General features: G+C 47.0%; 4 protein-coding genes across 11 annotated transcripts; 2 read left to right on the top strand and 2 right to left on the bottom strand.

Annotated features, from left to right (window-relative positions):
- Window positions 1-6,140: 6,140 nt before the first annotated feature.
- EPHX2 (epoxide hydrolase 2) lies at window positions 6,141-64,197 on the bottom strand. Its single transcript, XM_010378122.2, has 19 exons — window positions 63,980-64,197; window positions 50,835-50,919; window positions 48,131-48,290; window positions 46,748-46,938; window positions 44,929-45,051; window positions 40,139-40,213; window positions 36,109-36,204; window positions 35,516-35,594; window positions 33,834-33,868; window positions 31,139-31,165; window positions 29,555-29,640; window positions 26,284-26,395; window positions 14,200-14,271; window positions 12,387-12,420; window positions 10,413-10,515; window positions 9,516-9,585; window positions 7,227-7,307; window positions 6,815-6,873; window positions 6,141-6,620 (listed from the first exon to the last, which is right to left on the bottom strand). Exons 1-19 carry the CDS (start codon window positions 64,078-64,080, stop codon window positions 6,542-6,544), a joined length of 1,668 nt encoding a protein of 555 aa, XP_010376424.1. The 5' UTR covers window positions 64,081-64,197; the 3' UTR covers window positions 6,141-6,541.
- Window positions 64,198-76,090: 11,893 nt separating this feature from the next.
- Window positions 76,091-94,495, top strand: CHRNA2 (cholinergic receptor nicotinic alpha 2 subunit). Of its 3 annotated transcripts, none has more exons than XM_030938024.1 (7): window positions 76,091-76,475; window positions 83,804-83,991; window positions 85,000-85,220; window positions 85,658-85,702; window positions 87,832-87,941; window positions 91,622-92,503; window positions 93,868-93,993. In XM_030938024.1, the coding sequence occupies exons 6-7, from the start codon at window positions 91,634-91,636 to the stop codon at window positions 93,991-93,993; spliced, it is 996 nt and encodes a 331-aa protein (XP_030793884.1). In that variant the 5' UTR covers window positions 76,091-76,475; window positions 83,804-83,991; window positions 85,000-85,220; window positions 85,658-85,702; window positions 87,832-87,941; window positions 91,622-91,633. The 3 variants fall into 3 exon arrangements, with proteins under 3 accessions (XP_030793884.1, XP_030793883.1, XP_030793882.1); XM_030938023.1 differs by having other exon boundaries at window positions 76,448-76,475; window positions 85,000-85,175; window positions 91,489-92,503; window positions 93,868-94,019; XM_030938022.1 differs by lacking the exon at window positions 76,091-76,475 and having other exon boundaries at window positions 83,884-83,991; window positions 91,489-92,503; window positions 93,868-94,495.
- Window positions 94,496-96,231: 1,736 nt separating this feature from the next.
- Window positions 96,232-232,762, bottom strand: PTK2B (protein tyrosine kinase 2 beta). Of its 5 annotated transcripts, none has more exons than XM_010378124.2 (31): window positions 232,559-232,762; window positions 159,885-160,125; window positions 137,308-137,486; window positions 136,641-136,728; window positions 134,993-135,072; window positions 127,238-127,300; window positions 126,985-127,039; window positions 126,393-126,533; window positions 125,937-126,011; window positions 125,056-125,157; window positions 123,779-123,896; window positions 123,169-123,208; window positions 122,742-122,788; window positions 121,493-121,543; window positions 120,945-121,042; window positions 119,765-119,849; window positions 119,478-119,578; window positions 119,080-119,195; window positions 117,251-117,351; window positions 116,983-117,072; window positions 115,936-116,140; window positions 113,208-113,316; window positions 111,923-111,988; window positions 110,272-110,397; window positions 104,811-104,957; window positions 104,628-104,663; window positions 104,202-104,226; window positions 102,547-102,593; window positions 101,418-101,555; window positions 101,100-101,180; window positions 96,232-97,328 (listed from the first exon to the last, which is right to left on the bottom strand). In XM_010378124.2, the coding sequence occupies exons 2-31, from the start codon at window positions 160,086-160,088 to the stop codon at window positions 97,113-97,115; spliced, it is 3,030 nt and encodes a 1,009-aa protein (XP_010376426.1). In that variant the 5' UTR covers window positions 160,089-160,125; window positions 232,559-232,762; the 3' UTR covers window positions 96,232-97,112. The 5 variants fall into 5 exon arrangements, with proteins under 5 accessions (XP_010376426.1, XP_010376427.1, XP_030793880.1 ...); XM_030938020.1 differs by lacking the exon at window positions 232,559-232,762 and adding an exon at window positions 177,169-177,291 and having other exon boundaries at window positions 96,234-97,328; XM_030938019.1 differs by lacking the exon at window positions 232,559-232,762 and adding an exon at window positions 177,138-177,285 and having other exon boundaries at window positions 96,234-97,328.
- A 14,099-nt stretch (window positions 232,763-246,861) lies between these two features.
- TRIM35 (tripartite motif containing 35) lies at window positions 246,862-273,652 on the top strand. Of its 2 annotated transcripts, XM_030938017.1 has the most exons (6): window positions 246,868-247,632; window positions 259,684-259,779; window positions 264,268-264,498; window positions 268,383-268,405; window positions 269,280-269,398; window positions 270,418-273,652. In XM_030938017.1, exons 1-6 carry the CDS (start codon window positions 247,198-247,200, stop codon window positions 270,993-270,995), a joined length of 1,482 nt encoding a protein of 493 aa, XP_030793877.1. In that variant the 5' UTR covers window positions 246,868-247,197; the 3' UTR covers window positions 270,996-273,652. The 2 variants fall into 2 exon arrangements, with proteins under 2 accessions (XP_030793878.1, XP_030793877.1); XM_030938018.1 differs by lacking the exon at window positions 268,383-268,405 and having other exon boundaries at window positions 246,862-247,632.
- The last annotated feature ends 13,989 nt before the right edge of the window (window positions 273,653-287,641 follow it).

Below are 287,641 nucleotides of genomic sequence, written 5' to 3'. Positions count from 1 at the left end.
TTGGGGTGCAGAGGCCTTGGGGCTGAGACTGGAGAGAGCAGTTGTTAGGTTGGCAGCTGTCCCTTCTTCACACTCACTGTCCCAAAGTTCTGCAAGGGGCCCAGGGGCTGTGGCCAACACAAGAACTGACTGGCATCAAGTACTGGGGACAGAGAGGCACCTGGCAAGGGGGGAGGGCATGCTAGAGGTGTAGCTTGGTATCACCCCAAACCAAGAACTTGCTTCTGCAGACCCTAAAGGAAAGAAGCTGCAGCAAAATTAACCTGAGTAGAGGGTTTATTTGGGTCAAGCTTGCAGATTGCAACCTGGGAGCATAGATTCAAGTTGCCCTGAATAGACGCTCTGATTAGCAGCAGTTACACATGGACTTTTAAAGGCAAAAAAGGGGACAGGGAGTGGACTGATACAAAATTGTTTGTCAGCATTTCTCATTGCTTTACAGAAATAACACTGATGAGTTCGCTAACAGCTAGACATTGTTGAGCTATAGGGTATGGGTCCGAGTGTCCAGGGTGGCACTGTTATTTTAATTTATAGGTACCTGTGGCAGAAGCAGCTTCAAGAGATGGAAACAGATCTCAAAGCCAGGAGGAGGGCATGATTGCTGTATCGTTTTAATGTCTCTTTGGGCCTGGTCATTAAAAGGATTGTGTTCCTCACATAAAAGTTCTCTTCTTTTCTAACTCCCCACTTCCTTCTCAAACCCTGTCCTCACAATTTCAGGGCAAGTACATCCTCCTCTCCACCCACAAATTCTGCTTTCAGCTGTAGTCCAGTCCAAGCGCTCCTCTTTTTGTGACTACATTTTGAGCCTAGTGCTTGGGGGTGTGGGTGGGCCTGGTTTATTCCACAGCCCTGGGACCCTCGTGGACTTCCTGCCCTCCTCCCCTGAAACTTCCAGAGCCTGGATCCATGCAGGAGGTTTCCTTTCTTCCCCTGGCATTACCGCCCTTGGATGGAACGCTTCTACCCCCACCCTAAGCCAAGCACATCAATTTTATAAACTGCCTTTATTGAAAAAAATAAAATTACATGAGAATATGAAACTCAGCAAAAATAGCGTGAATCAGTTCATTGGATCTGTGTTGCCACCGTCCCATGATTGTGGTCGAGGGGTTATTTATTTCTCGTCTGAAGGACTCAGCCTGTTCTGGGCTTGCTGAGTCTTAACTTTTACAAACATTTCTTGGCAAGGAAAATGAATGTTACTGCCTTAGTGGTCAACGAAGGGCTTGTTTTTAGATCTTTTCCCCTGCCAGACTTGTTAATCATTGAGAATGCCTCCTTAATACACCATTTGTACCTGGGAACCTAACACATTTCTGTGAATACCCGTGTCCTTACTGTGGACATCATGAAGGGTGTTTAACCATTTCTGGTCTGCAGGTCTCCCTTCCTTGCCTCATTCCACCAGCATGTTCTCTTTAAAATACAACGTAGGGCATAACATTCCTTCAGCACATGAGACAAAGTAGACAAGCTGCCTAAAGTACTTCAGACTTCTTTTTCCATCTGAGTCCAAGATAATTGATAAAGATGATAAATACATATTTATCCTTTAATATATTCAAATGAAAATGAATACCACTGCTTGGGGCTTTCTCAGGAATTCTCTTTCTTTGAGTTGCATAAATAAAAAGTTATTTCTGTTGGGCTGGGCGCGGTGGCTCACGCCTATAATCCCAGCACTTTGGGAGGCCGAGGCGGGTACATCACCTGAGGTCAGGAGTTCCAGACCAGCCTGGCTAACATGGTGAAATCCTGCCTCTACTAAAAATACAAAAATTAGCTGGGCATGGTGGTGGACACCTGTAATCCCAGCTACTCGGGAGGCTGAGGCAGGAGAATTGCTTGGGAGGTGAAGGTTGCAGTGAGCCGAGATCATGCCGCTGCACTCCAGCCTGGGCAACCGAGTTGAGACTCCATCTCAAAAAAAAAAAAAAAAAAAAAAAAAAAAAAAAATTGTTTATGTCTTTGAAACTCTGACGTAAGCCCAAGTCACACTGGAAGGGCCTTAGAGCATGGGCTATTGGACCTTCTCCTGCCAATGAGTAGATAAACACAATGTGGTCTATACATACAATGTGATATTATTTGGCCTTAAAAAGAAATAAAATTCCCACACATGCACATGTGACAACATGAATGAACCTTGAGGACATCAGGCTATTTATTTCTAGAGATGGAATTTCCCTCTTGTCACCCAGGCTGGAGTGCAATGGCATGATCTTGGTTCACTGCAACTTCCGCCTTTGGGTTCAAGTGATTCTCCTGCCTCAGCCCCCTGAGTAGCAGGGATTACAGGCGCCTGCCACCACACCTAGCTAATTTTTGTATTTTTAGTAGAGATGGGGTTTTGCCATATTAGCTGGGCTGGTCTCAAACCCCTGACCTCAGGTGATCTGCCTGCCTCCGCCTCCCAAAGTGCTGGGATCACAGGTGTGAGCCACCATGGCTGACCAAATTTTAATTATTTTAACTTGAAACGAATGCATTTGTCCATTCATCCATTTATGCATTTACTCTCCAATTTATTCAGCAAACGTCTAATGAGCATTTTCAATATGCCAGGCCAGTGCTGAGTTGGGTTCGAGGACCAATTACTTAAGACAGGCAGCCTCCGATCTCAGGGCCCTCACAGTCTAATAGGGAGACAGACAGTTACACATTTGGGTGCAGGAGTTGATACTCTACAGTTTCTCAGGCAAGAAAGTATTTTATCATTTGTGGCCAGATGGATTCCTTTGAAAAGTGAGGCATAGTATTTGTCACCCAATTCCTGTTGGAAAAAACCCTTTAAGCCTCTGACCTAGATGTTTTAACCATTGTTTGCTTTTAATTTGTGTTGATGGTAATGTGGCTGTGAATGATACGGAAACTGGCGAACAGTCATGTCGAGGCCTAAAACTATGGATTCCCTACACTCCAAGAGAGACAGAAATAGCTTTTTGTCCTGCCTAGTCTAATAGACTCACTTTTTAGAAGACGGGTCTCCTGGAAACCTTAGATGTTGCTAATTGAGAGCCACTAAGTGGTCCTTCCTTGACAGACTATATGAGTGATCTCAGCCTCCTGGGAGCAGCACAACCCACTGACGGAGGGTGTGAGAGAGAATATGAAGACTGTTGGACCTCTTTTTAAAGCGCCGATTTCTTTTAGCAGAGGTGAATATACTTGTAATCTATTCCCTTTGTAATCATGACATAAAAATAACATGTTTTTTACTATTCAGCCACAAAAAAAGAATGAAATCTTGTCTCTCGCAGCAACATGGATGGAAATGGAGAGCATTCTGTTAAGTGAAATAAGCCAGGAACAGAAAGTGAAACACCACATGTTCTCACTCATATGCAGAAGCTAAAAAGAAGTTTATTTCCTAGAAGTAAAAAGTGGAACCGAGGATAGGAGGCTGGGAAGGGCTGGGGGAAGAGGTGGGGGATAGGGAGGGATTTGTTAAGGAATGTCAAATTCCAGCTCAGTGGGAGGGTAAGTCCTAGCGTTGTATAGCACTGAGCAATGACCACAGTCAACAATGATACATCGTTTCAAATAGCCAGACAGAGGTTATTAAATGTCCTCAACACAAACATGATAAATGTTTGAGATGACAGGTGTAATTACCCTGATCTGATTGCTACACATTATGTGTATCAAAACATCACTATGTACTCCATGAATATGTACAACTAGTATGTTAATTAAAAAATTAAATTCAATCCCAAAATATAGCATTTTATAATTAAATCATTTTGAACACCCTCCTTGCCATTTGTACTTAAAATGGCATCTGAAAATCTTCCCTGCTTGTTCCAGGGAATGCCCTGATACCACCACTGCAGCAGGTAACTTGTGGCCCAAAGGTCCTCAAAGCAGACCAGGAAACATAGCCCTGGACATTCCAGTATCTTCTTGAAACACCTAAAGACCTCCTTTTCTAGTCCACTGTCCTTTATGGCCCTTGATATGGTTTGGATTTGTGTCCCCACCCAAATTGTAATCCACGATGTTGGAAGAGGGGCCTGGTGGGCGGTGACTGGATCATGGGGGCGGATTTCCCCCTTGCTGTTCTCATGATGGTGAGTTCCCACGAGATCTGGCTGTTTATAAAAGTGTGTAGCACCTTCCCCTTCTCTCTCTTCCTCCTGTTCTAGACACGTAGGATGTGCCTGCTTCCCCTTCACTGTCTGCCATGATGTGTTTCCTGGAGCCTCCCCAGCCATGCTTTCTGTAAAGCCTGCAGAACGGTGAGCCAATTAAATCTCCTTTCTTTATAAAATAGCCAGTCTCTGGTAGTTCGTTATAGCAATGGGAGAACAGACTGATACAGCCCTCAACCTTGTATAACTAGTTATATTTTTGTGACAATGCTATGGACTGGAGTTATTCAACTCTTATTTGCTAAAGGAGCAGAATTTCTGAGGCCTTTTTGATGGCTGATAGAGATGACTGGATAGAACATTAAAAGCAAGACTTTTGGGATGACAGGTTTGCTGTTTGTGCTCCTTCTAGTAAAGGACACTCTTAGGTTTTGATTATTTCCTTTCCCCCAATGGCTCCCTTACAAATGAGCTTGAATACACCCAGTTAGGAAAATCATGTGATCTGGTGTAAGCCTTTCCCCCAGGCCCCATGCTTGCCTTTAAGTGAACCATTTCATTCTCAGATGCAAAAGACTGAGATGGTGGTGGCGTGGCTCGAAATGGAAAGCCCTTATAGGTCTTGTCCTAAGACAAGCTGGAAATCTTATAGCTGATACTTCTATAGCACTTCCTCCATGCCAAGCACTGTTCTAGAACTCTGTGTATATTAATATACTCGATACAACCACCCATGAATTAGGTCCTATTAACATCCCCTTTTTTATAGATGAGGGAACTGGGGCACAGACCTCCTTTTTCAAGGTCACACGGTGAGTATGCAGCAGACCAGAGGCCTAACCTAGGTGGTCTGCCTCCAGATTTAGAAAGGATAACGTTTTTTTCATAGAAAAAGCTCAGCCTTAGGAGCCAGAGAGCCTGCTTCTGAATCCAGGCTCTGCCCCCACGTAGCCAAGTAGTCCTGGGCAAGTTATGTGAACCTCAGTTCCCCTTTCTGTCAAATGGGAAGGACTCTCTGGAAGGATTGGAGGTGGTGCATGGAAGACTCCAGGTGCACTAGGGCAGTGAAGAAATGCCAGCAGTCTCCATTTCAAACCTCCCCTGGCTTTCTCCCCATACAGACACCCAGGCCCTTGTGGCCTGGCCAACTCATGCCCATCAGCATGCTGAACTCAGCTTGGAGGGGCCACTTCTTCAGCAAGCTTCCCCTCGCAAGTGCAGCGAGGCCATTGTGCGTGCATCTGTGAGCCCGATAACCATGCAAGGCGGGCAGGGAGAAAGGGCTCGGGACCCAGCTTATGGGCTTGGAGGAGGTGGCAGGGGGAACATTCTAGGCAAAGAATGAGTAAGTCGGGCAGAGGGTTAAGGAGGATCAGCACCTGCGAGTGTGCTGCTGGAGGGCAGTTAGGAATTGGAGGGTGATGGGGCCAGGCTTGGGGTGGGCAGGGGCAGTGGGGGAGGCCCTGCAAGGTTCAGGATCCAACCATGTGGTGGCAAGACCCGTGAAGAGGCTGCTGCTCCAGTACTCTGGGGCCAGAAGCAGGGCAGGGGAGAGACCACTCACTGCAGGAGACACATCAGTGAGACAGGCACCTAACTGGATGTGACAGGAGGGAGGAGAGGGCAGAGGGGAAGATAGGGAGGAGGGGGCAGAGGAGAAGATGGGCTGGACCTGCCTGAGCCTCATGGCAGCTGCTGCTATTTAACTTTAAATTGTTTAAAATTCAATGGAATTTAAAATTCACTTCCTCAGCCTCACTAGCACATTTCAAATGCTCAAGGTGCACATTTGTGCCTGAGCAAAATCTGCTAGGGAAGCTGGGAGAAAGGCAGGTGGCTACCTGTGGCCAGTGGCTGCTTTAGGGGACAGAGCACAAGAGACCACTGCCATCCCCGTAGAATTGTCTGCTGGCCAGCAAGGCCTAGATCACGCAGCACCTCGGAGCCCAGAACAGGGCTCAAAAGCAGAGAGAAAGGGTTCATCCCAACGCCATGCATTCTCCCTGAACAGTCACTCCACCTCTCCAAGAACAGCGACCAGCAGCATAGTCATCTTAGCTTTATTGAGTAATGCATCCCAATCTCTACTAAGATTTTTCTCAGTGAACGGCTGATTTTTCTGCAAAACTATGGATTGGTCAGTTAAAGAGAAATCACCACCTCGCTACCCCATTCTGTCCCCCCACAGGACACTAAGGGTTCTTAGAGATAAAGGGACAATGCATTCATGCCTGGAGAACTAATCACACCTGATTTCTCTGGGATCTAAAATAACGTCAAATTTGATTCACTTTATGTAACGAAAATCTTTTTTTTTGCAAACCCCTTCAAAGCAATGCTGCCATCCATGACAGATGTGTGTAAGGCCACCTCTGTATACTAAGAATGGTGCCCCAGCAGGCGGAAGGACGGCACACCTGCTGAGCGTGGGCGCACGCTGCGTGCTACATCTTTGAGACCACTGGTGGGTTCCGGGCATCAGACTCCAGCCACTTAATGAGGATCTGATTCACCTCGGTGGGCCTGGAGGAAAGGGAGAAGAAAAAAAAAAGCCATTCACACTTGTCTGTGCCTAACCACCCAACTCGAAGGCAGAGGTGAGTGACATGAGTGGCTAAGCCAGGCCAAAGCCGCCACAATGAAACCAGGAAAGCTTTTATGGAAGGTGAACAGGCGGCCCTGCTCTCCCTGACCCCAGGAGCCCCCAACCTCCTTACTTGTCCATCTGTGTCCAGTGCCCACAGTCCTCAATGTGTCCCCTTTTCAGGTGGGGAATCTGAAAGGAAACCCCATGCAGGAAGGTAAATGGAAGAATGCAGATGGGTGTGTCTCAGGTTAGAGCAACGGGCAATGGACGCCTTCTCTCTGCTCCCCACAGGCCACCCTGCCCGAACCCTGCATGACTTAGGAAGGGAATAATGAGTGAACGAAACCCCACATCCGTGCAGGGGAATGGAAGGCACAGTCACGGTTGCTGCTTGCAAGCGGGGGACAGTGATGTTACGGAAGCGCTTCAACCGCGGTCCCATCCACATGACAAGGTGTATCCTCCGCTGCCATCTTCCCTCTGAGCGCCCGTGCCCTCTCCCGGGGAGCACCGATGACCCCTGTGCAGGGCCATTCCCTCACCCAGTCCTCCATGTGCTTGGACATCTGAGGAACGAGCACGAAGTCCTTCTCCGCCGTGACCATCAGGGACGGAATCAGGATCTGGGGAGAGAACAGGAAACAGAAATGGCTGGCACTCCACAAGGGAAGCCCTTCCTCCTCCCCTGAAAGACCTCTGCCCACCGCCCTGCTATGGTCCTGACATTGTATCTGCCAAACTTTGCACAACAGACTCATGGTTATTACTGGAGATCTTTAAAATGACAGCTTCAGCAGTGCAGAGGCCAACATGGGTCTTGTGTGTGCAGACGTGTGTGAGTGAGAATATATGCTGAGCTGCGTGTAACTGGGAGAACTGAATCGACCGCACCAAGACGGAAGACACTCTTGAATGAAGATCAAGATTCCTCTTCTCTGAATTAAACAGACGCTTAACAGGGGTGGCCAAGGTTCCGGACAGAATGGGGGCAGTCACAACAGTTGTCAATGTGACATGAACAGCAGCAAAATGACTTCCCTTTTAACTGCGGGCAAATGAGTTCGATGCAGGGAGGCATGCACAGGAAGGCCAGGAAACCTCTGTGTTTTTTTATTTGTTCTCGTTCCACCATTACCCTAATTTCCAAGCACCTTTGACCCATCCCTGGTTGAGGAACTTGCACTATTTTCATTTACACACGGAATGATGGGCATTTCTCCGCACCCCTCCCTCCTCCCATAACCAGGAGCCAGGAGAAGGTAAAAAATGATTTTGTGGCTAAAATGAATCCTGAGGCTTCTATGAGGTTTGTAAACTCTAGAATGTTCCAAGCTAAAATGTGAACTGGGTAGGGGGTGGCAGCGGGCGGGATGGGAGGAGGTGGGGGAGGAGAGAGGAAGATCCGACCGGAAACTGCGGAAGAGAGGCTGGGCGCAGTGGCTGAGGCCTGTCATCTCAGCAGTTTGGAAGGCCGAGGTGGGTGGAATGCCTGAGCTCAGGAGTTTGAGACCACCCTGCCCAACATGGTGAAACCCTGTCTCTACTAAAACACAAAAAATTAGCCGGTTGTGGTGGCACACTCCTGTAATTCTAGCTGCTTGGGAGGCTGAGGCAGGAGAATCGCTTGAACCCAGGGGCAGAGGTTGCAGTGAGCCGAGATCACGCCACTGCACTCTAGCCTGGGCAACTGAGCAAGACTGTCTCCAGAAAAAAAGAAAGTGCAGAAGAGGAGGGTTTCTGACCTTAGCATCATTGGGATTCACCTTCCCAGTGCCTTTGTCAATATTTTCCTCCACGCTTTGAGAGATTTTGTCTGTCCAACTGCAGTTTGGTCATTTTCGTCAGTCATATGATAATGACAAGGAACACTAATGGAGCTACTAGGTTGCCAGTACTGCTTGTGACAGGTCATGTGCCTTCACCCATTTCATCCTTACACAGCTCTATGAGGGAGGCACTGTTCTTGCCACTTCCATATTGCAGAAGAAGCAACAGTGGATCAGAGGGGTTAAGTACCTTTCCCAGGGTCACACAGGGATTAGACTCAGCCCATGTGCTTCCTAGCCTGCTCTTAACCACGATGTTATACACTCTAGTGCCTCAAGACCTAACTTCGGGAGGTCAAGACCTGATCTGTTTACACACCACGGTATCCCGGGGTCTCGCAGGAAGCCTGGCACGTAGCAGTGTGTTCACTTACAGAGTGAACCAACAAGGTAACCAGGGCTACTGATGAAGGCCTGGCTGCCTGCGCAATCACAATGGGGAATAATTTGATTTCCCTTTGATTTTTAAACATTTCGAATGTAAACTGGGGACCTCTATTACTTCTATTACTCCTTCTGCAGAACCAGAGATTGGAAACCCATCTTCTGCTTGACAAATGAGGAAACTGAGACTCAGAGATTCACTTGTGCAAGGTGACTCAACCAGAGGCTGAAGTCATATCTCTGAGAGCGCCTAACGCTCCTCCGGGGCTGGGAGCTCCAGTATCCACGTCACTTCTGGGAGGTGCCCTGGGCCATCTGCAGCCCTGGCTTGGGGTACCACCAGGCGACCTGGGGATTCCGGATGGATGCTGCAGTTACCTGGACACACCCCACCTCCATCCCCAACGTCACCCTCTACCATCCCAACGGAAATACCAGCAAGAAAGATCTTAATGGGAATCCCCTGAAGGGAGTCAATTCCCAAACCCCAAAGGGAAAGGAGGTAGCCAGCAGGTCTGTCCATGACCAGCTCTGGCCCAGGTCATATCAGCTCAGGCCAATGGGAAGCCCCATGGGTGGGTTCCAGGGTGCAGAGGAGACCACACTGAACCTGGCACTCACCTTCCGCCCCAAGCTTTTGCAGGCCCACTTCCAGTTCCTTTCCATGTTTCTGTACCAGTTTAGAGGACCTCTGGGGAGAGATCAGAAAGTAAAAAGAGGGAGGCGGTAAGTAGACGGCTTTGCTACAGACACCAACAGAAACCTGCTCTGCACAGCCAGTCATCCTGGGAAGAGCAAAGCCTCCTGCAGGGGCAAGAGAATAGAGCCCAGGACCCACGCCGTGCTGTTGGGCGCATTGCCAGGCTCTAGCAGCAAGGCGTTGTGCAAGGACACAGGACTCCACTGAGTGAACTGGCAGCCTCTGGGTGGTCTTCTGGGACACACAGAAGCCGGCCCTACAGGACTGTCCAGAGAATGTCATTGTGTCCCCTTGGAGGCTGGAGAGGTTGCTGATGCTGGGAACTTGGTTGAGCAGCCTCACCATCCAGAGGCCACTCGCCAGCCCCAGGGAGTCCACTTGAGAGGGACATTGGGAGGTGGAGTAAAGATGCCCTCCTAATGTGACATTGGGAACTAGGGCAAATGCACCAAAATGTATGCACTTTTTGAGTTTATGTGGATTTTTATGTCTTTCTGAAGAAAGAGCCCAGAGTTGCCATCTGATTCTCCGAGGAGCCGTGACTGAAAAGTAGTTAGAAACCTCTGCCCTATGGGGGCTCCGCAAGCATAAGGAAGAACAAGCTGAGTGTCCCAAACTAGAGCAGGCTGAGCACCATAAAGTAGTGAGCCTCCTGACACTGGAGGCGTTCAAGCAGAGGCCGGCCTGGCACCCAGAGGCCGGCCTGGCACCCATGAGGGCTGTGGTGGAGAACTGGGCCTCACCCTCCACCCTGAGGGCGGAAGATCACTATCTGTCGATCATCTCTCATCTGTGTCTGGGCCCCGCGCTCTCTTTACCTGAAACCAGACTTCTTGAACTGCTGCACATAGAACTGGATTTCCTCCTCAGTGACCATCCTGCTGAGGCTGGGCTCTTCTGGGCTCCCTGCAAAAAGTCCTCCTGCAAAAAAAAGCCACTTATTGAGTTTCCCGTCCCCGAGCCAGGGGTCTGCGTTTTAAGGCCTCTAACGGAGGCTGGGTACCTCACTGCCTCTCACAGACCATCTGAACCTGCGCAAGGCCTTGTGAGCGCCTCCATCTTTTGTTCCCTTATCCTTTGCCAGAGTGAGTCCAACTCCTCGAAAGCTCCAAGCTGTGATCTCACGGTCACACTGCAGGCTGACGTTCCCTCCCACCTAGCCACGACTTCACCGGCTATTATCACAGCTCCTGGACCAACCACAGTCACCGGCTTTTTCAGGCACACAGCAGCTGTATCCTAGACCCTGCCAGCCCCCAGCTCCTGCTCTCCCCCTGTCTGAACCTTTCCCAGCCAGCTTAACTGTGGCCCTTTGGAGACACTACCAGAGATTCTTGGAATTTTCCTAAGGGCTTGCTCTGTTCTTCCTCTTAGGCAGGAAGAGAACCCAGGCCAGGAGGCTGGATCCTGTCGCCTCCCGTGTGCTACACAGACCCTCTGTGGTATCCCACTGTGGACCCCTATCTTGTCTTCAAGGTGTTGCACAGCTTCCCCCAGAGGATGGCCTGTGATGACCCCTGGCAGCCCAGGGACCACTGCAGTTTCACAGGGCACAGCCTCAGTGCTGGTGCCTGAACAGGGCCAGTCGGCATTTTCAGATTCACGAAGACCCAGAGGCAGAGCAGCTGGCCATTCCAGGCTTTTGCGAGACACATCAAAGGGGTATGTGACCAGGATGTCACCCTGTGATGAAACCACCCTAAGCCTCCCCATTAGGCGGGTGCCCCAGGCTCACTGTACCTCAGGGCCCCTCTACGAGCATCCCAGTTGCTCTGCCTCCCATGAGACCATGGGCTCACCGAGGGTGGCCACGCTGCTTCGTGTGTCTGGGCGTCTGAGCATGCAGCCCTGGCCTCATACCCAGCGTGTGCTCACAGCATTTGAGGAATGAATGAATGGGTGAATGAATGAGTGACAGACAGGTGTGAAGGAATAAGAGAATGTGGAGAGGGAAGGGAGATGTTCTTTGAGCAGTGACAAGAGCATGGCCTACAGGGCCAGAGGAGTTTAACCCCGGCTCAGCCACTTTGGATAAGTTACTTAACCCTCTGAGAACTGTTTTCCTCTTCAGAAATTAAAAATAGTAGCATTTTTCGGAAAGCTTCGAGGATCATAAATAAGTTATCTAAAAGGGGTTAGTCCAGAGTTTTATACAGATGGTCAGCATGTGCCCAGACAAGTGACAGTGGTCATCATTATTCATAAAAATACAAGTGAATGATGTCAAGGCCACAGTGCTGCAGCGAAAAGAAGGTCTTGTGGGAAGAGTGCTGGATCTAGGGGCCATGGGGATGAGCTCCAATCAAATCTCAACTCTGACCCTTCACTCATACCCAACCCAGGAGGGAGAAAAGGATGGGCTCCATGTGGGGGAATTGGAAACGTGGCGCCTGGATGGAGAGGAGCCAGTGGACTGCAATGGAGGAGACCTGGGCAGGGGACCCACCCCGCTCCACCTGCATACACCGGGTGAGCCCCGTAGAGGTAAGATCTCAATCTTGGGGTCCTTATCAGCAGAGGGTGGATTTTGCCCTGGACAAGCTCTAAGACTCCTCTAAGCTCTTACTGTTTAAGATCTTGAAGCCACAGCTCCCTAAAGGGTAGGAACTCCAGGCTGTGTGCTCAGGCCTGGGGTTAGAGTCAGCCCTATGCAGGCCAAGGGGACCCTGGTTGGGCAACTTTAAGTTCAGAGCTGGAGGGCTCAGGGCTTCTGCCCATAGCAGTTAGAGGCAGAAACATCCATTTAACAATTAGCTGGTTCCGGATGTGGCTCTCCCAAGCATGTCTCTTACCCATTTCACAGACTTTATGCATGGATAAAACACTCTGTAGGAAGAAAAGAGAAGAGTTACAAATGACATCATGGGTGATACAAAGGAAATATGCTCATCTGAAAACCCTGTTACGACAAATGACCTCTGAGTACCATGCAGACTGTAACAAACACATGGAACTCTCAAGAAAGCCAGGGACCCCCTCACAGGAGTCAAGTAAAGAGGGAGCTCACAACCAAAGCTCTGGGCTGAGACTGCCCCAGGGTCCTTGCAGACCTTGGTAATGTGAAGACCTAGGTTTATCAACCAATAGGAACAAGAAAAGAGACCTTAGGCCTATGATGAGAAGTTGGAGATGTGATATTCCATGCCCCTCCATGGTAAATCCAGTAAATCTGGGGTCTCTGACATGCTATACCTTCAATGAAAAAATTGATCAGAAAAAAAATCCCCTCATGATGATAAAGATGTTAAAGGAATTCATCTGTTTCAGCTTGGTACTAAGAGGAAACCAAAAGACAACCCCTTGGGAATTCACAGCTCTAGGCCTGCCTTCCCAACTGCTTGGATTTGAGTTTGCATTCTCTGCATGATCTGGAAACCCTCAAGGTATGAAGTAAACAAGAACAACAACAACAATAACAACAAAGTGAGCCTGGGCTGGTAATGCCCCCAGGATGCCTGGCAGAAGAAACCCTTAACCACTCAAGGAGTCATTTCCTCAAGCCCAATTGAAGCAGACAGGTACAGATTAAGTACTGCTGAAGATGAGTTTATAAACCAAATTTACAAAACCCACACACACACACAAAGGCCCCACAGCAAAAGGCAGCAAATGCAGCAAACAGTAAAATATGACTCTCCAAGAACATCAAATAATAGAGCTTGCAAGAGGGAGAGAGACAGAGAGAAATAAAAAAGAATTAGAAATGAATATACTTTAAAGAATTGAAGACATAAAAGGAACTGAAAAATATGAATATAAGACTCTATCAAAAGAGATCAGAATGATTTGAAAAAGAACCAAATAAAACTTTCACAAATTTAAAAAAACTATTTATTGAAATCAATACTTCAAAGATGGGTTAAACTGCAGATCAGACACTGCAGTGTCCAGGATAATTAATTGGCTTAGACAATTAACATACAGGGGGTTAGACCTGAGGCTGACTCACAAGCAAAGACAGAATTTTCTAAAAGAAAACACCCTAAAATTCTATACTCAGATAAATGATTCTTTAAGATTAAAATTAAGATGTCTTCAGGCACCACAATCTGAATTTACTACCAACAGACTCTTATTGAGAGAACTACTAAAGGGTATGCTTCAGGAAGAAAGAAGCTGAACTCAATGCAAATGAGTGAGATGCAAGAAGTGATCAGTAAAGAAAGTGGAAAATATGGGACAGTTTGAGCAGGAATTGACTGTATATAAAACAACAATAGTGATGATGACTCCTAACACGTAAGACAGGAGGGTGCAGGTTACAGAGTTAAAGGTTTTTAAACTCCTCTGCTTCAAGAAGAGAGTTGGGGACATCAATTAATTTTGGACTTGGGTAAACCAATTATGCATGTTAAAATGGTAATGGTAATAGCATAATTTCTAAGCTATCATTATTATAATCATTCTCTGACCTTGTGTGTCAGTGGGGATATACATTTTCCCGTTAAGGATGGACCAGGAGAGTGGGGACCTCAATTACCCTGACTACAGAAACGAAAGAAAAGGAGGCCAGATTGCTACTCCTGGTCCCTGCCACACACTAGGTACCCTACTTCCTTCACAACTGCCCCCTCCTGTTCTTCTGCCCCCGTCCCCATCTCTCACCTCATCGTTTGCTCTGAAGAGGCTTTTGAAAGTCCGACTCAGGTTCTGTTCCAGTTCAGCCTCAGCCACTCCCTAAAACAATCAAGAAAGCAAAATGAAGGACCCCCTAGAAATTGTGGAAACTGTTCCCCTCCTTCATCTGACTGAAAGCAAGAAGCCCCTACCTGTGCCCCATCTACCCCAAGTCTCATCAGAATAGCATCCATTTGAATTTTCATCTTAAAACATTTTTTTAAAGGTTAACATAAAATACAAGATGCTAACTGTAGTTCCCCATGGGAGGCAGGTTTACAGATGCCGCTTTCTTTGTGTTTTTCAATATTCTTAAAATGAGAAGGTACCACTTATAATAATCTCTTGAAAGGAATTGGGAGGGGGCTGGTAGAGGAACGGGTTGGAGGCTGACTGGTGGTAAGAAGAGAGGGGCTCCAAGGATTCTGAGAAACCAAGCGGAAAAGCCAAAACCTATAAGCCAAATGCTCTTCCATCCAGGCATCTAAATTTCACTATATTGAGGCCAGGAGTTTAAGACCAACCTGGGAAACCCCATCTTTAAAAAGAAATTTAAAGAATTTTTTTTTGCTCCAGAAACTTCAAAACCAACTCCTTTGATTTGGGTCTTAATTGTTACAGACCATTAGATTGCCAATGGATTATATTCCACAAACAGGACAGCGAGGTTTCCACTGTTAAAGAGCCGGGACATGTAGCCTTTCTGGTGACAAATGACCAGGTCCTCCCAGTTCTTGGGAGCGGTATGGCATTGAATTACCCAGTCGACACACAGTTCTCTGGCTGTTTCCAGGTCTCTGGTTTGTGTATGGGGGGAATTCTCTGACCTGAACTTGCTTCATCAGTTCCACAGACACTGAGCTCCTTCTCTGGCAAACTGGACCAAGAGATGCCAATGTACAAAATACGCCTCAGAACCTTCTTGGTGGACCAGAGGATGGGGGAGGGGCTTGGATGAAGACTAAAGTGAAGTGTCCAGGTCACTGCATGTCATGTGCTGAGGACTGGAGAGGAGATTCCTACTGGAGACTCAGGGTGTGGAGTCTTCCTCTCCTGCTTCCCCTCTCCTTCCTACCCCAACCCCCTCCAGGAACACTTCAGCAAAGCAGACACCAAGAACAGGGGCATGGCTGGAAGGTGATGAGAGATCCATCCATGGATCCTACTCTCCTAGTAGCGGTAGGCTGGTTCATGGCTTTTTGGAGCATAAGAGGACAATTTTAATTCAATCTGTCTTTTCCGGAAGTTGAAAGACCGTGAACCTGAAAGCTATTCCAGATGCAGTTTAGGAGAAAACAGCTGTCCTGGAGGCAGAGATCCACTAGGGGCAACCATTCAGAAATAATAAAAATCTTGGCCGGGCGCAGTGCTTCACGCTGTAATCCCAGTGCTTTGGGAGGCTGAGGCAGGCAGATCACCTGAGGTCAGGAGTTCGAGACTGGCCTGGCCAATATGGTAAAACCCCGTCTCTACCAAAAATACAAAATTGGCCGGGCATGGTGGTACATGCCTGTAATCCCAGCTACTCAGAGGCTGAGGCAGGAGAATCACTTGAACCTGGGAGGCAGAGGTCACAGTAAGCCAAGCTCTCACCATTGCACTCCAGCCTGGGCAAAAAGAGTGAAAATCCATCTCAAAAAACTAAACTAAACTAAACTAAACTAAACTAAACTAAACTAAACTAAACTAAACTAAACTAAACTATTTCTGCAACACAGCTGCTGCTGAGGGACTAGTGCTACAGGAGGGAACTGAGTTAAGTGTGGTAATGCCAACTGACTCTCCTCTCCTTCCTTCTAACCACCCACCTGCATGCACCCAAACACCAGTTGAACTGGTCTGCAGGTGTTTTCTGAGCGGGCTTCCTCCTTGCTGGCCTCCCTGGTTTAACACATTGTGACCTTCACCAACAGCATGGACTTCTATCAGTCTGGCCTTCGACACCAGACCCAAACGCTGCCTTCTCCATGAGGTTCCACCTTTCCCACCATCAAGGAGTAACTCTGCTTTTCTTGGATCCTGCAGAGCCTTGAGTGTGCTCTCCTGGGATCCCCTTAGGGGCAGGAACTCATCCTGTTCTCAGCAGCATCTGTGGCTACCCTTGAGATAGAGTCAGAGGAGAGGAAGATCCTAAAGCCACATCCACGAAGCGTTCGTTCCAGCGACCTGCAGTCCTCAGTGCTTGCACATGTCGAGAGGTTACTTTTTTTAATTTTATTTTTTTTAGATGGAGTCTTGCTCTGTTGCCCAGGCTGGAGTGCAGTGGTGCAATCTCAGCTCACTGCCAAGAGATTCTCTTGCCTCAGCCTCTCAAGTAGCTGGGATTACAGGCGCCCGCTACCACGCCCAGTTAATTTTTTTGTATTTTTAGTAGAGACAGGGTTTCACCATGCTGGTCAGGTTAGTCTCGAACTTCTGACCTCAAGTGATCCGCCTGCCTCAGCCTCCCAAAGTGCTGGGATTACAGGCGTGAGCCACCATGCCTGGTGAGACGTTACTCTTTTTTGTTCTGCTCATCACTCCTCACAAGAGCTCTGGATCTGTGCAGTGGCAGCACAGAAGAAACAGAGACGTTGATCATCTGGTGGTGCTGGATCTAGGGTTGGAGATTTTCTGATGAAAGTCATGTCTGCCTGTTAATGACAGTTCCCTCCGTTTTGTAAGATTCAATTATAATGGTGTCAATGGTGGCCTTCTGCAACATGATGATGAATGCCACAGCGGGAAATAGCCATGGGAAGAAGCACATTAAAGTGATGGATGGAAGCCCAGGTCAGCTCTGTGTGTGTGGCTGTTGGTCATCATTACTATTTACTGAGAGCAGTCCTCATCACAGAAACAGCTGCTGTTCATGAGCTCAGGGGTGCATTTCAGTGTTTGAGGGAACCCATGGAAGCCTGGATAGGGCTTTGCCTCAAATGACCCTTAAAAGGGCAAACGATGTCAAAAAGTCAGTAAAGAAAATAAAAAAGAGGCCGGGTGGGTTGGCACAAGCCTGTAATCCCAGCACTTTGGGAGGTCCAGGCAGGAGGACTGCTTGAGACCAGGATTCGAGACCAGCCTGAGCAACAATAGAGACACTGTCTCTACAAGAAATATTTCAAAAATCAGCTGGGCATGGTGGTGCATGCCTGTAGTCCCAGCTACTAGGGAGAGTGAGGCAGGAGGACTGATTGAGCCCAGGAAGTCAAGAATGCAGTGAGCTATGATTGTGCCACTGCACTTCAACACGGGCAACAGAATGAGACCCGACTCTTAAAAAAAGTCAGAGAGAAAAAAGGTAAATAAATCTGTTCACTCACATAAAAGTGCAGCAAAGCAATGGAAAGAATAGGATGAAGCTGTGAGCCAGAAAGGAGAGAAGATGACAGAAGATAACATTTGTCCTCTGCTTATGAACTTAGCTGAGACCTTCCGACTCTCTTTAATCTACAAAGGTAAGACTATATCTTTAAATCCTACAGACCAATGACTAATTTCCTGTCTGCCCTGGATAGGGGCTCCTCCTTTTGTGTCCTGTGCGCAGAAGTTAAAGGATGGACTTTAGAATCCAATAAACACGGTTTCAAGCCCAAGTACTGATAGTTACAAGCTGGGGAACTTCTTTCCCTAGAGCCTCAGTTTCCTCATCTGTAAAATGGGGATTTTGTAAGGATTAAATGAGATAATGCCCATTTCTTACAATGCCTGACACGCAGAAGGCATGCCAATAAATATTAATAACATTAACTCCATTATTATTATTATTATTTGTTTAGAGACAGGGTCTTGCTGTGTTGCCCAGGCTGGAGTGCAGTAGTGCAATCACGGCTTACTGCAACTTCAAACTCCCGGACTCAAGTGACCCTCCTGCTTCAGTATGCTGAGGAGCTGGGATTACATGTGCGCACCACCATGCCTGGGTAACTTTTAAAAAATTTTTGTAGAGATGGGATCTGGCTATGTTGCCCAGGCTGGTCTCAAACTCCTGGCCAAGTGATCCTCCCACCTTGGCCTCCCAAAATGCTGGAATTATAGGCGTGAGTCACTGCACCTAGCTGATTTTTAAAATTTTTAAATTAATATCTAATTAGGACTCTTTAAATGATATCATCTTGGCTTTGGATTGGGCCCTAGATCTAATGACCCGTGTCCTTATGAGAGAAAGAGGGAAACTGAGACATACAGAGACAGAGAAGGGAGGATGCCACACGAAGACGGAGGCAGGAACAGGAGGGATGCATCTACAAGCTGAGGAACACCAGGAATTGCCAGCAACTGCCAGGGGCTGGGAGATAGGCATGAAATGGACTCTCTCTCGGGAGCCCCCAGAAGGGACCAACCCTGCCAAGACCCTGATTTTGGACATCTAGCCTCAAGAACTGTCGAGAATTCACTTCTGTGGTTCTAACTCACCCAGCTTGTGGTACTTTGCTATGGCAGCCCTAGGAGTGGGAATACAAAAGGAGGAGCCCCTATCCAGAGCAGACAGGAAATTTGTCATTGGTCTGTAGGATTTAAAGATACGGTCTTACCTTTTGTAAATTAAAAAGAGTCAGAAGGTCTCAGCTAAGCACGTAAGCAGAGGACAAATGTTAACTTCTGTTATTTTCCTCCCATTTCTGGCCACCAGCTTACACTAAAGCATGTCTCCAGGGAGTATCTTGATGTGGGGGCTGAGGGGAGAGGGTTAGGAGGGAAAGGGGCCAGGGTCTTCATTACCCTGGGCTTAGGGGGGCCAGGCACCATCCCCAGGAGCAACAGGCAGCAGGTGTGCCAACCACAGGGTGGGGTCTGGAGGGTCCCAGGATCCAAGGTGCCCTGAACTTCTCTCATACCCTCAATTTACTTTCCATGTGCATATTCAGCTCGCTGTCAGAGGAGCCCCCAGAAATGCAGGGCGCCACAAAGAAGATGGAGTTTTGTCTAGACTTTCCACTCAGCGCTGGAAGGGGCGCCGCTGTCAGTCACCTAATTTGCTAGGGAGGTGCCCCCACATTGGTGGGGGGCACAGGATTGCCTCCTGTGCTCAGCCCTCCTAACAGGGAGCACTCCCCTCCACCATCCCAGGAGTTTCTCCTCTTTAATCTTCTCTTGTGCCCTTTCCAAGGTAGAGAACAGGTCTGCTGAGAGGCTGCACTTAATTGCGGCTGTTGTTTCGTGGGTGAGGCAACGGAGGCAACTGTTGAAGCCAAACTGCAGGTCCACAAAGCCCCCACTCAGCGCTCCCGCCCTTTACAATTAATGCCAAAGGACGCCATCCAGGAGGGGAAGTGAAGCCTCCACTGGTCAGCGGGCTGGGCCAGCGATTCTGTTTCATGCTCCATCTACCTTGCCAAAAATGACTCCAATTCCTCCGGTCTGCCCCAGTGTTCTCCAAGACAGGCCAGGAGAAACAGTGGGGTGGTTGTCCCTGAGGTCAAAAACGCCAGTGGCTGGAAGCATCCGAAATCTGGGCAGACAGCAAACGGCTGACCTTTGACTCTCTGCGGTGTGGCTGGCCAGAGGAGAGAGAGGTGGACAGCAAAGACTTGGGGGGCTCTACAGGTACCCAGGGCACTGGGGGCCACCTGCCACGTGCTGATGGTGCCAGCTCTTTCTGTCCGTAACAGCACTGAGCTGGGCAGCCCATTTCACAGAGGAAGACACTCAGCTCAGGGGCCTTAAGCACCCCATTGAAGGTCAGGCAGATTATAAATGAGATCATCGGACTCCAAACCCCTCCATATTTGGTTCTTTTCACCACAACCTAACACAACACTGCCAATTTAAGACAATGAAAATAACCCTGCCAAGGGTTTCCTCCATAAAGGGCATAAAAATTAAAGTAACGGCCAGGCATGGTGGCTCATGCCTGTAATCCCAGCACTTTGGGAGGCCGAGGCGGGCAAATCACCTGAGGTTGGAAGTTCGAGACCAGCCTGACCAACATGGAGAAATCCTGTCTCTACTGAAAATACAAAACTAGCTGGGCATGGTGGTGCATCCCTGTAATCCCAGCTACTTGGGAGGCTGAGACAGAAGAATCACTTGAACCCGGGAGGTGGAGGTTGTGGTGAGCTCTAAGATCATGTGATTGCACTCCAGCCTGGGCAACAAGAGTGAAACTCCATCTCAAAAAAAAAAAAAAAAAAAAAGTTAACAATAATTAAAGCTTGGTGTGTAAGGTAGCAAACAGTGGCACTTTCTTTTAAACTATATTATTTGGCTGTAAAAAACAATCACAATAATGTCGCTTAACAGAGGATTACATAATCCACAGTCTACCTGTTACAAAACCCCATGCAGTCATTAAAAAGAACGAGATAAATCTATACGTGCTGACAAAAAAAAATCTGTGCAATATGTATTAAATGAAAAAGCAGCATGATTCCATTTATATGAAAAATTATATGTGTGTGTGTGCTCATACACACATATATTTGCTTAAAAATATTCAAAAATGGTTTTAAAATATTTCAAAAAATGTCTCGGAAATACCAGACTATTAGTAGTAGCTACTAGTAGGTTGTCAGTGGGCAAAGGGGGATTCAGCTTTTTCCTTTACACAACTCAGGACTTTTTTTTAATAGTAAGCATGAATTACTTCATAATTTCAAAACAAAAACAAAACCTAAAAAATAAACTCTGTAACTAATCACCAGCTGTCCCCATGGCCTGAAGGAGCTACTGTGTTCTAGAGATTAAGAAAGACTCAACATTTAGGGTGGCATGGCGGCTCTCACACCTGTAATCTCAGCAGTTTGGGAGGCTGAGGTGGGAGGATCACTTGACACCAGGACTTGGAGACCAGCCTGGGCAACACAGCAGGAAAAAAAAAAAAAAAAAAAAAGAGAGAGAGAGACTCAGGGTTTGAGGGGAAACAAAATAATTTGTGGATGATTTTCAGCCAGGTAAAACTCTGCCTGTAATTTTTCTTTTCCCACATTTTCTCTCTGATCCTTAGTTTCTCATCTGGTTAAATACTTAAACAAAAGGGCTGTTTTATTTTTTTTCCTTTTTTTTTTTTTTTTTTTTTTTGCGCAGGTTGGAGTGCAGTAGTGCAATCTCGGCTCACTGCAACCTCCATCCCCCAGGTTCAAGAGATTCTCCTGCCTCAGCCTCCCAAGCAACTGGGATTATAGGCATGCACCACCACACCTAGCTAACTTTTGTATTTTTAGTAGAGGTGGGGTTTCACCATGTCGGCCAGGCTGGTCTTGAACTCCTGACCTCAGGTGATCTGTCTGCCTGCTGAGATTACAGATGTGAGTCACCATGCCCAGCCCAAAAGGGCATTTCTTTTGCCTGAAATCTGCCTCTAGCTTGCTATATGGTTCCAGACACATACATAGGTGCCTGCCACCAAGTCTTCCTCAAAGAAATACAAATACACACGTGCGGTTTAAGGAGGCAGAGAGCAGGGTTCACAGGATATCCTAGACACGTTCTGGTATGGGGGGCTGAGGGGGTGTAAGTATCCCCCAGGCCAAGTGAGGACTTTGGGAATCCTTAGAATTAAAACATGGAACAGCTCAGCTGAAATGACCCAGCCGATTCCACTGGCCTTCGCTGTCAGAGCTGCCTGGTCTTCATGCTTTCTCACTATACACATGGAAAGCTGTCACCTCTTCTCTGAGAAGGAAAGAAAAGCAAGCCTTTTTTGTTTCCAGCAGACTTGGCAGATTCCCAGGCCAAGACTCAGCACATTGGCTAAGGGTTCAAGGAGCTATATTGGAGCTGACTCTAAACTTGGAGTTAATCTAAGCCTCAGCCTGCAGTGCTCAGCAGAGTTGAGCCAGAAGTGGGGAAGACAGGGCTGGATGCAGTGGCTCACCCAGCACTTTGGGAAGCTGAGGAGGGTGGATCACCGGAGGTCAGGAGTTCAAGACCAGCCTGGCCAACATGGTGAAACCCTGTCTCTACTAAAAATGCAAAAATTAGCCAGGCATGGTGGTGGGTGCCTGTAATCCCAGCTACTCGGGAGGCTGAGGCAGGAGAATCGCTTGAACCCAGGAGTTGGAGGTTGCAGTGTGCCGAGATCGTGCCACTGCACTCCAGCCTGGGTGATACAGTGAGACTCTGTCTCAAAAAATAATAATAATAATAATGATAATAAAATAAGTAGGGGAGACAAGTTTACCCACGGCACAGAAGGAGTCTTTCTTAGGCTGCCTGGGTCTGGAGCAGCCTCAGTGCTCCTAGGGAGAAGGAGGAGATGTCAGAAATGCCTCCTTCTGGCCAGGGAGGGAGTGGGTTAGGAGGTGGCAGGAAGGAGTAATTCCCAGCACCCACTATGCATCCAAGAGCTGTTCTCCACGTTATTGGCTTTATTTGCTGGAATCAGCTTAAGTTTGACCTGGAGTCAGCTTAAGCTTGAAGCTATTACCTGTTTGAAAACCACCCAAAACCAAGCTTTTGCAGATGAGGAAACCAAGGGTCAGAGACAGGAAGTACCTTTGCCTACTCATTCCTTAGGGAGTAGGTACCAGGCAGGCTGGCAGGAACCCCTGTGAGTGATTTCTCCTCCAGTCCCAGGTCTGTGCCTGTTGAGTGGTTCCAGTGGCTGGATGCAGCCCAGCCTGGTTGCTGGGTATCTTTCTGTGGCCAGATCACTAATTTGAATATCTAACATTTCCCTGCCAAGGCGCTTTGTTCTTAAGAACAAAACCATCCCCAAAACTCTCACTGGAGATTTTAAACCCAGCTGAGCTGCTACAACAGAATAGAAGTACTGATTTTTCCAAATAACTGTTAACAACCTTTGAAACAAAAAACTGTGCCTTGACGAGGGCTGTAATTACTAAGCGTCTTTCTCCTAAGGTCACTTTTGCCATCAGGATTTTGAACTTATCCCGATTTGTCCCTCCTCTCTCTGCTTGACTCCCCAGAGCACACAGAACAAAGCCCAAGCTCCCCTCCAGCACGGCTTAGTTGGAGGCATGGGCTTGGGAATCAAACAAGCCTAGGTCGGTATCCTGACCCAGTCATGTACCTGGTCTTGGGCCAGTTGGAGTTAAGCCCTCTGAGCCTCTGTTTGCTTGGCTGAGAAGATAGGAGAGGATTCTTTGTGTTTCTGTGAAGATTAGAACCATGTGGCATAGGAGAGCTCAAAACCAGCTGTAGCTGTAACCCACTGACAGATGACTGGATTAAGAGAAGGTGGTCTATACAAACCATGGAATAGTATTCAGCCTTAAAAAGGAAGGCAGTTCTGGCCCCTGCTACAACATAGGTGAACCCTGAAGGCATGATGCTAAGTGAAAGAAACTAGTCACAAAAGGACAAATACTGCATGCTTCCACTTACATGAGGTTCCTAGAGGAGTCAAAAGCATACAGACAGAAAGTAGAATGGTGGCTGCCAGGGCTGGGAGGAGGGGAGATGAGGAGTTAGTGTTTAATGGGTGAAGAGCTTCAGTTGGGAAGATGAAAAAGTTCTGGAGGTGGATGTGGTGATGGCTGCACAACAATGTACATGTGCTTAATGCCACAGAACTGCACACTTACAAACAGGTAACATGGTCAGTTTTACATTACATGTATTTTACCACAATTAAAAGTATTTTAGGCCATGTGCAGTAGCTCACACCTGTAATCCCAGCACTTCGGGAGGCCAAGGCATGTGAATCACCTGAACCCAGGCGTTTGAAACCAGCCTGGTTAACATGGTGAAACCCCATCTCTATATTTTCACGCCTGTAATCCCAGCACTTTGGGAGGCCGAGGCGGGTGGATCACGAGGTCAGGAGTTCGAGACCAGGCTGGCCAACATGGTGAAACCCTGTTTCTACTGAAAATACAAAATAAATAAATAAATAACAACAACCAAAAACCAAAAACTAGCCAGGCATGGTGGCATGCACCTTAGTCCCAGCTACTCGGGAGGCTGAGGCAGGAGAATCGCTTGAACCTAGGAGGTGGAGGTTGCAGTGAACCGAAATTGCGCCACTGTACTCCAGCCTGGGCAACAGAGGGAGACTCTGTCTCAAATAAAATAAAATAAAATAAAATAAAATAAAATAAAATAAAATAAAAATAAAAAATAGACACACAAAAAGTTAGCCAGGTATGGTGGCATGCACCCGTAGTCTCAGCTACTCAGGAGGCTGATATGGGAGGATCATCTGGGCCTGGAGAGGTCGAGGCTGCAGTGAGCTATGATCACACCACTGCACTCCAGCCTGAGTGACACAGCGAGACCCTGTCTCAAAAAAAAAAAAATTTTTTTTTTAATGGGCTAAATACCGTACGAGGACACATGGAGAAGAGGACTACCCACAAACCAAGGAGAGAGGCCTCAAGAGAAAACAACTCGACAAATACCCTGATCTTGAACTTCCAGCCTCTAAAACTGTAAGACTATGAATTTCTGTTGTTGAAGCCGCCCAGTCTGTTGAGCTACCTAGCCTTTGTTTTTTTTTTTTTTTTTTTTTTTTTTTTTTTAATTATACTTTAAGTTCTAGGGTACATGTGCATAACGTGCAGGTTTGTTACATATGTATACTTGTGCCATGTTGGTGTGCTGCACCCATCAACTCGTCAGCACCCATCAATTCGTCATTTATATCAGGTATAACTCCCAATGCAATCCCTCCCCCCTCCCTCCTCCCCATGATAGGCCCCGGTGTGTGATGTTCCCCTTCCCGAGTCCAAGTGATGTCATTGTTCAGTTCCCACCTATGAGTGAGACCATGCGGTGTTTGGTTTTCTGTTCTTGTGATAGTTTGCTAAGAATGATGGTTTCCAGCTGCATCCATGTCCCTACAAAGGATGCAAACTCATCCTTTTTTATGGCTGCATAGTATTCCATAGTGTATATGTGCCACATTTTCTTAATCCAGTCTGTCACAGATGAATATTTGGGTTGATTCCAAGTCTTTGCTATTGTGAATAGTGCCGCAATAAACATACATGTGCATGTGTCTTTATAGCAGCATGATTTATAATCCTTTGGGTATATACCCCCATCAAGCTACCAATGAGTTTCTTCACAGAATTGGTAAAAACTGCTACCTAGCCTTTGTTATGGCAGCCCCAGTAAAGTAATACGCCCTCTACACCACACACCATATCCATAGTCTCACCATTGAGACTGTCTCACACTAATGAAGGACATGGTGCTTTCATTCAGGCCAAAGGAAGCTCGTGGATTCCCACACACCAGGCTGTGGCACAGCAGGGCCCAGGCCTCCCCATAGGATGCGGCCACGTGGGATGTGACATGTTGAGGTCTCTTCAAAATGCTGCTGGGAACTTTTGGTGAATGAGTCCAGTTATTGCCTGAATCGCAAAGATCCTTTCACACAGATGCTGTCTCATTAATGAAAATAATTGTTGGAGAAGAGTTACTCATTGAATCACAACTGGGATGTTGTGGTCTTGCTGGAAATGGTCCCTTCCAAGAGGATAAGAGGTGGAGGCTGGGAGAGGAACGTGGGAGACACTCTCACATTCCTGATTAATTAATTACTTCCATTCCTCTCTCTCTGGAGTGTGCAGGAAACGTCTCTTATTCTCTCTGGATAATTCCCGCAAGTGGATACCCACAGAAGAGGGCAGCTGCAGCGGGGGCACCAGGCCAGCTGACGTTGACTCCTGATGCTGCTCTCAGTGAATTCCAGTTAACGGTGGCAGGGATGCCCCAATACACATATCAGCCATGTCCGGGGGCATCTCTGAAAGGCATCTTCGTGGCACATGTATTAATACCGAGAAACTTTCAGATTCTTCAGAGCACACGTGGGGCCTGCTGCAGGACTCTTTGACCCTGGTGCCATAATCACCAGCCTTTCAGCCAGAGAACCAGGAGGGGTGGCTCTGCCTGAGCACTGAGCCCCCAAACTCTGCAACTGCAGAGACACTGGAGAAGCCACCCCCCCAGGGTACAACATGCCCCGGCCCTTCACCACCCAAACACACACGGAAATGTGCCATTGCCTGGGAAGGACCAGCTGGGCACGGCAGCCAGTTTCACCTGAGCCCATGTGCAAAATTGTTTCTGACTAATGCCACATAAAATTAAAGGGGACAGAGATAAAGCAAACGAGAAGGAGATAGGCAGGGGAAAAGCAAACACGAATGCTCCCGTTGTTGCCCTTGGTGCCACACTTACTGGTTCTTGGAAGTAGAGCTGGTAATCAAATACCGGGTTGGCTTTGATACTCTCCAAAGGGGGCACGTTGGGATTTGCCGGTATGAAGGGAGTATTCAAACTGGCCACCGCCCTACAGAAATAAGAGGCAGCAAGACATAGCCCCTGTAAGAAGGCAGTCTTACAAGAGCCAGAAAGGACTTTGAAGTTCAAAACTGAAGCTCAGAGGGGGAACATTCTATGCACAAGGTCATACACTAGCAGTGAATGAGAGAATGGGATCAGAACATTAGAACTCAGGATTTTCGATTCCTAGTTCAGTGCTTTTTTTTTTCCCACTAAACTGGAGTAGTTCTCACCAACTTGCCTTAGACACATAGGAACATGCACACACACACACACACAGTACACACACTACACATACTATAGCAACCCTGAGTAGAATATGGAGACATGAATCTCTCTCTAGTTTTAAAATATGCATTCATTTTTTTCCTCCCTTTATTCACTCATTGTGTCTCCTCTGGATTGAGCATAATTCTATGGTATATACTAGAGGAGAGAAAATGTAAAATGAATAAAAATATCATTTCTATCCTCAAGGAGCTCATTATAATTTAATAAGGAGAAACAGAAAAACACACAATGACCTTATGAGATGACTATGACATGAGCCATAGAACAGCACAAAATAGCATGAGAGTTGGAAGGAGATAAGAAATTCCTGAACTGGGCATCATGGAGGACCCTGAGGAAAAGGGAGCACTTGAACTTGGTTTTTCAGAATGGGGAGAGTTGGGGAGGGGAACAAGGCCTGGGAGGGGAACAACATGAGGTAGCCTAAGCAAATTCTAGAAGGGGGCAAAGCTTGCAGCTGTGTTCAATGGAGCACAGAGTCAGAATGGCTAGAAGCCAAGCATGGAATGGGATATGTTGGAAAATAACAACAGAAAGGCAGTAGGGAGCCTAGACATGAAGGGCCCTGAGTCTGAATTTAATGCTGTAAGAACCAAGAAAACCATGAGGGCTTCTCAGAAGAAGGGAGGGTGGATTCGAGTTGCAGTCAGGATGATTAATCCAGCCCTTAGAGACCACGTGGACACAGAGGGAGAGGTCAGGAAGATTAATCAAGCACTGATAGACCATATGGACACAGACAGAGAGGCTAGAAGCCAGGAATCCAGCCAGTAGACCACTGACTTATCACCCGAAGATGGAAAAGGATGCTAACAAAAGGAATAGAAAACATGGACGGGCGTAGTTGTCTCATGCCTGTAATCCCAGCACTTTGGGTGGATCACTTGAGGCCAGGAGTTCTAGACCAGCCTGACCAATGTGGTGAAGCCTCGTCTCTACTAAAAATACAAAATTTAGCCAGGCATGTTGGTGCACGCCTGTGGTCCCAGCTACTCGGGAGGCTGAGGCAGGAGAATCACTTGAACCCAGGAGGCAGAGCTTGCAGCTACACACCAGCCTGGGCAACAGAGTGAGACTCTGTCTCAAAAAAAAAAAAAAAAAAAAAAAGGAATAGAAAAGGGGATGAATTTGAGGGGCAAATACAGCTCATTGCTATCTTTCCTTTTGTTCACTTTAACCAGTATGTCGTGCAGTCTGTAGGGTCACTTTTTGGTGAACCCAATTCTTAAGAATCAAGCTCTTATTTCCACTTTGAATGAGAGAGGGGACAGAGAAAGAGAGAGGGAGAAGCTAGAATATACTATGTACCCACAAGAAATTTTTAAAAAACATTTAAAAAGCTGGAGAGATGAACACAACAATAGCATGAAAACTTTAACAATATTTTAGGAAACATTTGATTCTTTTTATTCTTTGATATAATCCTATCATTTGAGCCAGGAGTGAAGCAGAACAAAGTTTCCTGGTAGTTCCAATCTCGGAAACTTAGCCAAATACAAAATAACTGGGTTAGTTAGGGAAATTCAGATGGCAGCTGAGGATGATGTTTCTTTAACTTGCTAAGATCAGAGGCTGAAATGGGAAGTCAGACAGGTTTAACTGCAGCTCACCAGCTCAAACGGCCCAAGAGACTACAGAGTCTCTGGGCCCAAAACCTGCCGTTTGATAGCTCTCACTCAAGCCATGAAATGCTGGTCTAAGAATGATTATGAATGAAATGGTGGGGACCATGACACGCTGGGCTCACTGGACAGTTGCACAGCATTTTCTGGTTGTGGAGTCAGGCAGGAGTTACCATCACCACTTTGTGGTTGAGAAAGCCCAAGCCTAAGAAGCGCAGTGATGTGTCACACAGCTGATCAGAGCAGATTGAAGGCCACACTTTCTGATTCTCAGTCCAGAACTGAAGACACACCTGTTGTACCCCTCAAGCTCAGCCATTATCCTCCTGTATTCCCACTGGCCACTCGGGCCCTGAATTATCTGTCCCATTGCCTGTAAGTGGAACAGGTGCTGCTTCCTAACACATTAGCTCATTAGCTCATTAGGCCCTTTTTTTTTCTGAAACGGAGTTTCACTCTTGTCACCCAGGCTGGAGTGCAATGGCACTCACTAACCACCTGAACACACACGGAAATGTGCCATTGCCTGGGAAGGACCAGCTGGGCACGGCAGTCAGTTTCACCTGAGCCCATTTGTAAAACTGTTTCTGACTAACGCCACATAAAATTAAAGGGGACACAGATAAAGCAAACGAGAAGGAGACAGGGGAAAGGCAAACACGAATGCTCCCGTTGTTGCCCTTGGTGCCACACTTACTAGTTCTTGGAAGTAGAGCTGGTAATCAAATACCAGGTTGGCTTTGATACTCTCCAAAGGGGACATGATGGGATTTTTATTATTATTAATATTATTATTATTATTTGAGACAGAGTCTCACTGTATCACCCAGGCTGGAGTACAGTGGCACGATCTCGGCTCACTGCAACCTCCACCTCCCGGGTTCAAGCGATTCTCCTGCCTCAGCCTCCAGGGTAGCTGGGATTACACGCGCCCGCCACCATGCCCGGCTACTTTTTGTATTTTTAGTAGAGACGGGGTTTCACCATGTTGACCAGGTTGGTCTCGAACTCCTGACCTCAGGTGATCCACCCACCTCAGCTTCCCAAAGTGCTGGGATTACAGGCGTGCGCTACCGCGCCCGGCTAGGCCCTCTTTTCAATGTGTCACCAGACGCTAAAGAGTGAAGACATCACCTTCCCAGATTACCTACTTGTTTTTGAGAAGTTTTCTAGGGTTAAAGGTCTGAGGAACAATTCTCACAGGAGCCCAAGTCCAGCCTCCCCCAAATCCTTATCGCCTGAAGCCCAATTACCTCACTCTCTCCGGGTAGAAGAGAGCCATGGACCACACGAGCATACCTCCCCAGTCATGGCCAATGAACACTGCTTGAGAGAGGCCCTAGAGAAGGAAAAAGAAGGGAGCCAAACGTGAGGAGGTTTCTGGAATGGGGTGCTGAGAGGTTCAGCCCTCAGCCAGCCCCTTGACACCAGGGCCTCCTCCTCCAACCCACAGCAGCTCTCCAAATGCCCACTCTGCAAACCTCTCCTCCCTCCACCAGCCACAGACCCTCAACACAAATAGCCAGCCTTTTACATCTGCTTAGGAGACCGAGGCCACAGGCCATGGGTTCCTTGTCCCTCTCTACCCTCTCTCAAATCAAATTTTCCTTCATTCTTTTCTCCTTTTTTCTCTCTTCTATCTTAAAAGAACTATAACTTACCTCTTCATGTTAAAAGTACGTCTTTCATCAAATGATTATGCTTCGACTTCCCAAAACCCTACCTTTTTTGGAAGCTCTCCTCCCTTAAACAACCATTAAAAGTCCCAAAGCATCTTTAATCTCTCTTTTTTTGCTGCCGGTACTGACAATGACAACGTCAACTCCTTTTCATGGAGCAGCTATAGCCACATGTCGCTTAACAAGGGAGACACATTCTCAGAAATGTCAGGTGGTTTCGTCATACAAACATCACAGAGCAAAACCTAGATAGCAGAGCCTATCCACACCTCCCTCCACACTGACTCCACTGGTAGCCACCACAGAGTCACTCTCCTAACAATAAGGGACACCCTTCTAGACAGAAGACTGTACAGAGTCAGGACTGGATGGCCACTCTGGGCCATGCCCTGTTCCCTGTCCCCATGACACACAAGAGTTCCCAACCTAATCCCAGGAAACTGAGAATCTGCAGAGGGCAGGGACCATGATATCCTCACACTCTCTTCCCTGCCGTGTCAGGCACAGCACCCTGCTGGTGAATCAGAGGTCAGCGTCCTAGATCCTCTCTGACTCCCACATCCAATTAAGAGGCCCTAAGTCCCACAGCTCCACAGTCCTTCCCTGTCCTCCATTGCTGCTGTCCTGGCTGAGCCTGACCCCTCCGTCCATTCTGCCCCCCTGACCTCACCTGGGGAAGGGGAGGCTGTTATACCATGCAGTCTTGAGAGTGGGAAGTGTACTCTGCAAAAGCACATTCTCAGCCCACCACTGCTGATTTGCTTTCATTTGGTATCATTGAGTTTGACATTCCTGACAATGTCAAATGCAAGCAGTAGGTTCTAGGAGTTTCAGAAGGGATGAAAGTTTAGAGAGATGGGAAATATTAGCCTACGGGGTATTTTCCAAACTTCTCTACCTGATACTCAAGGCTGTCCTCCCTGGTCCCATTCCCTGGAACCTGCCCTTCATTAAAGGACAAAGAAACGAGCTAATCTCCTCCTTGCTCTTTGCCATCTGTTTCTGTGATTTTCTCTGCCCATGTCCACTATGCCCTCAACTGCCCCCAAACGTGCCCTCCCTGCCCTGTGCACCTCTGCTCGAGGCTGACGTCTTTTCTTTAATTACCCAGGTCCCAAAGGAATTCTCCAAAGATATCAGTTCAAAATAATGACTTACCAGTTTATCCAGGAAGGTTACCATCTCCTAAGAAAGAAGACACAGGCAAAATCAGCAACCGTACCCGCCTGCCTCAGCCTTTATGATGGGCTGAACTGTGTCGTCCCCAAAACCGCTGTGTTGAAGTCCTAAACCCCAGGGCCTCAGAATGGGATTGTTTTTGAAGATATAGCGTTTAAAGGGGTGATCAAGGTAAAATGAGATTATATGGGTGGGCCCTAATCCAACGTGTCTGGAGTCCTTATAAGAAGAGGAGATTAGGCCGGGCACAGTGGCTCAAGGCTGTAATCCCAGCACTTTGGGAGGCCGAGGTGGGCGGATCACAAGGTCAAGAGATCGAGACCATCCTGGCCAACATGGTGAAACCTCACCTCTACTAAAAATACAAAAATTAGCTGGGCATGGTGGTGCACGCCTATAGTCCCAGATACTCGGGACGCTGAGGCAGGAGAATCACTTGAACCTGGGAGGCAGAGGTTGCAGTGAGCCGAGATCGCACCAGCCTGGACACTCCATCTCAAAAACAAACAAACAAAAAAACCCAAAAATTAGCCGGGCACGGTGGCAGGCACCTGTAATCCCACCTCCTCAGGAGGCTGAGGCAGAAGAATCGCTTGAACCCAGGAGGAGGAGATTGCAGTGAGCCGAGATTATGCCACCATACTCTAACCTGGGTGACAGATCAAGACTCTGTCTCAAAAAAAAAAAAAAGAAGAAGAGGAAGAGATTAGGCTGGGTGCAGTGGCTCACACCTCTAATCCTAGCACTTTGGGAGGCCGAGGCAGGAGGATCCCTTGAGCCCAGAAGTTGGAGACCAGCCTGGGAAATATAGGGAGACCCTGTCTCATATTAAAAAAAAAAAGAAAGAAAGAAATGAAAAGAGAAGAGGAGGAGATTAGGACACAGACACCCACAAAGGGACGAGCATATGAGGACACAGGAAGAAGGCAGTATGTACAACCCCAGGAGAGGCCTCAGGAGAACCAACCCTGCTGACACCTTGATTTTGGACTTCCAGCCTCCAAAACTGTGAGAAAACAAACATCTATTGTTGAAGCTGCCTGGTCTGTGACACTTTGTTACAGCAGCCAGGCTGAGCAGTGCAGCCATCCATCATTCAGCAGCCTTCATGACATCACCCTTCCCTTCCTTCCTAGCATCATCTCAGGAACCAAGCTGACTCCAAACACGCACAGTAATTATTCAGTGTACACCAATACATATCCCTAACTATCCCATCACCATTGTAAGACAGCAAGCCTGGGCTCTTCCCTGGAGGGGGATGGAAGACAGCTGCCCTGTAGAGCTTGCCCCCGTGCTACTGCAGGGGAGCAGTGAGAGGCTTGTTCCATCCCAGGGACAACACATTCCTGTCCCCACCACCCACTGTCCTGACACAGAAACTGGCTTCTTTTGCTGAGCATCATCTTTTGAGGGTTCATTCCTGCTGAAGCTCGCACCAGCACGTCATTCCTCTGTACAGCCAAACAGTGTCCCACTGTAGGGATGGGCCACATTTTATTTATCTATTCATCAGCTGATGGACATGTGGGTTGTCTCCATTTCTGGCTGTTAGGAATAATGCTGCTGTGAACATTTGTATCTGGGTTTTTTTTGTGGACATATGTCATCGATTTTCTTGGGTAAATACCTAGCTGTGGATGTACTCATGATTTTCAAAGTTGGAACAGGAGGATGGGAGCACCACCTTGTTTGTTTTTGGTAAAAGGACTTTCTTCAAGAGACCAGTTCTCCTAAGTGACCCAATGTGCCTGTCTCAAGAATGGATTTTGATGGAAATAAGCAAGGTCCAGGTTAGAGGACAACAGCAGGATAGGGGCTCCTGGGGTCACTGGTGAGACCTTGGTAGGACTTTGGGGGAGACACTCGGGATCAGGAGCAGCAGAGTGCAAGAGGCAAAGACTGGGAAACTGAGGAAGGAGGAGCCGCCCTGCCTGGAAACGGAACTTTTACCCATGATTGCTTCTGAGATGCCAAAGCCAGCACAGGAAGCTGGGGGGCACACTTGAGGGAGAGGAGCCCCCCGCCCAGGGCTGTGACTCAGAGATGGAGGCTTTTGTAATCTCTGTGTCACCAGCAGCATTACTAGTTCCCCAGCTAATCTGAGGACTGTTTCCTCCCCTGGGCTCCCCCAGCCTTTGCTTTTGCTCCTGAGCTGCATGGAGGTTTGGGACCCAGTCTCTCCTCACCTTGGCCTTGGCCTCCCCTGCCAGTACTGAAGTGAGGGGCCCCTCTACAGGATGGTGCTTACACCCGTCTTAGAGCAGGCAGTCCATGCTGGTCACCAGTCTGCAGAGGTCTGGCCTAGGTCTGGCCAACAACGTCTTTACCAGAACAAAGTGACTTTATTCAATGCTCTAGATGGTGAGGCAATCGAATGCAGTACTGCAGGCTTCCAGAATGGCTCTACTGGCTGTTGACCTCAGGCAACTACCTTTAACTTCCCCTGACTCAGTTTTCTCTTCTGTCAATTGCTTGAAGGAAGACCTGGCACACAGTCAATGCTGCACACATGTTGGCTGTCATTCGGAAATACTGTTCTACTTTCAGTAGGAATTTACACCCAGTGGCTGTGAAATGATGCTTCCCTAAAATTTGAATGGATACCCCAGCTTTGGGTTTATAGCAACAAAAAAAGCAGGATGGGGAAGATGTTACCCAAGATCCTTCTTACCTTACATAACACTTCCATGCAATATTCTTCTATTTCTGCAATTAAAAATAAAAGAAACATATTTAATTCATGTTACTTAAAATATATCAACACATCAAAAGGGCCGTTTTGCAAAGAAAACCAAACACCAAACAACAACAGCAAACCCACAAAAACTTATTAAAGCCTTAGACTGAGGTAGACCCAAGTGTTTATTTTTGCTTTTGTTGCCTGCGCTTTTGATGTCATATCCCTCCGTGAAATCACCGCCAAGACCAATGTCAAGCTTTCCCCCTGTGTTTTCTTCTAGAAGCTGTACAGTTTCAGGTCATACATCTAAGCCTTTCATCCATTTTGAGTTGATTTTTGTGTGTGGTGTAAGATAAAGGTCCAATTTCATTCTTTTTCATGTTTCCCCACCACCATTTGTTTGAAGAGAGTGTCCTTTCTCCACTGTGTATTCTTGGTACCCTTATCAAAGATCAGTTGACCACATATATGTGGATCGACTGCTGGGCTTTCTATTCTGTTCCACTGAACTACGTCTGTCTTTATGTTTGTATCGCACTGTTTGTATTCATACTATAGACTTGTAATATAGTTTGAAATCAGGAAGTGTGCTTCAAACACCTCCAGCTTTTTTATTCTTTCTAAAGGTCACTTTGTCTATCTGCGGTCTTTGGTGGGTCCATAAGAACTGTGGAATTGCTGTCTCTATCTTTGTAAAAAATGCCATTGAGATTTTGACAGGGATTGCATTGCATCTGTAGATTGCTTTGGGTCATATGAGTACCCAAATCAATGGGTAGTATGATTTTTAAAAATAATAGCAATTTTAACAATAACAGTATTTTAACAATAGCAATTCCAGAAAGCAAAAAGAAAACGAACAAAAATAGAGAAAATCCAAGAGAAAAAAATGTCAAATAAATAATTCATGAAAAGTTACAAGAACTGAAAGATAAATGTACCCAGCAAAGTAGGTCTCTACTAAAAACCCAAAAATTAGCCGGTGTGGTGGCACACATGTGTTGTCCCAGCTACTTGGGAGGCTGAGGCAGGAGAATCACTTGAACCTGGGAGGTAGAGGTTGCAGTGAGCCAAAATCACGCCACTGCACTCCAGCCTGGGTGACAGAGTGAGACTCTGTCTCAAAAAAAAAAAAGAAAGGAAATTGTGGTGCCATCTGTAACATGGAGGAAGCTTCAGGACATTATGCTAAGTGAAAGAAGCCAGGCACAAAAGCACAAATGCTGTATGATTCCACTTATATGAGGTCTTTAGAGGAGTTAGATTCATAGAGACAAAAAGTAGAAAGGGGGTTGCCAGGGGCTGGGAAGAGGAAGAAGTGAGGACTGAATACAGCCTTTCAGTTTTGCAAGATGAAGAATGTTCTGGAGATGGATGGTACATTCTGGAGATGGATGGTACATTCTATGTCCGCCATCCCCCGTGATCAGTGGGAGATCCCTTGGAGCATGGGCCTTTGGGGCTGCTGTATTCATTCGGAGTGTGGGGGCAGGGGCATCTGAGGCCCAAAGTGCAGAGACACAGGGCACTGTAGGAGAGGAAAGAGGTGAAGTCAGACTCTCTTAAGGGGAAGGTTACTCTGATCTGGGACCAGGGAAAGCACTGAGGTGTGGAGCGCTCAGGCAGGTAGAAGGCAAGACCAGCACGAGACAGCTGCAAGACAGCGCACCCACCAGGAGGAGCAGACGACTCTCCATAGCCTTTCATGTCCATAGCTATGACCCGGTAACCTGCCTGGGCCAGAGCAGGGATCTAGAAAACAAACAGGCACACTCCAGCACGGTCCCATCAGTCCTAGGCGGATACTCCCTCTTTGCTTCCCTCCATCCCCTTCTTCCTGTAAATGGCTCAAACGGAAGAGCCACAAGGCACTACCTAGTATCTTTGCCATGGGGCTGCAATGAGCCCATTTATACAGGGCTGCTGTGGGTGGTGGCGGGGCTTGTGCACGGGAGAAATGCCACATCTAAGAGAGCATCTTCCCTGGCAAAGCTCTTGCAGCTTTTTATACTCATTACAGAGAGTTGCCAGCAGGGGGCATGGAGTGTCTTAAAGAAGTCTGCCCTTTCCTAATCTGCAAAGGTGCCTCGTGGCCTAGCACAGCCCTGAGGTCTGGAGTCACCCTCCTGCCCCAACCTGGTCACACTTTGGAGACAACGCTCCACTGTAAGGTTTCAGCTTCCTCATGACAGTCCACATCAGGCCACACCATCTAGACTCCCTCCACCTCACCCTGACCGGCTACACCTTCCCCAGCTTTCCTCACCTGGTACCTCCAAGAATACCAGCTCTCGGGAAATCCATGGCAGAGGCACACAGCAGGGCCGGAGCCCAGCTCCACAAAATGCAGACGGACCCCGGGCTGTGGAAGGGAAAGAGGAGCAGGCAGCGACCAAGCACCAGGCCCAGTGGACCCAGGCCCCACAGCATCTACAGAATGCCAGGGCCATTTCAGTCCATTGCTGGATCGCGCATGACCCAGATTTCTCAGTGAAAGACCCCGGTGTTAGATGAAAATGGCTGAGAAGAGGCCCTGGTCAACCTACTCAATAAAAACAGGTGGCTCTCACCATAACCTAAGAACTCTGCAAAGATTATGATGCTGGAAAACAAAACAACACACTTCTCTTTCCTCTCTACAAGGCCCCCATACTCTCAGAATTTCTGGTGCTGTTGTGATGCGTTTTTAGTATATTACACAGGGGGCTGATATTGTGCAGAGCATAATATTCGTGGTCATGTGCAGAATACCGTTGCAAGATTTTTCCTTAGTTCAGCTAAAGACGGGGTCCTTGTCCCACGGTCATGAAAATATAGGCTTGCAGACAATTTGAAGCGTGAGTAAACAGCAGGGTTTTATTGGGTGAAAAGGTGAAAAAGGGGGAACAGGGACTCTGCAAAGCCAGAGTTCCTGCCAGAGCACTTTCCACCTCACTGCTGGCATCCCAGTTTCCACACAGGAAGAGGAGGGGCCAGGCTCCTCCCTGCTGCAAAGGGCAAGAACTTCCTGAGGTTCCACCCCAGTGCACAGGCTGTTTGGAGTTTCTCTGGGGACCCCCTCCCACCTGGCTATCTCAATACCATGAGTGTTTCATTAAGAGCTGTTTACTTCTTAAATAGGAAATCTGTTCAAGCTTTGCCACACCCACAGTCTTTTTGGGGGCTATGGGTGTGGCAGAGACTGTGAGGGCTTGACAACGTCTGTGTTCCCATCTTCTTCCAGGTACATGGTAGCATCTTACAGAGCACCTCCCCCTCCTACAGTACAACTGAGCTCCGGCCAGTGTCTCCCAGAGGAAATGTGACTCTGATTGTTCTCCTGCATTTCCTTTAGGATAGTGGAGATATGTAATTGGGGTAAGAACAGGGCACTTTGATTATTTGGTTCATTTGACTGGATCCCACCATAATAGTCAAGGCTGGTTAGTGGCTGTAACAAACACCCTGCATCCAGGAGGTTTGATCCAGAAGGTGCTGCATCCAGGGCTCACAGGAACCTCCCGTGCGTGGCCTCTCTCCCTTCGCCTATCTCTGCCTGAATGACATGGGCCTTGAGGAAGGTGGAGGCAGCAGAGAGAAGGAGCCTGGTTGTTTGAATGGCTGCGTGGACAGAGCCCACCGCACTGCACTGTGCTGTAGGCGAGAAACACACTTGGTGTGAAGCCACTAAAAGGGACAGGGTGTTTGTAACAGCCACTAACCAGCCCTGACTATTATGGTGGAGTCCAGCCAAATGAACCAAATAATCAAAGTGCCCTGTTCTTACCCCAATTACATATCTCCACTATCCTAAAGGAAATGCAGGAGAACAATCAGAGCCACATTGTAGAAATTCACGGGGAACAATTCCACTTGGCTGTATCTCAGATGATGCCAAGCTGTGCCCCACAATGGAAGTTTCTTTTATGGTCTCACTTTGTTGCCCAGGCTGGAGGGCAGGGGCATGATCACAGCTCACTGCAGCCTCAAACTCCTGGGCTCTAGCGATCCTCCTACCTCAGTCTCCCAAGTAGCTGAGACCACAGATGCGCACCACCACCCCAGCTAATTTTTACATTTTTTGTAGAGATGGGAGTCTCACTATGTTGCCCAGGCTGGTCTCAAACTCCTGGCATTAAGTGATCCTCCTGCCCTGGGCTTCCAAAATGCTGGGATTACAGGTATGAGCCACCACACGTGGCCCCACACGAAGTTTCATTCGTAATTCCCAACAAGCTATTTTGCTCAAGAAGACATTAGGTGGGCATCTGGCAGTCCCTCTCACAAACTAGAGTGTTTATCAGAATTTGTTCCATAGTCTTTCCTTCAGCGCTTGGCAAAAGTTGACTTTAAATTTGATCTACCTTACACTGAGAAATGTTTCACATTCTAGGATCAAATGATCCTAGTTCGCCTGTGTTCTAGCACAGATCCCAACTAAACAGCTCACTCTTGAGCTTTATCATCTCAATAGGAAGCTGTGGACACTGAGGCTCACAGCTTCATATTGACTCAGCTGAGAAGCCCAGCAAACACGTCCTTTCTCATCTCATTTCTTTTCTGTGTTAAGAAAAATGTCCATAAAGCCAGAATACAAAAAGATCTATTATCAACCCAGTTTAGGATTCAGTGGCTATCAATGCACCAGCCCCCTCAGAGCCTCGCGCAGCTGGGACTCCCCAGAAATTCACTGCCTGCTCTTAAATATGGGGTGGGGGAAAGATAAGGCGGGGTAAAGCGATTCTGATCACACTCCTTCAAAGTCAAATAAAGAATCTCTTGAAACTGGCTGGATATGCAAACCCTAAGGGAATTACAAGACTAACCCTGTCCACGGTTACAACCCAGCCCCCAACTCTGGGCGAAAAGCCCCTCACTCCTTTTTAGCACCAGAGAGATGAGATCTGAAGGCCCTGATTAAACATTCACCCCTTCAGGAGAACCCAGAATTATAGAAGGGACGTCAGTGATGCTGAGCAGTAGCTTTAAGTCCCAGAAAAGCCTTTTCTTACTATGCAAACCCACTCGTGCTTGGATGCCCACTTTACGTTTATGGTGGCTGCCTCCACCCTCGCAGAACTCATTCTGAGCACAGATCCCATTCTGAGCAGACACCTCATTCTCGCTGTAACCAAACCACCCAGGCTGTGAATGTAAAATCCCTGGGGCCACAGAAGATCCTCCATTCATCTCAGAATTTCTCTCTGAGGTTCTCCTCCAGGACAGCAAAGGTCCCCAAGGTCTCCAAGGCCAGCACAGCCATAGCCTCCAGCTCTCCTGTTTGTCAGCTGCAGTTTATAGAGCACATGGCTGTTGGATACTATGCCCTGTGGTCTGCATATAACATTTCATTTAATTTTCACAGAAACAGCATGGAGAGACATCATTGCCATTTCCTTATAAAGATGTGGATACTGATGCTCACAAGGATAAGATGTGTGTCCAAGGCTGCAATCTCAGTTAAATGGCAAAACCTAGATTCCAGCTGGGTTGACCTGGCTGCACAGTAGCTGTCTGGCCTTTTTTGCTGATGAGTTGGACCCACAGATTTAGGTCCTTTCGTATTTAAATGAGTCCAATGACAAATGAGGAAAAATCCCAAAGTGAATCCATGAGGATATACTAAACCCCTGCTCTGTGTCAGAAAGCCAAGTTAGATCTCCCAGCCAGGTCATAAGCCAGGGCCCTCTATGTGTGGCCTTGGCCTTATGATAACCCTTTAAAACAAAAAGAACATTTTAATGACCCTTTCCCTCTCTTTGCCCTCAATATGGGCTCCTTGAAGACAGGTCTGTCTTGATCATCACTGCACCCCTTGTATTTGGCCTGTGCCTGACACAGAGGAAGTGCTTGATAAATGCCTGTTGAATGAAAACATGTTCTCCCCCAACACAGGCCAGCTGTGTGTGTGCTTTAGCCCCCCAGGCTGCCCAAGCCCCCTAGCTGCTGTTCTGCGGGGGTTTGGCCACATCAGTCACACTGCTTTACAGAATCTGAGGCAGGCTCTGTCTTTCATTGATATCTGAGGAATGAGATTTGCAGGAAATATCATTTCCTTATAAATAGCGGATGTTCAATCACCCTCGATATTTAACAAATGTCACTTGCTGGTCACTTTTTTTTTTTTCTTGAGACAGGGTCTCACTCCGTCACCCAGGCTGGAACACAGTGGTGTGATCATAGCTCACTGCAACCTCCACCTCCCAGGCTTAGGTTCAGGTGATCTTCCCAGCTCAGTCTCCTGGGTGTGTCTGCTGGTTGTTTTAGATGACCTGGTGGGACAGCACTCAGCTGACTGAAAGACAAAATTGACTCACCTTTATTGTCACGTACCCATGGCTCATGTCACTTGGATTGCAACAGGTCGGCAGAGGGGCCGGGGTATTGAGAAGCTGTAAGCAGGAAAGGTACAGTGAGAGAGACTGCCGCAGCCTCTGGTCAGGGGAGGCCTCAGAGATCACCTTTGCCATTCCATCCTGAGCCCTGCTGGCGACTGACCAGCCCATCTCCCTCTCCTGCCAGCACAGCCAGACTCCATTATCCCTCCTGCCTTCAGGTTAAGTGGAGCCCCAAGACTGAGTTCTGGCCAATGGATGCAGATGGAAGAGTGCAGCCTGGCACATTAAAACCCCCACACAATTCTCTACATCCCTAACTCCCCATCTTCCGGCCGGGTGTCCAGTGTGACCTCGAAAACCACATGTAGAAGACAGTGCATCCTCCATTACCCTGATCCCCAAATGACTGTGTGAGGCAAAGTCCCTGGCCACTGCCCACTGAACTTCACATAAGCAAGAAGCAAAAATCACTTGCTCTAAGCCAGAGAGTTTGGACTTTAATTAACATTATTCGCTTCTGTGGCAGCTCCTCAGATGGTCGCCCAGGCTCATATGGGACACCATGCAAAGCTCACAGAACAGTCACTCCATTACCACTCCCCTCTGTCGAAAGGTCTCTCCTTCAAGTTGGCCAAAATCAAACTTTCTGGGCCTTTGTATTAGTTTGCTCCGGCTGCCATGACTAAATACCAGTGTATGTGGTTTCAAGAACAGATATTTATTTCCTCACAGTTCTGGAGGCTGGAAGTCCAAGATCAAGGTGCTGGCGGGGCTGGTTTCTCCTGAGGCCTCTCTCCTTGGCTGGCAGACGGCCGTCTTCTCCTTGTGTCTTCACGTGGACTTTCCCTTGTGTCCTCATGCTCCTGGCACCTCTCTGTGTGTGTCCTAATCTCTGCCTCTTCTCCCTTTTTTGGGGGTCTCTTCTCTGTCATCCAGGCTGGCATGCACTGATGTGATCACAGCTCACTGCAGCCCTGACCTCCTTGGCTCAAGGGATCCTCCCACCTCAGCCTCCTAAGTATCTGGAACTATAGGTGTGCACCACTATGGTCAGCTATTTTTTTTTTTTTTTTAAGACAGGATCTTACTATGTTGCCCAGGCTGACCTCAAACTCTTGGCCTCAAATGCTGGGAATGCAGGAGTGAGCCACAGCTCCTGTCCTTAATCTCTGCTTTTTCTAAAGAGACCAGTCAGATGAGATTAGAGCTCAGCCTTGTGACCTCATTTTAACTTCATTACCTCCTTGAATGCCCTTTTTTCAGACCCAGTCACATCCTGAGGTATTAGCGGTTAGGACTTCACTGTATTAATTTTGCGGGACACAGTCTAGCCCCTAATAGCCTTCCACCAGCAGGTCCCAGGCCTATTCTCAGGAGTCCTTGAGGGCTTAGACTAACCCGTCTCAGTAAATAGGAAATTCCTGAACAAGCAGTCCTTATGGTGGCTATTGTACCTTACTGGAACCAGTTTCCCTGAGGCAGAAATAACAAGGAGCCTGCTACTGAGCACATGTGTGTGAATATCAGCACATGTGTATGAATATCACCTCATGCGTGAACTCTGCTGCTGGACACGCTGTGAATCCTATTGCTGGAATGGTCACTTTTAGTCCTAAAGATGTAACCCAAGAAAAAATTCATTCTCCTCAGTGACTCAGTTTTGTTACCTCTAAAACGGGGACATAAGCTAAGAAATCCACCTTCTTTATAACCATAGGAGACTCTGCCTGGGCGTCTGCAGAGGGGGACACAGGAGATGAGTCTCCCTACCTCTGTGGCATCTGGAGAAGACCTGGGGGCAGGGAGGTACTCAGCGTGATGCGGGAGGGCATCCTGGTGTCCCCTGATGGTCATGAGTCCATAGTCAGGGGGAGCCAAGGCCCGTGAGCAGGGCCGGTGCCCCTTAGGGCCCCTCCTGCCAAGTGTCCTCAGTTTCCTAGATCACACACCAGGGGATGCCTCTGCTTTTGGGGGTGGGAAAAGTGGGGGGGTTCCTGCTTTAATGATCCTCTTGTATGTTTGTGCAATTTACAAAGCCTGTTCACGACTGATGCCCACTGCCTTCCTCTGAGAGAGAGACATGGGCTCCCCTGTTTAAAAAGGGGTGATTTTTCTGTGGGGATATAAAAGGGTATAGCTGCTATGAAAAACAGCACAGCATTTCCTCAAAAATTCAAAAATAGAATTTTGGTCAGGCACAGTGGCTCACGCCTGTAATCCTCATGCATTGGGAGGCCAAGGCAGGTGGATCATGTGAGGTCAGGAGTTCAAGACCAGCCTGACCAACATGGGGAAACCCTGTGTCTATTAAACATACAAAAATTAGCCAGAAATTGCTTGACCCCGAGAGGCAGAGGTTGCAGTGAGCCAATATTGTGCCACTGCACTCCAGCCTGGCCAACAGAGCAAGACTCCATCTGAAAAAATAAATAATAATAATAAATAAGAGAAAAATAGAATTTCCATATGTCCAGCAATTCCAATCCTAGGTATACACCCAGAAGCACTGTAAACAGGGCCTCAAAGAGATACATGCACACCCACGTTCATAGCAGCACTATTCTCAATAGCCAGGAGGCAAAAGCAAGTCAGGCGTCCTTGAAAAGCTGAGTGGATAAACCCAATGTGGTCTATCCATAGAGTGGAGTAGTTAGTATTCTATCCTAAAAAGGAAGGAAATTCAGACCCATGCCACAACATGGGTGAACCTTGGAGACATTATGCTAAATGAAGTAAGCCAGTTACAAAAAGACAAATATTGTGATTCTACTTACATTAGGTCCCTACAGGAATCCAATTCACAGAGAAAAAAAGCAGGATGATGGGTGCCAGGGGCCAGGGCAGGGGGAATGGAGAGTTGGTGTTTGATGGTGCAGAGTTTCATGTGGGGAAGATGAAAAAGTTCTGGAGGTGAATGGTGGTGATGACTGCACAACAATGTACGTGTTCTTAACATCACTGAACTGTCCACACACACACACACACACACACACACACACACACACACACAAAGGTGGTAAATTTTATATTATACGTATTTTTCCACAATGAAAAAAATAGAAGGGGGATGATGTTCATTTTTCCTTCTATCTTCCTCTTCCTCCTACCCTGAGACAAAGAGAAGTGAGACATGGTTTACTTTCCCAGTTTCACAAGACAGGTATCTGTGGCTCAGGTATGCTGAGGGGACAGACCTGGCAAGTGACACAGGCACATGGGTTCCCTGACCCCAAGTCTGATGCGCTTTCTTCTCTACTGCCTGGGACTTGCAGGTCTGTAGAAGGACAAATGAACAAAGCTTGGGCAAGATGCTTTAAGGTAATGGAGTCATTGGGTGTACATTTTAATTTACTCATTAAAGACCAAAAAAATCAATCTTGTCATGGGCTGAACTGTATCACTCTCAAAATTCACATGTTAAAGTCTTAGTGCCCAATACTTTTTTGTTTGTTTGTTTGTTTTTGGAGACAGAGTCTCACTCTTGTTATCCAGGTTGGAGTGCAGTGGCACAATCTTGAATCATTGCAATCTCCACCTCCTGGGTTCAAGCTGTTCTCGTGCCTCAGACTCCAGAGTAGCTGGGATTACAGGTGCCCACCACTATGCTTGGCTAAATTTTTATATTTTTAGTAGAGACGGGGTGTAGCCATGTTACCAGGTTGGTGTCAAACTCCAGACATCAACTGATCTGCCCACCTCAGCCTCCCAAAGTGCTGTGATTACAAGAGTGAGCCACTGCGCCTAGCCTTAGCCCCAAATACTTTAGAACGCAACTATATTTGGAGATGAGGCCTTTACAGAACTAAGGTTAAAGGAGGTCATTAGGGTGGGCCCTAGTGCAATCTGACTGGTATCCTCATAAAAAGAGGAAGTTAGGAAGCAGAAAGACACAGAGAAAAACCAAGTGAGGACACAGGGAGAACGCGGCCATTTGCAAACCAAGGAGAGAGGCCTCAGGAGAAACCAACCCTGCTGGCACCTTGATCTTGGACTTCCAGCCTCCAGAACAGTGAGCAAATACGTGTCTATTGTTGAAGCCACACAGTCTGTAGTACTTTGTTATGGCAGCCCGAGCAAACTAACTCAGTTCCCTTTGAGGCAATGGCTGTGCATCCTTTGGATGTGTGGCAGCCTCAGCTGAGTGCCAGCTCTCTCCTGCCTCTTCCTCCCTGTGCTCACAGGACGAGGGTGCTGTACTTCTGCAGGAGGCTGTGGACTAGGTGAAATCAGCAATTTTAGGTCAACCCAAACAAAGAAAGGTGCCTCAGACCTGGAGGAGCGGGCTAATCCCCAGGCAACCCCAGGGACATCATGACGGCTGTCCCATCCACCTCAGGGAGGGACAGGCTTTTCTTAAGAGGCTTCCTTCTGAGCTGGGTGGAACTAAAGGGCTGCACCTGAGTGCCAGCAGCACGCTTGGGCATGCCAGGTAGGGGCCCTGAAGCTTAGGGTAAACATTCTCCACACTTACTCTCAAAAGTGAAGTCAGGATGGCCTTGAACATCCTACTCTTGCTGCCAGTTATCTGGCCCTGGCACTAACACTAATATAAATTCTTGTCTCCCTGTTCACTGACTGCAGAGAAAGAGACAAGATGCTCCTTAGGGACATCATGCTGACTGCACGGCGAGTGACGGACTTCCAACCAGTGGCACCCAAGAGTCATACATGGACTCCATGGACAGCAGTTTCTCTGCTCATGGTTTTCTCCTGAGTCCAGAAACCACAGACGATTGCAGGAAGCTTGGCTTGCTCAGAAGTCAAATTACCTGGATTCCGGTCACTTTTTCCAGTTCCCTCAGGGCTGTGTCAGTGTCCTGGACCAGGATGGTGACCATTCCCAAGTCACGGGCTGGCTTCAGATTAGCCCCCACGTCATCCAAGAAGACGACCTAAGCCCAAAACAGCATGGAAGAATCCCAGAAAGAAACTCACCAGAATGCAAATAGCGGCTATTTTGTGATGAGATTAAAAACTCTTTTTCTTTTGTAACCATCCACTGCGAAAATGGAAAGCATTTAATGATATCACATACGCTGAAAATACAGGTACATACAACCCCACACAGACCTACTGGCTTCAGCCACTTCTGAAATTGCAAGAGGATTAGGAGAGGATACACACTTATCAAGGTGACATTAAAATTCATCTGGGAAAATGAACAGGCATCAGTAGACCAAAAAACGTGTCTGGAAAAGAACTGTAGTGAGGGCTTAGAGTCAAACAATTGATGAAGTTACAAAAGGTATAAATTTGGCACTAGAAAAGAAACAGACATATCTATGAAATAGATGCAAATACAAATAAGAATTTAGTTTCTAAGAAAAGTGTCATGTCCAATTGGTAAGGAAGATTGTTTAATGGCCTTGGTATCACTGGTTAACTGTTCGGGGGAATAAAATGGATCCTTACTTTACATCTTACCCCCAGATAGATTTTTAATGAATCAAAAATTTATATGTAGTAAGAAAGTGCTAGGTTTGGTGGCTCACACCTGTAATCCCAGCACTTTGGGACACTGGAAGGATTGGTTGAAACCAGGAGTTCAAGACTAGCATAGACAATATAGTGAGACCCCTCGTTACAACAAAAAGTAAAAAATTAGCCATGTATGGTGGCATGAACCTGTGGTCACAGCCACTTGGGAGGCTGAGGCAGGAGGATCACTTGAGCTCAGGAGTTTGCGGCTACAGTGAGCTATGATCGCACCACTGCACTCCAGCCTAGGTGACAGAGTGAGACTCTGTCTTTAAGAAAAAATAAATTAATTAGTTAAACAATAAATAAAAAGAAAAATCCTGGAAGTCATAGAAAGCATGGGTGCATGCATTTACCATCTTGGACAAGGGAAGTCTAGAATTCTAAGCAGCTCATCCAACCTGGAAGCCATCGATAGGAAGACTGATATATTCCTGTGCAGGCATAGATTCAGAGCCCTGCTCTGAGGCTGACTGCAGGCACTGAGAAGAGCAGAAGCAAAGTCCAGGAGGAGAAAGGAGAGGTCCCAGGATGGAGCATGGCGAGGACTCCAAGGTTTGCTCTCATCAGCTTGTGGGGAGGTGGGGGATTGGAAATGTGAGGGAAAAGAATGTAATCTCCATCCAATCACCTTTTGCAGATTAAAGTAGGGACACACAAAGAGAAGAGAGCTTTAGGATAGGTGATCTCCGGAGACAGGCTCAGGGCACAGGGTGTCTGGTGGCAGACCGTGGCTATACCGGAGCCCAAATCCACTCACCCTTTGTGGGGATGAACCTGACTACTAGTCTTGTGGCCTTGCAAGTCTCCTAGGATCTCCATTTCTTTATTAGTAAACAGAGGCACCTGGGCTAAAACAGCTTTTACTGATGCCTATTTTGACCAAAGTTCTGTAAGAGCTATACAATGGAGCCAAATGCCCACCTCTGGGAGAACTTTCTAGATCAAAGAATGGGTAACAGTCTTTCAGGAGAAGCCATGGTCTGGGAGAAGTGGACTCAGAGCTGTCCTGCCAGGCCCCAGATGTATCCCACCTCCTCACTCCTCAGTTTTTCTCTGGTTGCAATATCTCTGAACATCCTTCTCCAACGTAAGGAAGTGTCTCCGTACCTCACTGGGGCTGGCCTTCAGGGTGTCCAGTAGAAACTTGTAGATCTGAGGTTCAGGTTTGACCAGTCCCACCTGACACGACTCTATCAGGAAGTCAAAGTGTGTCTTCAGCTCACACATCAGCTGGGCCAGGCCATCTCTCTCAGCACGGTCATCCAGCCAGGTGTTGGTGAGGATGGCAGTTGTGAATCCTGAGCAAAAAGCCACCAGTAGATGGACCAGCTATAGACCTCTGCCCTGAGATGCTCCAGATGCCCCCAGGGGACCCCAATGATAGGCCAAGCAGGTTGTGCTCACTTTTATCAATCTCTTATGCCCAGCTTTCAACCAACAAATTGGAAAATAATCATCTTGACCCATGAACACCTCTGACACAGACACAAGCGTGAGCTGCGTTCATTCAAGGCCTTCAGAAGCCCAGATGGAGATACTACCTTCCTTCCTCCTTGACAACAGTGGAGCAGCACTCTTACATTCATCAGCTCGTTTGATCTCTACCACCTCAGGGGTGGACAGGGCCAATCTTCCCCTCCCAGATTCACAGATCAGCAAACAAGCTCAGGCAAGTTAGGAGCCGCCCAGAGCCACACGGCGAAGGTCCAGCGTTTTTTCTAGTCCATGCTACTGAAAACTCTGCTTGACTAAATTCTAGAATACCTGCCTTGGCAATCAGGGACTAGGTTCCTATTTCAAAACTAGAGAACTGTACATAGAGATAGGATTATCCTCTGGCTTTATCTGCCTAACCAGCGAGGGTGAGAACTAGGCAATACTAGAAAGAAGACACTGAAGAGTTGATGGTGAGACTCTTCCCACGCAATAGGAGGGAGGAATTGCAGACACAGGATGGCTCAGCCACAATCAGGTAAGTCGACTGATAAGAGGGTGGAATGGTTTCAAGTATGCCTATGACAAGAGTCAGGTGCTCACACCAAGTCAATGCCTGTGGATGAACTTGACCTCATGTCTTAGACTATATGACATAATCTGAGCCCATGTCACCCAACTCATAGCTTGGACACTCTGATATCCAGAGGCTGAGAAAATCACAGTTGCTAAAAAGGCCTTGTTTTTTAATCACTGTAACAAAAGATCGTGTCATTTGGGTCATTACTAAAGTGCCATTGAAGGGGAGAATGATGCTCACAAGGCAGTCATGGGCATTAGTTGCTTTATTAAGTAAAATTCTGCCATTTTTCTAGCTATTCTAATAGTGCTGCTTTTGCCACTGGATAAAACTTGCTCTGGGGCCATGTTTAAAGAGGCTTTCCATCATGGCTCAGAAGATCTGTGATCTTAAAACTCACTTCTATGGATTCTGACCTAATGCTCCCAAGGGTTCTGTGTGGTCAGGTCTGAGAATGGCCAGCATCAGATCCTTACCTTTCTTCCTGAGCATGAGAGCTGCCTGGAGCATGGGGCGGTTGATCTTTCTGGCTGAAATCGCCTTGCCAAAGATTTCATTTACAGAGAAATTCTTGGGGAGGCAGACTTCAGAGGTCTCGGAGCACTTCCTACAGTTTTCTTCCATGAGTGGTATCCACTGTCAAAGTGAAGTGAGGGCACAATTTGTACAGCCATTCAGAAAAGCTCTGGCAGGATCTACTGTATCTAAACACATGCATTCCCTGTGACCAAGCAATTCTATTCCTGGACACATACCCACTGGAAATGTCAACATATATTCTCCAAAAGACATGGCCAAAAATGTTCATAGCTGTACTCTTCCTAGGAGTCCCAAACCAGAAACCACCCAAACGCCCACTAACAACAGAATGGATAGACTGTATTATATTCACCCACAGTCACAGCAGTGCTATCCCTAAGAGGCCATCTCAGCTGCTATACTATTAGCCCATCTCAGCCACTATAACAAAAGACCAGAGTCTGGGTGGCTCATAAACAGCAGAAATTTATTTCTCACAGCTCTGAAGGCTGGGAAGTCCAAGATCAAGGCTCCAGCAAATTTGGTGTCTGGTTAGGGCCTGCCTTCTCTTTCACAGATGGCACCTTCTTGCTGTCTTCACATGGTAGAAGTGGCTCAATAGCTCTCTGGGATCTCTTTTATAAGTGCACTGATCTCACTCCTGAGGGTTCCACCCTCATGACCCAATTACATGCTGAAGGCCCCACCTCTTAATAACATCACCTTGGGGGTTAGGATTTCAACATAGGGATTTTGGGGGGGACACAAACACTTGGACCATAGCAAGCCCCCAAATGGAAACTACCCAAATGTACACTGTTATGGGCTAAACTGTGTCCTCTAAAAACTCCTGTGTTGAAGTCCTAACCCCCAGAGCCTCATGATGTGACTATATTTGAAAACCAGGCCTTTAAAGAGGTATTTAAGGTAAAATGAAGCCATTACGATGAATCTTAATCCAGTATGACTGGTGCCCACATAAGAAGAGGAGATGAGGACAGAGACACACACAGAAGGATGACCATGTGAGGACATAGGGAGAAGACAGCCAAGAACTTGCTTTTTTCCCCCTTTCTCTGCTTTCTACCATGTGAGGATACAGTAAGAAGGTGGCCATCTGCAAACCAAGAAGAGAGCCCTCACCAGACACTGAACCTGCCAGTGCCTTCATCTTGGACCTCCCAGCCTCCAGAACTGTGAGCTATACATGTTTGTTGTTTAAGCCACACAGTCTATGGCATGTTTGCTGTAGGCAGCAGCTGAAGGTGCTATATAAGACACAAATACAATTGTATTAGCAAACTAATACACTCACTAATAGCAGAATGGATTGTGATATCTATACATCATCATAGCAGCACTATTTGTAATAGTCCCAAACTGAAAACTACCCAGGCCCCCATCAATAGAAGGATGGATAGATTGGGGTATATGAATGTGATGGAATGCCATGCAGCAATGAGAATAAAATGATCTATGGCAGCATGCAACAACTATGAGTTTCACTCATACAATGTTGAGCAAAAGATGCCAGACACAAAAGAGCTGATCTGCACCATTCCATTTACATAAAGTCCAAAACAGGTAAAATGTTCTGTTGGGATAGAAGTCAGAAAGGTACTACTCTTGGAGGGATGGTGTCCAGAGTGGGGATATGTGTTGCCTACAGCACTGAGAATGTTTTGTTTCTTGAGCTGGGTGCTGGTGACAGCAGTATACTCAGTGTGTGCAAAGTCATCAGGCTGTACGCTACGTGTACTTTTCTGTCTGTATAGTATACATACATGAAAAGTTAAAAGATGACATTCATTCCCAAGATAAGAATTTTTTTTTTAAAGACAAGTCAAGTGTAAATAGACTCTAGCATGATATAATTTAGTCTTCCAGGCTTCTTCCCTCTAGCCATGCCAGTTTCCTAGAAGTTACACACAGACTATCAGAAACCACTAAAGGAGTCTGAATGAAACGCAGGATTTTCATAGCAATTACTAGAAATTCACTCTAAATTCTGTATGTTCATTGAAAATATAGGCTGGGCATGGTGGCTCATACCTGTAATCCTAGCATTTTGGAACACCAAGGTGAGTGGATTGTTTGAGCCCAGGAGTTCAAGACCAGTCTGGGTAACATGGTGAAATCCCACTTCTAGCAATAATAATAATAATACAAAACACAGCTGGGCATGGTGATGTGTGCCTGTAGTCCCAGCTACTTGGGAGGCTGAGGTGGGAGGATCATCTGAGCCCAGAAGGTAAAGGCTGCAGTGAGCCATGATTGTGCCAGTGCACTCCAGCCTAGGCAATAGAGTAACACCCTGTCTCAGAAAAAGAAGAAAGAAGGAGAAGAAAATATATAGCATTTCCCTCTTTCTTACCTTCCAACAATATTAGTGAGGTTTTTTTATGGATTAAATAAAAAGTCAATAATTCAATAATGTTCTTCCCAATAGTTTCATCACAGTTTTCATTCACCAGTTGCTACAATATATTAGCATGTATGTTTTAAGGTGACTGCAATATTCCCATTAATACTATTAATACAACATTTGCCTTTATAGAAAAGGTGGGTGTTTGCTATTATGATGGGCCCTAAGTTCGGAGAGATAGGCACATAGGCAGAGAACGTCCATCCAAAGGGCTCTGTGTGGTGATATCCCCTCACCTGGGAAAGTGTGATCTCTCCTCTCATGAGCCGGGTAGTGGCACCCTCCGGGCCCCCTTTATGGAAAGCATCATTCAGAAGGCCTCTGGAAAACACAAAGAACATCAGGAACGTTCTGTGGATTTCGTCATGGCAGCACATGGAAACAGACGCTGTTCATATTCATTGAGAAGCAGCCACTAGAAAGGCATACTGCCAGGAACCGGAAAATGCAAACACAGTTCAAATTGGGATCTTTGTCCGCAAGGACCCAATCAGCTGAGGACATGAGACCATACAGTAAATCACAATATGTTCCACGGAGAAGCTGCTCATGGGAAACCACCTGATAGCAGCTTCGACCAGAGGTGCTTCCTACTTTACCATTAAAGGGTCAGAACCGAGAGTGGGCACGTGGCCATTACTGTCCTCGTGTGCACCAGGCATGGTCTCGAAGAACTTTTTCATAAGTTCACCTTCTTCAAATAGAATGGAATATGTTTTTTCTGGTTTCGATTCTGCCTGTCTAGTTTCTATTTTATCTTAATCTCACCTTCTAACCTTTAAAAAGTTTCCTGTATTAGTCTGTTCTCACACTGCTATAAAGAAGTACCTCAGATCAGATAATTTACAAAGATAAAAGATTTAATTTGTTCATGGTTCTGAAGGCTGTAGAGGAAGCATGGCTGGGGAGGTCTCAGGGAACTCACAATCATGGTGGAAGGTGAAGGGGAAGCAAGGCATGTCTTACATGGTTGGAGCAGGAGGAAGAGAGAGAGGGGAGAAGTGCTACACACTTTTATAAACTAGATCTCATGAAAACTCACTCACCATCACGAGAACAGCAAGGAGGAAATCCACCCACACGATCCAATCACCTCCCACCAACTCCCTCCTCCAACATTAGGGATTACAGCTGGACATGAGATTTGGGTGGGGACACAAATTCAAACCATATCACTGTGTTAAGTTGTGTGCCCCCATCCCAAATACATACATTGAAGTTCTAACTTCCAATACCTCAGGATGTGACTGTATTTGGAGAGTGGGTCTTTAAGAGGTAATTTAAGTTAAATAAGATCATACAGATGGGCTCTAATCCAACAACAGGACTGATGCCCTTATAAGAAGATTAGGACACAGACACACACAGAGGGTCAACCATGTGAGGATACAGGGAGAAGAACACTGTTAACAAGCCAAGGAGAGAGTCCTCAGAAGGAACCAACCCTGCTGACATCTTGATCTTGGACTTCCAGCCTCCAGAGCTGTGAGAGAAAACATTTCTATTGTTGCCATACAGTCTATGTTTGCTGTTACAGCAGCCCCAGTAAATAAATACACTGAGTAACAGAACAAATGTATTTATGTGTACAAATGCATTTGTTCTGTTACTCATGTCTGTAAAGTAATTTTAACTGGCTTGCCAATTCCAGATGAATTCCAGTTGAATTGGCAAGCCAGTTAAAATTACCAGCCCTGAGTAACAGAACAAATATCCCCATCCCGGGAGCTTTATTTTTGATAATAGTCAAGTATATCTTTTATCAGACACCCTCTTGCAGGTAACAATGGTCAGCTCTGGACCAACTATAAGGAGACGTATACCTAATATCTGTGGCCTTGCTCAACTTTTCAATGTCAGCAACGGTTTGCCCAAACCTTTGCCAACAGTTTTTGGTTTTTTAAAACAGCTTTCTCAAGGTATAATTACTGCTATGGTTTGAACACTTGTCTCCTCTGAAACTCATGTTGAAATTTAATCCCCAATGTGGCAATATTGAGAGGTGGGCCTTTAAGAAGTGATTGGATCATGAGGGCTCCACCTTCATGGATGGATTAATTCATCCATGGGACAACGGGTTATCATGGGATTGGGACTAGTGGCTTCACAAGAAGTAGAAGTGAGGCCTGAGCTAGCACATTGAGTCCGCCTCACCATATGATGCCCTGTGCTACCTTGAGACTCTGCAGAGAGTCCCTACCAGCAAGAATGCCCTCACTAGATGCTACCAGCAAGAATGCCCTCACTAGATGCAACCCCTCAACCTTGGAATTCTCAGCCTCCATAACTGTAAGAAATAAATTCCTTTTCTTTATAAATTACCCAGTTTCAGATATCATGTTGTAAGCAACAGAAAATGGACTAAGACAATTACATAGCATTAAATTTATATATTATGACGATTCAATGATTTGCAGTAAATTTACAGTTGTGTAAGCATCACCACATTCCAATTTTAGAACATTTCCACCTCCTCCAAAAGACTCCTGGTTCCTTTCAATATCTGCTCCTCAGTATTAAGAAGCAATGCAATATTCAACTTAACAATCCTATTGAGCATCTCAGGTATGCGAGGCATTGTACTATGTGCTGTGATGCAAAAGTGGAAAAATATGATGCTATTCATAGGAAGCTCACAGAAGAACAAGGGAAGCCAAGTATAAACAAATAACTACAACATACTAGGTGAGTGGGAAAACAAGGGGAAAATTATTCCTTCTCCCTGTAGAATGGCAGATGATAAAAAAAGAGGAACTAGGGAAAGAATGTAACTACACAGCAAGAAGATACCACTGAATCTATAAAACAAGGGCAGGTGGTCGTTAAAAAAAAAGCAACTTGATACAACAAGAACATTCTTGGTATTGGAAAACATGAATTCCTAATTTTAAGGATGCTTAATGAAGGCAGTGAACAGTAAAATGGCTTTCATAGAAAATGAAATTGTTGAATCAAAGGACAAGGAATGCTCTCTTTGGCCTTTGTTGCAAGCAGGCTTTAAAAAAAAGGGAACTAGGAATAGGTGGATGGAAAGTTATCTGACAGGAATTCTCGCTGGTTTACAGAAACAATATTGCTTAGTGATTGGCTAGGTGGCAGGCCACGTTTCCATTAGCAACCAGAACAGTCCGTTTCCTTGAACCCTTTACTATAATTTTGATGAACGCATAAGTTAAACAAAGAATTGGAGAAACTAGTGCCTGAGTATGAGGGGTAGGTTGTGAAAAGAAACCCATTAAGATCCCACCAGGGTTTTTTCAGACCCCAAAGTCTGACTGAATAATAATAGCATTCTTACACATACACCTCCCATCAGGGTCCACTAAGATTAAGAAACTGTTCAAGACTCTCGGGAAAGCTTTCCAGACCCTACACCCTAAAGATTAGAGATTGAATGAAACACTCCTGCTTGTAGGTACAATCCCACACATAGCATGGAGCTTAAAATGTATATAAGCACTAGAAAAAAACTTGCAACTTTGAGTCTGGTGAGTTACTCCAACCTTCTCCCATAACAGGTTGCAGAAATAAACTCCCTTCTTTCCCAGTCTGTCTGCATCTTGTTATTGGACCATGGGAACAAGCAGCTGGATCTCATTCTGTTCAGGAACAGCTACACATTTGTGGAAGTTGATCATCTGAATTGATTCTATACTCAACTAAAACAGAGTGGAGAAGCCAAGGGGAAAAAACATCCAAGGTTCAAAACATTGTTCCAAGAATGTAATTCTGAGAAAAGAGAAAGGAAGAAACCAGTCAAGCAGACAGCTAGGGTGAGTCCTCCGTTAAATTATTTCAAACAAAAGTACAGCCAGTGAAATAAAGTTGTAAGCACAGATAACGGAACTTGCCTAAGACATACCCACAGCCGCACAGATAAGAAAGGTTATACAGGTGACTTGGCCAGATATCCTCGCAATGGAAAATTCCATCCCCTGACACATGCACAGTAAGGGCAACAAAGCAAAATGGAGTAACTCAAGCTAAGAGCCCGCAGCTGTACTAGGAGGATGGGGTGGAACTACCAGAAATGCACACCTTATGCAAATGAGATACCCAGCCCCATATGGATTTCTTACAAAAGCCTCTGTATCCAAACTGTGAATCAGCAACCCATTTTTCCAGGACCCCTCTCTGTGGCAGAGAGCTTTCTTCTTTTGCTTATTAAACTTCTTTCCTTTATTAAACTTTGGCTCCAACCTCATCCCTGGTGTCCATGTTCCTTAACTTTGGTTGTCAGACAAAGGACTCAGGGTACCACCTCAGCTAACAAGAAGATTGCTACATTGTGATGCACTGGTGAGACTGTAACAATTCTCTGCAAGCCCAGCTGCTGGAACTGCTTGTTGTAACTGGAAACCAGTTTTAACTCTAGCTTCTCAGATAATTTGCTACAACTCTAGGACCAATTTTGCCCATGGCTGTTGTTCACCAATCAGAGCTTGGCAGCTCCCCAAACTCTTCAAGTGCCAATGAACTTTCTCAAAGAGCAATTCACCATTTCTCCTTTTTCACAAAACCTCTAACTTTGTCTTTGTTCTTGGGACATATCAAAGACCACCGATCTGCGTGTGCCCCAAATTGCAACTCTTTCTTCCCAAATAAAACATTAAATTTAGAGATTAATCTCTACATCTCTATTTTGACTTTGACACACTGTTGAATTATAGGGTGTGAGTTATGGTGTCCAGTGTATGGCATTTTATGGCTACGTGGCTTCAGTTAGTCTAGAGCCCACCTAGCCAATGACTTCAAGAAGTAATTAGCTAAAGGCAGAGAGTGAGCTGTGTAAACAGACAAACTAAATATGGCCTGAGAAGGACTCTGTATTTCTATATTTGAGTCCTTGTAGACGAACTCCAACCTAGCTTAATAGGTAGACAAGACTGAAACCCTAACTTAGGAGTAGCACCTGTAACAAAAGCTGAATCTTCGCCAATCCGAGTGGCTGTACTTCAACCATTCATACACTGCTGAGTGTTCAAACTGTGTTGAAATAAGGCAAATGCTGAGCTGTAACTAATCCGGCTATTCCGTACCTCACTTCCTATTTCTGTAGGTCATTCCCATTTTTTGTCTGTAAATCTTCTACCACCTGGCTGCATGGAAGTCTCTGTAAATCTGCTGTGATTCTGGGGGCTGCCCAACTCGCAAATCATTCATTGTGAGACGTGAGGCCAGCTGGACTTCTGGGGACTGGGGGAACTTTCCTGTCTTACAAGAGGATTGTAAAATGCACCAATCAGCACTCTGTAAAATGCACCAATCAGCGCTCTGTAAAACGCACCAATCAGTGCTCTGTACAATGCACCAATCAGCAGGATTCTAAAAGTAGCGGGGAAGATTGAGAAAAGGGCACTCTGATAGGACAGAAACGGACATGGGAGGGGATAATAAGAGAATGAAAGCTGGCCACCCCAGCCAGCAGTGGCAACCTGCTCGGGTCCTCTTCTACACTGTGGAAGTTCTGTCCTTTTGCTCTTCACAATAAACCTTGCTACCGCTCACTCTTTGGGTCTGTGCCATCTTTAAGAGCAGTAACACTCACCGCAAATGCCCGCGGCTTCATTCTTGAAGTCAGCGAGATCACGAACCCACCAGCAGGAACCAACTCCGAACATATCTTGGTGGCTCGTCCAGGATATTACCATGCAGTGAGTACCATCAGATCCCTTTTGCTTGCTATTCTGTCCTATTTTTCCTTAGAATTCGGGGGCTAAACACTGGGCACCTGTCATCCAGTTAAAAGCAAGTAGCGTGGCTGTCAGACTAAAGACACGGGTGTCAGGCTTTCTAGGAAAGGCAAGGATGCAGGTTTTCGAGAACGCATTGGTAAGGGCCACTAAATCCGACCTTCACTAAATCCGACCTTCCTCGGTCCTCTTTGTGGTCTGGAAGGAAAACAAGTGTTTCTGCTGCTGCTTCGGTGAGTGCAACTATTTGGAAGAGCAGGACTCAGAGACCATTGCAGGTTCTTGGGTAGGGTGGGGGTGGGGAGCAGACCAAAACTGCAGGTGGTATTTTACTTTCAGATGAGAAACACTCAGGCATCAACAAGCTCACCCTTGAAATACATCCTAAGCCATTGGGACTAATTTGACCCACAAACTCTGAAAATGAAGCAGCTTATTTTTTTTTCTGCACTATGGCCTGGCCCCAATATTCTCTCTCTGATAGGGAAAATTGTTCACCTGAGGGAAGTATAAATTACAATACTACCCTGGTGCTTGACCTTTTCTGTAAGAGGGAAGGCAAATGGAGTTAAATACCTTACGTCCAGGTTTTCTTTTCATTAAAGGATAATCCACAACTACGCAAAACTTGCAATTTACATTCCACAGGAGGTACTCTCAGCTTACCTCCATATCCTAGCCTCCCTACAGCTCCTCTTCCTGTTAATGATGAGCCTCCTCTAATCTCCCCCACCCAGAAGGAAACAAGCAAAGAAATCTCCAAGGGACCATAAATCCCCCGGGCTGTCAGTTATGTCCTCTTCAAGCTGTAGGGGGAGGGGAATTTGGCCCAACCTGGGTACATGTCCCCTTCTCCCTCTCTGATTTAAAGCAGATCAAAGTAGACCTGGGGAAGTTTTCAGATGATCCTGATAGGTATACAGATGTCCTACAGGGACTAGGGCAAACCTCTGACCTCATTTGGAGAGATGTCATGCTATTGTCAGATCAAACCCTGCCCTTTAATGAAAAGAATGCAGCTCTAGCTGCAGCCTGAGAGTTTGAAGATACCTGGTATCTTAGTCAAGTAAACGATAGAATGACAGCTGAAGAAAGGGAGAAATTCCCTACCGGTCAGCAAGCCATCCCCAGTATGGATCCCCACTGGGATCTAGACTCAGATCATGGGGATGGGAGTTGCAAACATCTGTTAACCTGTGTTCTAAGAGGACTAAGGAGAATTAGGAAAAAGCCTATGAATTATTAAATGACGTCCACCATAACTCAGGGAAAGGAAGCAAATCCTACCTTCCTTGAGTGGCTATGGGAGGCCTTAAGAAAATATACTCCGCTGTCACCCGACCCCCTCGAGGGTCAATTGATCCTAAAAGATAAGTTTATTGCCAATCAGCCGCAGATATCAGGAGAAAGCTCCAAAAGCTATCCTTGGGCCCTGAACAAAATTTGGAGGCATTATTAAACTGGCACCCTCAGTGTTCTATAATAGGGACCAAGAGGAACAGGCCGAAAAGGAAAAGCGAGATAAGAGAAAGGCTGCAGCCTTAGTCATGGCCCTCAGACACACAAACCTTGGTGGTTCAGGGAAGACAGAAAATGGAGCAGGCCAATCACCCAGTAGGGCTTGTTATCAGTGTGGTTTGCAAGGACACTTTAAAAACCTTGTCCAACAAGAAACAAGCTGCTCCCTCACCCATGTCCACTATGCCAAGGCAATCACTGGAAGGCACACTGCCCCAGAGGACAAAGGTTCTCAGGGCCAGAAGCCCCCAACCAGACGATCCAACAACAGGACTGAGGGTGCCTGGGGCAAGCACCAGCTCATGTCATCACCCTCACTGAGCCCTGGGTAAGTTTAACCACTGAGGGCCAAGAAATTGACTTCCTCCTGGACACAGGTGCAGCCTTCTCAGTGTTAATCTCCTGCCCCGGATGGCTGTCCTCAAGGTCCTTTACCATCCAAGGAATCATGGGACAGCCTGTAACCAAGTATTTCTCCCACCTTCTCAGTTGTAATTGGGAGACTTTTCTCTTTTCACACGCCTTTCTTGTTATACCTGAAAGTCCCACACCCTTATTAGGGAGGGACATATTAACCAAAGCTAGATGTATCATCTATATAAATATGGGGAACAAGTTACCCATATGTCGTCCCCTACATGAGGAGCGAATCAACCCTGAAGTCCGGGCATTGGAAGGACAATTCGGAAGGGCAAAAAATGCCTGCCCAGTCCAAATCAGGCTAAAAGACCCCACCACTTTTCCTTATCAAAGGCAATATCCCTTAAGGCATGAAGCTCATAAAGGATTACAGGGTATTTTTAGACATTTAAAAGTTCAAGGCTTAGTAAGAAAACACTGCAGTCCCTGCAACATGCCAATTCTAGGAGTACAAAAACCAAATATTCAGTGGAGACTAGTACGAGATCTTAGACTGATCAATGAGGCAGTAATTCCTCTATATCCAGCTGTACCCAACCCCTATACCCTGCTCTCTCAAGTACCAGAGGAAGGAGAATGGTTCACTGTTCTGGACCTCAAAGATGCCTTCTTCTGTATTCCCCTGCAATCTGACTCCCAGTTTCTCTTTGCCTTTGAAGATCCCACAGACCACACATCCCAACTTACATGGACAGTCTTGCCTCAAGGGTTTAGGGACAGTCCTCATCTGTTTGGTCAGGCACTGGCCCAAGATCTAGGCCACTTCTCAAGTTGAGGCACTCTGGTCCTTCAGTATGTGGATGATTTGCTTATGGTTACCAGTTTGGAAGCCTCATGCCAGCAGGCTACTCTAGATCTCTTGAACTTTCTAGCTAATCAAGGGTACACGGCATCTAAATTGAAGGCCCAGCTCTGCCTACAACAAATCAAATATCTAGGCCTAATCTTAGCCAGAGGAACCAGCACTCTCAGCAAAGAGCGAATACAGCCTATACTGCCTTGTCTTTGCCCTAAGACATTAAAACAGTTGCGGGGGTTCCTTGGGATCACCAGCTTTTGCCGACTATGGATTCCCGGATACAGCGAGATGGCCAGGTCACTCTTTAATCAAGAAGACCCAGAGGGCAAGTACTCATCTAGTAGAATGGGAACCAGAGGCAGACCCAGCCTTCAAAACCTTAAAACAGGCCCTAGTACAAGCTCCAGATTTAAGCCTTCCCAAAGGACAAGACTTTTCTTTATATATCACAGAGAGAGTGGCAATAGCTCTTGGAGTCCTTACTCAGACTCATGGGACAACCCCACAACCAGTGGCATACATAAGTAAGGAAATTGATGTAGTGGCAAAAGGCTGGCCTCACTGTTTATGGGTAGTTGTGGCAGTGGCCATCTTAGTATCAGAAGCTATCAAAATAATACAAAGAAAAGATCTCACCGTCTGGACTACTCATGATGTAAATGGCATACTAGGTGCCAAAGGAAATTTATCACTATCAGACAACCGACTGCTTAGATACCAGGCGCTACTCCTTGAGGGACTGATGCTTCAAATATGCACGTGTGTGACCCTGAACTCTGCTACTTTTCTGCCAGAGGATGGGGAACCAATCAAGCACGACTGCCAACAAATTGTAGCCCAAACTTATGCCAGCCAAGAGGATCTCTTAGAAGTCCCCTTAGCTAATCCTGACCTTAACCTATATACTGATGGAAGTCCATCTGTGGAGAATGAGATACGAAGGGCAGGTTATGCCATAGTTAGTGATGTAACAGTACTTGAAAGTAAGCCTCTTTCCCCAGGGACCAGTGCCCAGTTAGCAGAACTCGTGGCACTTACCCGAGCCTTAGAACTAGGAAAGGAAAAAAAATAAATGTGCATACAGATAGCAAGTATACTTATCAAATCCTACATGCTCATGCTGCAATATGGAAAGAAAGGGAGTTCCTAACTTCTGGGGGAACCCCCATTAAATACCACTAGGAAATCATGGAGTTATTGCAGGTAGTGCAAAAACCCAAGGAGGTGGCAGTCTTACACTGCCAAAGCCATCAAAAAGGTGAAGGAGAAAAGGCAGAAGGAAACAGGCAGACGCTAAGGCCAAAATTGCTGCCAGGTGGAACCTTCCATTAGAAATACCTAGGAAGGACCCTTGGTATGGAACAAGGCTCTCCAAAAGATTAAACCCCATTATTCCCCAACCAAAACAGAATGAGGACTTTCACAGGCGCATAGTGTTCTCCCGTCTAGGTGGTTAATGACAGAAGAGGGAAAGGTACTCATACCCGAAGCCGGCCAGTGGAAAATACTTAGGAACCTCCACCAAACTTTTCATATGGGTATTGAGAACACTCATCAAATGGTCAAATCCCTATTTATAGGGCCAAATCTCCTCCAGACCGTCCAACAAGTAGTCAAAACCTGTGAGGTGTGCCAAAGGAATAATCCCTTGGTCCATCATAAGGCCCCTCGAGGACTGGCAGTTAGACTTCACCCATATGCCTAAGTCAAGGGGATTTCAATACTTGTTGGTCTGTGTTGATACCTTTACAAATTGGATAGAAGCCTTCCCCTGAAAGACAGAGAAGGCTCAAGAAGTGGTTAAAGTCCTAATTCATGAAATAATTCCTAGATTTGGGCTTCCCCAAAGCTTACAAAGTGACAATGGTCCGGCTTTTAAAGCCACGGTAAATCAGGGAATTTCCAGGGTGCTAGGGAGACAATATCACCTTCACTGTGCCAGGAGGCCACAATCTTTAGGAAGAGCCCACACAAGACCCTGTAACCATGAATACCGTCTTAACTTTCCAAGGCCCTTTATGCATCCAACGCAACCTGTTATCAGGCCTGCCCCTGGGGCACCTGCTATCCCATCAGTGTAATTACATCCTATAACTTCAAGCCCCAACTGATCATAAACTCCCGCGTCACCCAAACAGCTCCATTCAGATGGCTTGTCTGCTTCTCAGGGCCCCCCAAAATCATGACCTCCTCCCTGCTTAACAAACAGTCCAGGTTTTGTAATGGCAAACATACTCCCTGCATGACCATTCACCCCGGACCCCCTGCAGCAGCGCCCCCACCACTAGTGAATGCCTTCGTAACCCTCTTTCAATTACTCTCTTGAATGGTTCCTAGTAGATACAAAACATTTTTTTCTCCAAGGGGAAAACAGAACACAGGGAGTCACTCAGTTTGCTCCCAACACCCCTTTCCAGCCGCTCATGGGAGCTACCTTGGCAAGTACTCTAGGAGTGTAGGAAAATGAAAACAACAAACTCACCCACCTTTTCAACATACACAACCAGTGTCTACCCAGCCAAGGCACATTCTTATGTGGAACTTCAACCTATATCTGCCTCCCCACCAACTGGACAGGCACCTGCACCTTAGTCTTCCTAAGTCCCAACACTGACATTGCCCCAGGAAATCAGACCCTATCAGTACCCCTCAAAGCTCAAGTCTGTCAGCACAGGGCCATACAACTAATACCCCTACTTATAGGGCTAGGAATGGCCACTGCTACAGGAACCAGTACAGCCAGTTTAACGACTTCATTATCCTACTACCACACACTCTGAAAGGATTCCTCAGGCAGTTTGCAAGAAATAAATCTATCCTTACTCTACAATCCCAAATAGACTCTTTGGCAGCAGTGACTCTCTAAAACCGCCGAGGCCTAGACCTCCTCACTGCTGAGAGAGTAGGACTTTGCACCTTCTTAGGGGAAGAATGTTGTTTTCACACTAACCAGTCCGGGATAGTACAAGACACCCCTTGGCATTTACAGGAAAATGCTTCTGAAATCAGACAAGGCCTTTCAAACTCTTATACCAACCTCTGGAGTTGGGTGACATGGCTTCTCCCCTTTCTAGGTCCCCGACAGCCATCTTGCTATTACTCGCCTTCAGTCCCTGTATTTTTAACCTCCTTGTCAAATTCGTTTCTTCCAGGATGGAGGCCATCAAGCTACAGATGGTCTTACAAACGGAATCCCAAATGAGCTCAACTCACAACTTCTACCAAGGACCCTGGACCGACCCACTGGCCCTTTGACTGGCCTAGAGAGTTCCCCTCTGCAGGACACTACAACTGCAGGGCCCCTTCTTTGCCCCTATCCAGCAGGAAGTAGCTAGAGCAGTCATCACCTAGTTCCCAATAGCAGGTGGCGTGTCCTGTAAGGAGGGGGGATTGAGAGGTGAGGCCAGCTGGACTTCCTTGGTGGAGTGGGGACTTGGGGAAATTTCCTGTCTTACAAGAGGATTATAAAATGCACCAATCAGTGCTCTGTAAAATGCACCAATCAGCAGGATTTTAAACGTAGCTAATCACAGGGAGGACTGAAAAAAGGGCACTCTGATAGGACACAAATGGAACATGGGAGGGGAGAATAAGGGAATAAAAGCTGGCCACCCCGGCCAGTAGCGGCAGCCTGCTCAGGTCCCCTTCCATGCTGTGGAAGCTTTGTCCTTTTCCTCTTCACAATAAACCTTGCTACCACTCACTCTTTGGATCCATGCCATCTTTAAAAGCTGTAACACTCACCACAAAGGTCCATGGCTCCATTCCTGAAGTCAGTGAGACCACGAACCCACCAGTAGGAACCAACTCTGGACACAACTACAGCCTCAAACTCCTGGGCTCAAGCAATCCTCCTGCCTTAGCCTCCCAAGTAGCTGGGGCTACATGCATGCACTAATGTCTAGCTAATTTTATTTTTATTTTTGGAACGACATGGTCTTGCTATTTTGCCCAGGCTGGTCTTGAACTCTCAGCCTCAAGTGATCCTCCTGCCTTAGCCTCCCAAAGCACAGAGATTACAGGCCTTTCCCTCAAGCTTCTTGCCATCTCATCTTCCTTACTATATTAAAAGCAAAGGCTCCAGACATGGACTGCTGAGGTTGGATTTCTGGCTCTGCTCTTTAACAGCTATGAGATCTGGAAAGCTGGTTTCTTTCTGTGCCTCAGTTTCCTCATATGTAAAAGGAGGATATGAACAATGGCTTCCATGCCTGATCTTCTTTTTTCACTTTATAAATAAGTGTACTTCTTTCTGAATGTAGGAATAATACATTGTTTGTTAATTTAAAAGTTGGAAACTATAAAAAAAAAAAAAAGGGAGAGAGAAAGAAAATCATTACATTATTCCTCATCCCATTTGATGTACTTTGGCCTACTTCTTCCACGCATTTTTCTGCATGTACCTTTCTTCCATAGTTGAAACCATATTGTATAAACAGCTTCAGATTCTGGTGGGCTGTTTTTTTCATGTAGTAGAACAGGTATTTTCCCAAGTCCCTGAACTCTCACTCTGCACACCCCATCTACCATTTCCCAGTGATGTGGCTTTGGGCGGTTGCTGAGGTTTCCTATTACACAACAAGTAAACCGGCAACCCACACCGGGGGAGAGAACTTTCTTCTTTCCTGAATCTCAGCGCGCATGTTTAAGCGCCACACCATTAGACAGGACGCAGCAGCAGTAGAAAGCTCCGTGAGTAACTCCTCTCCCTTTTGGAAAAGTTCACAGAAAGCAATTCTGGAGTCCTTAGCAAGGTTTAATTATGAACGTTTAGAAAGACAACGGATCGCCTCATCCTCACTGGGACTTCAGGGCCAGGTCTTCAGTTTCATGATTCGCATGAATCGCAGGGCTCCGGCACAGGAGCCATCTGAAAGCAGGGCTGCAAGCCCAGCCCGGCCTGCCTCCTGAGGCCCCGACCCACTGCGGCGGTCGCGCTGGGCCCCCTTACCTGGGCAGCGCCAGGGCCTCCTCCGTGCGGCCGAGGACGCCGAAGACCGCTGGCAGAGCCAGCACCCCGTCAAGGTCGAACACCGCCGCGCGCAGCGCCATGGCGGCGGATCTGCAGCCTCTCACGCGGACACGCAGCTAACCCGGGTCCCGGGCGCAGGACCCGCCCAACTTGGCCCGGCTCTGCCCCGCCCCTGCCCTGGCCCCGCCTCCTCCCCAGCCCCCTTAACCTGGCTCCGCCCCCTGCCCGGGTTAAGGCTGGACGCTGTCCGGCCGAGAAAGAGGCAGGGGGAGGGGCATGGGAAAGGGAGTCAGGGAGAGGTAGAGGGGACCGGAAAGGCGGGGACCCCAGGCTAGAATCTCGCCTCCGGGTGTAATGCCTTCTACTGTCTCAAAGGAAAGTCCAAAGTCTCATATGTCCCCTCCCCACGCCCCTGCAGTAACTGCTTGAAGAGGCAAACCCAGGCCCGGGCCTTCCTGGACGGGCTGACATCTCCCTGCGGAGTTGCCGGACCTGGTATGCCTGGAAAAGAGGCCACAGACCGCGCGCGCGCGCGCTCGTGTGTGTGTGTGTGTGTGTGTGTGTGTGTGTGTCTATGTGTCAGCACATCCAGTGGCTTTTCTAGATTCAGAACATAAGACCATGTGTATGTGTGTATGCGTGTGTGTGTCGGCGTATCCAGTGACTTCTAGATTCAGAACATAAGACCGTGTTGGGGCGGCAGGGAGGAGGCATACCCAGTGACTTTCCTAGCACGCTCTTCTTTGCCAAGGCAATTGTGTTTCTAGAATAAAATATGATGTTCCAGCTATGGTATGCCAGGCCAGAATACTTCGATTTCAACCTCTTGTGGAATGTGGCTTAGAAGGACTAAAATGTATGCTATTATTTTCCTTTTGTACATACTACTTGTAATAATTCTGTCTAAAAATGTACGAGGTTTGTTTTTAATCACCGATTTCCACACTATTGGCTCATTTATGTTCCTAGAAAAACTAGAACTTTGGCTGGGAGTCCTTGAGCTGTTGCAGTGCAGCTCCATTAATTAAAAACCATGTCTTTGGTGAAGACCAAACAGAGTGAGTGAGGTCTCCAACAGTGGAGAATTTACTCTTGAATGTGTCTCTGTGGATTTATCCAAGATACCCTCCACCACGGGAGCTTCAAGAACCTCAGGAGAGGTTTTCAGATACCTCACTGTAACTGGGAGGTCTACAACAGTCTCTGGATCCAGCAATCAACAACAGGATTGACCAGAGCCATGGGTTTCCTCTGGGCTGTTTGCTCTTGGCAAGCTATGCTGTTGCTTCCTTCTCTAGCTTGGTAACCTCTTCTAGGCTCCTGCCTGGAGCAGTTATTAGTGTGTTCTGAGATTCTTGTCAAAGAAGCAGAGAGTGTCCAACACTGCCAAATGTTACAGGAAGAACTGAAAAAAAAAAAACTGTCCAATTTTGAATTTGGATGACACTGGATGTTTCAGAACACTTTTTGTGGGTCCTTTGTGGTAGGAGCTAGATTACTCTGGATTTGAAGGCTGAAAGATTGGCAGAGAACGGAATACAGTAAGCTAGTTCTCATGAAGTTAGTTGATCTCAAAGGTATAATTGAATTTAAAAAATAGAAAGCAAATTGCAGCCTGACCTATATCGTATGAAACCTCTTAAATCTCCAGATTGGGCATGGTGGCACACACCTGTAATCCCAGCACTTTGGGAGGCTGAGGTGGGAGAATTGCTTGAGGTCAGGAGTTAGAGACAAGCCTGGGCAACAAAGCAAGACCTCCTTTCTATAAAAAATAAAAATAAAATACTAGCTACGCATGGTGATGAATGCCAGTAGTCTCTGCTATTCAGGAGGCTGAGGTGGGAAGATCACTTTAGCCCAGGAAGTGGAGGCTGCAGTGAGCCATGACTGTGCCACTGCACTCCAGCCTGGGTGACAGAGCAAGACTCTACTTCTAAAAAATAAGAAAAAAAATATTAAATCTCCAGCTTAGAGTTTCCTCTGGGCTCCGGACTTGCCAATTTCTTACTCAACATCTTACTCAACGTCAATCCAACTTCTTACTCAGTATCTTCTCTTGAGCGTCTAACAGGCATCTCAAATTTATCATGGCTAAAACGGAACTCTTGCTCCATTTCTACTTCCCACGCCTGTTCCTCCTAGTGTGTTCCCTATCTTACAAACTGGCATCCCCATTGACTCAGTGGCTCAGTCCCGAGACCACGGAGTTGCTTCCAGATCCCTGGCTCCCAGCCAAACCATATGTTCATGTTTCTAGTGGTGGCCCGCTGATTGAGGCAGAGATAGTAGCTTCTAGTTCTGTGGTGGTGTTTTCTGGGAGTTATTCCTAAAGGCCCAGTCTGGAGCTCACTCCTCCATTCTGTTCAAAGATTTTGTAGGCTTGTAGTCTCTCATGTTAAATCCCTTTCTTCTCTTTCTGTTTAAAATAGCTACAGTGATTTCTGTAGTCTGCATCTGAATTCTGCATCTAGCACAGTATTGCTTATGAATACATAAGTATATTTATACAAGCAGTAAAGTGTAGAGGAACAACATACCTACGGAACTAGATTTCATAAAGCCCCCTTTTGAGATGAAAAATTTAAAAACGTAGAAATATGAGTTTTACTTTCCTCTCTGGTTAAGAGAAAGCCATGAAGCTATCACATGAACTTGTATTTATTCAGGAGCGGTTAACCTGTAAATAGCTCTGGTGTGGAATGCTTTATAATGCCTTGTGAGTTACAGAACTTTCTGGATGAATTGCTTAGACAAAGATTAAAGGTCTTGATTGCGTTTCACTGCACTTTGCCCTTTTTCATGGGTCGTGCTTCTCCTGTGTTTTCTGCTACTAAGGTAGAGAGATAAGCGCTTACTGGGTGGCTTTTTGAAATGTAAATCCTAACCCCTGTGTCTTCTAATTTTAATATTTATGAAATATGTTTTAGGTGATAGCATGAATCATAAAAGATGGCTAATGTAGTAGTGAAAATTTATAAATTACACCTGATTTCAATCACCAAATTCATAATGAACGTACAGTGACCTCATTAAGGTTTATTTTGGGTTTCCTGCCATTCCTATGCCTTCCCTCACTTCCTGCTAGTCCTTGATTGTCCAACCCTACTTTATAAAATCTGTTTAACCACTAGGGTTTGAGAGGGAAGAATTTACACTGCTGCTTCTCTCTACTGTAGATACTTTAATCGAGTTCAAAGTAAAGCTACCTCTGGCAGTTTTCTAAAACCACAAACCACTTGAAGTTTTGTCCTTTTTCAATGCAGTCAATGAACGAGTGTCTTTAATTCCATCAACAAATATGTATCAAGCACCTTCTATGTGCCAGGCACCGTTCTAGGCACTTGGAAACAATTGTTAAATAGATCAGACAAATATAGGGGCCATCAAGAATCTTCCATTTTAGTGGAATAATGCATTCAAATAGTAGTGGCTCGTGGCTTCTGGGGCAGTGAAAAGAATGAGATTGGGAATAGTGGTGGTGGCTACTTGCCATTTTTCTTATTTGTCATTTTCTGGCTTCCCAACATCTAATGTTTTCTTACATACAGAAAATTCCACCTGGGCATGGTGGCTCACGCCTGTAATCCCAGCACTTTGGGAGACTGAGGCAGATGGGTGACCCGAGGTCAAGAGTTGGAGACCAGCCTGGCCAACATGGGGAAACCCCATCTCTACTAAAAACACAAAAATTATCTGGGCGTGGTGGCACACACCTGTAATCCCAGCTACTTGGGAGGCTGAGGTAGGAGAATTGCTTGAACCCAGGAAGCAGAAGTTGCAGTAAGCCAAGATCATGCCACTACACTCCAGCCTGGGAAACACAGCAAGATTCTGTCTCAGAAAACGAAAGAAAAGAAGAGAAGAGAGAAGAGAAAGAGAGAAAGAAAGAGAGAGAGAGAGAGAAAGGAAGGAAGGAAGGAAGGAAGGAAGGAAGGAAGGAAGGAAGGAAGGAAGGAAGGAAGGAAGGAAGGAAGGAAGGAAGGAAGGAAGAAAGGAAGGAAGAGAGGGAAAAGAGAAAATTCCACCTGGCAGTGATGAAGTTCTGCTTCAGAGATACACAACATCCTTGGAACACCTTCTATTTTGATAGTTCTCACTGTTTGAGAGCTACTACTGTTTTGAGTTCTACCCTCTCACAGTAGAATCCACAAACAACATGTTGTCCAGGCGCCCTTAATGCTGGCCAGGTGCACGGGCTCTGCCAATTGGGGCACACACTCGCCAGGGATTTGGAGATGGAGATGGGCAGCCCAACGCCACAGCTGTGTGCACGGGAACTTTCTTTCAGCAAAGGCAGAAGCAGCAGCCTCTAGTTTTTCTGGGGAGGCTGTGATGGAGCTTCTCCACTCTGGTCCTGAGTGTACTTGGTGCCCGTGCTGGGGCACAGCGGTAGCTTTGTTAAAATTGCACCAAGGGTGGCCTGCGGTCACTGTGCTGTTCTTGGCTATATAGTTTCCAAAACTGCATCTCTTGTCCTCCCTGAGATTCTGTGAGCTGTTAATGTCCTATAATAAGCCCCTTTCTGCTTATATGACCGAGAGGAAGCTCTGTGGTTGTAATAAAAACCCCATAACGCATGCCCGCCTTATGAATGTTGGTACAAGGAAGAACCGCATCGACTATAGAATTTGGAAATGCCGTGTGCCCACTCCCCAGCCTGCCTGGAAGTGAGGACGAAGGCCTGTGAGTTCGACTCAGCAACTCAGGCGCACCAGCCCAGCCTTTACAGTGGGAGCAGGTGAGGGAAACAGGCCAGAGGAGAAGGGTGTCAGTCAGTGGTTTCAAGGCCAGCAGCAGCAGCAGCGGCCAGGGTCCCCGGCTGGCAGGGATGGTGCAGGCCCCGAGGTCCTCAGCACCCAGCTACAGCAGTGGTGTCTTCACAAGTCCATTTCTGTGCTATGAATTTGGCAATGACCTTGCTGTTGTTTTCCAGGCTTAGTTCTCCAAGCTCCCAAGGGCCCTCACTGATATCCTGCCCTCAAATTCTGTGCTTACGTCAGTCAGAGTAGACACTTCTCACTCTTCACTAACTCCAAAAACTCTTCTACTGTGCCATCTGGAACTTTCTGGAACTTGGGAATATCATCAGCAAAATTCACCATTTCCTCAACCTCTTTTCCATTCTCTTCCCCTCCTGCTGTACCTGAAACCTGGCTCTGCCCTGAGGAACCTGCTTCCACTTCAGTCTTTTGTTTGTTTGTTTTTGAGATGGGGTATCCGTGTGTTACCCAGGCTGGAGTGCGCTGGCATGATCCTAGCTCACTGTTGAGAGCAGCAGGAGGCGCAGGTCCCTGGTGAAGCCCCACCTCCAAGCCGAAGACAGTTTAAAGCCTCAATGCCAAACTACAAGTTGAATCCCCAGACCGGATTTGTCTTCCTATTAGGCACACCTTCCTCTGACTGTTCCCACCCTGCACCTATTAGACATATACCTACCCTTTCCTAATTTGTTTCCTACACTGTCATGCCCACCTTTGAGTGGTGTCTCCACTTTAACTTTGTATACTTACAAACCAATCAGCATGCACTCCCCATTCTGACTCCATAAAAGGCCCCAGACCCAGCCGCATGAGGGACTTTCCCACCTTTGGGTAGGGGGACCACCCCGTGTCCCCTCTCTCCTGAAAGCTGTTTCATCACTAAATAAGATTCTTCTCCACCCTTCTCACTCCTCAATGTCCAGCATATCCTCATTCTTTTTGGGTGCAGTTCAAGAGCTTGGGAACCACCAAACATGGGTACAAGCTATAACACAGGCAAGCTGGGGCACACCAGCTTAGCCAAGCGGGGCCTGGGTCAGGTGTTGCTGGCCAGAAGTCCCCAGCTTGCAAAGTGATCGAGAAGAAAAATCCTACATCACTGTAACCTCAAACTCCTGAACTTAAGCGATCCTCCCACCGTAGCCTCCTGAATAGCTCAGACTACAAGCATATCTCATTGTGCTTGGCTAATTTTTAAATTTTTTGTAGAGATGGGGTCTTGCTGTGTTGCTCAGGCTGGTTTCAAACTCCTGGCTTCAAGCTCCTGCCTCAGCTTCCTAAAGTGTTGGAATGACAGGTGTGAACCACCATGCCTGACCCCCATGGCACGCCTGGCCCCCACTGCAGTCTTTGCAAATGCTCAGTGTTCTCTCCCCTCCTCCCCTGTGCCACTGGGCAAGGACAGGCAGCTATGCTTCTTGGTCCTCATCACAGCTCTTGAATTGTCCCTGAAGACCCACTAATTCTACTATTCTTCTCTAATCTGTTTTCTCTCCTAATCTCCTAGAAGACTATGTAAGCTCCCTTCTCTGCTTGCAACTCCAATACTCTCTCCCTTATCCTTACTCTCAGCCAATACCTTTTCTTCCTATTTCTTTGAGAATATTGGAACAATCAGAAAACCGACTGGATCGCAGCCCCCTGTCAACCCACCTACCTGCACCTAGGCAGATTCCTTGCTGCCACAATGTCCAGGCCCTACCACTCTTAGCCGAGGCCAGCTTTCTACTGAGGCATTAGATTTGGTGCACCTGTAGGCAAGAGGACAATCCCCCATCTCCCACATTGTTGGTTATCTCCTCTACGGGATCATCTCTTTCTCATACCAACAAAAATAACATATTGAGCCCACATTTCCCTCCAGTTACCATCATATTTCTCTCTTTTAAAGGGAAAGTCTGTGAGAGAATTGTTTCTGCTTTCTATCACTTAGCCTTCTTGGCCCATTCGCCCCTGAACTCATTGAAATCATGCTTTTGTCTTTACTCCTTGCTGAGAGTCATCTTGCCAACGTCCCAAAAAAACCTCTACATGGCTAAATCCACAGGACAATGGAAGTCCTCATGGCACCTGGCCTATCAGCAGCCTTTGGCCCAGCTGCTCCTCTCTCTTCCTTAGCAGGCTGTCTTTCCTGGCTTCTGAGATCCTTTCCTCCTTTCCCGTGGGCTGCTCCTGCCTGATTTCCTTTGCAGGCTCATCATTGTACTGATCTCTAAACAAAAAGTTGGTCCTTGGATCTCTTCTTCTTCTTATCTACAGTCACCCTTTTGGTGATCTTGGCCAGTCTCTTCTTCCTAAATGAGTTCTTTTGTAGTCTTCCTCATGCGTGTCCTCTGGCCACAGTCAACTGCAGGCAGATCACGTGGGTCTCTGGTTTCCATGTCAAGAGGACCTCAGAAAGGGGACAGCCTGACCAACATGGAGAAATTCCGTCTCTACTAAAAATACAAAATTAGCCGAACATTGTGGTGCATGCCTGTAATCCCAGCGACTCGGGAGGCTGAGGCAGGAAAATCACTTGAACTCGGGAGGTAGAGGTTGTGCTGAGCCAAGATTGCACCATGGCACTCCAGCCTGGGCAACAAGAGTGAAACTCCATCTCAACAGCAGCAGCAACAACAACAACAAAAGAATTGGGAAGGTTTCCATGATAAATGCCATGGAGCCTTCCTTATCAATAAAAAATGTTTCTCTTTCTCTGCCTCATGAGCCCGTTCCTGCCTAAGCTGAAAATCCTGTCACATCCTTGCCTGAAGGATACACCACACACCCCAGGTAAACCCATTTTCTTTATGGTCCACCCCTCCCTGCCTCTGGACTTGAACTAGAGTCAGATCCCCACATGTCCTGGCAGGTGGGGCATGGGAAAACCTGAGAAGAAACATAAAACACACCCCAAGTCTGAAAGATGCTGCTTGTTTGTGGTCACAATCTGATAAACATACACAGGACTGGACTCTCGAGGTCCTAGATCAAGGACAGAAAGCTGAATTAGAGTTTGGCTAACAGGGGTGTGATTTCTTAAGATTTGGGTTTAGTCTGTAAGTCGAACAGCTGAAGAAAGTACTCACAGTTTGCTCAACTGGTAGTCCATGCAAAATGAAGATGAGATACCAGAAATTAGTTCAATGTAACGGAAGACTTGGAGGAACAGGAATATTGGAATGGATTGCTTAATATATGATCTGCTCATCTTCCTCCTGATATGGAAGGACTCATCAGAGACTTATTTTTCCAAGACCTTGAGAGGTACATTGGTGAGGAAGAACCATCATCTCAATTACTGGAAAGTGCAGGAAGTGGTTTGGACCTTAGATCCCAAGGTTAGAGTTAGGGAAACTTCTCAGTACATGGCTGTATCAGTCCATCCTCACACTGCTCTAAATACCTGAGACTGGGTAATTTATAAAGAAAAGAGGATTAATTGGCTCACAGTTTGCAGGCTGTACAGGAAGCGTGGCTGGGGAGGCCTCAGGAAACTTACAGTTATGGCAGAAAGCAAAGGGGAAGCAGGCACATCTTCACATTGCTAGAGCAGGAGAAGAAGAGAGAAGGGGGAGATTAAACACTCTTTTAAACACCAGATCTTGTGAGAACTCATTCACTATCATGAGAACAGCAAGGGAGAAATCCACCCTCATGATCCAATCACCTCCCACCACACCCCACCTCCAACATTGGGGATTACAGTTTGACATGAGATTTGGGTGACAACACAAATCCAGACCTATCAACGGCACACGTCTATCATCCATCTGCTGAAGGAGGAAGCTGTGTAGTGCCCCCTACCTGACAAAACCATAAATGCAATGAATACAATGTCTCCAGAGGAATCCCAAGAACTAGGGCCACCAGCAAACAGTGTAAGGATGCAGAAGTGGTAATTTTGATGGTCACCAAATGCTACCTTAGGTAGATGGGTCTCAGACTGTCAGTGGTTCATTGTAAACTTCAGTGATTCCAATTACAGAAGCTGTTCCCAATGCGGCCCGACTGCTCATTTTCCCAGCAGCAGTGGCAAACCCTGGTTTCTAGATGTGCCGGCAGAGCCCAGAGGTTCAAATTATTCACTTGGTGGCAAGTTGATTGTAGTGAATGCCTTACATGCTTGAGAAGGCAGCAATCTGGCTTTTATGGAAGACCATAGATGCTTATTCTGGAGAATAGCTGGAGAGGAAAGCAATACATCCCGACCCTAACCTCATGACCTATTACTACAATAAGCACTGTACCTGTCTGTATTTTCTTACTGACTTTGCTAATTTATTTCATTTTCTGCCCTCCCCATGACTTTCTAGGTGTGTGTTTTGGGTGAACATTATCATTTACCCCATAGAAAACAGAATTTCAAGATGGCTGCAGTGTCAGGACTAGAGCAAGAATATAATTAGAGCAGGAGGCTGGACTTGGAGCTGGATGGTCACTGGTGAGACTTGGGATTCTATCCCTGTGGAATTAGGGCGGGGTTAGGGGGAGCCTTTTTGCTTGTGTGAGGAATGGTTACATTCTGTTAGGTTCTGTATTTGTCTGTTTGGCATCCACTATGTGCAGAGCCAAACTAACAGCCAGCATTGTTTCTGTCTCCCCTGCAACCAGCTTTTGTGGGTGCACTAAAGTTACAGTACAAGCCCTCTGCCTAATCTTGACTCAGTATCTCCAACAACCCTGTTTGTCTAATTCTCACACACTGAGCCAATATTCCTCCTGCCCCAAATCACCTCAGAGCCAGGTACTGGGCAATCACAGACCACCCCTATAGCCCAGAATCCACCAAGATTATTCAAACTATCTCATTGCAAGCTGCTTCCTTGCACTGCGCTGGCTTTCCCGGGAAACCTCATGAGGGCTCGGGGCCAGGCTTCCCGCATTGTGCCCTCCACCTCCTGACAGTCCCTGGTGCTGCTCTGTGTGGCCCTGCGGATATATGCCACCCCTCCTGTTTCTAGGGATCTGTGAGTATAAACTCCTTCCTTTATGACAGTCACTTATGTGTCTGCATGTCTTACCATACCTGATTAAACATTTTTTCAAGGTGTGATGATGAAAATTTGAGTGTGCACTGATATTAGGAACCAAAGAGCTAGATTTCGGGTGTGGGAGGAGGGAGGGCTTTCCAGCATTGAAACAACTTTCAAATATTTCAGGAATGTCCCCCCTCTTGAAGTGGGCAGAGCCCACCTTCCACATAGAAACTCAAAACCCCAGATTCCTGCTTCCTTGGCCTTCCTGGCATCTGGTTTGGGAGCACATGCTTTAATCAGATGCATCTGTTTCGACTTTTGTATGCAGAGCTAGTGACACAAAGGAGCAGGGCTGGAGGAGAATTAACTGTGGCAGCAGTGGCAGCAGCAGGGACGGCTGCTTCCAGGGACAGCGGTGACAGCGGCACCCGTGATGGTGCCAGGTCCTCATGCAGCTCTGTAGCAGCAGGACCCACCACGCTGGCCGGGGGGCAAAGGCTTCCCTCTTCTTCCTGCTCTCCAAGCAGCCCCTCCAGCTTTCTAGGTGCTTCTGTGGACCACCCGTTTTCCCTCAATAAAACCATTCTCCACTTAAAGTAATTGGTAGGTTTTATTGCTTGCGACGAAGAATCCTGGTGGATACGATCTGTGATTTTCTTTTCTTTTCTTTTGTCTTTTCTTTTCTTCCCTCCCTCCCTCCCTCCCTCCCTCCCTCCTTCCTTCCTTCATTTCCTTCCCTCCTTCCTTCCTCCAGTCTCCAGATGGAAAATGTATACATCTAACTTTATATATGTATGTATATATATATATGTATATGTATATACATCTAACTTTATATGTGTAAATATGGTGAAATGTTAACATTTATTAATTATGAATAGTGGAAATATGAGTGTTTATGGTTTTTTGGTATTTTATGTCTTTTAATTCTCTCAAAAGATGATGCTAACAATCACATGCACATGTGTACACACAATGCATGTGTGTGTTTGTGTTTATTTGTGCTAATTGACTCCTCGTAGTAAACCTATGAGGCAGGAGCCATTGTTCACATCTTCTTTTTACATCTGAGGAAACTGAGGCGTAGGAGGCTGAAAAGGCCTGTCCAGGATTATGCAGCTGTTTAAGAGCAGAGCCAGAAATTCAATCTCAGCAGTTTGTGGCCGGGTCAGGTCCAGGGCCTTTGCTTTTAACAAAATAAGGGAGAAGAGCTAGCAAGTAGCTTGAGGGAAAGGCCGATACCAAATAGCGTTTTTAGGATTGGGGATAGGCTTAGTTAGGCGCTGAAGGGAATGAACAAGTGGGGAGGAGAGGGAGGGTCTGAGAAAACCCGGGCTGTTAATAGATGGGTGATGTCAAGATCACAGGGGGCCAGGATTCGCCATGCATGGAAGGAGACAGGAGTCCTGATCTGATGCTGGAGGAAAGGAGGCTTCTCCGGAAAATCAAAGGCAAGGTCACCTGCAAGGAGGCTGAGGGGGTGACAGGGAAGCAGCCACACTGGGTGGCCACGCAAGTGACCGGTGGTCCTCTAGGGTGGTGGGGGGAGGGGTCTCACAGGAGAGGAGGACAAGGAGAGAACCGTGGGCTGACTGGCCGGCAGCTCTGTCCTTACTCCAATTTTTCCGATGCTATTTACTGACTTAGAAGGTAAATACTTTCCAAGGTTCTTCAAGTTCTTTACAGCTGGGCTTGTTCCAAGGCTGGAATTTGTGAAGTGGATTCCTCATTTCAAAACTCTACTGCTATATTGACAGACAGACCCGGGACCCAGGACCCAGAAGCTGTCTTTGCATTCAGGGGCCCCAGGCAGTGATCCTGACTCAATAACATATTGAGCTTTCCCTCCAGCTACCATCATACTTCTCTCTTTTAAAGGGAAAGCCTGTGAGAGAATTGTTTCTACTTTTTATCACTTAGCCCTCTTGGCCCATTCGCTCCTGAACTCATTGAAATCATACTTTTGTCTTTACTCCTTGCTGAAAGTCATCTTGCCAACATCCCCCAAAAAACTCTACATGGCTAAATCCACAGGACAATGGAAGTCCTCGTGGCACCTGATCTATCAGCAGTCTTTGGCTCAGCTGTTCCTCTCTCTTCCTTAGCAGGCTGTCTCCAGGGGTCCGGAGAGCAGGGAAGGGAGCATCGTGGTGACTGGACAGAGGGAGGGCAAAGCTGCCACTGTCCCCACCGGACACAGGCTGGAGAGTCACAGGCTCCTCCTCCTTCCCCTCCAGAGAGGCTGTGTGTGTGTGTGTGTGTGTGTGTGTGTGTGTGTGTGTGAGAGAGAGAGAGAGAGAGAGAGAGAGAGAGAGAGAGAGAGAGAGAGAGACAGCGGCGTGAGCCTGTGTGCTTGTGTGCTGAGCGCTGAGCGCTCATCCCCTCCTGGGGCCAGGCTTGGGTTTCACCTGCAGAATCGCTTGCGCTGGGCTGCCTGGGCTGTCCTCAGTGGCGCCTGCATGAAGCCGCTCTGGCTACCAGAGCTGGACAGCTCCAGGGAAACCCACCTCTCTGCAGAGCTTGCCCAGCCGTCCCTGGGAAGCCAACTGCCTCTCACGTAAGTCCTCCGCTCGACGGGGTGTCTCTAAACCCTCACTCTTCAGCCTCTGTTTGACCATGAAATGAAGTGACTGAGCTCTATTCTGTACCTGCCACTCTATTTCTGGGGTGACTTTGTCAGCTGCCCAGAATGTCCAAGCCAGGCTGGTTCTCTGCATCCTTTGAATGACCTGTCTTCTTCTGTAACCACAGGTAAGAAAGGTGCCCAAGGCTTATGTTGGGGGTGGCATGCATGTGGAGAGATTGTGGATGTGGGGTCAAAGAAATACTAGCAGTTTCTGGGTACTCAGGAGGGGGTTACGTCTGAATGCTGGATGTCACCTGCTCCTAGAAATATTTTAGTCTCTTGGTTGTCCCTGCTGGGGCTGTCCACAGCCAGGTGACGATGAACACCTCCTGGCTAGGATGGCTAGCCCAGTCTCAGGAATAGTGGCTTTATTATACTGTATCTGCTCCTATGTCTTTATTACTGCTCTCTGTTCTTTTGTTCATTTATTTATTCATTCAGTAAATCATCTACGTGCTTTAAAAGGGCTAAAAGACACCAATGCATTTACTCACTTAGAAGGCAAATACCTTCCAAGGTTCTTCAAGTTCTTTACAGCTGGGCTTGTTCCAAGGCTGGCGTTTGTGAAGTGGATTCCTCCATCAGCTGGTGTGGTAGTTCAGATGACCTTCCAGATCCCACCCAACCTTGAGATGTTAAACTTCTGTGATTGAGCAAAGCAGATATAAAAGCTAGAAATATACTCTCTAGCCCCTAAGCACCTGTAGTGAATTTATTTGGAAGAAGAAACAGTACCAGTTTCTCTAATGGAGGGGCTTCTTTGGAAGTGTAGTGTTGCCAGTTGTGAAAAAGCTGAGACCCGTATGCTTGGGGAGGTTCTGGATGGCAGAAAGGAACCAGATGGGATGGAAGCAGCCTTTCAGGAGAAGGAAGTATTAGTAAAAAGAGGAGAATGTTGGCTGGTAGGTGGGAAGTTGAAAACAGCAGTAGTAGAACCATGGGCAGGGAAGTGAGCTCAAATCACCTTGACTTCTACAGAACCAGGATTCAAGCAGGCTAGCGATGCTGCAGTGAGTGTGGGGGTGGGGTGGGGGTGGCCGGCACTGGTGTACATGAGCAGCGACACAAGCCCAATGGGGACACTGATGTCCGAGCACTTTACATATGCGATCTCTTTTACATAGGCTTCTCTGTGCACCCCATTCACCTAGACCCACTTTACAACTAGGGACCTCATTCCACTCTTTCCTCTTCCCCAAATCTGCCAATCCAGCCACTTAGAGGGTCTTTTTCTTTTGACATCTTCCTAACCAGAGGTGGAAGTTCCCTCTAATTACTGTCAATCACCTGGAACAATTCCTCCTTTGGTTTCCAGTGATAAATTAAATGAATTGATATAGTGGGCTCATCACAGGGGGTGCAGATTTGAGGCATCTTGCTGGGAATACATCCTCTAGAGTCACCGCATCTTATTTGCACATTCTTCTGGGGGGTCCAGGGTGGCTCTCCTTGGATCTCTACATGATGCAATTTTAGTATGCCTGGATTCCTATTCTCATTAATGGAGAAAAAAAAAATCTCCTTTTTAAAAAATGCACTTGGTTAAAAGGTGAAACACATGATAGCTTTGGAATTTGCAACTATGATATTGGTTGGCTGGATAAGAAAGTGCATCTGCACTAGAGGAACCTCCTAGAATCTGGGATCCAGGTGGACCTAGCTTTGGGGTGAGGTGCCTGTTCCCCCTCCTCACTTGTCCTCAACAGACCTCAGTCCTGATGGTGGCTTAGCAATGACAGACACGGTGCAAGGGTCTACAGAACACAGGTGAGTACTGGCTGAGTTGCTTATATGAAATTGCCCCCCTAGTTAACACCACTTTATAATTTATCACATTCTAGTTTCAAAGCTAAAGATCTTAGCTTGAATCTCAGCTTCATCACTTTGTATCTACATGGCTTTGGTCAACTTCTCTGAATATCAGTTTTTTCTTTTTTTACTTACATGAAAGGGATAATAATATCTCTTCCCCACACCTCCTAGGGGTCATGTGAGGCCCAAATAGGTCAAAGCTGCAAAAGTACTTTGTAAATCTGAAAAAAACATAAATGCATGGTGTTCTTAGGAAGACCTTTTAGGAATTAACATCAGGGGGGATTCTGAAATCCTCATTCCCTGCACCAAATCAGCCCTGTGTTCTAATATCTAGCCAAAACTTCATGCCTGTATGAAAGTAGACATAAGCAATGGAATTTCACAACTCTTCTTTATTTTAACTAGCAAATGAAACTTCTAGACGGCACTGAGCCACATGTAAATGGGGGAGGGCATGAGATCTTTGACGATCTTAAATCCTCCAGGGTAGAAAGGATGAAAGAGACAAGAGACAAGGAACCAGAAAGGCAGCTTTGTGATTATCAGGTGTTTGAATGATTGTGGAGAGCAGAGAAAAAAAACCTCACCTCCTCTGCAGTTTCCCCTGGGTATTAACGAAATTTAATCTCTGATGACAACACTAGGGCCTCTAAACTCAAGTCAACCCAAGTCAAGCATCTCTCAGACGCTTATGCAGATTCAGACTCGGGGAAGAGCTTCCCAATGTGGAGAGTTGTAAAAAGCCTGGAAAGGATGCCTTGGGGAACTTGGGGCCTCCCTGGATGGCTTTGGAAGCAATGGGGCTAAATGAATAAAATCATGCCCCACATTAGGGGTGGATGAGTGGATGCGACTCTAGCATTGTCCTTCCTTTTGGTTCTTCTCTATTCAAGTTCACTCAGTTCCCTGTCCCTGGTGCCCGCCACACTGTTGGCCCTGATGAAGAATGAGGCAGTACATTCTCTTACAGTCCAAGCGTGAAACAACAACAACAACAGAAAGTGAACGAGGCAGTGGAAAGATAAACAAAGAAAAGAGTCAACAATCACTGTGAGTGCGAATGTTTGACGCTGCTCCTCGAATTAAGTGACAAGCCTTGGTCTCCTTCTTCAGGCTCTCGGAGCCCTCCTCCCGCCCTGGGTACCTTTTGCAGGTGACTCTGAATACGTGGAACCCACAAAGTGGACTGGGGCTTTGCTTGGGGCTGGAGGGAAGAGGTGAATAAGATACAGTGGTCACCCTTAAGGAGCGACCTCACGACAGGAAGTTCCACTTTTCTCTGAAAGCCCCCATTTGACCTTTCAGATCAATGTGGCGATCCCACTTCCTGGGCCTCAGCCCTAAGGTGATTCCAGATGAACACAGCTGACTTTTAAAAAAAAATTATGATTGTGGTAAAATATACATAACATAATTTACCAGTGTAACCATTATCAAGTGTATATAGTTCATCGTGTTAAGAACATTCACATTGTTGTGCAGACATCACCACTGTCCATCTGCAGATTTTTGTCATCATCCCAAACTGAAACTCTGCACCCATTGAACAACAGCTCCTCACTCCCCTCCCCCTAGCTCCTGACACCCCCCCCCCCATGCTACTTTCTGTCTCTATGAATTTGACTATTCTAGGAACCTCCTATAAATGGAATCACAATGTCTTTGTCTTTTTGTAACTGGCTTATTTTACTTAGCATAATGTCCTCAAGGTTCATCCATGTTGTAGCATGGATCAGAATTTCTGTCCTTTTTGAGGATAAATAATATTCCATTGTATGGATAGACCACATTTGTTTAACCATTCATCTGTCGCTGGATACTGGAGTTGCTTCCACTTTTTACACGGCTGATTGATGAACTGCACTGCATTCCGACGGAAGAGTGGAGTCAAATCTACACAGTTTGGGTGAGCTCCTGCTGCTGTGAGATGAGGGGAGGGTGCGTAAAACACACCACAGGTATTGCTGCCCACTTGAAAATTATTCTGATATTAAGTAACCGATACATGCTGATAGTGGGAAATTTGGAAAATGCAGAAAACTGTCAAAAAGAATAATATTCGCCTCTAATTCCTGTGCCCAGAGATAACACAAGTGATCTATTTGTATGTAGAAGAGAGATTAAAAGAGAAAAGAGCAAGATGGTAGTGCTAGCCCTCTCTGGAAATCAGGTAGCTGTGCTGTTTCCTTTGCGGTGGTCTGCTCGGGGGAAGTCCCCTGGGGACAAGCCCCTGCACCTTCGAGGGCCAGAGATCCCAGACCCTGCCACTGTAGTTCACCCAAGCCACAGAAGCTGCTGATGCCCAGGCTGGGGTGGGTGCTGTACAAACATTCTGCAGAATTTGCAGGGCGATGTGAGTTTACACATTATATAAAGCTGCACTCCTGAATGAGAGCTCTTGTGGGGCTGTGTATATCAGGCCTATCTGTGGAGAAGCTTCCCACTGCCAGGACTCCCTGCTTTTCCCCCATGGAGGCACCGTTCTGGGAGAGCTTCGGGATGCTCTCTTGGGCAGCTTATTCCATATACTGGGAACTGCCAGCCTTTTCCACCTGCCAGCTGGGGATTTTCAGAGCCAGGAATGAACCAGGAACCTCTAAGACTGGGACAAAGTGAGGAATCCCAGGGCAGGATGGGGTGTAGGGTGGCACAGAGGATAAGGGCAGCTGGTGGACAGGGGCAATGTTCTCCCCAGGGAACAGAAGAAAAATGTAATCCTCTATTTCCAACAAGAGGATTGAATTGAAACCTTCTGGGGAAATTGATGCAGGAGGGCCCTTTTCCCCCAAAACACTCTGGTGTCTGTGCTATAGTCAGTATATGCCAGCAATTGCAACACATCAAATCCTTCCCACATTCCTCTTCTCCGACTTGACACAAACTGTCATTGTGCGATGCCATTGGGTCATGGGCCCTGACAACCACAAGAGCAACCTGTTCCCTGATCAGCCCTCTGCAGTTCCCCAGGGACTTTCATGGACACAAATGACCCTGTTTGCTCCCGTCACTCCTCCCACAGGGCAGAAAGTATTCGATCTTTCTCTTAAGGCAAAATCCCAGGGGGATTGAGTGACCTTTCACAGATCACCACCAGCCAGTGGTGGGGCCAGGACTCGGAGCCACATTTGCCAGCACCAGCCCTGCTCTCATCTCCTGCCAGAAGGGTAGGATAGGTTGGTGCAACAGGCCCTGGGAGAGATGGAGGATTAGTGACGCCAGAAACACTGTTGAGAGGCTGGGTCAGGGTGGGCAGGAGGATGAGAATGACCAGATAAAAGTGGTTTCACAATTCCATGAATAATAATTCTGATTCTCTCATACCTGGTGGTTTACTTTGATTTTTACTTTCTTTTTGAGATGGGATCTTGCTCTGTTGTCCAGGCTGGGGTATAGTGGCATGATCATAGCTTGTTGCAGCCTTGACTTTCCCAGGCTCACGCGACCCTCCGTTCTTAGCCTCCCCAGTAGCTGAGATCACAGACACACGCCACTATGCCCAGCTAATTTTTAAATTTTTTTGTAGAGACAGGGGGTCTCACTATGTTGCCCAGGCTAGTTTTGAACTGCTGAGCTCAAATACTCCTTCTGTCTTGCTCCAAAAGAGCTGGAATTACAGGTATGAGCTACTGTGCCCAGCCCTTGGTTTATATATATATATATATATTTTTTTTTTTTTTTTGAGATGGAGTTTCACTCTGTCGCCCAGGCTGGAGTGCAGTGGCACGCTCTCGGCTCACTGCAAGCTCCACCTCCCGGGTTCATGCCATTCTCCTGCCTCAGCCTCCCGAGTAGCTGGGACTACAGGCGCCCGCCACCACGCCCGGCTAATTTTTTTTTGTATTTTTAGTAGAGATGGGGTTTCACCGTGTTAGCCAGGATGGTCTCGATCTCCTGACCTTGTGATCCGCCCACCTTGGCCTCCCAAAGTGCTGGGATTACAGGCGTGAGCCACCGCGCCCGGCCTAGCTGCTGCTTCTTAATCCAAGAGGTGGTTTGTTTATTTTTTAATAACAGTTTTTTTTGAGATATAATTCAAATACCATAAAATTCGCCCATTTAAAGTGTGCAATTTGGTGAATTTTAGTATATTCCCACTGTGCAACACCACAGCATCTAGTTCCAGAGTTCTCTTATCCCCTGTAAGGGAAACTCAGTGATCACTAAGCAGTCACTTCCCATCCCTCCCTCCCGCCGCCCGGCAAACACTAATCTACGTCTGTCTCTATAGATTTGCCTGTTCTGCATATTCCATATCAATGGGATCATACAATGTGTAGGAAAAACCACAAACTGTTTTTCTCTGCTCTCACTTCACAACAATCAACACGGAAGACTTCTGTGACCCCCAAAGATGTGGGGATTTCTCCCCACCTGCAAGCAAGCAGTCAGTTCTGCAGCAGAGATCAGCTGGGTGCCTTCTAATTCAATTCAGACACCATCCACCTGGAGACAGTTCAGATCCCACACATCGAGGGCTCAGTCCCCAACACTGCCCCTGCAATGTCAATGCCGATCACAAGTCCTAGGTTGTTTTACCTGTGCTTCTAACCCACTGGCTATAAATTGGGGTTCCCATGATCCCCTCCCTGGGTTCGACTAACTTGCTAGAATGGCTCACAGAACTTAGGGAAACACTGGTTTACTAGCTTATAAGAGATAGTGTAAGATACAGGTGACAAGATGCATATGACAAGGTTTGGGAAGGGGCACAGAGCTTCCATGCCCTCCCTGGGCTCATCACCCCTCAGGAACCTCCAATGTTCTGCTATTTAGAAACTCTTCAAAACCTGTCCTTTCGGGTTTTTATGGAGGCTTCATCAGGCAGCATGATTGATTAATCCAGTGGCCACTGGCGATCAACTTAACCTTTAGCTCCTCTCCTGTCCCTGGAGGTTTGAAGGGCGGGGCTGAAAGTCCTAATCCTATAAAGCCTGCCTTTGTCTTCCTGTGACCAGCCCCATCTTGCAGCTACCTAGGGGCTGCCAGCCACCAGTCATGCAAAAAGACATCATTTTGCAGATTCCAAGTATCTTAAGAGTTGTATTCCAGGAAATAGGATTGAAGACCAAATACGTATTTTACATATCACGTTCAGTACGTGGCTTTTTGCCACTGGCTTCTGGTACTTTGCAGAATGCTTTCTAGGTTCCTCCATGCTGTAGCAAGTGTCAGCACCTCAGTCCTTTCTATGGTAGAATCATGTTCTGTTGTAAGGATTTACTGCCTTTTGTCCATCCATTCATCAGCTGATGGACATTTGTTTGGACAAAAGGCTGTTTCCACCCTTTGGATCTTGTGAATAGTACCCTGATTCTTTTATTGATCACTCTTTGCAGTATGATTATCCCCATTTTACAGATGCCCACTGAGGCAAAGCAATGGGGACCTCGGTTCCATCCTGTGCCCTCCTTTGTCCAGCAGGTCAGGGCTGGTCTTAGGGCAGAGTCGCTGGCTGACTGGAGAAAGAGGAAGAGGCTGATTCCTCAATAAGCCAGGGAGAGCCCAGGAGCACTTAACTGCTGAGAGGCCTGCTGAGGGCCTTTTGCTCACATTTCATGCCTGTGTAGAACGTGAGAAACAGAAATATGCCTGTGTCAAGGATACACGACCCTAAGAGCCCTTTCTTGGGCTTGCTCAGGTTTGGTGGTGAGACGAAGCCTCGCAGAATCCAGCAGCAGCTCTGCTGGGGACATGGTCCGAGGTGCAACCCAGAGTAAAGCCCTGACCTGACCTCCTGATGCTCAGGGGAAGCCATGGGCCCCTCCTGTCCTGCGTTCCTGTCCTTCACAAAGCTCAGTCTGTGGTGGCTCCTTCTGACCCCAGCAGGTGAGTGCTTGTCACCTGTCATTGTAAGACTTCATCTCACGCTTGTCGGCTCACAAACGGTAGGAAGGAGTCTGCAGGTGGACTCATTGCAACCGTCAAAGCTGCAGGGGACTTTAGAGGCCCTCAGCTGGGTGGCTGGTTCCACTGGGAGAGGTGGAGGGGTGGTCACAGCTCTAACGTTAGCATCTGTGTCACCTTAAATGTCCCCAAGCTTCAATGTCCTCAGCTGCAAAATGCAAATAGTATTGTGTACCTCCCAGGCCTATTGTGAGGATTAAACGAAAGTTTGTGACCAGAATCCAGGATACAGGAGGCACTCGGAACGCAGCACTTTCTATCCCAGATGGTGCTGACACGTTTTTCTGGGATTTGGAGCTGTAGTTCTCGACTTGCTCGGACAGCAGAGCCCTGAAGGGGTGAAACTGTTTGCTGAACACAGTGAAAACTGACATGAGTAATGTCATAGAAACATTTTGAAAAGCTTTGTTTATCTGATAGGAAGTGGCAAATGCCCATGGTTTAAGAAAAAATTGGGGAGGATCCCAAAGCGGTCTATTTCCCTGTTAGCATTAATGGTTCATCCGACAAGTGGGTGGGAACAGGAGACCGCTTACCCTGGCCAGGCTCACTGCAATGCCGGAGCCCTTCTCCCTGGAGCCCCCGACTTAGACCAGGTATCTCTTCCACTTCCCTGTCCCCGCAGGGGCTCCTCCATATGGGGCTGAATCTCTTCTGTAGATTCAACTTTCCCTACTTCCCTGCCTCTGCCCCTTCCCCTCGACCCCTGCAGCACTAGTTCCCACTCCTTTCTTCTCTAACATCACAAAGCAGGTAACCTTTCCTGAGCTCCGACGACCCCACAGCCTCCTTATGCTGTGCTCAGCTTAGATAGACATTATCATCTGCCGTCTTCAACAGTGTTTGAGATAGGTTCTGGATAAGCATCTCCATTTTACAGATGAGCAAACTGAGGCTCAGTGAGGCTGAGTGGCTCTGATTTGATAGCAGGTGGAGAGGAAGCCAAGCGCCCACCTCCCAGGGCTCCTGGAGACCCCCTCTCCTCTTCCAGTCCCACGGCGTTGCCGCAGGGAGGATCCTATACCCAGGCTGAGGACCGGCTCTTCAAATACCTCTTCCGGGGCTACAATCGCTGGGCACGCCCGGTGCCCAACACTTCAGACGTGGTGATTGTGCGCTTCGGACTGTCCATCGCTCAGCTCATCGACGTGGTGCGCCTGTCCTCCCACCCCTGGCCCCGAGAAAGGAGATCCCAGACCTCCCACTGCTTCCCGCCCCCCACCACCGCTTCCCGCCCCCCTCTACTGCTTCCCGTCCCCCCTACCACTTCCCCCCAGCCCCGCTTCCTCTACCCCAGCCCAGCCCTCAGGCACAGCAGTGACCTGGGGTGGGGGCGGGAACGGCTCTTCCCGGGGCTGCTACACCCTCCCCTCTCCCAGCTCTGAGCTCCCTCCTAGGAGGGCATTGATTGGCAGCAGTGCCTGGGTGATCCTGGAGAATCTGAGTAAGGGTGGGGTTTCAGAGCGGGTGGTGGGCGGGATGGGCTTGGGGTGTCCTATCAGAGGGTCTGAAACAGCCCATCCCACTCCACCCTGTCTTCTGGGGCTGGGCCCACCCCTCTAATTGCTCCTGTCTCTCTCTGGGCCAGGATGAGAAGAACCAAATGATGACCACCAACGTCTGGCTAAAACAGGTGAGCGCCCCTCCTCCAGTCCAGGCAGGAGCCTACCGAGAATCCATGGACCCCAGACCCCCCCCAGGACTTCTTCGCTAGTGAAAGACCAAGGAACAGCAAGACCCTGAACTTAGTTTACCAAGCAGATGCCACATGGGATGTTCCCAAAGCTGACTTTTTCCACAGGGCCTGTGTTCTTGGTGGCTAGACGTGAGTCTAGTGCCTGAGAAGGTCGCCTCAGGCACTAGAAAGCCAAGTGGTGCTTCCCCGGGAGCAGGCATCCATTCATTCTCTGCTACTTCGGAATCCTCCCCAAAGCCCCACCAGGGGTTCATTCTGCCCATTTTACAGCTCAGGAGAACAGGAAGCAGAGAGCAGCTGGGCTGGAAAAGGGGGCCCAGCTGTGCCTGACTCCCAGCCTCTGATAGGACACCCCAAGCCCATCCCGCCCACCACCCGCTCTGAAACCCCACCCTTACTCAGATTCTCCAGGATCACCCAGGCACTGCTGCCAATCAATGCCCTCCTAGGAGGGAGCTCAGAGCTGGGAGAGGGGAGGGTGTAGCAGCCCCAGGAAGAGCCGTCCCCGCCCCCACCCCAGGCTCCTACGAGAGAACGCTGAGTGCTTAATATCTATGCTGCCACCCAAATACCCCCAAACTTACAGGCTCACAGCAGCTCCTAGCTCACTGTATCTTATGGCTTTATGGCCAGGAGTTTGGGTGGTTTCTTCTGCTTCGCATGGTGACCACTAGGGTTACTTGGTGGTATTTGAGTGAGGGTTCATCTGGTCTGGAGGGTCTAAGACAGCTTAATTCACACATATGTCCCTTAGCAGGGATGTCGGAAGGCTCTGGAAGGTGCTGGAAGGCTGGACTCAGATGGGCCCCTCGTCCCCTTCGGGCACCCTCAGGGTCTCTCCAGCAGGGGAGTCAGACTTCTTGCCTAGTGGTTCAGGGATTCCAGAGTGAGGGTCCCAAGAGACAGGGAGTAAAAGAAACTAGGCCAGCATTGATCTTGTTGTATACTACTGGTCAAGACAGTCATAGAACCCAGTTAGACTTAGGAAAGGACGCACAGATCCCGCTTAGGTCGGAGTCTTCCCTCCCTCTGATGCCATAATCCGGGAGCTGTTAGGGGTCACTTGGCTCATCTTTACGGATGTGACAGCTGAGGGCCAGAGGGAAGCAGGAACTTGGAAGCTACCCAGTCATGTGGTGTGTGTGTGTGTGCAGGGAGGCAGGACTAGAACTTGGGTTGACACAATTGTCCCCATGGGCTGGTCACCTGGGCTTCAGGGTTGAGGTGGCAGGGCAAGGAAGGAGTACTGGAGTATGAGTCAGGCCAGTCAGCAATGCCTCTGATTAGCTTGTGATACTGGGCAAGCTACGTAACCTCTCAGAGCCTCAGTTTCCTCATCTGCAAAATGAGGATAACGCAGTCTACTACCACATGCCTGGGAGGATTAATGTACCCCAATTTGGTGTGGGTGCCTCAAAATGTTGGTTGGACCCGAAAACTTGACAGATGGACTACAGAGAGAATACGAACCTGATGGAGGCAGGGGGACTGACTTGGACCTGCCTTGGTGGAGGCCTTGGTGGAGGCAGGGCTCCCATCCCATCTCTGGTGGAACTCCTGTGGGGCACTTGGGAGTGCAGTTTGAAGGTCCCAGGGTAACTCCCCTGCCTCACTATATGACAGGTTGATTTTCCTGTTTCTACTTTCACCTGCTCTGCATTCCCTGCTTAGCTGTCCCATGGAGGCTTTTCCTAGATGGAGAGTATAAAACAAACCATAAACTGTGATGCACTAAAAATGAGAGACTTCACTAGAGATGAGTGAGGTGGCCCACCAAGGTCATCCAGCCAGGGATTGGCAGAACGAGGACTAGAGGCAGGACAAAGGTGAACTTCATGTGCCCAGGACCTTGACTACTAAAGTCCAGGTAAAGCCAGAAGGTTGGTTACTTGCTCAGAGCCCGTTCCCAGCACCGCAGCTCCCTCCACTATTCTGGGCTGGGTGGGGAGCCCTGGCTGTTCCAAGGAGGCTGCTTGGCCCAATTCTGGGTATCCCTGGGGTGAGCTAACTTTGCCCTAGGCTGCTCCCTGGAAGCGAGGTTGACACAACTTCCTCCCCACACACAGGAGTGGAGCGACTACAAACTGCGCTGGAATCCTGCCGATTTCGGCAATATCACATCTCTCCGGGTCCCTTCTGAGATGATCTGGATCCCCGACATTGTCCTCTACAACAAGTAGGAAGCCATTGGGGTCCTGGGGGGATGAGGGGAGGCCAACTGGCAGGGGCTGGGTCCATGGCCTTGGGAGGGGCACCCCTGGTGTCAGCTTCCTCGCCTCCTTCTTGCCTGCTTTGCTGAGCATGTCTCCCCCACCTCTCTCTTCATTCCTTCATTTCTTTCCTTTTGTTCTCACTCTACACCAAAATGAATGGCAGCTGAGCACCTGTTAGGTATCGGTGCCTGGCACTGTGCTACAGGAACAGAGATTTGTCAATACTGAGTATTCTTTGAAAAATGTGGTACAGGCTCTAAAAACAATACCTTGGGGTTGAAGTTGTGAGGGGTGGCAGTGTTGGTCAGACAGGCAGGCAGCATCAGCCAGCACCTTCAAAGGCCATGTACTTCCTTGGTGTGCAGTTTCCTTTTTCCCAATCATGTTATTCTGTAGTTGTCTTCAAGATTAAAAAGGAGTAATCTTTGACTGCAATGTCAAGAAGTTAATAGAAGGCAGAGGAGTCTAAAGAGAGCCCCAGTGGACAAAAATAATCAACAAAAAATATTTTGATGGAATAAATAGGCTTCTATAATTTCATTTCTGTATTTGGTATCAGGCAATTCTTCCCTTAGAAGTTAAGAAGTTAAAATGAAAAGATGTTTGGTGTTACGTTCATCCAAAAATGTTTTCTAAGGTGGGGCTATAAGGAGCATGGCTTCTTTGAGTTATAAGTAGGTATGAAAAAGCGTTCTGTGGTCAAGTAATTTTGGATAACATTGTATGTAACACCCACCCCCATCCCCGCCCAAGTCTTTTGGAAAATGGCAGAGCACAATAGCGTTTCAAAAATGTTATTAGAAGTCCTGCAGCAAAGACACCCACCTAGCCCAGCATTTCCCAATTCATTTGATCTTACTTTGGAAATGCTATTTTTAAAGAAAGAAATAAAAGGAAAAATGACCCATTTCTGGATTGCTTGTCTTCAGATTGGTCAGATGGTTTTTTTACACTGTCCAGTTCTGGTCAGAACTAAGCCCTTTCACCTAAGCCACTTTGGTGAACACGTGTTCATCCTGGGTTCTTACACTGGCAGCTCTCACATCTCAGGTGCCTAGTGTTTGCAGCTGCTGTGGGACTCACGAACTCCCCACCCTGTCGTATCTCTGTGCCCTGTAGCTGGCACCTAGGATCCTCTGGTTTCTGTTTTCTTTTCTTTTCTTTTTTTTTTTTTTTGAGACGGAGTCTCGCTCTGTCACCCAGGCTGGAGTGCAGTGGCCGGATCTCAGCTCACTGCAAGCTCCGCCTCCCGGGTTCTCGCCATTCTCCCACCTCAGCCTCCAGAGTAGCTGGGACTACAGGCGCCCGCCACCTCGCCCGGCTAGTTTTTGTGTTTTTTTTAGTAGAGACGGGGTTTCACTGTGTTTGCCAGGATGGTCTCCATCTCCTGACCTCGTGATCCTCCCGTCTTGGCCTCCCAAAGTGCTGGGATTACAGGCTTGAGCCGCCGCGCCCGGCCTTCTGTTTTCTTTAGGGGTGGCAGAGGTCAGGAGCAAAGTGCTACATCAACTATGATTTTGAGTTTGAGGATTACCCAATAAGACTTCAGCCAGTGTTACTTGATTTATTACAATAATTTTTTTGGGGGGGGTGTACAAAATTCCAAGCCAAAGTCCTGTTGACATTTAGAAAAAGGTCCCCTCCACCCAGTTAGCCCACTCAAGGTTAACAGGAAGGCGTCAAGGAGTTTGCCAGGTTCGTTCCCCCAAATGAGCACATGTTGCCATCTAGTGGTCGTTGTGTGTGATAAACAAAATGCTTTAAAACAGTTGTGTTTTTGTCTGGGCGCGGTGGCTCACACAGTACTAATCCCGGTACTTTGGGAGGCGGAGGCGGGCAGATTACAAGGTCAAGAGACTGAGACCATCCCGGCTAACATGGTGAAACCCTGCCTCTACTAAAAATACAAAAATTAGCCGGGCATGGTGGTGCGTGCCTGTAATCCCAGCTACTCGGGAGGCTGAGGCAGGAGAATCGCTTGAACCCGAGAGGCGGAGGTTGCCGTGAGTCAAGATCACACCCCTGCACTCCGGCCTGATGACAGAGTGAGACTCCGCCTCAAAAAAGAATTTTATTTTATTTTTTTTTTTAACTTTTGTCTCAATGTATTTGTTACTCCCTTACAAAGTTCCTATTTCCAGCCTGCCTATATCTCTACCATGGAACTACTCCATGGGGGAATAAGGCCCTCTGTTCCCAAGCACTCTTCTGATTTCTTGGAGTTTAGAATTGACTGTGGGAATTAGAGGGAGAGGGAGGATGGTTAAAGACTAGAGCAGGAGCCCACCGAGCCACCTCCTGGTGGAATCAGGGTCTGAGGCTTCCGGGAAGTGCTGCCTGACTGGTCACCACTATTCCAGTGTCCCCAGACTCCTCATGGGTCCTTGAATGCCTAGTCCCACCATACCCCTGATTCACACTCTCTGTCCCTGTGCGAGCCTCTACCGGAAAGCTCTTTGCCCATGTCTCAGCCAAATGCTACCATCAGTCAAGGCCTTTTGCAAATGGCAGGCTTCTCGATGACCCTGCTCACCTCCCAGATTTCCCCCCAAAGGGCCCGGGGAGCACCCAGACCGCCCTCCTAGTGTTGCCAGCTGCCTTCCTGATGTTGCAGTGGTTCCTGGAGACGTCTCATCTCCTCATGGCTCCTTAAGGGCAGGGACCTTTCTCATATTCCTCTTCTGCACAGCTCTGGTAGAGGCCCTAGTGGATGAGGGGCTCAAAAACGTATGTTAAATGGATACATTCAAGGGAGTATCTTCACCCGCAAAGATATTAGGTCTCTTCTGAGCAAGGATGATCCCAGGTGGAAAGGGATCGCCCTCCTGAGGGGCCGACTCATCATCTGCTAGGGAAGAAAAACAGACTCATAGATATCACTCTAAAATATTAAATGTTCAGTGCACAGGAGGACAGCTTTGACCCACTGCGATATCATCTCCGCCCAGCCAATCAGCAGCAAGCACCTGGCCACACCCACCCCTTCCCCAAAACTGCCTTTGAAAAACCCCTAACCTGCGAAGTTTGGAAGAGATGTTTTGAACGCTTTCTCCATCTCCCCTGTGGCGTGGCTGGCCTTGTGTCTATTCAACTCTTTCCTTACTGCAAATGAAAAAAATATTAAATAAATAAAAATAGGCGATCAAATGACATATACCCCATGATCACAAATATATATGGTTGTCATATATTGAGAATGTATGTATAATCATTTTACATTTTATATACACATATTTATCATCAAAATGTTATTAGTGGTTGTTTTTAGAATTCTTGGTACTTCCCTCTATTCCTCACAATTCCTCCTTTTGTATTTAAAAAGGTAGTAATTGACAAGACAGCACAGTGGCTATAAATGTGTGTGCCGGGGGAGACTTACACACTTGAATAAATAAACCCCGCCAGAGTGGCCGGGTCTGACTTGGGGTTCCCCTGCTGCCAGCTCTCTGAGTAGCCTGGCTCAGGCAGGTGGGTATGCAGGGATCTCCCCAGCTCCTCTCCTCTCCCCAGTGCAGATGGGGAGTTTGCAGTGACCCACATGACCAAGGCCCACCTCTTCTCCACGGGCACTGTGCACTGGGTGCCCCCGGCCATCTACAAGAGCTCCTGCAGCATCGACGTCACCTTCTTCCCCTTCGACCAGCAGAACTGCAAGATGAAGTTCGGCTCCTGGACTTATGACAAGGCCAAGATCGACCTGGAGCAGATGGAGCAGACAGTGGACCTGAAGGACTACTGGGAGAGCGGCGAGTGGGCCATCGTCAATGCCACTGGCACCTACAACAGCAAGAAGTATGATTGCTGCGCCGAGATCTACCCTGATGTCACCTACGCCTTTGTCATCCGGCGGCTGCCGCTCTTCTACACCATCAATCTCATCATCCCCTGTCTGCTCATCTCCTGCCTCACTGTGCTGGTCTTCTACCTGCCCTCCGACTGCGGCGAGAAGATCACGCTGTGCATCTCGGTGCTGCTGTCGCTCACCGTCTTCCTGCTGCTCATCACTGAGATCATCCCGTCCACCTCGCTGGTCATCCCGCTCATCGGCGAGTACCTGCTGTTCACCATGATCTTCGTCACGCTGTCCATCGTCATCACTGTCTTTGTGCTCAATGTGCACCACCGCTCCCCCAGCACCCACACCATGCCCCGCTGGGTGCGGGGGGCCCTTCTGGGCTGTGTGCCCCGGTGGCTTCTGATGAACCGGCCCCCGCCACCCTTGGAGCTCTGCCACCCCCCAGGCCTGAAGCTCAGCCCCTCTTATCACTGGCTGGAGACCAACGTGGATGCCGAGGAGAGGGAGGTGGTGGTGGAGGAGGAGGACAGATGGGTGTGTGCAGGTCGTGTGGCCCCCTCTGTGGGCACCCTCTGCAGCCACGGTCACCTGCACTCCGGAGCCTCAGGTCCCAAGGCTGAGGCTGTGCTGCAGGAGGGTGAGCTGCTGCTGTCACCCCGCATGCGGAAGGCACTGGAAGGCGTGCACTACATTGCCGACCACCTGCGGTCCGAGGATGCCGACTCTTCGGTGCGTTGGGGTTGGGAGAGGGGCCAGCCTAGGTGACCCCACCAACTTAGCGGGGAACCACCTTACCACGGAGTGTGAACTTGGGCAGCCCAGGCCCCTCCCGTGAGGACCCACTTCCCTCAGTCATGGTCCTTAGAAGTACGGAATAAATAGCGAGAGAGCACATGTAGCTGGCCACTCTGAGGACATTTATTGTCAGGTGGCAGGTTATACACCATGGGGTCAGGCATGAGCAGCTCAGCCTAATAGGGAGCCTGAGAGCCAGAGAGGGAGGACCCCAGATGCTGAATCCCATGCCTCCCTCAGGCCGCCAGCTCCCACCATTGCCTTGGAGGTGGCGGGAAGCAGGGGGAGCATTTCAGGACAGACCTAGAAAGTCAGCTGCTGCAGCGTCAGCCTTTGTCTTTTGTCTTGGATGGTCTCTTCCTCTGTTTTCCTGTTCATGGACTCTTGAGGATCTTGCAAACTTCACTCTTCAACCACAAACCCTGCAGATTCTTGGTTGTGCCAGGTGGATTCTGCTCCCCCGCCCCTGCCATGGCATTGGCCACACCCTGACCCCTACCCCAGCCCCTGTCTGCCATTGTTACGTGAGCAGGCTACTACTCTAGCATAGGCCTCCTCCTGATGGAGCCAGGCACAGGGAACAGAGTTCCTGGGGAGGAAGGAGGGTGGAGGGAGGGAGGGAGGGAGGACAGGCCGAACGAGATGAGTTTGAGTTGGGTCAGGGCCACTACTCTACCACTACTCTTATCAGCCTAGGGAAGGATGAAAGGCTGGGAGGTTATTATGAGTGGCCTTGATGAATAGATAAGAAAATTAATCATGATATCATCCAGGAGCAGTGAAGAATCCAGGCTCCATTGTCTGGGCTGTGAGCCCAAGTTCTACAAAGCCCCCACCCCACCCCCAGCTTGCCAGGGGTCCCAGCCACCTTCGCCTGTTTCCCTCTCCCCAGCTCCAGCAGGTGGGTGAGGAGGCAACCTGTGGGCAGCAAAGTCCGGTGTTGCATTGAAGTCACTGCAGACCCCCTAGAAGGGCCCATGCCCCTGGGTGGTCCTGCCGCCTCCTTGCATCCCTCTAGCCTCCTTTACGTATAGTCTGGGAGCAAAACATGGACAGGTCCGAGCATGTGGAGGGGCTGGGATGGGAGGGGAATCATCAGGGGAGCTTACTGGAGCCTTGAAACAGCCCGTCCCTCCCCTCCACCCACCCCGCTCCATGCGCTGACCTTTGCTCCCCAAGGTCTCTGTGGGGCAGTTGCTGCTGCCCCCAGTGGCCGTCTGTGCAGGGGCTGTGCATGGGGGGAACCCATCCCCTTTCCTGGGCCTGGCCCCCGTCACTGTGTGCCGTCTTCCCCACAGGTGAAGGAGGACTGGAAGTACGTCGCCATGGTCATCGACAGGATCTTCCTCTGGCTGTTTATCATCGTCTGCTTCCTGGGGACCATTGGCCTCTTTCTGCCTCCATTCTTAGCTGGAACGATCTGACTGCACCTCCCTCAAGTTGGCTCCCAGTGCACCCCCGCTGGCCGTCTTTTGACCATCTCTGCTCCAGCTGCCTCTAGTGTCCTCTTTGGGGTGAGCGGGTGTCTCTCTGCAGAGTCTGGACACTGACCCAGGCATTGCAGGCTTCCATCCAGCTTAACATTATTGTACCAGGGCTGAGAGCCTGCTGGGTGCAAACTTCTGCTTTGGATACTGAGGAGCTAGGGAAGCTCTGCAGAAGGTCACAATAGTGTGGTGACCAAGTGGGGCAGAGTAAGATTCTCCTGGAGGAGCAGTGCAGACCCTAAGTGACAGAAGGGTCAACCAGAGGGACAGTGGGGCCAGGGTGACGAGGAAGGGAATGCAGATGTCAAAGGAGGGGCCATGGGGGCAAAGGGGAGGGTTCCTTGGGGGTGGAAGGGCTCTGAACAATGTTTAGACTTGGGAATGAGCCCGAAGTGCCAGGGAGAACAGCCAGATGAGGTAGGAGGTTGGAGAGCCAGGTGGGGTCTCTCTAAGCCAGGCTGGGGATGAAGTTCGGAGTCTGTCCGAGTTGCAGGGTGCTGAGCTGTACGATCCAGCAGGGGAGTAATAAGGGCTCTTCCGGAAGGGGAGGAAGTGGGAGGCAAGGCCTGCACCTGAGGTGGAGGTGCAGGGCAGATCTTCCCTACCGGGGAGGGACGGATTGTTGGATACAGGTGGCTGGGCTATTCTATCCATCTGGAAGCACATTTGAGCCTCCAGGCTTCTCCTTGACGTCATTCCTCTCCCTTCCTTGCTGCAAAATGGCTCTGCACCAGCCGGCCCCCAGGAGGTCTGGCAGAGCTGAGCCATGGCCTGCAGGGGCTCCATATGTCCCTACACGTGCAGCGGGCAAACGAAAAAGACCACCCTGAGCTGCTCCTGACCCAATTCAAACTCATCTCGTTCGGCCTGTCCTCCCTCCGTCCCTCCCTCCGCCCTCCTTCCTCCCCAGGAACCCTGTTCCCTGTGCCTGGCTCCATCAGGAGGAGGCCTCACTTGGGAGTTGAAGATCTTTGCCTTTAGTTCCTTTGATTCTGAACTTCTCAAGGGCAGGACCTCTGCCTGTTATTTTTCCCATCCCCAGCACCTAGTACAGCACCGGGTGAGTGGGTCAGCACTTAAGGCGTTTGTTCTGAGTGGCTGAGGGGAGCAAGCTGGATTGTTTGGGCCCCAGGACTGCTGTGTAGATGGCAAAGTTGTAGTCCCATCCCTTATCAGCTTGGCCCGTCTCTCCCAGAGCCCCAAGGTGTGTTGACCTGCTCTGAACCCCTCAGAGCTGCCTGTGTGTGCACTTGGGAATGCACCACCCCAAAGCTTGAGGCTGCACCCGGGATCCCAGGCATAGCTGCTGCTCCTGGGATTGGGCACCAAACCTCTCCCCAGCTCTGTCCAGACCAGAGGGTGGGACCTTGGTAGCTAACAGATGTGGGCACTGGGTTCTTGGGACAATGTGGAGGCTCCAGGCAGGAAGTCGAGCAGGGCGAGCTTCCAGTTTCCTTTTGGTCCTAGGGGTCCCCTCCTTCCAAACCCCGAAATATCTCTCCCTGACACTCCCAAGGGAAACCAGCCTGCCTGTGACACCCTGGCCCACGCCCCGCCATGCCTCATTCCTCTCCCACTACCCCCTGCTCATGGCCCATCTGGTTTCTAGTCTCCTGTCTACTCCTATGCCTGCAGCCCCCAGTCTCCCCTCTCCTCCCGCTTGCTCTCCGGAGGCCTCAGAGCTCTCAGGTCCAGGCTCCCAGACCCACTCTCCTGAGACAGTGATGTTCACTTCTGTTATCCACATCTCCCATCCGTCTTGCATGTGAATAAAGAGATTAAATAAAGCTGCACCTACTGCTCACTCAACTGTGTGGCCCCCTCCTTGCCAGTCACACTTCAACATCGCCAGTGTTACCCAAGCCCCTCCAGAACCTGGGTGGTTTGGGGGCCCACTGGGAGAGAAATGATATGGCATTCCTCATGTGGCCATGGAGGGGACAGCTCTGGGTCCCTCCTGGAAAGTCGCCCCCTACTGTCCCTGCAAGGGCAAAGAGGCCAGCGCACACCCCTGACCCACTGCTGGGCATCACCGTTTGTCCCTCCTTGGCCGACGCCCAGCGCTGGACAGCCCTTGATCTCCATCCAACATGAACACAATCGGTTTCTTCCAAGGCTTGGCTCACAGTCCCCATTCTCCCACAAAGGGCGGGTCAAACAAACAAAACAAACCGCAAAGCAAATGGGACAATTTTAATTCAACCACAAGTCAAATAGAAAGAAGTTAAAAGAATGTTATGCAAACACGCGAGAAAATGAGCTGCAGATGAGAATGGGGGGTCGGGGGGAGAAAAAGGAGGAGTAAGAAAAGAGGGAAAAGAAGAAAGGTAAAGTAAAGGAAGAAAGAGAAAGAGGGGAAGGAAGAGAGTGGATTTGGCCCAAGGTCCTATCTTGGCCACATCTCTCTGCTTCTTCCCTCTGATGCTTGGTTGTTGACAACACAGCGTCCTGTGCCTGGACTCCCAATTAGGTTGTTCCTGGACTATGCCCCAGGTCCTCCCTCAGGAGGGCACATGCTGTCAGTCCAGACCAAACTCACATTAAATAAATTCCAATATACACTGTACAAGAATGTCAGGCCCATCCCTCATCTCACTGGCTGCCTGACCCCCAAAACAAAGCTTCTCCCCAGCTTCTCTGTGCATCAGGGGACATCTGAGGGCCGAAGAGGAAGGAAAAGGAATAGCTTGGTTCCCAAATCGGCCTGCCATGTCCATATATAAAGCTAGGGGCACCACGTGACACTCCCCCACCCCCGGGAGCCCCCTGCACCGACCAGGCTGGCGTAGGGAGGAGGGCCAGGCAGCAGCAGTGCCCCCTCCGAGCCATCTTTGTCACCCTCACCCTGTGTCCATAGCCCAGAGTCCCCTCTGTCCAGCTGCAGCCTGAGCAGTACAGCATGGGGTAGGGGTGGGGAGAGGGGGTCGTGCAAAGTGGCAAGGGAAGGTGACTCCCCTCGGCCTTCCCCCTGGAAGACCCACATGACCAACAGCAAGGCAGGGGAGGTACATGGCAGGCAGGGGCGGAAGATGCAGGCAGGTGGCCCCCACCCTCCGTCACTCTGCAGGCGGGTGGGCCAGATTGGCCAGAACCTTGGCCTGGTCCACAGCATCGAGCAGGTTCTTGGCATCCACGGCCAGGGTGTGTGAAGCCGTCAGCATCTGCCTCTTGCACTCCTCACTCAGGGAGGTCACGGCGTTCTGCTGCGCCAGCCGCATCTTGTTGATGAGCTCTGCCAGGTCTTTGTTGAGCAGTTTCTGGGTGCCCTCGATCTGTAGGAAGATCACACAGGACAGGTTGAGGGGCTACAAAGTCTATGCCTGGAGGATAGGGAAGCCACAGAGGTGTCCACCTGCGCGCTGGCCAAGGCAATCAGAAGTTCCCTGGAAGCAAATCAGACCTAGGAGTGGGCTGAATGCAACACCTGGTGCAGGGTGGAGTCAGGTCTACAAGGACTGACATCTCAGACTCCAGCTGACCCTGTGTAGGCCCAGCCTGACCATCCCTTCATGGAAACATCCCCTCATGCTTTCTAAAATGCGAATCCGATCTTTTTTTTTTTCTTTCTTTCTTTCTGAGACTGAGCTTTGCTCCTGTTGCCCAGGCTGGAGTGCAGTGGTGCAACTTCAACTGACTGCACCGTCCGCCTCCTGCGTTCAAACAATTCTCCTGCCTCAGTCTCCCGAGTAGCTGGGATTACAGGCACTTGCCACTATGCCTGGCTAATTTTTGTATTTTTAGTAGAGATGGGGTTTCACCATGTTGGCCAGGCTGGTCTCAAACTCTTGACCTCAGCTGATCCTCCCACCTCGACCTCCTATAGTGCTGAGATTATAGGCATGAGCCACCGCTCAGCCGTCCACTGAAGCCTTGAACCTCTCAAAATCACCCATGAGGGTTGGAACAAACTTCTTCCAAATGGTTAATGATATTTTGACCTCTTCCCATGAATCACAAATGTTCCTAATATTATCTAGAATGGTAAATCCTTTCCAAAATATTTTCAGTGAACTTTAGTCAGATCCATAAGAGAAATCACTATCTATGGCAGCCATGGCCTTAGAAATGCATTTCTTAAATAATAGAAGTTGAAAGTAGAAATTACTCCTTAATCCATGGGCTGCAGAACGGATGCAGTGAAAACATTAATTTCCTTCAATATCTCCATCTGAGCTCTTGAGTAGAGGCATTGTCAATGAGTAGTAATACTTGAAGATAATCTTTTTTTTTTTTTTTTTCTCTGAGCAGTAAACCTCAACAGTGGGCTTATGATATTCAGTAAAACATGCTGTAAACAGATGTGCGGTCATTGAGGGTTCATTGTTCCATTTATAGAGCATAAGAAAAGTAGATTTAGGTTAATTCTTAAGGGCCCTAAGGTTTTCAGAATGGCCAGTGAGCACTGGCTTCAATCGGCATTAGCCCCTAACAAGAGAGTCAGCCTGTCCTCTGAAGCTTTGAAGCCAGGCATTGACTTCTCCTCTAGCTATGAAAGTCCCAGATGGCATCTGCTTCCACTAGAAAGTCGTTCATCTACACTGAAAAAGCTGTGGTTTAGTGGAGCCATCTTCATCAATGATCTTAGCTAGATCTTCTGGAGAACTTGCCGCAGCTTCTCCATCAGCACTGGCTGCCTCACCTTGCACTTTTATGTTACAGAGGTGGCTTCTTTCCTTAAACCTCACGAACCATCCTCTGCTAGCTTCCAACTTTTCTTCTGCAACTCCCTGAACCTCTCTCAGCCTTCATAGAATTGAAGGCCTTGCTCTGGATTAGGCTTTGGCAAAAGGGAATGTTGTGGCTGGCTTGATCTTCCATCTAGACACTCCAACTTTCTCCATATCAGCAATAAGGCTGTTTCACTTTCTTATCATTCATGTGTTCGCTGGAGTAGCTAACTTTTCCTTTGCATTCACAACGTGGCTAACTGGGACAAGAGGCCTGTCTTTTGGCCTATCTTGGTTTTCAACATGCCTTCCTCATACAGCTTAATCATTTCTAGTTTTGGATTTAAAGTGAGAGGTGGGCGACTCTTCCTTTTACTTGAACATGCAGAGACCACTGTAGGGTTATTAACTGGCCTAATTTCAATCTTGTTGTGTCCCAGGGAAAAGGGAGGCCCAAGGGGAGGATAGGGGAATGGATGGTCGGAGGAGCAGTCAGAACACACACAACATTTATTGATAAGTCTTATGTGGGCACAGTTTATGATGGCCCCTCGAAATGACTACAATACTAACATCGCTGATCACCGATCACCAATCACCAACCGTAACAGTTACAATCATACTGAAAACGTTTGACATATTGTGAGAATTACCAAAATGTGACAGAGACACAAAGTGAGCACGTGCTGCTGGAAAAATGGCACCAATAGGCTTGCTCATTGTACAGTTGCCACAAATGTTCAGTTTGTGAAAAACGAGATATCTGGGAAGTGCAATGAAAGCAAGTGCAATAAAATGAGGTGTGCCTGTTCGTAGCTGGTGCCCAAGAGGTATTTACAAATGAAGTAGATGAATGAATGAATGGGTTGGCATCCCAAGGGTAAGGAGCTCTTAACTGAGACGAGACAGCCCCACAGCCCCACCTAGGGCTCCTGTATGGGTTGTCACTGTCCCTGAGAGAGAGGCCAGGAATTGGCCCAAACTCTCCTGCCTTCTCCTGCCTTGGGCAGCCACTGACAGTAGGGACAGTGGCGGGATGTGGTAGTCATCTGTGCCGCAGGGCTGGCCGCTGGGAGGCAGGGGATCAAAGGGCTCCAGACGGACAACCAACAAACGTTCCATGGCACTGTATTGTGTGCCTACGGCTTTGGCAACTAATTACCAGAAATTTAGTGGCGCAAAACAACGCAGATTTATTGTCTTATAGTTCTGAAGGGCAGAAGTCTGAAGTGGGTCCAACTGGGCTAAAGTCAAGGTGGCCACAGGGCTGGTTCTCCCTGGAGGCTCCAGAGGAGAACCTGTTCCTTGCCTTCTCCAGCTCCAAGAGGCTGCCACCTTCCTTGGCCTGCGGCCTCCTTCATCCATCACATCTGTCACTCTGACCGTGTGTCTCTTGTCACACTCTGCCTCCCTCTTGTTTTATTTACTTATTATTTTGAGATAGGGTGTCACTGCTGCCCAGGCTGGAGTGCAGTGGTGTGACCATGGCTCACTACAGCCTCCACCTCCTAGGCTCAGTCTATCCTCCCACCTCAGCCTTCTGAGCAGCTGGGACAACAGGCACAGGCCACCACACCCAGCTAATTTTTGTATGGTTTTGCCATGATGACCAGGCTGGTCTCAAACTCCTGAGTTCAAGCAATTCACTTGCCTTGGCCTCCCCAAAGGTTGGCATTATAGACGTGAGTTGCCACACCCAGCCAGTGTTGTCACAGAGATCCCTAATCCCAGGATCTCTGTGACAACACTGGGCCCAGTCTGATAACTGAGCACAATCTCCCAATCTCAAGGTCCTTAACTTTATCACATTTGCAAAGTCTCTTTTGCCATGGAAGGTGGCATGTTTCCAGGTGCCAGGGCTTAGGATGTGGACATCTTTGGGGGCCTTTACTCTCCCTATTGCAGGTACCATCTCGTGGAACACCAAGACTCTTGTTTTGATTTTCAGTGATTGTTTCTCATTTAAATAAAGAAAATCAGATTAAATAATTAAAGAAAGCTTAAGTGCTATTTCTATGACACATCCATGTTAATCTTAACACAGATGGCAAGGAAACCAGACAAACGATAATAGGAGGGGGGAAAGGAAGGTGTGTCCCCTTTAGCATAACCTCAGTAGAATTCACTGCCATCATCTGGAGACCTGAACTAGGAAATCCCCGCGAGCATCTGGCCAGGTCCCTGGGTGCCCTCTTAGTCCTCTGGTGGTAGCTGATGGGATGAGCCACACAGAACCCACCTGGTGGGGACTCGGTGGACAGACATGATGTTGCCCAGGCAGCCCTCGTGAGCCTCTCATGGAAGCATAAGCAGGAACAGGTGGGGGTGCAGGAGCAAAGCAACAGCCTGTGGCACTGTCTGGGATGGGACACTCACCTCTGTCCGTGAAGACGACGGCAAGGAAGGCAGGAGATCATCCACGCTCCCGATGAGCTTCCGCAGGGTAAGCCCCACGTTCTGAGGAGACAAAGGGGCAGGATGGCTGTCACTCCTGGCTTTTGGAGACAGCCAGGTTTCCCCTGGGGAGAGCTCTCCTGGGGTGGTGCTTGGCCCCATGAGTGGCCTGGGACTCAATTCCCCTGGCCCAGCTTGCTCTAACAGGATCTGCTGGGCCAGCCAACAGGAAGCGCAGTCCCCCTTCCTTCAGGGCAGAGTTGAGCTGCCTCCATCTCCCCGACCCGGCCCTGCTCTCACCTTCACCACCACCACATAGCCCTCAGGGGGCAGCTGACAGAGCTCGTTCTTGAGCTCCAGCACAGCCCGCACCAGCTCCATGACATTGAGGTACACCAGGTCATCGGTCCGGTCCAGGTTAGCTGTGGGCTGGATGGACTGAGGGGAAGACACAGGTGGCCAGTGAGTGGAGGAGAGCCAGAGGCGTGGCACGATTCTCTCCTGGGCAGGCACTACTGCAGCCAACTCCATCACTAGCCCGATTTGAAAGGACTATTCTCTAGAACAATCATGCCCCGTCCCATGATGCATTGCCCCTGTCCACTTCTGGGGCAGTTTCCAGCCAGGGAGCCTTAACAAAATACTAGTGGTAGCCTCACAACAGACTAATAGAACCACCGCCTGGACATAGGGTGCAGGTAGGCTTTTTTTCTTTGAAGAGACAGGGTCTCACTCTGTTGCCCAGCCTGGAGTATAATGGCACAGTCATAGATCACTGCTGCCTTGACCTCCTGGGCTCAAGCAATCCTCCTGCCTCAGTCTCCTGAGTAGCAGGCATGCCACTGAGTCCAGCTAATTTTTAAAAAAAATTTTTAGTAAAGACGGGTTCTTGCTATATTGCCCAGGCTGGTCTTGAATTCCTGGGCTCAAGCAATCCTCCTGCCATGGCCTCCCAGAGTGCTGGGATTACAGGTGTGAGCCACTGCACCTGGCCTGTGCAGAGAGTTTCAAAGTTCCTTGGGTGATTGTAATGGACAGCCAAGGCTGAGAATCACTGTTCCGGAGGAAAGAAAGCCAGCACCACCCCAGATGGATGTAAGAAAAATGGGTTCTGGAAACCAAGTGAGGACCCTCAGAAGAGGGAGGGAGCCCACACCCCTTTCCCTGAGGCTGGACCAGGGAGTTCTACTCCAAGTCCGGGAGGGGGATGAAGGGTGGGAGATTGGTTCTTCCTCTTGCTTTTTCATTAATTAGCTGTGTGGCCTTAGGCAAGGCACCCCACCCCACTCCCCCTGCCCCGGGCTTCATCTGTATAATGAGGACACTGCACTGGATTCTGAGAACTGTGAAGCTTTCATAGTCCCTGGTCTTCAGTCTTGTGCAACTCTCACTCTCATTTCTTATCAGTTTCAGCGGAGCCAACACATACCTGTGCGCCCAGCCTTGGGGGCTTCTGCGGGGGCCCTGTGAACTCCACTGCAACAAAAAGAACAGCAAGTGGGGGGCAGTTCTCAGCACTCCAACCCTTCCCTTCGTACCTGCTGACATCAAATGAACCCCCTCCCCTCTACCACCAGGAGACCTCAGGGAAATTAACTCTGAATCCAGGAAAAGAGAAGCAGAAAGAACCTCCCGGTCTCTCTGGTTTCGCAGAAGTCAGGGACAACACTGTTGTCCCTTTTATATGAAGAAAAAGGCAAAGTCCCAGCAAGATGGGGGGATTGCAGTGGTGCCCCAGCTCTGGCTTGGGGTTCCTGCCTGACGGACACAACACCTGAGGGACAGTACTGGGTAATCTGAAGGGAAGAAACCTCTCTCTGAAGCCAGCAGGTGTCTGTGGTGCCCCCGCCCTGGGGAGACAGCAGCTCATGGAGTAAATTTGTGTGGATTCTCTAATGGTTTTCCCGGAGTGTTTGGGGCTGAAGGAAGCAAAATTGCAGCAGAAGCATGCTATTCACTCCCACTTTGAAGAGCAAAGACACACACAAGTCCACTCAGCACACTTTGTTCCTTTTGGTTTTTTTTTTCACATAGGGCTTGCTCTGTCACCGCAGCTGGAGCACAGTGGCGTGATCACAGCTCACCATAGCCTCAACCTTCTAGGCTCAGGCAATCCTCCTGCCTCGGCCTCCTGAGCAGCTGGGCTTGCAGGCAGGCATCACCATGCCTAATATTCTTAATCTTTTGTAGAGATGAGGTCTTGCTATGTTGCCCAAGCGAGTCTCAAACTCCTGTGCTCAAGTGATCCTCCCACCTCAGCCTCCCAAAGTGCTGGGATTACAGGTGTGAGCCATCACACCTGGCCTTCTATTCTCACCTCTGCCACCAAAGAGCTCTGTGACCACCCCAGGCAGCTCACACGCCCAGGGCCTTAATTTTCATTTGTAAGATAAGAGGGTGAGCTCAGAAGGGACCCTAAAGTCAAAAGACTTGGGTTCAAATCTGAGCTTTGTTAACTATTAGCTGTGTGACTTTGGACAAGTTACTTAACCACCCTGTACCTCAGAAGATAATAAATGGTCCCAAGCCCATGTCTGACTTGTGTCCAGTTCTGTGACTGCTGTCATCCTGCTCCTCCTCAGTGCCACCCCTCCAGGCCCTGGGCTTACTGCTGGCTCTTCCCTCCCTGCCTTCAACAGGGTCTTCTGGAGAGAGCCTGAGGGCTCAGCTGCCCTTCCCACTTTCTCTCCTCTGTCCCTTAGGCCTACAGAAGATGAATCTGAACTGGGAGAGGCAGGTGGCACTGCTTAACTTTCCCCGCAGGAGCCTCTGACAGAGCAGGAAATAAGGAAGAGAGAATTCCCACCTCCTCCAAACTAATGCAGGAGGGGGATGACTTGAGGAGGGGCCTGAGGATGTGGCCACTGAGAAAGAGATGGGCAGGGCACTGGGCAGGGAGAGGAATGGGGTGGAGGGAGTGGAGGGGAAGCTGGCCTGCCCCACACGCTTTGAATTAAATCACGGCTGATCCTGCAGGAAATGCAGACAGACTCTGCTGCTCCCTGCCCTGGGCGGTGGGCAAGGACGGTGGTTCTGAACAAGGTGCCAAGCAGAAACCCCCCGAAGAAGGGCGGAAACACTCACTGTAGCCGACCTCCTTCTCTGGCGTCTGGAGGAAGGAGGAAAGAGAGTGTGAACGTCACTCATGCGGCTCTGGAGACAACCCCCTCCCCCGTTACCCATTCCCCAGTCCCTCCACTGTGTGTTTAGAGATCACAGCCATGGGGTCAGGGGTGCTTCTGGGAGCAGCTTGTGACCCAAAGCTACCATTCTGGGAGGCCGAGGGGCCCTGGGGAGGGCCATAGACAGCGTTAAGGGTGCAATCACAGGAGACTTCAGGAAAAGGGCCATGTAGGGGTTGGCAGAAAAGGAAAATACACCCTCCCAACACGGGAAGCCACTGAGGAGGAGCTGGGCAGGCCTGGAAGTAGGAGCAAGGGTGGGGTCCTATGGTGGATGAGGTCTTCCCAGGCCTTGGCATGAAGGAAGAGGCCTCTCCTGGTGACTCACCAATGGGGACTTATCATTCATATAAACCATGGGGTCCTGTAGAGGAAGAAACAAGAGCAAAGGACTTAGAATTCTGGAGCTGAAAGCACCAAGAATGCAGGGGACCCTTGCCCCAGCCACCTGGGGAGGTGGAAGAGGACACAGATGGGTGCAGGTCACCGACATCCTTCCCGGGGTGCTCACCAGGGACTTCTCCTCCTGCCTGAGCCACTGGTAGTCCTCCACCATCTGCTTCTGCTGCTTGTCCAGGATTTGTCGCATCTTGATCTTCTCGGCTTCCCACAGCTGCTGGGCCTCTTCTCGGCTGCTGGGTCGGATGAAGTCCTCCTCCTAGGAGGACGGCAGAGAGAAGGGAGAGGATGCAATGAGCCCTGCTCTCAGACTCAGGTAGGGACAGTCCTCTGAAGAACCTCATGGCAGCAGCAAGCCTTGGCCTGGCCAGCTGCTTTTTTCTCATAAGTCTGTTCTTAAACCCAGAGCTATATGTGCAGATGGTTACCGGGTATCAACCGGAAGCATGTGCCTGCGTTGCAATGTGATACCAAACGCAAGAACCCATATTGCTCAACGTGCGCTGTATTCAAATGATTACATGATCTGCTCATGATATTTTATCAAGTGACTGCTCTACTATTAGCTCAGTATTTGTGATGGTTGCTTCAATTACTAACCTCAATTTCTAATCACACGTTTCCCCACAAGTTAGGTTCCTTGCTGAAATATTCTTTATTCATTAATCTATTCAACAATTATTTATTAAGCAACTACTATGTGGCAGGGCTGGGTGCTGGGAGGACAGTCATTTAATAGATTTAAAAAAGAAAACTATTATCTCAGTGTTTGTGATGGTTGTTGTCATTTAATAGATTTAAAAAAGAAAACCTATTAAAGTCTATTAAAATCTACTTTAAAATCTACTAAAAGCATCCAAAGGGTTTCCAAGGGGCTGGCTTTGCTTAGTTGGAGAGCATCAAACCCTTCTGATGCTATCTCCACCTAAGGACCAAGGTGGCAGGTCTGGAAGCTTTGAGAGACAGGGGTGCTGCCTCTAGCCTCACGGTGTGCAGTCCCACGTATGTCCATGAATGAGCAGAGCCTGAGAGAACAAGCAACAGCATGCACCCACCAATCATGCCTTCCTATTAAGACATACTCTTTATTAAGATAATAGCTTGGGTTATTTAACTAAATGTTAGGAGAAATGCATGAGCTAAGGGATAAAATAGGAACAAAATTTCATGAAATACAGCACTACAGAGATAAGATAAATGCAATCATAGCTTGAGTTATTTAACCAACGATTAGAAGAAATGCATGAACTAATAGATAAAATGAAAAACCAAATTCAAAGAAATATAGTTTGATAGAGATAAGATAAATGTTTCCTCTCCCTAGATCTAGTAATCTAACTCTTGCCTTAACTTACCTCTAGGGCTTTGGAACTATTCATAGTTTTAGCTGCTAGTTCCTAAACAGAAAGTATTGCATGTCTTCCTATTTTCCTTCAATCTTCCCCCATGGTTCATTTGTATAAATATCTGCTCAGTGCCTCTAAACTATTTTTCTCCTGTTGTGCAGCACATGGTGACCCTGGCCTCCTGGACAGATGGAGGAGGAATATTATTGGCATCCTCTTCATTGCACAAAGCCTAGGAGTTGCCTTTGCTAGGGCAGGACTTTTCCGTGACATCTAAGCTGGCAGGTCCCTCAGTTCCTTGCCTTTGAAGTGGCCATTTGCATACAAGTCACTTGCAGAAGGTGCTAACAATTATCTCTATCTACTTTTAGCAAGCAATAATCCCTACCAAGCCTCTTAAAAGACTTTCCTCACTAAGCCCTACAAAACACACTTGAATATTACAATATGGTTTAAAAGTGGTTATATTGGGATGTTTTACTTAGTGCACACTGAGCTTCAATTACTAACCTCAATTTCTAATCACACGTTTCCCCACAAGTTAGGTTCCTTGCTGAAATATTCTTTATTCATTAATCTATTCAACAATTATTTATTAAGCAACTACTATGTGGCAGGGCTGGGTGCTGGGAGGACAGTGACTTTAAACTACACAATGTTCTTGTTCTCATGAGGTTAAGTAAATACTAGTCAGACCAGGGCTCCTCAACCTGAGCACTGTTGACATTTGGAACCAGACAAGTCTTTATTTCCAGGGCAATTTCATGTACATTGTAGGATGCTGAGCAGCATCTCTGGTCTCCCCACAATATATGCCTATAGCACCTCCCCAGTTGTAACAAAAATGCCTCCAGACATTGTCAAATGTCCTCTGAGAGGGAAAACAACTTAGCTGAGAACCACTGAGCTAGACTTTATTTTAGGAAAACAGATTCCAGCATGTAAGAGTATTTTATAATCATGGAATTGATAAAAATGAAATAGGTTTTGTTTATCAGAGGTTGATACTCCAAAATGAGGACATTTGAAGGCCATAAAAATCCCCAGTTAAATGTCAACACCTGCAGACACAATGGCATGGCCGCCCCAGGCTGTTGACAAATAGTGACAAACAGGAACTCAGTGTCAAAAGTTCTAAATACAGAGCTAGGGATTTCTGGATGTGAGAAAAATGTATGAGTTAAGGAAGAGTATGGTACCAGTACTCTTCATATCAGTATGGTACTTAATATACTGGTTAAGTACCAGTGGGATGAGTTACTAGAATCAAGAAAATTCTACAAGTATTTATAAGTATTTGTAAGTTTACAAGTGTTGAGAGAAGATTCCACCACTAAAATGCCTAGCATGCCCCAGGCCTGATCATACCATATATTTTAACAAACACAGATTAGGAGACATCCTGATGCCTTCCAATTTCACAATAAAACTCAAGGAGAAAAATGAACACTTAAAAAACGGAATCTCTTTGAGGTTGGTTTTGCTGAAATGCATCCCCAATATTCTTATTAGATAATGGATACTTACATTGCTAATTCCCTTCTATTCTTAAAAGGAATTGGGTACTCATGGTGTTTTAAAATGACTCTTGTAAGTTGTGACACCTTCCATAATTTGGCTATGACCCATCTGTTGGCCTCATTTCAACATCCACAAGTACCCTTCCTGTTGTAGTCCAACAGTTCTTGCACTTGTCCTGTGGTTTCCCACCTCTCAGTCTTGGCTCCTACTGAAGCCTCTGCCTCTTCTATTTCCTGAATCTCAGTTTCCTCCTGTCCACATCTTTCCCATCTTTCAAGGCCCAGTTTTTAAATAGAAGCTGGAAAGGGTTATCCTCCTCTCTGAACTCCCACTTTGTGATACCCACGACCTTCTGACTTGCATCACAGGTAAGTGATCCTTCTGGCCTGATCCTTCTGGTCGACTGTAAGCGCTTTGAAAGCAGAGCCTCCCTCCTTCAGCACCGAGGACAGCGTCCACCAGTCACAGCAAGCCGTACCGTTTATTGAACTGTATTATTTTTATTTTATTTTATTTATTTTTTTTAGACAGAGTTTTGCTCTGTTGCCCAGGCTGGAGTGCAGTGGCGTGATCTCAGCTTACTGCAACCTCTGCCTCCCGGGTTCAAGTGTTCTCCTGCCTCAGCCTCCCGAGTAGCTAGGATTACGCACACTACCATTGAAAGCAGAGCCTCCCTCCTTCAGCACCGAGGACAGCGTCCACCAGTCACAGCAAGCCGTACCGTTTATTGAATTGTATTATTTTTATTTTATTTTATTTATTTTTTTTAGACAGAGTTTTGCTCTGTTGCCCAGGCTGGAGTGCAGTGGCGTGATCTCAGCTTACTGCAACCTCTGCCTCCCGGGTTCAAGTGTTCTCCTGCCTCAGCCTCCCGAGTAGCTAGGATTACGCACACTACCACACCTGACTAATTTTTTGTATTTTTAGTAGAGACAATGTTTCACCATGATGGCCAGGCTGGTCTCAAACTCCCGACATCAAGTGATCCACCCGCCTTGGCCTCCCAAAATGCTGGGATTACAGGCATGAGCCACCGTGCCCAGCCTCGAATTGTATTATTTTTAAAGCTCAATTGTGAGGTCTTCAAGAGAGAGACTGCTGCCATCGCAATGCTGGTATGGCATCCCACAGACTCCCTGATGAGTCAGGCTATAGAGCCACTCAGTAGAAAAGTTGTTTTTCTGGGAAAACCACCTCTGAATTTTTGTTAAATCCTTCCAAATGCTTTGTGAGGAGCCTATTATACCTTCTCAGCATTCTACCTGGAAGAGACTTTCTCAGTGTTTCTGATCTGTGTCATAAAATGGAGTTCATATTTTTAACTTTTTTGGGTTTGTTTATTTAAAGACATGCTCATTATGTTCTTTTAGGCAGATTTTCCTTATGGCAATTACTTCTAAAGCCCTGACACAAAAGGTCTTTTTTCCTACTACACAATCTCTTTATGGAACTGAACAAGGTCCTTGTGGAGAAGCAGGAATTGGACAAAGGCAATGCTACCCCTCAAATGTGCAAATAGCTTCATTCTAAAATAACACAATTTAAAGCAAAACTTACTAAAACAATCAATTATGAATAGAGAGTCAAAGGCAGGAGGGTGGAGGAACTGAACACGGCCTAAATTATAGCACATGCTTAAAAATGTAGTTTTATTATTGTTAAGCACATGCAAAGACAGAAATTGGTTAAATTAAGATAAAAGAGAAACACGAAGTAGGTCAGAGGAAAATTTATTTCACAAAAAATCGTAGTGCCTGGAATTCTAAGTTATCATGCTCATTTCAAAATTCTACTAAATTAAGCATAATGGCATGAAAGTAATATCAGCATACTTGCCTATATCTTCCAAATATATTATGATAAACGTCTAATTTTTTTCAAAAAAAAGTTTAGTCATGTTCATTGAGCCTGAAATATTATGCATGTATGCAGAGTTAGAGCTAAAATAAGTGTTTTAGTTGGTTTAGTAACATAGATCAAGTGTTCATGGCAACTGACCACCAGGGGCCATTTCTATGGAAGAAGGTGGTTGGAGACCAGTGGGCATCTGGTTATAAGCAAAAGTGTCTTTTTCACACAAGACTTGACAATCAGAAGCCAGCCATGAAGCACTCGGGGCTTCACCAGCAGTTAACAACACCCAGTGACAAAGAGCTAACAAGAGAGGTGGCTTAGGCCCCTGCTCTAGCCAGTTAATGAGCCTGTATTCCCACTAGCCCTAAACTCCTTCTCACCCAGCAGCACCCTGAACAAAAGCAGAAGGGGGAGCAGCCACAAGGAAGCCTTTCCTTTGACTGAAGAGGGATTTCACACCCAAAGCCATCAGGTAGGAAGGATCCTTTACTCTCAAGCACCACTAAGCTGTGCTGTGCCCTGCCTAGGAGCCTCCATGCTGCCACGGATCTTCCTACCCCTGGGGATCAGGAGAGGGAGAGATTTGTATATCTCTAGCCATAGCACCATCATGGCCAAGGGCAGGTTAGGTCCAGCTGGTGTCCTCCAGAGCAGGACCTGGTGTGGCCGCCAGCTTCTGATGTGTTTGCAAAAGGAAAGAAGTCAGAGAGTTCCCGCTTGGTGGCCTGACTGGTGCAGGGGAGCAGGGAGGGCCCTCCTGAGCTGAGGACGTGGGGTTTCCAGTGTCCCCAGCCACCTCCCTCCAGCAGCTTCCTCAGTCCGGGCAGGGACCAGCATGCAGAGCCCTCTTACCCGCATGCTGTGGCGTTTGAAGACATTGTGCCGGTGGAGAGGTGGGGTGTGCAGTGAGTTAACGGGAGATGGATACTCCATAGGGCTGGTGAGCGTAGGAGAGCTGGCACACAGACCCTCAGGGACCTATTCAGGAAAAGCAAAGAAGCACAAGGCAAGGGACAAAGCAAGAAGGTGGACAATTAGCTGCCACAAACATGAGCACAAAGAAACCACGCATGAGCACCATGGGGGATAGGGCTTGCTCTCCAGGAGTTAATAAAGAACACGACGTGGGCCTTCCATTGCTCCGAGAGAGATGGTGGAGCAGCGTGGCCTCTCATTCATCCAACATTCCCCTATGATGCTCTGCACACAGTGGGGTCCACGCTGGTTACTGACCCACTGAGACCAGGGTTCCTCCCTCAGGTCTCTTTAGAAAACAGTTATGTTTCTGTTGCATGACAAACTGATGTGGTTAACACACCAATTTATAGAGATATGTATGAATTATTTTTTAAAAATTCAGACAGGCTCTTGCTCTGTTGCCCAGGCTGGGATGCAGTGGTATGATCATAGCTCACTGCAGCCTTAAACTCTTGGCCTCAAGCGATCCTCCTGCCTCAGCCTCCCACATAGCTGGGACTACAGATGCATGCCACCATGGCTGCCTTGAATCTTTTTAAAATTAAAAAATAATTATATCACAATTTTATTATTCTTTGCTTTTAGAGATGGGGTCTCACTACATTGCCCAGGCTGGTCCCAAACTCCTGAGCTCAATCAATCCTCCCATCTCACCCTCCTTAGTAGCCGGGACTATAGGTGTGTGCCACCCCACCTAACTCCCTGTTTTAAATATCACATATGGGTATATTTCTTTTTTTTTTTTTTCCAGAACAGTTTCCATCTTCTGAATCAAGCTTTCTCTTCACATGAAGAGGATTTATCTGTTAGTCCTTGGATGGTCTTGTTTTGGCACTCAGGCATTTCCTTGAGAACAAATATAGGACCATGGGACACCACCTTTCTATAAAGGGCACCAACTAAATGGACATTATTTCTAGTGGTTGAGGGGATCAGTTTTTGAGCAGTGACTCTGAGCTGGGGGATGCAAGAGAAGAAATAAGAGGAGACTGGACTCCCTCTCTCCTAGAGGCAAGAGAGACACAGAACAGAGACGTTCAGGGTCAGGGACCCACAGCCTGGGGAAGAGTCATGGTTGGGGATAATGGAGCTGGGAGAAAGCGCAGGTAAAACCCTGCTGTCTCTTCAGTGGCCACCCAGGTTCTGGATGAGGCCTCTTTGGGGAGCCCCATGGAGCCACTCCATTTGCTGTGGAATATTCCCTGGGATTCCTTTTGGGAAGGAGGCCAGGGAGGCCTTATATGTGGGGAGAGAGCAGCAGGCAGGCACACAAAGCAGCAGACGCTGTAGACAGAGGGATGGGACTTAAGGCAGGTCTCAGCTGAGCACAGCCTGGGAGACCAGTATTTTAATTCTTGTGATCTGAGTCTGCATTCTGTTCTGGATGCCAAGGAAGAGTCAACCTAGGCCCTCTCCATCACCCAAGTGAGTGACTGCTGCTCCTCTAAGGCACAAGAATGGAGTTTCAGGAAGGACCTGGATGAGAGGCAGACCTGAAGTTCCCATTATCTGGTTCTATCTTTACCTGGAACTGCAGCTTCGGAGCCAGGAGGTTGGTTTGCGGAGGGGGTCTGTACTTAGGTCGGCTGGGCTGGAGAGAGAACACAGATGGGTCAGTCTCTGTGCCTCTCTTTGAGTGAACACAACTCACCAAGGGGAACATCAAGTCAAAGGCACCTCAGACTTGTTCTGAAGGAAGGAAAGTTGAGGGACAAAGCTGTCATGAAACTCCTTTTGCATCCATTTATTGAGCACTGATTATCTACTGAGTGGTGGAAGGTACAAAGAAGCCACCTCGCTGCCCTCCTGGGGCTATGGCTAATTGGAGGGTTAATTGTTGCCTTCCTATATGTGGGAGCACCCGCCAAGTCAGAGCTCCAGAGCCACAGGCATGCAGAGGTAGGAGCTCACCAGGGGCTTGGGCACTCACAGAAGCCGCATGGAGGAGATGAACACTGAGCCAGGCCCGAGGGGAGGGGTGGGACACGCCAGTTAAGAGGAACAAGTGAGAAAAGGCCTTAGATGGGATCAGACATTGTTATGGACTGAATATTTGTCCCCCTTTTCAATCTGCATGTTGAAGCCTGAACCCCCAATGTGATAGCATTAAGGAAGTGCGGGTTTTTGAAGGTAATTAGGGTTCAATGAGATTATGAGGATGGAGCCCATGATGGGATTAGTGCCCTCATTAGAAGAGAAAGAAAGATGACTCTGTGTCTGCCAGGGGAAAACACAGTGAGAAGGTGGTTGTCTGTAAGCCAGGCAGAGTGCCCTCACAAGAAACCAACGCCTTGATCTTGGACTTCCCAGCCTCCAGAACTGTGAGAGATAAACATCTGTTGTTTAAGCCACTTGGTCTGTGGTCTTTTGTTGCAGCAGCTCCAGCTGACTAGGACAGGCATGGCCTCTCAGACTTACCCACCTAATGGCAGCAGGGCCCTGGTTCCTGAGCTCAGGGTGGCCATGGCGGGTATAGATGTAGGGACTGGACCTAAAAGACCCAGGATACCTCCCATCCATGTGTCCTCATGGGGATCTCATTTGTTCCTAAGAAAACACCTAGAAGAGAAGCCCAGCCTCTCAGTGAACACTTTTGAGGAATGATTCTTGACCCACAAGGTGGCTGCTATCTCTAAGTCCACCTGCCAGAGTACTGATGTGACACACTGACAGTGATGGTGGATGCTGGGTGAAGGACTGAGAGAGGGCTGTAGGGGGCATCCTGCCTGTGCAGGAAGGGGGACAAGGATCAGACAGGGACCTGGCTCTGCTTTAACTCACAGGACCTATGAGGCCACGGCTTGGCTTACCTTGGGTGGGGGTTCCTGGAAGGCTGTGGGCTCCAAGATTTTGGGGGTTCGGTAGCGAGCATTCCTCTCTTGCTCCATGGCAATGTCCTTCTCCATCTGATAAATGTCACTGCAGTGAGTCAGGTCAGATAAGGAGAGAAACAAGGTCAAAGTGAGATGCTCCTTGGGGCTCCTTTTTGTACTCCGTGGAAGCCCAGAGAGGCCTGGGCAAGGCTGCTAGGTCCCATTTCCGTTTCCATCTCCACTGCGGAATGGCCTGGGGAGAGCCCCTGAGACAGGGTTGGATATGGGCCCTGAGGCCACACTGAAGTTGGGAGGATCACAGGAATGGATCCAAGGTGGGAAAGCGTCCTTGTTGAACCAGTCCCAGCCCAAACATGCAGTAGGAGTCTGACTGCAGCCCTACTCCCCAGGCCTTTTGCCCTCCTGGGCTTGTGATTGGCACCAAATTCTTATGTAAATTTCCAAAGACCCAGCCAACTTCATGGCCCTGGCCTAGAATCCACATCTCCTATTTCTCATGAAACATCCCCCAACGCATCCCTGGTGTATGCTAATGAGGCATGTCGGTTCACTCCCAGGCTAGTCATGTGCACTCCTCTCACCTTTCTTACCCAATCCAGTGCTCCTAACCTGGAATCACAGACCCCAGAGGACTCTGGAATTATTACTGCCCATGAATCCACATGTTCATATGGGTAGCAAGTATTACATACTATTGAATATGTGACACTTAATACTATATTTTCAAGTGTGTATGTATTTTAAAATGCATTATATAGCCCACTACATTTTGTTCAGCAAAAGATTTTAAAAATATAATTATTGTTACACAGAGACACTCAAAATTTGAATTAGAAGGCCCTTTCCTCCCTGGAACGATTAGCAAACACTGATGAAATCCCTTCTGAACACTAAGGAGGAAGTGTCAGGTGGTGGCCTGAAGAAGCAACCTGTGGTCTTCTGAGTCTTTCGGTGTTTTCCAGATCACACCAGAAACCAGCTCCTACCTCCACTTGTGGTGGGGGCCTGGCCGGTGCCTCTGATGGGAACATCTCTCAGCCCAGATCATAGGAACACCTCTCAGCTCAGGAGATGACGGGAACACCTTTCAGCCCACGGGATGATGGGAACACCTCTCAGCCCAGGGGATGATGGGAACACCTCTCAGCCCAGGGGATGATGGGAACACCTCTCAGCCCACGGGATGATGGGAACACCTCTCAGCCCAGGGGATGATGGGAACACCTCTCAGCCCAGGGGATGATGGGAACACCTCTCAGCCCAGGGGATGATGGGAACACCTCTCAGCCCAGGAGAGGCGCCTGCACAGCTCCCCATGGCTCTCAAGGCCTCAGAGTGAATCAGAACCCCCAGCTCCATCCCCCTAGGGCTTTTACCCTCCCAAATTATACCTTTCAAATACTTTTATCCTGCAGCCCTTTGGCTTCTCAAACCTCCCATACAAGGGACCAACAGAGGAGTCTAGAATTAACTGGGAGGCTCACTGAAGGGACAGACAGGAACAGAGAGGCCTTTAAAGCCAGAGGTTTTGCAGATGATGTTGAAGGCCCCGCCCCACAGAAAACATGCAGGGTCACCCCCAGTGCCCCTGGCCTGGGCATTGCTGGCATCCCCTGGGGTGCCTCCCCACCAGGCAGTTTTCAGGGACTGTTTTCTTGCCCTAAAATCGAACAAGGCAACATGTTGACTACAGTATTTAAAAATCACAGTATCTCAAGTCAATTAAGTTCCAGACTCTCTAAAGTAGGGTTCAGCAAATAAGAGCCCAGAGGGCAAATCTGGCCTCTCATCTATTTTTGTATGGCCCCAAATGAAAAATGATTTTCACATTGTTTCAACGACTGAAAAAAACTAAAAGACAAAAAATATTTTATGACACATGAAAATTATTTGAAATTCAAATTTCAGCATCTGAAATGACATTTCACTGGAGCCCAGCTACACTCATTCACTGATGTATTGTCTATGGCTGTTTTTGAGCTAAGAGAGTTAGCAGTTCTGGCAGAGACTTACATAAACTGCAAAGCCCCAAATATTTACTATTTGGCCCTTTATAGAAAATGCTTACTGACTCCTTCCCCAGAGGAAGCCAAAAGAAGTCAGATCTCCCGCAGGAGGGCTAATGGTAGGTTTGCCACCAAGAAAACTGGAGGACGCTGAACCTCCGAAACAGATGACCTTCTTTCCCAGTGACCTCCCCAGGCCTAGGGAATCATGGCTCCTAGGCACCGATGGGCCCTCAGGTCCCTTATCCCCCATTCAGAAGGGAGAGGTGGCCCCTGGGTCATAGTCTTGAATAACAGGTCAAAGATCACTCCCTTCCTTGCTATCTGGGAGGAAAGATCAAAGTCGAGAGACGAGGCGAGAGGAAAGCAGGTGGGATGCCTTAATACCACAAAGAGCACAGTCACTTCAATGAGAGTCTGGCTCAGGCTTCTAAGTCTAACCTAGAAAATATTTTCAAAGCACATCCTATGAACAAGGCTCTGTGCTCTGTGCTGACAGATGCCCAGATAAGCCAGGCTTCCCCAGGGCCACCTTATCTCTAAGCTCATATCTGACAGTGAACCTGGCTTCAGCCTCCCGTCCTTGACCCTGGCCTGTCTCATTTAGGGAGATGTGGTACAAATGTCTCTGTGTGCTGGTCTTGTTCCCTGGTGCAGCAGGGTGGGCCCCCAGCCCACAGCCCACACTCCATGCTTACCTGAGGCTGCACACTAGCTCGGTGAAGCGGGGCCGGTCACTGGGGTCATAGTCCCAGCAGCGGGTCATGAGGGTATAAAGGATTGGTGGACAGAGGTCGGGCTTGGGCAGCCGGTCCCCTTTCTCCAGCACCCCGATGACATCCTTGTTCTCCAGCCAGAAGAAGGGCTGCTTCCCAAAGCTCAGGATCTCCCACATGCACACGGCTGGGGTGGAAGGGAGCGTCAGACCCCGGGTGGGGAGACCAGTCCCTCCCACCCAGGAGCACTGTCACCATTAGTGCTCGGTCTTGACCAGAAGCAGCTCCTGTGGTCCTTCCTCCCCCTCCAGCACCCTGGGGTCCTGCCCACCATGGTGGTCCACCCAAGGGACAAGTGACCTACATCTGCAGTAAGCGACCTAAGACTTTGCTCCCTAGGCCCCTGTCAGGGTACTGCAGGATCAACAGGTGGCAGTCATGGCATGTCATTGGGACCACAAGTGTCTTCTCTCAGGAGAGAGGAGAGGGAGCCACTTCTTAGTAAAGCTGGAATTGGAAGCCTCGCACCAATGCTTGGTTCCTGTGTGATTGTGGGCAGGCTCCTGACTCATCTGAACCTCAGTTTTCTTAACCGGAAAATGAGAGTAATAATAATATTCTACGGGGTTGACTGCAGGAGAACTAAGTGAGATGGTCTGCGGGAGGTGTTCCCTAAGGAGCTGTCTCTCTACACCTGCCTTTGCTCTCTCCCCTTCCTGCACCTCTCTCAGAACAAGTCACAGAGTTTCATCTTAGTTTCTGGGGCTGGTAGGTGGAGCACACACATCACAAGAACCTCTTCCAGGAAGATGAGCCTGCATAGCCCAGGCCAGTCCTTAGCCTGGGTCACCCCCCTTCCTACCCCTGCTGGCCTCCCCTCACTCTGAGACTTCTCAGGGGCCACAGCAAAATTGAACCCTGGGAACGGGAGGTGGAGGTCAGACCCCTGCTCCCTGCACCCACCCCCTTAGCTTGGTTCAGAGGTGAGAATCTGAACTCTTTTTCATACCCTCCCAAATCAGCACTCACCAAACATCCAGACATCACTGGCTGTCGTGAAGCGTCGGAAGTTAATGGACTCTGGGGACATCCATTTGATGGGGAGACGAGTCACAGAGGCTTTGGGTGGGCAAAGAGGTTAATTTTTAGGGAAGAAAGATCAGAATTATCCAGAAATACATCCTACTTTCTGAAGATTGTTAGGCTGGGCTGTCCAACTGTAGACTTCCTTCTTCTAGAATTTTTGGCTTCAGCGACCCCTCCAAGGCCAAAGCAGAGGCTGGGAAGTCCCCCTCACCTTTGTAATAGTCCTCATCCTCAATGTACCGGGAAAGACCAAAGTCCCCCAGCTTCACACACTCAGGGGAAGCCACCAGGATGTTCCGGACAGCAATGTCCCTGGAAAAAGGGCATCAAAACCAGGATGAGGCACTACCCACCCCCATGGGAGCAGGAACACTCAGAGAGATGGACAGACAGATTGAAAAAGAGACCAAGAGTGTAAGCCAGGGACTCGGCCTCCAGAGCAGAACTGAGCAGCTTCTGTGGGTCACTGTCTCCCCCGAGTGGTCTTGCTATATAGCACAGCTCAGGTAGGAGCCCAGCTGGCCCCTCTGCACCCCAATATGCACAGGTGCTTTGCCATCTCCTTCCCTCTTGCTGTCGGGCTCTGTCTCCCATCACCCCTTCATGCATCTCCAGCTCGAAGCCTGGCTCAGATTCCTGGCATCTGCTATACTCCACTTCTGTGCTGTTGCCTACACTGTCCCCCATGCCAGGGAGGCTGTCACCTGGTGATTCTTTAAGGATAAACTCCAACCACTTCCCTGAACACAGGTATTCTCTCTCATCTGCGTTTCCACAGTATGGGTTAGGCCTTTGGTATAGCAGGAGTGGCAGCGGCAGCACAGCTAACTCTGATGGGGCACTTAGGATACTACGATCATACGAGAGCTTCACACACCATGAGTCATGACATAGAGGCCCTCAGACCCCCCTGGTGCAGGGGAGGAGACCAGACCCAGGGAGCTGAAGAAACTTGCCCAGCAGGTCACCGGTGGAAAAGGGTGTTGCCCAGGTAGGCTACTCCAGAGCTGAGCTCTCGCTCCTCCCAGGAGACGCACCACTGACTCAGTTTACCCTGCGTTCTTGCCATCACTCCCAACCCCAAACTAGTTTGCCTGCTTGCTTCTCACAGGCAGGCTCCACTTTCTAGTGTTTGTTTTATAGTTGAAATGATGGCTTAAAAGCATGCCAACTTCAAACGAACAAACAAAATAAACAAATCTATCCTCCCACCACCTTTCTCCTGACAATTGATTTCTCCAGTTTGACCCTCATGCTAGAAGGTAAGCTTCACAAGGAAAAGGAGTTTTGCTTGTTTTCATTGTGACTTTGTCCTAGAGCCTAGGTCAGTGCCTGGCACTGAGAGGTGTTCCATGGTGCTTGTTGGACGGATGAATGAATGAACGAACAAACGAACAAACAAATGAATGAATGCAGGGTTTTATCCCCTGATGTGGCTTTCCATAGAATCAGGCACAAGGCTACAGAGCCAATGTCAATGGTTGGTAATGCCCAACCACTAACTGCCTTGCGGGTCAGGCTCTCATGGCAGGGAATGGGAACAAAGCCAGGTAGAACAGGGGCCAACTCCACAGCCACAGGGAGGCTTGGACTTGGCAGTCCAGGGGTGCCAGGAACCAGGATGGTGTCCGGGTCAGGACCTCAGGATTTTTCTGGCCCTGCTCCAGCCCAGTCCCTTCTTTCTGGGCCACGTGCCACCAAGCCGGTGAGCTGGAGGTGAGCGAGCTCTAAGGAAGGTTGGGGGCCATTTCCTGGCACTCACAGGGGAGGGGCTAGAAGGTCTTGAGCTATAGACAGACACCTCGGACTTCAGAGTTACTCCTAACAACCCCATGAGGTACATACAGTACCTGCAACTTTACAGATGAGGATACAGGGTCAGAGAGGTTGCTCAAGTACTCGAAGCTGCCGGGACAGGCAGGGCCAATGCTGGGATTCCAACACTGCTGTGTCACCCACAAACCCTGCTTCTACCCAGATGCCTTGAGGATCTGGTGAAGGCCTGGCTTCCACACCGCTGGCCACCTCCTCCACCCCTACCTGTGCACGCAGTTGATGCTCTCCAGGTAGGCCATGGCTTTGCAAATCTGCAGTGAGTATAGCACGAGGGTGAGCACCTTCAGGGAATTCTTGTTCCGTTCCAGGTAGTGGCCCAGCTGCGGGAATGGGGAGGTGCCATCAAGACCCCTGGTTGGTCCCGGCACGGAGCCAGGGGGCCAGGGTGCTGGCAGCTCCTGACCCTTCCCTGGGGGTGGGGGGAGACAAACCCAAAGCTGGAAAAATGTTCCAGCAATTTCTTTGACAAACAGGGCCTCTGGCTTGTTCCAGCTGAATACAGAAGCCAGGAAGCTGGGAGGAATGGGCTGTGCTCTGAATGCCCCCCAATGCTGCAGCTCAGGGGTCACCACAGAGTCCCTCTTCTACCACCTCCAGCTCACCTCCCCATAGGGGTACAATTCCATGATGATCCAGGTGGGCTCCTCTTCAATGATGCCGATCAGCCTCACGATGTGCGGGTGGTCGAGGTTCTTCATGATCACTGCATTTGGGGGGCAAGAGGGACGGGCGGGGCGGCTCAAAGGTCCAATTCAGAAAAGGCCTTTGCTCTTCCAGCAAGGGGAACGGGGACCCCTCCTCCAACATGGTCCCTGCACTGCTCACCCCTCCCTTCCCAGGCCCAAGCCCCTCCCATCTTGGAGGCCTGGTTGGTCTCAGGGGTCCCTACCTGCCTCGCTCATGAACTTCTCCTTGTTGTCCAGAGTGCAGTCTTTCTTGCAGGTCTTGACAGCTACGTTGATTTTCTCCCCTTTCTATAACAAGAGTGTGTTCAGGACCCCTTGGTCCAGCCCAGTGCTCAGCAGAATGTTCCCTTCCGGCCTCCCCATGGCCCCCCGCAGACTGCCACCAGCCAAGGCCCTTTTCTCCTATGTCTCTCTTCTTCTCCCCTTTGTCTTCCTCTCCTCTCCTTCCCCACTCCCCTTCTTCTTGATCAAGGTCTGTTAGAGGCCGGGCGCGGTGGCTCAAGCCTGTAATCCCAGCACTTTGGGAGGCCGAGACGGGTGGATCACAAGGTCAGGAGATCGAGACCACCCTGGCTAATACGGTGAAATCCCGTCTCTACTAAAGAATACAAAAAACTAGCTGGGCGACGAGGCGGGCGCCTGTAGTCCCAGCTACTTGGGAGGCGGAGGCAGGAGAATGGCGTAAACCCAGGAGGCGGAGCTTGCAGTGAGCTGAGATCCGGCCACCGCACTCCAGCCTGGGCGACAGAGCCAGACTCCGTCTCAAAAAAAAAAAAAAAAGTCTGTTAGAACTGAAAAGGGCTTTAGTGGTCAGATGAGTCAAGCCGCTCTTGACTCAACCATCCAGATGAGGACACTGAGACTGAGGGGCCATGTGACCTGCCCAAAGCCAGAGGCACCTGCAGGCAATTATCAGGCATGGAGGCTGGGCCTTTCTCTTTCTCTTTATCATTGGATTTTACATTCTTGCTGCCTCTTTCTTTTTCCCCCGGGCCTGCTAGAATCGTGACCACAGTGGTCAGCCTTGCCCTCTCCCGTCACTGGCCTTGACACTAACTCCAGATCCTGCCTCGCCTTTTCTCAGAACTGTCTTTATCCTGCCGCCCCCTTTGTATTCTCCCACCAAGAATTAGTGACCTTTCTCCAGGTTCTCCCTGTATCTCCATCCCTGGTATTTTGCTACCCTTCTTGAAAACGACTCTTGACTCCATCTCTCTTTGAGTATTTAATAGATACCATCGTGCCCAGTGGACAAGGGGCCCTTAGAGACAAGAGGCCCCAAGTGGATGAAGGCTGTGCCAACTCCAACCTGCTCAGATTCGAGCTCTGTCTCACCCTACCGACACATGGAAAAGGAGTGTCAGGGAAGATCCTGGAACTCACGTGATTTGTGTAGACACCTTCATAGACCTCCCCAAAAAAGCCTTCCCCAAGAATACGATTCAGGACCACATCTTCACGGGCAATGCCATACTGTGAACCTGCACAGATGGAGAAAACAGTCGCAGATCACAGAGATCGGTGGTGCCCCCCAGGGAACCTGAGTGTCTGCAGGCTCCAAAGCCAGGCATCACCAGAGCTGTAACACCTCAGCCAAGATCCAGGGGCTGGGCTGGGGAAATGGGGGTCTAGAATGTTCCATTGTCTCAGGGAAGAGCCATCACCCTGCTCCCTCTGAAGGCTGGGTCCCAGGTCCAAGTTATTAGAATCCCCACACAGCTCCATGGGCACACAAAAGGGCAATCAGTATAGGGATAAAAAAAAAATCTCAGCTTTCAAATCCACAGCATCTCAGGTTTGCCACTGTCTAAGCCTAGCACGAAGGGAGGATAAAGGAAGAAAAGAACATTCCCTGCGGTGTCACCAGAGTCCTTGCCATGTCATTTCACAGGGCCTTGACTGCGGTCGCTGTAGTGGGGTTGAGAACCTACCTCCAGGCCTTCGCAGGGTTTCATCGGGAATCTCTGCATAGATGTCTGACTCTGGAATCACAGGAAGAAGCACAGACATGGACAAGATGCCCTCAGTGGGCACCGCCAGGAATCAGGTGTGAGGCTCCCCGCTGGAGGCCAGTGGAGACCAAGGGGATAGGAGGAAAAGCCAGGCGTGTCCTGGGCTCCCAACCCAGGTTTTAGAGTGGCCACAGAGCCCAGAGCACCTTGGCTGAACTCTCTGCTCTCTGCTTCCCAACTTGCATTATTTAGGGCAAGTTGGTTAATCTCCCTTAATCTCAGTTTCCCTTTCTATGAAATGAATACTGGGGGATGCGGAAAAGATTGAATCAAATAATACTTGTTGCATGTTTAATACCACTAAGGACTAGATGTTTGTGTACCTCCCAAATTCCTTTGTTGAAGCCCTAACTCCCAATGTGATGGGATTAGGAGGTGGGGCCTTTGGGAGGCGGTGCAGTCCTGAGTGTGGGGCCCACATAATGGGATCCGTGCCCTTATAAGCAGAAGAGAGGCCAGAACTCTGTCTTCATCACATGAGCCCACAGTGAAAGGACAGTTATCTGCAAATGAGGATTAAAGCCCTCACCAGATGCAGACTCAGCCAGCACCTTGATCTTGGACTTCCAGCCTCTAGAACTGTGAGCAATAAAGTATCTGGTTTTAAGCCACACAGTCTATGGTATTTTGTTACGGCAGGCCAAGCTGCCTAAGATAAACATGGTCCCATGTACTAAGTACTCAATATACACTAGCGATTACTATTCATGATTTTTTTTTTTTTTTTTTGAGACGTAATCTTGCTGGGTTGACACGTTGGAGTGCAGTGGTGCGATCTCAGCTCACTGCAACCTCCGCCTCCTGGGTTCAAGCTATTTTCCTGTCTCAGTCGCCCAAGTAGCTGGAACTACAGGCACATGCCACCATGCCCATCCAATTTTTGTATATTTAGCAGAGATGGGGTGTCACCATGTTGGTCAGGATGGTCTCGATTTCTTGACATCATGCTCCACCCACCTTGGCTTCCCAAAGTGCTGGGATTATAGGCGTGAGCCACTGCACCCAGCCACAATTCATGATATTTTAAAGCCATCATTGAGAATTTATGGGGGAGGATCGTTTTCCTGTAACTTGGAGGACACCCTCGGCAATGTCATGAGAGCAGGCAGCGGGGAGCAAGCAGACGGGAGGCAACTGGAGCAGGTGGAGGATGCAGCAGGCAGCTCACCTATGCTGCAGCTCTCTGAGAAGTGGGACCGCCGGGCCTCCAGGTTTCTGTAGGAGGTGAGAGGGCAAAAGCCAGGTGAGCTCAGAGTCCAGTAATGTTCCCCTGGGTTGCCTCAGCCCGCCCTCTCCTCCTGCCCCCTGTGGAGAAGTAGTCTGTCCAGATTAGCAATGACCTGGGAGCACAGCCAAGGCTGCCAGGGGCTGGAGTTGGGGGACAGCAGCAACCCCCCAGGACAACACCAGGTGGCCTGAAGGCAAAGAAATATTCCTGCAGGTATTTACTGGGAGGGAAAGATCATCTTTTTTCAGGGTTCTCCTGGGCCTGAAAACCAGAAACTATGGAGGTGGGGACTCCCAGTTTCTTCTTCTTCCTCTCAGTAGCACAGGCTAAGCTCAGGGCCCCGTCCTCTGCACCCCACTGTACTCACAGCATGGGTATCTGGGGCAGGCTGTTCCGCTTCTCGCCATCTAGGAAGAGAGGAGGAAGGAGGAGGTTGGAGCTGGGGACACAGGGGCCTAAGTGGGTGACTGACCTCCTCACTATTCCTAATAGGGACTGTCCTCCTATCCCAGCCCCTAATTCCATTCTCTTCTAGCCTGGGAGCAAGGGAGGCCTTGGGCCAGAACTGGAATCCTCCTTGGAGGCTGCCTCAGGCCAGATTTCGCCTGCTGCAGCTGGGACCCTTGCTTCCTGATTAAGGAAGACCCAAGACCCAAGACCCAAGACCCAAGACCCAAGATGGAGACACACAGGCGGGACCAGCCTTGTTCTAGCGATGGCTTTGAGCTTGCTAGGGCTAAAACGCCTCTCCTCCAGAAGTTGCCTCTCTGTGGACGTTGACTAGCATGGCTGTGGGTAGGTGGACCAACCAGGGCTTAAAGCCCAAGATGGGCCCACTGGAAGCTTCCCGCTGGGCTGTTGGGGAAGCCTCCTCATTCACTTATCCATCAGTCACTTAGCTTCTGCTACTCTGCCTCTGGGGACTTGGGTGTGCTGCCACCCGTGGTTCAGCCACTTTACCTTTAAATGGAACCCACCTTTCCTAGGATGGACGATGAGAGAGCCTTGGTGCTCCCCCTGCAGCCGGCAGTAGCCGTCTATGAGGTCAGCCATGTTCTCAGCCTCTGCCAGGGACGAGGTTTTGATGGACAAGGCCTGAGGAGCAGAGACCGGCCAAGGGTGAAACCCCAGAGCGTTGGCTAGAGACCACCCCCAGGGCTGGAGAACAGATGGCAGGACCCCTGCCACAACCCTTGCCTGGATGCCAATGTTGTCTGCACCTCTCCTGGGGCCCTACCCTGGAGTCCAGACTGCATTCTGTCACCCCTTTCACCTGTACACCCATGCTGTCCAAAGGCCAGTCCCAGGCCTCACTTATTTTGTTCTCTGAGCACACAGCACAATGCCTGGTATCTAGTTGTGCTCAATAAATAGAAGCAGAAGCTGAGAAAATGGAAGAGGGGGCTGGGCGCAGTGGCTCACACCTATAATCCCAGCACTTTAGGAGGCCAAGGCAGGCAGATCACCTGAGGTCAGGAGCTTGAGACCAGCCTGGCCAACATGGTGAAACCCTGTGTCTACTAAAAATAAAAAAATTAGTTGGGCCTTGTGGCATGCATCTGTAGTCCTAGCTACTCAGGAGGCTGAGGCAGGAGAATCTGTTGAACTTAGGAGGCGGAGATTACAGTGAGCTGAGATTGTACCACTGCACTCTAGCCTGGGCAACAGAGTGAGACTTTGTCAAGAAAGGAAAGAAAGGAAAGAAAAGGAAAGGAAAGGAAAGGGAGGGAAGGAAGGAAGGAAGGAAGGAAGGAAGGAAGGAAGGAAGGAAGGAAGGAAGGAAGGAGGGAGGGAGGGGGGGCAATGGGGCAGGGCACAGATGGGCGAAAGGAGAGAGAGATGAACACTCTGGGGCCTGAGGTCTCTCTGGGTGTTTTACCACAAAACAAAACAAAACAAAACAAACAAACAAAAAAACCTATGTTTTTGAGGTCTTGATGTCCACATCATTGTTCTCTTCGTAAAACTTAGGCCTGTGATTTATACCTGATTTCTGCTCACCTTGAACATTCCACTACCTGAAAACCTTCCCAATTTCTTTCCTGACATTAAACAAATTGTTTCCCCAATTTTCCTACAATTTATCATCATCCTGGTACCTTTTGTCTAAGAACTTACTGTAGTTTTCTTAACATGATCCCCAAAGCCAGGAAGCTCCTGGCCTCCAGCGTGCCATGGACTTCTGGTCTGAGCAAGAGCTCCCAACTTGCCATTATATCCCCTGCAGAGCTGCCAGGTGCCCAGAGACACTCACCTGGGGTGCACCTTCAATGCCCAGCTGCAGTACTGCCTGGCCCTCCTCCAGTGGCAGGCACCTGATGGACCTGATCTGCTTGAACTCGGCCAGGCAGGTGGGCTGCGGGAAAAGAAGGGGGAGCTTCAGACCATCCCACTACCAGGACTGAGCCATGCAGATTGGTCAGTATGGGGGAGCTGGGGTGAGGAGGAACTGGGAGTTTCTCTGGGAGATGAAGAGAGAATCAAAGACTATTAAGGCTAGAAGGATCCTCTAGTTCAGGGGTGTCCAATTTTTTGGCTTCCCTGGGCCACGTTGGAAGAAGAATTGTCTTGGGCCACACATAAAATACACTAACACTACTTGATGAGTGTAAAAAAAAAATCGCACAAAAAATCTCATCATATTTTAAGAAAGTTTATGAATTTGTTTGCATTCAAAGCCGTCCCGGGACCACAAGCTTGATCTAGACCAAGCCCCTCCCTATGCCAAGGAGAAAATGAGGTCTAGAGAAAGCCAGGACTTGCTCAAGGTCATGTGCCAAGCTGGCAGTGGAGCCAGGACTGGACCCAGGTCCCCCGACTTCCAAGGGAATCATGCCTCATATTGTCGCTGAAAGGGCAACACTGCTGAGCTCTTCGAGTAATCATAGCGGCCCTGTCTCCCCCTTTCACCACCTCTGTGTAGATGATAGTCACGGGGATGTAAAGGGCCATCTACCCCACAATGCCATTTCCAAACGCTCTCCACTGCTGCTCACGCCAGGGCATGGCCTTAGAAAGGACTCTGCTCTCAGCAACGGGGGCAAGAAGAACTGAAGGGGCAGACAGGGCGGGAGGCAGCAGAGAGGGGAAGACCTCCCACCTGGGGCTGGGTGGGGCCGCCCCCAGTCTTTCTACCTTTGCGTCCTGACTGGTCAGCTGGCGGATCCCTTTAGGGCCAATGACCAGGTCCACAGTAATGTTCCATCCTTGCTGGAATAAAAGGAGAGGGGACTGTTGTTCCAGAGCTGCCCTCCCCATTCTTCAGAAACTTGAAGAAAAGCTCCCTAAGCTAGACACAGGCCACCATCTCCTGGGTCTCCAGCTACTTCCTGCCAAAAACCCTGGCCATATGGATTTTCCCCTCCTGACACCTTTCCTGTCCTGCCCACCTCCCAGAGCTGGAGGCCAAAATTTCAGTGCCTTTTTCAGGCAAGGGGATGCTCGTGACTTCTACTGTCCGCAGGTCAGTGAGGCCCTGCTGCCTGAGAATCTGCAGCAACTGCAGCGTCTCCCTGGCCCCTCCTGGCCCCCTTTCCCAAGAGGCCTGGGATCCAGGTCAGGGAGAGGATCATCAAGAGAGCCTGACATTACAATCAGTTCACAGCGGTAGGTCTCCTGGTCGATGTTGGCGAAGCCCGCGAGAGTGTTGAAGAACTTCATGACGCACTCCTCCTCCCTGAGCGAGGCATACTGCTGGAAGGTCTGCTGGATCATCTTCCGGAACTGTTTGGGCTGGGGGAGGGGATAGGCAGTGTGAGCAAGGCCCGCTCCTCCCAGGTCTCACTCCTTCCCTTAGGGTCTCACTGAGAGACTGCCCGCTGCTCGAAAATGATCCCCAGCGCCTTTGCCCCCAAAGCAGCTGTGATCTATGACCTAAAACACATACCCATTGTCTCAAGGGAGACTCCCCATACCCCTACGAAGGAAGTGGAGGGGGCAAGGGGTAGCTTCCCAGTACTGGGGCCACAGAGCTGATCAGGCCTGGATGCGGAGCAGGAGCCCAGGCATGTCACAGTTGGATCCCCAGCCCCAGAGAGGACCCCTGGGTGCATTTAATGGTCCTGTGTCCAAATGCCCAAGGCCATGCAGATGCCCTGACTTCTCTGAGTATCCCCAGTCTCATCCCTTGCACTCTAGTCTTGGGAATCAGCACAAAGAGGTTATTGCCCATTGGTTTCCTCACCTTTAAGTTCTCCTGCATCTGCTTTGGGAAAAACAAGTCCAGCCCCACTTCCTTTCTGCAAAAAAGGAAGAAAAAGGCAGCATGTGACTCCCCCAAGGACTGTGGGCCAATCAGGAAGAGGTGAGAAGGCTTTGGGACCTGGAGACAGGCCCTGTGGGGCTCTGGTCTGGGGAGGGGTGGAGGAGAGGGTGAGGAGGAAAAGTACGCATGGAAGGACAGGAAGGGAGGGGAGGTGGGCGACCCCAGAACTTACTCTAGGAGCTCGAAGTTGGACTTCTTGTCAAGGGCATTGTGGGGCATATCCTTGAAGAACCGCCTGGAGAAAGAGGTGGTGGAGGGGGTGCTGAAGGCTGGAGAATGAGGCAGTCAGACCCAGGGCACCTCAGGCCACTAGAAGCCCCCTTCCCCTGCCATATGTGGGAATCACCAGGAGAAAGGAAGTTAGGAAAGTCATAAAATTTAGTATTTTGACCTGTGAGGAAAAGGAAACCCCCACAAATTTCATTCCAAGAAAAGACTCCAGCCTTGGATCCTAGGAAACTCATGCTAGGAATGGGCAGATACTGGGCTGAGGAGGAAGATGGTGGCTCCATCTGTGGCCTCTCAGAACAAAGGCCCAAGGCAGCCAATGCTTGAATGATCAGCCTAGGAACACCGACCTTCACCTGCAGGTCCTGGGGGACTCTTGTGATTTCCTTTTCACTTATTTGCTATCTCTGAGATATTACATGTGTGTATGTTTGTGTGTTCATTTAGATATTTGTTAAATGTAGCACTGTATATATACAAACTTTAGGACTTACAGAAGAAGAAAATAAAATTATTCATAGTCTAACCAGAGGAGACAGTTATTATACTTTACTCATATTCTTTAAGTCTTATTTCCCCTAAAAATGTATGATTTGATAAATACTTTTATGTAATTGTGGCTTAAGCTGAGACCAAATATCTAATGTCCTCACATGTGCCAGCCTCCCTTCCCTGTCTGGGTCACTGTGTCTAGTAATTTCATTGACTGCTGCAGACATTATCCTACTACTCCTGATCTTATATTAAAGTCATTCAGTGTTCCTTTAATTCAGGCATCCTTATAAATATCTAGTAAAACTTTTGTGCAACTAATACTAGAAGCAGAGTGAGGGAAGTAACTTATGATTCAAAAGCAATGACTTTTAGACAGTTCACTGTGTTTAGAAAATAGGAAGGTTAGGTCGGGCGTGGTGGCTCACGACTGTAATCCCAGCACTTAAGGAGGCCAAGGCAGGCGGATCACAAGGACAAGAGATTGAGACCATTCTGGCCAACATGGTGAAAGCTTTGTCTCTACTAAAAACACAAAAATTAGCTGGGCGTGGTGGCACATGCCTGTAGTCCTAGCTACTCAGGAGGCTGCAGAAGAATCACTTGAACCCAGGAGGCAGAGGTTGCAGTGAGCCAAGATTGCGCCATTGCGCTCCAGCATGGGAGTGAAACTCCGTCTCAAAAAAATTGAAAAGAAGACACTCAAGGTATGAAATCATAGAGGAAGTACCCAATAAAAATGTAAAACATAAAATGCTATATCCTTAACAATTTTTAATAAATGGTGTCTTTGAATATATTGTCAGGCAAAATAAGTAGTTACCTCTTAAGAAATATGGTCCCAATTTTGCACTCTGTGCCCTAGCTGGAAACACTGGGCAATGTCTGGACATAGTTTTGGTTATCATACCTAGTTGGAGTAGGGGGCTGGTGGTGCTACCAGCCTCAAGTGGGTAGAGACCAGGGATACTGCTAAACATCCTTCAATGCACTAGAAGCAGATAAATAGAAGCTATGAGAAGCCAACCCCCAAACCCCCCTAACAAAGAAGCATCCAGCCCCAAATGTCACTAGTAGTGAGGCTAGAAAACCCTGGGAATTTGATCCAAGAAAAGAACTTAGAAAACTAAGAAGATGGGTCCTTCCCTACTCTTACTTCTCTGTACTGGGTGTCTGACAGAGGGAGGTAAGCAATGGTGCCTGAGATGGGATGTTCTTGCTAAGGGCAGATGTGCAGAATTGGAAAACCAGAAGACTGGCAGAGAGGAATGACAGATGTAGCGAAGGTACCCAACCCCCGGGCCATGGACCGGTACGGGTCCGTGGCCTGTTACGAAGCTGGCCGCAGAGCAGGATGTGAGCAGTGGGTGAGTGACCGACGTTTCATCTGTATTTACAGCTGTCCCCCATCACTTGCTATACTGCCTGACTTCCATCTCCTGTCAGATCAGTGGCGACATTAGATTCTCATAGGAGTGTGAACCCTATTGTGAACCGTGTATGAAAGGGATCTAGGTTTCACGCTCCTTATGAGAATCCAATGCTCAGTGATCTGTCACTGCCTCCTATCACATCCAGATGGACCGTTTAGTTGCAGGAAAACAAGCTTAGGGCTTGCACTGATTCTGCATTATGGTGAGTTGTACATTTATTTTATTATATATTACAATGTAATAATAATAGAAATAAAGTACGCAATAAATATAATGTGCTTGAATCATCCCGAAACCATCCCCCACCCCAACCCCAGTCCATGGAAAAATTGTCTTCCACGAAACTGGTCCCTGGTGCCCAAAAGGTTGGGGGCCTCTGAGGTATAGGACATGAGAAGCCTACCCAGGATTCTCCCCTGGATGGAAGCCCCTCCTTCTCTTCCTCCTCCCACTTGAAGAGTGCCTGCAGTTAAGATCCCCAAATTCCATACGATTGACCATGGCAGCTTTAGAAAACGTTTCAAGCCAGTGTTACCTGCTTGACCTCCACAGTAATAAGAAACCTCAGGGTGATTACATGTAGCTTGGTCATCTCTAGTTCCCCTGGGTTGAGTGAGCCATAAAATATACACCTAGGTAACTGAACACATTGGCTTGCTGTACACAGCTATTTAATTCTAACAGAATAAATGTTGGCAAAGGTCCACTGAGGAAGAAGATTTCAGTTCTTTCAGAGTTATCCATTTATTCAACTATGTATTGAGCTCTTACGTGCCAGGCAAAGGCAGCACCCATTCTGACTCTAAGGATTTGACAGAATTTCACAATCTGGTGCACGGGGACATGTCATTGCCTCACAGAGCTCTGCGCAAGTACAGTGGTATTGCAAAGGAGGATGGAGGGGGTCAGGATGGGGCAGAAAAGGCTTCAAGATGAAGAGGCCCTGAGGCTGGCTTGATGAGAAGAGCAGATGGTCACACTGCTTGTAATTGACACCTCATAGGCTCACGTTGAGGTTTCCTGTGTATGTAGAGGACAGGCAGGTAACACGGGCTCAGTACGTTTTCTAAAGGTGCCAGAAGATAGAAGAGTTTACTAGGCTGGAAAGGGAAATGAGAAGACTGTGCCAGGCAGGAGGGATGCATTGCCCACCCATGGGGTGAGATCTGCTTCCCAGCCACAAAGGAGAGTGGTCTCCTAAAGCCACTCCAGGCTTATGATCTGTTGTTGAACGAATAAATGAACTTTGAGACTTGTGAAGAAAGAATTTGGAAGACTGGGATATTTAAATATTACATTTTTAAAAACAGGGTTAGCTAAATGAAAAGGTAAACACATTTTGAAATTAACACCGAGCAATTAAGGCACATTAAAAAACCCAACATTTTAGCATGATCAAGGTGGTAGTGAATGGAAAAATGTTTTATTAGGATAAAGGAAGCTCAGCTAGCACATCGAGTTCGCCCCAAACTCCTGAATCCAGCTTGCTTAGCCCACTCCCTGTGTCCCGGAGGGCCCTTCTCTCAGGCATAGAAGATCATTTACATAGTCACCATTGACAAAAGTGTCCAATCACTCAGATGTGCCACAATCTGAACATCTTGGGAACATCTGGGAGAACTAGTAACCATCACTCAAGGGAGACGCTGCTCTCCCCAGCAAGGGAGCTTCCCAATCTTCTGTGCTGAGTCCCATCTCAGCTGCTCTCCAGGGGCACCCAAGTCTCCCAAATATGCCTGAACTGCCATCACTCAGTGAGGTCGTGCCTACCCGGAGTGCCCTCTAGTGCCTGACTGGTCCTTCCAGCTCAAGACTGCAATTTTGAGTAGCTAACACCAGGTGGACAGCGGTGGAGTCTATAATCAGATACAGGCCTATGACTGATACCCAGGTAAGGACAGCAGAAAATAAGGAAACAACTAAATCAAATCCAGTTGGTTTCTTTTTTTCTTCTAAACATCAATAGAAATTAACTACAAACCAAGATACCTTTTGATGCAAAGCAAGCTGTGTGTTGTTTTTCTAATCTTTATTTATTATCAGTTACTTAACTAATCTGGGGTTAAACATTCACTCTGTTGTTGTTGTTGTTGTTGTTGTTGTTGTTGTTGTTTTAGGGCTCTGCTGGGGGTGGACAATAGTCCTAGGTGTCTCAGATCAAGGGGGAGAAGTTATTTGGTTCCTCAAACTGGGCAGGTACTGATTTCTAGCATAGAGGCCCTGAATTTCAAACTTTCATTTAGAGGCATTATTTAGATCAAACATTTGGCATTTATAAAGCACCTCCAATAAGTGAATAAAATTAACTAGGCATCATTCCCGCTATATGAGATTCTGGAAAAGGCAAAATTATGGCAATGATAAAATGATCAATGGTTGCCAGGGTTAGAGGGAAGGAGGGATGGATAGGTGGAGTATGGAGAAATTTCAGGGCAGTGAAACTACTCTGTGCAATACTATAATGGTGGATATAGGTCATCATTCATTTAGCCAACCCATAGAACATACAATACCAAGAGTGAACCTTAATGTAAACTACAGGTTTTAGGTAATAATGATGTGTCAATGTAGGCTCATCAATTGTAACAAACGCACCACTTTGGTGGGGAACTCTGATGGAGAATGTCGATAGTAGGGGAGGCTGTGCATGTGTGGGGAAGAGGGTATATAGGAACTCTGTACCTTCTGCTCAATTTTGCTGTAACTTCTCTAAAGAATAAAGCCTATTCAAAATAAATAAATGAAAGAAGGGTAAAGAGAAAAAAGTAAATAAAATAAAATAAATAATTATTGAATACTTTGGTCCTTGCCATTGCTCTAATTACTTTAAATACATTAACTCATTTATTATTCATAACAACCCTGCAAGGTTTGTTATGTTACTATTGTATAGTATGCAATACTATACAATACTATAGTATACTATGCAATACTATACAATAGTAACATAACATCCATATTACATAGTAGCATATATGTTATACAGTAGCATATATGTTACATAGCAACACATATATGTTATATAGTAACATAACATTGTTCTATGTTATATAGTATAACAAATATTATATGATAACATAACATGTTTTATAGTAACACAATGTTACTCTAATGTTACTATCATCATTCCTATTTTACAGATGAAGGAATCCAGGCAGAGAGAGGGTAATCAATTTGCCCAGAGTAACTCAGGAAACACAGGACTCCATGGAGGATTCATTTCACTAATCTCATATCCAGGCATACATCATACCTCTTTTATAAGCTAGGAAAAAATACAATTTTTTTTCCTGGAGATGCTGTATATCTATAGGCAGGTGACATAACCAATGATGTTAATGGGACATGGGATTATTGCCCATGATTTGTAGGTAGCCCCATACTCTGGGACAATTTTAGGCAAGAGCCACAGCCATAGAAAATTCTGCCTAATGGCCTGATTTTCTGAAATGTGTCCAATTCTCTCTGGGTGAGAAATAGTTTTAACTTGACTTTAAAATGGCTCATCATAACAACTGCATTCAACTTTAAAAATTATTAGACCTGCAAATCTTCTATTCGGTTTACAAAATAGGTGTTTTCCATATTCTTTCCCTAATATCATATACCCCACATTTCAATGATCAACCAGTAAGAATAGGAACATCTCTCTGACTCTGTTCCTCACACTCAGGAGATGTGAAACAATATATCTGTTGCACAAAACAAGCATGGCTTTTAGAATCATCCTGCATTGGTTCTAGCAGATATCAGCAGTCACACTCTTGACAATACTACCTACAGGAGTCATGTCAGATGCCTTGCCCTGTCATCCAAAACATCAGTGCAGTGCCTGGAGCTTAGGCCACCACCAGTAATAGTCTGGGGATGATTGGAGGATATAATAAAATAAAATAGAATGTTAATGGGTCTTTGTGATGCTGTTTTACAACTAAGTGATGACTGCTTGACCAGGTGACAAGTGATAGATGTCTCAAAGTGACACTAGCATGCTGTCTCAAAGTGACACTAGATCCATAAATAAAAAGGTAAAGATAAGCTTTTTCGACTTTTCTAATTTTATAGGGGAAGATGAGACTGTATAGGAGGATGTAATGCAGGTCACAGGAGCCGAGCAGTCTGAGAAGGGATAAAAGGCATAGATAATAAAATAAACTTTGCAGACTGTCCCTGGTCTGCCAGCACTGAGCTCCCAAGATTATTACTAATGGCAGTGAGCTAGGATGCCTTCTAAGCAGCTGCAGGGACGGCAGGCCTCCTCTGTGCAGAAGACTCAAATGCTCCCTTGCTTCTTGAGACAAAGTCACCAAATGTGAAGCCCTCGAAGCTGCCCTTGACCTATTCTGTCACTAATGCCAACAACTTCAGATGCTGAAAATCAAAGTGGGACTCTCCCTTTGCCACCCCACTGCCCCCACCAGAGGACCCCAGAGCATTCTCTCTGACTGAGACTAACAACAGAGCCAGAACTCCCCAGTGACCCCCATTCTGTAGAAGTGGCAGCAGAGTTCTACTTTCTATTAACCATGAGGTCACAGATAAGGCTCCGGAAGTGCAGTTCTAGAAAATAGGAGGTAATCCTTGGCCAGCGATTTCCCTGGCAGTCATCCTGAAAGTCCTTCCGTCAACCCATATGACTAATGGTGTTCAAGTCACCTAGGGGGCTGGTCGAAAATGCCTAGGATAAGGTCCCACCCAGGCCTGCCAAATCAAATCTCCCAAGGGTAGGGCCAGGATGCCTCCAGTTTATTAAGCTCCCAGGTGATTATGATTTGCAAGCAGATGTTAAAACCACTGCTCTAAGATAGAGAAGGGGTGGAGAGAAGGGAAGGAGAGGGTGAAAATGTGGGGGATGGTGAAACTCAATGGCGCTGCCCTGGTCAAGACAGGGCTAGAGCACAGGTCAGCCACATCACCCTCCTCAGTTCCGAATGGCAATGACCCCCTGGCAGCCAAGAATAAGGCCTAATTTTTTAGACTGTCATTCTACTTATGTCATTCTAACAATATCATTCTAATGATAACATTGGACTGCCATTGTCCTGATGGTGTCTTCCACCATCAGCCCCAACTTACCCCTCCAAACTCATGATTTGCTAGTCTATGCTTTTCCTTCCACTGATCCCTGGAGTGTATCTCCCCTGACCCCTGTTTTCTGCTGATTGATATCTTTCTCCTCCTTCCAGGAGCAATTCAGATACCCTCTTGCGGACGCTCTCAGGCAGGATGAATGGCTCCTACATGGAAGTTGGTGCCATCCTCGTTCTGCCTTGTATTGTGATTAATTGTATACACATCTGTCACCTCCCCAACATGGAAGTGTGAGGGCCTCTCTGGATGATGTACTAATTCCACACATATTGATCAACTGCCTACTGGAGATGGGGATACAGCAATGGACAACACAGATAGACATCTCTAGGCTCAAATGTCCCCCAAATCCTAGTCTGGTGCTCAAGAAACATTTGCTGAATCGCTTGAACAGCAGGAGAGGTGGTTGACAGATGGAAGAAGCCAGCAGCCTGCAGGCAAGAGCAGTGGCAGCAACGGAAGCCAGGAGAGTGAGACTAGGGAGGGGGCTGGTCCCCCTATCCCTACCATCCTGAGGACCCAACACCCAGACCCTCAGAGCCTCACCTGCTGCTGGTCACCACCTCTCCCTTTCCTGGCTCCCACACACTCATTCCTGCTTCCCATCTTGGACAGGGGGAAAGGCCGGGCCGGCCCAGAGCTCAGCACAGTGCCCTCCCAGCAGAGGCCTCAAGGCCACATACCTGAGCTCCAGGCAGCCCAGCTGCAGGGCCATGCCCTCGCTGACCTTGCTGGCGTAGCGCTGCATATAGTCATTCCGGAGCTGGTGGGGAGAAAGGTCAAGCATCAGACTTGCACCCTCACCCCCGACTTCCCAGGACAGAGGCCTCCGAAGATGAAGGGCCTCATTCTGCCTCCCTGAGCGACAGCCACCCACCCGACTACAAACAAGCATGGAGCAGGGATGGAGAGCAGGCGGGGAAGAGGTGCCTGTGCCTCCACAGGCCGAGGCTGTGAGGTTTTTGAGGTGCTTTTACAGGCATTCTCTCCCTGCTCCATAGGCAGGAAGTTCAGATTCCCCTCCCCTGTCCCCCATTTTGGATAGAAGGAAACTGAGATTTTGCAAGGAGTCGGTAATTTATCCAAAGCCCTGTTGGTAAGTAGTGATAAATGTCATTGACAGGCCAAGAAAAATCTAGCTCAGTCTCTAGCAAACCAGGAGGGGGATCTTGGAGGGACCTAGGACCAGACAGAAAACAACAATGGCCACTCATGTTGATGCCGTGCTTTGTTCTGCACCTGGTGCTAGGCTTGGCTCTGCATATGCATTCCGTCCAGGAAGTCTGAGATGCTCAAAACAGCTCCTGAGAGCCGGTTATTAAGTTTTCAGAAGTTTTGTGAGCAAGTAGGTATCCTATTGGTAGCTTGAAATAGGCCAAGTATGTGGGTGGTATTTGCACCATAGAAATTGGCAAGTGCCATAAAAATGAATGAAATAACGGTATTTGCAGCAACCTGGATGGAGTTGGAGACCATTATTCTAAGTGAAGTAACTTCAGAATGGAAAACCAACATTGTTTGTTCTCACTCATAAGTGGGAGCTAACCATGATGATGCAAAGGCGTAAGAATGATACAACGGACTTTGGGGACTCAGGGGAAAGGGTGAGAGAGGAGTGAGGGATAAAAGACTACACACTGGGTGCAGTGTACACTGCTTGGGTGATGGGTGCACCAACATCTCAGAAATCACCACTAAAGAAATTGTTCATGTAACCAACACCACCCATTCCCCCCAAAAACCCATTGAAATAAATAAATAAATAAATAAATAAATAAATAAATAAATAAATAAATAGGTAAGTGCTACATGTAACGGAATTTTTCTTTGGAGAGTCAATTTAGCAGCCAATGACATCATCTGGTCCCTACAACAACCCTATAAAGTAGGTGTTATTATTATGATCCCCATAATAATTTTATAGCAGAGGAAACAGCTTCATGCAAGTAAATGAGGTCCCCCAGGGCTATCAGATTAGTGAATGGCAGAGCTGGATTAGTGGACAACAGACTGCAGAGCTGCGTAGTAAGCACTGCAGGATTCATCTTGGACCTGCTCTTGCTGCTTCACTAGTCAGGTCTCCTGGGCCACCAGAAAAGTCCAAGAGGAGCTGGGAGCACACGGGGCAGTTTAGCCAGTGCTTAAGTACTGAGAGAGAAGCAGGGTTGGAGCCGCTGACCATAGACCAAGACCTTCTTTAAGAGAAGCTTCCTAGCCTGGGCCCTCCATAATCTGGGCTTTGTCTTTCCATCTCCCTAGGACAGAATGGTTCATGCTAGGCATTTAAGGTGCAATGGGAGCCTCAGGGCAAGAAGATAAAGTACTTTTTACCTGTTGGTAAAAATAAAGCAGCGTGGTCCTGTCCTCCTTCAGGCTCTCCATGAAGTCTTCCGGCAAGTAGCGGATTTGAAGGTCATACCTGCAACAGGACATTCAGGCTCTGGTTGACACAGAGAAGCTGGTGTCTGAAGAAAGGAGTAGGACCCCAAGGGCAGAAGCAAGTCCATCCCCCAGTGCAAAAGGTAGGGCTGCCCGTGGGTCTTGTGGCCACCCATTCAGGGCTGGTTTTTCTCTTTCCCTCCTCTGTGGTTGGGCAGGGGACCATAAACAGGGAGGTGGCTGGCAGGTGGTCAGAGCTAGCCCTGACTCTCCACCTTTCTCCCTCATGGTAGCTGTTTCTCTTAGGTTCATAGGCTAGCCCTGGACCTGGGTTTTCCATCCGCCCCCACTTTTGTCTCTCTTTTCCCCTAGCACTGTCAGCATCCCGTTTAGGGTTATCTTTAGGTGTCTGTTCTGGGATGGGGATAGTCTATGAAGCCCAGGTTAGGTCTTGGAAAATACATGCATTTGATACTGGAGGAAGACTAAGCCTAGAATGCCATTCAGGTTTGCTAGAAGTTTCTGAGGCAGGGGAGTGCTCTAAGGGAGGAACTCCCAGGGCCTCCCCACCCTAAATTCCTCACCTCCCCACTTCCAGAGCCCAGGAGTCCACTCCTACCTCCACTCGGCTTCCACGTGCAGACACTCATACTTGTCCTGCACCTCACCCACCGTCATCTGCGGGTGCAGCCAGTGGATCTCATCGGACTTCATGTGCTTCAACCTCAGCCCATAGCACTCAGCCAGCTGGATGTTGGGCCCAATCCGCCCGCTCAGCAGGATGGAGGTGATTATCTCCTGCAGAGGAGAAGAGAGAGGCACGACTGAGGCGTGCCCTCCTTTGGGCTCCCACAATTCTCACACAGACCTGAAAAGTGTGATTCTCTAGGGTGGGATTCTGTCTTCATGTTCAATTTGTCTCTCATTCTCTAGCACTTAGGGGAAGATTTGTACACAATGGGCTCTAGCTGATAAATTGACAAATGGGTGAAATGAGGCAGAGATAGACGAACTGAGAGAGCAGAAGTGAAGGAGAAAATGCAAAGAGGCAACGAATACCAAAAATTTGCTTCTGCGCCTCATTACAATCTAACCAATTAATAATTACCAATTAGTAATTACCAAAATTACCAATTACCAATTAATAATAACATTCACCATGTGAACAGCATCTTCTGAGTGGCTTGCAATTTAGCCAGCATCACTGAGTTCCCATACCAGGCACTGGTAGGCCCTTTGCAGACATGATTTCATTGAATCCATACAACACAGGGCAGCAGGTGTTACCAGCCCCGTGTGGCTGATGGAGAAACTAATATAGGTCCCACAATCCACAGAATTAAACTAGGATTTGGAATCCTGGGACACTAGAATCTGAGGATTTCTACTAGGCCAGGCTGATTCGTGGAGTGGTGAGGCTGGACAAGATAAGGACAAGATTCACTTGGAAGGATTAAGTGCCACAATCCCCACATGAACAGGGACATAAGAAATTAGTGCTGGCAAGAGGCCGGGCGCGGTGGCTCAAGCCTGTAATCCCAGCACTTTGGGAGGCCGAGACGGGCGGATCATGAGGTCAGGAGATCGAGACCATCCTGGCTAACACGGTGAAACCCCGTCTCTACTAAAAAATACAAAAAACTGGCCGGGCGAGGTGGCGGCGCCTGTAGTCCCAGCTACTCGGGAGGCTGAGGCAGGAGAATGGCATGAACCCGGGAGGCGGAGCTTGCAGTGAGCGGAGATCTGGCCACTGCACTCCAGTCTGGGTGACAGAGCGAGACTCCGTCTCAAAAAAAAAAAAAAAAAAAAAAAAAAAAGAAATTAGTGCTGGCAAGAAACCAGGTGTCCTCTCATTCCTGCTTTCTTGTTAACCAGAGGTTAATAGACTGCCTGTCTCCCACCTTGATGCCACAGCTTCCTGGCCTAGAGCCAGATATGGATTATCAGGTGGGCCAACTGGGCAGCTGCCTGGTAGTCCATCTGTAAGGCCCTGCCTAGTTCTGAAATCACTTTGGTGTCATTTTTTTTTTTCTTGAGATGGAGTCTTACTCTGTCACCCAGGCTAGAGTGCAGTATGCAATCTCGGCTCACTGCAACCTCTGCCTCCCAGGTTCAAGCCATTCTCCTGCCTCATCCTCCTGAGTAGCTGGGACTACAGGTATGCACCACCACGTCTGGATAATTTTTGTATTTTTAGTAGAGATGAGGTTTTATCATGTTGGTCAGGCTGGTCTCAAACTTCTGACCTCAAGTGATCTGCCCACCTCGGCCTCCCAAAGTGCTGGGATTCCAGGCGTGAGCCACCGCGCCTGGGCTTTGATGCCATTTTAACTCAGGTTTCTCATGTAGTTCCACATATTGTTGGTGAATTGAGCTCACTCCTGACAGAGTTGAGAGTCCTATGGGATATAAATTTAAAAACCTGAAGTACTGACCTATCTCTGTTAGATATGTCTACAATGTGCATGCTACCAAGCCTACATCAGCCTAAAGACTGAATAATGCATAATAGGTTGCTGTCAGACCAAAAAGAGGAGGAACACTTGATTAGATTTTACATTTTCTTAACATGCCTCCCAAGACAGTTTCTAATTCAGTAAATCAACTGTAATCAGTTCCTTAATTGGAATGAAAAGGAGGCATATTATTTTTCTCAGAAGGAAATAAATTTATTTCTCTCTCCACTAGGAAAATGTCATGCTAATATTTAGATAATCCTGGTTTGAAGGAATGCCCAGTTATTTGCTTCCCTGGGCACCCATGTGTCTCGGGCCAGCTGCCTCTTGCTAGCTCTTCTGGACTCCAGGAAGTTGTGAAACTAGAAGACTCTCAGCCTGAAAAATCCCTTCCCCTTTAGGAAAGAAAATGCCCATCACAGAGGGTGATGACTGCTCTGTGAGATAGATGGGGAAACTGAGGCACGGAATGCACTTGTGAACAGTTGTAACTAACCAGTGCAGGAATCAGAACTGGGGCCCTGGAGGGGATGAAGACAGGGATCAGTGGCACTCCTACAGTGAGAGGGACATCTGGTTGTGGGAGGATTGCAAGCCCGTGAAGTCAACCATTTTGTCATCCTCTCTACCCATTTCTCCTGTCCCTGACCTTCTGCCCTGCTCTGTCCACTGTCATCCTGAATAATGCATTACTAAGAGCCCCCACGTCACTCCCAAGTCCCTCCTGGAGCCTCCACTGGTGCTTCTGAACTTATAGTCCTCTCCTGCTCCAGCTGAAACCTACTTGGCTAATATCTAATTTCCTCAGGGCTAGAACCCCTGTGCTGTTGATTGTCAAAAATCTCAAACATATACAAAGTAAACAGAAGAGTATAATAAACCCCCATGTACGCATCACCCAGCCTCAACAATTACCAACCTTCTGCCTTCTTGCTTTATCGATATCACCACTCACTCCCCAACTGTGACTCAATTATTATTTTTTACAGTTATTTAAATGTAACATTTATATATATTAAAATGCATAAATTGTAGCTATACAATTTTGACACATGAATACAACTGTGTAACCCACATACCAATTAAAGTATAGAACTTTCCAGATCCCCAGAAAACTCCCCCATATCCCTTCCCAGTCCACCCTCACGGCCCACTCCCTCCCACCTCTCCAGGCAACCTTACCCTAGCCCCACCACTTTCAATTGGTTTTGCCTGTTCTAGAACATCATATAAATGAAATCATTTAGCATACAATTTTTTTTGTGTCTTTTTTCACTCAGCATAATGTCTGAGATCCATCATGCTGTTCCATATATCAGAAATTCATTCCTATTTATTGATCGGTAATGTTCTGCCTGTAAATGAATCACAATATGTCGATTCAGTCCTCTGCTTCTGGACACCTGGACTATTTCTGATTTTTGGCTATTGTGAATTAAACTACTATGAACATTAATGTACAAGTATTTTTGTGAATATACGTCGTCATTTCCTGTGGATAAATGCTGAGAAGAGGAATTACTGGATCAAAGATAGATGTATGTCTGACTTGATAAGCAACTGTCAGGATTATTCCATTTTATATTTCTCCTGTGACATGAGACTTCTGTTACACCACATCTTCACTAACATTTGGTGTTGTCAGTCTTTTTAATATTAGCCATCTCAGTGGGTGCGTAGTGTCTCATTGTGCTTTTAATTTGCATCTCTCTGATGACTAATGATACTGACCATGTTTTCATGTGTTTATAGGCCATTCATATACCTTCCTTTGTAAAGTGGTTGTTTGAATCTTTTCCCCATTTTTCCCCATGTTTTCATTTGTAGGAGAGTTGTAGGAGACTTTTATACATTCTAGATAAAAGTATTTTGTATGATGTATTTTATGAATATTTTTTCCAGGTCTGTAGTGTGCTTATTCTGCATTGCCTAATCTATGTCTTCTGACAGCATCTAACTTGTCAAAATTTTCTTTCATGGTTAGTGCTTTCTGTATCCTAAGAAATCTTTGCCTGCCTCCAGGTCATGAAGATATTCTATGTTTTCTTTTATAAGCTTCATAGTTTTAATTTTTCGTTTTGTGATCTATTGTGAATTTTTGTATATGGTATTCATTTTCAAAAATATAGAGCTATGGTTGTTCAGCATTGGTTGTTGACTTTCCTTTCCCAAATTAATTGCTTTTGTCAAAAATCATTTGGCCATCTAGGTTTATTTCTGAACTCTCATTTCTTTTCTATTGATCTTTGTCTATACTGTACCAATATCAACCACACTGTCTGCATTACTGTAGCTTTACATGAGATCTTGAAATCAAATAGGGTTAAGTCTTCTGCTGTTCCCCATCCCCCAGATTATTGGGCTGGGTCTTTGCATGTCCACATAAATGTTAGAATCAGCTGGCCACTTTCTTTTTAAAAAGTCTGCTGCATTATGAATGGGACTGTGTTAAATCTATAGCTTAATGGGAGAGAACTGGCATTTTTTTTTTAACGTTGAAATTTTTATAGAGTTTGGGTGATGCTATGTTGACCAGGCTGGACTTGAACTCTTGCACCTCAAGTGATCCTCCCACCTTGGCTTCTCAAAGTGTTGGGATTATAGGCATGAGCCACTGCACCTGGTCAGAATTGGCATCTTAACAGCATTGATGCCTGTAATACATGAACATGGTATATCTCTCTATTTATTTAGGTCTTCTTTATTTTCTTTTAGTAATGTTTTATTGTTTCCAACACATATATATTGTGCAGGTCTTTTGTTAAATTCATTTCTAAGTAGTTTATACATTTCAAATTTATAAATTTTAGAAATTTGCTTCTATAAATTATCTTTAAAAATTAATGTTTTATTTTGGGGCTTACTGTCTCCATGATTTTCTGCTAATCTTCTTGCTGCTCTGCCAATCCCAAATTGTATCCTCTGACCCTTTAAGCTAGTAAGGCTGCAGATTTTTGCCCCTGGAGCCCTCTTCCAGACTGGAAAGCTCTCTCAGGCAAAAAGTAACAAACTTGCAGATCTCATTCATCATAGTTCAGCTCTCAGGAGGAGGTTTCCTTTTAGTTTGTGCTTGCTATGGGCACTCACCAATGCCTGCAGAGAGTCCACTTTTATATTTCGTCCAGATTTCCTCATTGTTATCTGGAGAAAGATTAGTTTAGCAAAACTATCCCATCATTTTTGAAGTCTTTGTGCTATTTTATTAACAAATCTGTATTCTCTGCAAATGGGAGAGGGTTGGGGATCAGAGAGCTCCTTTTAAGTCACGGATAACTGAAATGCAGACTAGCAATAGCCAGGAGCACAAGCCCTGGTGCCAGGCTGCAGCAGTGCCCCATCAACCCACCACCATCACCCAGCTGGATATGCTTGGATACATATTAAAGTTCTCTGGATTTGGTTTTCTCATCTAGAATATGGACAAAATAATAGTACCAATTTGGAATGCTTTTGTGAGGATTAAATTAGATAAAACTCTATAGAACGGTGCTTGGCCCAAGGTAAATACTCAAAAAACAAACAAACAAACAAAAAATAGCCCCCCAAACGACAAAATATTAGCCTTATTTTGACACAGCAATCTCCTACACAGGCTGGTGCTCTGTAAACCAGACTGGGAAAACAAAGCAAAATTCATCCTATTTTTCTCTTTCTCTACCTTTCTATCTTCTTTTTCCTTCCTTTGGAGGTGGTGGCAGGATTAGGGGTCAAAGGAGTTGGGCCAAGAGAGATGATTGGAGTGATTAGGAGATTGTAAGCAAACAGGGGGAGTAAGCAAAGAACCAAACAGGGCGAGTGAGCAAAGAAGTAAATGTATTGAGGATAATGGGAGACTCTTAAGGAGATGGGGAGCCTAGAGAGTCTAGCCAACCTATCTCATCATTTTTGAAATCTTTGGAGGTGAGGGATTGGAATTGGAAGTACTGGTGTGACTCATGGCTTTATAGATAGAAAGAGATATACACACACACACACACACACACACACAAACACACACACACACACACACACACAGAGAAATTGAGAGAGAGAGAGAGAGAGAGAGAGAGAGAGAGAGAGAGAGAGAGAGAGAGAGAGAGAGATTGAGCTTCATTTATAGAAAGGACTTAGAAGCAGTGACAGCCCATAGTGATTGCACACCCAGCACCAAGTTGCAGTTTTCAAATATCCTTCTCCTCTTAAAGAATCCAAAGCTCCTTGTAGAAATGGCTGATTCCAGGGCCACGGGGGAAAACTACAAGATGAGCCTGGAATGTCATTTTGTGCCATATAAAAACAAAGTGTTTAGAGAAAATTGGGGACACATAACAACAAATCAGTATTAGCCTGAAGGAACTCACATGGGGCACATCTAGGATAACTTAAGTATTAAAATATATGATAGGAATGAGTTACATCCTGCCAAATAAAATAGAATCTAAGACAGATAAATAATTGGGGAAGAAGAAAATACTCTTCCTTGTGTAGAATGCCAAGTAATAAATGTAGAAGAAAGGATGGAAATAGAAAGTCACCATTTGGCCACAAACTTAGTGTTGGTTGATTCAGGCAGGATTCATCAATGGGTGATGAAGCTGGAGGGTGGAGGTTTGATGATGAATAGGACATTGACATGGTCTCAGTGCTTTCAGTCACAGAATGTACTAATCAAATGCACAAAAAAAAAACCTGGCAGACACAAACAACCAGATCATCATGGTTTACATTCCAAGTGGTGGAACAGGTAAGCACAGCGGGCTTCCTGCCTCGATGCACCAAGAAGAGAGCAGCAAGGTTGCTGAGATCTTCCTGCCATGAGTCTGTGGCCTGATCTAGTCATGAGACCAGAGACCCAGGATGAGGAGCCTCCTCAGGGACCTATGGAACAAAAGGACTGTACTCTTTTGGATTGAGAAACTCTCCCAGATTGGAGGAGACTAAAGGGATATGACAGCTGAGTGCAATGTGTGCTCCTGGATCAGACAGGAAAAACAGACACTGCTGGGACAGTTGGTAAAATCTGGATGGCATCTATGGTGTGGATGGTAGTGTTATAGCAACGCTGACTTCCTGATTTAGATGTATGCAGCATATCTTCTGTAGGAGCGTGTCCGTGTTTGGGGAGATAAACCCTGGAGCATTCTGGTGATGGGGCAGCACTGCTGCAAGTTGCTCTCAAATAGTTCAGAAAAAAGAATAATGATAATGGGCATATTTATGTATGTGTACGCATGTATGTCTGCTTACGAAGAGATAGAGCTGGTAATACAGAAAATGATAAATTTAAACCATTGAGGATTCTGGGAGAAAGCAATATGGGAGTCCTTAGCCCTATTTTTTTCCAACTTCTTAAAAAGTTTGAAATAATTTCAAATTAAAAAGAGAGAAGAGACTCTAGTGAGGGAGATTCCCAGCCACATGAGAAGTAAAGGCACCATATCGAGGGTTTGAATAAGATTTGTATCAGGCCAGACATGGCCTTGCAGCTTCTCTCCCACCCATAGTTTCTGAGAGGGGTCAGACTGAATCCAGCTAATGGTTCTAGTTGATGAAATTCTCCAGGACACTGCTTGCACAAATTTTTTTTTCAGATTTCCTTCTAAGAAGCAACCAATTTCTGTTGTAGACATGGTGGAGAAAAGTTTAAATTGAGGTCCTTGGGGTTGAAATTCATTAATAGACTCTTCACCCAACGTATCTTTATAGGAAGACAGATTTCAGCTTCAGGTAAGGAAGACCTTGGGAGCTTTCTAAGCATGAAATGCAGTATTTGGGAGGTGCCTGGTGCTGGGCAGATTCCTACCAGTGGTGCATTCTTTCCTGGGGGGTAAACCTGAAGTTCTTGGGAGAGAGGGAGCTTTATCAGATGGCACTTGCACCTGCCACCAATGTCACCACTGCTGGTTACTGATGGTGTATCATAAAGAATTGATGAGTCTTTGTCCTTGGTTCTGCAGAGGGGGTGTTTAAACCCTTGGAATTCCCTAAGAGTTAGGATGGCCTTTGTATTTCACTGTAGGTTCTGCAGACCACACCTGGATCTACACTACTGAGGTGATTCATGGTGCGTCCCTGCTAGCCTCAGGATGGGGACTGCAGTGCTGGAAAGACCAACCGGGTAATTAGAGAGTTGAAGCTTTGAGCCACATGGTATCAGCCTGACCTCCAGGGAGGGAAGGGGAGCTGGATATTGAGTTCAGTTATGTGGCCAATGATTCAATCAACCAACCAATCAATCAACCATGCCTGTGCCTAATAAATTCCCGGATACCAAAGCTCAGGTGAGCTTCCTGGTTGGTGATGAACATCTTGCTGGTTTGTCTGGAGGGCAAAGCCTTCTGAGGATATGAAACCTTCCTGGTGGGGGTCCCTCAGACCGGTCCTCTATGTTTCTTCATTTGGCTAGCTCTAATTTATATGATAAAACTGTAAGGATAGCACTTTCCTGCATTCTGTGAGTTGTTTTAGGAAACTGTTGAAACTTCTGGGATAGTGGAAACCCCCAAATTTGTAGCCAGTTGATCAGAAGTGTGAATGGCCTGGGAATCCTGGAGCTTTCAACTGGGGTGTGAGGGGAGGCGGTCTTGCGGAGGATTCACCCTCAGCCTGTGAAGTCTGAGCTAATTCCAGAAGTGCATTGTGGCAGGACTGCATTGCAAAGTGTGCCAATCCTTTAGGCACACAGAGGCAAGGGGAAACAAGGTGTTTGACCATGAGTGACACAGAAAGAGCTCTAACTTTGGAGTCATACAAATGAGGGTGAGAACCCAACTTTGACATGTACTTCCAACAGGACGACAAGCTCCCTGAGCCACAGTCCCCTCCCTGCAGCCCTCCAGCCTCATCATGTCAAGCTGCAGAATGGCTTCTTCATTTAAACCATCAGCAACTGTCTATGATACACTCACTACGCAAAACAGAGCTAGGGGCTCTCGTGCACACACATAGGCCCTTGCCCCAAGGAGCGTCTTACATTTTGTAGGTGGGAGGAAAGGTATGGTGTAAATGCAGTGGGGGTGGCCAGATTGGGGTAACAGAAGGGTCAGTGCTGAGATTTGAAATGTTCTCACCTGCACTGGCTCTTGCACAAGCACTGCCTTCCTCAGCCTGAATCCTCTTCTCTATTATTCTAATATGTACACAGCTTCTCAGCAAACAGTGGGGGCAGCAAGATCAGCACTCTACCCAGAGCTCCTCAACTGCTACCACTGAGTCAATGCTTTCTCTATTAATAGATCACTTTTAAAAAAATGACAGTATATAATGATTACTCACAAGATTGCCATATATGCCATGAGTTTTAAAAACTGTCTTAATTTTATCAGTTGCTATTTAGGTAAGCCCAGGACTCTTTTTGCTACAGGAAGACCTTTGCTTCTTCCCACAGGAGGGCTTCCAGGCTCTCCGACTGCCCATGGCTCACAGCCTGGTTATTAAGAGCCTTTGAATGCTTTCTTGCAAACATTAAAACGTCTATAGCTTTTCCTCCTGCTTGGCTAACACTGATTTAGTTGCTTTATCAAATAGTGTAAAGACTTCAAACTACCTTTGTCTCTCTCCCTATCCTCTGGCCTTTCTTCCTGTAGGTCAGAAACAAAGAAGCAACAGGACCGGATGGCTTGTCTCTGCACTCTGGATAATCTACTTCCAAAAAGGAAAAGATGGTTGAAGGAATTAATTACTCAACTCACTTTCCTTCTCTTTTGTCAGTGCTCATCCATTTATAACTTTCTTCAGTGATCTCTATTGTCTCACTATTTTCTCAGGCTCACCTATTTCTAATAAAATACCTAGCCTTTTTGGCTTTTTTCTTAATAAGCTTATTAAACATGTCTGATGTCAGTGGCTGGGGTTTTGGAAACAATATGACAGCTGAGTCCCTTACTGTCCTCCACCAGGATTGCTCTCACTCAAAGAGTGGCCCTTGCCTAAGGTCACACCCTTCCTGGGGGCCGTCCATATCCAGTGACTGGTCAACTCAAGGTCATAATACCTATGTCCTTTCATCCTGATTTGGGACAGCTCTCCAGGGCTCCATGTGGAATGGGCTGAAGCCTTTGCTGTGGCTGCATCCCAGCCCAACTTTTCCCTCTGCCCCGTTCTGCTTTCTTCCCTCCCACTAGCTATGTGCCTTGGGAGTGCCCATCAACATGCTTCTTCCATGGAAGCCTCCCACCCAGGTCTACTTCCCAGGAACCTGACCTGGGGCAGTGGCCTGCAAACTGCTTCCCAGGCTTAATTCAATTCACCCTCCTTACTCTTTTCAAAGTATTCTTTTTGTTTGTTTTAGTAAGATGACTATACTTAACATTTAATAAATAAACTACACTTAAGCTTTTGTTGAAAAATGTCTTAGGCCAGGAGTGGTAGGCTTACACTTGTAATTCCAGCTCTTTGGGAGGCCGAGGCAGGAGGACACCTGAGGTCAGGAGTTCGAGACTAGCCTGGCCAACATGGTGAAACCCTGCCTCTACTAAAAATACAAAAATTAGCCTGGCATGGTGCTGCATGCCTATAATTCCAGCTACTTAGGAGGCTGAGGAAGGAGAATCACTTGAACCTGGGAGGTGGACGTTGCAGTGAGCCGAGATCGCACCACTGCACTTCAGCCTGGGCCACAAGAGCAAAACTCTGTCTCAAAAATAAAAACAAGTCTTGCTTAAATTTTATTTAAGAAGGTGTCACTCTGAGGTTGAGGACAAAATCAATGCAGGTGATTCTGGTGGGAAGTCCCTCATTGGTTCCTCATTTTCTGTACAATCAGATAAGACCCAAATTAATGAACACGAGGCATAAACCTCCCTTTGGGGTTTTTTCTCATATGTTCTTTCCAGTCCCATCCCCTCTGAACACAGTGTGCTCCGTGCCTGGTCTCCAAAGTTGTTCTCTTTCTTCCCCCAACACAGCATGCTCTTGCTTTCCTCTGTGCTGAATACATTCAAATCTTCCTGCCTGGGGGACCCCTGGCTTCCTTCTCCCCCTTGTCCTCTCCTCCTGGTGAACTCCCAGTTATCCTTTCAGGCCCAGTGAGCACTATCATGGCCCCTGGGAAGCCTTCCCTGACTTCTTGTGATAAGGTTTTTGTTTCTTCCCCTGGACTCCAAAAACTTTACACGTCTATCTAGTAAGATACCATTATGGGTTGAACTGTGGCTCCCCAAAAAAGATATGTTGAAGTCTTAACCTCTAGTGCCTTAGCACGGGACTTTATAGGGTCTTTACAGACTCATCAAGTTAAAATGAGGTCATTCGAGTGGGCTGTAATCTAAAATGACTGCTGTCCTTATAAAAAGGGGGAAGTGTGAATGCAGACAGAGACGTGCACACAGGGAGATGATGTAAGATTTGAGTGATGCAGCTGCAGGCCAAGGAGTGTCAAAGACCACTGCCGAATCCCCAGCCAGGGAGGGGCAAGGACGGGTTCCCCTATGGGCTTCAGAGGGAGCACGGTCCTGCTAACACCTTGATCTTGAATTTCTAGCCTCCAGAACTGTGAGACAATACCTTTCCGTGGTTTCACATCACTCTGTTTGTGGTGCTTTGTTACAGCAGCCCTAGGAGACCAATACAGACATTGACCAATTAGAGCTAAAACAACTCTCCATGTCTGACCTTGGGGTAGACAGACATAGACAGCTGTTTTACTTTTAATTGGTATATGGTTATGAGAATTTTAATAAATTTTACTACCTATCTGGACAGTGATTCCCCAATGATATCCCCTGTGGGGGCCCGGGCTTTTGGCTTCCTAAAGGTTCACTGAAAAATCACTGAAATGAGGCAGATTGATTAAAAGGAGAAAAGGCATACAAATTTACTTAATATGCATACACAGGTCCCTTCAGAATGAAGACCCAAAAACAGAGGAGAAACTGTCCATTTTTATGCTTAGGTTTAGCAAACAATGGATAGTCATGTAGAAACATGATCGGAGGAGAAGGGTCTGATCTAATGTTAACAGGCTGAGTGGGGAAACCCAGACAGGCCTGTCTGTCTAGACTCTTCTTGGCCTCTCTGAGCAGTGTTCCTTCCTGCTGGGTGCAGGGCAGGCCCTCTCTGGAATCAAGGTCTTATGACCTATAGTCAAACAAGGTAGGTCAGATAATTTCTTTATGGCCCGTTTCTACACGGAATCTTTTTAGGTTTTATGGCCAGCTTTCTGTTAGGGAAAAGAGGTTCTGGTTTCTGTGACCCACCTCGGGAAGACAATCCTAGTCAATCTCAGTTTCTATGGTGCCTCGGGGGTGAGTGGGGCTGAGAGACAGGGGACAGGAGAAAGTAACAGAAAAACTTTTGCTGCTGAGGCCTTCATTTGGGGGTATTGTTTTCTGAGCCCCAACAGTTCTCTCCCTCAAAGAGATTATAGTAAAGATTTAAATGGATTTCCAGTTATTTTTAGATGACAGACTAATATATGTTGGAATGTGATGCTGTACTGAGACTGGCTTCAAGGTTAGAACAACTGGCTGGCTTTATGTGGGTTACAGACACGTAAGAGCCTAGCACAATGGTAGGTGCGGAGCAGGTGCTCAAAAAACGGTAGCTAGCATTGTGATGGGCAAAGGGGGAAGGATGAACATGGCTCAAGGGTCAAGTCAACCTGAGGAGCTGATTAACCCAAGAAGTCTAGAATTAAGACATGAAGATGGGAGCCGGAAATGGAGTCCGGGGTCCTTGGGCCAGCAGTGCCTCTGACTCCCCTGACTGGGTGGGAACTGGCGCCTGGGAAGACCCACCTCCTGGGAGCAACTGTCTAGTAGTGGCTCTAAAGGCTTCCAAAGGCTGAGCCCTATAGAGGGGTACAGGCAGTTGAAAGAAGCAATCCCTGAAGAAAGGGATCTGAGGCCCTTTGTGAGCTGGAGCCACCACCAGCAGCCGGTGGGTGAAGTGCAATCAAGGAGCCTCATAGGATGATCAGGTCATGACCACGCCTGATCCGGCCACGCCAGTGACCCGGGGTGAACAATGCAAAGAAAAACAACTTCCTTCTGCTTGGAGCAAGAGAATCATGAAGGATTTTATGTTCCCAGGGCAAGAGCTGGATAGCAGGCTCTTCCCTTGCACCTTCTGCTATGTGTGAAGACGAGAAGCAGAGCTCTGAGAAGGTAGAAAAAAGGCTGAAAAGGTAACAAATGGCCTTTTCTTTAATTGACTTGAGCCGAATATAAGTGTCTCTGAAAAATAAAAATGTTCTGTTAAAAATGAGATCGTTCGGTCAAAAATTCTGATTTACCCATAAACTGCAGAAAGGGCTCTTGATGCCACGCTGAGATTGAGAAGGGATGAAGAACAATAAAGATCAGTTGGGAGAGTACCGGGTGGCTTTCATAGATTTTTCCCCCTCAAAGCCCCCTACTAAAATATCTTTTTTTTTTTTTTTTTTTTTTTGAGACGGAGTCTCGCTCTGTCGCCCAGGCTGGAGTGCAGTGGCCGGATCTCAGCTCACTGCAAGCTCCGCCTCCCGGGTTTACGCCATTCTCCTGCCTCAGCCTCCCGAGTAGCTGGGACTACAGGCGCCCGCCACCTCGCCCGGCTAGTTTTTTGTATTTTTTTTTTTTTTTAGTAGAGACGGGGTTTCACTGTGTTAGCCAGGATGGTCTCGATCTCCTGACCTCGTGATCCGCCCGTCTCGGCCTCCCAAAGTGCTGGGATTACAGGCTTGAGTCACCGCGCCCGGCCTAAAATATCTTTTAAAGCAGTTGCTATACAGTTCTTTCGGGTGACCTGCAGTGTTTGCCTCAGAGCAGGAGGGGCAGGTGTAGCTCCAACATGACAGGTAAAGTTTTATTTTTCACGTGGGGTCTGGGTTCAGAGCATTCATGGTACCGTAATGCTTCCTAATTCACATCAGTGAATTTCAGCAGGGTCCCATTGGCACTTGGGGCAGGAGGATTCTTTGTTGTATGGGACTGTTCACCCACGGCAAGAGCCCACCCACCAAATCCCAAGCCCCAGCCCCAATCATCGTGAGAATCATGACAATGTGCCAACTATACAGGGCTCTACACATTTCCCAATGCTGACTTCCAGGAGGTGTGGTACGGTTCCTGGAGAGAAGTGCTGACTCACATATTCAGTGAGCCTCTATTTTCTTCTGCACATACCCCCAAATGACATAATAAAAGCTTTTAAAGGGACAAAGGGCCCACTCATTGCTATACATCTGGGTACACTGGTCTGTGTGTGCCTGAATGGGGGTACCAGCAACAGATACTATGATCTGAATTGATGGTCATAATGGGTTGAATGGTGGCCCCCAAAAGATATGTCCAGGTCCTAACCCCAGAATCTGCGAATGTTACCTCATCTGGAAAAAAAAGGGGGGCTTTGCAAGTGTAATTAAGCTAAGGATCTCAAGATGAGATCACTCTGGACTATCTGAGTGGCCCCAAATCTAAAGATAAGTATCCTTGTAAAAGATACAGAAAAGAGACACGGAGAGAAGAAGGCCATGTGAAGATGGAGGCAGAAGTTGGAGTGAGGTAGCCACAAGCCACGAATGCCTAGAGCCACCAAAAGCAGGGAGAGGCAGGGAGAGATCCTCCCCTAGAGCCTTCAGGAGAACTGAGTCCCTGCTGACACCTTGATTTGAGGACTTCTGGCCTCCGGAACTGTGAGAGAATCATTTCTATTGTAAGCCACCAGGTTTGTGATAATTTGCAAAGGCAGCCATAGAAAACCGATACACTGGTTATATACATTCTGAGTTCGCAACACATGTAAGGGATCATTCTAAAAAAAGTGATTGAAGAACAAAATAATACAAGTGAGCATAACTTAACACCCTGAAAGCATTCATTTTGAGGTGATAAAAGTCTCTAACAAGGACATTCAGCAATGCAACTACCAGATTAAAAATAGAAACGAAAGCCCAGGCACCTGACTACCAATTTGTGGATGCAATGAATGTGAGCGTGGAGATCCACAGAGGCCCAAAACCTGCGTGTCTGCCTTGTGCTGGCCTCTGTAGGTGTCTGTGTGGGGGTGGGCTGGACTGCAGAGCACACACAGGAAACAGGGAGGGGGTGCAGAAGCAGAAGGTCCTTGTGAATATACCTTTTTAAATATCGTGGCACTGGGTTGTGGTTTCCTGGTTGAACCCTTTCCTCTTTTTCAGGGACTGTTTTTATGCATGGGAGACTAACCTTGTGTGCTTCCATTTATTCTCTCTAGGGTAACCTCTGTTTCAAAAATGGTAACTTAGCAGGACAAGAAACCTCCTCCTCCCCACCTCTTGCACTGAGACCTTGGGCCCTACTCTAGCAGCATCTGAAGGAGGGTGACAGATATTGTTCCAGATACAGAGAACCTGAGCCAATGGACTGTGGGCCAGAGATTGCTCTTCCAGGCACAGGGAACTGCTGGCCTGTGTCCTGGTCATCTTGAGCTGCTCTAATAAATCACCCTGACTAGGTACCTTAAACAACAAGCATTTATTTCTAAATAGCTCTGGAGCTGGGAGTCTAAGATCAAGGTACAGCAGATTTGGTTCCTGGTGCAAGCTTCCTTATTTACAGAGGAAAGCCTTCTCCTTGTGTCCTCACATGGCTGAGAGACAGACAGAGAGAGAGAGAGAGAGAAAGAGAGGAACCTAGCCTCTTCCTTTCTTTTAAGGACACTAATCCCATTATAGGGCCCCCACTCTCATGACCTTACCTAAGCCCAATTACCTTCCAATACCCCTACCTTCAAATACCATCACATAGGGGGTTAGGGCATCAACATATGGATTTGGGGCTGAGGGGACATAAACATCCAGCCCATAACACCCTGTGCACCCTGTGTCTGGTTGAGTAACAATAGATTAAACTGAAAGCTAACTGGGATAAGTGTGTGATGGGTGTAGGGAGCGAAGGGCAAAGTCAATGGGTTCTGACATCTGCAGTCTGCCTCTAGGGATTTCTGGAAAGGAATGTATGATCACTGAATGCACGCGGGTGGTGGTGAGGACAGGCACGTGTGGACCAGGCTGCATTTGGAACTGGACAGCTCTCCTCATGCACCAGACAAGCAATGCCCAAGGACACCCCTACAACCTGGAGTCCCTGCTGCGGGCGGGAGGGATGCATCCAGACTGGGAGGGAAGGGCACAGGATAGCTGCAGCCTCTGCCCTTCCTGGGGATGTGAATGTGAATTCTGAGTGGGGTGATACTTCAGGACAAAACAAGGATGAATCTTGAACCCAGGTTTCCAGCTTGGTAGAAACCGGCTGAGGGAGAAGGTTTTGGATGTAGGACCCCATCAGCACCTCTGAACAACGCCATACCCCAGATGAATATCTCTTCTTCTGCTTAATGCCTTCCTGGGTGAGAAAAGATGGTCTCGTGACAGGAAGAGATGAGCACATGAAAAGAGTGGGTCAGCTAGAGGAAGCTAGAGGGAGAAAACACCACGAGCCTGCCAGTCAGTGTGCCAGGCAGGGAGAGGAGAGAGCAGGGCCATGCCATTATCATGTCATTCTCACCCATATCATGATACATTTGAGACTGGTAGGGGCACTGCAGATAGTTATCCCTAGACAATGTAAGGAAACTGGGGCTGAGACAAATCAGGACATATGACTTGAGAAGAAGAGAGAGCAGAGGGAAAGAAGGAGAGACAGAGAGAGAGAGGAGGAAGAGAAGTAGGAGGAAGAGGAGACAGAGAAGGAGAAGGAAAAAGAGGACGAGGACAAGAAGAAGAAAAGGAAGAAAGAAAGAAAGGAGAAAGAAGAAAAAAGAAAGAGAGAAGAAAGAAGAACAAAGAAGAAAGAAGAAAAAGAGAAGGAGGAGGAGCAGCAGCAGCAGCAGCAGTGAGAGCCAAAGAGAGCCGCCCTGTGTGGGCACGTCTGGGTACTGCTCTGCCAGTTCTTTTCAGAGTGTCATCTTACCCCTTTTCCCAGACAAGCAAATTAGCACGTCAGAGAAAAATATAATGATATGAGCCTCTGTTTGCTCCAGAAATTGAGAGTTCCTAAACAAACACAATTTCCTATAAATATCAAACAAAAAGGAAATAGAAAATCCAGAAGAGCAAAATCAATTTCTCATTGTTCTCTGCAAACACCTGCCTAATTTCTTTTAGGTCCTAGGCACAGGGGCCAGCGCTTATTCACAAAGCTTTTTATAACATGGAGAAATCACCATGAAGCTACTACATCTGCAGGAAAAAAAAAAAAAAAAGTAGAGAATAAAGACCAAAACATGAAATCAGCAAATATGCATGGAGTAACTATGTTTTGGAAATGTGTTGCCATGTGGATTGTGTCAGGGCAATTTGCGACTGCTTCCATTTGATCAGACACTGCTATGTGGGGGTGTCAGGATCTCAGGAGCGTTCTTGGGGAAGGACATGTGCTTGGCAAATTTGAAAGGGCTGGCAGCATTCTGAGTACTGGGAAAACGAGGAGAGGAAGATACAAGGACAGAAGTAGAAAAATTCATCAAAGGATAAAGCCAAGCTAGGAAAGGAGACTGCAAAAAGAAGTCAGGAAGCAGAGAGAAGGGCTGCTCCAGCAGAGTCCCAGAGAAGGAAGTTGGGCTTGGACTCCCACCTGGACTCTGCATCCCCAAACAGGCACTGCACAGCAAAGCTCTTCCTCTGTGTGTAAATCCAGTCCCACTCTCACAACCTATGAGTGACATAAGATTGTGCTTTTTAAAGATAACTTGGGATACATTATGGAAAATACATTGGAGAAAGGCAAGAATGGATGTGGGGAGATGTTATGTGGCTATTACAGTGAATCAAATGAGAGATGACAGTAGCTTAAATTAAGGTTGTAGCCATGGAGATGATAATGGTGACCTGTTCTCACAAGACCTATGGTTTCCTGCAGGAGCATGTGCTTCAGATTGAGAAGGTTCATTCATTAGTGTGAGTCCATGTCAGTCTCACTCTTGGCCAGGAAGCCCTATGAAAGCAGGGAGAGCAATGTGTTTTGGGATATGCTAACACCCTAGGCCATACGAGCATAGTGCCAGGCACATGGGAGGATCCAACAAACATTTGTGGAGTGGACAATGGAGTAATTCAGAACCCTTTCCCGAATGATCTCATTCACAGCCATGCTTCAACCACCAGATGGTTGGACTGACCTCACTCAAATGTCTATGACCAACCTGGGTTCCCTCCTCCAGAATTACGTATCCAAGGATCTACTTAGCATTTCCATGTGAAGATGTTAATGTGTCTCAATTGTACTCCACATGTCCAAAACTGGGCATGTGAACTCCTCACTCCCCAGTGGATTTCTCCTTCAGTGTTTTTCATCTTAGGGAATGGCACCCTGGCCACCCAGACCAGGGCTGCCATTCTTCACACCTCCCTCTTCCTCATCTGTGAATCTCCTGTCATCACAAAAGCCTTTCATCTCCTCAATTCTGTGGATTATAATCACTTCTCTCCATTGATCACAGTGGTTAAGACTGCAGGCTTTGGAAGTGCATTGCCTAGGTTTAAAAATAGGCTTCACCCCTTACTGGCAATTTGCTTAAATCCTCTGTGCTTAGTTTCCTTATATATGAAGTGGAAATAATAATAGTTTGTGCTTTATTGGGTTCTTTTGAGAAGTCAATATGATGGTGCATATTATTGCTTTCCAAAGTGCTGGCTGCCATCACTACTACTGCCATCATCATAACTAACATCACCACTACTGTTACCATCATCATCATCACCACCATCACCATCACTATCTCCATGGCTATAATCTTAACTTAAGCTACTGTCATCTCTCATTTGATTCACTGTAATAGCCACATAACATTTCCCCACATCCATTCCTGCCTTCCTCCAATGCATTTTCCATTATGTAACCCAAGTGGTCTTTAAAAAGCACAATTTCATGTCACCCATAGGTTTAAATTATATCAGTGGCTTCCCACAAGAGATGCAATAAAAACCAAATGGTTAACGTGGTTTAAATAGCCAAACTTAAGCAATTCTTAGTCTCAAACCCGCTATGTGCCTTCCCACTTCAGGACCTTTACACATGCTGTTCCCTCTGCAGTGAACACTGTTCCTTTAGCCTTCCCTTCTTTCTTTTCCTTTTTGGTCAAAACCTCTCTTAAATGTTACTTATACTCACTGTCTCCACTGTAATTCATTGCACAATGTGTTCTGCCTCCATCTCTCCACTAAAATTGCCCAAACAAAGATGATTCCTGGCACCTGCTGCTAAAGCCATGCACTTATTTCTAACCTTATCTGCTGTCCTTTCTGAGCATCTGACACTACCAGTCACTATTTCCTTAAAGCCCCCTCTGCCTTGGGCTCCTCAGATTCTGTCCTCCTGGTTCTCTTGCTATTTCTTTGACTGATTCTTGTTTTTCCTTCATTTGCTGCTCTTTATCAGCCTTTTAGAAGTTGATTTCCCTAGGTTTCCCACCTGGATCTCTTTGTTTTTTGAGATGGAGTCTCACACTGTCACCTGGGCTGGAGGGCAGTGGCACAATCTTGGTTCACTGCAACCTCCGCCTCCCAGGTTCAAGTGATTGTCTTGCCTCAGCCTCCTGAGTAGCTGGGATTACAGGTGCGTGCCACCACGCCCAGCTAATTTTTTGTATTTTTAGTAGAGATGGGGTTTCACTATGTTGGCCAGGCTGGTCTTGAATGCCTGACCTCGTGCTGGATCTGTTTTTCTTCTGTTACACTCATTCCTTGTGGGTGATCCTACCCATTTGCGTGACATCAATTGCATAATGACACCCAAATTTGTCTCTAGATTCTTTCTCCCTCCTGAGCTCCAGACCCACGTTCCTCCATGGGGGTGTTTCATAAACACTTTAAACACAACACATGTAAAGTTGAAATCTCAGAACGCCCTCCCTTTCTCTGTTTGGATCTCAATGAATGGTACCAACACCCATTTAGTCGCCCAAGCAAAAACTTGAGTCATCTTTCTCTCCTTCCTTTCTTTCCCTCCCTATATCTAGTTAATCATCAAATTCTATTGACTCTGCCTCCTTAGATATACTCAATTATGTTGATTTATCTCTATTCCCAATGCCATTCCCTTAGTCCACGTCCTCATCATTTTGCTTTTGCAGTATGACCACAGCCTCCTAACCCATCTCCCATTCACCAGACTTTTTTTTTTGTTTTTTTGTTTTTTGTTTAATACAATCCTCTTTGCTCTGCTGTCAGAGTTTTGGGGGAAAAGTTCCCTAAATGATTGTCCAGAGATCTAGTGGTTTAAAAGAAGGTTTTTTTTTTAGGCAAAGAGGAAATTGTTTATTTAAGAAAATATCACCCCGGTGGCCCTTCTGAGTGATTTATCAGGCATATCATCCTATTTAAGGTTCTGAGAAGTCTTACTGCAAAAGAATCTGTTCAGAATTGTTTAACCAAACACTTCCCAATCTTTTTGACCACACATTCACTTCCTGAGGGCACACTTCTTAACATCTTGCAGAACACCATGTTGTTGTTTTAAAACACAAATCTCATCATATTACTTCTTTATTTGAACATAAGACAGATACCTGGATAGACACCAAAAGAAGACAATTTGCACTTTCTCCTCTGGGCAATTAGAGGCCTTTGGAGATTCCTCAGCTGGGTAATAACCTAATACCCACACAATCAATAGCCTCCAGTTATGGACACTGCTATGTGCTTTGTGCCTCTCCTCCATCATCTCCAATCTTTACAGCATGATCCCCGGGTGAGGAGACTGAAGCCCAGATCAGTTAATCATTAGGTCCCAGGCCACACAACCAATAAGGATGGAGCAGGACTTGGCTAGAAGTCTAGGTATGGCTTTAAAGCCTCAGCTGTTTGCAATAAGCAGGTGACATTTTGCCTGCAGGAGACACTGGAAGCAGGAAAAATCAGAAGGCTTGGACATATTCCTAGAAGTCAGTCACTTCTCTTCCCCGCCTCTGTTCCCCACCAACCGCAGATAATGCCTCAAGCCATTCTTCTTAAGCCTGGGTCTCATTGCCTTCTCCATAGGCCTGTTGTGTACTTTCATCCGTTAAACACCCAGCAGGGTATATCATACAACTCCAGGAACATCTTGCCCCTACCTAAAAATATGTGTTTTTCCTTAATGCCTGTCCATTTCCAGATTTCTCTGCCTGATATTCTAGGCCCTTCATTCTCTGCTGTCAACTTTCCTTTTTGATCTTGACTTTAGATACTTTTCTAAATATAATCCATACTCCAGTCAAACTGAACTACTTACTGTTCAGAGGCCTCCCTGCCTTTTGACATGCTGTTCTGTTCTCTTGGAAAGACTCTTCCTGTCCCCAGTGTCACTGCTTTAAATCCTACCTCTTTTTCAGGACCTTTTCACTGCTGACTCCATGGAACCTGTCCTAATCTGAACTAACCAGCTGCTCTCTGTTTTTCAGCACAAAATAACAATGAGGTACTCCTCCCTAAACTTGGAAATCAGGTTGACTTCTGAAAATTAAACTAGTAAAATTCACAGTGGATGGCATCAGCTCTTTGCAAAAATGATATACCCAAAGGAAGACTCACGAAGTGGATAAAGAGATAGGAAAACATCCTCCTGGAGGAAGATGACCAGGGCTTACTCTCAGGACACAATTGTGCCTCTATATCAGAAACCGTAAGATGAGCAAACAAGGCCCTAATCGAATCAGTTACAGGAAACAGAGAGAGCCAATCAAACCGTAATCAATGGTGATAACTGGCCATGACAGCGACGTAATCAATTATACTGTGCTCTGGTGCGTGGAAGCACAGCGTGTGCTATAGCAGACGGAAGGCAGCCAGGATGATGTGGCCAGGGCACAGCAGCACTAACCAAAGGAAACAGTCATGGAGTTTAGGGACACTGGCTTTCAGGACATGGGAAGGGTTGGCTATGAGCTGGAGATGGCTCATCCCATGTCCTCAGACCTGATTAGCTTTCCCAAAAGTTCCTGCTTCCATTGTTCAAATTACCCACTAAGCAATCTTCTCAGAACCAATCTGGCTTTCCCTCCCATCATCAGAAAGGGGTGCTCTGGGCAGCGGAAAGGTATGTCCTCAGTGTATCTACTCATGGGAATGCTGGGAAGATTTAATGAAATAATGTGTATAGAGGGATTGGCCCAGGCTCCACATAGCAATTGTTCAACAAATGTAGGTGACTGAAATTAGTTCAGCATGTTGGAACTCTGCTTATGATGACAATCTCATATACATTTGGTTAAGGTGAACTGGCATCCAGGTTCCCTGGATGAAGGTGGATACCTGGACCTGCAAAACAGATGTTGTGATTCTGGGTAGAAGTGAGCAAAAGGATGTGTTGCCAGGTAGGGCTTGTTAACCCTCCACCTGGCCCAAAGCACCTCTACTTCATTATCATCCTCTAAGTGCCCCACCAGCACCTTCCTCTACATGCTCAGCACACAAGTCTTATACCAGTTTTGTTCTATTTTTAATGCAATCACTTGTGTATCTCTAATTCCTATTTCATCAGAGTGTAAACTCTTTGAGGATAGGAGCTTTTAAGTCCCTTGCAGAGCTTCAAGTATCATAAATACTTAATAAGTTGAAATGAATTGAATCAGAGGCCAAACAAATGATCTGGGGTTCAAGCAAAGTCTACAACATGTGTTTCCCAGGCTTCTAGAGAAGTAGTATGCACACATCTGCAGAGAAGGCCTGGTGATGCAGGCTGAGCACATGTCTCTGATGCCACCTCACCTGTTCCACCCAGGGGTAGATATGGGAGAGCTGCGAGGCTGCAGGAGAGCTGCTCAGCTGCCCAGGAAGAAGACAGAGGGACAGACAGATGGACAGAGCAGATGCCTTCACACTTACCCGGATCTCCGTCTGGACAGTGCATTTGACCAGTTTGAAGTTCTTCCCAGGATTGAAGCTGTTGCTATAGAAGCAGACCTTCAGGATACGCACGTCTTCCTTTTCCACATCTACTGGTACCACCACCATGGGCTCTGCGGGGCCTTCAGGCCGGAGTAATGTGCCCAACTTTACTCGGCTCAGGGGCTCGGACACCCCAGACATCCTCTCAGACAGCAGCTACGACCAGCACATTGCAGTCCTGCAGAGACAGCAGAGGGTCAACCCTGAAAGAGCCCCACACAGGCCCACATACCTCACGCCCCAGGGACAGCACCCACCAAGCTCCAAGACAGACACAAATGCTATATATTGTCCCATTCCCAAAAGCTCCCCTGCAAGGCACCTGGCTCTCTTGACTGGGAAAGCTGCAGGTATGAAATCCAGACTTGGGGCTCCCAGCGGTATGAACTCTGTCTCCTGGAAGCCCCTCTCTCCGACCCATTCCTCCCTCCACCCTGGCACCCAGGCAAGGGGCCCACCCTTAGCAAAGGCAGCTGTGAGAGGAGGCGGTCACAGCTTGGTTCCAAGGCACAGCTGAACAGAAAAAGCAAAGAGCGAGACAGTAGAAAATAGCAGGAGAGGAACAGGGACAAGAGGGAAAATCCGAGAAGAAAAAGAACTGGAGAACAAGTGGCCCCAAGGGAACAGGAATGGAGAAGGCAGGAAAGGACCCAGGTGGAGGGCCAGGCTGTCAACTGATGCTGTCTGTCCCCATCCTCAGCTGCCAGCAAAAACTTTCAGGGTGGGAAGGCCTCCGTCCGACAGGAGCTCATCACATAGACATCACTCATCACACGCAGGAGGATTCAAGAGGAACAGTGCTCTGCCCAGCACCTCCACAGGGAAGAGCATTCCGCACGTGGGAGGGAGCTGAGCTGGGACCCTAGAAAACCCAGCCCAGTTCTGCTGACAGCCTCCGGTTGACACAGATGTAGACAATAAGAATCCTAGGAATCTGCAGTTCACCTTGAATCTCAGCAACATTGGTCCCGGCCTCTGGATCCAACACAACTCAGTAGAGTAGGGTTTATCTCCCACTGATCTAAAGCAGGGAATGCCCAAAGGAAGAAGTGGATGGGTTCTAGATGGATGGCATCAGCCTTGGCTCCACATAATCACTTGGGATGCTTTCAGAAACCCTAAACCAAGCCCCATCCTCAGAGACTGCTGTCAAACTGGTCTGGGCTGAGCATTGACATACTCGTTTCCTAGGATTTTTCTAATGTTTGGCCTGGGTTGGAAACCACTGTTCTACAATGAGGTTAGCTCTTATCCTGAAACCCCTTCTTAAAGAAAAATATCTCCTTTCTAAGAAGAGACTGTGATTTTAGAGGGAGAGAAATTCCTTGACCAGGAGTTGGGGGTAAAATGATGGAGTTGGCAATGTTAAAACACCAATGTGGAGTCACATATTTGAAAAGTGGAATCATAGCCTATATTTATTTATTCACATTGTGCTGGACAATAGAAAAGAAAGATTTAGATAGCCATTAGCTTCAAAGAGCCATTCCTTTTTAAAAAAGTGAATGTGTATTATGAAGATGCAAAAGAGAGGCAAGGATGAGAGAAGGAGCTGGGCATGTCCTTCAGGTCAGGGGCAGGCAGACAACAGGCAGCACTAAGCTCAGAGTCCACAAGGGCAGCAAAATGTGGCATGAGACCTATGGAGAGAAGAATATGCAATCTGCTTTAAGATATATATATTCTTATATAAAATATATATATATGTTCTAGAAGTAACTGTCTATTCTAGAGGTATCCATACCATTTTCCAACAAACATCTGCTGGACATGTCCTGCATGCCAATACTCTGTTACGTAGATGTATCCCAGATCCCCTGACCTTCAACAAGGAATCCAGGGGGAAGTCATTTGAGAGGTAACCCCAGGAAACATCAGAGAAATGATGACAGGGAGGGGAAAACAGCTAAAAAGAGTGATCAAGTGAGTTACCACTTGGACAACCACAGTTTAATCCTGCTGGGAACTCTAGGAGCCAGGACAGAATGTACTCCACCTGGAGAGGGAGGGATCTGGGGTATTTATACACCACTCTTACAGTCATTGTTCCAGCACATCCAGTCAGTTCTGCACAAGGGAGAGCTGAGAAAGTCCTCAGGCACAGAGGTGCAGAGCTGGTGGCAGGCGGGTAGAAGAGAGGATTATACTGAAATGGCACGGCCCAGGAGACACAGGAGGGAACAGTGGCACCCCTGCTACAGGGTATGAAGATGAGAGAAGCAGGTCTTTCCCTAAAGAGCACACATTCTAGTCAGAGAGACAACAGGCAAATACACTCACATAGCACAATATGGCACATCTAATAATGTTTCAGGCAATGATGGACTGCATATATGATGGTGGTCCCCGAAGAGTGGAACGGAGCTGAAAAATCCCTCTCACCTAGTGACATCATAACTGTGGTAAGGTCACAGCCACAATGCATGACTCATGTTTGTGGTGACGCTGGCATAAACAAACCCGCCACACTGCCAGGAATAGAGAAGTCTAGCACACACAATTATGGGTGGTGCATAATACTTCATAATGATAATAAAGATTATGTGACTGGTTTATGTAGTTACTCTACTATACTTTTTATCATTATTTTAGAGTCTACTCCTTCTACTTATAAGAAAAAGTTAACTGTAAAACAGCCTCAGCCAGGTCCTTCAGGAGGTATCCAGAAGAAGACATTACTCTCACAGGCAATGACAGCTCCATGCTTGTTACTGCCCCTGAAGAGCTTCCAGTGGGATGAGATGCAGAGGTGGAAGATAGTGATATTGATGGTACTGATCTTGTGTAGGGTTATGCTAATGTGTGCGCTTGTGTCTTCATTTTTAACAAAAAATAAAAAACTTTAGAAATGGAAAGCTTATAGAATAAGGATATAAAGAAAGAAAATATTTCTGTACAATTGTACAATGCACATGTGTTTTAAGCTAAGTATTATTACAAAAGAGCCAACAAGCTTTAACAAAAGTTTATAAAGTAAAAACATTACAGTAAGCTAAGGTTATTCTATTACTGAAGAAATACAATTTTAAAAAATAAATTTATTGTAGCCTAAGTACACCATGTTTATAAGGTCTATGGTAGTGTATAGCAATGTCCTGGGCCTTCACATTCACTCACACTTACTCGCAGATTCCAAGAGCAACTTTCAATCTTGCAAGCTCCATTCACTGTAAGTACCCTAGACGGGTGAACCATTTTTTATCTTTTACACTGTATTTTTACTGTACCATTTCTATGTTTAGATACACAAATACCTACCATTGTGTTACAATTGCCTACAGCATTCAGTACAGTACCTTGCTGCACAGGGTTGTAGGAGCCTTGCACTATACCATATAGTCTAGGCTGTACCATCTAGGTTTGCATAAGTAAACCAGTGAAATGATGATAGGGAAGGGAAAACAGTCAAAAAGAGTGATCAAGTAAGTGATCACTTGGTTAACTGCCATTTAACCCTGCTGGGAACTCTAGGAGCCAGGACAGAATGTACCCCACTCAGAGAGTGTTACCCTCCATTGTGTTACAACTACCTGCAGTATTTGGTACAGTAATCTGCTGTACAGGTCTGTGGAGCAATAGGTGATACTATATAGTCCAGATGTGTAGTAGGCTGTAGCAGCTAGGTTTCTGTAAGTACTCTGATGTTCACACAACTGCCTAATGATGCATTTCTGAGAATGCATCCTCATCCTTAAGTGACAGGTGACTGCACATGCAGCTATGGAGACACCACACATGCAGCAGGTCCCAGCTTCAGGATCTACTGTATCTAGTGAGCCTATGGCCCTGAGGAACCTGGACATCTTTGGTGATTATGATGTGTCCACACAGGTTCATGGACTGTGACAAATGCTCCACTCTGGGGGGTGTGGGATGTTGATAGTGAGGGAAACGGTGCCTGTGTCAGGGCAGGGTGCATGTGGGAACTCTCTGCTCTTTCGACTCAATTTTGCTGTAAACCAAAAACTTCTCTAAAAAGAAAGTCTATTAAGAAAAAAATGTAGCAATGAGAAACCACAGCCTGATAGTTGTCCTCCCATTCCCCAGCCTGGCTGGGCAGGGTCTAGCCCACTCAGGAGCCAACTCGCATATCAGTCCCAACCAAAGAGAAAGATTCATACTGTACATCAGACCCAGTGCAGCCCACCCAGGCACCGTTATCAGCATGCTTGGAGGACCCTGGTGTCTTATCTTCATCAGATTCCCTTGGCCCCTGGTTCAAGAGCCACCAACTGCAGTCACCAACATAGCTCAAGGAGAAATATTTCAGCAAAGTCATTTCTGTCACCCAGAATCTACCTCTACCTTCAGCCTGATGCAAGTTCCTCAGTTCTCCCTTTAGCCCTTTGCAGCAGAAACTTCTGATGTGGATGCTCATTCCAAAAGTAATTACAATTTTAAAACCTATAAAGAAACACAAGTGCTTTGTGCAACAATCCTGGGAGGTGGGCAGAAGTGAAGATGGCCATTTTACAGATGGTAACACACTCAAAAAGGTCTAAGCCATTTGGTCAAGGATTCATGCCTGCTAAGTAGCAAACTTAGATCCCCAAAACAGGTTTGAATCCCAATTTCTCCCACTTCCTCAGCTGCCCTGGAGGAAGGTGGAATCCGCTAAGGGCGGCACAAACTCCATGAAAGATAAAGGTGACAATTAGCATCGAATATCCCTGGTCAGTGAAGAATCCTGAACCCCTCCTGGCTTAGAGATAATCGCCCTTCTTGTGCCAGGACTTTGTCTTGAGAGGTCCTGGATGGACTCAACACTAGAACATAGGTTTGATCAAAAGCCTCAGGCCCAGGTAGGTGGTGCCCATGTCTCTATTGACACATGGCAACTTCCTCAAGTGCACACAAAACTCTGATCTGTAGACACAGATCTGTAATGAACACTCAGAACTTATTTGAAGCAAAGTAAATGAACGGTTCCATGAAAGGAAGGCATCCGCCACCCCTCTTCAGGGTCTTGGGAGAACATAGCTCTCAATTCCATGCCATCTTTCGTCATGCTCACCCTGCCTGTGTTCTGCTCCCAGCTCATTGTCTGACTGGCTCTAAAATCTTGTGCAAGTAACTTTACCTCTCCTGGCCTCATTTTCCTCCCCTATAAAGTAGGGTAATGCTGCCTACCCTGTTTTCCTCATAGAAGGGTGGTGAGGATGAAGTGAGAAAACAGAAGTGAGAGTTCATCGTAAACAATAAAGCGGGACACCAGTGAAAGGCTCTATCATCATGACTATTTTCACTTGTCTTTTGTCCAAAATCTTGTCTGATGACCTGTATTCCCTGTATCTTGCTCCTCCTGTCAGTAGTGCTCCAGAAAAAAAAAAAAAAAAAAAAAAAAAGCTCTACTTTGCAGAACTTGCCAATTTCTGTAGTGTAAAAATTCCCGCTATGACTGACCTTCAGGTACCAACGCACATCACTGCTGAATGCTGAGTTAGGAAGAGACGACAACAATCTGCTGATTCCAGCTCCTCTTCTTGATGACAGAACTTGTTCACGCCTCTAAATATTGTCAGATTATTTGAACTACTCGTCAATAGCGTATCTCTGGCCTTTAATGATCACAAAATCCTCTGATGCTCAACTCATGAGCCAAAAACTCTGCCCCTTTCTCTAGACCTCCTTCCTGGCTCTCCAAGCCCTGGTATTCCATCCTCCCTGCTTCCTGGTCTGCCCCAGACCCTCGGAGCAGAGTCAGAGGAGACTACATCCCATGGCACTAGTGAAAACCCTGGCTCTGAGCCATCCTGGGCTTCGGTTTGCCTCCTGGCCCCCAAATCTGCCACAGTTAAAGTCAAAGAATAACAAACACAAGGAAATGGGCTCAAATTAAAACAGGAAAAGTTCTGATTGGCTGTAAGAACTTCTTGGCCAAAATCTGCAAAGGGTACTATAGGAGGATGGACAATCTCTGAATTCTTAAGATCTTCAGGAAGAAAATAAATTATGCTCTTCCTGAATGGCAAGACATTGACCTGCCTGCAGGAGGGGGAACTGAAGCAGCATTTCAGTCCCTTCCAGATGCACCAGGTTGTAACTGTACCTAGTACTGTGCTTCTGGCACAGGGGAGATGCTAAGATTACAGGAATAAATATCACAGGAAAACTTAACTCTGGCCCTTGAAGACATCGTAGGGTAATGTTACACACGTTGTGTTCAATAACTAGCTTAGCCTCTTGGGGAGGCAGACACCAAAGGGGATGCTGGGAGTCCCAAACATAAAATGCATGGTCTTGAGGACTGAAAGTTCTGTTTCTGGCTGGGTGCGGTGGCTCATGACTGTAATCCTAGCACTGTGGGAGGTTGAGGCAGGCAGATCACTTGAAGTCAGGAGTTCGAGACCAGTCTGACCGACATAGTGAAACCCCATCTCTCCTAAAAGTACAAAAATAAGCTGTGTGTGGTGATGTGTGCCTGTAATCCCAGCTATTTGGGAGGCTTAGACAAAAGAATCCCTTGAACCCAGGAGATGGAGGTTGCAGTGAGCCGAGACTGCACCGTTGTATTCCAGCCTGGGGGAAAAGAGTGAAACTCCACCTCAAGAAGAAAAAAAAACCAGTTTATTCCTGATTTGAGAGAGTGTGGAAAGGGGACCATTAGTCAGAAAGGCTGTATGATGTCAGGGAGAAGGCGCATACCTCTAACTCATTCAAACCTGGATTTAAACCACTTTCTTTGGGGCTGGCAAGCCACACAACTGGGCCATTACTCGAGTGTGGCAACATGGCAGCCTTAAGTCTCTGCCATGGACCCGTTGTGTGATTTGGACAAGATAATCTCTGTGGGCCTCAGTTTCCTTCATTGGGGCATGAGGTTACTACTACTTATCCTGCAGAATTTTCTGGAGGATCGGAGGTTACTTCTGTTGCTTCTGTAAACTCCTTGGCACATTCATTTTTTAAGTGTCTGTGACTTGGCAGAAGCAAGAATTGGAAATATAATACTAAGATCCACTTTTTAATTTTGAAATTTAATTTTAATTATTATTATTTTTTAGAGATAGGGGCTTGCTCTGTTGTTCAGGCTGGAGTGCAGGGATGTGATCATAGCTCACTATAGCCTCAAACTCCTGGACTCAGGTGATCCTCCTGCCTCGGTCTCCCAAGTAGCTGAGACTACAGGTACATGTCACCATGCCTAGTTCAATTTTTTAATTTTTATTTTGGATAGAGATAGGGTTTCTCTGTGTTGCCTAGGCTGGTCTTGAACTCCTGGCCTCAAGTGATCCTTCCTCCTCAACCTCCCAAAGTGCTGGGATTACAGGTATGAGCCACCATGCCTGGCCTTTAAACCTTACTTTTAAAAAGTCTAAACTGACCTCCTAAGTGCAGGATCAGGTGGCTGTGGCAGCCCCTTCTACCTCCAGTGCTCGGTGCACCAAGGCTGCCTTTTCATCGAGCCCCGCCTTCCTCCATGCACCTGCCCCACCTCCACAGATCACGCTTCCCTTTCCTCTGCTCCTGCACAGACCCGTTGCCTGTCCTCAGAGCACCACAGGCGCCTGTCCATGGAAGGAAGCCTCCCAGGAGACAGTCAAGCACAGCCCTTTGGATCTAGTAGAAGTCAGAATGTCACGAGACACACTCCGCCTTTCCACTCTGCCTCTGAGTCACTTCCCTTTGCTGTTTCCACATCAACAAGATGGAGAACACAGCCCTTTCCTATCCCAAAGGCCTGCTGAGTGCAGGCACTTAACTAATTGGCAACGACCTTGCAGTCTCAGGGAACTGGTCCTAGGTTTCTGGGCAAGGCTGGGCCCTGCTGGCTCCTCACAGCGCCCCCTCCGCAGCTGGAGCCCTCTCAGCCCTCAGTTCCCGCAGGGCCAGCATTCTGCCTGCTCCAGGGCCCTCCGGTCCAGCATTTGCTAAATCACCTCCCTCCTCTCCAAGACTTTCTCCCATTACCTTGCGAAAGACAGAACCAGAAAGGTTGTGATTATTGCCAGCTATAATTGAATGTAATTCAAAAAGCATTTGTTGAAACTTTACCACGTTTTCAGCTCCCCACCCCCGCACCCATTACCCACCGGGAGTCCCTCCGTTGCCAGCTCCTGCCAGCCCAGAGGCCAGCTGACTTGGGGGGTCTTGCAGGGCAGGAGGGGAGCAACAGGGATGCATTACCCTGTGCTTTCTTGCTAAGGGAACCTCTTCTCCCTTCAAAGCCTTTGATCCCCGCAGCTAGCCAGATTTTTCTTGTCTCCTATTTGACTTCTGGGCTCCACTCTTCTCTCGGTTCTTCAAAAATCATACCCATCTTCCTCCTTATTTGCCAGGTCATGAATGCCTTTTGGCTGGGGTGTCTTCCTGTCTTCCCTCCTATCTTCCTTCTTTCCTTCCCTCCCTCCCTCCTTTCTTCTTTCCCTCCTTCCCTCCTCTCTCTGCCTTCCTATGTTTCAGGAGCCATAACGGACCTGTAGCTATGAAGATAAACAGAAAAGGGAAGAAGGTCCCCATCTATTAGATCATAATCCAGTAAAAAGAAAAAAGGTAAAACAGAACAAAACACACAAAAACAGCCACAGCCTGCTATGGTCTCTAATAGAACTCTAAGCATGGGACCAGAGGATCACAGAAGAGAACCTGCCTACTGTGCCTCAGGATCTTAGGAAAAAGTGACCCAGAAAGATCAGGAAACCCCATGACATGCTGCCTATAGGGCTGGTGAAGAGGGTGGGCGAGGGGTCATTGGGAAATGAGACCAGAAGGTGGCACTCTGCTAAGAAATTTTTGAACATCATCCATGGAAAAGCAGATTTTCATTTTAAAAATATAAATATGGCACAAGGATACAGCACAAGTGTGAGCTGGGAGGCTACAGGGGCAGCGAGAATAAGTGTCTGGTGTGTGTTTGGCCACTGGCAATCCAAGAGAAGGATGCCTTGATTTGTAGCACTTGCCAATTTCTCTGGTGTAAATACTTCCACTGTGGCCAATTCCAAGCCACCAGCATGATGGTACTGAAAGGGGAGTTGGGGAGAAATGGATGCCATTGGCTTGTGAGAGTTGGTTCCAGCACACCACTGCCTGAACAGTGACAAACTCTAGGCAAAGAGGGCAGATCTCAGGGTCCCTGGCCTCAAGCCACCTCTGATCCTTGATGTCCCACTTGTTGCCTGTAGTGGTTGCACCACCCAGCACTTCAAGATAACAATGCACAAGGTGCATGGAGGCATAACATCTTACCATGTACCCCTTCCTCCCAAGAGCTTCTTTTCTCTTACTCTCCAGTCCTCTGAAAGTTGTTATTTTCAAAACCACACTCTTTGTCATTTTTAATCCCAAACTAAGTTATCCAATAACTTCTCCTCTTAAGATTTGTCATCTTTAATCCCAGACTAAGTTCTCCAACAACTTCTCCTCTTCAAATCATGATCTCAGCTTTTTCCTTCCCTCTCAACCTCCAACTCCTGCAAATCTCATGTCCCTCTCCAGGTGGGTTACAAAGTTGGCTGCTGAGCAAGGAAATTTGGTACCATGACAAATCAATGCTTCAATTTGTTTGAGTTCTTCCCCATTTTCTTGAGAAGTTAATAAGGAGGTCAGATGACAGCAGGTGAATTCCTAGCTGGTCAAATGGTTTTTTCTAAAGACTGCTAATCAAATGTCTGCATTAACCTGGATGGAAGACTATTACTTTAATTGCTTCTGTTCACACCTTGTAATTGGGTATGAAGGAGCTTGTGGTTATTAAACAAGAAGCATCAAGTTGAGCACAGGATTGGGAGAGATTATGGCTTTAACAGAGGATCAAAAAAAGTTCCTGAAATCCTCGCAGGCTGGTAAGTCATGCCAAGTTTAACAAAATGCAACTTGTGAAGTGGAATAAATGAGCCATTCTTCATGTAGATTAAAAAAAAAAAAAAAAAGTCTTCCCCAGTCTAGGATGAGAAAGAAGCGGTTTAGCGGTGGATGGATTAAAAAATAGGATTTAGGCTAACTGTAAATTCACTGTTAGTCACTACGATGTGGCTGCCAAGAAAAGTTAATGTAGTGTTGGGATTACCAGAAAACCCCTAAGAAACGACGGTGATTTCCCTCCGGGCTCTGCACACATGATCCCACCTCAGCGGTGCAAGCTGAGGGCCTGGGGTTTGAGAGGCCGTCTGCTAGGGCAAGGGCATTCAACAAAGCCCTATCACCTGGTGCAGACCCCTAAAACCAAAGAGAGAGTGAGTCATGGGAATGCAGGATGGATTGCTGGTTTTGAACGGTTGTAGGACTTTCCAGTGAACGATGGATCTGACTCCTTCCTCCAAGGCAACGTTAAGAAGAAATGTAACAGCCAGAGGAAGAGGAGCTTCACATTTGCATATCACCCGCTGAATCTCCTTTCATAGGGTTTGCACCCTTGCTACCTCACTGATACCTCCCAAGGCAGGCTGCTCTCCCATTTTGAGGACGAGGAAAAGTGACTGACTGAGCAGCTTTCCTGGGGTCCCCTTTCTTCAGTAGCAGAGATAAGACCAGAGCTCAGATTTCCCACTGTACCCCAACAAACACAGTCCACGGCCTACATCCCAGCAGTGAGTGCCCCCCAACCTTCCCTCCACCCCTGCTCTGAGCTTGGTCTCCACACCTCAAGCTTATTTCTGTGTCAAAGAGTACAGTCCAGATGAACCTGCTTTTCTGAGGTAGCCCCCAGAATTCTGCTCAAACACAAATTCCTCATACATGCATGGAAAAGAATGCAGACTTTTGACATGTTAATATGTATATAGTCATGGATATGTAGGACTTGATTAAGGTATATTTTATGATACATGTAATAAACAGAAAAAAAAAAGTTGGTGATTAAAAAAACAAAACTCAGGTACTTTTTTTTTTAACTAGAAAGTATAAACCCAAGTCTAACTGTACAGATGTAGCAACCCTATCTCTTACCACCTTAAAAACAACAAAACCATCCTCTTGAACAATCTTCTCCACCTGTCAACCCCCTAGTCTGCCACTCTCTGCAAACCTAGTATACACCAAACATTTGCTTTATGTAAACAGATCTCAAAACCATTAAACATGACCAAGCCCCCATCTGTAGATGTATTCAGCTTTCATTTTAATGCGAATTGGATAAAACAGCAATTTTAATGCCCCTTCAAGCAAACAGGATGCTACCTGCATGTGAAAAAGACTTGAGAAAATTAAAAATAGATGGAAAAGCCCTCAGCAGTTGAAAATGCTAATAAAAACAACTTTAAGGAACCACCATAAACCTATTAAACAAGCCAAGTTACCTAGGGAAAAAAAAGAAAAACTTATGTTCATTGACTTGAAATGAACTAGTACAATTGCCAATTACTCAGAATTGGCTTTCTGAAGCAAGGAAGTTAAATACAAAATAACTCACATGTGTTGATCTTGCTACCCAACGTTGGGAAACATACCGCATCTATCCAAGGCGAGGGGTGTGAAGCATTTGCACAAAGATGTTCCTAGCTGTACTATTTATAGTAGTGAAATAATGAGAATCAAAACAAAATGCTCAGGGGGAAGTTTGAGCGCTAGCAATAATGATAAACTATGATAAAAATATGAGTAGTGCATGAAAAGATTTATATAAAAATGTTAAGTGACAGAGAATGAAATTTACATACTGATTAGAACTACATAAAAACACAGTCCACATTTAGAATTGCATGCAGTTAAAGATCTTAAGTTACATCGGTTATAATATTGTTATTTTGGTTAAATATATTTTAGAAATGTGTAAAGTCTGTTGCACAAGGATAAAAACTGGACCTCTCTCCTATGCATCAACCTCTAGCTTCTCCTTGGACACAGTTTTTTTTGTGTGTGTGTGTGATGGAATCTCACTTTGTCGCCCAGGCTGGAGTACAGTGACATGATCTTGGCTCACTGCAACCTCTGCCTCCCGGGTTCAAGTGATTCTCATGCCTCAGCCTCCTGAGTAGCTGGGATTACAGGTGCCCACCCCCATACCCAGCTAATTTTTGTATTGTTAGTAGAGAGGGGGTTTCACCATATTGGCCAGGCTGGTCTTGAACTCCTGGCCTCAAGTGATCAGCCCACCTCAGCCTCTCAAAGTGCTGGGATTACAGGCATGAGCCACTGCGCCCGGCCATGATACAGTTTTATTTTCTGTACTCTCCACGTGGCCCACACAGAGGGGCTGATCTTCTCCCCACCAAGCTAGATAAGGAAGCAAATAGGTCCCTGAAATTCACCTAGATTTCTGGATCCTATCCAAAATTAGGCTTGGATTAAATAGGATAGATATCTCAATGAAATGTGACAAGAGAAGAGATGCCTAGGATTACAGAAAGTTATCTCCAACTCTGAACAGTTCTCCAAGAGCCCAGAGTGTCTGGCAGTGACTTGAGGTTCTTTGCCACCCCACGATCTTGATTTCCTCTTCAGCCCTGAGACCTTGAGCACACGTCCTCTTCCTCCAGCTCTCCAGGACTGCCAAAGGGCTCATTTCTGAGAAACAGCAGCAGGTAACAGAGTGCTTCCCTAGCCCAACCCTGGGCTAGCACTTTCCATGCACAATGAGCCCAGTCCACTCTAAGAAAAACCCAAAAGGTAGGTACTGTTATCCCCCATCTCATGGATGAGGTCTCTGAGGCTGAGCAAAGTAACTTCCCAAAGGCCACACAGCAAGTAGAGAGCAGAACTGTGATTTGAGTGGAGTCAGAAGCGGCTGCAGGTGTGGGCTCTTTCTCACTGCATCCTGCAGTGATGAAGATTCTGGCTATAATTCAGAGTACAGACCTACCCAAGAAGGAGGCCTCATTCCATAGACACCCCCAGAGTAAGGTCCTCTGGCGATCTGGATTCTAATGGTAAAACGTTGCTGTTAGATGAGTGGCAACCTCAGACAGCACTTGGTCCCTGGGTTCTTCACGCTGTCTACCTGCATGTCGGCATTGCTGGAATATATAGTGTAAATATCTCTAAGACTTAACCTGACCTAGTGCATGGAGACCTTGGGGGTTGGGGCCTAGCCATCTGTATTTCTCAATAACATCTCAGGTGATTCTTTATAAAAATATTTTTAACTGAAATTGTATATATTTGAGCTGTATAGCAAGTTGATTATTACAGTCAAGCTAATTAGCATATTCATCTCCACAGTTACCTTTTCTTGTGTGTGTACTGAAAACACTTCAGATCTATTCTCTAGGAAGTACTAATCAGTGCAGTTAGGCAAGAGAAAGAAATGAAAGGCATTCAAGTTGGAAAAGAGGAAGTCAAATTGTTCCTCTTTGCAGATGACATGATTTTATATAAACACCGAAATACTCCACCAAAAATTGTTAGAGCTAATAAACAAATTCGGTAAAGTTGCAGGGTATAAAATCAACATACAAAAACCAGTAGTGTTTCTATATACCTATAACCAACTAGCTAAAAAAGAAATAGAAAAAGTAATCTTGGCTTGGCACAGTGGCTCATGCCTGTCATCCCAACATTTTGGGAGGCTGAGGCAGGAGGATTGCTTGAGTCCAGGAGTTTGAGACCAGCCTGGACAAATAGGGAGACCCTGTTTCTACAAAACATTTAAAAATTAGCCAGGTGTTCGGCCAGGCGCGGTGGCTCACACCTGTAATCCCAGCACTTTGGGAGGCCAAGGCAGGCAGATCACCTGAGGTCAGGAGTTTGAGATCAGCCTGACCAACATAAGAAACCCCGTCTCTACTAAAAATGCAAAAAATTAGCTGGGCATGGTGGCTCATGCCTGTAATCCCAGCTACTCAGGAGGCAGAGGCAGGAGAATCGCTTGAACCTGGGAGGCGAAGGTTGCGGTGAGCCAAGATCATACCATTGCACTCCAGCCTGGGCAACAAGAGTGAAACTCCATCTCAAAAAAAAAAAAAAAAAAAAAAAAAAAAATTAGCCAGGTGTGGTGATGTGCACTTGTGGCCCTAGCTACTCAGGAGGTTGAGGTGGGAGGATCAGTTGAGCCCAGGAGGTCAAGGCTGCAGTGAGCTATGATGGTGCCAGTGTACTCCAGCCCGGGCAATAGCGTAAGACCTTATATAAAACAAAACTAAACAATCTCATTTATAATAGCTACAAAAATCGTAATAAAATAGGAATAAATTTAATAAGACAGGACAGTTTTTAACCAAGAAAGACCTTTACGATGAAAACTATAAAACACTGATGAAAGAAATAGAAGAGGCTGGGCGCGGAGGCTCACGCCTGTAATCCCAGCACTTTGGGAGGTCGAGTTGGGCAGATCACGAGGTCAGGAGCTCGAGACCAGCCATTTTGAGAGCAGCCTGGCCAACATGGTGACACCCCATCTCTACTAAAAATACAAAAATTATCCAGGCGTGGTGGCATGCGCCTGTAATCCCAGCTACTCGGGAGGCTGAGGCAGGAGAATTGCTTGAACCCAGGAGGTGGAAGTTGCAGTGAGCTAAGATCGCACCACAGCATTCCAGCCTGGGTGACAGAACAAGACTCTGTCTTGGGTGGGGGGTAGGGGGGAAGAATTAGAAGAGGACACACACACAAAATGTAAAAATGTTCCATGTTCATGGATTGGAAGAATTAATATTGTTAAAATAACCATACTACCCAAAGAGCTCTACAAATTCCATGCAACCCCCATCAAAAGACCAATGACATTCTTCACAGAAATATAATAGAAAAGACAATCTTAAAGTTCATGTAGAATCACAAAAGACCCCAAATAGCCAAAGCAATTCTGAGCAAAAAGAGCAAAGCTGGAGGCATCACACTACCTGACTTCAAAAATACTACAAAGCTAAAGTAACCAAAATAGCATGGTACTGATATAAAAACAGACACATAGACAAATGAAACAGAATAAAGAACCCAAAAATAAATCCACATATTTATAGCTAACTGATTTTCAACAAAGATGCCAAGAACATACATTGGGAAAAAGACAGCGTTTTCAATAAATGGTGCTGAAAAATCTGAATAACCACATGCAGAAGAATGAAACTAGATCCCTATCTCTCACTATACACGAAATCAACTCAGAATAAGGACTAAAATGTGAGATTCAAAACTATAAAACTACTAGAAGAAAGCAGGGTAAATCCTTCAGGACATTGTTCTGGGCAAAGATTTTGCAGGTAAAACTTCGAAACCACAGGTAACAAAAGCAAAAATAGGCAAATGGGATTTAAAAAAGAAAAACAGAGACAGCATCTCACTATGTTGCCCAGGCTTATCTCGAACTCCTGGCCTCAAGCAGTTCTCCTGTCTTGACCTCCCAATGACAAATCGGATTTTATCAAGCTAAAAGCTTCTGCACAGCAAAGGAAACAATTGACAGAGTGGACCAGGCAACCTGTAGAATGAGAGAAAATATGGGCACACTGTTCATCCAACAAGGGACTGATATCTAGGATACATGAGGAACTCAAACAACTCAATGGTAAAAAAAATAATAATTTTTTTTAATGAGCAAAGTATCTGAAAGGACATTTCTCAAAAGAAGACATACAACCAGGCGTGGTGGTTCATACCTGTAATCCCAGCACTTTGGAAGGCCAAGGTGGACGGATCACTGGAGGTCAGGAGTTCGAGACCAGCCTGGCCAACATGGGCAAAGCCCCTCTCTACTAAAAATTCAAAAATTAGCTGGGCATGGTGGCGCACCCGTAATCCTAGCTACTCCAATGGCTAAGGCACGAGAATCGTTGGAACCCAGGAGGCAAAGGTTTCAGTGAGCCGAGATCGCACCACTGCACTCCAGCCTGGGCAACAGAGCGAGACTCCATCTCAGAAAAACAAAGACATAGACATGGCCAACAGATAAATGAAAATATGCTCAATATCACTAATCATAAGGGAAATACGAATCAAAACTACAATGAGATAGCGTCTCACCCAGTTAGAATGGCTATTATCAAAAAGACAAAAAATAACAAATGCTGGTGAGGATGTTGAGAAAAGAGAACTCCTAAACACTGTTGGTGGGAATGTAAATTAGTATAACCATTACGAAGAACCGTATGGAGATTCCTCAAAAAACTACAAATAGAACTACCATATGATCAGCAATCCCACTACTAGGGATTTTTCCAAAGGAAATTAAAATCAATGTGTTGAAGAGATATCTGTCCGTCCACATTGATTGCAGCACTACTCACAATAGCCAAAATAGGAAATCAACTGAAGTGCCCATCAACAGATGGAGTGCTATTTAGCCATGACAAAGAACGAAATCTTGTCATTCACAACAACATGGATGAACCTGGAGGACGTTATGTTAAGTGAAATAAGTCAAGCACAGAAAGAGAAGTACTATATTTTCTCACCCATAGGTGGGAGCTAAAAAAGTTGAGTTCACAGAAGTAGAGAGAATTGTGGTTATTAGAGGCTGGGAAGGGCAGGGTGGAAGGTAGATGGAGAGAGGTTGGTTAATGGATACCAAATTAAAGCCAGACAGGAGGAATAAGTGCTAATGTTCTGTAGCCCTGTAGGGTGACTAGAGTCAATAAGTTATTGTTTTTTTTTTAAATAGAACAGAGAATTTTGGATGTTCCCAACACAAAGAAATAAAATGTTTTCCATGATGAATATAGTAATTACTCTGATTTGATTATTACACAGAGTATACATGTATTCAAATATCACTCTGTACCCCATAAATACGTACAGTTATTATGCACCAATTTTTTTTTTTTTTTTTTTTTTTTTGAGACGGAGTCTTGCTCTGCCACCCAGGCTGGAGTGCAGTGGCCGGATCTCAGCTCACTGCAAGCTCCGCCTCCCGGGTTTACGCCATTCTCCTGCCTCAGCCTCCCGAGTAGCTGGGACTACAGGCGCCCGCCTCGTCGCCCGGCTAGTTTTTTTGTATTTTTTAAGTAGAGACGGGGTTTCACCGTATTAGCCAGGATGGTCTCGATCTCCTGACCTCGTGATCAGCCCGTCTCGGCCTCCCAAAGTGCTAGGATTACAGGCTTGAGCCACCGCGCCCGGCCTATTATGCACCAATTTAAAAAATTACTAAAATTTTAAAAATCGACTCTCTTAGCCAATCTGAAGTATGTAATACAGCATGCTTAGGTACAGTCACCATGCTGTACATTAGATCTCTGGGACTTACTCATTCTACATAAATAAAACGTTGTCCCCTTTGACCAACACCTCCCTCTTTCCCCACCCTCCTAACATCTCAGGTGATTCTGGTACCCACGCGGTGAGGCTGAAGAATGGCTGGCTTGGCCCTCAACTCACTGTGAGAACTGAATCAAGAGAGGCTCATTACATGGTGAGGTCTCTCCACTGGGACCCAGGTCTCCCAGTTCCCAGGCTGCAGGCCTCCCTCCCAGGACGGAGCTCAGCAAACATTTGGTGCCGCGATGGATCTCAGGGAGTGACAAGTCTTAAAGGCAGGCCCTTCCTGGGTGTCTCAGAGTCTCTTATTTTAGAGCAGAGTTGTGGTTTCAGTTTTAGTTTCTTGTCATTAACCAAGCCCTTTATTGGAAAATGGGCGCTTGGGTAAAAAGAGAAAAAAATAAAATAGGTGGTTTCAATCATTCAGAGTTCAGAAAATTCAGGGGAACTTTGGCCTTTAAAACTCCAGCCACGAGGCCTCCAAAGTAGGGAAACCCTGAAGGCAGTAGCGAGAAATCCCCCTGTGGGCAGCTCTTCTCTGGCAAGTCTCCCCAGCACAACTCACATGGTAGCAGGAGTTTTCCTCTCCGGTTAAAAGCATCAAATAAAATACAAAGGGAAAACCCAGCTGAAAATTTCCTGAGCAAGGTCACAGAATGACTGTTACCCTTTTGGAAGAATGGTAGGAGAAAAAGGTCTCCGGGATCCAAAATCAGACATGAACACAGCACCAGGAAGCCAGGGCTGGGCAGAGAAAGACCGACCCTGAGAGTCTCCTATGGATCATAATGTGAGTAGCAAGGCCCTGAGAACAGGAGCTTATGGACAGAAAGCTCAGCAATGTGCCGTCCAAACAACAACAAACAACAAAAACAAAAACAACATCAAAAAAAGCACAGGGCCAGGCGCGGTGGCTCACACCTGTAATACCAGCACTTTGGGAGGCCGAGGCAGGTGGATTGCCTGAGCTCAGGAGTTTGAAACCACCCTGGACAACGTGGTGAAACCCTGTCTCTACTAAAATACAAAAAAATTAGCTGGCCGTGGTGACATGTGCCTGTAATCCCAGCTCGAGAGGCTGAGGGGGGAGAATCGCTTGAGCCCAGGAGGCGGAGATTGCAGTGAGCCAAGATCGTGCCATTGCAGTCCAGTTTTTTTAGACTCTATCTCAAAAAAAAAAGGCACAGGTTTTCCCTGCGATGCTGTTCTCACCTGGATGCAGAGACTCACTCGTAAATTAACTTGTGTGTGCTAAAAGGTAAGTAATAAGGAGACTACTTAGGTATATTCAATTAAGGGATTATGAAAACTTCAAAGATTATATGCAAATTATCTATGGAAATATGCTCCTATGGTTACAGCTGAGTTGTACACTGAGGGAAAACAGAGAAATTAAAACAGTTGTGGTAGGCTGGGTGTGGTGGCTCACGCATGTAATCCCAGCACTTTGGGAGGCCAAGGTGGGTGGATCACTTGAGCCCAGAAGTTTGAGACCAGCCTGGGCCACAGGCAAGACTCCTATCTCTACAAAAAATTTTAAAAAAGACCCTGGCATGGTGGCACGTGCCTGTAGTCCCAGCTACCCAGGTAGGTGAGGTGGCCCAGGAGTTCAAAGCTCAGTGAGCTATGACCGTGCCATTGCACTCCAGCCTGGGCGACAGAATGAGACCCTGTCTGCAAAACCAAACAAAAAACAGTGGTTGTAGACAGGAAATTAAGTGTTTCCTTTTAATGTTGGTTTGATTTCAATGATACATACTCTAAAGACTCACTTCGGCTACCTCTTTAAATACATTAGACCTAAGCCTGAAAAGAATGAGAAGCCTGCGACCTACTTCCAGCTCCCAAGCACTGACGTTCCCCATGCAGCCACGTTGGGAACAGGGCAGTCGGAATCCTGAATCCTGGGTTTCATCTCTATAAAAATCAGGCATCCAGCTCCCCCATGTCGGATGTGAGTCTATGTTTGGCATAACGGTTCCGGGGCCCTTTCTTCCTTTAGCTCTTTGTTCATTGAGGTTTCTGAAGCACACAGGAAGTCAGAAAAAAGAACAGCAACCCACTTCTCCACAGCCTCACCGCAGACGAGAAGCAGCAGGGAGAAGACAGCCAGTGAGGAGGGGAACTGTGTGCTGCTCTCCCCCAGCTCCACTAGGGGAAAGGGAGCAAGATGAAGCCGGTAGGAGGGGAGTGTGCGGGTTATGTCTACACCCCAGTTTTCAGGAGCCCCAGAAGGAACCAAGTTCTACTTTTCTGCTTCTATTGACAGAATGTTCTGATTGCCTTGTGTACACACACACACACACACACACACACACACACACACACGGAGAAGCTGTAAAATTTTACACTCTTTTGAATCACATGCAACTTAAACCCCAGAGCGACACTCGGGTAACTTGGATCCATCACCTTATCTATCTGAACTCAGCTTTTCTCATCTAAAAAGTGAGGGGATTAGGTGAGAGGGATGTTCTTCCAACAAAGCATTGCACATATGAGTATTTCGTACTGTTTAAAGTGATCATTCAGCTCCTGAAGTGGTTTATTTCTTCATTGTTTGGCTGAAAATACTTCCATAATTGCAGAACCCCCTTGAATCCCTCACCACAGCCTTGGATTCCTTAAAGTCTGGGCTAAAGCCCCTGGACTAGACTTGATGCTTCCAGGATCGTTGTCTTGGTCTATAATTCTGGGAGCTAAACTCATTAGCTACAAGGAGAGACCTTGGTGGTTGAGGGAGATATGAGATAGTGGAGGGAAAAAAAGGTGAGGGAGAGAAAAGCAGAAAAGAAAGAAAAAGATAGGAGGAGATATTGATAAAAGAGAAAAGTAACAACTAAGATTGTAAACTCACCAATGGTAGGAACCAGAGCTAAAGGGCATGTCAGATAATTTGTTTTTACTTCCCTTGGTTTTACAAGTGAGGGAACTGAAGGTAGGGATGTTCCCTTCCCCAAAGTAAATGCCCTGGGGGATGCTAGCTTTCAAGTAATCCCTTGAGGACTGACTAGGCAGGTGACGCCAGGAATAGTATTAAGTAGAGGAGGAGGTTTACATTTTCCAGAACCTTCTCCACTTGCACCCAACACCTCCTGATCTTTACCTGTGAACTGTGTTCTTGGGAGAGGCTCTTTCCAGCTAGAGCTAATGTGCCCACCTGTTTAGAAATGGAGTCTCCATTTTAATGTAATGGCGCCCTTCAGTAAAAATACCCTCCTGTGACACAGGCAGTGCATGTGACAGAGAGCTCACAGAGCACTAGCTCTCTGTCTTCTCTCCTCCCTCCAGAGGTGGTCCTGGCCCCTTTACAGGAAGGAGACACTGGCTCAGAGAGGGTTAAGACCACACTCAGCTGGAGACAGAATCAGGCCCAGAACTAAGACCTCCCCATGGCAGCCAAAGAAGGATGCCAGGTGCACAAAGTTCTTATCACACTGGCATGAAACAAGCACATTTTTGGAGCTCTGTCCTGGCCCAGTCAAATCATCTGGGACAAATCCCATTACCTCCCTGAACCTCAGTGTACTCACCCATAAAAGTTGGGCATCTTAGCACTATCTTTCCCAGAACTGTTGTGAACATTAATGAAAATAATATCTGTAATGTACGTGGTAAACTACACATCCCCAACTCTGAGTGTTGGCCGTAATCACAGATCACCTGAGTTCCTCTGGTTCCTTCAAGCATCTGCATATTTCAATGACAGGGGCCCCTTTTGGCAAAAACAACCTATCTATTCCATTTCTGGATGGTTTTCAGTACCAGAGAGGTCTTTCTGAGGATATGTTAAAGGAGTTTTTCTACACTTTTTACCCGCAGGGGCCAGCTCTGCCTCTGGAGCTGTGAGACACGAGTTGTACCCTTCTCACTCCCACTTTACACAGTAAGTCTCTGGTTCTAAACACAGAAGTGAAAATATTATAGGAAAGGGGTCCTGATTCAGACCCCAAGAGAGGTTTCTTGGATCTCACGCAAGAAAGAATTCAGGGCAAGTCCATAAAGTGAAAGCAAGTTTATTAAGAAAGTAAAGGAATAAGAGAATGGCTACTCCATAGACAGAGCAGTTCTGAAGGCTGCTGTTTGCCCATTTTTATAGTTATTTCTTGAATACATGCTAAACAAAGGGTGGATTATTCATGCCTCCCCTTTTTAGACCAGAAATTTTAAATTAGGGTAATTTCCTGACATTTCCATGGCATTTGTAAACTGTCACGGCACTGGTGGGAGTGTAGCAGTGAGGATGACCAGAGGACATTCTCGTGGCCATCTTGGTTTTGGTGGGTTTTGGCTGACTTCTTTACTGCAACCTGTTTTATCAGCAAGGTCTTTATGACCTGTATCGTGTGCTGACTTCCTATCTCACCCTGTGACTTAGAATGCCTTAACCGTCTGGGAATGCAACACAATAGGTGTCAGCCTCATTTCACCTAGCTCCTTTAAGATGGAGTTACTCTGGTTCACATGCCTCTGACAAAAAGAAACATGAGGGTTTGCATGGTTCAAGATCATTCCAGTCCAGGTCCACCTGCTGCTCAGACACATTTTAGTCCCAACCTCAAGAAGCCCACAGCAATCAATTTGGACAAGATCTGCTGACACCAGTAATGATCACCAGAAGTCTCCAAAGACTGCTTCCTCTGAGAAGAGCCAATGGCACTAGTTGGGGTGGGGGCAGCCAAGCCTATTGGTCCTGCCCAGATTGGCCTGGCCTGAAACCACTCTGCAGCTCCCTGCTATCTGGGTCTAGGTCTTGGGTTATGAGGACTTTAGACCTGAATGGGCTTTGAAGGTAACACACCCCTGGACTCTCTCCCACAGCTTTGCAGCCCACACCTGGGGCTCCTGTCTGATGCTTGGTACATTCTGAGCTCTGGTCTCTGCTCAGCCTCGAGCTGAGGTGGCAACCACAAACCTCTTCATCCCACAGTACTGCTGAGCAGACTAACCTCCCACTCTTGGGTTCTATTCTTGGTTGTCAACATTGGCATCATGTGTCAAGTGCCTAACTGCATGGCCGTGAGCCTGGTGAGGGGAATGAAGGCTCCAGAACACAGGGTACCCTGCTCACCAGTGCAGCCCACGACCCTTCTGAGAACAAACAGGTCGTACAGGCAGAATACTAAACCAGACATAAGTGGACACGACACACTTCTATATAGCTGGGTGCACCCGTGCATAACTGGGGAGGAGGGAGGTGTCCGCTGGGGAGAGGCACATGGAACAGGGAAAGAACACGGCCCCTGGAGGCAGGAAATGTGGGGTCTGGTTCCCAGCCCTTCACTACCTAGTAGCTTATGACTGGGAGGCAGTCACTCAGAGCATTGTAGGATTTAATACTGGAAGGGTCCAGTGGATCCTAGAACCTGGATGCTCCTCAAGGGAAATCATTAGAAACACATGTGTTCTGCCCTGGACCTATAGGTCAGAAGTAGGGGGTGGGGCAAAGGGATCTTTATTTGAACAGAAATGATGATGGCATGCTTTGGAAATGACTGGATGACCGTTGGGAAGGGTGACACCAGAGAGGAAAACTCAACTGCCCAAGTCAGACACTTGGTTCAGGGCAAAGCTGAGACCAGATTGAGGTCTCCTCATCCCAGGCTACATCCTGGCTCTAAGACCTTAGGCTCTGAGTTCCCTACATGTCCAGGACAGGGTAAGGGGATTCAGGAGGGCCTCACTGGTCTGGCAGGGACTGTGCTACTGCCCACATCTTCCTTCTGCCCCAGAAATGCCCTATGCTGCCGCCTGGGCACTCCTGAGCCCATGTCCCCCTCGTGATTGTGAGATCACATTGATGAAGATGCCGTGCCACACCCATCAGCCCCTTCCAGCCTCACAGGATGGTGGGAAAACCTTGAGTTCCAGCCCCACTTTATAATCCATCATAAGACTAATCAAGTTGGTTCAGCTCTTTGGACTCAGGTCTCCTCTGTTCAAAGAGGAGATAAGACTGGACTCTCAAGTCATTTCCAGCTCACTATGCTATTAGATTTACAGCATCTCAGGGCTGAAAGGAATCGTAGACATCACGTAGTGCAGTGCTTCACATCTGGCACACCTGGGCAAACTCATCCCCTCAGCCCTCAAGGGCATGTGGGCCAGGCTTTGTAATAACCATGTTTTCTGGTTTCTACATTTGATGCTTTGACATGGGGCCGCACTGACCCTGGAGGGACTGATTCTCCCAGGGCCAGCCAGTTTCTGACAGCTGCCTTTCATATATGTAAACCAACCCATCCAGAGCCCACACTCGCAATCGCCTCTTGTCACACTCACACTGGAGGCCACTATCCATCTGTCCTAATCACCCCAGGGTAGGTACCAGGTAACTGGGGACAGTGTCTATGCGAGAGCCCAGAGCCTGCTGAAATTATTCAGATGAGCCAATCCTAAACCTGCTATGCTGTTTCATGTTCCTTCCCATGGAAATCACAATAAATGCTCCTGCTTACATTTTTTCTCATTCTCTCTGCCTCCTGACCCACCTGTACTGCCCCACGGGGCCCTGTGTGGTGTGCTAGGACTCCTGTTGTGAGGGGTCTGTGAATGTGAACTTCTTCCTTCATGACAGTCATCTCTGCATCTGCATGTCTTACCATACCGGATTAAAACAAATCCCAAGTATCCTCAAAACAGGCCAGCCATGGTTGGACCTGTTACGTCCATGGTTGGAACCTTTAGGCTTAAATGCAGTCCCCTTTAGTGTTTCCAATCCCTGCCAGTCTACTTTTTGTGTGCCCTGCAAACACTTCTATTGTCTATGTGCACTGCACATGAAAAAGGCTTAGAAGCCCCAATGTGCAGCCCCTGCTGCTCCTCAGCCTGGCGATTTACCCCCTATGTATGGGCGTTCCCACTTCCAAGGAGCTCTCCTTGGTGGAAAAGCCTGGATTATACTCACCGCAAGCCTGCTTTCTTACTGCTGTTGGTCCCTGCTTGGACTTCTGCCCTCTGGGGTCATGCAGGGTTGGTTCAATACCTCCTCCTTGCGATGTCTCCTCAGCTTTTTATAAGCAGCAGCTCTGGGTTCCCTAGAGGTTTTTCTTCTCCCACCTAAACACCTCTTGTTCAAGAGGCATATTTTTCACTATTCTGTGGCTCTTGAAGATCCGATCCCAAGGCTCTTCTCTCAGGGCATCTCCTGCTTTAAACCAGAAGAAGACACCCTGCCCTGAAAAGATGCCTGACCTCCATATGACCACTGCTGGTTTTTCATGAGAGTTTTAATGTGAAATCTCCAATTTTTAAAAAAAAATTATTTTAGAGACAGAGTCTCACTGTGTCACCCAGGCTAGAGTGCAGTAGTGTGATCATAGCTCACTGTAACCTCCAACTTCTGGCCTCAAGTGATTCTCCTGCCTCAGCCTCCCAAGTAGCTAGAGCTATAGGTGTGTGCCACCACACCCAGCTCTAAGTTTGAAAAGTTGGGATAAACTTACACAATATAGAGGCAGGGAGGAGCAACGGGTCCTCTCCCAGCTGCTTGCCTGAGGCCAATTCTCTCCAGTTGTTTAGCTACTTTCTAGTTGGAGGGGACAGAGTTTTCCCACCACTGCCCAAGTCCCCTCCCCAGGCAAAGAACTATGCGAAGACTCTGGTCACAGAGAACACTTTAGACAGCAGCTTGTTGGAGAAGTCTGTGCAGGGACTAGGGAGTAAGATGTCTGATGTGTGCTTTGAACACAGGCTCATGCTGCCTCCCTGCTGTGCTCCCACAGACAGAACACAGCATGCTGCTGCCATGGGCTCCCCACTGTGGCAGGGGCAGGGCCCGGATGTTTGGGCCTGGGTGTCTTTTCTCCTAAAGCAGCAGCAGTGGTAACGTGCATGAGTGAAGCCCATCAGGCATGGCTGGTGGAGCCTAAGCCAATAGGACAGTGGGTATCTGGGCTAAGGGGGCAACTGTGGCTTTGGTTCAGCTGATGCTTGCCTTGTGAGAATGGATGCTTGATCTATATGGGGCCACTTCTAGTCTTTCAAGAGAAGCTGGAAATTTAAACTTTGTATATGAACTCTCTAATCTTTAAATGCTAATGCAGATTTACAAAACAGTATAAGCTAACAAAAACACATCTTTGGATTGGATCAAGTTCCAGGACCACTAGTTTGCATCCTCTGTCCCAACCTCAGCTAGGGTTATCCTCCCCTCCAGAACAAGGTGGTTGCCAGCACAGCCCAGGTGTCCTCAGCTCTTCTCTAGGCTGTCTCAGCTATGATGTCCTCTGGCCATTGCTCCCTGTGGTGGTTAATTTTCTGTGTCAACTTGACTGGGCTATGGAGTACCCAGATATTTGGTCGAACATTATTCTGGGTGAGCTGTGAGGGTATTTTTGCATGAGATTAGCTTTTGAGTTGGTAGACTGAGTAAAGTGGATCGACCTCCCTAATGTGAATGGGCCTCATCCAATCAGTTGAAGGCCTAAATAGAACAAAAGGCTGACCCACCTACCGAGTAAGAGGGAATTCCTCCTGCCTGAGGGCCCTCCAACTGGGACACCAGCTTTTTCTTGCCTTCAGAATCAAACTGAAACATTAACTCTTCCCGGGTCTTGAGCCTGCCGACTGTAGATCTTGGGACTAGCCAGTCTCCATACTCCTGTGTGCCAATTCCTTATAATAAATCTCTTTATAGACATCTCTACATCTTGTTTCTCAGGGGAACTTGGACTAATACACTCACTTTAATCAAAAGACAGTTACACCTTTGAGGAAGAAACTGAAAATTTTATCAAATGAAAGCTCCTCTTCTGGCTCACTGACCACGTTTATATCATATTTCTAGTGTAGAATATAATAACAATAGCAACTACTATTTATCGAGTGCTTTGTATGTATCAGTCATGGGGTCAAGCAATGCATATGTGCTTTCTTATGCAATCCACATAATACCCTATTCCCCTTGCAGAACATATGAGTATCTCTAGCTCAAGCACCATATTGGTCCTTCCCAGGACACGTGCCTCTGCCTGGATCGGTGCCTGGCACAGACGAGGTGCTCAGTAGATTATTCCTGAAATCAAGAAATGAACTCTTCTTTAAAAAAGATTCTGTTGGCCGGGCACAGTGGCTCATGCCCGTAATCTCAGCACTTTGAAGGGCCAAGGTGGGCAGATTACCTGAGGTCAGGAGCTCGAGACCAGCATGGCCAACATGGTGAAATCCCATCTCTACTAAAAATACAAAAATTAGCCAGGCATGGTGGTGCATGCCTGTAATTCCAGCTACTCGGGATGCTGAGGCAGGAGAATTGCTTGAACTCAGGAGGCGGAGGTTGCAGTGAGCCAAGACTGCGTCACTGCACTCCAGCCTGGATGTCAGAGTAAGACTCTGTCTCAAAATATATATATATAAAATAAAAAGAGATTCTGTTTATATTCCCATATTACAGATGAGAAAATGGAATCTCAAGGACAATAAATAACCAGCCCAAGGTAACAGAGCTAAGAAATGGTAGAGCTGAGACATACCTCCAAGTCCCTTGAGTTCAAAACTCACATTCTTCACCCTATGCCCACTCCCAGTGTGCATGGAAGAACCAGGTCCGCCTCCAGCCCCTGACCTTGGCATTCACAACTACAACTCTCTCAGCCAGCAAGAATGCCCTCTGTGTAGCTCCCTCAATGCTCAGCAAGCCCAAGCTACCCCCAGGCTGACAGTTTTACTCCTGGACAGTCCACCAGGGCTTATAAAGACTAACTTGGGGCCAGGTGTGGTGCTTGTAATCCCAGCATTTGGGAGGCTGAGGCAGGTGGATCACTTGAGGCCAGGACTTTGAGACCAGCGTGGCCAACATAGCAAAACCCGGTCTCTACTAAAAATATAAAAAATGGCTGGGTGTGGTGGCAAGCACCTGTAGCCCCATCTGCTTGGGAGGCTGAGGTGGAAGGATCATTTGAACCTGGGAAGCAGAGGCTGCAGTAAGCCGAGACTGCACCACTGCCCTCCAGCCTGGGCAACTCTGCCTCAAAAATAAATAAACAAACAAACAAACAAACAAACAAACAAACCAAAAAGACTAACTCGAGAGTCTCACTACAGTTTTCTCTTTAAAAGTAGGAGAAAATCAAGAGAGGAAACCCACTGAAGTCTCAGATCATCCTCTTTTCATAGAGTTGCTTTCAGGTAACACGGGGAAAAGATCGATGCACAGGCTGAGAAGTGAGACCACAGAGCAAGATGAGGCTGACCACACTTGGGCCTGGGTAGAGGAAGGTCGTGAGGCAACATATCTAGTTTCCAGGAACTCCGTGTCCTTGCATTCTGCATTGCTCTTGAGCCTCACGTGGGTGAAGCTACACAGCAGATCGGCAGATAGAGGATGGGTGGTGAGTGGAGTTAAGCACATTTCACAAAAGGGAAATCATACTAACCACAGGTAAGGGACAAGAGAGGGAAAGGATGAAGGCCGTAATGGAAGGGCTCTGGATAGACCACAGAGGAGGTGAGTGATATGCATGGGCCTTCGCACACTGTCAGACTTACTGGTTTACAAAAGAGTAAGCTAATAACTTGGCCTTGAATGTGGCCACATATACAAGTCTCTTCATTTGCTCCTTAATGATTAAACCTTCCCACCCTCTGGTATCCAGAAAGTATCCCTGATTGCCCTGTTCTTCCTAAAAGCCATCTCAGTCCATAAATCCACTGGGTAGTGCACATCTGCTTTGTCCAAGACAAACAATGGTCTGATTTCTCTGTCTCTTGCAGCATGGAGCTCCCTTTCACTAATTTCAATACAACACAGTTGTTGTTCTGTTCTGATAATGATATAGCCAGGTACGAGGAAAACTGCACAGAATGTTATGGCTACTACCTGAACTCCCAGGAGCTCTGAGACCCTGAGCCCAACACATCCTCAATGGAGACCTCTGTTGCCTCACTGAAGCAGAATGCTGGACCAGCTCTGATAATCTCTGACTTAAGTTCTTTCTTTCTTTTTTGAGATGGAGTCTCACTCTGTTACCCAGGTTGAAGTGCAGTGGCATGATCTCAGCTCACTGCAACCTCCGCCTCCCAAGCTCAAGCTCTTCTCCTGCCTCAGCCTCCCAAGTAGTTGGGATTACAGGCTCATGCCACCATTTTTGGCTAGTTTTTCTATATTTTTAGTAGAGAGGGGGTTTTACCATGTTGGCCAGGCTAGTCTCAAACTCCTGCCCTCAGGTGATCCTTGGTCTCTCAAAGTGCTGGGATTTCAGGCATAAGCTACCACACTCAGCCTTGACTTCAGTTCTTTTGTTTTTGAGATGGAGTCTCATTCTGTCACCCAGGCTGAAGTACAGTGGCATGATCTCGGCTCACCACAGCCTCTGCCTCCTGGATTCAAGCAATTCTCCTGCCTCAGCCTCCCCAGTAGCTGGGACAACAGGCACCCACCACCACACCTGGCTAATTTTTGTATTTTTAGTAGAGATGGGGGTTTGCCATGTTGGCCAGGCTGCTCTCGAACTCCTGACCTCAAGTGATCCACCCGCCTCGGCCTCCCAAAGTGCTGGAATTACAGGTGTGAGTCACCACACTCAGCCTTAAGTTCTTAATACATGAACTCCTGTGTCACTTGGCATTGGGTTCTTTGCAGATAGAAGCCCCTGGAGCCCCCAAGCCCAGCACAGGGCCTGGTCATCTCAGGTCCCACTATGTGCCAGTGAAGGGATCCTGTGATTATAAGAGGGTAGAAGGTAAGCTGTAGGGCAGGGGGTGTGGAGGTCGAGGTCTTAGGGCAAGGCCTTTAAGAAGAGGGAAGCGGAGGTTGGAAAACACGGGGAAGAGGGAGGGCATAAGGAAGATATGTTATCCATTCTGCTTTCAACACAATATCACAGCTCTGTTTATTCTGAGAAGCAACCAGCTGCACCTCCAAAATAGAGATGCAGAGAAACGCCCCTGATGACAGAGACTGCTGCTGAGGGAACAAGGTTAGAACAGCCCTTCGCAAGGGCTGGAGTGAGAAAGGCCCCGAGAGGGGAGACATTCCTGGATCTCTTTCCACCTCTGCCCCGCCTGCCCCTGCTTCCTCCTTCCTAGCCCAAGGCAGCCCTAGTTCTTTCCAGGATCTCCAGGACCCAGAGCTGGCACATGACAGAGCAGAGTGTGGCCCTGCCGTCACTCCAGGCCCCAGCAAGAGTGGTCAGTGTTCCTGGACAGAAGCTCCATGGCCTAGTGGCACAGATGGCTTCCTTCTCCCTGGACCTGAATATCCTTTTCAAGCAATGTTGCTGGGAGCAGGAGAAATAATGAGACAATGGGATGGAACCAGCGGGTTTGCTAAGTGTCTGTGTTAAGAGCTTGTGTGTGCTTGCACATGTAATCAGGAGCAAAATCACACCAGGTGAAGTTAATCAGGCAGGAAGCCTTGTTTCCAGGTTATTGCAATAGGGCCAAGACTATTGCAATAGGGGAGGGAGACTGAACTCAATTCCGACCACTAGGGGAACAGCTGGCGATTCACAGCCAGTGGGCAGGGTGAGGGAGTCAGTGGAGGGACGAATCCTAAGGGGAATTTGGTTAGGTAGCAATGGTGGCAGGGTACGGGGTCAGAGGGTGGTTCTTGCTGGACTTTCTGGCACTTAGCAGGCCAAGGAGCAGGGCTGGGGAGCCAAAAAGAGGGCTCAGAAGAGCCTGCCTGAAGTTCAGTCAAGGAAGGGAAGGAAAGTAAAGAGAGCAGGATATTTAGGGACATAGCTGTTCCCCTCCCTCACCCATGTGAGCATCAGTTCTAATAGGAGCCACCCATCTGTCATGCACTCACTCCACGGCAGAGAGAAAGGATGGTCCTAGGCCATCTGACATCTGCTAACAAGGGCAGCGTGAGTTTGGGCCCATAGAGGCCCATCCCATTCCCAAAGCAGGCCAGCCTGGGCCTGACTGCACAGCCCCCTATTCCGTGGGGCCTGCTTTGTCCCCTGGCTCTTATGGAATCAAAGAGACCCTGATACGGTTTAGATGTTTATCCCCTCCAATTTTCTGTTGAAATGTGATTCCCAGTGTTGGAGGTGGGGCCTTGTGGGAGGTGTTTGTGTCATGCGGTGGATCCTTTATGAATGGCATGGTGCCTTCCACACGTAATGAGTTTAATGAGTTCATGTGAGATCTGGTTGTTTAAAAAGGAGGCTGGCACCTCCCCTGCTTCTCTCTTGCCATGTGAGACAGAGCTCCTCTTCCCTTCCGCCATGATTGGAAGCTTCCTGAGGCCTCACCAGAAGCCAAACTGATGTTGGTGCCATGCTTGTTCAGCCTGCAGAACCATGAGCTGATCAAGCCTCTTTTCTTTATGAATCACCCAGCCTGGATATTCTGTTACAACAATGCAAACAAACTGATACAAACCCTGAAAGGACTTTCCCCATCAAGGCCCCACTGCATTTGCCGGGGACTAATCTGGGGTGACTGAGAAGAAAGGCCATCGTCCTGGGGGCCTCTCACCTTCCTCCCTATTGAAATGGACACTTGGCTAAACATGGACAGGTGAGCAAGCCCAGACACCCCGCACATGGGCTGTTCAGTCCCTCAATATCCCCAGCAGGACCAAATGGACCCAGTCCACATGGACTTTCTGGACTTTTTGTTCAACAGCCCGGAATACCCTCCAGTTGTCACTGTGACCACTGGAGGGTCTCTTCGGCAGGGCTGGGCTGCCCCGAAAACCAGGATGGCCACTTGGCTCAGGCCTCACAGGACAAAGAACCCTTGACATTATTTCCCAATGAGTCCATTCACGTAGTCAGTGTGTGTGTGGCATGTGTGCGTGTGTGTTTAAAACTATTAATTGGTGAAAGTAAACATTTAAATGACATCATAATATTGCTGCCCTATTTGGCTATTTCTCTCTCTCCTCCTTCTTTCTTAATCCAGAGAGACTCCAAACATGGAAGAGGCCTAGGCTTTTCTAGAACTCTAGAGACCCTGGTCTCAGGCACCTCCTACCTCCTCACATTGAGCATTCCAGTGCCAGCTGAGCCACCACACTCGGCCTCCTCCTCTGCCGCATCCTCTTTTCTCAGTCCAATCCTGTGTCTGAGGCTGCACCTCCTCCCTCCTCTCCACCCTCTCCTACCCCAGCCCAGCATTGCCCTTTGCTCTCCACACACAGCCACTCAGCCACAAACACCCCTTGACATGCTTGAGTGGGAACCTCAGAGCTGGTCCTCTCCCAGCCTCTATTGTGTGTGCTCAGAAATTTCAAAAGGGACTTCCTGCCTCCCTCGGGGGAAATGGGCTGGGTCACAAGAAATTTGCATACTGTAAAGACTGACCTGCACAGGAACCCTGGCTCAGGAAATACCTTCCTGGGAGCAAGAGGCCAGGTGGTGAGAGGAAGAGGCTAGAAGTTGTTGCCATGCCCAGATGCCTGATCAGCTTCTGCCTAGAACTGACTCCATAGGATTTTTGGCAGATAATGATCTGGCTGGTGGAAAGACTTCCTAAAATTAATTAGGCAAAGGACAACACAGCACCACAAGAACCCTGGGCATCCAAATCTAGAAGCTGGATGTTGCCTGGTGATTGCTTTGTACACATAGGAGACAAACAAGATTAGCACAAAACCTCAGAAGATGGGAACTGGGGGCATTAGTCCAAAGCCCTAAAAGAAGTAGACAGCCGCCCCCTGGGGGATGGAGAGATGGAAGGGGTGGGAGGTACTGGGGTGGATCTGTCCTTAGGAGGCTGAACTAATTCTAGGATCAGCACTGGAGTGAGATTTTCTAGTGACTTGTGCCACCCCAAGACCCAAGAGCCATGATTTGCTTCTTTGGGTTTCAGAATTTCCTGTCAATCACAGGAAGTAGCGCAGGTGGGTCCTTCTCCTATTTGACAAGGAAGCTTCTTTGAAACGTGATGTCAAGAAGAGATGAGGCAGGTATGCCAGGGCTGGCTGCCAGAGGCCTCCTGTTTCTGGGGCGGTGTCAACAGAAAACAATAAAAACATCAGGTATGATTAGTGGTTTTGTTTGAAATGCTTCTGTCAGGACTGGCTAAGTCCGAAGTCCTTCATTGCATTATTTCATAACTGAGGAGCAAGTTTACAGCCTTTGAAAGGAAGGTAAATTACCAGCAATGTCTGGCTGGAACAGTCCCCATCACCAGGGTCATCTCAGGCCCTCCTAGCTTTAAGGTGTGTGCATTTTGTCTTCTAGGAGAAAACAAAGGCTACTACTCATAATAACCTTAAAATAATAAATATCTTTGGGGTATTTTTAATGAGCGGTGACAAATGTTTACTCATTTAATCCTCAAAACAAAGAAGTTGGTATTGTCATTCTGCTACCATGTTACATATGGGGAAACTGAGGCATAGGAGATTAAAGGAACTCTCTCAATGGCACAGAGGTAAGAAATGGCAGATCTGTTTCCTATTTCCTTAACCAGTATACCACACTGTCTCTCAAGGAAACATACAGAACTTTGCCATATTGCAGAGTAAAGAAACCAAGGCTTAGGCAGGTCCCTGTCTTGCTAAATTCTTTCTTTTTCCAAAGAAAGAGGCCAAAGTTAAGGTGTCATGGGTCTAGGGATGAACTGTGGGAATTGTGACTACAATCAATTCAACAAACACCTTTGAGTACCCACCCAGTGGGCAGACGAGAGAGAGTACAAAAGGAGAAATTAGTGATCCAGGGACTGACAGCCAAGTTGGAGAGAAAGATATTGCCACCAAATAATACCACACAGCACAGTGTGGTCAGTGCAAGAGAAGGGGACATGAAATTTTGTCTGGGGAGCAGCACGGGTGAAGGAAGTTAATTTCACCTCATGGGAAAGGCAGGATATGAGTTGGACCTTCTAGGCTGGATAGGTTTGTAAACAAGAAGAGGTGGGTTGAAAGCTGTTAGCAAAACTTAGAATGCATATGGGCAAAACTGCAGGAAAGCCTGAGGCTTGCTGAAGATGTCATCAGAAGTGTCAAGGTTTACAGAGGTGACTACCCACAGCTATACATAGGACAGATTTGCAGGAAGAAACCCTGGGGCAGCAATCGAGTGACCAATGCATTGATTTTGGCAAGAAGAAGTAGTGTCTTACTCAAGATGGGGGCGATAATGAGGAAAAAGAAGTAGATGAAGGAAGATGTCCCAAGGTGGAATCCACAGGAATCGATAACCAGTTAGAAGAACAGCAAATATTGCCTACAATCTTCTCCTGTCAATGGGACGTTGGTGAGGCCACTCATCAAGTCAGGATGAGAAGATGGGGCTAGAAGGTTCTGGGATCATCCATATGCAGGTAGTCAAAGTGGGAAAGTCAATAATGCTTGCTTAACTGTAGCTCAAGAATTCATGGTAAAATTCTGTTCAGTCCCTGCAGTACTGAGCGTAATGTCTCCCTACCCCACATCTCCATATCTCTGCCTATCTAAGGCTCCTCTTGGTAAAGCCCACCTCAAATTTCACCTCCTGAAAGCTTTTCTTCATGGCTGCTTTTCCCTTTTCAGCACATCTCGGTTACTGTAAATGTGCTATGTTTACCCTTTGGGGCTCCAAGTTTCCGGTAAGCTGCCAATAGTGTGTTAAGCACTGTTTTCCCAGTTGTATTTAGCATAGGACCTGGAATTCATGCCTCCATCATTCACCCAGGAGTATGGAACTGAACTGCCCTGGCTGAAGCCCCTGTGGTGCATTCTCTGAGCTGCCTGGGGTGCATCGCATGGAAGGCACCTTAGAGCCTCTGGTGGCAGTCAGTGGCACAGAGGGCAGAGCCGAGCACAAGCCACAGCTCTGTCCCTTGCTAGTCATGCACAGACTTATTTCCAACTATCCTGAGCCTTGGCTTCTTTCTCTGTAAAACACGGACGCTGATGCAGCTGTTTCAGCGCTGTGGTGAGGACTCCTTGCCAGGTGTTTGTATGTAGAATGTGTGGAGAGCCCTGGGCCCTGGGACTCAGCTGGCACACAGGCTCTTAACTGGGGGGAGCTGCTTGTGCGCATGTGTCAAGACAGGAGGCCGGGCCCTGGTCTAATCTTAGCCCTGCAGCGCCCTGGGTATTTCCTCACTTCCTCATCTCCAGCGCATGGGAGAGTAATCGTGGCCCACAGGACTGGGGGTGGGTGAAGCCGCCGGTGAGAATTCACATGAACATGTCCCAGGAACGCCAAGTGACTGTCACAGCCCAGCACATGGCAGGTATTTCTGGGGCTTCAGCCAGTCAATAGTCATCATGCAGCCTACCCAGACAGGACATGGGTGAGCCCGAGTCTCTGCCTGGCTCAGAGGAGGAGGTCCATGATGAAAAAAAGGAAGACGTGCAAGAAGGGCAGGGTTAGACCCAAATCAGAATCACAGAGGCTCAGAGCAGCAAGAGCAGTCAGAACCCATGCTCTGCATCCCAGACCATGCGGGCACTCCCTCTTGGCCACTTCCTACTTGAATTCTTCTAGTGATGAGGAACTCACTACCTCAACATTTCTGCAACCTGTCCCATTGCTCAGAGCTCTAATTATTAAAAAGCCTTCCTTTATATTCATTCCAAATCTACTTTTCTGTAACTTCCTGGGCCTGCTCGTGGAGATGCACAGAGCAAAACCCATCTCACTTCCACCTCGTGACCTTTCACTAGTGGAAATCAGCTCCTCTGCTCTCCCAGGCCTTCTCCAGTCTGACCTGCCTCAGTTCCTCCCAACACTTCTCACAAGATGTCATCTCTGACTCCCCACTCTCCCTCAAAGCTTCCCAAAAGCTGGTTCAACAGGGGCCCTCAGAACTGGGCTGAAGACCACAGAAGTGCCCTGGCCTGACGGGATGGACTGCCCCTTGTCCTAGTCCCTACTTCAATGAGGGAATTTGCCCAGGGCCAGTGGGATAGCCTGAGTTTTTACACATTTTCCACCATGACGAGAACAGGAGTGATGCTATCCAAGGAGGTGCTTCCACAAAAATTCCCAGCTGTCTCTGGCCATGAGGGTATCCCTGTTTGTCATAAAGACTTGGGAAGATGCTCCAGAGAGGTGACACTGCCACACCTACTGAACCTCATTTCCATCCAGTGGTTCTAGATTTCATGTGGGAGCGGTGCTAGATTTTGCGTGGGAGCGGTTCTAGATTCTGCGTGGGAGCAGTTCTAGATTTCGCGTGGGAGCAGTTCTAGATTTTGTATGGGAGCAGTTCTAGATTTTGCATGGGAGCAGTTCTAGATTTTGCGTGGTAGAAGTTCTAGATTTCACGTGGGAACAGTTCTAGATTTTGCATGGTAACAGCTCTTTGCCTGCACCTGTCTCTGTCTCAGAGACAGGCTCCCAAGGCTGGGTCCCTCCTGTCTCTGCTGGAAGGGGAGGCTGCTACAAAGGGGGTTTGGCAAGGCCAGAGGGTCCCAAGGAAGACTTGGTGGGGGGAAACAAAACACTGCTGGGGTCAGGGTGAGGGTGGGGGTGGGGTGTTGCTTTGCCAAAGGCCCACAGGTGTTGGGAAAGAAGATGAGTAGTTCTCAGAGGAACAGAGAACCCTGCTCCCCACAGTCATCTCTCAGCAAAAACAGAACACCTCCCCTACGTGAGAAATTCATCCTAACACTAAATCCCTAGGTCAACAACTTTAGAAACCCTTAGCCCTTCTCCACTGGGCTAGAAGAGCCACAGTGTGGGGGGTGCTAACGCTGAAAGTCTGGGTCTCACCAGCATAAGGAAATGACACATACCTGCCATGCCGATAGGGCCTGCCTGTGAGTCACGCCCAGGAAGTGGAGAGGGGAGGACAGGTCAGCCTAGGGGAGGGAGAAGGGGAGGCCCCGGAAAGTGCAGGCTCCTGGTGCTGCCTGGAGGCTCTAACTTTTCAACTCAAGCCCTGCCTCCAGGATGACAAACTGGGTCAGCAAAATGACAGGAGGTTCAGGGCCAGACCTGGATTAGAACAGGCCTGCCCAGACAGGTCAGCGATTTGTGTCCATAAAAGGAAGATCCAAGGGAAATGAGGCCTGCCCTTCTCACCCACAGACCCAGTCAGGTTGGTTAGTAAACATCAGACAGGGCACGCTCAGCGCGTCACCTCCAAACACATAGAGTGTGCTTGCCTGGTACATGGGGCAGGGCTGACTGCAATGATGAATAGGAGGATGAGAAAAATTCCTGAAGGACGCCGTCTGCATCATTGGGATTATCAGTGAAGAGCAGTGTGTGGCTGTGGAGGGGAGCAGGAGGGCTGACAGACTCCACAGCCCAGTCCATCCACATACAGAGGACCCCAGGACCGTAATTCATTGAGAGCACCAGAAAAGCAGGCAGTGGGCCTCAGCCACACCCACCACCCCTGGGGAGACCACCTTGGATACCAGAGACAGAAGGGCCCTCCAGCTCCCTTAGTATGACCTAATTTTACAAAGAAGGTGCCTGGAGCCCGTGAGCCCCCTACCCAAGGCCCCTCTCTGAAGTCAGAGGGAGAGCTGGGCCATTTTCCCACCCTGCCCAGTCCAGGGCTCACTCTTTCCTTTAAAGAGCCAAATCTGGGCCAGGTGTGGTGGCTCATGGCTGTAATCCCAGCACTTTGGGAGGCGAAAGTGGGAGCATCGCTTGAGGCCAGGAGTTCAAGAACAGCTGGAGCAACAAAAGTGAGACCCCATCTGTACTAAAATAAAAAATTAGCCAGGCATGGTGGTGTGTGCCTCTGGTCCCAGATACTCGGGAGGCTAAGATGGGAGGATCACCTGAGCCCAGGAGTTTGAGGATGTAGTGAGCTATGATTGTACCACTGAATTCCAGCATGGGCAACAGAGCAAGACCCTATATCAAAGAAACAAACAAAAAGGAAACAAAAAGAAATAAAAAGCTAAATCTGGAGCTAAATAATTTGTACCTATGGACATAGAGTGTAGAATAGTAGACACTGGAGACTCAGGAGGGTGGGAAGGGGGTGAGGGATAAGAAATTACTTAACGGGTACAATATACAGTATTCGGGTGATGGCTGCACTACAATCCCAGACTTTACCACTATGCAATGTATCCATGTAACAAAATCACACTCACTTGTACCCCTTAACTTTATACCAACAAAAAGCACAAATCCTACCCACCCTTCCCTACATCACCCCACTGACCATTTGAAAGACCAACACATTTTATTTAGAGAATAATTGGGGGCCCTTCCTGGCTGTCATCTGGAAGGAGAAGAAATCCCCACATCTAGACCCAGAGGGCCAGAGAAATGCAGTTTTGGCTCTTTCTCCCAATCTTGCAAGTGAAAAGATCCCAGGTGCAACGTTTGCACAGAAGTCTTTCACATCCTTTTCTGAAAGTTCACAGAATATACGTGTCATTTGGTAGTTCACAGTGTTTTGGGGCATCGTACCCAGGGAAATCCTGCCCTCTCACCTACTGCCACCCCTTTATGATTGCATCGCCATGGGGTTCTGCCACGGGATCAGATGTCAGCTAGCTCACAGGTCACACTGGCTTCCATGGTGAAGGAACGGGGCTGGAAGAAGGGAGGGACCTGGAAGGAGGGAGGGCGCCAGAAACACTGAATGTTCTTGGGCTATCCTCTGGCCTCTGTGACAGCTCCCTGTCTCTATCCCTCCCTGATCCCTGCCCGGGCCAGGCCTCCTCTGAGCATCAGCCGTCTCCCATCAGCATGCCCTTCCTTCTCTGCGTCGCTTGCCAGCATCGCACACAGATTCCTTGGGTTGTCCGATTCCAGCGCATCTCCCATTCTGGATGTTAAGTTCTGGGAGGTCAGGGAGGACTGTGTCTCTTTATGCGTCACCCTAGCCCTAGATTTCTAGTTGACTCAGTGACATTTGTTGACTGAATAAATGAAAGTGAGCTTTTGCCAATGTGAGAGCATGCAGATGTATGATTTTTCAGTCGCTGTAATAGACAGACCTAATGTTGACTGGGCCCTTCCCCCTTCATATGCATGGTATGCTGAATAAACCATAACAAAGACACCTTAATCACATCCGAGTGGTAAATAAGAAATTCTCAGGTGTCAGAAATATCCAGAAAAATCTAAAGCAGTGTGTGGGCACTAAAGCTATGGAGGCCACCCAGGTGTCAGAGGATGTTGGCCCAGGAGCTGGGGCCAGGGGTTTAATGTTCATGCAGGGTGATGTCTTCAGGCTCCAGACCCTTGTGAGGCAGGGATTAACACAGCAAATACCATCCTGACTACGAGGTGGGCACTAGAAACACTGTTCACCAGCCCTGGGCATGAAGAAGCTTGATCTCTGTCTGGGTCCTACGAAAGAAAGAAAGATAGGGAGAGAGAAAGTAAAACCCAAAACCTGTGTCATTCTACTTACATGCAGTGGGAATTCTAATCCAAGTAATTAAAATAACAACAAACCAGAGATGGTGACAAGTGATTAAAGCAGAGGAAAAAGCAGAACTCTGGAGGGCATTTCCATAAGCAAAAGCACATAAATACCTCGCTCCTCCTGCCCCAGTCCACAGTCACGATCCATACAACCAAACAACCCACCTTGAGAAAGGGGGCAGCAGATGCACATTATAGATTAGAAAATCAAGAACTGAAGTAAGTGAAATAACTTAGGACAATAAAAAGTATATTTGTGAGGCCAGGTGCAGTGGCTCACACCTGCAATCCCAGCACTTTGGGAGGCAGAGGCGGGCAGATTGCTTGAGGTCAGGAGTTTGAGACCAGCCTGGCCAATATGGTGAAACCCCTTCTCTACTAAAAATACAAAAAAATTAACCAGGCATTGTGGCGCATGCCTGTAGTCCCAGCTACTCGGGAGGCTGTCGCAGGAGAATCACTTGGACCTGGGAGGTGGAGGTTTCAGTGACCTGAGATCACGCCACTGCACTACAGCCTGGGTGACAGAGCAAGACTATATTTCAAAAACATATATATTTGCAATATCTAAATAGAAAAAAAAAGAAGGTATGCAAAGTCCAAGATGATAATCCTAATGGCTAAAATGGGGAGGGGAGATGTTGGAAAGAAGATAATGCTATAATCCCAATGGACAACAGTTTGGGACATGAGAAGAGAAAGATCAGAGTCAAAGTGTCATAAAATCCTTCCCATCTGGTGAGGAGGATAATGATATTGACTAATCTTAGACCTTAAATTCAAGTATGTGTTAAAAAATTAAAATAATAGAAACCCATTATTAGGTTTTACTTTTAACCAATTATTTCTATTAAAATAATAGAAACCCGGCCGGGCGCGGTGGCTCAAGCCTGTAATCCCAGCACTTTGGGAGGCCGAGGCGGACGGATCACAAGGTCAGGAGGTCGAGACCATCCTGGCTAACACAGTGAAACCCCGTCTCCACTTAAAAAATACAAAAAATTAGCCGGGCGAGATGGCGGGCGCCTGTAGTCCCAGCTACTCGGGAGGCTGAGGCAGGAGAATGGCATAGACCCGGGAGGCGGAGCTTGCAGTGAGCTGAGATCCGGCCACTGCACTCCAGCCTGGGCGACAGAACGAGACTCCGTCTCAAAAAAAAAAAAAAAAAAATAATAATAATAATAATAGAAACCTAATGTATAACTTCTAAACCAATAGGCTACAAGACGAGAAAATAATAAACACATAATCGATACAGTGAAAGGCAAGAGGTGAGAAATGGCAAAGATGAAGCATGGCAAACAAAATAATGTAGTATACATATAAAAATATATTAGAAATCTTAATAAATAAAGAAGCTTAAATTGCCTGTTAAAAGACAAAGATGCTTAGACTTAATTTTTTAAAATTCCGCCTATCTGTAGTTTACAAGAAGCAAACCTAAAAACATTAATATATCAAAAGTTAAAAATAAAGAGACAGAAAAATATAAACCGGTTACCAAGTGAAAGTTGATATTGTTATATAAAATAGCAAATAAGATTTGAAGAAAAACATTAAAAATATGATTATGAGGAATCATGTTAAAAAGGAAAAATTTGCCAAGAAGTTACAATCATAAGCTTATATGCACCAAAACACAGAGAATTAAAAATATAAAGCAAAAATGGATAGAAATGCAAAAAGAATTGCTTCTTTTCTTCTTCATGGTTTCATTTGGCCTGAGTGCTACAAAACTGTGTAGCAGTCAACTCAACTGAGGATGGCTTAACTCAGCTGAACCTACAGTGCAGAGCTATGTCCACAGCCCTGTGCTGCCCTAGGAGAATTTAGATGGTTCTAACCAATCTACCAAGGAGGGGAGCAAAGAGTGAGGACGAAGATAACTAATGAGAAAAAGGGAATATCTACTATGCTTAAGATATTGTGCTAAGAACTAAGTAAACCTTCTTATTCAACCTCACAGAAATCCAATGAGGTTGGATTGGTTACCCCAGTTACTACTAGTAACCCCAATTAGAGTAGAAACTGAGCTTCAAAGACATTAAGTAACTTTTCAGAGGTCACATGACTGGGGAACAATAGAGTTTAAATTGTAGTCATCTGACATAATCTCCATGAGGCCAGGGACCATATTTTCACTCCATATCCCTAGTATGTAAAACTATGCCTGGCACAGATTAGGCACTTGATAAATATCAGATGAATGAACGAATGCAGCTGTAATTCCAAGCCTGTGCATTTTCTATTATGCCAGAGCACCTACTCTGTTATCTCACTTACTCTTGGCTATCTGTATCTTTATCTCACTCAGATCTCCTCTTCAAAAAAGGCATCTCCTCGCTCTAGCCTGACCCACTTCCCATCTCTCATTCAGAGTTGACAAAGGAGAGAGAAAAAAGCCCAGTTTCACAACAACAGACCCAATTTCCTTCAAAACTGGTGGTGGGAGAATGATGCTCCTGATAGCAGTTAAGGGAGACAGCAGGCACGGGGTGGCCCCCTGCACTGGACATTTGCAAGAAAATGCATTTCCCATTCTCCTCTGCTGTCAGTTGCTGGTTACCTCCCTATCCTACAAGATCATGAGAAGACCCCTGGAAATGATGTGAGGACCATAAGGGATTAATATTTAAACACCAACTGAAGTGGCTCTGGAACCATACAAGTGGTGAGAAAATTCTTGGAGACAGAAGAAGTGTCAGAGGAATTTTAATTTGTCGCTATTTTTTTGTACTTTTTATTTTAAAATAATTATAGACTCACAGGAAGTTGTACAAATAGCACACAGAGTCTTGAGTACCCTTGACTCATCTTCCTCTAATGGGAACACCTTGTAGGATAATATTAATATCAACACCAGGAAACTGACATTTGTATAATACTCGACTGAACTACAGACCTGATCCCACTTTCACTATTTTTTTACATGGATTCATTCGTATGTGTGGGTGTGTGTGGTATGTATGTAGTTCTATGCAATTTCATCCTGTGAACACACTCATGAGACCATCACCACAATCAAGATACAGAACTGTTTCATCACCCTGAAAAGACTTCCTTGGGTTACCCCTTTTAGACACACTCATGCTGCCATCCATCTCCACAACCCCTAGTTTGTTCTCCATCTCTACAGTTTTCTCTCTTAAAGGATGTGATGTTAATGGAATCATACAGCATGTGACTTTTTGAGATGAACATTTTCTTCATTCAGCATAATACCCTTGAGATCCATCCAGGTTGTTGCCTGTGTCAATAGTTTGTTCATTTTCATCGCTGAGTAGTATTTCATGGTATGAATATACCAGTCTCCCATTGAAGGACATTTGCATTGTTTACATTTTTCTGCTATTGACTGCAGCTCTTTGACAAGAGGGCTAGTCCTACTTCAGGTTGCAGAGCCTTCAGAATTCCTGGTGGAGGATCTATACTGCATTCCATGAATTCATTGGCTTTTCAGCTGCAGTTCATTCTTATCAATCCTTCAAATTTTAAGTAAAACATCAACTTTTCTGCCAAGTCTTTGTGTTGATAACCATCTCCCTGGCCAGACTCTTGCAGCTTCCTTATAATCCCATAGATGTCCTTTACTCTTTGCCCTCAGCTCTGGCCCAGGGCCCAACACGGTCAGTGAACATTTGTTGAATCAAGAGATCAACAGCAAAGCTGTCATCACAGTCTTTTCCTAATACAGGCCACCCCCACCTGTGATCATAACACATTGCTGGAAGCCACATAGAAAGGGATTGTCATCACTAAGGGGGCCATGTTTTCTTACTTGAACAATGTTATAATTACAATATACATAGGGCCACCAGTAGGACTTTCAGATGGTTCCAAGGTGTTACTATTTTAGATAATACTGGAACTTTTTTTTTTTTTTTTTTGAGACAGTCTTGCATTGTCACCCAGGCTGGAGTGCAATGGCGTGATCTCGGCTCACTGCAACCTCTGCCTCCCGGGTTCAAGTGATTCTCCTGCCTCAGCCTCCCAAGCAGCTGAGATTACAGGTGCCTGCCACCATGCCCAGCTAATTGTTTGTATTTTTAGTAGAGACAGTGTTTCACTATGTTGGCCAGGCTGGTCTCGAACTCCTGATCTCGTGATTCGCCAGCCTTGGCCTCCCAAAGTGCTGGGATTACAGGCATGAGCCACCATGAGCAGCCTCAAACTTCTTAATATATAAGTGTATTTCTACAGATCTGATTATTTCGCTAGGAGAGAAGCCTAGAGCTAGAATTGCTCAGTTAGAAGGAATACGCTCCTATATTTCTTAGTACATGCTGCCAAGTTGCTCTCCAGAAAGGTAGCTGTATTGGTTGCCTATATTGCTATAACAAATTACCACTAATTTAGTGGCTTAAAACAACACTAATTTATCTTACCATTCTGGTGGTCAGAAGTCCTAAAACCAAGGTGCCAGCAGGGTTGACTTCTTTCTGGGGTGCTAGGGGAGAATCCTTCTTGTCTTTTCCAGCTCCTAGAGGCTACAACATTACTTGGCTCACCGTTCCTTCCTCCATCTTCAAAACCAGCAGCATAGTCCTTCCGATCTCTCTCTTTTCTCTCTTCTTTCTTTCCTCTCTCTTTCTGACTTCTGCTTCTGTAGTTGCACTGCCTTCTCTTACTCTGACCTTCCTGCCTTTCTCTTGAAAGGACCCTTGTGATAACATTAAGTCCAACCGGATAATCCAAGATAATCTCCCCATCCCACTATCAACTTAATTGCATCTGCAAAGTCTCTTTGGCATGTAAGGTAGCACACACACAAGTTCTGGGATTAGGATGCAGACATCTTTGGGAGGCTGTTATTAGACAGCCTATAGCAGAATATTAGAGCTAATGCTCCTTTTGAACGAGAACAAAGTATAGTCTGGGGAGTTCAGAAGCAGAATCAAAAAGAGCTGTTTACTGTAAGAACATCATTCCCTCAAGACTGAAGAGCAAGGTGGTTTTTCAGCTCTAGACATAAGCAGTATAATAAAAATATCATTCTTCAAAATCAAGGATGATTCTGTGGAAAGACCATCCCCTAATACTGACATTGGGTTCCAGCCCCGGAGAGACAGAACAAGAAGCAAACACACGAATTGGTTGGTGAGATCCTACAAGCAGGCCAACAACACAAGGAAGGCAAGTTCAGTTACCTTCATAGAATAACAATCGTCAAACAGCCCAGCAGTATGTCAATGATTTATTGACGTATACTTCACACCCTCACTACCTGTTCTTTCTGCACAGTTTTATTTTGTTCCTAGCAATAACATAATTACATGCTGCCAATTTTCAAGCACTTCGGATGTCACTATTTTCCTCTGTTTTCCAAGTTTATCAGTCCTCCCAACAGTCAATGTACCTGCTGGCCACAAATCACAAACTGCTTGCACATAGATTGCAGGGGACCTCAATTGTTTCATCTGTCTGCAACATCTTCTTTCCCTCCTTGGAAGAATTTCACTGGCTTTCTTTGTGAGACTATTCCTCCTTCCAGGCCATCCTTCTGCTGCTAGTGGAAATGGCTCATTACAGAGCACCATCTCCTTTTCTTCCCCGTCCTGGCCTGGACCACAGGATGGGGTACATTAATCAAGAGGAAGCAAACACAATACCCCACCCTTTTGGCTGTGGAGGTTAGTCCAGAAATGGACACATGATCTTAGCCAAACTAATCAGAGTTCTTCTTTGGCATTTTTTAAACTTTAGCTTGGGGAAAAGGGCTTTTCTCTGGGTGATGGGGCTATGGCTGGGAGCTCAGACACCATTAGCCACTAAGTTCCTTCCTTTTGGCACAAGTTGTTCTGAAAAAATTAAGCCAACATGTAATGACAGTCAGAGATGTGAGAGACAGAAGCAGAGGCAGAGGGGCAGACCCCTAGATGCCTGAGGTTCTGGGTTGAGGTCCTGGTTCCCACCACGCCTGAGTGTAGCTGCTTCCTGGATCTTCGCTTAATTTGAGTATGTGAGCAATGGTGAATCCTCTCTTTTGGGTTTCTGTCATCTGTAACTAAGAGAGTGCTGGGGCAATAAACAGGGGTGTGACGCCTGCCTTTCCCTGCTTCATCTTCAATAGCAGGCCCATTTCTGCTCATGCTCTTTTCCCCCTGCTCTTGGGAAACATCTTACAAAGCCACCCATAGTCAGATCTAAGTGACTGATAAGGTTTATGGAGTTGGCGCTCCAGGCTATCAACTTCATGCAGCTGAACAGTGGAAATTGTGCCTCCTGAGCAGCCTCCCCTGGGAACAGCCCTACCCTAGTTGCCTCATCTGTTCAAGTGCTGTCTTGGTCTGCCATTACTAGGTAGATATAGGGCTGTGCTATGGTGACCACAGGATCAATGTGTGTGTGTGTGTGTGTGTGTGTGTTAAAGAGGGAGCGAGCACGCATGAGTGAATGAGTTAGGAGCTGTGTTTACTCATACTCATAGATCAGCGTGTGAGGGCACAGTTAGGCCAAGATGGGCCTTTCTTATTCCATATGAAGAAAGGACAAGGAGGAGAAAATTCCACAACAGATTGGTAAGCAATGTACCCTGCATCTGAGATGTCCTAGCAAAAACCAGCACTTTCTTGGACAAGGAGTGCCATCCCCAAAGCCGAGGGTGATGGACTAGCCTGATGTGGTATCTCCCTATCCACCCCCTACTGCCCTTGAGTATTGGAGAAGAACACAGCCCCCAACATTAACAGCCCAACTGATATGTAGCTCATGGCAAACTTACACCATAAATCTTCCGGGTCTCTTCTATAGTGGATGCTAAATAAATATTTTTGGATTGCTAACTAAATATTTTTGCAATTAATCCCCTTTAATCCTAAGACTAGATGAGCAGTCCTGTGATAATGTGGCTCTCCACTTCTCTGTATCCTTTAGGTGACTGTAGCCTGGGCTGGCTTAGGTGAAGGAGACCCCCATACTTCTTAGTCAATCCTTTGTAACTGTTCTTGTTATGCAAAATGCTATGGTACTTGTTCTAGAATCCATCCCCTTGAGTTTAGAATAATAATGTATTAGTCCGTTTTCATACTGCTGATAAAGACATAACTGAGACTGGGCAATTTACAAAAGAAAGGGGTTTAATTGAACTTAAAGTTCCACATGGCTAGGGAAGCCTCACAATTATGGCAGCAGTCAAGGAGGAGCAAGTCACATCTTACATGGATGGCAACAGGCAAAAAGAGCTTGTGCAGGGAGACTTCCGTTTTTCAAAACCATCAGATCTCATGAGACATATTCACCATCATCAGAACAGTGTGGGAAAGACCTACCCCCATGATTCAATTACCTCCCACTGGGTCCCTCCCACATCACGTGAGAATTCAAGATGAGATTTGGGTGGGGACACAGCCAAACCATATCAAATAATGTGCATCCAAATAAGTGAAAGCTCCTTTCATAGCTGATTCTATAGCAACAAGAAGTTTACAAGTGTGGGCTGGCCCAGATGACCACTCCCCTCCAACCCTGAAGACATTAAATAGATCGTGGTCTTGCTCCAACAAGCATTTAGAAGAGGTGAGATGGTTGGGAGGCTTTTCCTGTCTTTTGCTTTTGTTTTCTGCAGGAACACATGTTGGCCTCTCCTTGGCCTTTCATGCGTCATGCCTACACTGGAGACTATGAATTCTATAGGTGAGTAGGTGGGTGAAAAAAGCACTTTGGCAGCTTATCAAGATACATGCACAGCACTGCTTTAGAAAAAGTAATGGGGTGAGGGGGAGCCACCAGCCTTATGAATTGGTGAGAACTTTGAAAGCTGGAAGAGTCAGGGACAGCAGTGCTTGAAAGAGCAGAAGGGTATTGGTTGGCTGGGGAGAGGACAGGCAGCCCCCCTTCCGTGGGGCCCCTGAGTCAACCATGATGGGCACAGCAGAGCCGCTGCTGTCAGCTCCCTGCCCAGAGGAAGTGAAGCCCAAACAGCAGACTGAGTCATATTTATTGAAGAGACCATGAGAACAAAAGCTGTAGACAGGAGCTTCTGCGGGGGATGGCATTCAAACTGCTTTTACCATCCCATTAGCAGTTTCTCTTTTCCTTGAGTGGATGGGCTACGTGGGAAGTGGGTTATGAATATCAAACAGAGGTTCCCTTTTCACATTGCCCTTCAATGGGTGGTTTTAACCCTACATAACCAGGTGTGTTTTGAGAGATTTGCTGACTGCTGACATTTTAGGTGTAACGTTTCCCCATAGATAAGTCTATGTTTTATTCAAAAGATAATGTTGATGAAATTATCCTGGAGATTGTGAAATGTTGAAAATGGAAAGTTTTACATTGCAAAGACTAGTTGGAGGCATTAGTACACTTTTTTTTTCTTTTTCTTTTTGGTAAAGGATATGTTTGGAAACTCAGTTCTAGCCTCAGATGGAATCCACTGGGACCAGCAGAGGGATAGAAGTCAACAGATTCAGGGTCTAGACAAATTCTTTGTCTGTGTGGCTGTGGAACCTTAGGCAAGTCACTTTTATACATTCTTATTTTTTTATTTTTATTTTAAAGGTAAATGAAACATTTCTACAATCCCAAATTAATCACTTCTAACATCTTGGAGACCATTTTCTCACCCGTGATTAAAGGGGTTGGACCAGGTGATTGTTATGGTTCTTATCGGCTTAATATTCTTTGATTCCATGACTTTCTATTCTATGGGTCCAGGAAGAACATAGATTAAATCCCACTGCTCCTTGTGAAATATCTATCTATCTATCTATCTATCTATCTATCTATCTATCTATTTATATCATTTTTACAGACAGGGTCTTGCTCTGCCACCCAGACTGGAGTGCAATAATTATAGCTCATTGCCGCCTGGAACTTCTGGGTTCAAGTGATCCTCCCACCTTAGCCTCCTGAGTAGCTGGGACTACAGACTACAGGTATGCACCACTGTGCCTGCTCCAAGTATGTACATACACACACACACACACACACACACTCACACACACACACACATATATATATATATAGTTTTTTGTTTGTTTGTTTTTGTTTTTGAGACGGAGCCTTTCTCTCTCCCCCAGGCTGGAATACACTGGTGTGATCTGGGCTCACTGCAACCTCTGCCTCCCAGGTTCAAGCAATTCTCCTGCCTCAGCCTCTCAAGTGGCTGGGATTATAGGCTTGTGCCACCAACACCCTAATTTTTGTATTTTTAGTAGAGATGGGGTTTCACCATGTTGGCCAGAGTGGTCTCGAACTCCTAACCTCAGGTGATCCACCTGCCTTGGCCTCCCAAAGTGCTGGGATTACAGGCACTAGCCACCTTGCCCAGCCCCAAATACCTATATTTTTTAAGTTAGTTACAACTGGGATTAATAGTTTGCCTTGTGTTATGTCCGACCTCTTGCAACTTTATTATGAAGCAGGAGTTCCCCCGCTTATTAACAGGAGGCTCTACTGATCTTTGCCCTCAAGTCATGGGACTGGAGAATGTGTAACAGCAAGGTCCCTGAGTGGGGTTGCACCCCTCTCCCCAAAGGGCATTGAAATGGATCTTCCAGACAAATCCAGAGCTTTGAGAGCTCTGAATCTCCTATCTTATCTGCTGAGATGCTGTTATTTGGAGACCCTATAATTGCCTGGGGGAAGTCTCTCAGAGAATGCAAATGTCTCTGGAATGTTTGCTCATCCTTGGCCAGACTGCCAATCTTCAAGGTTTCAATAACATCCAAATTCTATTTGTTTGTCCCTCTGCTATTTGACTTACTGTGACTTACGTTATGCATTTTTCAATGTATTGCTTAATGTATCCTCCATTTGCAAATTCTACTGCCTTTTAGGCTGCTACCAAACACACAGCCACCATGGAAGTAACCATGACATAAACTTCAAACACCTACACCAGCGATTGCTTCCCTGTACCTTTATCATGCTTTGAGTATGCTCTGACTCATTTGTTTTCCTTACTGAAAGAACAGAGTTATATACATTTCCATGCTAGGATGAGAAACCTGCAGAATGTTACTGGGCTGAGGTCTTGACTGGGTGATAACCAGCCACCTCGGTCAAGGGGCTGCTGTGAACAGAGAGTAGAAGTATTGCTGCAATCTATCCTGACAACTTTAGGACAAAGACTGCCTGTGATGAAGGAGTCTGTTCTGTCTATGGTGACCCTTGATGGGCAAGCAACCATCACCTCTCAGTTTGTCACAATATTAGGATTTAAGCGGGTTTTAGACATTTTGGAATCTCATTTCATTTTACAGGTGCAAAAATGGGACCAGGTTTGTCCGAGAAAATTATTCTAAAATTTGTAAAACATCTTGAAATGTGTACAGGATATCGATGCATATTACTTCCTTTGAGCTTTATAGCAACTCTTTGCATGAGACATGCCAGGTGCTCTTTGCTCCATTTTACAGGGGAATGAAAGGAATCTCGGGGCTGTTGGGTGTGGGGCCCAGGATCAGAGCTGAGGTCTTCACCCCCTGCTCCGCATTCCTGCCAATGCACTGTGCTGCCTTCTGAGAATCCAACTCCAAAACTGGCTTTAGCTTGAGGTTTGAAAGGAAGAACAAAGAGGCAGAGATGGAAGGACAGGAAGAGGATATTTAACGGGTTCTCTGACTGTATGCCATGTGGTTTATTACAGAGTTCTATTTGTACTTTATGTAATTGTCATCTTTGCCCTGTGAGGCAAATATTCCAACCCCTCTAGAAAATTAAGACTTAAAGAGGTTAAAAAAAACTTGACCTAAGTCATACAGTTAAGACCAAAAAACAACCAGAAAAAGGGATCTGGGATTGGAAATACACTTTTAGACTCTAGACTCTCTGGCTTTTCTCTGTTGTTTTCTGGGTGCAACATGACACCCTGGAAACTTCAGTTAAGTCACAATGATCCAATTTCTAATAAGGACACCAGAAGAGAGCAGGAGGCGGGCCTCAGTTCCCTCTGTTTGGCATCAGACCCAGTTGTCTGAGGCTGGGATGCACAGGAACATGAGATATAGTGATGAGGGAGAAACATGCCTGATGGGGTGTTGGAAAGACAGAGGCATGGGTACTGGGAGGACAGGTTAGCTGCAAGGTAGAGGCCCATGCAGTGTCAGGGCATGGAAGAACAGCCTCCAAATGGAAGAGGCAGCGGTGAATGGCTTGGGATGTGGGGGGATGTGGCTTGGTACAGGGCAGGGCTACGTGGGAGCAGAGAGGATTCTGTAAGCTGCCCAGCCTGCATCACTGGCATGCTGAGAACAAGTGCAAGCAGAGAGATCCGGCCCTTCAAGAACCACCTACCCAGCCGCCCCCACAAAGATATTGCCCAATGCCAAGTAGAAGCCAAGCAACAACCAATTTGGGCCCCCGGATGATGAGCCACTATCTCTGGAGCATAATGCTGGCCACCTCTGACAATTACTTTCCTCTAGCTGCAAAGAGAACCAGGGAACTGTTTGTATTGTCTGCAGTGCTTCACATACAGTGCTGGGAGGTGCGATCGCACTTCTCTTACTGGTTGCTAAGCATATCGTTACTAGGCGACGGCATCAAGATGATGCGCAAGGCTGGAGTTCCAGGAGGTGTGTGTGCTGGAGTGTGTGCATGCCGGGAAGACCTGGAAAGCGGAGTGGGAAGAAAAGGGGGTTCTATTGATTTTGCTTTGACTGAGGGGTCTTGGCAAGCGAAATTTAGGAGAGTCCTGCCATGCAGAGGAAACAGGGCAGAGATTCCCGCATGGCTGGAAACAAGCAAAGAAACATCTGAATATTCGTAACATAGGAAAAGAGCCAGATCTGGCTTAAAGCTGCTCCCCAAGAAGAGTATCTCAGAGTAGACAGACTTTAGACATTCAGTTTCACTGGCTTTCAACTTTGGGGATATTTCTGTTTTTTCCCATATGCTACTCGGTTCTCATTTTATGTAGAGGTCGTTTTATTTATCTGGAGATTGTTTTATCTGAATTGAAAAGCACCTTGGGTTTGTGAAATGTGAGATCTCTCCAGGTCCACATTGCTAGGGTGTGATGCTGTTGAAGCCAGAAGAATGGGCTGCTTCAGAAAGAAGGAGCTCCCCATCTCTGTGGGTGTTTAAACAGACTGGACACCCGCTTGGCATGAGAGCTTCTTGGAAGAGCAGCTTTGAAAGAGAAGCAGGGGAGGAAGGCAAGAGGTAGCGGGGCCAAATGCATGACAGGTAGAGATACAGTGATTGCAGAGACTAGGTAAAGTCAGCTGGCTAGATGATGGTAAGGCAGAATGTTCTGGCTGAATTGTGTCCCCTAAAATTCCTATGTTGAGGTCCTAACCCACAGTACTTCACAATGGGACTGTATTTAGAGATGGGTCTTTAAAGTGGTGATTATAATGGGACCATTAGGGTTGGCCCTAATCCAGTACGGCTGGTGTCTTTATAAAAGGAGGAGATTAAGACACACACACAGAGGGATGACCATGTGAGGACACAGGCAACAGATGGCATTTGCAAGCCAAAGAGAGGCCTCAGAAGAAACCAGCCATGCTGACACCTTGATGTTGGACTTCCAGCCTCCAGAACTGGGAGGAAATAAATTTCTGTTGTTGAAGCTGCCCAGTCCATAGTACTTTTGATGACAGTTGAACAAACTAACATAAGAATGGCTGGGCACATGGTAGCTCATGTCTGTAATCCCAACATTTTGGGAGGCCAAGGTGGGTGGATCTCGGCTCACTGCAACCTCTGCCTCTGGGATTCAAGCGATTCTCCTGCTTCAGCCTACCAAGTAGCTGGGATTACAGGTGCATGCCAACATGCTCAGCTAATTTTTTATTTTTAGTAAAGACGGGGTTTCACCACGTTGGCCAGGCTGGTCTTGAATTCCTGACCTCAAGTGATCCACCCGCTTCAGCCTCCCAAAGTGCTTGGATTACAGGCATGAGCCACAGTGTCCAGCTCAGCCATGACTTTTTAAGATGGCAACAGAATAATTTATCTAGAAGTGGAGAGCCAGAAAGGCACGACATCTGAAAACCCATCTCATGCAAAGAAGAGGGGAAGTAACTCTTGATGTTAAGCCTAGATCGGGGATAATGGGGTGGGTAGCTCCCTATCACTGAGGGCTGTCAAATTGCAAAACAGTCATCATTCTGGGCTATTGCCAAGCGCAGTTCAGCACCAAAAGAGCATGAGTTTCAGAAAGTTTGGCTCAGTGAAAGAAAGAATCTTTCAGCCATGCATTATCCAACAATTGGAATGAGGTGTTGGGATGAAACATTCTCAACAGGTACTCAAGGAAGAGACGACCTCTCTCCATGAGGAGGAGTTTGGGCTAGATGACTTTTAGTAGTCTATCCCCACTTTTCCCCCAAATAATTTGTTGTTCAATGGGGATATTTCTGGTCCTTCACGATGTTCCATTTTTCTCTGATGAAAGGAGACTGCTCGTCACTTTCTCCATCGCTCACAGCAGCATGAAGAGCAGAAAGCAACCTTTTTTTTTCCCCTTCTGAGACAGTGTCTGGCTCTGTTGCCCAGGCTGGAGTGTAGTGGCACAATGATGGCTCACTGTAGCCTCAACCTCCTGGGCTCAAGAAATCTTCCCACCTCAGCCCCCTGAGTAGCTGGGACTACAGACCAGGCTAATTTTTGTGTTTTGTACTTTTTTGTGTGTGGAGACAGGGTCTCATCATGTTGCCCAGGCTAGTCTTGAACTCTTGGTTCAAACGATCTGCCTACCTTAGCCTCCCAAGTGCTAGCATTACAGGCATGAGCCACATCACCCCACAAAGAAAGCAAATACCTTTAAGAAAACAGAGTGAAAACACGGATCCACATAACCTCTTTTATGAGCTCTTCCCCATCTGCAAATGGAAAACTAGCTCAAGGAGGGCAAACTACCTGTAACGTATGCCATAGTCCTGAGCAACCAGACTTGTAGTTGAATCAGGTTCTCCTTAACTTCAAAATTGCAAGAGGGAATGAGGAACATTGGGGTAGGAGAAACAGCTCTTCTGGCAGAGGGGTGAGACATGATCTTTTTTGGGGAGCAAGGAGTTTAGACACCTATGGTCTGGTGTCTCAGACCAGCTCAGTCACTTTGTAGCCAGTGGTGTGAGCATCTCCTGCTCCTCTAAGTTCCTTACCATGGCCCCAACCTCTCACTGTGGCCTCCAGGATCACGAGGTCCTGGTCTCCATGTGGCTGCTGGATCTGGGGCTTGTATACACATTTTTACCTGAGTTGCCTTTCCATTAATGTCATAGGTTTTATGTGTTTTCCATGCCTGGAATCACCCATATGTCATAGAAGTTGCCTGCCTCTCATTTCCTCCTTTGATCAGAAAGTCAGCATAAAAGTTCTGCACAAATAGGTTGCTGGGTCCTATCATCAAAATGTCACATCTGCAGGCTGGGGAAAGCAAATACTTCCCAGAATTCATTCACAGTCAGAATCATCCACACCCCACTCCTGGCTCAGCTTGCCTTTGCAGGGGAATCGGGGATTCTCCAATACAGGCTGTTCTCCAGGCCACTAAGCCCCTCACTCAGAGCAGCCCCACCATTCCCCAGGGACAGGCAGGTCCTCACTGTGGCCCAGATGTCAACATGGGCAGCTCTGCCCCAAGGATGTGGCATGTGTTTAAACACATATAAAAGATGAAGAGGAGATGGTAGCAGAAGTCCTCCTAAGAAGAAAACCATTCAGAAACATGCACCTGCTAAGTCATTGCAGTTAGAAGATGAGGCCCGAGGAAGCTGGGGTGGTATCATTCGTTCACTGCTGTGGGAAAAGAGGGAGAAATAAAAGCAAAAAGGTGGCCAAAGTAGTAGTGGAATGGGAATATCCCATGATCTGATCCTCTCCATAACACTTTTTGAGACAGAGTCTCACTGTCTCCCAGGCTGCAGTGCAGTGGTGCCATCTTGGCTTAGTGCAACATCCAGTTCCTGGGTTCAAGTGATTCTCCTGCCTCAGCCTTCCGAGTAACTGGGATTACAGATGCCCACCACCATGGCTGGCTAATTTTTATATCTTTAGTAGAGACGAGCTTTTGCCATACTGGCCTTAAACTCCTGACCTTAAGTGATCCGCCTGTCTTGGCCTCCCAAAGTGCTAGGATTACATGTATGAGCCACTGCGCCCGGCCTCTTTCCCTAATACTCTTCCTCCCTCCTTCCTTCCTCCAGGAAAAATCATAAGTGTTCTGTATGGTCTGAGACTTCTTGGGGTCATTGGTGAAGGGGCTGAGTTGTGTGTCCTGGAGTGACGTGGCTAAACAAGATGCAACAGTACAGAGGTGGCAGAAGCATGAGGAAGTGAGTTTACACCTGGACAGACCCTTAGACAGACCAAGGGAACCCTGGGCTGAGGGGCTGAAGTTTTTGCCAAGTTCCATAGAATGGATGAAGGGTGGGGCCCTGGGTGACCTTAGTTATCTATATTTCTGTCTTCTAGTAATATACGCCATCGATACAAGTAACAGCTACATGGATTGAATACTTATTACCTGCAGCACACCAATGAATGCTAAGTGCTTTATATAGGTACGTGTATGATCCCCTTTTAACCTTTGCAACATCCCTTAAGGAAAACACCGGGGTTGTCACCCTTCAACATGCAGGAAAGCTGAGGATGGGAGGGGTCAGAAGGTGCTGAGGTCACGTGGCTGGGAAGTAGAGGGGCCACACCTTGAGAAGCCCTCGCTCCTAACCCTTGGGACCTGCCTTGCTGACAGAGCGTAAATTGTGTGCAAACCGGATGTTTGTCCTTCTCCACAGGGAGACATATTGCTCCAAATTTAAAAGAGCAATAATATCAGTTCCAACCTCATGCTGGGGAGGGGAAGTCTTGGGGAGAGAGAAGTGGGAGAGGGCGCACAAATACATGGGCTGAGGTGTGTGCCATTTCCCTGAAGAGTAAAATACGGGCAGAAACTGAGTCTAGGAGTCCTTTCTCCAAACTTAGTGCATTTTCCTCTAGTTACAGCACTGATGAAAAAAAATTTTTTATATTTTGTTTATTTATTGTTTTGAGACGGAGTCTCACTCTGTCACCCAGGCTGGAGTGCAGTGGCTGCAATCTCGGCTCACTGCAAGCTCCACCTCCTGGGTTCACGCCATTCTCCTGCCTCAGCCTCCCAAGCAGCTGGGACTACAGGCGCCACCACCACGCCCCTCTAATTTTTTGTATTTTTAGTAGAGACGGAGTTTCACCATGTTAGCCAGGATGCTCTCAATCTCCTGACTTCGTGATCCGCCTGCCTCAGCTCCCAAAGTGCTGGGATTACAGGCGTGAGCCACCACGTCTGGCAAAAATTTTTTGAAAGGAGAAAGGACAGAAGGCAGGCGACATGGTAGCAGTGAATGAATAAGGTAAAGGTTGAATGGGGTTGTCAAGAGCACCTCTGTGGCACTGGGCTGAGACTGGCTGAATGTGCATTCTGTGAGCTGGGCATCCCCTCCAGGGTGACGGGTCATTAGACAGGTGTAAAAAAGCAACAAAGGGCAGTCGTTCCTAGACAGGTATCTGGAACACTCCAGGGCTTTGGGAACTACATGGGGTCCCCAGGTCAGGGGACTCCATGTGCCTGGAAAACACCAGTGGCTTCATTTCAAAGTCATTTGTGATTTTCACAACAAAGTAAAAGAGCAAGACCTTGAGCCAGGCTTGAGGGAGAGGAACCATGTTTGGAAGTGACTTGAGAGGGGAAGGGAGCAATGGGAGGGCTTGGCTGTATGTCAGCTGAGAGATCCAGAAGAAGAAGGTGGCTCTGGAAGATGTACAAGAACAAGCAAAAAACAAACAAACAAACAAACAAAGAAGGATCAATCATAAAATGAAATTCCTGAGGCTGACTTGGATGTCAAAGTCCGCACATTGTTTTGCCTGAGGAAAACATTCTTAATGCAGCTCTGGGGGTGGTAGTTCCCTGAGCGATGCTGATTAGTAATCAAATTGTTTTCAAGGCTGATGAGCACATCGGACCCTGGCACTCAGCCACATCAGCTCAGGGGTGGCTTCACAAACGCCTCCTCTTCTCTGTTACCCAGGCCTTGGTCGGTGCGTTTCAAGAGCTGGTGGCCAGCAAGGGCCAATGTAAACAGGTCTCTTGTTTTTCAGGCCCTTCCCACTGCAATTCAGCAGACATGTCTTCTATGTGACCCACTGAGGGGGGACACAGGTGCCAGGACTCCATCCTCAAGACTGTAGTCTAAGTGGGGAAGGCAAACGTCCAATGAAAGATAAAATAAGGCAGAAGGGAAGTCCTAACTGAGTCAGGAAGAAGAGTGTGAGATCAGAGGAGCACCGATGGGATGAACCTGGGGTGCTGGGAGAAGGGCACAGCAGAGGTGGCACAGGGGGAGAGTTTGAAGGAATCTGAGAGGTGGGAATTTAGAAAGCCTGGGAGAGGCAGTCTTGCCTTTGAGAACACTGGGAACGAAGACAAAAAACTGGGGAAGCCAACCAAGTCATCAGGGCGCCGTGGGCAGGAAAGGAAACATAGTCGTTGTTTCAACCAGGGTGGGCACCAAAACTATTTTTGAAGCATTAAGAACAAAGCAGGCTGGGCTCAGTGGCTTCTCAGGAGGCTGAGGTGGGAGGATCATTGAAGCCGGGAGGTTGACACTGCAGTGAGCTATAATTACACTGCTGCACTTCAGTATGGGCAACAGAGTGAGACCCTGTCTCAAGGTGGGGGGGAAGAACAAAGTAAAGCAAAACCAAAGAGAATAAGAAATGACTGCCTGGGCACAACAGCAGATAGGCACAGAAGTGTCTTAAAATCTCACCTGTGGGGTAGGGGGTTCCGATACACACCCTTAAGGAACAGAATTGCAAAGGTGCTTGAGGGTACGTCCCTGTGGGGGAACCTCCACTGCAGTGGTTCTCAAAGTGGGGTCCCCAGGCCAGCAGTGTCCACATCACTTGCAATCCTGTGGTAAGTACAATTCTTGCTCTCCCCAGATGCACTGTGGCAGAAACTATGGAGTTGGAGCCCAGTTTAAAAGCCGTGCAGCCAGGTGGGGTGGATCATACCTGTGTAATCCCAGCACTTTGGGAGACTAAGACAGGAGGATCACTTGACCCCAGGGGTTCAAGACCTGGGCAACAGAGCAAGACTATCTCTACAAAAAAATTAGCTGAGTGTGATGGTGGGTGCCTGTAGTCCTAGCTACTAGGGAGGCTGAGGTGGAGGGGATTGCTTGAGCCTGGGAGGTAGAAGCTGCATTGAGGTATGACTGCACCATTGTACTGGAGGCTGGGCAACAGAACAAGACCCTGTGAAAAACAAACAAACAAAAAACACACAAAAAAACCCCATAGCACCGCAAGTGATTCTGATGCCACTGACTCCACGCTGTGCTGAAGGACTGCAGTGAGTCCAAGGACTGTCTGCCTTAGTCATGACACACACCTCTCCTTGGAACATTCTCCACTGAGGTGGCCACATGCTGGGGCCAGAGAGTCCTCCACTCACTCAGCTCTTTTGGGAGTAGATGAGCTTTTGTGGGTCTTGTTCTTGTCTGAATCTCTCTGATGCCCCTCATTTCTACAGGTATCAGAGATCATCCCCAAACAAGCACTTTTTCCTCGAATCTTTCCCCTAAAATTCTCCGCATCTGAACAAATGTTTCCAGAATGTGAGCTCCATATCCTGACATTTGCTAGATTATGATTGGGAGACAAAGGGGCACAAGACGGGGGCCCGTCTTTCCTTCATCCCATTTAGCAACGCATGTACTTGTGAAAAAATAATTTTATCTCAAGAAAACATGTGCCAGGCATAAACGGATGGTACAGCCAAGAGCTCTGGGAGGAGGGCTACTGGGGGAGGTAGAACGTGAGGATGCCCTTCCCTCCACCACAGTGCCTTCTAGTCCTGAACATCCTCTGTGTGCCATCATCCTGATGGAATAGCTGAGCCCAACTGTTGGGGCAAAAATAGCTGCCAGGCCATCCCCTTGCTCTCCAGGTAGGTATCCCCTTCATCTGTCTCTCCCTCTGCACCTCTTGCTGACAGCTGGCTGGTTCTTACCCACCTGGCCAAGCCCTGTCTGTTCTGTCTGCCCCCCTCCCCACTGCACATACGCAAACAGCAGCAAGAGGCAGGAAGTGGGTTCTTCCTTCACCAGCCCTGCTGGCCAGCGGCCAGTGTGGCAGCTTCAATGTCTGAGCAGCAGTCAGCAGCCCGGGCCATGCCCCTAGAGGGCTGGCACCTCCCGCTTGCTGCACCAGCTCAGCCCTGCCTGCAGCCCTGGCCACTCCCCAGACATGCCTGTCTGCCCATGCCCAGCCAAGTCTTCTCCATGCTTGGTGCAAGAGCTCCTGCAGTCTGGAGCCAAAGTCCTCTTTAAACAAAAATCTGCCTCTCTTCCCTGCATAAAAATTCCTGCAACTGTCTATCCTATCCTATCTATCCTATTGCTTCCTGTCACTGGAGAATGATGTCCAGCGCTAAGCCACCAGGATCAATGGTCTCTATAGCATTCCTGCCTTATCTCCACTGTGTTCCTGCTAGACCCAGCCACCCTCAGATGTTCCCAGCTTCCCAAACAGGCTCCATTTATTCAGTGCCTTCTTATCTTTGCATATGCTGTGCTCTCAACCTGTAAAGCACCTCACCTCACCACCCCTTTTCTGTCTGGCACACTCCTATCTATTCTTCAAAACCCTTCCCAGCACCACCTAACTATGAAGTCTTTTGGGCCTCCCCTTGGTCAAGTTGGTAGCTCTGGCCTTCCTGCCTCCATGGCATCTGTTCCACTGTCATGCAGAACATCTGGTCTCACTGTGGCTGCCTGCATTACTTTTCATCTTGAGAATAACACTCCTTGTTCACCTCCGAAACCACTAATGCCTTGCATGGTTCCTGCCCCATAGCAGGTGCTAAGTGATGTGGAGCTGGGCTTTAGATTCACCATGTCAAAGCCACCAATTCTACATTCTCAAAAATAGGAAACATGGCTTCAAGGAAGCACATAGACTTGTTCCTTGCAGATGTTTAAAGCTGAAAGGAAAACAGCCACCTGCTAGGACAGGTGAGACTCCATCCTGACCAACAGGCACAGAAGAAAGGACTAGGTGTCGCTGTCACTGGGAACACTGGGATCCTGCCCAGGAATGGACTAAAATTCTATGGAAGGGATCTGGATGATTCTCTGATAGACGGTGACCTGAACTCCTAATTCTGAACCTGCCAACCAGCATCAGTAAAGGAAAGGAGTCCAGGCCATATATGTCCACACTGCTGTGTACTGTCCCTGCTCCCCTGATCCCCAACTCCAACCACATACACTCCACAGTCAACTACGCCGGAGCCTGCCCGCTATGTTACCTACCCTGCCAGTCTTTCCATTGTCCCAACTTCTTCCTTTTCCAGGGTCTGAGCCTTTAAAGGTCATCTCTCAAGCTTTTGCCCATGTCTCCATGCCCATGTCAGGCCACAGCTTCCTTTCTTATCTTCTTGCCCAATATTCTTCCTCTTTCTCTCTCTTACCCCAAACTCTAGAGTACCATTTGCCAACTCACACATTTTCTTAAGAAAGGATGGTAAAGGATGGGGAGGAGGCTGTGACTCTCTGCAGTTGGTGGCGAATCGTGGTGTGTGTGGCTTCTGAGATGGATCAGACTGTTTCACCCCAGAGAAGGTAGAAGGAGAGACCTCCAGAGCCACCACACAGAACACCAGCAACCCAGAAGCCTTTGTGCTGATGGAAAGAGCAATGAAGAGCTGGGGGGCCCACCCAAGAAAATGCTTGTTATCAGGTCACGTGCCCACAGGTCCCACTCTGGTGACTTACAACTCTGGACCACGGCCTACAATCACATCACTTGATGTCTGAGTTTCTCGACTGCCTCCAGGATCCTGCGCAGCCTTAGTCCCTTCCCATTTTAAAGGAAGATGATAAAGATATTCCAGGTGACAGAAAATAGTATCTTGTTTCCAATCTGTAACTGCAAACTTGTTTTTTAAACAATTTTATATATGATTCCATAAAATGTAAATTAAAGACCAAGGCTGATTTACTAAGTGGGGATTAGAAAATCCTAAACAAAGAGGGAAAGATTGGTCTGGTTGCTTGATTGGTTTGCTTGCTTGCATTTCTTCTTTTGTTCATTCATTCATGAGTCCACTGTCCATCCATCCACCTACTTATTTTTAAATATTACGTTTGCTTGAATAGGAGGTAAAGCTCTCTACCTTCCCAGATTATCTGCCGGAAAAGAGAAAGTTTACATCCAAGCTCTTACAGAATCTTTCATATTATGGGTTGCTTTCTCAATTATCTTATTTTGAACAACAATATACTGTTTGGGAAAAGTATTAGCACTCCAGTCAAGGCTAGTTTGGGATGCTTATGAAGGTTACTTAAAAGAATTGGTTTTTATGAAAAACAAACAAACAAAAAAACACCATACTATAATATAGATTCAGCAATTTTTCTTTTTAAAATTTTTTTCTTTCTTTCCATAGGTTTTTGGGGAACAGGTGGTGTTTGGTCACATAAATAAGTTCTTTAGTGGTGACTTCTGAGATTTTTATGGACTTATGCCACTGGAGCAGTATATACTGTATCTGATTTGTCTTTTTTCCCTCACCCCCCTCCCACGCTTCCCCTTGATTCCCCAAAGTTCATTGTATAATTCTTATGCCTTTGCATCCTCATAGCTTAGCTCCCTCAGCAATTTTTCTTGAGGGCATAACCTCAAAATTTCAAGTGCTAAATATTGTAAACAAACCTTTAAAAGATCATTGTCTAAAAAGCAGTGTAGTGAGTCGTTATACTGTTGACATAAAAAATAAATACTTTATAAAGGATTTGAACAGACATTTTTTCCCAAGAAGACATACAAATGGCCAATAAGAATATAAAAAGATGTTCACCGTCATTAATTATCAGAGAAATGCAACCAAAAACCATAGTAAGATACTACTTAATTCCCACTGGAATGGCTAACATCAAAATTACAGACAACAACAAGTGTTGTCAAGAACATGGAGGTGTTAGAACCAACAAGTACTGCTGATGGGAATAAAAAATGAGGCAGCTGCTGTGAAAAACCATTCAGCAGTTCCTCAAAATGTTAAACAGAGTTATCAGAGGACCCAGCAACTCCACTCTTAAGTTTATAGCTCAGAGAAATGAAAACATATGTCCACAAAAAAACTTGTATGTAAATGCGTATAGCAGTATTATTTACAATGGTCAAAAAGTGGAAACAACCCAAATGTTTATTAACTAATGAAGACATAAACAAAATATAGCCTATCCATACAACAAAATATTACTCATCAATAAATATCAATCAAAATGAAACGAAGTCTAATAGATGTTACAACATGGATGAAGTTTCAAAACACTGTGCTAAGTGAAAGCAGCCAGTCACGAAAGGCCACAGTGTTGTATGATTCCATTTATATGGAATGACCAGAAAAGGCAGATCCATAAAAATAGAAAGTAGATAGTCTTGCCAGGGTACGGGGGAGTGGAGAACAGGGTGTGACTGTTGATGGTACGGGGGTTTCTTTTTGGAGTGACGAGAATGTTCTGCAATTAGATAGCAGTGACGGAGGGCCAAGCGCGGTGGCTCACGCCTGTAATCTTAGCACTTTAGGAGCCCAACGCGGGTGGATCACTTGAGCTAGGAGTTCAAGACCAGCCTGGCCAACATGGTGAAACCCTGTCTCTACTAAAAAATACAAAAACTAGCCGGGCATGATGGCAGGTACCTGTAATCCCAGCTACTTGGGAGGACTGAGGCAGGAGAATCACTTGAACCAGGAGGGAGAGGTTGCAGTGAGCTGATATCATGCCATTCACTTCAGCCTGGGCAACAGAACAAGACTGTCTTAAAAAAAAAAAAAAGCGGTGATGGTTGCACAGCTCTGTGAATGCACTAAAAACTGTTGAACTGCACGTTTTAAAAAGGTGAATTTTGTGGTATGTGAATTGTATCTCAAAAAATATTACTCATCAATAAAAATCAATTAGCGGTTATTAAAAAATAAACTAGGGGAGGGGGAGCTGGGCTGTGGCAGGAGAATCACTTGAATCCAGGAGGCAGAGGATGCAGCAAGCTGAGATTGTGCCACTGCACTCCAGCCTGGGTGACAGAGTAAGACTCCATCTCAAAAATGAAAAATAAAGAAAGAAAGAAAGGTAAATAAACTCCTTTTGCGTCAATATGAAACAGCCAACTCTCTTTAGACCATAGGGACTATGATGAATGCAGAACATGAAGAGCTGATGCAAAAAGCGCTCTGGTGACAAGGAGGACAATGATGTCAGAGATGGGAGTGAACAGTTACAATGTTTCCTAAACTGGGAGAGCTGGGGAAAAACAGTATTTAAGTTAATGTATTATGTTATTAGCATGTGATTGAAAATATATCGCTAAAATAATTTTTCAACATTATCCTACAAAGTTTACATATGAAAATCAGCTTTTTAATTTTTTTTTTTAGCAGCCCTCCTTACTGGGAGAACAGAGCTGCCTTATGTCAGGCACACATTGTATGTACCCAATGCCAGTTGTGTGTCAGGCACCAGGCTGTATCCTTGGGATATAACAGTGACTCTCCATACAGATATGGTTCTTTCCTCAACAGGGCTTATGGCCTAGTTTGTCTGAATTAAAAAGGAGCTCAAGTTTGAGGTCATTTTTATGAAAGGTTTGTAGAATGGATGATAGTATCTTACAAGAGATGTTCTTAATCTTTTGGGGTCACAGGTGCCTTGGAGAGTCAGATGATAGCAATGAACTTTCTTTCATAAACATACGCATTTGTTCCATAGTGAGAATTACACATCTTTCAGGGAGTTCAAGTCTACAGCCCCTCGTGCCACTCACACATACATAAACCTGCCATGCCCCAGGCTGGACTTCCGACTTTGAGATTGTTCTTATCCAAATCCATTTGCACCTACAGCCATTCTCCAGCTCCCATGACACATACACAATGAGCACCTCAAGAGCCTGAGACCCAGAAAGAATTCCAGATGACCTGCACCCCAGGAGATCCATGGAAGGGATTCAAGGGCCTGGTAGGTACCTCGCCTTCTCACTCCAACTCTGGACAGGAATATTTTTCCCTGGTTTATATCGGGCACTTACCTAAGATCTGCTTTGAAGAAAGCTTTCCACTTGCTAAAAAGTCTGACACCCCCTGATTGCACATACAAATAAAAAAACAGGAGGCTTGAACAGGCTTACCCAGGGGACTCACCCCATAGTGTGTGGTGGGATATGAAGGAGGCAGTGACTAGCCCAGGGCTCCTAGGCTCAAGGCTGTTCCTGTGCCCTCTTCCAGGGTCCCCGAGGGCATGAACACAGGCTGGGGCTGGGTGTTCAGTGTTGGGTGCAGAAAGCATTTTTCTTTTCTTTGCTTTTTTTTTTTTTTGAGACAGTGTTTTGCTGTTTTGCCCAGCCAGGCTGGAGTGCAATGGCATGATCTTGGCTCACTGCAACCTCTGCCTTCCAGATTCAAGCGATTCTCCTGCCTCAACTTCCCGGGTAGCTGGGATTACAGGCATGCGCCACCACGCCTGGCTCATTTTGTATTTTTAGTAGAGACGGGTTTTCTCCATGTTGGTCAGGCTGGTCTCAAACTCCCAACCTCAAGTGATCTGCCCACCTTGGCCTCCCAAAGCACTGGGATTACAGGCGTGAGCCACCACGCTTGGCCCAGAAAGCATTTTTCTATACAGGGTCAAGTAAAGAGGGGGAGAGGGCTCAGAGGCTACACTGGTGATAATGCAGATAAATGAGGTGATTGTCGACCAAGTGTTTGCAAATCTTGAGCTTCCCAGGGCCAGAAAGCTCAGAGTCCAGCAGCCATGGCAGGTGCTACGTCTGTGTACACTGGAGGTCAAAGTCCAAGTTACTAAAAACTGTCAATCTGTGCCTTGCAAATCTTTCCCATTTTCCCGGAGCATTGTACCCTCTGCCAAGGATGCCTGACTTCTTTCCTCCTCCCCTTCTTTCTCCTCTCATTCAGCCTGGCCTACCTAGTTATACTCAACAGCAGGAGGAGGAGAGACAAGGGAAAGGTAAGACTCGCAGAGATTAGAGAGAGTTAGGAGTGGTTTAGTAAAGAAATGATGGAATTCCTGCCCTACATTGCTGACTCCCTCTCTCTGGGCTGTAGGAAATCTCCACCTTCAGGACAGGCAAGAAGGGCATGCTAACCACAGGGCAAGAATTCAAGAGGCTTGGGATGTGGCCCCTATTCTAGTTGCAACTGGCTGTTGCGACACCCACTGTGGGGAATGAGGAAGCGCTGTCTGGCTCACTCCCTGTGAGCCAGGCGTGAGTGTACAGGGAGGGAGGGATCCCTTTTCACAGGCCCAGGGAAATGCAATTTTCTATCCTTGGAATTTGAGGGTATAAGGAAGAAGAGCAAAATAAAAGGCATCTCCCTGCTCTGGAGGAATGTAGCATCAGGTTGAGAAACAGATTCTGGGAGATCCCAGGATGCAAAGAAGCCCAGAAGTTGCCATGGGGAGCTCAGATGTCCTCCAAAAGGGTGGGTCACCAACTGAGCCTTAAAGGAGTAAGTAGGACTGGTGAAGTGCATGGGGCTGGCATTCCAAACAGGACACAGGACTTGAGCAGAGGCTTGCCAGAGACTGGGGAGCACACCAGGCTGGCTGGGGCTTCATTTGGAATGTATGGGGAAAGTTCAGTTAGAAGAGCAGATCAAGGTTGGATTACGGGAAGCACTGAATGGTAAATTTAAGGGGGCTGGATTTGCCTGGGGGCATTGGGGAGTTTCCAAAGGAACCAGAGATAGGACGAAGCTCTTGGGTAAAAATATGAAGCAATATTAGGTAATATGATTTGGGTCGGAGTAGGGGCCACAGAAACAGGAAGGAAGGAATGAAAGGCATGAAGAAAGAATATGCAGGATTGAGTGATGGGCAAGATACGAGCAGAGAAAAGCGGAGGTGTGGAAAAAGGGGAGGCAATAGAAAGTTTCTGACCTGAGCGTGTGGGAGAGGAACAACCCCATGAAGAGGAGAGAAGCCAGGAGGAAGAGATGGTTTGGCGTGAGAAAAGGAGGAGTTTAATTTCTGAGATACAGCATTTAAGAAAACAAGCTCCTTAAGTGGGAATATCTTACAGACTCTTAGAAGCGAGGCCTAAGGGAGGGAGGGAGGGTCCTGGGAATCATCACATCGGGGTGGTCACTGGAGACATGACGGAGAAGGGGCCTGTGGATCTAAGTGCATATTCCTGACTTGATACTTCAAGGGGCTGCCAGACAGAGGTTGGGACAGGCTGGCATTTAACACACTCCTAGCAGACCAGGGGGAAGCGGCAGGGCTAAGAATCAAGAATATGGAAGACAGAGGTAAAGAAAAATGGTGGGTTCCTCACGGATGTTCTCATAAGTCCTGTATCTCTCAAATTCGTCAAAGAACCAATTTCAACTCAGAGAAAGAAGCCTCCAGGGGCTGCCTGGATGCTCCACAGGACCACAAAGCATCTGAGTTATGCAATTTATTCAGATGTGTGAGGCCTGAACCATTACAACACTCTCTTATCTGCCCCCCTGGGAGTTTGAGCTCTCTTCACTCTCATCCACTCTACAATCCAGAATCTGACCCTGGCACCTCCATCCAAGTCAGTGTGGTCAACAGCTCCCTACTACCTTCAGAATAAAGCCCCACAGCTGCCTGGGACTTCCAGAATAACTCTCAAACACCTTGGCCTCCCTGTCCAAGCCTTTTCTTCCTTTCCACTCCCATCTCTGATTACCTTTTGCCACTCTTGACTCCACCCAAAATGAGTCACTCAAACCACACCTCTCCATCTCTCTGCTGTTATTTATACTCTTCTTTGACTACAGCCACCATCTCAAGTTCCCACAGTGTATCCTGTCTATCCTTTCAGAGTTTTGCCAAATGCCGTCTCCTCCAGGAAGCAATCCCAGAGTCCATAGCCAGAAGGAATCTCTATCCTGCAATCTCATAGCACTTTGTGCCTCTTTTATGGCACAACATTATTTACCTTTAAATAACTTAGAGTTAAATAAATACCGTACAGTTCTTTATCTTCATGTATTGCCTCCCCTACCATACTATAAACTTTGTGAGGACAGATATAATTCCTCAAATTTTGGGGAAAAAGTGGTGGTCATGCCTGTAATCCCAACACTCTGGGAGGCCGAAGCAGAACTGCTTGAGCCCAGGTGTTCAACACCAGCCTGGGCAACATAGCAAGACATCGTCTCTATAAAAATTTTAAAAATTAGCCAGGTGCAGTGGTGTGTGCCTGTGGTCCCAGCTACTCAAGAGGCTGAGGCTGGAGGATTGCTTGAGTCTGAGAGGTCAAGATTGCAGTGAGGCGTGATTGCACCACTGTACTCCAGCCTGAGCAACAGAGTGAGATTCTGTCTCAAAATGAGATTTAAAAAATTGGGGGAAGAAAAACTATACCTTGAGAGTAAAGGGGGTGATGGGGAGAAACATTCAGCAAGTGCCTGGAACAAATTACAAATGAGCAAAGTAAGGCTCAGAGAGGTTCTATCACTTGGCGATGTCAGACAGGCAGAGAGTGACAGAGTCAAGAGTCAAACCCAACACGTTCTGATCCCAAATTCATTACTTTTCCTGGGACAATGCCTGTGATGTTTCATGGGGGATTTTCACACAGTCAAGTATTTCTCTCCATGACCCTACTAGGGAGGCAGTACTAATTCTTCATCTTCAAATGAGAAAAGGGAGGCTTGAAGAGGAAAGAGATTTAGCCAATGTTCCCCAGTTAACAGGTGAGAGGATCTACACCAAAGCCCACGCCTCCTGCCCTCTCTCTTGCCTCTTGCCCAGGCTGAAAAACTGCCTGAGCTTCTGCCTGTAATGAGCTGGGGGCTGGGATTCAAGCTTGCTGTGAGTCACTTGCAGCTGTCTTGGTTGGCACTGCTGTCTGCCAGTGCCAAACATCTGCCTAAGCAGCAGAGGGGATGTGATCAGATGCTGCTGAGAGCCTCTACAGAGGTGCAAAGTGCAGCAGTATCAGATCTCTCATAACCTACCTGGGGCGGCACCTGGGGGCGGGGACTGTGTACACCCAAGCTGGGTGAGAGGGGTTGGGTTTTGACTGCAAATGCTCCCAGAGAACACAGAAAAGCACTTGAGGTTCCCAGAGCAGTGGGATGGACATAGTACATTAATTGAGAAATCAGAAAATGGGTGGGGTGTAGTGGCTCATGCCAGTAATCCTAGCACTTTGAGAGGCTGAGGGGAGTGGATCACCTGAGGTCAGGAGTTTGAGACCAGCCTGGCCAATATGGTGAAACCACGTTTCTACTAAAAATAAAAGAACTAGCCAGGGATGGTGGTGGGTGCCTGTAATCTCAGCTACTCGGGAGGCTGAGGCAGAAGAATCTCTTGAACCCGTCAGGTGGAGGTTGTAGAAAGAAAATAAGCCAGGTGTGGTGGCATGTGCCTATAGTCTTGGCTCATGCCCCTGCGCCCAAGTGAGACTTCATCTCAAAAAAAAAAAAAAAAAAAAAGAAAGAAAGAAAGAAAGCAGAAAATGATGATGCTCCAAGTGGCCAGAACCACCACAGGGGCCATTCTGTCCCAGGTGAGAAGGGAACCCCCAGAAAAGCAAAACCCAAACTCAGGTCAGAATTCCCAGTAGACCACCGCTGTCAATCACTTCCATATACACCAGTGGGACTGCTATGGCTTGTGGGGGGCAGGTTCTCACAGAATCAGGTGCAAGGCCCTGAAGAAAGAAAGGGCATTAAAAGAGGGTCTGCCCCCACAATTATTGGGAGAATTGGCTGAATTTAAAGGAAGACAAATGCAGGGGATGCGAATTAAACCTGGTACCGAGCTCTAAACCCTAGGCGAGGTGGAATTCTTTGAGCCCCCTGTCTCTAGTGAGTGATCTTGCCAGATTCTGTGTGGGTTGATTTCAGAACATAAAAGGAAGAGAGAGAACTGGAGAGGGGGAAGATGTTAGTGAACAGAGCCAACCTAGGAAACGGGAAGGCTGGCCTCCCGCAGGTATTGGCCATGGCTGATCTTGGTTCTAGCCACACTGACTGGCTGCCTCATAAAAGCAGCAACCACCTGAGCACTGGGAAAAGGTAAGAGTCCACGAAGACCACCGAACTCAGAGCAGTGTCCAGTCCTGCAGCCCGCCTATAGCCTACCTGGAGGGTCTCCTGAAAATTAAACTCCACATTCACACCAACCTGCCCATTGCATCTAGGTGAAAAGTGCGTTGGAACATGCAGCCTCAAGTCTGCTCTCTTAATAAACTGTCACTATGAGTAATAATTATTCCTTGAGAAACAGCAGAGTGACTCAAAAAGCTGTCCCCTCCCCCTCTGCCACCCCCTCGCACAGCTCCCAGCTTTGTACACAGTATTAGGAGGCCTAGAAAGTGAAGCCACCATTTTCTCCTGCCTGTCAGCTCTCTGAACACTTTAAATGACCATCTGGACTTCAGTGCTGGATGGGCATTCGTAGACAGTCTCTTTGCTGTCTAAAGAGTTAATTAGGGCTGGCTGTTCCCCAAACACAGTGAACTGAGAGTGGGGCTAGGCAGAAATAAACATCATTGAATACCTGATGTATGCTTGTGAGACAGTGCTCAGGGGAAGCTGCCTGATGCCTCGCAGAAGAGGGCCTATAACCTCTGGAAAAATAAATGGCGCTGACCCACCAGCTCAGATATGGCCACACGTGTAAAGACACCGGACAGCTCACACTTATTGGATGTGTATCATCTGCCTAATTATGGGACTGAATGTTTTATTGTACTTCAACTCTATTATTATTAAGTGGGTGCATAAGACGCTATTATTAAGCGGGTGCATCTGGGTTGCTGAAATATCAAAATAGTCCATCCTCGTTGGAAATGTCCATGCTACAGCCCCTCAAAGGCCTGTTTCTTCTACCCCCAGACTCCCCAAGATGCACTGACAGGGTAAGCCTGGCATGGAAGGGGGCCTCTCTGAGGCTGCTCAGGGTAATGGCGGTGTCTGTTCTGTTTGATTTGTACTCAGGCTTTAGTAGCTGTATTTTGAATATCTCTCTAATGTACACTATCTCATGCCACCCTCACCCAAAGCCCTGTTATTGTCTCCATCTTGCAGATAGGAAGCTAGGGCTAACTCACCTACCTAAGGCCACTCACAGAGTCCCAGACCTGGGCTGGAACCCAGGCAGACTGACTCTGAGCCTGAGCTCTTGAACATCTGACTGCTTGGACAGATAAGGCATATCAGTGTTGCAGAGTCACCACTATCCCTGCTCTTTCTCCTTGACCCTGGAACTGACCTGTACTCTACAAGAAACTCTTCATCCTCAAGCCAGCAAAACTTATCTTCATCACCACACTTTCAGCCCCAGGCACGTCGCAGCTCTGCACCTCTACTCCATCCCCTGATGTGGCCACCTACCTGGGAGGCCAGAGTCACGTGGTCCTGAGACATACGGGTCCCAGGCAGGGGAAACTAGAGACTGAGTGACCTACCATGCAGGGTAGCCCCAGCGTAGCCTCCCTCCCCTCCCTAGCCTCACCATCAGTTTCCTTTGTCCTAGCAGTATTTGGGCCACATGGAGCTACTGTCACCACTATGCAGAGCTAAGTGCTAAGGGACTTGGACTTTCTCCAGGGTCCTCTGCACGATGAAACATGGCCAGAGCTGCAATGGGAAGACAGGCTGACACAGGTGGGAGTTTGTGTCTCTGAAGGATGCATGATGCTAGAAAGGTTGCATACAGCCAGACGGAGTGGCTCACGCCTGTAATCCCAGCACTTTGGGAGGCTGAGGCGGGCGGATCACGAGGTCAAGAGATCGAGACTCTCCTGGCCAACACGGTGAAACCCTGTCTCTACTAAAAATACAAAAATTAGCGGGACGTGGTGGTGCATGCCTGTAGTCCCAGCTACTCGGGAGGCTGAGGCAGGAGAATCACTTGAACCCAAGAGGCGGAGGTTGCAGTGAGCTAAGATCGTGCCACTGCACTCCAGCCTGGGCAAGAGAGTGAGACTCCATCTCAAAAAAAAAAAAAAAAAAAAAAAAAAAAAAAAAAAAAAAAGGGTTGCACACAAGGGTTCCTTCCTTGAAGATCTTCTCTAAGTTGGACACTGCCTAGTCTAGAATGAATTAGGTCCATCTTGGCTAGTGTTACGAGAAGGGCTATGTCTTCTGAAAGACCTGCTTGGTCCCCAAACTGCACTCACATCAATCAAGGTTCACTCAATGTGGAATGCTGTTTCCCTGAGAATCTGCATGGGCTCTATAGCCATATTTAGGGAATGACACGTGTCTTTTTATGCAGGACTGATCATAACCTTGGTCTTGCAAATATTCAAGACACAAGTCCAAGTGCAGGCTCATTTGAACGTTTCATCAGTGGAACACCTCTATCCATCTCAGGCCATAGGGTCTCTCTCAACACCACCTGGGCAAACAATCCAAGGGCCTGGGGACAAAATGTTGATCACAGGGGGATGGGGAGATTTAGCCACTGGAAAGAAGGACCATTTTTAACCTAGCCGTTCCCGCAAGGGAAACACACTTTCCATTTCCTCTTTCTCTTAACGAATTCTTAACTTCCTCTAGGTTCCCTTTTAGGAGGACCCTAATTTATTGTTACAAATGCTCCCACTAAAGTCAAAATCCAGTTCACAAGGCACCCTCACTTCCTCTATCTCTTAGCACTACTTTTCTAATAAGGAACTCATCCTAAAACCGGGACTCATGACAGCCAAATTTCATGGCCCATTTGTCTGCACTGAATATTTTATGTGGATTCTCTACTTTAATTCATTCACATTTCCCTTCAGTTAATTCTACTTTGAGTCACTCTCTGCCCACCCACCATCCCTCAAGAAGAGCGTTATATCTCCACCCCTTGAAGCAGGTCCTATGGGAAGGGAGTAGCAAAGCTAAAAACATAATGTAGACTCTGCCCCCAACCCAAGGGCTAACCCCAGGTGTTCTCACTGGACGCAGAAACCCTACCCTGTATTTCGCCTGAGACCTCCAAGTGCTCACTTGTGGAAGTAAATGAACCCAAGCACTCTGTGGCTGTTGTTTTGCTCACCCCTGTGAAGGTGTTGCAAAATTCAATATGCACCGTGTTTCCTTTAGTACTCACTAGGCAATTTACATACATTATCAGGGATCCTCCCAGCCACCTGCACAGATATTCCTGCCCTCGTTTCAGAAAAGAGGATTCTGAAGGTCAGAGAAGCTCACCAGTCTACACGGATTTGAACCCGGATCTGTCTGGATTTAATGCTGTTCCTTTCTGAGGTACCATACTCCTTTCACCGGTATAGATGAGTAAACTGACCAAGGAATTGATTTTTTTGTCTTTTAAATAATAGGGTCAATCAGTGAATGAGCTCAAAAATAAAATCCAGGAGGAATGGTTACAAGATAAACCTGAGACTGTTCTCAGAGTGCCTGGGCAGTTTCCAGCCCTTACTTCCCAGCATTGCACCAACCTCAGCTTCTCCTAGAGTAGGGTTGCCAAATACAGGACACCCAGTTACATGTGAATTTCAGAGAAACAGTGAATAATGTTTGAGTATAAGTATGTTCCACATAGTTCATGAGACATATTTGTATTGAAAAAAAAAAAAAACCATTGAGTGCTTATCTGAAATTCAAATCTGAGTGTCCCATGGTTTTATTGGCTAAATCTGGCAACCCCTTTCTGCTGGGAAGTCTCCTGCCTGGCTCCAGGTCCCAAGTGTTGCTCCAACAGAAGTTGCCATGGCAGCCTGGCAGGCCTTCCAAAGCCTTGTAGAGCGGTCTCCACTCACCCCTGCAGCTTCCCCTCGCCCCTGCATGCTCTAGGCTCCCAACAAGCCCAGTTACTTTCATTTTCCTGGATGCCTCCCGCTGCTTCCAGCCTCCTGCTGCTTTTAGCCTCTGGTCTCTGCACTTGCTGTTCTTTCCCCTCTTCTCTTGCCTGGCTAATTCCTAGTCATCCTTCAGCTCTCAACTTGGAGTCACTTCTGCCAGGAAGCCCACCTGGCCATTGCGGATTGGCTCCCCCCACAGCCCTCTAGTGCACAGTTGGATAGTACCCTGTACTTCCCCTGGCAGCCCTCCCTCAACCACCCCCATCCCACACTGCCCCGGTGAGCAGAGGCCATGCCACACTCACCTTGTCCCCACACCTTGCACCTGCACCGGGCCGCAGGCGGGAAGCCAGTGAGTACCTCCTGAATGAATGACTGCAGACTGTCCTGCCAATGCCGGGGCTCTCCAGTGTGACTACTTCCTTCCTCCCTTCTGTCTTTAGTCACTTTTTCATCAGTGTCCTCCTCCCCCTCCACCAGAGTGGTTGTGAAAGACAGGGCCGTCAGTAACAGCACTTGGGGTAAACAGAGAGCATCCTACGTGGAGGGGCCTCCCAGCACCCACCACCGGGTCACGCCAGGTGCACAGTCCCAGCGGGCTCAGACCCAGCTACAGCGCAGTTTCCGAGTCCCTCTTGGCTAAAGCCACCTCTAGGCACAACTTTCTGCTCTTGTCCTCCCACTGGCCCCTTAAATGAGCAGACTTGGATTTTGCTCCCAGTTTGGGGTATAGGGAGATGCTGGTGTCATGTGGTCCAGGCTTAGGGCAGGTGGCAGGGCTTGCAGAACATCACCCATATGCCGCTCCACGCTCACCCACCCAAAGCGGTGCCCACGCTCAGCCTGACAGCAGGCAGAGGCAGCTCCGAACTTAACCCTTGAGTGGCACTCAGGAGGCGGCTTCTCAAGGAACCAGAGTGGCCAGTGTTGACTACACGCACACATATACACACACACACACACACACACACATACACGAGCTCCCCTGCCCCCCAGAACACCCCAGCTTTCCTCCGGCCAGGGCTTGATTCAGAAGATGACCTCTCAGGGGCAAGGAGTGGCTGCAGGAGAGTTGGGGTGGGCTGGGGGTGAGACTATGACCCCAGGGGCTGCAGAAGGGCCCAGGAGGAGCGGGGAGCGGGGCGGGAGCAGGCAGAGGTCTGAGGCAGGATCTGAAACCCCGTGGCTCCCTAACCTGACCTTTAGAGGCAGCAGCCTGCCTGTGCCCTCACACTGTCACCCCTAGCCTCCCCCAGCCTCCCCTGTCTGAATATGTTGAGAGGACAAACAGGGAGAAATACCCTATAGTGTCAAATTTACTCCAAAAATAGAACCCGTCTTCCCCGCGGAAGGCTGGCGAGCTCCGGGCGTGTGCACAGCACCCACGGCTCCGATTTCCTGGGTCTAGCTGTTTTTCCGGGAACTCCCAGCTCAGGTGCCCAGGATCCCGGAATTGTCGTCCCCAACCCCTGCCATTCGGTCAAGCCTCCAACTTCTGCCGGGCACAGCGCTCAACCCTGGCTCGCGGGAGGGACTCACCCAGGGAGGCGCGGACTCCGGCGACTGCTCCCTCTGGCCCCGCCAGGTGAGCCGGGACGTTGGCAGGTACAGGTAAGTCGGCCGGGCAGGTAGGTGTGCAGCGGCTCCGGAGGCTGTGGCTGAGTAAAAGGGCTGACAGGTTAGATTCCCCCTCCTCCTCTGAGTTGTTAACCACACCCCTGCTGCTCTCCTCCCCACTTCCTTAAAGGGTGGGGTGTGTTGTCTGTGTGTGCCGGCTACAGCCTCTTACCATAAACTCTGAAATAGAAGCTGCCACCAATTCCCTGAGCGCCAGGCAGACTGGGGGGGCGATCTCTGCCATCCCCCCGGCCGCAAATGGGATCCTCAGATGTTATGTGCCCCTTGTGAGCAGCTGACTCCCCAATTCCTAACACCCCTCCATCCTCTGCCCACTCCACCTGCAGCCTTTTGGAGGCCAAAAGGTGTGTGTAGGGAGGTGGGGGCAGGGCGGGCAGGAGAAACCAACTTCTCAGGCTGGTTCTCCCCCAATCCCCCCGCAGTGGGAGATGTTACCTACATGGTACTCTGAGCACCTGTGTCCTAATCTCTCCATGTCCTAAAGTGGCCCCAGTCCCTTTGTAGGCATGAAAAATCATAAATATCACCAGGGATTTGGGCAGAACTGGTCTAGGTCCCTGAACACCGAAGACCAGGTCCCTGAGCTGTGACCAAGTAGGGTCTGATGACAGCACAAGAATAGTTAGAGATTCTGGACAGCCCCTTCCAGGGCCCTGTCTCCACATCAGTCCACCTGGCTGCCCAGAGGCTGGTCCCCTCTTCCCTCGGGTCAGTGAGATGTGAGCAGGCACTCAAGGGCACTTAGCAACACTTCTTCCCTATCCCTAGAATAACTCCAGACTTGCTCTTGAGTAGGAGGAGGAAGTTACCTGGACTTGGCATAAGGTCAAAAAGGTGGAGGGTACTCAGCATCACCCTCATCCTACAATGTCCTCTCCAGAGCCCCTGACCCAAGCTTCTTTATTCTGTGTCCTGTGCAGGATTGGAATCTGATTCCCAGGGCTGCTCTGTTGCACAATTCTAGAGGATGCTATTCACAATGTACTTTCTGAGAATGGCGCCCCCTGGAGTTGTGCTGAGGAATCACTCAGTTTCCAAGATTGCATTGACTCCTTCCCATTTCTGAAAAGAAGTTGGAGACTTAGATTAATTAATGAAGCTAGGAAGTCAATGTTTCTCAAAGTGTAATTGGTGGACTACCTATAGCTATTGGCTGGATGCCACTCTGGGTCCAATGAAGATCAGACTCTCTGCAGCTGGGGCCCACCTGCCCAGCACAGTGCTCACAACCCATTGATGGTCACTGCCACCCTTGACAGCTGGAGCCCCCAACCCCTTCCCATTCATGCTATTCACAGATTTGTCACGTTCCCAGCACTCAGCTTCCTGGAGGTAATCTTGGTGACTACACAGTGGTCAGCAGGTCAGAAGGTGGCCAGGTGGGAGAACTTGGCCAGGGATGGGAGAAACTGAAGTTAGCAGGGAATGAATGTGGGGATGAGGCGGCAGGCAACTGACAACATGGCAAGGACACGGTCAGAGGGCATCCGGCAGTCGGTGTCCCTTCTGTATTCTTGCCCTTGGAAATGAAGTGATGAAAGCCAAGTGGCACGAAAGTTAGATACCTGGGTGAGCTGTTGAGAGTCTGTACTAGGCGGTGGCAGTGGGAACTAAAAGCAAAGACAATCAAGACCTGTTTAAGAAAAGGTGAGTTTGTGTGTGCTGCCCCTGTGTGGCCACATAAATGAACTACAATCTTATCTTGCTGGAACATATTCCGGGAAAGGTGAGTTTTCAGAGGTTGAATTCTTCAGCACTTTACAAAAAAATCTCCCAAATCTACCTCATAAAATCATAAAACCATAGGTTTTTAAATGAAAAAGACATTGAGGAACTCTCTGGGGTGACCAACTCCACCATTAGGTCTCCCTAGGTTCTGTCCAGTGTCATGTACAAGCAACCCAGGTGACAGGGTCATGCATTTCTGCCTGTTATCGCCTTTTAAAAAACCCATTGGAAATGCCTCAGGAGCCCTCAGATTCCATTGAAATTCCTAAAAAATGCGCTATCCATTGTGATGCTGTCCATATGGCATAGGTTGCAATAATGATCTACCCCAGTTAGAAAAGAAAAGTATTTCCCTTCTACTTCTGTATCTCAGGCTGACCAAGTGCCATGTGGGAGGCCCTAACTGTGGGGGTGTCAGGAGGATGTGTACCTGGATCAGCAGAAGGAGAAAACTGTAATGAAAAAGGCCTTTGAACAAATGTCCTTTCAGCTGCTGAACTTTTCCATTTGGGTGTTCCATTCTTACCCCAAATTCAGGTCTATAACCCCGATTCATCTTGCTCTTCAAACAAGCCCTGTTCCAGCCCTCCCCGTGAATGTCAACAAAAGAGGAGTCACCTTTGACTCTCCCTCTCCCACCTTACCCCGCAGCCATGCAGTCTCCAATCTCTAAGTCCTGGGAGTCCCCACAAACATTTTTTCTATTCCTCGTTTTCTTTCCTGTCCTATTGACCCACCCCGGTTCAGGTTCTCTCTCTTATCTTTTCACTAACTGCAGATCACAAAGGTGGTTAAGCTGGTGATTAACTTTTGGGATGGCATTTGAAACTACGAGAATGGATAAGCTTATCTAAGGCAAGAGTCAGAGACAGCAGAGGACTTCAAGTCAAGCTCTTACCAGGAGCAAATGAATGAAGAGCCACAGGTCAAGTGGGGTGGGCTGATAAGTAAACTGAAAGTGAAGACACAGAGGCAGCACATGCTGATGAGTCCTGGAAAGCTTGGCTACCAAGGACAATTGAGACCAGGGGGTATTGGGGGGCTCGTGGGTTGAAAGAGGACTGATTTGTCATTCAGGATGGTAGCAGTAGAGCAGGTTTCAATGCTCATAGGAAGGATCCAGGCAAGAGGGAAGAGGTTGTGACTTCAGACATGCGAATCCATCTTTCTGAGCTTATATTTCCTAATGTAGAAAAATAGAAAAATAAGTATTATCTGCTCTACCTGTTTCCCAGAGTATTGTGAAGCCCAAATTAAGTGATAGGTATACAAATGCTATGAAAAATTCTATGGCTATAATTTTTAGAAATGATAGCAATTAAAGTAAGCTTCATGGGTAGATAGTACATACATATCTGCCGTATAATTTATCAAGTGTTCACTCTGTGCCAAGAACTTTCATCTGTCGTCTAGCTTGTCTTCACAACCATCTATGATGCAGCTAGTCCTATTCCCGGTTGAGGAAAGGAAAAGGAAACTTGGAGAAGGTAAATAAATTATTCACAGCCTCACAAGTGGTAGCAGGACTGAATCAAAACCCATCATTGGCAGGGCTGCAATATTACGTAATTGACATCTCTCCATTGTAAATGATGGAATTTAAATTACATCATGTAAATTTACTATTATGTAGAATACATTTTATTTTAAAAGAATGGTATAAGTAGTCTAACAAAAAAAATGGACAAACACAAAAACTAGCTGGGCATAGTGGCATATGCCAGGAGTCCCAGCGCCTTGGTGGGGCTGAGGCAGGAGAATCACTGGAACCCAGGAGGCGGAGGTTACAGTGAGCTGTAATCATGCCACTGCACTCCAGCCTGGGCGACAGAGTGAGATTCCATTTGAAAAAAGAAAAAAAGGACAAAGAAAAACTTATGGGTACAAGTACTAAAAAAAGTACTTCATCACCAAGGGATGTCTACCTCTCATTTAACCAGACATCACTATGTTTACCAAATGGGCCACAGTTGAGGCCAAAATAAGTTGAGAGTATGGCTTGAATGGAACTCAAAATCATGCCCTCAACTTAAAAAGAACCTTCTCTTTTCTTTCCTTAATAATGGAGTCCCTGACTTTCGGATGGTCACAGGCTGCCCAAAATGAAGACTACATTTCCCAGTCTCCCTTGCAGGTGTGACCAGGTGCGACCATGTGATTAAGTTCTCAGCAATGGCTGAAGAGTAGAAGCCATGCACAAAACTCCAGAATCATGCCCTTCAAGGGAATGAGCACATCCTCCGATATTTTCCACTCTATCTTTTCCACCTCCACCTGACAATGAAACCTGGAGCAGCCATCCAGTCTATGATGTTAAGAATCTGGGTACCTAATGCCATCCAGCCACCATGCTTACCCTGGACATAGTCTGAACCTAGTTTAACTTTTACATGAGAAAGAAATTTAAGTTGCTTGGGTTACTTCATTTTGGCCTTTGTTACCATAGCCTGAACTGCATCAGTGATATTATGACATAATAAGAAATATATATTTGGTCTCTGACCCTGCACACAACTTCTAAAACCCTTGGAATTTCTGGGGTGTTAAGAATGTTTTTTTGAGGCCAGGCATGGTGGCTCATGCCTGTAATCCAAACACTTTGGGAGGCTGAGGCGGGAGGACTGCTTGAGGTCAGGAGTTCGAGACCAGCCTGGCCAACGTGGCAAGACTTCATCTGTACAAAAAAATACAAAAATTAGCTGGGCATGGTAGTATGCACCTGTTGTTTTAGCTACTTGGGAGGCTGAGGCAAGAGGATTGCTTGAGCCCAGGAGATTGAGGATGCAATGAGCTATGATTGCACCACTGGATGAATTTAGCCTGGGCAACAGAGCAACACCCTGTCTCAAAAAAAAAAAAAAAAAAAAAAAAAAAAAGTGCCTTTTGTGTGCCAATGCGATGCCTGGTGGCTTAGATATCTTAGATCCCTTAGATAGCTTCAGGTTGAGGGCTGGTCATCAGAAAGACTGAGGCATGATGAGAAGGCTGAACTTTCAGCCCTACCCCCAAAACTCGGGGAAGGAAAGGGACTGAAGGTTGAGTTGATCACCCATGGCCAATACTGTAATTGGTCATGCCTACATAAAGAAGCCTCCCTAAAAACCCAAAAGAACAGGGTTCAGAGCTGAACTTGCAGAGGTTCTCAAAGGGTGGCACTTTAAGGGAAGGCATGAAGCTCCACGCCCCTTCCCACAGACCTCACCCTGTGCATCTCTTCCCTTTGGCTGCTCATCTGTATCCTTCACAACATCCTTTTTAATAAAGGACAAAAGAAAGAAAAGTGTTTCTCTGAGCTTTGTGAGCCACTCTAGCAGATTAATCAAACCTCCTTAGAGGGGTCATGGGAACCCTGATGTATAGCCAGTCAGGCGGAAGCACAGGCCACAACCCGGGACTTGCTACTGGCATCTGAAGCTGGAGCGCGGTGGCAGGGTGGGGGAGTTGGGGCAGTCCCTTGTGGGACTGAGCCCTTAACCTGTGTTATCTGATGCTATCTCCAGGTAGATAGTGTCTGAACTGAGCCAAATTATGGGGCACTCAGTGTTGTGGGACTTTTCCTTAGGTTAGCTAAAGACGGGGTCCTTGTCTCATGGCCATGAAAGATTAGGCTCACAGACAATTTGAAGGGTGAGTAAGGCAGGGTTTCATTGGGTGCAAAGGGAAAAAAATGGCAACAGGGACCCTTCACAAAGCCAGAGTCCCTACGTGCTTCCTACCTTACAGTTTGAATCGCAGGTACCAGCCAGGAAAAGGAGGGCCCAAGCTCCTCCCCACTGCAAACAGCAGGAACTTCTGTGGCTCCACCCCAGTGCACTCGTCCCAGCACACAGGCTGACTGGAGTTTCTCTAGGGACCCTTCCCACCTGGTTGTCTCACCAGCTGGTGTTCACTGGCGAACCAGCTGTTGGTGGGGAGAAACTCCTGTACATCCAGCATCAGACATGACTGTTGAGTGGTACATGAGAATACAGAGAAATAAGCAGTGTTTTTCTTTTCTTCAGAGCATCCTAGCTAATAACACCACCATTTAGCCTATTGTCTTTTAGATACGAATTAAGGCAGAACCTCAATTTCCTCATCTATAAAATGGGATTAATTTACCTTATGTGATAGTTAGAAAAACTAGAAATTCATGTGCATTTCCTTGCTATTGCTATAGCTCATAACTGACCATTAATGGATATTATACCCTGTTGTAAACTTTTTTGTTTTTTTTCATACAGTCTTGCTCTGTCACCCAGGCTGAAGTGCAGTGGCGCAATCTCGGCTCACTGCAAGCTCCGCCTCCTGGGTTCACGCCATTCTCCTGCCTCAGCCTCTGGAGTAGCTGGGACTACAGGCGCCCACCACCATGCCCAGATAATTTCTTTGTATTTTTAGTAGAGACTGGGTTTCACCCTGTTAGCCCGGACAGTCTTGATCTCCTGACCTCTTGATCCACCCGCCTCGGCCTCCCAAAGTGCTGGGATTACAGGCATGAGCCACCATGCCCGGCCCTGTTGTAACATTTTAAAATGGGTTCCTGGAAAAAAAAAAAAAAAAAAAAAAAAAAAGGTTGCTTTAAAATATTCCACCCCCCCCATCAAAAAAAAAAAAAAAATCTGTGGAGGGGAGTGATAAAACGAAAAAAGGAAAGTTGATAATAATGCAAGCTGAATGATGGGTATGTGTGGGTTAATTATACTGTTCTCTCTAAAATATTGAGTGTATTTGAAAATGCACATAATGAAAAAGTTAAAATAAATGAACAAAATAAGATCTTTCCACAGAGGAAAAAAAAGGGCCCCTGGAAATAATCCAATGTGAATCTCTTTGGGAAAAATAAAGACATAGTTAAACCACTGAAAAATTGATTTCGGTCCCAAAGAGGGAGGGAAGGATGGAAAACACAGAAGAGCATTTTTAATTCTTCCATTAAAGAACAACGCACAAGGCCAGGCACAGTGGTTCATGCCTGTAATCCCAGCACTTTGAGAGGTTGAGGCAGGAAGATCACTTGAGGTCAGGAGTTTGAGACCAGCCTGGCCAACATGGTGAAGCCCCATGTCTACTAAAAATACAAAAATTAGCCGGGCATAGTGGTACATACCTGTAATTCCAGCTACTCTGGAGGCTGAGGCAGAAGAATTGCTTGAACCCTGGAAGCAGAAGTTGCAGTGAGCCGAGGTCATGCCACTATACTCCAGCCTGGGCAATAGAACAATACTGTCTCAAAAACAAACAAAAACCAAGCAGAGAAAGCCTCATTGCCACAGAAGGACACATGGTCGCCACAGAGGACACATGGTTTCCACAGCTATTGGGCACGCTTCAGGATTTCCGTAACTCCCCAGGTTGCTGCAGGGCTGGCCTGCAGGGTACTCCTAGAAAGAATGGCTGCCTGGAAAAGGAGACTGCCCTGATGCCCTGCCGACTCTGAGTCAGCTCTATGACTTTGGTCTTCTTGGCTCTGAACCCCTAACCCCCATCTGTGAGTGGGCTCTGCTGGTCCCCCATATCCCATGGATAAGCTCTGAAGCATTGAGTGACTGCCCAAACCTTGCTTGCCAGTGTCGAATTCCATAATTCTAACAAGCATGGTGATCTGGTCCCGGCCCACCGTGTGCAGGAAACATCAACTAGGAAGTGAAAGCAGGTTGCTGCAGGCAAATGCATTGTTAGGAGCAAGAAGAACTTCTAGATAGGAAAAAAATGCCTAGCATGTGCAAGAGCCCTCAAAACACAGGCATCTGTGGCCATTTACAGGACAGAGGCAAACAACCCTGCATACTTCATTAACTCCTATTACTTTATTAGCCAGCACAGTAGAGTATTATTGTCTATTTTGGTACATCATGAGGTATGATTTATATTACATTCTGCATGCTTTAGAGAAAAAAAACCACAAAGTATATTTCTGAAATATTCCCATCCGAAATGTTTCCAATAAAATAACTGAGTGCTTCAATATAAATTTCAGGAACATGGGAAATCAGCTTTGTGTTGTGTTCAGTTGCCAAGTTGACTGTCTATTCCTGTACCACTCCAGTGTCTTTATAATGAATTGCAGCAATGTGTAACTTCATGTGGATGATCTAAACAAGAGGTCGAAAGCTGAAATGCCTACAGGGGCCAAGCAGGGAATGTGAGGGAAGCTGGCTGGATAGGAACTGTGGCAAATGGGAGAACAAATGTCCCTCCTACAGCGAGCAGCTGCTATTCAGCTCAAAAGTCTATTGCCATGCAGAAAAGTAAGCTTAATGAAGCCAGATCCTCCTTTTTTCAAAACGCAAAGGCAGACAGTGAACTATCTGTAAAGGAAGTTAAGAAAAAACAATTCCATTTACAATGACATCAAAAATAAGATACTTGGAAATAAACTTAACCAAGGAGGCAAAAGTCTTGCATGATGAAAACTACAAAATATTGCTGAAAGAAATAATAGAAGGCATAAGGAAATGGAAAAGACATCCTGTGTTCATGGATTGGAAGACATAATATTGCCTAGGTCACTGCCTATCGAATGGAAAATTTTCCCTCTTTTATAATAAATAGCAGAGCCACTAATGTATCTCAGGTAATCACCTTCATCACATGATTCAGGTAAATTCTGATTAGCTCAAGTCAATCATGATGGTCTTATTCCCCTCGCCAGTGATGAATTTAGAAGTGAACATGTGACCCAGTTCTGGCCAATAAGATGCGAGGGAGTATTCTGGAAGGTTTTAGGAAAGGTTTCTTAGCTCTAAAAATGAGACACACAGGGAGAAATGGCCTTATTTCATTTCTAGACATTGGTTCAGATCAGGATAAGATGCTGGAGTTGCTGCAGTCATTTTCCAACCAAAAGGAAGCCATAGGCTGACCAGAGAGAGAGGATGAATCTGAAGTCACTGACATAACCAACAGTGGATGCCTTTTGCCTCCAGATTTCCTGGTATGTGAGATAATCCACCCCTTTATGGCTTAAATCATTTTGTGTTACATTTTATCTACATGTAGCTTAAAAGATCATAAATGATATAGATGAAAAAAAGTAAAGGTCAAATAAAAGATGTTTGCAGTCATATATGACCCAGAGGCAGGCAGTTTACTACCCTCAGTGTTTCCCTAGTTACTTGGGAACACTATTTCTCACAGAAGTTCTCCCTGCATTATTCAGATCAACTGAGAGCTCCCACCCTCCTGGTTTCTGTAGTTTAGGCCTCAGGAAAGGTATACTGGATATAGTGATTTCCTCAAAGATTTACTTGGTAACTCTGATGAACAAGGTCTATTATGTCTGCAGTGCCAGGATGCCTGTTTCTGAAGATGCTGCTGCCAGCCCTGTGGCTAACTTTATTTAGCAACAGTTGTCCTTATCCCAATATTTTGTTATCTGCAATCTGCTTTGTCTGATATTAACATAGCCATACCAGTTTTCTTTTTATTAGCATTAGCGTGGTATATCTTTTTCCATCCTGTTAGTTCAATCTGTATGCTTACATTTAAAGTAAGTTCCTTATAGGTAGCATATAGCTGAGTCTTGCCTTTTTATGTAATCTAACAATCTCTGCCTTTATTTGCAGTAGCTGCTTTCTAGTTCACTGTTTCAAAAAGAAAAAAAACAAGGCAATTTTCTCCTTTACTCTCTGCACCTGGGAATTTATTTTCTTAACAATTTAAAAAGTTATTCCTTACACAAATTTACACGGTGATGGCAAGGGGTTTGGAAATCTGGCAGTGCTTGGCAGGGCACTTGGGATGTGGGATGCAGGACTTTGAGATTATGAGAACTTTTGAGTAAGCTCTTGCAAAAGATTAGCTAGTATACATAGGACTTAAACATCAATAAGGATCTTTGAATAAGGTCTTTTCTACTGGAAGAAGAAACATAAATTGGTGACAGATTGGTTCTAGTCACCAAGATTTCTCTTTCTCGGTCTCTGGCTAAGTCTTAGTCACCCTTACCCACCCACCCCTGCCCCTGCCCCCCACCCCCATATGCAAAGAATAAAACAATTTCAGAGCATCTGAGTTGGTAAGAACTTGGAGCAATTAGTTTCATCTTTTCTTTTATAGTGGAGGAAAAGCAAGTTAGAAAAGTGAAATCATATGCCTCAGGTCCTGCCCCTGGGTAGTGGTGGAGCTTGGACTAGAACTAAGTCCTTTCTGGATTTCCAGAATGATTGAAGAGCCTTATTGGTTTAATGTTAACCTTTGTATTGTAGTTTAAAAGACACAATTTCTACTCTTCCTTCTTGTTTTTGATTTGTGGCCCCATTCAGAATATGAGAAAAAAAAAAAAACCAACAAAATAAGGAAGATCAGGTAAGAACAGAATGAAACACATAGACAGCAACACAAATCAATTCACAAAGCAACTGGGACACATAGATAAGAGAACACAATGAAAGAGAATGAGACAAGATAAGATTCTCTGCTGGGGGAGGTGAAAGGGCTATCTGGAGTGTAGCGTGGTTAGCCCCACCTTGTGGCTTTTTTGGATATTGCCTCTAAGGTTAATTTTTGAACCACTAACCATAGCTGGAGATCCAACAACTTGTTGGGTGAATAGATCTAGGATAATTGCTCTCAAACATTTTTTGCACCTGAGAATCACCTAGCGTGCATGTGAAAATGAAGACTCCTGGGCCTCACTTTCCACAACAGAGGTGAGGAGATTAAAGTGGGCCGAGGAAACTGCTTTTAGAAAACTCCCCAGGTAATTGCAGGGGAACCATGAACCACATTTAAGAAACACTGAAGGCAATCAGAATTAGTGGTATTCACCCCTTGTCATTGTGAGGAAAGGACTGTTCTGAGGAAAAGTGTGGAAGGAAACTGTTAAGAACTTTAAAGGTCTGAGATTTTACCCTACTTGCAAGCTAATGTGTGGGCCAAGGGAAAACGTCTCCTCGCCCCTTGAAGTTTCATGGCAAATCACTGACAAAAAGGTTAAGAAGAGGAAAGGGATAGAAATTTATTTATTTATTTATTTTTGAGACAGGGTCTGGCTCTGTCACCCAGGCTGGCGTGCAGTGGCACAATCTCGACTCACTGCCACCTCCCGGATTCAAGCGATTCTCCCACCTCAGCCTCCAGAGTAGCTGGGACTGTTCATGGTGGAGGGTGTCCAGGTTCTTGGCATCTTGAACAAAGAACTGGAAAAAACACACAAACTAAGCAGGGAAGGCATGAAGGGTTTTATAGAAAACGAAAGTACACTGCACAGTGTGGGAGCCGGCCTGAGAATAGGGGCTCAAAGGCCCCGTTACAGAACTTTTGGGAGTTTAAATACCCTCTAGAGGACTCCACTGGTTACTTGGGGTATGCCCTATGTAATTGGAGAGGATATTTCCTGTCGCAGCTGAAGTGTGAATTGCCCTTATGTTCCCTGCCTCCAGACCCTATTTTCCTGCCGCAGACTATAGGTGTACACCACCACACCTGGCTTGTTGTATTTTTTGTAGAGATGGGGTTTTGCTATGTTACCCAGGCTGGTTTTGAACTTGTGAGCTCAAGGCCTGCTTCGACCTCCCAAAGTGCTGGGGTTACACGTATGAGCCACCACCGGCACCTGGCCTGGTCTGATCATAGTTTTATGTGACATCAGAGCCTTCAGAATGAAGATCGAAAGATACAGGGGAAATGGCTGATTTTCATGCTTAGGTTCAACAAAGTATGAGTAGCTGTGTAGAAATATGATTGGACAAAAGAGTATGAGCTAATGTTAATAAACTGAGTGGGGAACCTAGGCCTGTCTGTCTAGATTTTTCTTGGCCTCTACGAACATGCATTTCTTCCTTCCGGGTATGTTACATGTAGTTAGACAGGCATGAGCAGGGCAGGAGAGGGCTCTACCCGCCCCAAACCCCTCAAGCAAGAATGCCAGGTGATGGTTCCACAGTTATCACACTGCCTTTCTAAAATGGATAATCTGGCAGCTGCACCAAAGACAGACAATTCCCTGATGGTCCACAGCTGTCACACTAAAGTGTTAATTGATATTAATGCAGGTGCCAGACATAGGCAATTTCCCAAACAGATAAAAACACTTGAGATTGGTAATCAGCTTCCAATAAAATTTCAGAAATTGGGTGAGTGAGCTTGGGCATGCACATTAAGAGACAAAATAGTGGAGTATGACTTTCAGGGGGCATTCCACTGGAAAAGGGAAGAAAACCTCAGATGGGCATGTGTACAAATTCCTAAGCACATGGTGCATGCTCAGCTCCCAAGCATAAGGAGGGCACTGTGCATTTGGGCAGCTCACGCTGAGGGAAGAATGAAGGGAGAGGGCAGCAAGACCCCAGAAGTGGGCCAGCATATGAAGTCCCAGGATCAGGGTTAAATGCTACACTTGTTCCTCAAGTTGCCCGCTTGGGTCTATTCCAAGTGTACTTTCTTTCCTGTCCTAAAACTTTTTAATAAACTTCCACTCTTGCTCTGAAAGTTGCCTCAGTTTCTTTTTCTGCCTTATGCCCTGTATTAGTTCATTTTCACTTTGCTATAAAGAACTGCCTTAGACTGACTGGGTAATTTATAAAGGAAAGAGGTTTAATTGACTCACAGTTCCACATGACTAGGGAGGCCTCAGAAAACTTACAATCACCGTGGAAGGTGAAGGGGAAGCAAGACACCTCCTTTGCAAGGCTGAAGGAAGGAGAATGAACATAGCAGGAATTACCAAACACTTAGAAAGCCATCAGATCTCTTGAGAACTCACTCACTATCAGGAGAATGGCATGGGGAAAACCACCCCCATGATTCAATTACCTCCACCTGGTCTCTCCCTTGACGTGGGAATTATGGGGATTACAATTCAAGATGAGATTTGGGGTGGGGACACAGCCAAACCATATCATGCCCCTCAGTCTAATTATTTCTTCTAAGGAGGCAAGAATTGAGGTTGCTGCAGACATACAGATTCACTGCTAGTAACTCAGACACCTTCTACCCCTAACAGGTATGGGGCAGGACCCTCTCTGGAATCGGGCTCTTATAGCCTACAATCAAACAAGGTAGGTCAGATAATTTCTTTATGGACAGTTTCCACAGAAAGGCAGAGAGAGGCCGGGCACGGTGGCTCAAGCCTGTAATCCCAGCACTTTGGGAGGCCGAGACGGGTGGATCACGAGGTCAGGAGATCGAGACCATCCTGGTCTACACGGTGAAACCCCGTCTCTACTAAAAAATACAAAAAACTAGCCGGGCGAGATGGCGGGCGCCTGTAGTCCCAGCTACTCGGGAGGCTGAGGCAGGAGAATGGCGTAAACCCGGGAGGCGGAGCTTGCAGTGAGCCGAGATCCGGCCACTGTACTCCAGCCTGGGCGACAGAGCGAGACTCCGTCTCAAAAAAAAAATAAAAAATAAAAAATAAAAAAAAAAAAAGGCAGAGAGAAAGTTAGACTAATATTTTAAGGTTTCAAGATTGGCTTTAGGAAAAAGGGGTTCTGGTTTCTATGACCTACCTTGGGGAAAAAGAAAAGAATTCTAGTTTCTATGGCTATCCTTGGGGACTGAGAGATAGGAGGGCAGGAGGGCAGAGAAAAACTTCTGCTTTTGAGGCCATCATTTTGGGTTATTCTTATTTGAGTTTCAACACTAACAAGTTTGTATGCCAAAAGTTTATGAATACTGGTAAAAGATATGAGACTTCTGGATCAGAGACAAAGGACAATACTAACAGCAATAATAGTAGTTACAATATTGTCACTGGGCCAGTTTCTGAGCCCTAATTCTTGCAAGACTATGTGATGAAGGCCACAATAAGTTGCATTACAGGAGAGGGGCCCCAAGTTTAGGAAACTCAAATCTCTTATAATTGGGAATAAATCTGCCAGATCTTTGGAGAGACAAGAATTCTGCCTTCCAGGGCTATTCAATGCAGAAACATCCTTGAAAAGATAGTTGGAAAAAGGCAGTCAGTGCCTCTGCTCTCTCAAGATATGCAGCAACATGACACATGTGAATTGTCTCCCAACAGAACAGGAATGAAAGTGCATCATGTGAAAAGTATTCTGCATCCGGAGGCTGTAAAGTGATCAAACTGAAGCAGGAATGAGGATTTGAAGGAACCATCCAGGCCTATTGTACCGGGCAAGAATTGAGCATGAACTCTAGTTATCTCAGCTAAACTTTGCAGAAGTCCTCAATTTCACTGTTTTAATGGGACTTGCCCATTAAAACAGTGCTTGTCATGAGCACTTTCCACATTTATTTCACTTGAATCCTCACATTTCATGGAAACAGAGATATTACAGCTATTGTACTCATGAGTAAATGGACTTTGAAACATGATCACTTGTTCACTTTTTCAACCATAGGACAAGAATCAGGTTTTCTCGGAGCTCTTCTGCCGCCTCCCCTCTCTTGTTTCTCCTTACCGCGGCGGACTAGAAGAAGACTGGCCAAAATAAGTAAACGACTAATGCAAGAGTGGCATAGGTCCTCAAAAAGGCGCTGTAAACCTTAAGTAGTAATTGCACTCACGGTGCTTTAAGACCCAGCCACTACTTCGGAAGCAGGAAGTTGGGATCGCTGGTTTCTCCCATCCGCGGGCCTGAGGTTCCCGGGGATTGGTTAAGGAACGGGCTCCTGTTCCCATTTCCAGCCGGAAGTAGGTTTCCAGTGACACGGAAGACCTACCGCGCCGCCTGGGAGACCCTACCGTGCTACCCCGGCCAGGGACCCGCCCCGAGCCGAGCAGGCAGGAACTGCGGGCACAAGGCACGTCCCTCTCTCGCAGAATTTCCCGTGCACACCGGAAGTGGGTGGGGCTCCTCCGGGCGCCAGACGGGTGGGAGGGGCCGGAGCAAAAGTTTCGGGATCCCGGGCCGGCTGCTCGTGCCATGGAGCTGAGCCCTGACGTGTCTCCCGGGCCTTCCCGCTCCTTCAAGGAGGAGTTGCTCTGCGCCGTCTGCTACGACCCCTTCCGCGACGCAGTGACTCTGCGCTGCGGCCACAACTTCTGCCGCGGGTGCGTGAGCCGCTGCTGGGAAGTGCAGGTGTCGCCCACCTGCCCGGTGTGCAAAGACCGCGCGTCGCCCGCCGACCTGCGCACCAACCACACCCTCAACAACCTGGTGGAGAAGCTGCTGCGCGAAGAGGCCGAGGGCGCGCGCTGGACCAGCTACCGCTTCTCGCGCGTCTGCCGCCTGCACCGCGGCCAGCTCAGCCTCTTCTGCCTGGAGGACAAGGAGCTGCTGTGCTGCTCCTGCCAGGCCGACCCCCGACACCAGGGGCACCGCGTGCAGCCGGTGAAGGACACTGCCCACGACTTCCGGGTAAGAGCAGCGGTTTGCACGAGGCGGCCGAGCCGGGACTGGAACCCGGAACCCCTTGGCTCTGCTGCTCCCGCCTGTCCTGCCTGCCAGAGCCCAGTGTGCCTGCGTCTCGCTTCCAGCTTGCAGGACCCCACCATTCCGACCCAGGTTCCCTACAGGGCCTGGCTGCTTCTTCAAGGTCGGCCCAGGGGTCCGTGCTAGGAGAAGAGAATGCAGACAGAAAGTGAGAGCTGAGGTTACATGATGTTCCCAAGACAGCGACATTTGCTTCTGAAGGGCCCAGGCCATGCATCCTTTGTGCCAGCCGGGTGTGGCCCAGGTCCCTTTAAACGGCACGGAAGTGGGTGCAGCCCAGGAGCCCTGTAGCTTGGCACGCTCAGTTTAGAAGTGGAGGAGGAGCCACAGACCTGGCCAGGGCTGTGGAACCTGGAACCTTAAGATTTCCCCCAAACCAGTCACCTACTTGCCAAGCTGATCCCACGGTTTGTATTATCTGGGGGAGAGGCCTCTGACCCTAGCTGGCTGACTGGCTTATTCTGGTTTATAAACCAGCATCTCCATACCTACAGTTCTAGTGGCTATACATAAACCCAGGAGCAACTTACAGGGCAAAACTAACATGGAGAGTTCTTCAGTATAGGAAGGAAAAATGAACAGAAGATAAGGGTTAGCCTAAGTCAGCATTTTCCAAAACGTTTAATCTTAGCCCATAGGAAGCAGTGCATTTTCCCTTGTGATCCAGAACATATGTATCAGTTGAAACAAGTTTTCTGAACATGTCCATGGCACTCTGGCATTTTCTGTTACTTAACTTTTTTTTTTTTTTTTTTTTTTTGAGACCTCTGTCGCCCAGGCTAGAATGCAGTGGCGTGCTCTCAGCTCACTGCAACCTCCACCTCCCAGGTTCAAGCTATTCTGGTGCCTCAGCTTCCTGAGTAGCTGAGATTACAGGCAGGTACCAACACTTTTTTTTTTTTTTTTTTTTTTCTAGTAGAGACAGGGTTTCACCATGTTGGCCAGGCTGGTCTGGAACTCCTGGCCTCAAGTAATCTGCCCGCCTCTGCCTCCCAAACTACTGGGATTACAGGCGTGAGCCACTCCGCCTGGCCTCTGTTACTTTACTTTTAAAAAATTACCCAGCACGTGAAATACTGAATTTATTTCATTACCTGCTAATGCATGAGTCAGAGTCCCAGTTGGGAGAACACTGGGTAGCTGGCCCGAAGCTGCATGGACTGGAGAGGAGGAGCTGCCCGAGTCCCCAGTGCCTGGTCTCTGGGCTCCTCTGCAGCCCTGCCTTCTTTTTTGCAATACCTGTTTAAATACAGAAGTCTGTTACCGCTCCATATGCATTTGACAAAGTGAAGGGGAATGTAAGGATGCTGTCAGTATGCATGTCTCAGTGAGTAATCCTTTTACTCCTGTCACCGTTTTTGCTTAACATGGGTCCATGTCGATGCTTTTCCTGTTTCCACTGGCGGAAGTAGCAGATCCTGATTTGGAACAGCTGGAATAAGTGCTGGCCAGCCTGGGGTCTGGGGCCCAGGTCAAGGAGGGGTCATGGTTCAGGTCATGATTGATCCCTATTTGGCTGGCCAAGGTGCTGATCAGGAGATGGGCAGGGGTCAAGGCTGAGAATATCCAGGCAGAGCCCCCAGGTTGGGGCCAAGCTAGGATTCAAGAGCAGAGAGCCATGCACCAGCAGATGCCTGCTACTGCAGGGTCCCAGGGATACTGCAGGAGGCAAGATAGATAATTTCCAGCCTCAAGGAGCTTCCAGCAGAGACCCAACGGAAGAGGAGGTGTCAGCCAGGTGAAAGAGCGTATTTCAGGTAGAGGCAGCAACATTTGGAAGTGGGAAAGCCTGACTTTCCAGGCACCGAGGGAATTTCAGGGTAGTTAGACTGAGGATGGAAGTGCGGGAGGATCCAGGAGGCCTGTGGCTCACCCTTGCTGTGAACAGCAGCTGGGGATTTTAGCAGAAGAACGATGGTGTCAAGTCAGTGGACACTCAAGATGATGTCAGGGGCTGAGTAGTCTAGTCCCAAATGGATCTGAGAAGAATGAGAGCCGAGCGTGGTCAGCCAGATGCAGGGTGCAAATCACTCATTTACTAGACAAATGGGTACTGATGGCTGTTGGGTGCCGTGGCCTCTTCTTAGCTTCATGGAATTCTCATTTGAGCAGGGGGCATAGACAGTCAATAGACAAGATGTAGTTCTGTGTGATTCAATGTAGGTGGTTGTGGGGGAGCAGTATGGGAAGATTCCCCCCACCCCTTGGTAAGAAGGGACTAGGTAAGAAGCTGTGTGCCTCGCTGAGGGAGTTTTCAGTTGTGTGCTGTGGGGAGCCCTGAAAGATTCTAAATGGGGGAGTTTGTGATGGGGTATGTGCTTTAGAAAAAGATTACTTTGCCAGAATCATCCCAGCAGACACATTTCAGTGCTCACTCTGTGCTAGATGCTTTTCAGTGTTCACACGTCAACAAATTTAATGCTTACAAAAACTTATTTTCAGGTCCTGTGTTAGTTTTCTGTTACTGTCGTAATACACAGCCACAAATGTGGTGGTTTAAAATAGCACAAGTTTGTTTTCTTATGGTTCTGGAGGTCAGAAGTCCTAAAATTGAGGTGTCATTAGGGCTACAGTCCTTTTGGAAGCTCCAGGGAGAATTTCTTTCCTTGCCTTCTCCAGCTTACAGAGGCCCCTTTCCTCTAGCTCTGAAGTATGTCTTTTCATTCTGCGTCTGTTGTCACTTTGCCTTCTTTGACCAGTTCTACTACCTCCCTCTCATAAGGACACTGTGATGACATTGGGCCCACCGAGGTAATCCAGGATAACCTCCCCATGGCAAGATCCTTAATTTAATCATCCTCACAGTCCCTTTTGCCATACAAAGTAACATATTCACAGGTTCTGGGGATTAGAATGGGGACATCTTTTGGGGGGAATAATTATTCAGCTTGCTACAGTTAGGTGCTGTTATCCCCATTTTATAGATAATGATAGAATCATAGAGAGGGTAAGAAACTTGTCCAGAATCACAGAGCAAGTAGCTCTAAAGATCACCTGGAGCCTTGTTCAGTTCATACTGATCCTGGACGTTGAGAGAGATTTCTCTCATCTCAGACTTGTGTGGGCAGCTGACTATGTGTTAGGGGTTTGAGTGGCTGTTGACCACTGTCAGGACGGCAGAAGGTACTGGTTGTGTGCCAGTACTGCATGTCCAGTCCAGGGCAGGACAGTCCTAGACCTTCCCTTCGTGAGCATGGTTGTATCATCTCCCTAATAATTACATAGTTTCAGCTCAATGTTGCTGTGAAAGACAGTACAGGATGTGGTGGGAGATTGTAAGGGGGAGGCTGCTTTTGTTTGGTGGAGCGTGGGAACGAGTCTCCAAGGAAGTGATTTCGCTGAGAGGAGCTGATTGAGGGGCGGCCAGGAGTGTGTGGGGGGGGGTTGGGGAGCGGGGCGCAGTGTTGGGGTGTGCAGTGACCGAGAGATGTTTCATGTGGGGACGAGGGAGTGCAGGACAGATCCTGCAGGACACAGAGGGCCGTGCTAAGGAGCTGGGATTTTTGTCGTAGGTGCAGTGGCATATGATGGAAGGACTGATGAGATTTGGGAATCTGGCATCATGCTTATAGCAGAGCTCTAGCAAGAAACAGTGCTTAGAAGGACCTTCAGAAATCCTAGTGCGGTGTTTCTCAAACTTGAACGAGTACACATTCTTCTTAAAGGAAAAAATAGTCCAGCAGTGAAAGTTAAATTATTTTATTACTTACATGCATACAAACGCAAACCTGGTATACATAGCACTTGCTCACGCCACATATAAGCAATAAAACCAAAGGAAGTGAACAGATTGAATACAAAACTAAAATCAATAACATTCCACTTAAAATACTAATTCTAAAGTTTTATTTTGCTGGAACAAAATCTCTACTCCTGGCCAAGATACTTCTGATTCTCCCATTACTCTGTTCCAAGTGACTAATCCACCCAAATTTCTCTGAAGAGCTCTGGAGCTTTCTTGTTACGGGATTGGCCTTCATCTGGGTGTGGCACATTCTTTACCTGCTATGTGTATTTCTCTTCTTTCCTTATCAGGACAAGACAATGAAAGTTGTATGGCTTGATACCAAGTAAGCTGTTAAGAAAATACGAATGGTGGACGGGCGTGGTGGCTCACGCCTGTAATCCCAGCACTTTGGGAGGCCAAGGCAGGCGGATCATGAGGTCATGGGGTTCGAGACCAGCCTGGCCAGTATGATGAAACCCCTTCTCTACTAAAAATGCAAAAATTAACCCGGCATGGTGGCAGGTGCCTGTAATCCCAGCTACTTGGGAGACTAAGGCAGGAGAATCGCTTGAACCTGGGAGGTGGAGGTTGTAGTGAGCTGAGATTGTGCTACTGCTCTCCAACCTGGGCGACAGAGCAAGACTCTGTCTCGAAAAAAAGAAGAAAATACAAATGCTGGTGCTGAAGTTGTGAACTGAAAGCATATGTCAGCGCTGTTTATTCCGTGACTTGGAGTTGGATTGTCTTAGTATTGGTTTAGGTTACCATTAAACGAAAACATTCTCAGAATGACTTGTCATTCCATTGTGATGGAATGGTTACATCTTGTGAGGAAATGGTTACATCTCAGTAGTGAGAGGTGGATCAAGGCCACTGTGTTTCATGCCTGTAATCCCAGTGCTTGGGGAGCCTGAAGCAGGAGGATTGCTTGAGGCCAGGAGTTCAAGATCCTGCACCAAAGCAGAAAAAAATTAGCTGGGTGTGGTGGCACATACCTGTAATCCCAGCTACTAGAGGGGTTGAGATGGGAGGATTGCTTGAGGCCAGGTATTCGAGGCTGCAGTGAGCTATGACTGGGCCACTGCACTCCAGCCTGGGCAACAGTGCAAGACCCCGTCTCATACATACATACATAAAGTTCTAAGGTCAGAACTCAGGATTCCTGCCTCTCAGTCCAGTGCTCTCCAGCTTACATCTTCAACAGAAGGCCTGTGCTGAGCTGCCTTGTCCAGACCCTTGTCTTATCCAGACCATGTCTTACCCATCTCACAGGACTGGCATGATGACCACTCTTTGCCACAGCCTCTCCCTGTCCCAGCTCCAGCCCTCTCTCCCCTTCTGGGGTCAACATCTTAGAGTCCATCTGGCTGGATCTAACCCGAGGGTACTCTCGATACCTCTTGAGCCACATTCCAAGTCTTCCCCCTTCCAGTGGTTTTCCCCATTTCCTAACCACTCACCCCATCCTGATCCCCAGCTTTTAGGCAAGGACTTACCAGCTCTTCGGTTGCACCAGAGGACATTGTTGCTTGCTTGTCCAGGCCTGTGCCCAATGGTATTGGGAGATGGGGACAGTGGGGGGTGTCTCACTAGACTGCACACTGAGGCTCCTGAGTGATGGCCTCCAGCAGTGGGCTCCATGGCAGACACCTGCTTCGGAACGAGGTCTGAACACATAGGGGAAAGACAGATCTGGGAGACTGAGTTGGAGTTGCATAAGAAAGGAATTTGGATGAGCTCAAGTTATCCTCCATGCATTTTTGCTGTTCATTTAAGAAACGTGGACCATATCCAGCAGGAGAGTTAGGTTACCTGGCATGTAGGTGGCACTTAAGAGCTGTGCCAAATGCACAGCATGTGCCAGCCACTCTCATGTAAGCATCTTACAGGTATTGACTTGTGGAGTCCTCACAGCAGTCCGTTGAGTTTGGTAGTATTTTTTATCCCTCTTATCCAGATGAGGAAATGGAGGTGCAGAGAAGTGAAGGAACATGTTCAAGATCACCTGCTACTAGGTGGAGGTGCTGGGATTTGAACCTGGATGGCCAGGTGCCAGAACTCTTGGCTGCTGCATCAATCTGCCTGAAAACAAATGGTGAAATTTGAGAGACTGTAGAAATTTCTCTGCCTTGATTTTTAAGGTGAGGAGCTTGATAGCTGAAGAGAGAAGGAACTTTTACCAACTCACCAGTGGGTAGTGACAAAGACAAGGCTCCAAACCAGCCCTCCTAACCTTCAGTCCAGGAGGCACGGTGGTATAGCAGAAAAAACACAGGCATTCCATGTACTCATTGACTGGGCAGATGATTAACTGAACATCTACTTTATGCAGGGACTTGGATATGCAGGGGACAAAACAAAGTCTCTCACCTTGCAGAGCAAGCATTCCTTCTGCAGAAGTGTACTGAGCACCACTGTGCGAGGTAGAGAGGACCTGGAGGTTAAGACCTGCCCTCAGGAAAGAGAAACTATTACCTTGGATAGTGAGTGCGGAGACAGAGGTGTCCAGGGTGCTGTGAGCCCCTGGAATGGAACCAGGGCTGGCAAGATCAGGGGGCTTCCTGGAAGAAATGAGGGGTACTAGAGCCGAGTTTTCAAGGTGATGTTGGGTTAGTTGGAGGAAGCAGGTGGGAAGGGAACTAGGCAGAGCAACAGAGTCTCACAGGGCAGAAAACCTGGCTCGGACCAGACAGAGCTGGTTTCAAATGCAACTCTAGCACTTTGGTAAGTACTTGCAAAAGGGCTGTGAAGACCTTGTGCAATGATACTCATTCTTTCCCTTGCCCCTACCTTCCTACTTCCAGCTATACCACAGAGCACCTGTCCTGTTAATGAAAATTGTGGGTAACGTGTTAATGAAAATTGTGGGTAGCATATTAAGGTATTCAATATGCAATGAAATTTGATGCTTAAGGAATCAATTTGTCATTTTTGGGAAATCATGTAGTCTATATGATCACATTCTGGATCCTTTAGTATGAATAAAAACCTATTTTGTGTGTGTTTATAACTAAATAATCTTTAATGTGGGCCGGGTGCGGTGTCTCACGCCTGTAATCCCAGCACTTTGGGAGGCCGAGGCGGGCGGATCACCTGAGGCCAAGAATTCGAGACCAGCCCGGCCAACCTGGTGAAACCCTGTCTCTACTAAAAATACAAAAATTAGCTGGGTGTAGCCTGTAATCCCAGCTACTTGGGAGGCTAGGGCAAGAGAATTGCTTGAATCTGGGAGACAGGTTGCAGTGAGCCGAGATCGCGCCATTGCACTCTAGCCCGGGCAACAAGAGTGAGACTCCATCTCAAACCAAAAAAAAAAAAAAAAAAAAACTTCAGTGTTATAATGTGATGCTAAAAGGCTTCTTTGCTCTCCTGAGCTTGGGACTGGGGGATGTTCCAGATCTGTCTTGGGCCCCTGCTACTGCCCATTCATGTGCTCCTTGGGCTACAGGCAGGTCCCTTGAGTGGTAATTCTATTTGTAATCCAAGCATATTTAGGGTTAAAATTAATACCAAAAGCAAGCAAAAGAATATTGTTTAGATGCATTCAAATTCACACTTCTTACGTGTCATATTTCCTAGGTTAACCACTAGATGCACAGAAAGGGAAAAGTGGAATAAAAAAAAGTGTAGTAAATTTTAAAAAAAGAAAGGAAGAAAAAGAAAAATAGAATAAGCAAGACAAATAGCTCAGAACAAGGTGGCAGATTTAAATGCAAACATATCGGTAATTATGTGTTAAATGCTCCAGTTAAATGAAAATGTTGACATGACTGGATAAGAAAACGAAACCTAATTCTGTGTTGCTTAATATAACTATCTCAGTGAAAAAACATTTGATAAAATTTACCATCTTTTTGTGATTAAAAAAGCGGGAAACTAGGAATGGAAGGAATTTTATTAGTTTGATTAAGGATATCTAGCAAAAAAACTTATAGCAAATATCACATTTAATGGCAAAACATTGAAAGCTTTCTTACTGACATCAAGAAAAAGACAGGAATGCCCATTGTGACCAACTTTATTCAGTTTTGTGCAGGATAGCCTTGTCAAGGAACTAAGGCAAGAATTATAAATAAAAGATGTAAGGTTTGGAAAGAAGGGAAGAAAAACTGGCGTGTAGATAATATGGTTGCATATTTTTGCACTGAGATTTCTATGTGTAGAAAGTAAAGATTCTACAGTTAAATCATGAGTATTAATAAGTTTAGGCGAATGCTGAATCCAAAAATCAAGAGATACAAAACCAGTTGTATTTCTATGTATCACTAGCAAATAGAAAATAAAACATAGGCATGGAGGTTCACACCTGTAATCCCAGCACTTTGGGAGGCTAAGCCGGAAGGATTATTTGAGCCTAGGAGTTTGAGACCAGCTTGCACAACATAGCCCTGTCTCTACAAAAAGTTGAAACAAATTAGCCAGGTGTGGTGGTGCATGCTTGTAGTCCCAGCTACTTGGGAGGCTGAGGTGGTGGGAGGATCACTTGAGCACAGGAGGCTGCAGTGAGCTATGATTGTACTACTGCACTGCAACCTGGGTGATAGAGGGAGACCCTGTTTTGGTGTTTTTTTTTTTTTATTTAAAAATATGTTTACAATAATATAAAAAATAAGATATCTAGGAAGAAATTAATAAAAAATATGCAAAACTCTGATAGGGAAAAATATACTTCATTGAGAGATATCAAAGAACATTAAGTAACTGGTGAGATATATTATGTTCGTGGATTAGTAGAGTCAGTATTTAAGCCTTTCAGTTTTCCCCGAATTGATCTATAGAGACAATACCATACTAATCTAAATCTCAACACGATTATTTTTGTGTAACTTCACAAACAGATTCTAAAATTTATATGACCCTCAAAGGGCCAAAAATTGCCCAGACATTCTTGAAGAGAAACCTATCAGAAATCCTCTTTTTTACAGCTACAGAAATTAAGGCTGTGTAATATCGGCACAAGGATAAACAGATGGGCCAGAGAAACAGATGGAGAGAACCAAGTAACAGATGTATGTCTGTTTTAAGACAGAGGTGGCTCTGCAGACCAGTGAGCAGAGATGGTCTTTTTCAATAACGGTGCTGAGACAAGGAACTACCTGGGCACACCATGTACAAAAATAAACTCCAGGTATCCACGTCAGACCTAAACGTGAAAGGAAAGATATAAAGCTTTGAGAAAATAATGCAGAGCTATACAATAATAATACAAAGCCATAAAGCTTTGAGAAAATAATATGATTGTTTTTGTGATCTCAGTGTAGGGAGGTGTTTCTTAAAACTAGTGTACTAATCCTAAAGGAAAAGACTAATACATATGGCCATATTTCAATTAAGAAAGATAAATGATGAAGTAGAAAATACCCATTACATCTCTAACTAATCAAGGACATACATTGTATATATATAATAAATTCCCACACACCAGTTAGGAAAATGGCAGGCAACGTAATGGAAAAATGGGCAGTACTTTACTGAGTACTTAAAACTAAACATCGAAGTGGTCAATAAACATTTTCCATTAACATTGCTCTTGCTGTAAAAATTGGTACCACTGCTTTGGAAAACAGTTTGGCATTACCTGCTAAAGTTGAAGACACATCTGGTGGCCCAGCAGTTTTATCCCCAGGAATATATTACAGAGAAACAAGTTCACATGTGTCCCCAGGAGACATGTACAAGAGGGTTACCTCCTCTAGGTCTAACTTGATCCTCTGTGTAGTTGGACTCACAGTGCTTACCTTACAGGGAGAATTCAAATTAAATAATTGAATTAAATAGAATGTTTGTAAAGTGCATAATTTAGTGCCTTGTGTATAGTACATGCTTAATAGTAACTGCTTGCTAGTAATAGTAATATAATTGTTGGTTAGTCTCATCAACTGACATCTCAGAGAAGGGCCATTTTAGGATTGGTCTTTTCTGAAGGAAACCAGAACTCTCTAAGTGGTTGAAAAGTTTGAGAAGATCAAGGGACTATCCCCTTTCCATCCTTATTGTCCCATGACTTCCTAAGGGCCAGGGTTGAAGGGCAGGGGCTGGGCTGTGTTGTTTTGGGGCCTGCACACCTCTGGGTAATGCAGATGGGCAGCTGCTTCACTTCTGTCACTTACACTAATTTGGCAAATCACCAAATTGTCCTTTTGGACTCTTACATGAATTTGTGTCAAAAATCTCATTCTATAAAATAAAACATTGGAATGACATTTCAGTGGTTTCGTGAGGGCATTCATGCAAATTATAGATGATATACTATAGAAAACAATGTTTAAAAATCTTAAATATTCTCACTTAAGATGAGAAGATCAAAATGAGTTGAAAATAAAACAGAACTGCAGAAAATGAAATCAGTAACCATTTTGTTTTCTGTACTGTAAGACTTAAAGGAATGGGCTACTGAGTGGGACCAATGGGCCAGTTCTCTATTTCCTAGTAAATTGCCCTAAAACTTAGCACCTTAAAACAAACATTTATTATCTTTGAGTTTCTGTGGGTCAGGAATTGGGCCTGCCTTAGCTCTGGGTGCCTCTGCCTCAAGGCCTGTCATGAGGGGCTGTAGGTACGGAGCTGTGGTCTCATCTGAAGGCTCAGCTAGGGCAGGATCCTCATTTACACTCACATGTGTAGTTGTTGGCAGGATTCAGGTCTTCACTGGCGGTTGGCCTGAGAGCATGAGTCCCTCACTGGCTGTAGGTCAGAAGCTACTCTCAGTTTCTTGCCCCAACAGTCACTCCCAGGGCAGCTGACCACATGGGCTGCCATCCCAGTGAGCAAGCTAGAGAGAGCAAGGCAGGGTGTGCACAGCCTTTGTCACCTAACCTCTGACGTGACTTAGTATCACTTGCCACATTCTTTTGGTCAGAAGCAAGTCACTAGCCCACAGGGCAGGGGATTTCACAAGGGCATGAGTACTAGGAAGTGAGGGTCATTGGGGCCACTTTAGAGGCTGCCTGCCTGAATCTGACCTTTACCCATAAGGAGTCATGTCCCTTCCACATGCAAAATGCACTTGCCCTCTCCCAAGCTCCCCAAACATCTCATCCCTTTACAGCATCAGCCCAAAGTCCAGGTTTGTCATCTAAATCAGGTCCAGATGGGAATAAGGTTTTGGGGGACACCTGTATAATTTATGGCTGCATAACCAGTCACCCCAACATTTAGCAGCTTAAAACACTCATCTCACAGGAGGGAGGGATCACTGGGTACTGTCTCAGCAGCTGCCTCCACAGCTGTCCAGGTTCACGTCCTGACTCTTCCACGTACTAGCTGTGTGCCCTTGGGCTGGTCATTTCCCTTCTGTACCTCACTTTCTCATCTGTAAATGGGACCAGTAATATAACTTATCTGCTAGGGAGGAGTGATGATTAAATGACATAAATTCTCAAGTAATTGGCATAGTCCTTGGTGCAGAGTAAGTGCTGAATACATGATAACCATTTATAATTGTTTGAATTATTTTTCTTAGGAAAAAGCTTCAGACGCTTCCTGAGAATATAGATCGAAAAGGATAAAGAGGGAGAGAAAATGATAGGCCTCAGATGCAAGAGGCAGGAATCCAACATAAAACACTGTCGTGGTTCTTCAGGTCGTCCAAGGACATCAGAAACAATCATTAAAGTTTAAGAAACAAAAACTACTGAACGAAAAATATTTGTGCCTGCTGATTAAAGTATTCCATGCGATCCAAGCAGTGTTAGAATGTCAGGATGCGGGAGGGGTATGGAGGGGCAGGTTGAGGTAAGGCCTCATGGGAGGTAACTGAACCCCATGGGAAATGACCAGCTCCACCCCCATTGTCAGTTACCGCCCATTAGAGATTGCAGACCCATTCAGTCTAGGAAATTGCAAAGGGAACCTGTGACCACACTGTCTGCAGTTGTCTGCACAGCTCAGGGATTCAGACCCAGCATGAACCAGCTTTTGGCCCTCATGGGACACTCTTCTAGCTGGTTCTGTGACCAACATGAGAGCAGGTCACTTCTCAGCCCCATCTCCCAGTCTGTACCAGGCTGGACTAGAGGATATCTGAGGGCCTTAGAGGATATCTGAGGGCCCTTTATCCCATAGATGTCTGATTCAGGATCAGGACTGTACTTACCATCTGTGCCCATAGCACTTGGCATGGATGGGGTTCGGCAAATGCATTTGAGTTACACTTGTGTTGAAGTGGAGTCCCAGTTGTAAATGTGATGTGTCTGCCCTCCCAGCCCAACCTCCAGCCCTAACCTGTCTTCCTCTCATTCCCACATCAGGCCAAGTGCAGGAACATGGAGCATGCACTGCGGGAGAAGGCCAAGGCCTTCTGGGCCATGCGGCGCTCCTATGAGGCCATCGCCAAGCACAATCAGGTGAGTGAACGATGGGGCTGAGCGGGGAGATTGGGTCCACTCAGGGCAGTCGGGGGAGGAGTGAAGATGCGTCGGTCCTGGCTTTGTCTCACATAACCCTCTGGGTAGAGGTGGGCTCCCTTACCTCTGATGGTCCTGTGCAGCCACGTCCTGGATGCTGACCGTGGCTTCTCTGCTTTGGCCCCTCTAAAGACCCAGGTGTGATCATGCCAGCAGCCACAGGAGTGACTTAAAAAGCTACCAACACCATCTGCCCTGTGGCACATGCATTGTATCACCGCCACCTGTGCATTCAGTGATGACCTGGGACTCATGTAATTTCTTGTTTTCTTTCAGTTGCCACATCCACTCCATCAGCAATCCTATTCCTCCATCTCTAAAATACGTTATTTCTGTCAAACTCTCTATGTTCTGGTCCAGGTCACCATCATCTCTCACTGGGCCTCCTGCCTGGGCCTCGTGCTTTCTTTCTTTTGTATTCTGCTTTCCACGGACTGGGGTGATTGTTTAGTAAAACACACCATTAGTGCCCCTCCTCTGCTTAAAACTGCCAGTGGGCTTCCAGTCACCCTCAGTACCACCCAGATTCCTTACCATGGCCTCCAAGGCCATTGCCTGACCCTGCGTATCCTCAACCTCATTTACTTCTCTGCCTCATCTTCTTTCTGTCCCTTAAGCAAACTAAGTCTTCTCCCCAGAATGCATGCCCAGCATCTTTGCCATTAAAATCTCAGATGTCCCCTTCAAGAAACTTTTCCTGATCACCCTCCTCTTTTACTCAATGGCACACTTCCCTGGTTTATTTCCTTGATGACACTTCATTACCTGTAATTACCTTTGGTTTTCTATTGGCTTTTTATCCCTTCCCATCAGAATATAATGAAAACAGGGCGCACTATTGCCAATTATCTAGAGGAGTTCTTGGCACACAATAGGTGACCAATAAAAATGTTTGTTGATTGAGTGAAGTGAGTAAGTAACCAGTAACTGTTAATCAAATGAATGAATGGGCTCCCTCTGTCCCCACTCTGGTTGTTCTGCCTGGCACCCTCTCTTCCTCCAGGTCCCGTGTGGATTGGCAGCCTTGTTTCTGACTTTTGATCTTGGCTGTGGTCTTTGGCTTTCTGAGGTGGCTGCCTCTAGTGATTACCACTCTGTTAGACTCATGTTAGCGACAGCTGAGCCATGCCTGGTCCGGTTTGCTGGGCACTGTCCTCAGGACCCTGTGGTCCCCTCTACTATGTGTCCAAAGGTGAGGATTAGGCCCAGGCAAGGGCCTCATTAACATCTGGCTGTGGAGTTTACCCTGAGCCACAGAGCTGGTGGAACAGAGTGGAAGAAAGGACTATGTGACACACTGGGCGCCAGGGCAGTAACCGCAAAGCAGACCTATTTCCAAATCTAAGCCCAGTTCCCCAGCGGATCCCTCAACCCCTTCCAAGCTAATCCTCTCCTCTAAAAAAAGGGCAATTCCCTCTTACTAGGATTTAAAAAAAAAAATCAGATAAAATAATGCATATAAGTGCCCAACAGAGAGAAGTCGTTAACATTTCTGATGTCTAATAGATCGACAGACTGGTGGGAGAGAATTTTCACTTTTTCAGTGGATTATTTTGTCATTCCGATGTCAGAGCTATAAATACATGTTGAAATTCCAACTCCAAATAGCAATTACGAACCTGCTGTTGCTGGAGTTTGTTGAGTTGTTTTTCCAGTAGTCATCGTGGAGTCATGTAGCTTCATCATTGTTCTCTTACTTGGTTTCCTTTTGTGGCTAAAGCCATATGACTGGCTTGCCTTGTCCAGGACTGGGTTGGGGATACTTGGGGAGCGTCTGTCTGTCCATGTGGCAGTACTACCTGCCCATGCCAGGGAGTGTAGGAGTCCTGAGCTTTTTGCTGAGGCTGAGGGTAATGAGGTCACGTGGGAAGCCCCTAGGATTCCAGCCTGATTAATACTTTGTCTATTAAATTCATTTAATCAAGTCGATGAGAAAAGTGAAAGTTGTAGTGTTTATTCCTTTATAGTGAGGCCATCATTGCCCACGGTGAGTGGGCAGGAGTTGACCTTGCACTTGCTGGTTTTTCCTGCCATGCGCTGTTCTTGATTTTTCTGTGTGATAAGAATTATCAAGGAGAGGGAAAGCGTCAAGATAAATAGCTAATGCATGCGGGGCTTAATATCTAGGTGATGGGTTGACAGGTGCAGCAGACCATCATGGTGCACATTTACCTGTGTAGCAAACCTGCACATCCTGCACATGTGTCCTGGAACTTAAATGTTAAAAAAAAAAAAAAGAATCACCCTGGATTCTGCTCTCTCCAATGCAGACATCAGTCTTTTCAGTCTGATGGGTTAGCCATGCTGTTTGTCTTCATTTGCATTTCTTTGATTATTGGTAAGTCTGTACAGCTTTTCACAAGCATAACGGCCATTTATGTTTCTTCTGTGAATGCTAATTCACATTATTTTTTTCCCTTGGAACATTTGTCTTTTCTCTCAGTGGATTTGTAAGAGTGCTTTGTACATTAAGAATAATAGCCATTTGTCATAAATGTTGCAAATATACTTCCTGTTGTCATTTCTTTTTCAGTGGATCATTTTCAATTTTTTTGGCCATTTTCACTTTTTCAGTGAATCCTTTTGTTATATTTTCAGAGCTATAAACATACAAACAGTCCCTGGCTTATGATTTTTTGACTTTACCATGGTGCACAGGCAATGTGCATTCAGTAGAAACTGTACTTTGAGTACCCATCAACCATTCTGTTTTTCCCCTTCAGTACAGTATTCAATAAATTACATGAGACACTCAGTGCTTTGTTATGACATAGGCTTTGTGTTAGATGATTCTGCCCAACTGTAGGCTAATGTGAGTGTCCTGGGCACGTTTAAGGTAGGCTAGACTAGCCCGGGTGCAGTGGCTCACACCTGTAATCCCAGCAGTTTGGGAGGCTGAGGCAGGCGGATCACAAGGTCAGGAGATCGAGACTATCCTGGCTAACATGGTGAAACCCTGTCTCTACTAAAAAGGTACAAAAAATTAGCCAGGCGTGGTGGCGGGCACCTGTAGTCCCAGCTACTTGGGAGACTGAGGCAGGAGAATGGCGTGAACCCGGGAGGCGGAGCTTGCAGTGAGCCGAGATCGTGCCACTGCACTCCAGCCTGGGCGACAGAGCAAGACTCCGTCTCATAAATAAGTAAATAAATAAATAAGGTAGACTAGGCTAACCTATGATGTTTTTAGTAGTTTAGGTGTATTCATTGCTTTGACTTAACCGTTTTTCAACTTATGATGGGCTTATTGGGATGTAACCCCATCATACATTGAGGAACATCAATATTTAACTTTCAGTCCAAAGATGAGATTACTAACCTGCCATTGCCACAGCACACATTTTGAATGGTTTTTCTAACAGTTGTCATGGAATTACATTTTTGTTTTTAACTTTATGAATAGTCTCTTGCCATACACACCTCTTATTTTTCTATGTATTCAGTTATCTCATTCTTTCTTCGAGGCTTCTCAGTTTTGTATTGCGCCAAGGAATGTCTTTTTTATTCCAAGCTGAGAAATATTTATTTGCTTTTTCTTTAATTACATTTATGGTTTTATCTTCCCTTTAAAAAAACTTTTTGTGAGGACAGGCACGGTGGCTTACGCCTGTAATCCCAGACTTTGGGAGGCCAAGGCGGGCGGATCACCTTAAGTCAGGAGTTTGAGACCAGCCTGACCAACATGGCGAAACCCCGTCTCTGCTAAAAAACACAAAACTTAGCCGGGCGTGGTGGCACACACCTGTAGTCCCAGCTACTTGGGAGGCTGAGGCAGGGAGAATTGCTTGAACCCAGGAGGCAGAGGTTGCAGTGAGCCAAGATCACACCACTGCACTCCAGCCTAGGCGAAAGAGTGAGACTCAGTCTCAAAAAAAAAAAAAAAAAAACAAAACAAAACAAACCTTTTGTGGTTATGATTTGGAGTGTGTATATTATTTTAATGATTATTTTAAAATAAATACTTCCTACTGCTCCTTTGGTAAAGCCTCTGGATCAGACAAATTTTAAGTCCTAAGACTGGAAGGCAAATACTTTAAAAAAAATCATTGCTATTTGCAGCCATGCATTTCTATGATTCAGGACTTCCTTGTTATGGTGCAACCTAAAGAAGGAACTGAACATTGTATGTAGATGAGATTATAGTACTACAATTGCAATTTATAAGCTGTGATTTTATTTTTAAAAAAGCCCTATCAAAACAACCTATTATTAGGTTGTTGGACTTTCCCATTTGAAATCTGAACTTAGAAATGTGTGCTTATAAACTATTATGTTGATGCTTACAAACTATTATGTTGATATTTTATCTATAGGCGTTCTATACATGATTTCTTTGAACATAAAGTTCCTTTGCTAAAAATGGGAAAGTTGCTGGGTTATGGAGGTTCCCTCCGTATCTGACCCCGGACTCCCTCCCGCTCTCTGCCATAGGTGGAGGCTGCATGGCTAGAAGGCCGGATCCGGCAGGAGTTTGATAAGCTTCGCGAGTTCTTGAGAGTGGAGGAGCAGGCCATTCTGGACGCCATGGCCGAGGAGACAAGGCAGAAGCAGCTTCTGGCCGACGAGAAGATGAAGCAGCTCACGGAGGAGACAGAGGTGCTGGCACATGAGATTGAACGGCTGCAGATGGAGATGAAGGAGGACGATGTTTCTTTTCTCATGGTAAGGAACTCAGCATCTTTATTCAGTGACAGGGCCAAATGTTCCGGCACCAACTGGGAGCCACAGCCCACCAGCCCTGGCCAACCTCATCTTCCTGGAGCTTCCCGGGTACTGGCCTGGAAGAGCTCACAAGTGATCTGCTCTGCTTGTGTCATGAAGCTAAAAAGAGTTACCAGGGCAGAGTTCCTTGAAACCCTCTTATTTCTTCCTCTCTCTTCTTTTTTTTTTTAGAGACAGGGTCTTGCTCTGTCACCCAGACTGGGGTACAGTGGGTGATTATAGCTCAGTGTAACCTCAAACTCATGGGCTCAAGTGATTCTCTCTCCTTAGCCTCCTGAGTAGCTGGGAGTACAGGCACGAGCCACCATGCCCAGCTAAGTTTTTCATTTCTTAACAGTCAGGTGGGGGTGAGGGGGGTCTCTCTATGTTGCCCAAGCTGGTCTTGAATCCCTGGCCTCAAGTGATGCTTCCACCTTGGCCTCCCAGGTAGTTGGACTGCTGGCGCTCCACTGTGCCTAGCTCCTGTCTCTTCTTTCTTCCTTTCTCTTGCCCTCTCTCTTACTCTCATTTTTTTTTCCTGTCTCTACCTTTTAATAAAATGAATTCTTTTAAAAGCATTCAATTATTTAAATTTTTTATTTAAACATGATGCCTTGGCTTTCTATCTTCTTAAGAAAAAGATGATTCTGTTCTCTCTTTTAAAAAAACAGTATTATTCATTTTTTCTTCCTTTTATTGATTTATTTCCTCCCCATGAGCCATTGGTCCTTACAAATTTCCTGCAGGGAAATTTCTGGGCTTGAAAGCTGGTCTGTAAACTGGCCAGGGTGGTGAGGTGTCTCCTGTCCCTGGAAAACAGCTGACTGCTGTGGAAGGGATGTCGCTGTAGAGCGGAGCGGGAGGCGACAGGGATGGTTATCTGTTCAGGCAGTGTCACCTCCTGGGTGGGACCTTTAGGAGTTCTCCACCTCACTCAGAGCCTTGAACCATGAAGCCTTCTGTCTCCAAAATGTCCCTGATTATGAAATCATTCTGTGTTCAGAGCTGTCTCTAAAAAGAAAAATGAAGGGAAAAAAAAAAGATAGAAAAACCATTTCGTGGGCTCCAAAAGCTGTGTGTCTCGTGGATTCTGTTTAGGGAACTGGGAGTATTGTCTTGCCCAGTACCCAGAGTGCTTTCAGGGATGATTTTGGTTTGTGATTCCTTTTTATTTTTTATTAGCAACTTTATTGAGATATAATTTACATGCTAAACAATTCACCCATTTAAAATGTACCACTCAGTGATTTTTAGTATATACAGAATTGTGCAATCATCACGACAATTTTAGAACATTTCATGCCTCCAAAAGCAGCCCTGCTTTAGCTGTCACTCCCCAGTTCCTCCTCCCACATAAAAACTGTTACCTAAATTGAGTCTAACAGAGTGGTAATTACTAGAATTAGCAGCCCCTGGCAACCACTAATCTACATACTATCTACATAGATTTACCTATTGTAGACATTTCAAATGCATGGAATTATGTAACGTAACCTTTTGTGACTGCCTTCTTTCAGTCGGCATATTTTGAAACATCATTCATGTTGTAGCATCTATCAGTACTTCATTCCTTTTTATGGCCAAATAATATTCCATGGCATAGATATACAATCATGCATTGCTTGGTGATGGGGATATGTTCTGAGAAATGTGTTATTAGGCAATTTTTTCATTATGCAAATGTCATGGAGTGTGCTTACATAAACCTGCATGATGTAGCCTACTCCACACCTAGGTTATATGGGATAGCCTTTTGCTCCTAGGTTACAAACCTGTACAGCATGTTGCTGTACTGAATACTATAGGCAACTAGGGCCCACTGTTAAGTATTTGTGTATCTAAACATAGAAAAAGTACAGTAAAAATATGGTGATGTAATCTCATGGGACCAGAGTCATATATGTGGTTCCTTGTTGACTGAAACATCGTTACATCGCACATGGCTGTATTACATTTTATTTATTGATTTATCAGTTGGTGGTTGCTGTGGTTTAAATATGTTCCCCAAAATTTATGTGTTGCAAACTTAATCCCCAATGCCACAGTGTTGGGAGGTGGAGCCTAATAAGAAGTGATTGGGTCCTGAGAGCCCTCATGAATGGGTTAATGTTGTTACTGGCAGAGTGGGTTAGTTATTGAGAGAGTGGGCTTGTTATAAAAGTGAATTTGGGCCCCTCTTGCTCTCTTGCAGTTGGTCTTATGTGTGGTCTCTTGCCCTTCTTCCTTCTGCCGTGGGATGACACAGCGTGAGGGCTCTCATCAGAAGCCAGTGCCTTGCTCTTGGACTTCCCAGCTTCAGAACCACGAGTGAAATAAACTATTGTTTATAAATTACCCAGTCTGTGGTATTTTGTTATAGCAGCACAAAATGAACTAAGACAGTGGTCATTTGGGTTGTTTCTATTTTGGCTATTATGAATAATATGGCTGTAAACATTCAGGTAGCAACTTTTATGTGGACATATTTTCATTTTTCTTGGAAATATGTCTGGGAGTAGATTTGCTGGATTATATGGTAACTCTAGGTTTAACTATTGGAAGAACTGCCAGGCCATTATCCAGAGCAGCTGTATCATTTTATATTCCCGTCAGGAATGTATGTGGATTCCAGTTTCTCCACATTTTTGCCAAAATTTGTTTTTGAAAAATTATAGCCATCTTTGTAGGTGTGAAGTGGCATCTCCTTGTGTATTGCATGTCATCATTTCTCTGATGGCTAATGACCTGGAACATCTTTTCATGGGCTTTTTGATCATTAGTAGATCTTCCTTGGACAAATGTCTGTTCAGATCCTTTGCCCATTTTTAACATGGGTTGTCTTTTTATTGTTGAGTTGTAAGAGTTCTTTATATAGTCTAGATACAAGTTCTTTATCGTTTTAACTCTACATGTAGGTCTTTGATGCATTTTGAGTTATTTTTTGTATATGGTATAGTAAGTGTTAGTCCAACTTCTTTTCTTTCTTTTTTTGCATGTCAACATACAATTTTCCCAGTACCGTTTGTTGGAAAGACTATTTATTCCTCCATTAAATCATCTTGGCACTCTTGTAAATAATTGATTGATGGTAAATATGAGAGTTTATTTCTGGACTTTCAATTCTATTCCATTGATCCCAATGCCTGTTTTTTATTAGCACCACATATCTTGATTTGTAGTAAGTCTTGAAATTGGGCATTATGAGTCTTCCAATGTTCTTCTTTTTCAAGATGGTTTTGGCTGTTCTGGGTCCCTCGAAATTTTGTGTGAATTTTAGAATCAGTTTTTTAGTTTCTGCAAAGAAGCCAGCTAGGATAACGGATTGCACTGAGGCAGTAGATCAACTTAAGGAGTGTCTTAGTATGTTTTCTGTTGCTATGACAAAATATCACAGACAGGGTAAATTATAAAACAGTCCAAGTTTATTCAGCTCATTGTTCTGGGTGAGGCCAGCAAGTCCAGGAACATGATGGCTCTGGCATTTGGTGTGGGCCATCTCATGGCAGAAGGAGGAAATGAGTGCAAGACACAGTAGTTGCTCATTGTTTTATAGCAACCCAGTCTCATGATAACTAAACCGCTTCACAGTAATTACATTAATCTATTTGTGAGGGCCTGCCCTCATGACCCAATCACCTCTTTTTAGGCCCTACCTCCCAACACAGTTGCACTGGGGATTCAGTGTTCAACACATGAACTTTCGGATAATATGTTCAAATCATAGCAGGGATGTTATTGTTAACATCTTGACAATATTAAGACTTATGATCCATGGAATGCATGACTCCTTTTGAGGTCAGAAATGTATACATTTCCTCTACATCTGTGTCTCTGTGTTGTTATTTTTTTATTTTCATTTTTTTCAGAAACACAAGAGCCGAAAACGCCGGTAAGTTGCCAAAGCGGGTGGAGGGGAGGGCAGGAGTGGGCAGAAATACCAGGAGTACAAACTCCAGTGGCCCCGGGGCAAGCAGGTAACAGCCAGCTGGGTGCACCAGCCCACATGAGCTACTGTGCCCTGGTTTTGAGAGGGAGTGGTGGATGATGGCCAGGTGGAAAGACCCCCCTCACAGCATCCGGTTCCAGTTGGCTCTGGGGCAGTGTTGTTCTCCTGAGTGTGGAGGGTCCCCGACTGCTGTGCAGGGAAGGAGAACACCATCCTGCAGGTGGCTCGCGTTTCTCGGGGTCAATGTCAGGCTTGTTTCTCGGTCAGCCCCCTCCCTCTGAGAGCCTTAGGCCACAGTGGTTTGTGTTGATGGTTGTTGGGTTCACAGGGATGAATGAGGAAGAGCTGTGTCCCAGTCAGAGTTGTCCAAAGATGGAAGAGAGTGCTTTTGGAGGGAGTGAGTTCCCTGTGCTCACTTCCCACTGGCAGTGTGCAAGCAAAGGCCGGAGGACACCTTGGGACCGTTGGACTAGAGCATCCTTAGGGTCCCTTCCAACTCAGACATCCCGTGAGCCAGATGTGTAAGTGTGATTTCTGCCTGGAAGGATGGCAGCCATGTTAGAGAACCTCCTGTTTGTATTTCTCCTAGGTGGGGCAGGGTGAGCCCTTGGACTGAATTCTGAAGGGAGGTAGCAGCCCTGTTGGCCTTGGCCCATCTCCCATCATAGCCCAATCCAGTCTTGTCTTGGGGAAGGTGGCCAGGAAACTTGGGCCTGAGGGAAGGGAACGAGTCCTGTTGCTGGTTTCCAGTTGGCCCAGTTCGGCCCAGGATGCATGGCTCTGACCCTGCCCGCCGTACCCCATTGTACTTTTCCAGACTCTTCTGCACCATGGAGCCAGAGCCAGTCCAGCCTGGCATGCTTATCGATGTCTGCAAGTACCTGGGCTCCCTGCAGTACCGCGTCTGGAAGAAGATGCTTGCATCTGTGGAATCTGGTGAGCGGGGGTGCAGGCAGGTGTCCCAAGCATGGGTGGAAGCCCTTTATGTTAGCAAAGAGGCACCAGGGCTGGTCTCTGCTCACTTCCCACCTCCTCAGAGGTCCCCTCCTCTCTCAGGTGATCCCTCTGCCAGGCCCTTGCAGGCGAGTACCCGTACCCTGGTCTTCTCCACTCTGCCCGACACCTCCAACCCTTCTGGTAGAATGCCTTCTCTCAGGACCTTAACACTTGGTCCCCTCTTCAGAGAGGGAAACTGGCTTCCTTGTCTATTCAGAACTGTATTTTGTATGATAAAAGACCTCCTCCATCTGGGATCACCTCTCCCAAGACGACTGCAGCCCACACGAGCCACAGTGTCCTGGTTTTACAGGGAGGAATATCACTGACTCAGGGAATGGGCCATGCTGTCCTAACATCCCTGGGTCGTGTGAATGTTGTGTCTCTGCCTATATGAGTTCCTGTGGCTGCCATAACAAAGGACCAAAACTGGAAAATGAGAGAAGTTGACTCTCTCACAGTTCTGGAGGCTAGAAATCCAAAATCCAGATGTTGGCAGGGCCAGGCCCCCTCTGAAACCTGTAGAGGAGAGTCTTCATTGCCTCTTCCATCTCCTGGTGCCTCCTGGCCATTCTTGGCCTTATTGGCTCCCCCTCAGCACTTTGATCCCCACCTCTGCCATCACATAGCATTTCCCCCTGTGTGTCTGTGTCTGTCTCCTCTTTATTATAAGGACACAGGTCATATTGGATTGGGGACCCTCCTCCAGTCTTACTAACACATGTACAACCACCCCACTCCCAAATAAGGTCACACTCTGAGGTACCAGGGGTTGGGACTGCCACATATCTTCTGGGGGATGCAGCCCAACCCCTGCCACCGCTCCAGCCCTGGGCCGCTCCTTGCATGGACTTGGGGCCAAGTGGGACACAGTGGTTGGTTTGTGGGGCTGGAGATATCCACGTGTGGCCTAAGGGACCTCAGGTTTGCTGATTCCGCATTTCTGCCCCTGCTCGCAGTACCCTTCAGCTTTGACCCCAACACCGCAGCCGGCTGGCTCTCCGTGTCTGACGACCTCACCAGCGTCACCAACCACGGCTACCGCGTGCAGGTGGAGAACCCGGAACGCTTCTCCTCGGCGCCCTGCCTGCTGGGCTCCCGTGTCTTCTCTCAGGGCTCACACGCCTGGGAGGTGGCCCTGGGGGGGCTGCAGAGCTGGCGGGTGGGCGTGGTGCGTGTGCGCCAGGACTCGGGCGCTGAGGGCCACTCGCACAGCTGCTACCACGACACACGCTCGGGTTTCTGGTACGTCTGCCGCACACAGGGCGTGGAGGGGGACCACTGCGTGACCTCCGACCCAGCCACGTCGCCCCTGGTCCTGGCCATCCCACGGCGCCTGCGTGTGGAGCTGGAGTGCGAGGAGGGCGAGCTGTCTTTCTATGACGCGGAGCGCCACTGCCACCTGTACACCTTCCACGCGCGCTTTGGGGAGGTGCGCCCCTACTTCTACCTGGGGGGTGCACGGGGAGCTGGGCCTCCAGAGCCTTTGCGCATCTGCCCCCTGCACATCAGCATCAAGGAAGAACTGGACGGCTGAGCCGGCCCGGGGCTACCCAGGTCTTGTGCCATGGCACTGTTTTCTTTCTGCCCTCTTCCTAATGCCCACATTGCTTGGGCACTACTGTGCCCCCACCTCCTTGCCAGGCTCTTCCTCCTGTCCCGCCTGGTCCTTTCCCGTGACTCCAGGCTGCGCCTCTCTCCATGTTTGGTCCCTTCTCTGTCCACAGTCAGGAGCTATCTGGGTGGCACCTCACTGGCCAGGCTCTCCCGAGTCGTGGCACCTCCACAATGTGAATTTTCTGAATCCCCATTCCAGGATTTCTGGGAATAATGTTTACTTCTAGAATGGGCCTGTTGTAACCCATGTCATCCAGGTGTGGTAAAGCCATTGGATGAGGAGGGGACTGCCATGGAAAGGAGAGTTTGTTACTTATGGTTCCAAGAGGAGGGCCCATAGGAAAGCCCCACGATTGGTCAGAAGGAGGAAGGAAGGAGGGGAACACGTGGGCAGGAGACTTCCTCTGGTTTTCTCAGGAGGAAATGGGCAAGGCAGAGTAAGCAGGGGAGACAGGTTTAGGGGTAGCTGACTTGAGTAATTTCAGTGGCTCTCAGCGTAGGGGCTGGCCTTTTTGTCTGATACCTGGCCCCAGGATAGTCAGGACAGGTGAATGTTGGCCTGGGGTGTGACAGCCGTGGGAGAGCCATGTGAAGGAGGCAGCTGGCGCCATCGCTCCGGATTAGTTGGTTTCCGTAGGAAAGGTGTGTGCTCAGCCAGATGTTTGCTATCTCCAGGGATTAGGGGATTGGCTAGCCTGGGAGGAGCAGTCTGTCGAGGTCAGCGAGGCCCCAGATATCAGAGCATCAAGAGTACAGGAAGTACAGTTAATGCAGGGCCTCTGCATGGCTGTATACCCCGTCCCCATCAGATCAGCTCTGATTGATCTGTTCTTGCACAATTTCTTCTGAACGCAGGGTTCCAGAGCACTTAAACGCAACATTTAAAAATCGTGGTTTCGGCCTATTTCCTTGCCAGGCCCGTTTCCCCACCTGGAAATGAGATAGGAGGACTGGATGAGGACATCCTGCTATAGTCGCTGTGGAGGAAATTCCTCTGGTTAATTCTCATCAGCATCTGCAGAAAGGAAGGAAAGAGGGCACCCTTTTCGGTTGGGAAGAAAGGAGAGGGGTGGCGCCGTGGACGTGGCCCTAAACGCTGTGGGAGAGGGAAGAGGAGACTGGGCCTCGCTGCCCTCTTGTCTCTGCTGACTTCAGCCTGGTCATGCTTGCTCTACCGCTTGCAATTTCATCCTGAATTTCTTCCTCCACCGTGCCTGCAGACTTTTCCCTAGGCTTGTTTTTTCTCCCACATCTCTGAAGAGAGTTTTTAATCGTCAACTCACTATGTCCCAGGAAGTGGCATCATAAAAGGAAATATTTCTTTTCCTAGGAGCAGTGTTAGAATCTGGGTCACATTCCTGACCAAGGACTCAGCATCCCACTTTCTGCCCATCCCCTCCAGTTCACAAAAACTGACATTTTAAACAAATCATGACTCATGCCTATTAGTTGGTTATAAATATATTGTGTACACTGGTTACATAAAACTTACAGCCACAAGGAGGGCCCAGGTAGGCAATGCCAGTGTGTGAAGGGGCTGGGTTGGGTGTGGTGAGGGTGTTGGCAAACCAGCACACGCACCTGCTTGGAAGATGCTCAGCCTCACAAAAACTCCAAGCCCTTTGGGAGCCAAAGCGTCTGAGAGTGTGACACTCCTATAAAGTATTTATCACACCCATTAATATAATTTCTATATAATAAACTTGACCTGAAATTATTTCATTCGTTATATGAAAATTTTTTAAATGATTTTTATTTTCACTCTAGATATGGGAAGAGTTCTTTGTTCTTTTGTTTTTTAAACAGGATAACTTGAGCAGGCTAGGCCTCTTAAAAAATGATATTTGAGCTAAAACTCGTTTTTCTTTTGGCATTTTCTTTTCAACGTTCTTATAAGCAAAGTTCATCCACGTTGTAGCATGTGTTCAACTTTATTTTTTCGTCGGCTAATATTCCATTGTATGGAATGATAGTACTACATTTTATTTATCATGCATCGACTGGTGGACATTTGGGTTGTTTCTACTTCTTGACTATTATACATAATGCTGCTAGGAACACTTGTGCACAAGTTTTTGTGTGGACCTATGTTTTCATTTCTCTTTGGTATCTGCCTGGGAGCAGATTTGCTGGATCATGTGGAAACTGTTTAACCTTTGAGGAACTCCCAAGCTGTTGTCCAGTGTGGCGACACAATTTTATATCCCGTCAACAGGGCATGAGGGTTCTGATTACTCCACATGCCTCAGTGCTTTTTATTATCTATCTTTAGCCATCCTAGTAGGGGTGATGTGGCATCTCATTGTGATTTTGGTATGCATTTCCCTGATGGCGAATGATGTTGAGCATCTTTTCATGAGCTTATTGGCCATTTGCATATCTTCTTAGGACAACTATCTTTAGATCACTTGCTCCTTTTTTAATTGGGTTATTTGTCTTTTTATTATTGACTTGTAAGAGTCCCTTTATAGCCTAGCACAAGTTCCTTTAACTGGTATATGATTATAAAATGTTTCTCTGTGAACTGTTTCATTTCCTTGATGATGTCCTTTGAAATACTAAAGCTTTTAATTTTGATGATGTCCAGTTTTTATTAATTTTTCTTTTGTTGTAGATGTATCCTAGAAATCTCACTTTTGATACTGTCCTTAGGTCCATGTAAGTTCTGGGTTTTGGCTCAGGGATGGGGCAGTTGTTCTGTTGGCGGGAAGCCCTAGTCCACGAGTTCATTAATTCTTCCCTGAAGTCCCTCTCCTGCCCTCACCTTCCACTCACCCCGTCACTCTCCTTCTCATTACTGTGTCCAGGCTCAAAGCAGCAGCTCCATGGGAAGGCCCCCGTTCTCCAGTTTCTCCCACTTTTGCATCCATTCCACATGCACCATCGTTCATGTTCCCATCACCCGGAGGGACCCCACTTCCAACCCGCTGCAGTGCATTTCTCCAGGGCAGCTCTCAGGGCACGTTGTCATCGCGCTCTGCCTTTATACCCGGAGCCTTCTCAGTCTCTTCACACACCGCTGCAGCCGGACCAGGCTCCTGTTACCCTTGAAACAGGCCACCTGCCCTCGCCAGGGGCCCATTGTCACTGAAATGTCCTGACCTCAGTTGCTCTGCCTCTCCTGGTCATATTGACTCTGCCACTTACATGATATCTCCTGGGGCACACTCTGCCTGCCTGAGCTTATTTCCTCATCTGTAGAAGCGAGGCCCCTCCCCACCTCCTGAATGTCTCAGCAGCGTGAGCACTTCAGAAACCGGAGTCTCAGAGCATGCGAGAGCCTCAGTGACCTCCAGGCTCCCAGTCACGTGCATGTCAGCCACCTGGTATCAATTGGTCAGAATTAGGTGCACAGGGACCATTTCCTTTTTTGCTTCCTCTTGTGGGGGTTGAAATTTCTCTCAACAAAATTTGATTGCTCAATATCACAATAGTGGAAGTCTTTCATGACCCTTGTGATGAGTGGTGGGGAAGTGGCAGGAGTTTTCCCAGCTCCAGAGTGACATTCGAGACCCCTTCCTGGCTGGCTCCTGCTACCATGGTCGCCACTGTTTACACAGACCCTGCCCAGCCTTCCTGGGTGCAGGGTCCCATTGTTCCTCCTGCCTGCAGCGCCTGTCGCCCTCCTTTTATCATCCTTCAGTCCCCCTTCTCAGCTTGGCGGTGCCTTCCCAGACCTGCCCGGGGCTCCCTGGGCTGCCGCTGCGTGCTGTCCGTTTTGCTGGAAGAGCACCTCGCTGTCTTTTCTGCTTGGAGACCTGGGAGTGCAGGAAGCATGTCATCTTCCTCTTTCAGGCCCCAAATCTGTGAATGTTGCTGGACCATAACAAATGATTGTTGAGGCCAGATGTGGTGGCTCATTCCTGTAATCCCAGCACTTTGAGAGGCCGAGATGGGTGGATCACCTGAGGTTGGGAGTTTGAGGCCAGCCTGACCAACATGGTGAAACTCCATCTTTAGTAAATACAAAGTTAGCCATGTGTGGTGGCGCATGCCTATAATCCCAGCTACTTGGGAGGCTGAGGAAGGAGAATCACTTGAACCCAGGAGGCGGAGGTTGCGGTGAGCCGAGATTGTGCCATTGCACTCCAGCCTGGAAAACGAGTGAAACTCCGCCTCAAAAAAAATAATAATAAAAATAAAAAATAAATAAATGATTGTAGAGTGTGTGTATGGTTAGAGATGTGCACTGCGGGGCAGGAAAGCTGCCCTTGAAAGTGCCACAGACCAACTGGTGGCATTTTGGTAAGGAGAAAGTGGCATGAAGCCCACAGTCCAGATTCTGGATCCAGATGCAAGCCCTGTGATTTCTGGGCTGCCTGAATCTTCCGACCCTCTGCTCCCTCACTTAGAATGAAGATGACAGTATCTACCTCTGGCACTTGGGATTCAATGAGGAAAATGATGGTAAAAATGTCAAGTATGGTGTTCTAAACTTAGCATAGGATTAATACACATTGGCTAGTTCTTCAGAAATGGGAGATTCTGAATGTAGACGTTGTGATTCCCAGTGGTGACAAATCCCAAATAAAAGTGAGAGAATGAGAAGTAGAAGTTAACCTGTGTTGGGAGTGCTCCGATTTCTTCAGATTTTTAACAAGAATGTTTGCATAAAACTCATGTTCATGAAAAACTTTCAGTAGCATAAGAAAATGGTTATGTTGTAAGAACCAAAAAAAAAAAAAAAAAGGATTCAAAGCAGTAAGTACAGGCATGCAACCACTCACAACAAGCAGGAGCCTGTCTTTAATTTGTGTTGTTTGATTAGATAATCCGTTTACGTGGCTGTGAATTCCAAAGGTACAAAATGTACTAGAACAGTGTGTCTCCTTCTTCTGCCCAAACACTCAGCAACCCCCCCAGTAGGCAACATATATTACCAGTTTTTTTCAATCTTCCCAGAGATATTGTATGCATAGCACATATCCTGTTGATGGGTATATTCTGTTCACCCCAATACATTATAATTTAGAGCAGACAGCTCTAGCTGTCATCCCTGAGCATCCCAGCCAAGAGGCAAAAACCCCAAAGATGTTATTAAAATCCTTTTCTCTCAAGGGGGCGGTTTGTACTGATGTTTTCATGCAGTCCATTCAGTGGATGGATTTTACTTTTTGTTTGTGTTTAAATACTTCACCTTAAGGTTTTAAAACAGAGAAAAAGCAAAGCAGAAACCTTCAACCTGAGACCTCAATACACATGTCGCCCAGGCTGAAGTACAGTGGTGCGATCTCAGCTCAATGCAACCTCCACCTCCCGGGTTCAAGCAATTCTCCTGCCTCAGCCTCCTGAGTACCTGGGATGCATGTGCCACCACACCTGGCTAATTTTTGTATTTTTAGCAGAGATGGGGTTTCGCCAGGCTGGTCTCAAATCCCTGACTTCAGGTGATCCATCCACCTTGGCTTCCCAAAGTGGTGGGATTGCAGGCATGAGCCACTGTGCCCGGCCTCAATGTACATTTTTAAAATCTAAATTCACTAGAACCCTTACAAAGGTTTCTAGTGGTTAAGAGGCTGGGATACCAGATTGGACAACCTGTACCTAAACTCTGACTCACCCGCTGTGTGACCTTGGGGGAGTTACTTAACCTCTCTGTGCCTTAGTTTCATCGTGAGGAAAATGAAGACAGTAAGAGTTCCTACCTCATAGGGTGGATATGAGGTTAAATGAGCAAATGTGTGAAACACTTAGAAGAGGATCTGGCACAGTTGGGAGTTTACTGTTGTCTTACCTGGCTCTGCTATTTAAATAGCTGCAAGATTGATATAGCCATTGTATTTTTCTGTTAACAGGGTAACTTGGACATTTGCATGTGTTTTCCAGGTCATTCCATTCTGGCGTCCTGTGATTCATAATTTATGTCACTAGCAAAAGCCTATGTCTTGTGCACAGTAGGGATTGCTGACTCAGGGTGCTGCTGCTGGCCAATATTCCAGAACCTGGGATTGGGAGCAGAAACTTTGTCTCATGTTTTGACCCTAGGGTGGAAAAAAGACTAATGAGTCATAATGTTTTAGGCATAAGAAAGGATGTTCTGGAGAGGAGTGAGATCTTTAAAAAAGTTCATAAAATTAGTAATCGATTATGCACGATGAAATCATGTTGTTATGTTCCAGAGATGACATATGTACTTGTATGTATGAGATTAAAGATGATGACAGATACTGATTCATGTCCACTGTGAAGGTGTCCTTAACTTCCAGTGGCAGTGGAGCTATTTGGGTTGGACAAAAATGATTGTTGGCGACGTGAGATGCTGGGATTACAGCATCTCCCTTCCAGATTTCAAAAAGGAAATGCAGCTCCTTGCACTGGCCTGTGCCACTCACTCCTCCCAGCCATGACTGGAGGACCTGACAAACGCCTTCAGGAACTACTAAACAATAAGTACTGAAGTCTGATGGCCCAGGGCACGGGGAAGCTCCCCTTCTCTGGGGCGCTGTTTGTCCTTGTTTGTGGGTGTCACCTGGGTGGGATTCTTCTGCCAGGGAATAGGCTGAGGAAGATGGGAGATTCTGGTTTCTATGGATACTGGGCTAGCTGGGATTTGCATAACAGTTCAGAGAACAGACAGTCTGGGAACAATGTGGACCCAGGAGGAACATAAAGGCACATGGAAACGAGTTGGAGGGTCTGGGCAGCCGTGTTGCATACAGCCCCCTTCTAGGGACACGAATCTGTGTCTTCCCCTGCTCTCTGGATAGGCAGCAGTATGGAGCACCGAGGATGGAGGGAGGCTGTGTGTGAGCAGTGCCCCAACCAGGGTATGGCACATACTTGGGGCTCAACAAATACTGGTGCTTTTTACTCTCCACCCCCTCTTAAGTTGGCTATGGGCATGCGAAACCTCCCTTGTTTACTTAACAAAGCATCTCATATAGGCTCTATTGTAATCCCTACTACCTGAGCACCGTGTAAGATAGGCTCCAAAAAGGGGTCAGAGGGCCTGTTCAAGATCACAGGACTAATCAGTGACAGAGCTGAACCTCAGACCCTAGTCTCCTGGTGTTACTGTCCCTAGATCTCAAAAACATCTGGGTTTGCAGCAGTAAATGTGGTATAATCCAGGCAGTTCAGTTGATGAGGGGCTGAACTAAGACAGGGGGTGTGGGGGTAAGGCAGGCGATGTGAGAAGTGGGCGGTTAGAAATCCTGGTGAAGGTGGGATTACCAGGCAGACCGTGTACAGACTGGACCGGGTGAAGAAAGGAGGCTGCCAGGTTTCTGTCCTGAACGACCGGTGCTGGTCACTGGGACGTGGTGGGGTCAGTGCGGTGTTTGGGGACATTGGGTGGAATGTCCCCAAATAATGGCAGGGAAGGCCATTAGAGAGCTCTGGAGTCCAGGATCCGCACTGGAGATATGGAGTCATGCGGCACAGGCACATTTTAGATGGCGGGCTGAGGATTCAGGTTATAGACCTATGAGGAGTGAATAGAGGCAGAATTGCAACCAAAGGAAGGCGGCGTAACAGATGCAAATATAAACACGTTGAACATCAGTGCCAAAAGACCCCGAATTCAGGTACAATGGGGATGGAAAGTAACACATTGACTCGTTGAAGGCAGCATACAGCCTGCAGCCCCCGGCATGGCTTTGCCCAGTACCAGGGAAGACAGAAGCAAAGACGAAAACACCGATGACCAACAAAAAGTGATGGATGGCCAACCTACTGGCAGAAATTGGGGAGGATTTCCCCTAACTATGAAGCCCATGGAGCCTGAGTTCCAGCAGCCACCCAGACACATCGAAAGGTGCTTTGTCCCCTCCTCCCTCTCCCCTGTCTACACCGAGGATCAGACACCACTGAGGTTCCGATGTTGGACCTTTGGGGTCTAAAGAGGTGGTCTGGGTGCTGCAGAGTCGGGCTTCCGGGTTACTCCTTGCAGCATGCCCTTTTGCTCTGAGAGCCTGGTCTCAGCTGTAGGAATTAAGGGAGGACTGCCACTGTGGGGCTCCAGGGATATCTGCAGCATGTGACGGGCGGTTACTGAGCTGGACATTTGTTGAGTGAATGCCTAAACAATTGAATCAACCCCCAGGGAGAAAGCGAATTTGGGAAATGTGAAAGGGAAATAAATCTTGGAGCCCCCAAATCACCAAGCTAAAGGGAAAAGTCAAGCTGGGAACTGCTTAGGGCCAACCTGCCTCCCACTCCATTCAAAGTCACCCCTCTGCTCACTGAGATAAATGCATATCTGATTGCCTTCTTTGGAGAGGCTAATCAGAAACTCAAAAGAATGCAGCTGTTTGTCTCATCTATTTGTGACCTGGAAGCCCCCTCCCTGCTTGAGTTGTCCCGCCTTTCCGGACAGAACCAATATACACCTTACATACATTGATTGATGTCTTGTGTCTCCCTAAAATGGATAAAACCAAGCTGTGATCTGACCAACTTGGGCACATGTCATCAGGACTTCTTGAGGTTGTGTCACAGGTGCACATCCTCAACCTTGGCAAAATAAACTTTTAAATTAACTGACACCTGTCTCAGCTTTTCGGGGTTCACAGAAACAAAAATTGAGGCTGTGAGATCTAGCCATTCTCCTGAGCATCAGGGCATTATTTGAATTAAGGGGATTTCCTGACATGTCCTAGCTCTCTACTGTTCTCCAGCTGCTTTTTGAAGTGGCCAGGAATACTGTTTTCTTCTGTCCTTCATCCTACCATCACGCATGTCCATGTGAACAGACCACCAAACAGGCTTTGTGTGAGCAACAAGGCTGTTTATTTCACCTGGGTGCAGGCGGGCTGAGTCCGAAAAGAGAGTCAGTGAAGGGAGATGGGGTGGGGCCGTTTTATAAGATTTGGGTAGGTAAAGGAAAATTACAGTCACAGGGGGGTTGTTCTCTGGCAGGCAGGGGTGGGGGTCACAAGGTGCTCAATGGGGGAGCTTTTGAGCCAGGATGGGCCAGGAGAAGGAATTTCACAAGGCAGTGTTGTCAATTAAGGCAGGGACCGGCCATTTTCACTTCTTTCGTGATTCTTCACTTGCTTCGGGCCATCTGGGTATATACGTGCAGGTCACAGGGGATAGGATGGCTTAGCTTGGGGTCAGTACCCATCCTAGCAACTGCAAGCTCCAGGAAGCAACTGGGCAGAGAGGAGGGGGTACTGGTGGCAACATGGTGCATCCTGGGAGGTGGAATTCCTACAGGACAGTGTGGCAGGGATAGGAAGCACCTTTTCCAGTGTGCATGTGGGTTTGTAGTTTCTTGTTCTGTGTTTTTGTCAGTCCTTGTTTTCATAGTTTCAGGAGAGCTATAGGCATAGAAGATTTCTCCTTCAGACAGCAGAGCCACCCACTTTGATGCTGAGAGAGGCTGGGAGGGTGCTGGCGGCTGGGTCACCCCAACCACTGTTCGGTGTACCCGTCTCATCTCCTGTGTGGATTTTATGTGGAGCTGAGGAAATTTAGGATTTAGGTTTCACCTCCTTTGGTGTTGAGTCTATTAATTAAAAACAACAGACTCGGCGCAGTGGCTCACGTCTGTAATGCCAACACCTTGGGAGGCCAAGGAGGGAGGATAACTTGAGCCCAGGCATTCCAGACCAACCTGGGCAACAAGCGAGACCCCGTTTCTCCAAAAAATTTTTTTAAAAATTAGCTGGGCATGGTGGTGTGTGTCTGTAGTCCCAGGTACACGAGAGGCTGAGGTGAGAGGATCTCTTGAGCCCAGGAGTTCGAGGCTGCAATGAGCTGTCATTACACCACTGGACTCTAGCCTGGGCGACAGAGTGAGACTCTGTCTCTTAACATAAATAAATAAAATAAAAACAACATGGGGGCATGACAAAATACCACAGAACGAAGGGGAGGAATTATCCTGAAGATTCTGTGGAAGAAAATAATCTCTTTAAAAGGCCATCTGCAGTACCTGGAAGGAAGCTTTGGCATCCTTAATAAGGAGTCGTCTCTTTAAGCAGGAACAGACAGAGGAAGAGGACAGAAGGCTGAGTATGAGAAGGGAGTGAGTGACATAGAGCAAAACTGCAAGGAAACTGAGACGATCACAGCAGACTTGAAACTCATAGAAGAGACAGTCAAGAACAGAACTGTAACCAAGACAGAAAAATGGAGTAAGCGACATGGAAGACAAATTTGAGAAACATTGCCAGAAGACAGGGAGAGGGGAAAAAGAGGAGGGGAGGGAAGGCGAGGAGAGGGAGGGCAGAGGAAGGATTAAAGTCTAACAAAAATTATAGGAAAAAAAAGAACAAATTAAAACTGAAATGACTGACAGAATTGCAGATTGGAAGTGCTTGTCACATTCCAAACAAATTCATGGCAAATACTTTGAATTATAGGATACAAAATAAATTATAATAACATCCAGGACTACAAAGCAAAACAACACAACACAACAAAAACCTAGCAATTACCAAGGAATAAAAATCAGTCTGCTTTGCCAAAAGACAAATGGGAAAATATGTACAGAATTTTGAGAAAGATTGTGAATCATCTGGAATTTTGTATCCAGACAAGTTGTGCAAAGGTAAAATAAATGACATTTTGAAAATGCAAGGATTCAGAAAATATGCCATAAGTGAAGCCCACTTGGAATAATTTGATTGAATATGTGTTATATTGCAAATGTCAAAAGTTCTTGGAAGAGATGATATATAATGTTAAATAGAATTTGACAACAGTGATCATATTATATAACTCCAGATTATAGTAACCAAACCCAGAAAATTTGGAGGCAAGGGAAGTAAAGTTTCTTAAATCCCCATATGGAGGAAAAGAGGAGGGAAGGAACAGAATTCTTTTTTAAAGTATTGTTTTATTATGTATTTCTGATATTGAAACAAATATATGTTGGAAGGTTGCTTTCAGGGACCACTGAAACACTAAGAGACTTTTAAAACAGCATATATTTCTTCCAAAACATGAAAACATAGAGAAGGAAAAAGATAGTCTATGCAGAAAGAATGACAACAAATGAAACAGTCATAAAATAAAATGTCGTCATTGCTATGCCAGCAGATACACATTATCTAAATATTCTTATTAAAAACAAAGATTCTCAAATTTTAAAAAACCTATAATTAACTTCCGATAAAAAATATCTCAAACTAAATGACCAACTGAATCACAGTACCAAGGAGTCCGGTTTCTAACAAAACAGATCCAAACAAAACAGGATGGTGATAATTTCCGGCAGGAATTCAAAGGAAAAGGGCAAAATGAGATACAGATTTTTTTTCCTGGAAAATAAAATGCCATCAAATACCTGAGGCAAGTTCTTTGATATACACTGAAAGTTTGGTGGTGTAATGATTACCTAGAAACTCAATAGAATCAACTGATAATAAAAGACTTGGTGAGGTAAATTCAAATGACATTAATTTATAAATATGAACACTTGATATCAGCAATATTCAGGAAGAAAATATGCTGGAAATAAGACTCCATAATAGCAACCGAAATATAAAACTACCTTGAATTAAATTTTAAAACAGAACTATAAAACTTTACTGAAATCTAAAAAACTAATTAGAATAAGCAGTCATAACTGGAAATACCTAGAGGTCTGGTTTTAAATTAGACGAAGTGATTTTTATTTAATTTGGAATAACAAAAAAAAGCAAAAATATTTTTAGGAAAACAGTAATTTCACTAACATGTATCTCTCTTTTTTTTTTTTTTTTTTGAGATGGAGTCTGGCTGTGTCACCAAGGCTGGAGTGCAGTGGCGTGATCTCGGCTCACTGTAAGATTTATCTTAAGGAAATATTCAGATATTAGGACAAGAAAATATGTACAAAAGATCGATCGTTCATCATGGAATTATTTAAAATAGAAAATAGTTGAACGTAATCTAAATATCCAACAGTAGGGGAAGAGTTCGGTGCATTATTCCATGTACTGGAATGCTACGAAGCCACTTAAAAAACAAAATTAGGAAAACAAGAATATTTAAAGACACGAGGAAATGCTTACTTGGCTAAAGCCAAACCCAAAACTATAGTCAATGCGATGCCAAATTTGTAAATCTATCATGTTTTAGATACTGTTAGCCATGGATATCTCTGGATGCTGTTTACACGTTTGTTGACACCTATCCCCACCCCCCGCCCCCCGCCACTCCTCCTGTTTTCTAGAATGAGAAGCGTGACATTTATAGTGAGAAAGGGTCGCGGTGTGAAGACGCCAGTCGGTTAGGTTTGGTTTAGTACGTGCTTCTTGGTGCCCTGGACACAGGGTTTTGTTTTAAGTGCTGCGAGGCTATAAGGATGGCTCACCACAAGCGAAAGCGGGCGTAACCCCTGGGCTGGGTCCCAAGAGAGGGGAAGAGAAAAATATGGGGACAAGGGAAGTCGCCGCCTTGACTCATTAGCAGGACGCAGTCACCTGCTGAGAAACAAGCGGCGAAGTTCCCCGGAGAGAAACTGGTGACGCCCTGGAAGAGAGGTGCTGGGGGAGGAACTAGAGTGGGAAGGGGCCCTCGCTAGGCAGAGCCTAGAAGGTCCGGGTGCGCAGGGCGGGCGCCCACGGAGCCCAGCCGGCCGCATATAGAACGGCAACTACTACTACCCAGCGGGTGCAGGAGGCTCATTAAGGCATCCGGGGCTTAAGAAACTTCGTCGGCAGGGGCGCTGCTATTGGCTCCCGCGACTGGCATGATGTCACTGTCATCCAATCTGAACTCAGTTGCTCCTCCCAGTCTAATGAGTTAATTAGGAGTTAATTAACTCTTCCTAAGCCATAGGGGCAACAAAAACAACCCTCCTCAACTCTTGGCTGTACTTTGCCAGATAGAGGAGTAAGAAGGTGGAAATGGAAATAAACTGAATAAGAGCAGACGGGCAGGTTTTATAGATACAAGGTGTGTGTGTATATATATACACACACACACGTGTGTATATGTGCACATATATACACCTTAAATCTATATAAATATATGGTGTATGTAAATATATTTACATATATACCATACATAAATTTATATAAATTTATATTTACATATGTCATATAAATGTATATATAATTTATATAAATATATTTAACTATATAAGTATATTTAAATACACATACTATACAAACCATATATAAAGTATACCATATACCATATGTACATTATAATATATACTATATATTTATACATAAAGTAATGTATGTTCACTCAGAAATATGTATAAGGAATCACCCAGAATTCCACCATCCAGAGTTAATACTATTAAACATTTTTATGCAGTTTCTTTTTATATGTTTAAACTCAAAAGTGTGAGATTTGTACAGAAATTAGATCACACTACATTTTTGTAGCCCTTTTATTCACTTACTGGTTTTTTTGCTATTTAATATCTTCAAATGTGTAGGATTTAGTGGCTGTAAACCTTTTCAACTAAGTAGACATTCCATAAATGTACCATTTTCCTTTATGGAAATCTATGGCATCAGTTTTACTGGCTCCAGTGATTTGTGCTGAGTATATCATAATTGACTTCTAAAATTTACAGGACAAGTCTGCGTACGGTGGCTCACACCTGTAATCCCAGCATTTTGGGAGACTGAGGCAGGTGGATCACCTGAGGGCAGGAGTTCGAGACTAGCCTGGCCAACATGGTGAAATCCCATCTCTACTAAAAATACAAACATTAGCTGGGCATGGTGACACGTGCCTGTAATCCCAGCTCCTCGGGAGGCTAAGGCAGGAGAATCACTTGAACCTGGGAGGTGGAGGTTGCAGTGAGCTGAGATCATGCTACTGCACTCCAGCCTGGGTGACAAAGCAACACCCCATCTCAAAAAAGAAAAGAAAAAATCCTACCAGGTCACCATTATAAGCAGTACTGCAGTTGACACACTTACACATTTGCATATACATTGTATTTTAGGCGTCCTGTTCAATTAGGATAAATTCGTAGAAAGAAAACTCCTGTGTCAAAGATGAAAATAAATGTTAGGCCCTTCTGTCCAAGATGGTAGACTGGACCCAGTTTTCCCTCCTCTTTCTGAGACACCATAACAAAGTTAGTAAAGTTATAAACCCACAACAACAAAGTCAATGGACCATGATGGGGAAGAAATTTGACAATGTCTTTTTCTGATTCTGGTCAATTTTCATAATCTCCCTAAGAAACAGAGACCCAACATGACATAGGTCCTCAGCACTGTAGGCTCCTCCTCTACAGAATCCTGTGTAACCTCCCCCAGAGTCCATGAAGGTGGGTCTTAAATTACAGTGGTCTGGGTTCTAACAGCTCATCTGGGGGATAGGTGTTCAAAACTTGAAATGCATTACCCAGGAGATAGTAAGTTTGCTTCTATATTACTGCGGAATAACTCCATCTACAGCTTTTGTCCCCAAGAGTACTCTTCTTTGTTTCCTTCTTCCTGGGATGTTTCCTACATTCTGGGCTCAGAACGCTGCTGGATGAATCCCCAATACCTGCACTGCCCATGGGTTTCTGTTGAAATGCTCCACCCAGTCCAAGGAAAAAAAATGAAGCAGACAGAGACAATGCACTGTCTTCCTTCTTTCTTCTCTTTGGACTTTTGAAGAGCTGTGGTGATCGTCCTTGAAAGGGGCCTTTGATAGGATCAGCCCCCTCATCTTATAGTCTGGGAGCATGAAACCCACTTCCTTTCTCCATCCCAGACAACACCTAGGACCTCAAGTTCTGCAGCCAAATCCTCAGGCCCAGGTTGGGATAGCCAAGGGCAGTCTGTTTCCTGTTTATTTATTTGTTTGTTTATGTTTTTTTCTTTTTTCATGACTTCCCAAATTTCACTGTGTTTGAGCCTCTGCCAGGCACTGAGATACATGCAGAGGATAAGAGGATAACAGGACATGGTCCTCGAACTTGAGAAGCTCATAGTCTAATGGGAGTAAAAAGTATTGTGCAAGTGCAGGGACAACATTCGGTTCAAGAACTGAAAGGAACAGTGGAGTGGGGTGGGGAAGGCGGGGCTTCCTGTGAGGAGGAAGGCAGGATGAGTAGAAGAGAAGGAGCATGAGGTAACGTCTGCCCCATCTAGGCTGTACACTCCGTGAAGGCTGACACACAACCGTGAATTTTACTTTCATAATATCAACCGACATAAAGTATTTACTCCTGGGTCCAGTGCAACATAGAGTCTTGCAGTCAGAAAACTCCAGTTCTTCATTTGCCCCCACCATGTAGCCATGTGACCTTGGCCAAATTAGTTAACCTCCCTGAGGCTCAGCTTCCTCATGTGTAAACCCGTAATAGTCATTCCCACCAGATAGGTTTATTGTGGAAAATCTATGTCAAGAACTTAGCAGAGGACCTGGCCTGTGCAAGAATCGGTGTCTAGCAGCTATTGTTGTTATTGTTTCAGGCTAAGATTCTCAGAAAACAGGACCCACTCCTGCCACAGTCTAAAGTGAGGAGTGGGACCCCAAATCAGGGTATCCAAGGAAGGCTGATAGCCTGTTTTGCAAATCTCAGTGGACTTCCCTCTTCAGCCTGTAAGAAGTTAGAAAATCAAAGGCAGAGCTGAGGTTAGAAGGTGGATTTCTTTTCTTTCCTTTTTTTCTTTCTTTCTTTTTTCTTTCCTTTTTTTTTTTTTTTTTTTTTGAGATGAAGTCTCACTCTGTCTCCCAGGCGGGAGTACAATAGCGTGATCTTGACGCACTGCAACCTCCGCCTATGGCGTTCAAGCAATTCTCCTACCTCAGCCTCCCGAGTAGGTGGGATTACAGGTGTGCACCACCACACCCAGCTAATTTTTGTATTTGTAGTAGAGATGGGGTTTCACCATGTTGGCCAGGCTGGTCTCGAACTCCTGACCTCAGGTGATCCACCTGCTTCAGTCTCCCAAAGTGCTGGGATTATAGGCGTGAGCCACCGCGCCCAGCGAGGGTGTTGTTGGTATGCTGTGATCTCATCCTTCCTCCCAGTCCCACCATTCCAATTCCTTCCCACCCCAAGTCCAAGCTTCCACAACCATGAAGAATGAAAGACGTGTCTTTCTCTTCCTCCAACATGAATGCACTACCGGAATATTTGCTATGTGGCTCCTGGAGCTGGGAGGTCACAGTGGGCCACCATCTGACCATTGCTTGAGCAATTCAACAGAGAGTGTCCATGCTTGGCTGACTGCTCTGATGGCAGATGAAAGGGAGACTGCTGCGTCAGGGACAGTCTGCCAGCTTTGTCAGAACAAAGGGCATGTGACAATGCCCTGAGGAGCAGATGTGGCTTGTGTGCAATCCCATCACTGTGGGAGGTTGAGGTGGGAGGATCACTTGAGCCCAGGAGTTCGAGGCTACAGTGAGCGATGATCACACCACTGCACTCCAGCCTGCATGATAGTACGAGACCCTGTCTCTAAAAAATATTTTTTTTAAGTAAATAAAAATAAGAAATGGGTGGCAGGCGGAGGGAGGCTCTTTGAAGAACTCTTCAAAGTGCTACAAGGGGAAAAGTAAGCTCTAAACACCTACAAGACCCAGAGAATGCCAAGGTCATCATCATGACCATCACAGCCTTGGATGACGTTTCTTTCCCTCACTCTCCTTCCTATCCTTGTATCCCCATTCTGGTAGATGGGGCAAGAGGGGCAGAAAAGGAGCTGACACCACCCGCAAACA

The sequence above is a fragment of the Rhinopithecus roxellana genome, chromosome 9, assembly GCF_007565055.1.
Source record: "Rhinopithecus roxellana isolate Shanxi Qingling chromosome 9, ASM756505v1, whole genome shotgun sequence".
Taxonomy (NCBI): Eukaryota; Metazoa; Chordata; class Mammalia; order Primates; family Cercopithecidae; genus Rhinopithecus; species Rhinopithecus roxellana.
The sequence above is the reverse complement of the archived record's forward strand: the minus strand, read 5'-3'. Positions and strand labels throughout refer to the sequence as shown.

Coding starts and splice junctions, on each gene's coding strand:
- EPHX2 (XM_010378122.2), bottom strand. CDS start 64,080: ATGGCGCTGCGCGCGGCGGTGTTCGACCTTGACGGGGTGCTGGCTCTG. Junction 46,939..48,130: donor TCTCATGCTCAGGAAGAAAG/GTAAGGATCTGA, acceptor CTTTTTGCTCAG/GATTCACAACTGCCATCCTC. Junction 7,308..9,515: donor GCAAAAGCTTGGGGCGGAAG/GTGAGTGCCAGG, acceptor TTCTCTCCCCAG/ATCCTGATTCCGTCCCTGAT.
- CHRNA2 (XM_030938022.1), top strand. CDS start 83,919: ATGGGCCCCTCCTGTCCTGCGTTCCTGTCCTTCACAAAGCTCAGTCTG. Junction 83,992..84,999: donor GCTCCTTCTGACCCCAGCAG/GTGAGTGCTTGT, acceptor ATTTGATAGCAG/GTGGAGAGGAAGCCAAGCGC. Junction 85,221..85,657: donor TCGCTCAGCTCATCGACGTG/GTGCGCCTGTCC, acceptor TCTCTGGGCCAG/GATGAGAAGAACCAAATGAT.
- PTK2B (XM_010378124.2), bottom strand. CDS start 160,088: ATGTCTGGGGTGTCCGAGCCCCTGAGCCGAGTAAAGTTGGGCACATTA. Junction 117,073..117,250: donor GGATGAGGACTATTACAAAG/GTGAGGGGGACT, acceptor GCCCACCCAAAG/CCTCTGTGACTCGTCTCCCC. Junction 113,317..115,935: donor GAGCTAGTGTGCAGCCTCAG/GTAAGCATGGAG, acceptor GACTCACTGCAG/TGACATTTATCAGATGGAGA.
- TRIM35 (XM_030938017.1), top strand. CDS start 247,198: ATGGAGCTGAGCCCTGACGTGTCTCCCGGGCCTTCCCGCTCCTTCAAG. Junction 268,406..269,279: donor CACAAGAGCCGAAAACGCCG/GTAAGTTGCCAA, acceptor GTACTTTTCCAG/ACTCTTCTGCACCATGGAGC. Junction 269,399..270,417: donor GCTTGCATCTGTGGAATCTG/GTGAGCGGGGGT, acceptor CCCTGCTCGCAG/TACCCTTCAGCTTTGACCCC.